The sequence below is a fragment of the Hyaena hyaena genome, unplaced genomic scaffold (assembly GCF_003009895.1).
Source record: "Hyaena hyaena isolate Hyena2069 unplaced genomic scaffold, ASM300989v1 scaffold_780, whole genome shotgun sequence".
NCBI classification, from domain to species: Eukaryota; Metazoa; Chordata; class Mammalia; order Carnivora; family Hyaenidae; genus Hyaena; species Hyaena hyaena.
The window spans coordinates 186,996-472,588 of record NW_024081410.1 but is presented as its reverse complement, the minus strand read 5'-3'; the positions used below and the strand labels follow the sequence as shown (position 1 = coordinate 472,588).

General features: G+C 49.0%; 3 protein-coding genes, 1 long non-coding RNA gene and 1 other non-coding gene across 27 annotated transcripts; 1 reads left to right on the top strand and 4 right to left on the bottom strand.

The window, feature by feature from the left end:
• The first annotated feature begins 47,568 nt into the window (after positions 1-47,568).
• On the top strand, positions 47,569-104,879 carry ALPL (alkaline phosphatase, biomineralization associated). The gene is made up of 12 exons (XM_039218775.1): positions 47,569-47,691; positions 85,476-85,640; positions 89,391-89,510; positions 89,847-89,962; positions 91,066-91,240; positions 92,259-92,434; positions 95,809-95,952; positions 97,859-97,928; positions 100,446-100,580; positions 102,467-102,658; positions 103,054-103,173; positions 103,907-104,879. The coding sequence occupies exons 2-12, from the start codon at positions 85,580-85,582 to the stop codon at positions 104,170-104,172; spliced, it is 1,575 nt and encodes a 524-aa protein (XP_039074706.1). The 5' UTR covers positions 47,569-47,691; positions 85,476-85,579; the 3' UTR covers positions 104,173-104,879.
• A 7,443-nt stretch (positions 104,880-112,322) lies between these two features.
• LOC120221393 lies at positions 112,323-117,034 on the bottom strand. Its single transcript, XR_005525806.1, has 4 exons — positions 116,902-117,034; positions 115,111-115,184; positions 114,286-114,374; positions 112,323-112,653 (listed from the first exon to the last, which is right to left on the bottom strand). It is a non-coding gene; the product is annotated as an uncharacterized LOC120221393 (long non-coding RNA).
• A 1,543-nt stretch (positions 117,035-118,577) lies between these two features.
• On the bottom strand, positions 118,578-182,832 carry LOC120221385 (RAP1 GTPase activating protein). Of its 18 annotated transcripts, none has more exons than XM_039218762.1 (25): positions 165,586-165,621; positions 145,305-145,398; positions 138,966-139,001; positions 137,786-137,833; positions 136,794-136,832; positions 136,146-136,331; positions 133,931-134,034; positions 133,593-133,671; positions 133,183-133,236; positions 132,029-132,112; positions 131,642-131,742; positions 131,380-131,509; positions 130,170-130,325; positions 129,655-129,726; positions 128,933-129,019; positions 128,352-128,489; positions 126,370-126,501; positions 124,502-124,579; positions 123,495-123,604; positions 122,434-122,547; positions 120,798-120,921; positions 119,738-119,840; positions 119,323-119,426; positions 119,044-119,085; positions 118,578-118,631 (listed from the first exon to the last, which is right to left on the bottom strand). In XM_039218762.1, exons 3-24 carry the CDS (start codon positions 138,981-138,983, stop codon positions 119,077-119,079), a joined length of 2,070 nt encoding a protein of 689 aa, XP_039074693.1. In that variant the 5' UTR covers positions 138,984-139,001; positions 145,305-145,398; positions 165,586-165,621; the 3' UTR covers positions 118,578-118,631; positions 119,044-119,076. The 18 variants fall into 18 exon arrangements, 9 of the variants coding, with proteins under 9 accessions (XP_039074693.1, XP_039074695.1, XP_039074694.1 ...); XR_005525802.1 differs by lacking the exon at positions 165,586-165,621 and adding an exon at positions 182,786-182,832 and having other exon boundaries at positions 118,584-118,631; positions 119,323-119,457; XR_005525801.1 differs by having other exon boundaries at positions 118,584-118,631; positions 119,323-119,457.
• A 10,852-nt stretch (positions 182,833-193,684) lies between these two features.
• Positions 193,685-281,617, bottom strand: USP48 (ubiquitin specific peptidase 48). Of its 6 annotated transcripts, none has more exons than XM_039218744.1 (27): positions 281,282-281,615; positions 256,755-256,875; positions 255,411-255,567; positions 250,547-250,674; positions 249,833-249,957; positions 249,205-249,313; positions 246,662-246,795; positions 245,865-245,947; positions 239,627-239,806; positions 235,708-235,833; positions 233,593-233,742; positions 228,454-228,651; positions 226,825-226,939; positions 225,774-225,904; positions 224,551-224,622; positions 218,407-218,531; positions 218,124-218,246; positions 217,786-217,847; positions 217,076-217,186; positions 215,417-215,547; positions 214,960-215,066; positions 209,280-209,384; positions 204,272-204,427; positions 199,230-199,355; positions 197,830-197,878; positions 195,305-195,331; positions 193,685-194,233 (listed from the first exon to the last, which is right to left on the bottom strand). In XM_039218744.1, exons 1-27 carry the CDS (start codon positions 281,413-281,415, stop codon positions 194,211-194,213), a joined length of 3,108 nt encoding a protein of 1,035 aa, XP_039074675.1. In that variant the 5' UTR covers positions 281,416-281,615; the 3' UTR covers positions 193,685-194,210. The 6 variants fall into 6 exon arrangements, with proteins under 6 accessions (XP_039074675.1, XP_039074674.1, XP_039074676.1 ...); XM_039218743.1 differs by having other exon boundaries at positions 235,708-235,836; positions 281,282-281,614; XM_039218745.1 differs by lacking the exon at positions 239,627-239,806 and having other exon boundaries at positions 235,708-235,836; positions 281,282-281,614.
• On the bottom strand, positions 268,822-268,903 carry TRNAR-UCU. The gene has a single exon. It is a non-coding gene; the product is annotated as a tRNA-Arg (tRNA).
• Positions 281,618-285,593: the final 3,976 nt, after the last annotated feature.

Here is a 285,593-nt window from a genome sequence, read left to right as displayed (position 1 = left end):
GCGTGGCTTCGGGGAGAGAACGGGGCAGCATTGCTGGGGACCTGCAGCAGTGGGAACAGAGCTGGAGTGAGGCTTGAACACCAAGGGCAAGGCGAGGGTCTTCTTTTGAGCTGCCCCAGCGCTGAGGCGAGGATCTAGGAAGTCACGGGAGCTTGCTCAAGACTGGCCACCACCCTGAAATGTCCTATGGCAGGAGTTCTGGGTCTCCAGGCTGAAGGCAGAAGATGTATATACCTGCCCTGGCGCCACTGGGTCCCCCCCCTCCCCCGATCAAACCAGGACATTGAGGTCTGCGTGTTTGCTCACATAGGCGGGGCCGGAGGGAAGAAGCCGGTTCTCCTTTCTCCAGACCTTGCAGCCCATCCCCCAGTCTGTCATCTGCTCCACCTCCAAAGCATATCCGGACTCAGCCCCTCCTCCTCGCCGCCACCACCCTTCACCTGCACTGTGTCAGTGGGGTCCTCACCGGTCCCCCAACTCTTCTCCCGAGAGCCTCTTTTCTACACGCAGAAAGAGGGGGTTTTTTAGAGTTTATATGCTCTGCCTTCGTGGCAAGGTTGGAATTAGATTCAAACTCTTCATGGAAGCCTCTTAAGGCCTGCGTGACCTACTTCCGCCCACCTCTGCCACCTCTTCTCCTCCCCTCGCCCTTCTGCTCACTTAGCTGCAGTCACAGTTTCTTCTTCTTCTTCTTTTTTTTTTTTTAAATATTTTTAATTATTTCTGAGAGAGAGAGAGACAGTGTGAACAGGGGAGGGTCAGAGAGAGAGGGAGACACAGAATCTGAAGCAGGCTCCAGGCTCTGGGCTAGCCTTCAGCACAGAGCCCAACACGGGGCTCGAACCCACGAACCTTGAGATCATGACCTGAACTGAAGTCGGAGGCTCAACCGACTGAGCCACCCAGGTGCCCCCACAGCGTTCTTGATGTTGCCAGAAAGCGCCAAGCTCCTCAGGTGTCAGGACGTTTGCTCCTGCTGTCCCTGCGCTTAGGACCTCGTCCTCAGGGCTCAGTGGGGCGGCTCCTCCCTCCCTGATAATTCCGACACCCATGTCACTGTCTCAGAGAGGCCCTTACCCTGATCCCCTAGAAGATGGAGGGGCCGCCACTGCCCCTTCCGTGCCATCCGTTAGCCTGTGTCAAGCGCTCATAGCACTTACTGCTTCCTGATCTTGTCCGTGTATTCATTATTCTGTCACATCCAAATCTATAGTGGATCTTGAGCCCCTGGGAGGACAGTGCCATCTCTGCCCGGCTCACCTGGACGAGGGCCTGGCATACAGTAGGTGTTCAGTAAAAGCTGGCTGGGTGAACAACGAGGTAACCTATCATACTGCTAGAATGGCTACAATAAACCAGGTAAGGATGTAGAGAAATGAGAGTTTTTATACGTTGCTGGTGGGAATGTGAAAAATGGTACAATTAGAGTTTGTCAGTTCCTCAGAAAAATTTAACATGGAGTTACCATATGATCCAGCACTTCCACTCCTAGGTTCATGGGCGAGAGAGATGAAAACATAAGCCCACGCAAAGCCCTGTTCGTGAATGTTCATAGCAGCACTGCTCACAATTGCCAAAACGTGGAAGCAGCCCAAATGTCGACCAGCTGACAAACATATAAATAAAATGTGGGATGTCATTACAATGCAATATTATTTAACAACAAAAAGAAACGAAGTAATGATTCACGCTATAACACAGACAAACCTCAAAAATATATAGTACTAAACAGGAGGAACCAGACAGGGAAGGCCACATATTACATGATTTCATTTATATGAAATGTCTAGCACAGGAAGATACATAGAGACAGACAGAAAGTAGATTAGTGGTTTCTAGGGCCCGGTGGGGTGCGATGGGGTGTGACAGCTAATGAGTATGTGGGCTTTTTTGGGGATGATGAAGTGTTCTGAAATTAGATAGTTAGGATGATTGCACAACCTTGTGAATATACGAAGAACCACTGAATTGCATTCTTTAAAAAGGTGAACTTTAGAATATCATATCTCATTTAAAACAAATCTGCACACAAACTTTGATAGCAGCATTACTCATAATTGCCAAAAAGTAGGAAGAAAACCCAAATGTCCGTTACCTGATGAGGCTAATTTTAAAAGTTCATTGAAGCGCACCTGGGTGGCTCAGTCGCTTGGTTGAGTGTCAGATTCAACCAAGGTTTTCAACCCGGGCTGTGATCTCAGAGTCGCTGAGCATGGAGCCTGATGAAGATTCTCTCTCTGTCTCTCTGTCCCTCTCTCTCAAATTATAAAATAAAAAAAGTTCGGAGGGCCTGGGTGGCTCAGTCAGCTGTCAGTTGAGTGTCCAGCTTCAGCTCAGGTCATGGCTCAGGTCACGATCTCACGGTTGTGAGTTCAAGCCCCACGTTGCCCTCAGTGCTGTTAGCGGGGAGCCCGCTGTCCACGTCTCTCTCTGAACCTCCCCCCACTAGCGCTCTCTCTCTCAAAAATAAATAAACATTTTAAAAAAGGTTTAGGGTCACCTGGGTGGCTCAGTCGGTTGGGTATCCGACTTGATTCCAGCTCAGGTCATGGGATTGAGCCCCACATAGGGCTCTGTGCTCACAGGGCAGAGCCTGCGTAGGATTCCCTCTCTCCCTCTCGCCCTGCCCCTCCCCTGTGCACACTCTCTCTCCTTCTCAAAATAATTAAATAAACTTAAAAAAATTGTTTAACGAAAAAATTAAAAATGTTTATTGAATGAATGATAAAGGAGGAAGATAAGGGAGGAAAATCAACTGAGAAGCTCTTCCCTGGGTCTGGACAGAGCTGATTCCCTAAGGCACGCTCGCTGGGGAGCCCAGGGCATGGGTTAGTGCCCTTCTCTCCCCTCTTTCGGTCTGTCACCTGCACCCCCACCCGCCCACACACCAAGTCTGAGATTGTGGCGGAAACAGGCCCGTGCTGGGCTGGCTGAGGTGGAGCACCGCTGCCCCCTGGTGGTGGCCTGAAGTGAGCACTTGGGAAGACAGCACGGGGGCTGCCTTGGGAAAGGAGCCCGCGCTTAGCCAGCTAGGGAGGGCGCTCCGGCACAGGCTGGGGTTGGGAGAAATTTCCCAAATGCCTGGAGGCAGGGAATTCTATGCAGGAGCTAAGTTTCTGAGGCAGATATCAGGATTCATAATTGTTACCGGACTTTTCTGCTTGCTTCCTCCTCCTCCCAAAGTGAGGTGGGCACCAGGAGTGTGTGGGAATGTGTCTGCTGCTTCACGCTGCCCCCCCAGCTGCCAGCACAGTCACTGTCACTGGCACTTAGTAGGCACCCAACAAAAATGTGTGGGCTGTCGTTTGTTGTAGTAGAAAGAACAGATGGAGAAGCCAGGCTGTGAATCCTGTCTACCTTGTTAACCCAGTGACTTCGGCTGACTCACACGACCTCAGTAGGGATGGTGGGGAGCACCCTCTGCACCGTCTACAGACCCGGGGTGAGGTCCCAGAGCTCCACTGACTTGCTGGGTGAGTCTCTTGACATTTCAGACCTCTGTTGTGCTCCTTTTAAAAATTGGGAGAGGAGCCCCTGGGTAGCTCAGTCGGTTGAGCGTCCGACTTCGGCTCAGGTCATGATCTCACGGTTCATGGGCTCGAGCCCCGCGTCGGGCTCTGTGCTGACCCCTAGCTCAGGGCCTGGAGTCTTCTTCGGATTCTGGGTCTCCCTCTCTCTCTGACCCTCCCCTGCTCATGCTGTCTCTCTCTCCAAAATAAATACAATATTTTTTTAAAAATTGGGAGAGTAATGCCTTCACCTCTGTTCCTTTGGCCCCTTTAACTGAGTCTGTACTAAGAACCTACCACGTGTCAGGGATCCTGCTAGTGTTGGGTTCATAGCAAACAAGAGCCACATGAGTCTCTGTTCTTGGGGAGCTCATATTCCAGAGAATGAAGCCAACAGCAGCCAATTATCCCACACCTAAGCCTATTAGGACGGCACCTGTGGGTTATGAGGCACGGGTAGCTGTAGGAGAGGATAGAGGAAGACACATTAGGTCAGAGGGAGCCCCTCTGGAGAAGGACATTCAAACTGAGACCCAAGGAAGGTGAGGCTTGGAGAGAAGAATGTTACAGAGACGAGGGAAGATGTTCAGGAGGGAAGCAGCGCCACCTCACATCGTGGGGAGTCACATGGAAGCCAGGGCTGCCCTGGCCGAGAGGGAGGGAGGGCAGGAGAGGCCGGCAGGGACCAGATCACCGCAGCCTGGTGGGCCACCTTCAAGATTTGGATTTCATCCTCAGTGCAACAAAAGGGCATGAAGCGAAGAAATGAAAATCATGGGGCACCTGGGTGGTTCGGTCAGTTAGGCATCCGACTCTTGATTTCAGCTCAGGTCATAATCTCACAGTTTGTGAGTTCAAGCCCCACATCGGGCTCTTTGCTGACAGCACAGAGCCTGCTTCGGATTCTCTGTCTCCCTCTCTCTCTCTGTCCACCCTCCCACTTTCTCTCTCTCAACAATAAATAAACATTTTTAAAAAAGCAGAAACAAAAATCATGCTTCACCCACCCAATGCCTTACCCTCTGAGATCCAGTCAATATTGACTTAACTCTGGAGAAGAGACCAAGTTGAGCGAGAGTGCAGTTTGGTGGTGTGGCTCCATCAACTTTATCAATGTCCAAGGCCACCCTGAGAATCAACTTTCTCAAATAATCTAGGACATTTGCTAGGGCAGGCATAAGATTCTAATTGCTGTACAAAAGAAATAACAAAATGTTGGATCCTCCATTTGCGGCAAAAAAAAAAAAGGAGAGGGTTTGGTTCAGTCAGTGGTTCCTAGCCCTGGTATGCCTCTCAGAATCTCCAGGGGAAAATTTAAAAGTAGCAATAACTTGGGGCGCCTGGGTGGCCCCGTTGGTTAAGTGTCCAACCTCAGCTCAGGTCATGATCTCACAGTTCGTGAGTTCAAGCACTGCATTGGGCTCTGTGCTGACAGCTCAGAGCCTGGATCCTGATTCGTATTTTGTGTCTCCCTCTCTCTCTGCCCCTCCCCCGCTCATGCTGTCTTTCTTTTTCTCTCTCTCTGTCTCTGTCTCTCAAAAAATAAATAATAAATGTTAAAACAAACAAATAAATAAAAGTAGCAACACCTGGGACCCACGTCAGAGTCTCCTGAGTGTAGAGTTTAAAATCTGTATCTTAACATGCTTCGCAGCGATTCCAATGCAGCAGGCCTAATGAGAGAAAATCTATGCTCTTTTACATATAATGGGATATTTTGCAGGAAAAACAGTTTTGCAGAGATATACCTTTTGAAGCCTACTGGCCATGTTTTATTGCTTAGGAGAGAAAGTAGTTTGCCAAATAGTATAGGAGTATATCTTCCTTGCTTTGTTTTTGTATTCTCTGGTTTTCCACAACAAGTATTGATTGCTTTGGTAAGAGGCAACAAAATATAAGAAGGAATGGAAGGAAAAAGAAGAAGAAGAAGGAATGGAAGCAAAGCCTTTCAGGGGTGGAAATGTGATAACTCAGATATTTCTTGGTGTGATCACTGCGCGGCCAGGTGGAGAGACTGGATTTCACCCACTCTATCCTTCAAAGGTTGTGTCGACCCCTCTATGTGCTCTGCCTGAATTAGGGGCTGGTGAGCAGGCACAGATGCGGTCTCACCCCAGTGGGCACAGAGTCAAGTCAGGAAACAGACATTAATCAAGTCATTGCATGAATGAGCAGAATTACAACATAAAGTAAGTTTCTGGCAGGAAAGAAACATGGCTTTTTGAGAGGGTTTACCGTAGAACTTGACCCCTCCAGGGTCATGTAGGGTCTCACTGAGGACGTGATCTCTGAGGTGAGATCTAAAGGGTGAATAGTAGCTAACTAGGTGGAGTGGAGGTGGGAAGGGGAGCAGTCCAGACAGAACAGGAACAGCATATGCAAAGGTCCAGGGGTGGGAGGGAGTCCTGTGGATTTGAAGAACTGAAAAACAGGGCCCTGGTGGCCGAGTGCAAAGAAGTGTGTAAGTAGAGGCCCTCAGAGAGGCTGGGGAATTACCAGGGGCCAGAACATGTGGGCCTTGCTGGCTGTGTTAAGGTTTGGGGTCCTGATCCAAAGAGCAATGGGAAGCCATCAGTGTTTCAAATGTGGAGATGTCATAATCAGATCTGCACTGTGATGTGGACCACTCTGGCTGGTGGTGAAAAGTCTGGAGGGGGCCCCCTGAGATAGCCCCGGGAGACCAGACAGAATGGTTATGGTTATGTTTTTCTTAAAAGCCTAGGCCGGGGATGATGGCACCTGGGATAGTGTTGGAGAGAGGTTGACAGGCTGGCCAGTAGCTGGAGACGGATTGCATATTGAGGTGAGCAAGAGAGGTTTCCAGGCTGACTCCCAGGTTGATGGTGGGAGGGATCCTTAGAGAATCAGGTTGGGGGACATGACAAGTTGGATTGGACAGGTTGGGCCTGAGGTATGCTCGAGACACCCAAGTGGAGACATGGTACAAGTGGCTGGAAGCACTGACCTGGGGTTCAGAGGAAGAGCTGGGCTAGAATGGGGTCCCCAGTCTTGGCATTGCTGACAGCTGAGGCTGGCTAATTGTCATGAGGGCTGCTGTGTTCATTGTGAGAATTGTAACGGCATCCCTAGCCTCTGCCCACTAGATGGCAGTAGCACCTCCCTAGCTGTGACAACCAAGAACGTCTCTAGCTGTTTTGCTGGTCCCTTGGTGCGCCCAGTCACCCACAATTGAGACACCCTGGGCGAGAAGTGTTTGGGAGTCATCAGCACCTATGGGGTTGTGGCCACGACTGCCCAGGGAGAGAGTGTGAGATGGAAGAAGAGGGTCCAGGACCCAGTGCTGAGGAGTGCCAGCAGCTAAGGCCAGGTACAGCACTGCGGGGAGGGGGGGGCGGGGGAGTGGGAAGAGAACCAGGAGCCAGAAACTGGAGAGTGAGGGAGGGCTTCCAGAAGGAGCATGTAGCCAGCAGCATTATGTGCTGCTGAGGGGGCTGAGTGTCCTGAGCCTGAGCCATGTCCACTGAGTTTGGTGACTTGGACAGTGTGGTGACCTAACCCCAAACCCAAATGGGCCCAGACCACAGAAGATAGAGGAGGAAGCGGGGAAGTGAGCGCAGTGAGAGCAGACAGCTCTTCCGGAACTTTGCCAGGAGGAGAAATAGGAGGGTAGCTTGAGTTGAGAGTTGAGGGGCGGGAGTGGGGTAGGTGGAAGTTGTTTGAATGCACTTTTAGGATGAGAAAGACTTCAGCATGTTAAACATCCGGGGACAGTCTGGCTCAGAGGGGGGAAGGTGCCCTAAGGAGGCAATCACTAGATGAAGACAGGAAGGAATGGGACCAGGGGGCCAGGGCTGACTGGCCAGTGGTGGGTGGTGGAGGGGGGTTGGGGAAGGCGGCCGGTGTGAGGAGTTTTGCCTATTTTGTGGGCGATGTGAGGGTCCCCAGCTGAGAGCGGGGAGGCCTGCAGGCTGTGTTTATGGAAGGAGTGTTGAAGGTGTGGAGCAAGTGGAGAACCTTGATAGCTTTGATACCAGGTTGTGGAAAGAGAGAGAAGGCTTAAGAAGACGTATTTAAAGAGCCCAGTGCAGTTCTAGATCCTAAGGGAGAGGCAGGTTATGAGCTGCTCTGCTTGTTATTCATTGCCTGGGGTTCAAAACTGACTCTACCCTTTAGTTAAGTGGCTTACCATCTCAGTGTCTTAGTTTCCAATCTGTAAAATGGGGATTATAACAGAACCTACATCATAAATTGCTGTGAAGATTCAATTAGGCAAAGTGCATTAAGTTCTCACAACTTGGAAGGGCACAAGGGGTGGCCCCGCAGGCATCCCCGGGCTTGGAAAACTTGGCAGCTTTTATACCAGACTGGCCAGCAAGGGGCAGCACTTGGTGCATTTAAGTCAAGGCGCCTAAGCCTGCAAAGATGCAGGCTGGAAGGGGGCCCAGGTTAGCATGGAGCCCCATTTGAGTGGGGAGAAGGGTTAGGAGTGGGGTGGGGTGCCCCAGCTCAGTGGGGTGGGGAGCGAGCAGTGTGAGGGCTCATGGAGTGTCTCTGGGAAGAGTAAGGACAGCTTTGTGGGCAGAAAGGAGCAAGCCTTGATGAGCCAAAAGGAAAACAAATTCATACTAGCTGTTTCTCTGTGCCCAAAGCCAGACTATGCTGGGTGACCAGGGATGTTCTGGGCAAAACAGGATGAAGAACCCAGTCTAGCTTAGGAAGTAGTCATGCTGGGGTGTGTGGCTAGCTCAGTCGGGAGAGCATGTGACACTTGATCTCAAGGTTGTGGGTTCAAGTGCCATGTTGGATGTAGAGATTACTTAAAAATAAAATCGAAGGAGGAAGGAGGAAGAAGAAAGAAGAAGGAAGAAGAAAGAAGGAAGATGAAGACAAAGAAGGAGAAGGAGAAAAGGAGGTTGGGTGAGCCTGGGGACGGGAAGGGAACTATGCTGGCTTGAAGAGGGCAGAGTTCAGGCTCGGATCTGGGCTGGGAGTAGGGGAATGAGATGGCTATTAGGGATTTGCAAGCTAGGAGTTAGAAAGCAGAGTGGGAACGTGGGACAGAGAAGCCACGTTTGGGGGAGGCGGTCTGAGAGAGGAAGGATGGACAGAACCAGTCAGACTCCAGGAGAGCCAGGGCCCCAGACACAACCTCCTGGCAGAGTCTCAGACCCAGCAGCCAGAGAGGGCCTCACCAGGCCTCGGGCCTCGAGTCCTCCCCTGCCTTGATGAGAGGCTCCCCTGTAGAGCCAGGGGGGTGCTGGGTGGGGCCGCTGCCCTCCAGGCTTGATTTCCCTGCCAGTAAGTGGTAAGGCAACCTCTTCTTTTTCCTGGTCCTTCTCCTCGATCCCTTTGTTCCCCTGCCTGGTGTCTGAGCAGATACCTAGAGCCTATTCTCTGATACATGGGGATCCATACCAGACTACAAATTTAGCCAAGCCTGGGATTACAAACAGGGCCAAGGCTGCTTGTGTGGACCATGCACCCACCCTGTTACTCCTTTATCAGATTCCATTTGTGCCTCTGAAGCCTGGCCTAAAGCCCTAGGAGGGTGCCTGAGAATGCAATGGCCTTGACTGTTCGGGACAGAGCAGTCCTCGGGGCCTCCTGATCCCATGCCCTCATTTTACAGGGGAAAAAATGAACACATGAGATCACAGAGGCAAAGGCTTGTGGCAAAGCAAAGACTCCAATCTGAGACCCTGGTGTTCTTTCCCTGATTGGTAGAGCTAAGAACAGACAGCCATGAGGTGGCTGGAGACCTGGTGCCCGACAGAGGGTCCCAGACTGGGTGTCATCTCCCAGAAGGATCTTTTCCAGGACAGAACATGTCTCTAACCCCCTGTGTGATCTTTATCAAACCCATCCCTTTCTCTGGGCATCAGAGCCTCAACTCTAAAGTGGGAGGGCCAGGAGAAAGGTGGGGGACAATTGTTTAACACATTTTATTAGGTGGTATAATCTTACTTTCAAAATTGGAAAAATGAACAAGACAAGAAAAGAAAATTACAGGTTTATTTTACCTATGAACATGAAGATACAAATCCTAAATAAAATACTGGTTGACTGAATCCTACGTTTTTGTTGTTGTTGTTGTTGTTGTTGTTTTTAAATTGTGGCCAAATGGAGTTTATTAGAGATAAGAAAGGGGAATTAAACAATCAGAAAATTCATCCATTGGGGCACCTGAGTGGCTCAGTGGATCCAAATCTTGATTTCAGTTGAGGTCATGATTGCCCATTCATGCAATCAAGCCTCATGACCGGTTCTGAGCTGACAGTGTGGACCCTGCTTGGGATTCCCTCTCTCTTTCTCTCTCTCTCTCTGCCCCACCCCTTGAGCTACCCAGGTGCTCCAAGGCAAATATAGTCTCAATGGACAAACTTTAGGTGCCTCTAGAATCACAGACAACTCAGATACTAGATATCACAGCTACTATTAATTTAGCCCTGGTGCTGTAGCTGGCATTACAAAGAAAAGGAAAAGAAGTGTAAGGATTGGAAGATAAGAGGTAAAACTATAGGGGCGCCTGGGTGGCTCAGTTGGTTAAGCATCTGACTTCGGCTCAGGTCATGATCTCACAGTTTGTGGGTTCGAGCCCCGCGCTGGGCTCTGTGCTGACAGCCAGCTCAGAGCCTGGAGCCTGTTTCAGACTCTGTGTCTCCCTCTCTCTCTGACCCTCCCCTGTTCACGCTGTCTTTCTCTCAGAAATAAATAAAACATTAAAAAAAAATTTTAAAAAGAGGTAAAATTGTCATTATGTACAGAGTATATAGTCACCTACAGACAAAAATAATGCAATAATTACCCAATAAAAGACTTACCTATAAGAATTCACAGCATTTTTCCATATCAGCCATAACCAACTGGAAAATATAAAGGAAAATAAAATATCTAACTACCTAGGGAATTTGCTTCTTCCTTTTTCTTCTTATCTTTTCTTTCCCCTAAATATTCAGTCCTAAAGCCACTGGATGGGGCACAAGGTGACATCTGTGCAGAGGGTGGCCTATTGGGGTCTTGGGGCCCAAGTGGGGCAAGGAGGATCCAGCAGGGGGAAGCCTGGCATGAGATGTCAGAGTCTGAGCAGAGTGAAGAGGGTAACATATGTTCTCTTGCTCTGTCCACTGAGGGCTGGAGGCAGTGAAACTCCAGCAGCAATGAGCACTCCTAGTACTCAGATCTTGGCTTCTGAGTATCATTCTCTACTCAGGGCACCTGGGGGCTCCATCAGTTATGCGTCTGACTTCGGCTCAGGTCATGATCTCATAGTTTGTGAGTTGGAGCCCCATTTCTGGCTCTGCACTGACAGCAGAGCCTGGAGCCTGCTTCATATTCTGTGTGTGTGTCTCTCTGCCCCTCCCCCACATGTACATGCGTTTTCTCTCTCTCTCTCTGTCTCTCTCTCTCTCCCACCCCCCCCAAATTAACATAAAAAATATTTAAACAGAGGGGCACCTGGGTGGCTCAGTCATGAGCCACCTGGGTGAGATCAGTCATGATCTCATGGGTTTGTGAGTTCAGGCCCTGCATCAGGCTCTGCACTGATAGTGCAGAACCTGCTTAGAATTCCCTCTCTCTCTCTCTCTGCCCCTCCCCTACTCATGCTCTGTCTATCTCTGTCTCTGTCAAAATAAACTTTAAAAAAAGAATATATTTTTGTTTATTTATTTTAAAGTTCATTTACTTATTTTAAGAGAGACAGAGATAGCATGAGTGGGGGAAAAGTAGAGAGAGAGGGAGAGAGACAGAGAGACAGAGACAGAGACAGAAAAAGATTGATCCCAAGCAGGCTCCAAGCTGCCCAGTGCAGAGCTGGACTTGGAGCTTGAACTCACTAAACCGTGAGATCGTTCCCTGAGCTGAAACCAAGAGTTGTACACTTAACCAACTAAGCCACCCAGGTGTCCCTAGGATATTTATATACTTAAAAAAATTTTTTTAATGTTTATTTTTTATGTTAGAGAGAACGAGCAGGGGAGGGGCAGAGAGAGAAGGAGACACAGAATCCAAACCAGGCTCCAGGCTCTGAGCTGTCAGCACAGAGCTCCATGTGGGGCTCAAACTCATGAACTGTGAGATCATGACTGAGCTGAAGTCGGATGCTCAACTGACTGAGCCCCCCAGGAGCTCCTAGAATATGTACATACTTTTAAAGAATCACTCCACAAAATATTTTCAGTTACAAAGGGGAAAAGAAAAACTTGACAATGGCAAAACCTGTCAGATACCACCTTAATCAAGTGATCAAAGTAAACACCGTTAGCAATGGGACAAACGGAAATTGTGTGTCATCTGACTCTAATTGTGAGGAAATATCAGACAAACCTAAATTCAGGGACATTCTGTAAAATAACTTGCCTGTGCTCTCCAAAAGTATCAGGGTCAGTAAGCCAAAGAAAGACTGAGGAACTGTTTCAAACCAAAGGAAATTACAAAGACATTAAAACCAAATGCAAGGTGTGGTTTGAACACGTGATTCCTTTTGCCATAAATGTTATTGAGAGGGGCACTTGGGTGGCTCAGTCGGTTGAGCATCTGACCCTTGATATCAGCTCAGGTCATGATTCCAGGGTCATGGGATGGAGCCCCACATTGGGTTTCACCCTGAGCATGGAGCCAGCTTAAGATCCTCTGTCTCTTTGAAAATAAAAAGAAAGAAAGATAGAAAGAAAAAGCAAGCAAGCAAGAAAGAAAGAAAGAAGGAAGGGAGGGAGGATCCTATATCTCCCTCTCTCTGACCCATCCCCATTCTTGCTTTCTTTCATTCAAAAATAAATATAACAGGGGAACCTGGGTGGCTCAGTTGCTTAATCAGGTCATGATTAGGTTCATGAGTTTGAGCCCCACATTGGGATCTGTGCTGACAGATCAGAGCCTGGAGCCTGCTTCGGTTTCTGTGTCTCCCTCTCTGTCTCTGCCCCTTCCTTGCTCGTGCTGTATCTCTCTGGTTCTCAAAATTTCAAAAATGAATAAACATCAAAAGATTATTTAAAAATAAATAAAACATAAAAAAAAAGATTCTCTCTACCTCTGCCCCTTTTCCCCACTCACACACTCTCTCTAAAAAAACAAAAACCGAGAGAGGAGGTGCATGGATGGCTCAATCAGTTGAGTAACCTACTGTTGGTTTCAGCTCAGGTCATGATCTCACAGTTTGTGAGTTCGAGCCCCACATCTGGCTTTGCCTGGTCTAGCAAAGCCTTCTTGGGATTCTCTCTCTTTCTGCCCCTCCCCATGCTTGCACTGTCTCTCTCTCTCTCAAAATAAATAAATGAAACTTTAAAAAGTTTTAAAGTGTTATTGAGATTATTGTTGAAACTTGAATGAGGCCTGAGGATGAGATGGAGATGGTAATAATGTATCAATGTCAATTTCCCAATTGTGATAGTTACATTGTGGCTACATGAGACTGTCCTTGCTTACAGATACTCAATGAAGTATGTGGGGATGATTGAGCATCAGATTGGCAACCTCAAATAGTTTACAGAGAAAACTTCTTTGTATTGTTTTTGCAACTTTCCCGTATGATTGAGATTGTTTCAAAAGTTTTAAAAACCTAAACCTGACATTAAAATATCTAAAAATTGGGGTACCTGGGGGGCTCAGTCGGTTAAGTGTCCAGCTCTTGGTTTTGGCTCAAGTCATGATCTCTTGGTTCTTGGGTTCCAGCCCCACTTCGGGCTCTGTGCTGACAATGTGGAGCCTGCTTGGGATTTTCTCTCCCTGCCTCTCTGCCTCTCCCTAACATGCAGATGCACGCGTTCTCTCAAAACAAATAAACTTTAAAAAACCTTAGTATCTAAAAATTAATTTAAGGAATGGAAAAGATCTCTAAGGTGAAATGTTTAAAATTCTATTAAAGAGAAGAGCACCTGGGTGGCTCAATTGGTAAAGCATGTAACTCTTGATCTCGGGGTTGTAAGCTCAAGTCACGCGTTGGGTGTTGAGATTACTTAAAAAAAAAAAAATCTTGGGGCACCTGGGTCACTCAGTTGGTTGAATGTCTGACTCTTAATTTTGGCTCAGATCATGGTCTCACAGTTCATGAGATGGAGCCCTGCATCAAGCTCTGCATTGAGAGTGGGGAGCCTGCTTGGGATTCTCTCTCTGCCCCTTCCCTGTTCACACTCTCTTTCTCTCTCGCAAAATAAATAAATAAACATTTTTAAAAAATAAAATAAAGTCTTAAAAAAGTAATTCAGGGGGCGTCTGGGTGGCTCAGTTGGTAGAGAATGTGACCACTGACCTTGGGGTTGTGGGTTTGAGTCCTACACTGGCTACAGAGATTACTTAAAAAAAAAATATTTTTTTTAATGTTTTATTTATTTCTGAGAGAGAGAGAGAGACAGTGTGAGCGGGGGAGGGAGTCAGAGAGAGAGGGAAACACAGAATCCGAAGCAGGCTCCAGGCTCTGAGCTAGCTGTCAGCACAGAACCTGATGGGGGGCTTGAACCCACGAACTGTGAGATCATGACCTGAGCCGAAGCTGGATGCCCAACTGACTGAGCCACCCAGGCGCCCCCCCCAAAAAAAGATCTTAAAAGAAAATTCTATTAAAGGACATAAAAGAGGACATAAATAGGTACCTAATTCCATACTTGTGTTTAGGGCGACGTAACATCGTAAAATAACTGGCTCTTCTCAAATTCATCTACAAATCCAGTACAATCCCAAGCAAAATTCTAGATGGACTTTGTTTAGGAGAAAACAAATGAGATTATTCTAAAGTATATAGGGAAGAATGAAGCCCAGAGTCAGTCTGTAAAAGAAGAACTAAATGGGAGAAGTTGTATCTCATCAGATAATATAAATATAGAAAAATAGATACATCAATTATAGATATAAAGACAGATAATAGATGATAGAAAGGTAGGCAGCCAGGTAGATAGATCTGCTGTAAAACAGGAGTGGCATCCTAAATTGAAGAAGGAAGGAGTGGGAAAACTGGCTCACTATATGGGAAACAATGAAACAAAACTGGCTTCATAGCTTTACTCACCACAAATGTAGATTTCAGATGTATGAAAGCTCTAAATATGAATATCTTTGTGATCTAGAGATGGGAAAAGTATTTCTTAAATTAGACCCAAAGCACAAGCCATAAGACAAGAAATACCGGATTTGATTATATCAAAGATTTTGCTCAGCGAAGGACCGTAAAAACAAAATTCACAGATAGAGAACTGGTAAGGGATTTCGCTATGTCTGAGGCTGACAAGGGACTAATACTTAGACTACGCATGGAACGCCTGCATATCAACAAGAAAGGGAACTAAAACATCAGGGAAAATGAGCAAAGGATATGAATAGGCAACTCACAGAAGGGAAATCCAAATGCCTAACAAGATGTGAAGAGATGCTTAGATGCATGCATAATCAGAGACACACAAAGTAAAGCATCAGTGAGATGCCATTTCACATCCATCAGGCTGGCAAAAACAAGAGAGCTGGACAATGCTGAGCATTGGAAAAGACTTTGGGAAACATTCACCCTGGTGAATTGTGAGTGGGACTAGAGAACAATCAGGTAGTATGTAAGTGAAATTAAACATGCATGTACCCCTATGACCCAATACTGAGTTGATATCTGTGTAGATTGAATAATGGTCCCAATTTTTCACCCCATGTCCTTGTCATAACCTCAAGATGGGCAGGGAATTTCCCCAGCCCTTGATGTCAGGCTTGGCCATGTGAATTGCTTTGACCAATAGTGTGTTAGCAAGTGAGACACGTGTGGATGCATGAAAAAGACTTGTGCATTTGAGCTTGTCCTTTTACACTTGGGCCATCACCATGGGAACACTGAAGTAGCCCCCTGCCCTTCCAGCCTAGGCTGGAGACATGCCAGAGAAATGAATATAAGAAGAAGAGAAAACACATGAAGAGCCATTGCTATGACTCCATTTGGATGTCTAAGGTCAACTGTGCTCAAAGCCAGAGCTCACTCTGCAATTTTGTTATGCAAACAAAGGGTCTCTGCTTAAGGCAGAGATTTTGGCTCTTCTGTCACTAAAATGAAGTCTGATAATGTAACTCCAACCAAACTGAATTACTCACTATCCCTTAAATATTCAGTGTCTCTTTGCTCTCATTCAAATTCAATGTAACTAACACTTTTATGAGCATATATCATTTCAAAGATAGAAGTTTCTAGAAATAGATACTACCGAGAGCAGCTGGCTGGCTCAGTCAGTGGAGTGTGCAACTCTTAATCTTGGGGTTGTGAGTTCAAGCCCCAGGTTGGGTACAGAGATTACTTTAAAAAAAATAAATAGTGAGGTTCCTCAGGAAACTAACAATAGAACTCCCCTATGACCCAGCAATAGCACTGCTAGGAATTTACCCAAGGGATACAGAAATGCTGATGCATAGGAGCACATGTACCCCAATGTTCATAGCAGCACTCTCCACAATAGCTAAAACATGGAAAGAGCCTAAGTGTCCATCAGCAGATGAATGGATCAAGAAGATGTGGTTTATCTATACCATGGAATACTACGTGGCAATGAGAAAGAATGAAATCTGGCCATGTGTAGCAACATGGATGGACCTTGAGGGTGTTATGCTGAGCGAAATAAGTCAGGCAGAGAAGGACAAATACCATATGTTTGCACGTATAGGAGGATCAGGAGGAACTTGACGGAGGAACAAGGGGGAGAAGAAGGACGGAAATGGTGGGGGAAAGGGAGAGAGGCAAACCATGAGAGACTCTTGAATGCTGACAAAAACTGAGGACTGATGGATGTGGGGGGGAGGGGGGATGGGCATGGAGGAGGACACTTGTGGGGATGAGCACTGAGTGTTATGTGGAAACTAATTTGACAATAAACTATTTGTAAAAAAAAAAAAAAAGTACTAAAAGCCCAAAAAAAAATAAAAATAAAAATAAAAATAAAAAAATAAATAGAAATAAAAACTTAAAAAATAAAATAAGGATTCTACCTGGCATGATCTAGCCTATGGTAGATATGACTTACTCAATTTTATTAATTCTTTCAAAAAACTAATTAACATTGTTGATTTGCATTTCTGCTCTTTTCTATTATTTTCTTTTCTTTCCCTGGGTTTGATTTGCTGTTCTTTTTCGGCCTCTTGAGATGGACACTTTAATCATAAATTTTCAAGCCTTTCCCCTCTTCTAATATTATACATTTTAGGGCTACAAAATTTCCCCTAACAGTTGTGTTAGCTACATCCCGCAAGTTTTGGTATGTCATATCTTTTTTTTTTCTTTTAAAGTGTTTTGGTTTTGTTTGTTTTGTTTTTTGAGTAGGGGAGGGGCAGAGAGAGAGAGGGAGAGAGAGAATCCCAAGCAGGCTCCATGCTGTCAGCGCAGAGCCCAATGTGGGGCTTGAACTCACGAACCGTGAGAATATGACCTGAGCTGAAATCAAGAGTCGGACATTTAACTGACTGAGCCCCCCCCAGGCGCCCTGGTATGTCTAATCTTCATTATCATTTAGTTCAATTTTTTTTTTAATTTCCATTTTGATTTCTTCTTTGACCAGGATAATGTTTAACTCTATAGAGTTGGGAATTTTCTTTTTTTCTTTTGTTATTGATTCATAATTTTGTTCCCTTTATGACTATGGAATATAGTCTGAATAACTCCAATCTTTTGAAATATGTTCTTTTTTGATAGCTCAGTTTATGGTCGATTTGGATAAATGTTGTATGTCTATTTGAAAATGTGTGAATTTTGAGTTCTCAGGCCAAATTTGCTTAGAAGACATCACTAATTGGTCATAGCCCTTCTTAAATTATATCTCAGAGACAACTTCTGGATGCAGGGCTCCAGCAGTCACTTGTCAATCAATAGGGACAGACACACCATATGGAACCTATTTCCTGCTTGTATAGTGTAGGGATTAGCAGCAAGGTGTCAATGCTTGTACTCAAATCCCAGCTCCTCTACCTTCTAGCTGCAGGATCTTGGGCAAGCTGATCTAACCTCTTTGATTCTTAGATTCTGCTCTGAAAAATGCTCATAGCCCCCTTGCTACCTGCAGTTGTGAAATTAAATGAGAATGAAGTGTTTAGCTCAGTGCAGATCATCCAGTAAACACCCTCTAGCCAGACATATAGGTCCCTGCCCAGATTCTAAACTCTTCCACCTTTCCAGCTGGGGTCTGCTCACTCTCCAAGCCCTGGCAGAACCAGTCCTCTCTCTGGGAAGCTGTTGCTACTGAGCCTTTGCTTGTTCTTATTTGCTTTGGTTCTCTGGCAGCTAAACTCCGGTTCCTTTTCTAGAGGAATCCCTTCCTGAGGAGTCATGGCAGGAGACAGAAATGCCTCTCGGTTTAAAGGCAAAAGTCTTTAGATGTGTGTTTTCTCAGCTTCCCTTGCAGACTGGGCACTGTCATGTGACATTGGTTCTGCCAATCAAGACATTCCCGCTTGGAATTCAAAGCAAAGACAGACAGACAGACAGTGCCCCGTGGGTGCAGCAGCAGCTGAGAGAAAATGGCCTCTGTCATCTGGTGTCGGTGGATCAGGATTAACACTGCAGGCTGCGGCTTTGGGGCTGTTACTCACCTGACCACTCCTGTGGGTGATTTTGGTGGTAAGGGTTCAAGACGGCCCCTCTGCTACTGAATGTGCCACTTTGGCAGTGGATTACTTAGAGCTGATGGCAATTGAGACCCTGCAGGCTGAAAAGAAACTTGTCCCTCCTATAGCCACAAAGAAGAATCTAAATGGGGGGGGGAGGGTCTTTCCTAGAATAAGGATTTTAACAAGGATAGATTTTATCTCAGTGACCCATCTGTATGCCAGGGCAAACATCTAATTACCAAACATCTACTCTTCTTATTGCTCTGGTAAGTGCATTAATTACACTTTGAGCCAAACTCCCAGACCCCTACTCCCTTCTCCTTAGTTCAGAATGACAAAGCGTTTCTCATTTTGCCTGACTGTTTTTGGAATTTCCATGTCTGTGTGGATTCCCTGTATGTACTCTATTCGATTTTATTTTCTCCTGTTAATCTCTCATGTCAATTTGATTCTTAGTCCAGCTGGAAGAGCTCTTGAAGGAATTCTTGCTTCCCGACAGTGGCTTCTTGGCCCGGAGGTCTGTGAGCCTGATTCTCCCATATACCAATACCCTGGCACGAACCCAATACCCTTCCAACAAGTTCCCTTGCTGCTTAAATCAACCAGTCAGTTTATGTCATAACCAAAACCCCCTCTGATAGGTCTTCCTCCCTCCTCTGTCTCTCTCACCTCTAAGGCTCCAGTGGTAACAAGGGTTTCCCCACTCTCTGTAGCGGGGAGGCCCTGGCTTTGACCACAGCCAGGTCATTTTATGCCCCTACGACAAGCTCAAAGTCCTCTCTCCAAACTCGATGGGCAAGAGGTGATTCAGAATTCAAAAACTTTCAGATTTTAGAAAGGTGATTTGGTGCTTATCCTGGAGTCAGATCCAGTGATCAACCACATTAATATGTTCAGAATAAATGGGCTATCTCAGTAAGATTATAAATAGCCTGGTGTCAGTTCACATTAGGTTTTGCTATCAAATGAGTTTTGATGGCAAACTTACAAAAACACTTTGGAGTTTTCAGAGCTTTATACATTTCAGATTGCAGATAAGGGATTGTAGATCTGTAGGGGAAAAATCTGTTAAAAAACCAAAACTCTACCAAGGAAGCTTAAAGATCTAATTTGCTTTATTAAATGATTCATGAATCCTGCAGCGATCGTCCCATCTAGCATCTAGCAAGTAGAGGGGCGCTTCAAGGAGTTTTACAAAATACACAGGAAGCAAAGGGGCAAGAAAGTTGTAAGCAAAAGAAAAGAAAGGTTTTTTTCTTGCAAGATCACCTTCCCTTAGGGAAAAGAGCAGGGGACGCTTTGTGGGGGCAGGAAGCTATGGAGGGGGCCCAGGTGAGAGGTAACTGTATGGGTGCTTATCAGAAAATCCCTGATTAATAGGTTAAGATTTACTTTTCGGGGGGGGGGCGGTGAAACTGCAATTAGGTTAGGTACTAAGCTCTGGTTTGGTGAAGCCATTGGAGTCTGTGGTTTTCTTTTTAACAAAGCTTAATGGCCAGTATTAGCTAGCATTTATTAAGTACCTACTGTGTGCCAGGAGTTGTGGTGGCAATCCTTACCTCCATGCTATGAAGTAGGTCTCATTTTTATATCCATTTACAGCTGAGGAAACAGAGTCTTAAACTTGTGCATTAAGAGCAGAAACTATCTGACATTGGGAAGAAATGCTATTTTATTTTATTTTGTTTGATTTTATTGTAATGTTTTTATTTTTGAGAGAGACAGAAGGAGAGAGACAGAGCATGAGTAGGGGAGGAGCAGAGAGAGAAGGAGACACAGAATCCGCAGCAGGCTCCTGGTTCTGAGCTGTGAGCAGAGCTCAATGTGGGGTTCGAACTCACAAACCGGGAGATCATGACCTGAGCCGAAGTCAGATGTTTAACGGACTGAGACACCCAGGTGCCCCAAGAGATGTTATTTTAATGGATGACAAAATGGGAGGCTCAGAGAGGTGAACTGATTTGCCCTGGGTCACAAAGCAAGAAAGTCACAGGACAGAATCCGGAACCATCGTGCATTCTCCCTTTGAAAGAGAGCACTCCAGTGCCCGTAGGGGTCCAGTCCAGCCCGGTTCCACTCCCAACCTGCCCCTCCGCCTCCTCTCCCCACCTTGTCCCTCTCCTTCTACCTTGAGCCTCACCTCTGCTCTACTCTACCCCAAATCTGGTAACGAGGATTTGGCAGGCACAGGAAGGAAATGCCAGCTTTCTACCCATCCCAAGCCCACAAGTGTTCAAACAAAAGATAATGCAAATAGCTTCTCCGGAGCAATCACAAGCAAACGTCTACCGCTTCCCAGACCAATGGGTCATTAACATGCAAATGTCTGGGGCAATTCAATTCGTTGACTCCTGGGCTTGGCTCTCTCTGGCCACTTTCTCCTTCACTACTCCCAAGCCCCACCCCCGATTTCCAGTGTCTTGAATCAGGGATTCCCAGACCAGAGGCTTCGAAAACCTGCATTGCCAGCAAAACAAAAGACGCAGGGATAGACACAGAATTGCCAGTAAGAGCATGAGACACCACAATTCCTGGCAACGTAGCTCTACCCTTCCGGAAACAAGGGTCATGTAACAGCAGCATAGGGGCACACTTAACTTTCCTCAAGAGTCACAACACTTGTTCTTTATTCTTTTGATGTTGCTGCTGACACAAAGAAGCCACAGTTGCCAGGACGGCCATCCTGGTCCCCCAACAGATGGCTGACCATTTGACACTGGAAACTCCTTCAAGTAAGAAGCGAGGCTGATTAACCTGCAGTCTCAGCCAGCCCATCTCTTCTTCACTCTAGAACAATCCTCGCTGCCTGTAATCATTGCTTGTTTTGTGCTAGGACCAAAGATAAGAGCTGTCCATAGGGCAAGAAGCAATCACTACTCTCAGCCTCATTTTACAAGTGACAGCAGGGATTTAAATGGGAGTCCTTCTAGCTCCCAAACCGCTACCCTGTGATACCTCTCCAAGAAATGGGGACGAACAGCGGTACACAGAGCATCGCATCCTGTGCACATACCTCACTATAGGGAGAGGATCCTGGGAACCAAGTGTTGACCAATCAGAACAGACCATCGGGACAAGGATGTAGAAGTTGCCCCACGTAGGGCTCGAACTAAGGAACCATGAGATCACGAACTGAGCCAAAGTCAAGAGCCGGACACTTAACCCCCTGAGCCACCCAGGCACCCCTACATTGGGAATTCTTTGCCATGTTATTACTATCCCTTGTTGTGCCCAAATCGTGAGTCCCCTGAGACCCCTAAGGAGCCGTCACCGATGCAAGTACCTAAGGGTCTTTATTACAAGCTCGAGCAGGGGCTCACCCGTCTACCGGCGCAGCGGCAGCAAGAAGTGTCGAACAATGGCGAGCAGGGTTTTTATGGGGTAAGGGACGGGGGTGTTACAGTGCACACGTTGTACGTTTTGCATCATCACATAAGCACCAATCAGAATTGTACAACACCCATGGTGATAGTTTTGACCATTCAGTATCCGTGAGGCGTCTGTTACTTTTGGTGAGATCCAATCATGACCTTTGAGAATCCTTTGAAAATGACCAATTATAAGGTGAGCTCAAAGGGCCTACCTGGCCTGGGGTTTAGGCAAGCTGTGAGTGATTGGCTAGTTTGTACAGAGTAACTACTTGCATTTCCCGGCCCTGACTCAGACCACAGGAAGGTTACACATTTCTTTTGATTGGCTGATCTGAGGGTGGTCCAAGGGTAGCTTCAGCTGAAGCTTTTCCTGGAACTGGGCTACGTGCACCCAGGTTGCTCTTAATGGAGGACTTAATTTTAGGCTCTTCACCCTCTGTTGAAAGAATGATACAAGAAACTGTGGAGGCCGCTGTTAGGCAACAGGCTTGAGCAATGGAAACCTAAGTATAACGTAAAAGGGCCCACAGTGGCCACCTAGACAAATGCGAATAGGCTCATTAGGTGACCCACCTCAAAATATCCATAGGCCCTAGTTGACCAATGGGCTACTGAAAACCAGGCACAGGTACCAAAAAAGAAAATTCCATATGTTACCATACCTCCTCCCTCTCCCCTTAACTATACTCCCCACCACTGCCTCCCAGCAGACAGTGTCTCCTAGGCTGTCCTGCCCGCATGGCCTTCTGCTGGTGTATCCAGTACATTTCTATCGCCTTTGTTCTGCCTCCGGTGAATTCTTTCACCACCCACGCTGCTGGCTTCCACCTGATCCGGCTGCCCCACAGAAACCCCTATATATGTTTCATCAAACTTTACCATTTGCTAACATTTTACCACATTCACTTTATCTCTATATATGTCAGCACTGGTCAGTAGGAATTTCTATGACAATTGAAATGTTTTATTCCTGCACTGTCCGGTACGGTAGCCACTAGCCACATGTGGTTACTGAGCACTTAAAATGTGGTTAGTGTAACTGAGGAACTGAGTCCTTTATTTTTAATTAATTAAAGTGTAAAGAGCTACATGTGGCTAGTGGTTACTGCTGTGAATGGCACAGCTCTATCTGACCATATGTTTGTTTGTTTTAAAAGAGAGCACGAGGGGCTCCTGGGTGGCTCAGTTAAGCGTCCGACTTCGGCTCAGGTCATGATCTCACAGTTTGTGGGTTCAAGCCCCATGTCCGGCTCTGTGCTGACAGCTAGCCTGGAGCCTGTTTCAGATTCTGTGTCTCCCTCTCTCCCTGACCCTCCCCTGCTCATGCTGTCTCTCTCCCTCTCTCAGAAATAAAAAACATTTAAAAAAAGGGGCGCCTGGGTGGCTTAGTCGGTTGAGCGTCCGACTTTCGCTTAGGTCATGATCTCGCGGTTCGTGGGTTCGAGCCCCGCGTCGGGCTCTGTGCTGACTGCCGGCTCAGGGCCTGGAGCCTGTTTCAGTCTGTGACTCCCTCTCTCTCTGACCCTCCCCTGCTCACGCTGTCTCTCTCTCTCCTACAAATAAATAAAACATTAAAAAAAAAATTTAAAAAAAAAAACATTTAAAAAAAAAGAGAGAGGGAGAGAGAGCATGAGCAGGGAGGAGGAGCAGAGGGAGAGAGAGAGAGAAAAAAAAAATTCTTAAGCAGGCTCCACGCTCAGAGTGAAGCCCGACATGGGGCTCAATACCACGACCCTGGGATCATGACCTGAGCCAAAATCACATTGGATGCTCAGTTGACCGAGCCACCCAGGTGCCTCTTGTTGCAAATCACTATATTATACACCTGAAACTAATATAACACTGTATGCTAATTATACTGGAATTAAAATTAAAAACCTTTTTTTAATGCTTATTTTTGAGATAGAGAGAGTACAAGTGGGGAGGGGCAGAGAGAGACACACACATACAGACTCTGAAGCAGGCTCCAGGCTCTGAGCCGTTGGTGCAGAGCAAGACACAAGGCTTGAACCCACGAACTGTGAGATCATGACCTGAGCTGAAGTTGGAAGCTTAACTGACTGAGCCACCCAGGTGCCCCTAAAACTAAAAACTTAATTTGAAAAATGGGGCACCTGGGTGGCTCAGTTGGTTAAGCAGCTGAGTCTTGATTTTGGCTCAGGTCATCTCAGAGTTCATGAGATCGAGCCCCGTGTTGGGTAGGCTCTGCACCGACAACACAAAGCCTGCTTGAGAGTCTTTTTCTCTCCCTCTCTGTCCCTCCCCCGCTCATGTGTTCTCTCTCTCAAAATTATATAAACTTAAAAAAACAAGCTTAATGAAAAAAAGAGAAAGAAAATAAGTTCCAGACATGATGACACTTAAATACTTAAGTTGATATATCTTCAGAACAAGGACATTTTCCTATATAACTAGGGTACCAATTTCACACCTGAGAATTTTTTTTATAACAAGTTTATTGAGATATAATTCACATACCATACAATTCACCCACTTCAAGTTCACAATTCAGTGTATTCACCGAGTTGTGAAACTGTAGGGGTCTAGGGCAGGCTGCCCCAAGATGAGCCACTTTGGCATAAAGATTATTTTGAGTTAAAAGTAATACCCGTGCCCAAAGTCATAAAAACCCAGCAGATGCAGGAACAGCTCTCTGCCTCCCCCTCAACTGCCTAAATTTATGTTGGACAGGAGAGCCTGTACCAGGAAGAGAGCTATAAAAAGAGACTCCCTTTACCTAAGAAACTTATCTGCATAAGAGCTACCTTTTTTTCCCCCAAACATCTCCCTTGCCTACTTGCTAATGGTCTTCTTCCCCTTTGTATCCACAGCCCCCTACCCCTTTCCTTAGCTCATATAAACTTCGTGTTACCTCACTGTCTTTGTCATTTCTTATCTGCATGGATTTCTTCTTCTGTGTGTACCTGTGCCAGCTAAACTTGATTTTCTCCTATTAATCTGTCTCATGGCAATTTGACTCTAAGTCCAGTTAGAAGGACAAAAGGGCAGAGGAAGGTCTTCCTCCCTGACAAAATTATCACCACAATCAATTATAGAACATTTTTATCACCCTTAAAAGAAACCTGTACTTATTAGTAATGACTCCCCATCTCCTTCTCCAGTCCCCAATTCTGCTCTCTCCCTTTACTCCAGCCCTAAGCAACTACCAATCTACTTTCTGTCATTATGAATTTGCCTGTTGGGGATATCCATCAATGGAATCATATAGGACCTGGCCCTTTGTGACTGGCTTCTCTTATAAAGCAGAAAGTTCTTGAAGCCCATCCATGTTGTAGCAAGCCTCAGACCTTCATTCCTTTTAATTACCATTAGTGAGGTAAAATTCACATAACATGAAATTCACCACTTGAAACTGTACAATCCGGTGGCTTCCAGGAAACTCACAATGCTGGGCGACCATAACTACTTTCTAGTTCCAGAACATTTTCATCACTCGCAAACCCAAAAACGAATCCCTAGATCCATTAAGCAGTCCCACCCCATTCTCCCTCTCCCAGCTCTAGGCAAGCACTAATCTGCTTTCTGTCTCTGTGAGCCCTTTTATTGCTGTGGATCATAGAAATGGTATCATGCAATATGTGGCTTTTTATTCCTGCCTCCTTTTACTTACAATGTTCAGCATAATGTTTTCACGGTTCATCCAGCTTATAACATGTATCAGGACTTTGTTCTGTTATGGCTGAGTAATATTCCATTGCATAAATGTACCACCTTTTGTGTATCCATTCATGAGCTTGGGACACTTGCGCTGTTTCCCCTCTTTGCCTATTGAGAATAATGGTGCTATGAACACGGGTGTGTAACTTTTTGGTTGAACATCTGTTTTCAATTCTCTTGAATTACTCATCAGATCCTAATTCTATGCTTAACTTTTTGATTAACTGCCAAACTTTTCCCAGCAGCTGCACCATTTTATATGTCCCACAAGCAATGTGCGGGAGTTCCAATTCTCTACATCCTCACACTTGTTATTTTCTCTTTTTCTTGACAGCCATCCTGGTGGGTATGAAGTGGTACCTCATTGTGGTTTTGATTTAAATGTCCCTAATAACTACTGATGCCAAGCATCATATTATGTGCTTTATTGGCCATGCGTATATCTGCTCTGGAGAAATGTCTATTTAGGGGAGCCTGGGTGGCTCAGTTGGTTAAGCGTCTGACTCTTGGTTTCAGTTCAGGTTATGATCTCACGGCTTTGTGGGTTCAAGCCCTGCTTTGTACTAGCAGTGTGGACACTGGCAGTGTGGATGGACCCTGCTTTGGATTCTCGCTCCTTTTCTCTCTTCCCCTCCCCCACCCGCGCTGTCTCTGTCTCTCTCAAAATAAATAAACTTAAAAAAGAAAACATGTTTAAGTCCTTTGCTCATTTAAAAATTTTAAAAATATTTTCTTTATTTCTTTTTTTTAACATTTTACTTATTTCTGAGAGAGAAAGGCAGCATGAGCAGGGGAGGGTCAGAGAGAGAGGGAGACAGAATCAGAAGCAGGCTCCAGGCTCTGAGCTAGCTGTCAGCCCAGAGCCCAATACGGGGCTCGAACCCACGAACCGTGAAATCATGACGTGAGCCGAAGTTGGACGCTTAACCAACTGAGCCACCTAGGCACCCCCATGCCTGTTTTTTAAATTGGGATGTTTTCCTTTTTGTTTTTGCATTGGAAGTATTCTTTATATTATATTCTGAATACTAGACCTCTATCAGATATATGATTTTCTCCCATTCTGTGGGTTGTCTTTTCACTTTCTTCATGGTGTCCTTTGATGAACAAAAGTTTTTCATGTTGATGAGGTCCAATTTATCTACTTTCTCTTTTGTTGTTTATGTTTTTGGCATCATACCTAAGAATCTAGGTCATGAAGATTGACCCCTATGTTTTCTTCTAGGAATTTTATAGCTTCAGCTCTTACATTTAGGTCTTTGATCCATTTTCAGTTAACTTTTGTACGTGATGTGAGGTCCTTAAGGATTCAACTTCATTCTTTTGCATATGGATACCCAGTTTTCCCAGCATCATTTGTTGAAAAGACTATTTTTTTCCCCACTGAATGATCCTAGCACTCTTGGAAGAAAAAAATCAGTTAACCACAAATGTATGGGTTTATTTCTGGACTCTCAATTCTATTCCACTGATCTCTGTCAATCCTTATTCCAATACCACACTGTCTTGAACAATGCAGCTCTGTAGTAGGTTTTGAAATCAAGAATTGAGTTTTCCAATTTTATTCTTTTTCAAGGTTGCTTTGGCTATTCTGGGTCCCTTGAGTTTCCATATACATTTTAGGATCAACTTGTTGATTTCTGCAAAAATGGTAGTTGGAATTTTGATATCTTTAGATCAATCTGGGAAGTTTTGCCATCTTATAAGTATTAAATCTTCCCAACCATGAACATGAGAAGTTTTTCTACTTATTGAGGGTTAATTTCTTTCAACAATGTTTTGTAGTATTGATGTATGTATGTCATTTTCTTTCTTTCTCGTAAATTTTTATTTGAGAGAGAGAGAAAGAGGGAGGGAGGGAGAGACAGAGAGAGAGAATGAACAGGGGAGAGGGGCAAAAGGAGAGAGAGAGAATCCCAAGCAGGCTCAGCACGGAGTCCTACATTGGCCTCAATCACATGACCCTGGGATCATGACCTGAGCTTAAATCAAGAGCTGGGTGCTCAACTGACTGAGCCACCCAGGCACCCCATTATTTTTCTTTCTTAAGTAAGTTCTATGCCCAACATGGGGCTTGAACCCACAACCCTGAGATCGAGAGCCACATGCTCTGCCCACCGAGCCAACCAGGTCCCCTGTTTTGTAGTTTTTAGTGTATAAGTCTTGGTTAAAGACTTCCTTGGTTAAATTTATCCCTAAGTATTTTATTCGTTTTGCTGATAATGTAAAGGGGATATTTTAATTAATTTCACTTTTGGAGTATTTATTGCTTAGTGAATATAAATACTATTTATGTTTGTATATTGGTATTTTGTATTGAATTTTCTATCCTACAAAACTGTATCCTGCTAAACTTTTATTAGTTCTAATAGTTTTTTAGTGGATTCCTTAAGATTTTTTATATATAAGATCATGACATTTGAGAATAGAGATAGTTTTATTTCTTCCTTTCCAGTCTGGATGCCCTTTATTTCTTTTTCTTGCCTAACTGCTCTGCCCAGAAACCCCAGTACAATGTTGAATAGACATGGTGAGAGCAGACATCCTTGTCTTTTTCCCGACCTTAGCGGGAGAAAGCATCACCAATACGATATTAGCTGGAAGTTTTTCAGAGATGCCCTTTGTTGGGTTGAGAAAAGTTCTCTTATTAGTTTGTTGAGTGTTTTTTTTTTAATTTTAATGTTTTTTAATTTATTTCTGAGAGAGAGACACACAGTATGAGCAGGGGAGGGTCAGAGAGAGAGGGAGACACAGAATCTGAAGCAGGCTCCAGGCTCTAAGCTATCAGCACAGAGCCTGATGAGGGGTTCGAACCCACAACAGTGAGATCGTGACCTGAGCCACCTAGGCACCCCTTGTTGAGTGCTTTTATCGTGAAAGAATGTTGGATCTTTTGGACTGGTTTTTATTTATTTATTTTTTGCATCAATTGAGATGATTCTGTAGTTTTGTTCCTTCATTGTATTAATATAGTAAATTGTATTGATTGAGTTTTGTATGTTAAATCAATCTTGAATTCCTGGGATAAGTCCCACCTGGTTAAAATACATTCAGTTTGTATTTGGTTTGCTATTTTGTTGATGATTTCTGCATGTACATTCACAAGGGATGTTGGCTCTATAGTTTTCTTTTTTTTTTAATGAGTTTTTTGGATTTTTTTTGAACATTTTTAAAATTTATTTTTGAGAGACAGAGTGTAAGCAGGATAGGGGCAGAGAGGGAGGGAGACAGAATTCAAAGCAGGCCCCAGGCTCTGAGCTGTCAGCACAGAGCCTGACATGGGGCTCAAACCCATGAACCATGAGATCATAACCTGAGTCGAAGTCGGATACTTAACAGATTGAGCCCCCACGTGCCCCGGTTCTGGAGTTTTCTTTCTTTTTTTTTTTTTTTTTAATATTTTTATTTATTTCTAGGAGAGAGAGAGAGAGACAGCGTGAGCAGGGGAGGGTCAGAGAGAGAGGGAGACACAGACTCCGAAATAGGCTCCAGGCTCTGAGCTGGCAGTCAGCACAGAGCCCGACGCGGGGCTCGAACCCACGAACCACGAGATCATGACCTAAGCGAAAGTCAGACGTTTAACCGACTAAGCCACCCAGGCGCCCCTGGAGTTTTCTTATATTTTCACCTGGCTTTGGAATCAGGGTTACACTGGTCTCATAAAATGAACTGAGAAGTGTTCCCTCCTCTACTTTTTGGAAGTGTTTCAGAAAGACTGCTGTTCATGTTTCCTTAAGCAGCTGATATAATTCACCAGTAAACCATCTAGTCCTGGGCTTTTCTATGTGGGAAATTTTTTGACTACTGATTTATTCTCTTTACTTGTTATATGTCTATTCAGATTTTTTCCTTTTTTTTACTTTTAATTTTTTTTTTTTTTCTGAGAGAGACAGAGACAGCATGAGCAGGGGAGGGTCAGAGAGAGAGGGAGACACAGAATCTGAAGCCGGCTCCAGGCCCTAAGATGCGGGGCTCGAACCCACGAACTGTGAGATCATGACCTGAGCCGAAGTCGGATGCTTAACTGACTGAACCACCCAGATGCCCCACTTTTTTTCTTTAACTTCAGTTTTGGCAGTTTGAGTCTTCTTATTAAAGAAAATTTATTTTATTATTTTTTATTTTTTTAATTAAAAAAATCTTTTAATGTTAATTTATTTGCCCAACATGGGGCTCATGCTCACAATGAGATAATGACCTGAGCTGAAGTTGGATGCTTAGCTGACTGAGCCACCCAGGTGCCCCCCCCAAGTTTTTCAATGTTGATTTTTGAGAGAGAGAGAGAGAGAGAAAGCCCAAGTGGGGGAGGGGCAGAGAGAGGAGAAGACAAAGAACCCAAAGCAGGCTCCAGGCTCTGAGCTCAAAGCTGTCAGCCCAGCCACCCAGATGTCCCAATCCTTTTTATCTTTGTAAAATATTTTCCACTTTAATTTCTGATTTTAATAATTTGAGTCTTCTCTTTTTTTTTTTTCTTGGTCCATTTAACTAAAGGTTTGTCAAGCTTTTCACAAAAAGGACCTCCTTGGGGCACCTGAGTGGCTCAGTCAGTGAAACAAGCATTCGACCTCTGCTCAGGTCATGGTCACAGTTCCTGATGTTAGTGAGGTTCAAGAGTTTGAGCTAGATGTGGACAGCAAAGAGCCCTGTCAGTGCAGAGCCTGCTTCAGATCTTATACCTCTTTTTTTCTGCCCCTCCCTCCCTCTAAGTTAAAAAAAATATATCTTTTTTAATAAAAAATTATTTTAATTAAAAATTTTTTTAAATTAAAGAAAAATTTAAAAAATGTTGATCTCAAAGAACCACATTTTGGTTTCATTTATTTTTTAAAAAGCTTTTTTTAATGTTTATTTTGGAGACAGAGACAGAGTGTGAGCAGGGGAGGGGCAGAGAGAGAGGGAGACACAGAATCGAAAGCAAGCTCCAGGCTCTGAGCTGTCAGCACTGAGCCCGATGTGGGACTCGAACTCACGGACCGTGAGACCATGACCTGAGTCAAAGTCAGATGCTTAACTGACTGAGCCACCCAGGTGTCCCATCATTGATTCTTTCTATTGTTATTCTATCCTTATTTGTGTGTGTGTGTGTTTTTATATCTTTAATCTTTATTATTTCTTTCCTTATACTTGCTTTGGAGTTAGCTTGCTTTTTTTTTCTAGTTCTTTAAAGTGGGATATTAGTAGGGGTGTCTGGTGGCTCAGTTGGTTAAGTGTCCAACTTCGGTTCAGGTCATGATCTCATGGTTCATGGGTTTGACCCCCGTGTCGGGCTCTGTGCTGACAGATAGCTCAGAGCCTGGAGCCTGTTTCAGATTCTGTGTCTCCCTCTCTCTCTGACCCTCTCCTGTTCATGCGATCTCTCTCTCTCTCAGAAACAAATTAAAAAAAAAAACAAAACTAAACTAAAGTAGGATATTAGTTTATTGATTTGAGATCATTCTTTTTTCTTCTTCTTTTTTAAAGTAGGGACTTAAAGCTAAATACTTCCCTCTGAGCACTGCTCTTGCTACATCTCTTCGTTTCTTTTTATTGCCAAATATTCTACCAAATGGATATGCCACATTTTATTTTTTCCAACTGAGGATCTGTATTTGAAAATTATTTATTCATACTCTTTCAAAAAAACATTTAACCACATTTTATTCATTCTTTCATCAGTTGATGAACATTTGTGTTGTTTCCACTTTTTAGTTATTCTGAATATGCCCCTATGAACATTTATGTACAAGTATTTGTGTAGATATGTTTTCAGTTCTTTGGGGTGAATTGCTAGGTTATACGGTAACTCTATAGTTAGCCTTTGACACTCAAGAAGTTAACTTTGATACAAGATCATTTAATGTACAATGTTCAAATTTCCCTAGTTATACCAATAATGTCTTTTATAGCTGTTTTTGAAATGCAGGTAAAAGTTACATGTGGTGGAAATCATACATCTATGGTGTACATTTCAATGAACTGCAATAAATATATTTACCTGTGCTACCACCAACCCAAATATAAGCAAACCTATAGAATATATCAATGTCCCTAGACATTTATTTTTCCAGGTACCCCCCCCCCCAACACACACACACCTCCCTCTATATCTATTGTTTTTATGGTGATGGTAGCTCTGGAGATGGTCATAAAGGGCTAATATTTATTTCAACTTCAGAATCTGCAAAACACATTCCCTTCACTTTTTAAATTTTATTTATTTATTTATGATACTAGAGAAAGAGAGAGAGAGAGCACCTGCACGAGTGGGGAAGAAGGGAGAGGGGCAGAGGGAGAATCTTTAGCAGGCTCCACACTGAACAATGCAGGGCTCCATCCCAAGACCCTGGGATCATGACCTGAGCCCAAATCAAGACCTGGATGCTCAACTGACTGAGCCACCCAGGTGCCCCTAAAGATTGTTATTTTAAAGTAATCTCCACACCCAACACGGGGCTTGAACTCACAACCCTAAGATTGATCACATCCTCAACCCACTGAGTTAGCCAGGTGCCCCTCCCTTCACATTTTTTCAAAGTTTTTATTTATTTTGAGAGAGACAGCATGAGTGGGGAAGGCACAGAGAAAGAGGGAGAGAAAGAATCCCAAGCAGACTCAGCACTGTTAGCACAGAGCCTGATGCAGGGCTTGAACTCATGGAACCATGAGATCATGACCTGAACAGAAACCAAGAGTTGGACGCTTAACTGACTGAGCCACCCAGGCGCCCCTACCTTCCCTTCACTTTTTTCACTTGGAGGCAGACTCTGGGAAGGGTGAGATCATGAACATTGATGTCAAAAAGACCCTGCTCTCATCCCAAGTGTACCATTTATTAGCTGTGTACTATGTATTGGTTACCTAAAATCTCTGAATTTCAGTTTTCTCAAATAAAAAAATATATCATTAATGAAAGTTAGTTAGAACAATATATCTAAAGCACCTGGCACCACGCAGTCACCTACCGAACATTAACTCCCTCTCCATTTCACCTTTTCTTTTTCCTTATTTAATTCTCAAAACAACCTTCATTCAATCAGTTATCTTCTGTGTGTTGGGTGCTAAGCTCTGAGGAAACAGTGTAAATTAAAATAGCCACCGTCCCTGCCTGCATGAAGGTTCTAGTCAAGAGGGAAAGATGGAAGAGAAGTGTTAATCGAATAACCATACTAAAGTTAGAAAGATGAACCCAGTTCCCTAAAAGGGTATAATGGGAACCTGAACTCTTTCAGGACTGCTAATCAGGGAGGACATTTCTTCAGCTGAAAACTGAGTAAACAGGAGAGAATAAGGCAAGGCTTTTAGGGAGTAAAGAGGGCTTTCCAGCAGAGAAGACAGGATATGCAAATGTCCAGTGGAGGGCAAGAGCATGGTGCATTCAAGGAACCAAAGGAAGGCTCAGGTAGTCATGGCAGTGAGGAGCCAAGGGTAGCTAAGGCGGTGACAGTGAGGCTTTGCACGGCCCAAAAGAAGAAGTCAGGTCATTAGCACAAGAGCAAGGAGCTAATGCATGGCTTTTCAGCAGGGACGAAGTAGGAGCATATTGTGATCAGCTTTGCCCTTAGAAGAGAGAGCAGTGTTATATCCTGAGGCCATGGGAGGCCTTGCAGTCAGCCTGAGGAGGAACTGGCTGCCCTGAGTACTGGGTGGGGTGATGGAGGGGAGTGGTCAGAATTTAGAAATATTTCAGCATTTATCCTGTAAAACAAACAGGAGCTGGAGATGGTCTGACACAGGGAGGGAGAGACATGGAAGACATTCAGGTTTCTGGCATGACCGGGAACGAAAAGCGGTGCAAGTGAGATGGGAACCCCCAGAGAGGACCAGGACTGAGGTGCTGGGGAGAAGCTGGGTACTGTTATCTCCACTGAGTTGAAGAAACTGAGGTCGTAGGAGGTAGAGAGACTGTCATGGCCAGGCAGCTGGATGAGGTGGGGAGGGGTAGTGATGCAGTTCCGAGCACCTGCTGCTCCTGAGGAAACTTCCAGCTGCTGTGTGTATGACAGGGAGTGGGGGTGGGGGGTGGAAATATTTCATTGCTTAAGGTCTGGAAGCATCCATGTCTGGGCATTCTGGAAAGGATTTCTTACCTCATATGGAAGACAGAGCCAGCAAGAATGATGCCAAGAAACTGTTCCCTGAGAGCACGGAAATATCCTGGGCAGCAGCCACCCCGCTGCCAGCATGCAGCGCCTGGCATACAGTAGGTGCTCAGGAACCAGTGACTCCCTACCGAGGCCCGCCTGGCACCCGATGGCTGGGGCCGTGGAAGTGATGCTTTACCCACTCACTCTCATCTACCTCAGATTCAGGGATCCGATTGGGAAGAGTGGTCCCTTCCTCCACTGGGGAAACCTACGTGCCAGGACAAAAAGGAAAGGGAAAGTGAACTTTTGTGAACCCGTGCTATGTGTAGGGAACGTGTTAGGCTTTTACAGCTATTGTGAGGATCTGATAACTAGACTGACCTGAAGAGTAAATGATTTCCCATTTGAGGTTCAGAAAGAGCAGTACTTTTGCTCAAAGACACAGCCTGCAAGCGGCCAAGGTGAGCTTCCAACCTGGCTGTCCAACCCCTCAGGCAAGACAGAAACTATGTATCAGACACAGAGATCAAGGTTGGTTTGTCCGTCAGGGGTCAGGGATTTGAAAAAGTTAAACCGATGCTGATATAATTGTCAACGTTGGATTTCAAAGCACCCCTCCACCCAAGAATGGGGAGGGGATAAAATTCCTGAACTGGGAAAATAATTACATCCCATTCAAACCCTTGGCAATTTGCCCCCAAAGGTAATTAGCTATGAATGCTGGAAACAGGGAGAAAGCACACACTGGCTAGGGGCCATGGGAGAAGTAACAAAATTTAGAAATATAAATATCCACAGGTCAATTCAGGGATTGTGTTGGGGCCTTGGGCTCCCAGAGAAGAGATCAGCCTCACCCTGCCCTCCAGTCAGACTAGCCTTACTCAAATCCCTAGTCCCTCCCTGCTTATAAGATCCCAGGACCAGCAGCAGATCAGGACAGTGAAAATACTTTCTTTAACTCTGCCACCCTTCCCCTAATTTGACTCCCAAGGGAAGAGCTGGCCCCGGGGGCTGGGCTGTCTGTGGTAATAAAGGGCACAGTTCATTGCTCTCCCTCAGGGAACTCACAGCCTCATAGAACCTAGAGTAGGAAAACTATTTGGGGTGATATCCAGAGGTGGTCTTAAATAACCTCAAATCACATATTGAGAAAGCTTTCCTTTTTCAATTTTATTTCAATCTATCAAGATTATCTTCAACACCTCCCTAGCAGTTGCTCAAAGGCAACAGATTCAAGCTAAATTGCTGAATCCATGGTCATGGTTGCCTTCTATTTAGGGAAAATGAGATTGGTTTTCCATTTACAAAAGAGATTTAATTCTAAAATAAATCAACTGCATTTAAAACAAGTAGAAGTACATCCACTGAAGAAGCATACCAGGTGCTGACACAGCATGTCATCATCTAGAGGTAAGCAAAAGGAAACACACTGTCCCTAGACTATGCCACAGACTCAAAACTATCCTGCGGAATCCCTGTCCCACCTATTTCCAAAATATCCTAGAGAATAAAGTGGTGCAGACTAGGAGTCTGGAGTTCTCGCTTGTCCAGCAAGAGAGTGGACACAGAATTGAATACGAGAGAGGCTAATGTCCGGGAGGAGACCAGAGCCCCAAACAGGGGTTTCACCTCTGTATTTATTGAGCTCACAAGATATTACCTGCGTGGTGAACACGAAGAAAACAAGATCTTACACATGTGAACGTGGAGAAAATAATCAGACAGTAATCATTAACTTGTGTAAGAAGCAAAGGTTCTACGGGGCAAGTGGTGTTTGTGATCAAGGTACACTGGTGCCAGATGGAAGGTCATTTCCTGAAGATGATATAAGGAGTTACTTGTGGTCCCATTATAATATCTTGCTAGCTAACCTCAGGGCACCCCGTGGTGGTGGCTTTCCACCCTAAGAATATTTATAACCCATTTATGTAAGTAGAACCTATTTCCCCAGATTAAAGGATTTTTCTTTTGGTCTAGGATCAACTGGCAAAGGACCAGCTTGGGATAAAAAAATAATTAAAGCCTTGTTATTGTTTTCTTGGGGACTGTTTTCCTCCCTCCCACCCCTCTCCCTGGGAAAAAATAATAAAAACAAAACTGCCTTGTTTTGCAACTAAGGTCTTAAGATATTTTAAGAGACAGTGATAAGACAACAGACAAGTCCTTCCAGTGAGAGAGAGAAAGGTGATGACTTGGGGCCACCAGCCCCAAGTTGAGTCCCTGACTCCCAGCACCAGGACCCCACTTTAGACCTTTAGATGCCTGAGAGCTGTGGTGTCCCTTACCAAACTCTTCCTGTGAGATTATAAGTATAAATAACATTAAACCACAAACATATACCTGACCGGTATGCCAAAATTAAAACTGGTTTATACTTCTGTATTTTAAATTTACTGATTGCAAAATTCTGAATAAGATTGTCAAAATGAACTTTTGTTCTTGGGTTTCGTTTGGATTTGGGGAGATTCTTTTACTTTCCCGGTGTCCTGGGTCTAACCACTGCTTGCTAAGGGAGGGTGGGGTGGGATGGGAGTATGACACAGCCCCGCCCAGGGAATGCTGTTGCACCCAGGATCAGAATGTTGGTGTGTCACCTGTCAGGTTCACTGCTGTCAGTCTGACATCAGCCTTTTTCCCCAGGCAGTCAGGAACCTGCCTTTTCTCTCTGGCATTAGCTGGATTCTCAGCAAGCAGTCACAGTTTCCTCCATACACACCCTCTTTGTTGGGAACCTGGAGAGATCAGGAACCACAGATATAGAGAATGGTCAAGAATAAGAAATAAAACATTCTTAGGGGCACCTGGCTGGCTTGGTCAGTAGAGCATGCAACTCTTGAACGCAGGGTTGTGAGTTGGAGCCCCATGTTGATCCTTAAAATTAAAAAAAAAAAAATATTGAAAATAATTTTTTACTTATTTTTTTACTTAAAAATTAAAAATCTTGGGACATCTGGGTGGCTCAGTCAGTTGAGCGTCTGACTTCAGTTTAAGTCATGATCTCATGGTTCATGGGGTTGAGCCGCGCATCAGGCTCTGTGTTGACAGCTAGCTCAGAGCCTGGAGCCTGCTTCAGATTCTCTATCTCCCTCTCTCTCTGACCCTGCCCTGCTCGTGCTGTGTCTCTCTCTTTCTCAGAAATAAATAAAACATTTAAAAAATTAAAAATCTTAAAACAAAACAGAAAAAGAAATGAAACAGTCTACCACTCATTATCATAATGCAGATCTCACAACTGATGAGATACCTCATTCCTAGTCTATCAGAGCAGGGCAGGGCCTTTGACCATGTCTTGTTCAACCTTGTCAATTCATAAATATAGGAATTAAGATTTCAGTGTTACTGGTGGCTCCTTTAAAGGAGGGACTTGGGGCATCTGGCTGGCTCAGCCAGCATAGCATGCAACTCGACTCTTGATCTTGGGATCATGAATTTCAAGCCCTGTGTTGATCCTGGAGCCTACTTAAAAAAAAAAAAAAAGTAAGAAAAGAAAGAGGGACTAAGTAAATAAGTACATGTATAATTTAATTATGGACAGGTCTTAGCACACAGTAGGTGCTAAATAAAAAAACCTTCACTGAATATGAGTAAATCTTCATTGAAGATCTGCTGAAGGAAAGAGGATGGAAGAACGGGGTCTACGCTGAGCTTCTTAGGCATGGTTAGGAGATTGTGGGGGAGGAAGAGAGCTAGGTAGAGTCGCTCCCAGGCACATTGCGGCCCCCTCCCTCTCAGTGAATGGCTGCCTGGTATACCTGGCTTCTGTATTAGTTTCTGCATATACGTGCAGATGCACCGATAGCAGTGGAAATGGTTTCCTGAAAGTCCTACTCGGGCCCTGCTTTGACGTGTCATGGCCAGTCCAACTCGGAGACCTGGAGAAGGTCCCCCCACCCTGAGGACCCTCCCCTGCTGCCCTCAGGAATGCAGTGCCCACGCTCTGGGGTGGGAAGCCATAATGCTCATTTCTACAAGCCATTTTGGGCAAGGTGCTTTCTGTCCCCTCCCTTCTGGGAAGATCAGGTGATAGTGGGACAAGAAGAGTATTGTGGTGCGAACCAGCATGGAAGTGTCCTTAAATGGCTGTGATTCTGGTGCACACTCTAGGCACACACACACACACACACACACACACACACACACGGGCACATGCCTGCACATCCCCCACCGGCTTTACCCAGGAGAAATAGGGGGGTGGGTTGGTTGTGCCTTCTCTCCCTGAAGAAACACGGAAGTTGGATGATTTGTGGCTCATTTTAAGGAGAAATGGGGAAGTGAATGTTCCTGGGTAGGACATTTTTGGTAATCCAAAACAAAAATCGGGGTAAGAGGGAATCGTGAGGTTGTAACTGGAAATTCCAGGGATCTCCACGAGCCCGGGAAAGTAAAGTCTGCCAGGCCTCCTGCGCTGGAGGTGGGGACTGGAGAGTCGGAGCCTGGAGGACTCGCTCAGTGTCTGGGGCGGCAGGTAGCTCTTACCTCAGTTTCTCCCTGAGTGACTGCGCCCTCCTCCTCCCTCCGCTGGCCTGCTCCATGTCCTCAGATCCCAGTGGGGTCCACATACCCCCCCGCAGGACAATCGATCTTTGCCTCTAGTGATCCACGACAGCCCTCCCGTTTCTTAGTTCACATGGCCACGGAGTTAGCAGACCAGTCTAGGTTTGGGCTGACCCTGCAGTCAGCTGTGTCCAGGGGTGTGTGTGCGCGTGTGTGAGGTGTGCGTGCGCGGGGGTGTCCTGCGGGGGCTACTTGGAGCAATGGGTAGGACAGTCAGGCCCGCCCCAGGATGAGGGAAACTGCAAGCTGGCTGTTTAACCCAGGGTGGAGTCAGGTTGGGAGCACAGCCTCCACTGCGAGACAAGAGCAGCAAACGTGGCTTGTAGGAAGAAAGTGGGAGGAGGGAACCTCATCATCCGGGTGTCTGGTCCCGCTCACAAGCCGGTCCTGGCTTCCTCGGGAGCTGCCATCTTGGCACCTTGTGACTCCGCCCCTGCCCAGAGTTGATTGGCCAGGAGCGGACATGTGACCAGGAGCTGAGCCAATCCGATTCTTTCCTCTGGCCACCCAAACTGCAGAGCCATGTGCCCGTTGGTAGGCAGCTCTGGCGAGACCAGGTCCTGATGCAAAGAGCGGGAAGAGGGGTAGGGGGTCTGCAGGGAGAGAAGTGAAGCAGGTTGCCCAGAAGGAAGACAGGATGTGGTCTGGATTGTTTACTGGTCAAATTACTGCTTCTAATTTCTTCTAGAGGCCTGGCAGCCTCCCTGTCTTAAGCTGTCATGGACAAACCTCCTTTTAATAAATTCCTCTTTGCAGGAGAGGTTTTCTAGTACTCGCAGCTAGAATCCTTATAACAGATATCTAATAAAATAATAATAGTAATAGCTAATATTTATTGAATGCTTATTATGTATCATATACTCTTCCAAGGTGTTTATATAGTTTGTCTTAAACTTCTCAATAATGCCATGTGGTGTGTATTAGTATGCCCATTTCACGACAGACGTAACTCAGGTCACACAGCTTACTTGCTCAAGGTCACACAGCCGGTGAAGCCAGATTGAACCCAGGCAGTCTGATTCAGAGTCTGGGCTGATCCATCACTACAGCCTTTTCAGTAGAAGCTGCTAGGAAGTAGGGACTCAGGCGTGCGGAGGCCACATATCACACGCTTTTACTCCAGTCCTGCACCTCAACTCAAGCTAGGGGAGTTGGCAGCTGAAGTGAAGCATTTGCCCTCTGCCCTACCCCCAACAGCACCCCCACCCTTAGAGGTAGAGGAAGAGTCTGGAATCCTGGGTTTCCATGACACTGCATTTTGGGGTGGTAAACATTAAACCACTGGCCTTCCTCTGAATGCCTTGAGCCCTCTGGAACCACCAGGGAGGAGGCTGGAAAGGAGATTGAACTGTCCTGGAGGTGTGGCACGTGGTCACTCTCACCCTCCAGGGGTACTTGCTGAGCACTTTGTAAATGAGCAGCAGTGCATCCTTCCTCCCCTACTCAGAGACTGTGAAGAGCCATGGTTAGGGCCTAGGGATAGTGTGCCAGCGGTCTGCTCTCGACTTGTTCTCTAAGCCTCTGTTTCATTATCTGTAGAAGGAGATCATAATAACCCCCATCCAGGGGAGAAAATGAGCTAATGCCTCCAGAGGTTTTAAAAATCTGGGAGGGATTGGGAAAGTGTGTGCATATTACATGAGAAAAGCAGACCTGCAGTCTGTATCTTATGATCCCAATTAGGGATTTTTTTAACGATTAGAGTTTTTGTTTTGTTCTATTTTGTTTTTAAATCTGGAAAGGTAAATACCAACGTGTTAAATGGGATATTTATGTGTGATAAGATTATAAGGTGTTTTCATTTACTTTTTCTTTTTGCATTTAAACGTTCTAGCGTGAACATAAATGGTTGCTGTATTTTAAAACACGTCATGCTTAGCACATATAAAAATATTATTTACTTCTAAGTGCTTTGGCAAGTACAAAGTCCTCCATAAATGCAAGAATGCGAGTGCTTGCCTGAGTCCTAAAGCCATTGTGTGTGGGGTACTTGTGAGCTGCCTCCCCAATACTCACTCCCCTCTTTCTTCAGAGCAGATTGGGTGAGCTGAATCCCATCCCATTTTGACAAGTGGGACTGGATTGTCTGGAATCAATCATTGTGGTGACTGTGTTAGGGAGTCTACAATGGGGGTTGGGTCAATCCTCAGATTTATGTTTGTTTGGGGAAATAGATTTCTACTTTTTCAAAATATCTTAAAGGTGACTTCTGTAACCTGGTAACATTGGTCTGAGTGACTGTGGGGCCAAGTAGGAGGAAGAGGAGCTGTGAAATGGAAAAAGAGAGAAAAACCGGGTCCTGATTACATTACTGAGCCACTGAGAAAAGCCTCTCTGAATGTAGACTTTTTGGTTTCGTGTGCCAGGGAATTTCCTTTATTTTCAAAACCAGTCTGAGAAGTTGGATTTTCTGTTAGTTACAACTTCCTAGCTAATAAGAGAAACTGGGACCAGAGCAGGATGTTGTGAGTGACAGACCCAGAGCTTGTGGGGCTCAGGAGATGGGGGTGGGGGGGTGGGGCATAGGTGGTCCCCAGGCTCCTGGCCCAGAAGTTGGCAGTTCTAAACTACAAGGTGAAGGAGTTGTTTGCACTGCAATCTGTTGAATCTTCGAATTCAAACCAGGTGACTATAAGGCTGCTCTTTAAGGAGACTTGTGGGAAAAATCTCAGGATTTTGGAACGGGGTGTTCATTTTTTGTAGTCATTAGTAAATTCCTGAAAGAGACAGGACTCCAAGGAAATAGGCCTGTTTGAAAGGAGGGAAGGAAGTCTGAAGCCCTTTATATCTACGGTCTGCAATCCAAGTTGCCGGTGAGCTCGGGATTCCTGTTGAAAAGCAGAATTTTCTACGTCAAGCTGTATTTAGTGTAAGCAGAGCCAGGAAATGGGAGACTTGGCAGGAGATAAAACTGAACACCCCTCAGGTCCCTCACAAGCATATCCTGTTAGGCATTCTTTGTATGACAAAGATGCCCAACTCCTACTCCTTTGCTTTGGCTGAGAGACTTATTTTGCTTTGGCCAGTTACTGGTACCTCTCCACCCCTGCCATGGCTTTGACATGTCAAGGTAAAAGCCATCCACGAAAGCAAGGGCAAGGGGATGCACTGAACCCAAGGCCAGTCGTCGAGAGATAGATATCCTCAGGCCATGTTCTGGACACAGACATGTGGCAGTCACATCTGGCTTGGGTTACTAGTATGTGTATTTGACCAAAACCAGATAGATCAGACACCTACTAAGCCTTTAAGAGTGCTGCTAAAGTAAACCTCAATCTACCGATATCAGCCTGCAATTGTCCACACCCTAAAGCATCCTCAGGTCCCTGACTGTGTCTACCAGGAAGCGAGGGGCCAAAGTGGTGTAACCTCCAGCAGCAGCATCTCCGAGAACCATCTCAGGTGTGTCCGTTGGAAGACAGGGAGGTGGATAGATAGGCCGAGGCACAGGCCGGAGGATGGACAAATCTTCAGGGAAGATTTTATCAGAGATGATGAAAACCTTGTGTGTTGGGACAGGATGGAGAGTGGAAAAGTCTCTCCCCTGCCATCCTGGCCAGTTTTTCTTCTACTTATTAGGGATGGCCTCTCTCCTGCCTCCATTCTGGAAATGCCACGGGGCTGCTAAGGCCAGGCCTGCCTGAATCTGCTCTGGCTTCTGGAATCCAGCCCCCAGAAGATGGCCTTAGTCCTTCCTTTTGGCCTACAGCCTTCTCTAAGGCTGAGAATAGGAAGCAACACGCTCCCTTTCAGAGCTGGGAGCTCAGAGCTAAGAGCCTGCTCGTAAATCCTTTCAGAAATAAAGAACAAAATGGGGACATTGTTCCCTGGACAATGGGGTTTCTCACAAGCAGGCTTCCCCTTTTGTGAGGAGGGCTCCCTTTAAGAGCAGCTGGGACTGGCCGCTTCTTAGGGTATTGAGCGCCAGCTGCAAAGCTGACTGCTAAGGGCCTCGGGACTGGGGATGGAGCTGTCTGTGTGAAGGGACATCTTGGGTTAGTACTGCCCGAAAGATGGGACTAAGAGAAGATGGGGCCTGGAGCAGGTGCTAGGCTTCAGATGGGATTCAGACGGGGTGGAGCAGGACTAGAAAGTAAGCCTAGGACTGGAACCGAAGCCAAGGTTGGCATGAGGCTTGGAGGGTCGCCGTGGTCCGGGAGGGCATGTCACACACAGCTCAACAGCCCAGACATTAGACATAGGCAGCTCACGGTCTCCCCCGACTGTCTGGTTGGCCTCAGACTGGCTCTCTCTTGCCTTTTTCATCTTTGTTCCAATATTATCTTCCTGCCCTTGAACACCCTGTTTAAGGTCACAGTCTATCCCTGGAGGCACTCCTGTTTTTCCTTATAGCTCTTTATCTACTTCTTTAACCGCTCTCTCTCTCTTTTTTTTTTTTAATGTTTTATTTATTTCTAGGAGAGTGAGAGAGAGAGAGAGAGTGAGAAGGGGCGGGTCAGAGAGGAAGGGTCAGAGAGAGAGGGAGACACAGACTCTGAAACAGGCTCCAGGCTCTGAGCTGGCAGTCAGCACAGAGCCCGACGCAGGGCTCGAACCCACGAACCGCAAGATCATGACCTAAGCGAAAGTTGGACGCTTAACCGACTAAGCCACCCAGGTGCCCCTAACCTCTCTCTTTTTAAAACTGTTTATTTATTTTGAGGGAGGGGAGGGGCAGAGAAAGAGGAGAGGGAGAGTCCCAAGCAGGCTCTGAGCTGCTACCTTGGAATCCAATACAGAGCTTGAACTCACAAACGTGAGTTCATGACCTGAGCCAAGATGAAGAGTCAAGTCGCTTAACCAGCTGAACTAGTCAGCCTCCCCCTTAATATCTTCTAATGTACTATATGACTTACATATTTATAACGTTTATTTTTTATTATCTGCCTTCCCTAACTAGAATGTCAGCTCCATAAGAACGGAAATCTTTATGATATGCACTGTGTCCCCAGTTTCCTGGCTCAAAGCAGGCACCCAACACATGTGTTGAATGTATAAAAGTGTTAAGCTTCTCTGATCTGAGCGCTGCCTCCTTTGAAAAGTGAGGAGGACATTCAGGATGCAGCCTCAGTGTTGCAGAGAGGAGCAAGTAAGCCAGCGTTTTACACCGGGCTGGCAGGAGCTTCTGCAAATGACAGCCTGTGTATGCCTGAGTTTCCTCATCTGTAAAGTGGGAATAAAAGTCCTACCTTGTAGGGTTGTTGTGAGGATTATCTAGGGAAATAGGCACAAAGCACTTAGACAGGGCCTGTCATGAAGTCAGCATTCAGTAATGTTGGGCATCATGTTGGTCTAATGAAAACTATCTCCTTCTTTCTTAGTCTTCCAGAACCTGTCTTTCAGTTCATTGTTCTATGGAGCTGAAGGAGAGGGCTGGAAGTGGTCCTGGGACACAAGTGGCCGAAATGTTGGTTATATTTGGGCTTGAGATAAAATGATCCTTTGAATACACAGGTCAAAATAGACAAACCATTTCCAGACCCCAACGCCTTTAAATGTCAACCTAGAGGGGTGCCTGGCTGGCTCAGTCGGTTAAGAGTCAGACTCTTGGTTTTGGCTCAGATCATGATCATGATCTGGTGGTTCGTGAGATCTAGCACTGAGTTGGGCTCTGCACTGACCATATGGAGCCTGCTTGGGGTTCTCTTTCTCCCTCTGTCTCTCTGCCCCTTCTATGCTCCTGTGCTCTCTAAATAAATAAATAGAAAAACAAACTTCTTAAAAAAGTTAAAAAAAATATCCACCTCAATTTCAGGCAGTCCTTCCCCAGCCCCAGTAAGAGCCCATGCCTTACTGCCCCCACCTCCCCACCCCCGCACCCCCACCCCCACCAAACAGACCTCAGAGTTTTGCTTCTTTTCTCTCTGTCCCTTCTCCTTCCTCTGTCTCCATCCAGGGCCTGAGCTATGGGTCCTCTCCATCTCAGCATTTCCCAGTGAAGGAGGCTCCCCAGTGGGCAGTGGAAGTCAGAATTCAAACTCTGGACCTCCTGGCCTTCCCATCTCAAACCCAGCTTCTTCTTCTTCTTCTTTTTTTTTTTTTTTTACAAATAGTTTATTGTCAAATTGGTTTCCATATAACACCAGTGCTCATCCCCACAAGTGCCCTCCTCCATGCCCATCTCCCCTCTCCCCCCCACATCCATCAGTCCTTAATTTGTTTCTCAGCATTCAAGAGTCTCTCATGGTTTGCCTCCCTCCCTCTCCCCCACCATTTCACCCCTTCTTCTCCCCCATGGTCCTCCGTTAAGTTCCTCCTAATCCTCCTAGACGTGCAAACATATGATATTTGTCCTTCTCTGCCTGACTTATTTTGCTAAGCATAACACCCTCAAGGTCCATCCATGTTGCTACACATGGCCAGATTTCATTGTTTCTCATTGCCATGTAGTATTCCATGGTATAGATAAACCACATCTTCTTGATCCATTCATCTGCTGATGGACACTTAGGCTCTTTCCATGTTTTAGCTGTTGTTGAGAGTGCTGCTGTGAACATTGGGGTACATGTGCTCCTATGCATCAGCATTTCTGTATCCCTTGGGTAAATTCCTAGCAGTGCTATTGCTGGGTCATAGGGGAGTTCTATTGTTATTTTCCTGAGGAACCTCCACACTGTTTTCCAGGGGGGCTGCACCTGTCAAACCCAGCTTCTAAGGCCTGGTAAACTTCACGCTCTGTTAAAAGCAGGGGGCTCATAACAAGCATGCTCTTAATACATATGGAGTAAATGGATGAGTAGAAAAAAAGTAGAAAAAGCCCCTGCTTTGACCCTCACTTTTATTTTTTAATTAAAAAAATTTTTAATGTTTATTTATTTTTGAGAGGGGGCAGAGAGAGAGAATGATAGAGGATCTGAAGTGGGCTCTGCACTGACAGCAGACAGTCCAATGTGGGGCTCGAACTCACAAACTGTGAGATCATGACCTAAGCCAAATGTGGACACTTAACCAACTGAGCCACTCAGGTACCTTGACTCTGACCTTTCTGTAAATAACATCTTCAGCCTTCAGTTTCCTCATCTCTTGTGGGGACTACACATGCCTGCCTTGTCATATAGAACTGTTGTGAGACTCATTAAATCATTAGTTCTTTGGGCAAAGGGAACTTGGAGGTCAAACAGTCCAAGTTGCTTATTTTTCCAGTAAGGAAGCAGAGCCCTGGAGATAGGGTATGAGTAGATGTAGAGAAACCTAATGTAATGAATTGCTTTCTACCAGCTGAGTGGCCCTGGAAACCTGAAATCTCAGCTGGATTCAGTTACTGTCAGTCCATCCACCCAGAGGGCATCGGAGCCTAGACAGGGGAAGTGACTTTCTCAGCTCCCCCAGAACACTAGGGCAGAGCTGGAAGATGGGGTTCCTGGTTTCCCATCCAGGCCTCCTTCCTGCTATGCTGACAGCACCAGGAAGGGAAGTACCCAGGGAGCATGGGCACCAGTGGCTGCTGGGTACTCCCTGCCCCTGTAGCAGCTAGCTGAGCTTTCCTTATGGGACAGAGTCCAGGAGCAGGCTAAGAGAGGTAAGGCAGGAAGGAGGTGGGGCTGCCCAGGAAGGTAAGGCAGTTCCTCTCAGTGGACTCCCAAGGTGGGATGGTACCTTGGCAAAAATCACAGGGGCCCTGACCTGGCCGTGTGGTACAACCAGGAGACCCTATCCCTCATGGCTTTGGGGCGATCACAAGTCAGGGGCTGGTGCTGGGGACCCATGATAGGTGGAATGGGGTTCCCCCAACTTCCTGTTGGCTCAGCCTCCCCGCCTCTGTCTATGCTGTGACAGGCAGACTTACCACGCCTGGGGATTTCTCCCTGGCTCACTGATGACACCACCTCAAGTCTCCCGTGTCCCTAAACCCTTGCTTGGAGTTTGTAAGCAATGACAGAACCCCTCTCAGATTCTGGTCAGTTCTGAATGTCTTAACCCACAGTGTCTTATACAAAAGTGTATTTCCTAAACTTCATTCATTTACCACATCCATGATTTTTGCTATAATAACCTAACCTATTAAATATATAAATAACGCTCTCTTGAAAAAAAAGGGGGAGGGGTTTTGCACCTGGGTGGCTCAGTCACTTGAGAGTCTGGCTCTTGATTTTGGCTCAAGTCATGATCCCATGCTCTGAGCTGAGCATGGAGCATGCTTGGGATTCATTCTCTCTCTTTTCTCTCTCTCTCTCTCTCTCTGCCCCTCTCTCCTGCTTACAGAAACTTTGTATTACTCCTGTAAATGAAGAAACAGTATCAATTGCTAAACAAATACAAAAACAAATACAAAGAGATTCTTGGTTTCTGGTGCCAGGTCCCAGGTCTGGCTCCAGTCTTACTGACAAGTCATGTGCTCTTTCTGGGCCTCTGTTTTCTCTTCTGTAAAATGGGATTGTTGGGAAATACTATATACAAGATGCCTGGCTCTGAGCTACCATGGAGCAGGTCAGAGAGTTCTGGGCTGGTATCGGGTTCTGCTGGTGCCGACACCATCTTCCCTCTGCTCTAGACTGGACCCCCTTCTCACTTTAGGTAGGACAGGTGGCTGTAAGAAGATTGGGGCTTAGATATTGAGGATGGCAGAGAACTCGGGGACCCAAGGTCCCTGCCTTCAAATCTCTGACTGGCTTTTATGGGTTAGAGGCACAGAATGCTCCCGGCAGCCCTAAAGGCCACTAAGAATATCCTTTTCTTGGGGGCAGTGAGGTCTTTGTCCCTGAGGGCATTCAACATTGCCGAGAGACTTGGCAGAACATTGTCGCAACTCAAGCTCAGTCTGGTTCTCAGGGAAAGGGGGCAAATCTCCCCTGCACATGGGGGCCGATCCCTGGGGAGCATGGACAAGGCCTATAGTGTTCAGCATCAACTCCTGTCCACCTCCCTCACATTCATCTAGAATTTTAGAGTTTCCTGCGCACTTTTCAACCACTGTCTCATAGGACTCTCCCAGTCAGTGGTGAGGGAATCCAGGGGAGGCAGTGACTGTCTGCTAAGGAGCAGGGGCATCCACAGGGACCAAATGACTTGTGCAAGGTCACCAGGGTGGAGTCTTGAACCTGACTCCTTTGCCTGGGGAAGTGTGGCTCACTCCTCTGTCACCCAGGAGGCTAGTGGCTGGGACTCTGGCTGCAACAAGTCAGCATGAACCCTGCCTGGCCCTTTCCTTCTCAGGAGAAAAGAGGTAACAGCCTCTGTCTAGCCGAGGCTCCCCTCTGGAAGCCACCCCTCCTAGGTCATCCTCTGCTTCCTTTGACCCGGGTGGAGGAGAGAACCCAAGGGCAGGGAAGAGAGCTAGCAGGGAAGAGCGCTGGCGGTCTGGTCTGAATTGGAAAGGAGAGAGGGCAGGGAGAGTCAGACAGACAGGTGGACAGAGACAGAGGACGCGTGGATAAAGATGAATAGCGATGTGGAGAGACCCCAAGAAAGGTAGACAGACACAGATAGACACAGAGAAGGGCAGGAAGACAGAGGGCAGGAGAAAGACCCACAAAGAGACACTGAACGAAGTTAGAGCCAAAGAGAGACAATTGGGCTTCGCGTGCACGGAGACCTGAATCCGCCAGACCTCGCAGAGGGGGAGGCAGAGGGGGTCCCGGCGGGAGGGAGGCTCGGGGGAGGACAGGGACCGGGAACGCGGGGAGGGGAGGGGGCGGTGGAACCAGCCGACAGCTGCGGGTCCCCGCCGTCCCTCCCCCCTGGCGGAGGAGCCGGACGGAGGTGGGGCGCCCCGCTTCCCGGCAGGGGGCGCCCTGGCCGCGCCGCCGGGTCGGCCAGCCCGGCTCTGGCCGGGGGCGGGGCGGGGGCGGGGAGGGCCGGGGCCCGGGCCGGGGGAGGGGGCGGGGGCGGGCGCGGGGGAGGGCTGCCCCTGCCTCTCTCCGGGCCTCGCGGCCGCCTTTATAAGCCCGCGGGGGTGGTGGCCCCGGCAGCGTCGCGCTCCCGCCACTCCGAGCCCTCGGTCCCCGCGCACTGACCCCACGTCACTTGTGCCAGGACAGACCTTCGCCCACGAACCGTGCTCAGGTAAGGACTCGATGCCATCCCTCGGCTCTCCGGGACCCCCGGGGACGTGATTGATCCCAGGCCCTCCCACATCCTCCCCTCGTCCGGGGTTGGCTGCGCGAATGGATGGCAAGGTCTGCGCGCGGACCTCCGCGCCTGCACGCCACCCGGGGCAGCCCAGTCCGGACCCTCATCCACCTGTCCCGCTCCCGAACCCGTGCGCATCCGGGGCTCTCCGCAGCGCGCTGGGCCAGGCTGGAGGTTGGACGTGGCGCCCACGGGGACCGCGAGCTAAGGGGTCCACACTCGGGACCGCCGCTGCAGTCCTAGGGGCTCCCGCCTCCGAGGTCTCTGCCAGGGTCCTACACCTGTCTGCGCGCCTCTCCCCGGTGTCCCGTGACCGCGCTGCCCTCGTGATACCCCCCTGGTGCGAGATCTAGAGACCCAGGCTGCCAACCCCAGCACCCTGCCTGGTGTCTTTTCATGCCTCCCACCGAGGAACGTCTAGATCGCGCTCAGTCGCTTGGGGAGGAGGCTGGTGTGTCCCTGTGGGGTCCATAGTAGTTTGGGGCAGAGCTGGGATGAGCAGAGGGAGAGTGGTCCCAGAGCCGCGTGGTTGGGGGGAGGAGGGAAGAGGGGACATCTGGCGTGGGAGTGTTTGCTGGGAGTTGAGGTGGGCACAGCAGCCGGGGGCGGGGCGGGGGGGGAGGGGGGAGCAAAGCCCTGGAGCCCTGGAGGCCGAGGGAGCCTACCACTCACCTCTGGCTGCGCCCAGGTAAGTGAGTTGCCTAGTGTTGGTTCCTATGTCCAGTTTAGGTTAAATACACGGTCACAATGGTGGAGGAGGAAGCTGAGAAAAGCCCCATCATTGTCCCTTCCGACACTTTTCCAACACATAATGGGCTTGGGGGAGGGGGATCTTTACAAAGACCTCTGGGTGGAGGAGGAAAACTCTGGAGAGCAAAAGAGGGGGAGGGGGATTCTCAGGCCAGAAAGGGCTTTGGGGCCCTGGGGAAAACTTCTATAGGTGGGCAGGTCTCCCAAGGAGGCAAGGGTTGTCTCCCACACTTAGTGAAGATGGCATTGGACTTCACTGAGGGCCGCTGTGTGCCAGGCCTGCTCCAACACTTCACATACATCATCTGGTGTACTGGTGGGGAAACTGAGGCTTACAGAAATTAAGCAAGTGAGAGACCGGGATTTGAACCCAGAGTTCCAAGGCTCCATCCCTTCCCATCATCCAGACCTGCCTTCTCCAAATGTTCAGCCCTCCCTGCCACTACTACCTGCCCCTGCCCATCTGGTCCCCCTGCCTCTTTTCTTCTTTCTGAACTCTGTCTCTCAATTTCCTAAGCAGAAGAGGCCCCTGGACATGGCTTCCCAACTTCCCAGCCCCTGGAGTGAGACAGGCTTTGTGACTGTGGCACCCCCTGTAAAATAGGAGTATGCCTTTCTTGTAAGACTCTTGTGAGGAATAAAACTGAACTGAGCCCAGAAACTGCTATCTTTATTCAACAAATACTTACTAAGCTTTGCGCCAAGCCCTGTTCTGGGTGCCAGCAATGGAGCAGGAAAGAGAATGGACTAAAGCCCTCTTTAGGGAGCTGGTATTCTGACTTTCCCATTGAATCGCCATCGAGTAATTCACAGGAGAGGAGATGAAAATGCAGTAATACGAGGGCTGCTGGGCAGCTCAGTCGGTTGAGTCTCTGACTCTTGATTTCAGCTCAGGTTATGATCCTAGGGCCGTCAGTTTGAGGCCCGCGTCAGGTTCTGGGCTGGGTGTAGAGTCTAGTTGGGATTCTCTTCCCTTCTCTCTCTCTTTCTTCCCCTCTCCCTTCCCCCCTCCCCTCTCCCCCACTCTCAACTAAAATAAAAAAAATTAAAATGCAATAACATGTATAAAATTGATTGGCCAAGAGGCACCTGGGTGACTCAGTCTGTTAAGCATCTGACTCTTCGGCTCAGGTCATGAGTTCCAATGAGTTCGAGCCCCACACTGGGCTCAGCACTGACAGCTCAAAGCCTGCTTGGGATTCTCTCCTTCTGCTCCTCTTGTGTTCTCTCTCCCTCTCTCTCTCTCAACATAAATAAACTCAAAAAGAGTTTTTTAAATTGTTTGACCAACATTTTAGTCTCACTAATAGAAAAGGCAGCCTGGCCATGTGACCTGAGACAAGTTTTGTCCCCTGCTGTGCTTCAGTGTCCTTTAAGCTGAGGACATCAATAAAAGGTACCTACTGGTTGTTGGAGGCACCTGCGTGGCTCAGTCAGTTAAGGGTTCCACTTCGGCACAGGTCATGATCTCACGGTTTGTGAGTTTGAGAGCCCCATTGAGCGCTGACAGCACAGAGCCCTCTTTGGATCCTCTGCCCCTCCCCCCCCCAATCTGCCTGCTCCTTCCCTGCTCATGCCTGTGTGCTCTCTGTCTGAAAAATAAAACATTTGAAAACAAAACAAACCAGTACCTACTGGTGGTGAGGTCTACACATAACTACAGCATGCAAGGTGTTTAGCCGGTGCCTGTACTTAAGAAAATATTGGTGGGGCGCCTGGGTGGCTTAGTCGGTTGAGCGTCCGACTTTCGCTTAGGTCATGATCTCATGATTCGTGGGTTTGAGCCCCGCATCAGGCTCTGTGCTGACTGCCAGCTCAGGGCCTGGAGTCTGTTTCAGAGTCTGTGTCTCCCTCTCTTTCTGACCCTTCCCTGCTCACCCTGTCTCTCTCTCTCGCCTAGAAATAAATAAAAAAAACATTTAAAAAAATTTACAAAAAAGAAAAAAAAATATTGGCTATAATCAGCTCTAATCTCAGCAAAAAAATGCAACTCTGACCCCGGGTGTGAGGTTACATCACTGGCCTTGAACCCTGGTCACCCAACTTCGCCTAGGCTCAACCCATTCTCCGACTAACTGCCCTATAGGATGGCATTGTGGCCTACCATCGGAGATACAGCCTTGGTCAGGAGCCTGGAGCTTCGTGCCCGGCACAGGCTTGGGGCTGTCATCTCTGCAGTGCACCCCGCCCTCTGCCTGTTGTGCCTTGCTGTGTCCTGTCCAGCTTAGAAACCAAGCTCAAGTCCTGCTTGTCCCTTGGCTTAAATATCCAACATTCCCTGCAAGCTAGATGCTGTCCTGGATTTACATATGAAGACGCTGGTCTTAGAGAAGGGAAGGGATTTGCCCAAGGACACACAGATGCTACCTGGGGAGCTGGGGTGAGGGCCCAGGTGACTGAAATTCCAGGTCTGGTGATGTCCCTGCTGTCCCCATCTCTGGGGATATGGCCCTCTTAATCCAGGAGTACGCTCCAGCAGCACAGCTCAGAGTTCTCACCTTGAAACCGGTCCGATTGAAGTTAAGAATACAAATCCCAGAGCTCCAAGAGTTTCGTGGGGAGAGTGAGCAAGCGGGGCTGAGAACCAGTGCTCAGAAATCTTCCTGCGTGGCCACAGGAATGCTGACTAAGCTTCCCAGGGCAACGTAGTCACAGGCAGGCTGGAGCTAGGCTGGGCGGCATGGCTGCTTTTTTTTTTTTTTTTTTTTCCCCCTTCTAGAGGTATCCTGACATTTAGAGGGCAGCTGGGGGCAGTAGATGAGAGGTTCATTCCCAGCACTTTGTGACCCTGAACAAATCACTTTCCCTCTCTGAATCTCAGATGAGGAAATCATCTGCAATGTGGGTTAATAATATGTACTTTGCAGCTGCTATAAGGGGCCAGCAAAATCATAAATGGTTTTCAGCACTGGGCTGGGAAGTGTTGGTGGCTTAGACATTCCATTCCCATGGCATTTTCCTTCATCACTAGTAGGTGATCCTTAAAGGCCAGAGGGAAGGCCCTCTTTAGGTTAAAAGGACTAGACAACAGGGAAAATATTGGCTTTGGGGTTGGCATTTTGGCTTCCAGTCCTAGCTGTGTGACCTGAGGCAAGTCATTGGCCTCTCTGAGTGTTGGGTTCACAGCCCTCAACAACTGTAGAATGTTCAGTGTCCAAAGAACACGCAAGAGTAGTCTCTGTATTTTCCACCTCCCCTTCCCACCCCCCAACATTTCATAATTACTCCCAGAAAAGGTTCATGCTTAAAGTTTTCCAACCTCACTGTGGCATGAAATCAATTGTTTGCATTTAATTTGACTTCTCAAATTAAGGGGTAAAATTTGAGATGAGGGTAGGGGGTTGGGGGAGGAGAGAGGAACATGAAGTTAAACCAGATGTGTTTTTGTTTAACTGTCGGATGGTGGTTAAACTGCCTGAGTATTACCCTTGTTCTTTCTGAATTCCAGTAACCAGGAGTCAGGTTTCACTAAAAATTGTAGTGTTCCTTCCCAGCTAATGTTAACTTGTCCTCCCCATTATTATTATTATTTTTTATTCATCTGAGGCCGCAGAGTACTGACCAGTGAGGATACCTCATAGATGCCTGGGATTTCAGGGCTGGAAGGTGTTTAGAAGCTGACTCAGACAACTGGCTGCTTTGCAGACCAGGGAGACTGAGGCCCAGAGAAGGGAAGAGGCTTGCCCAGGATCACTCAGCTGCATAGGGCAGAGTTGGAACGGGATTTCAGTCTCTCTGCTCCAGGTCCATTACTTTTCCAAAAGTAACCACTGTCTTGAATTTGGTGAGGGGGGATGCAAAGGGTGTGGGTTTGTAGAAAAAGACTCTGAACTCTGGAGAGCAGAGCTGATAGGTACCAGTGTGACCTTGGGCAACTCACTTCCCCTCTCTGAGCCTGTTTCCTTGTCTGGAAGCCAAGACGCCTGACTTCTCCAAGACTTGGAATGGGTCTAATTCAATCAATTGGCCTTCAAATATTTATGGCCCAGGTAATGGCAGGTCTGGCACAGACTGCCCTCCAGAGGTGGCAGGGGGCAGCCATGGCAGATTAGTGACTCCCGCAGTGACTTAAAAAGATTGATTTCATTATTGCTGTCATTCAGCCAGTGACTTCATTTTACTTCTCTTGAAAGATCAGAAGATGTGGCCAAACCGGGCCGCATCCCTGCCTGGCCACCACGGCTAGAGTGGATTAGCCGCTGCTCCGTCCATGTTACCGCAGTCCTCACAACTGCTTCCTCCCTCACACCCACCTGCCTCACTGACATTACCTGCCTGCCTTGTGAGTTTGCGGTTTCTGGGCTCGGTGCTTTGAGGCTTCGGAAGGAGGGCCCAGATCTCATCTGAATGACTGCACAAGGCTTGGGCCAGCCCTCAGGAGGCTCACAGTAGGAATGTGGCACACGTGGACATCCTTCTGTGGCTGCATGGAGGGGCTTCCTTCCAACTCTGGTGGTCCCCAGGGAGAATCTCAGGGCTCTAGAGGTCTAGGGGTGCCACCGTCAGTCCGTCAGCCTGTCAGGACTCCGATAGCTGGGCCTTGGGCCTGTCTCCTTGGGGACAGGCAGTGGGTGCTCCAGGGTACAGATTATGCAGCTCCCTCAGGGGAGGGACTCCGGGTCAAGTACCAGCTCACCTAATGCTCCCAACAGCCCCGGGCACCGGTGTCACGGCACAGACGAGAAACACCATCTTGCACTCTGAACCCATGACTCTGTTGTGTCCCCTTTCCTGGGTGCCAAGGCCTGGCCACGACAGGCAGGCACCACGGTGGCAGCACAGATCTCCAAGTCCACATGATTGATTTGGAGGGCAGCGTGGGAGGCCGTGGAGCCTCGTGGTTAAATACAGGGGCTCTGGAGGGAGCTGCCTAGCTGTGAGATTCTAGGTGTCCATGAGTCCAAGATGAAGAAGCAGGACCACAAGATGAAGAAGCCCCCCCACCCCCACCATCCTTGCACTTGTGGAGGAGCTCAGAAATGTGCCCTGTGTGGGTTTGCATTTTGTGATGCCCGCTGGGTGCCGGTACCTCCTACATTATGTCTGATCCTCACCTACTCCCCACTTCCTGCCATTTTGCAGTTAAGACTGAGGCTCGGAGGGTAGATACGTGGGATGCAAACCCTTCCCCAGTACCTCTGACCCAGGGTAGGGAGGAGAGGAGAGGGGAGGCTGGGAAGCTATTTCTGAGAATAAGACCTCCAGTGACTCTGTAGTGAGGCCCCGCCCCCCAGGCGTGTTCCATAGAAGTCTCTTCATCCTTCCAGACCTCAGTTTGACTTGGATGAACTTCTCATCAGGTCAGGTGCAGCAGGCTGCTGGGCAAAGATTAGCAAACGTTTAATGTCCTTTTAAAAAAGTGTTTAGGTGGTAAAGCCGGAAATCCAGTCTTTAAAAAGGATCTACCATGTGACTTTTTGTTAAGTCAATCTCTTGCCTTCTTTGATCCACCTTTTCACTTTGTGTCTGAAAACAGCAGGGTGGGTACCCTCTCTGATCCCAGGCTGAGGCTCCCAGGGTCTGTGTTCTATAATACCCCTGGCCTCTTGTTGACTGTCACCAAACTGTGTCAGGCTTGGCCTTTCTGAGTATCATTTGTTAATTCCTCCCTCCACCTGTCCCCACGTTGACTTACGGGCCCTCTTAACATACAGGAATTAACAGCTTCCCCATCTGCCACTCTTCTGGGCAGAAAGTGCCTCAGTGGATTCTGAGTCTCCCTCTTGTCACCCATTCCTCTTTAGCAGTACAAATGCTGCTCTCTTTTCTCTGTCTCCTTAAGTGAGGTCCCCACGTATGTGCTAACATTGCCAGGCCAGGGGTGGCCCAGTGGCCTTACCTGGAACTGCTCATTTGGTCTTGCAGCAGCCCTGTATAGCCAGTGCTACATTACAAATGAGGGTACTGAGGCACGAAGTCACGCCGCTGGGAGGTGGGAAGCACGCCCATTTGTCCCCTACCGTTGCCAATCCACCCACTCAAGGCTGCTTCCTTCTCTGACATGAATGACAGAATCCATTTTCCTAGAAGAATCTGGTTCCTTATTTTGGAATCATCAAACACAGTAGTTCATATTTCAGTTCAGTTAGGCAGATATCAAAGATGAACAGGATTGCTCTCCCAACCCCTACCCCTGCCTGAGTCACCTGAATAGTTTTGGTGCGAAAATGCTGGGATTTTCCCCCCTTTGATCTAATCCTTACAATTAACATTTAAGGGTTTACTCTGTGTCAGCACTGGAGCTAATCATTTTGAATGATTTTTGTCCTCCTCCATTTTACAAGAGGAGGAAACTGAAGCTCAGAGAAGCTAATTAACTTTTTCAATGAAACACAGCTGGAAGGCAGAATAACCAAATCCAGGTCTCAGGCTGTCCCGCCTACTCAGATAACTATCTGAATTCAAATCTTTATGGTGGGATACAAGCCCTGGGGAACCTTGCTATCTACATCCTCTGGGATTTGCTGGAGGTGGGGTCGGAGGGAGTGGGTTGGGGGGAGGGAAGGTAGGTGGTGCAACAGAGTGATCCCCTTTGGGCTCTTACTCTCTCAGACAATGGGTCTTGAGGCCTGGACATCCCCTCTTCTAGCCAAGAGGAAGGAAATGACAGTCTGGCAAGAAGCATCCTCAGAAAGCCAGAAGGACCCTGGGTGTGATCCCAGCCCTGCCATTCAGGCTGTGTGACCTTAGGGAAGTCCCTTTCCCTCCGTGCTTATATGGAGCGAGGCAAAGCCTTAGGACTTTTCTAGTTCATGTATGACAAGCAGTTGGCCTTCATGCTGCTACTTGCTTGCCTTCCACCCATGTCGCCATCACTAATCAACCACTGCTCTGTTTCCTTCTAACCTCAAGTCCTTTCTTTTTTTTTTTTTTTAATTTTTTAATGTTTTATTTATTTTTAGGAGAGAGAGAGAGAGACAGCGTGAGCAGGGGAGGGTCAGAGAGAGAGGGAGTCACAGACTGAAACAGGCTCCAGGCTCTGAGCTGGCAGTCAGCACAGAGCCCGACGCGGGGCTCGAACACACGAACTGCGAGATCATGACCTAAGCGAAAGTCAGACGCTTAACCGACTAAGCCACCCAGGCGCCCCACCTCAAGTCCTTTCTAAATGCAGCCCTCCAGGCAGCCACTGTCAACTAATTTGAGCTGGCAGACAAGACCGAAGGATGTCACAGAACCAAATTAGATTTAGTCATTGAGTGGACGGTGGAGAAGGGATGTGCCCAGGGTCACCTCCAGGTCACTGTCACCCTGCTCCTCCTTTGTATGGGGAAGCAGGAGGAACTCAGCTAGATTGGGCCAGAACTCGCCTCTGCGGAGTGAGGAGCTTTCCTGGGGCACCCAGCTGTACCCCTGTTTAGTCCTCAAGGGGGCGGTGCTGGCTTCTAGAGCTGGTCACAGCCCAGGCTTTAAAGTCAGAGTAGAAAGAGGCTGGTTACAGATTGTCCTAGAGTGAGGCTCACTCCTCCCCCACCCTCTCTACTAGTACCAGTAGTAGTAATAATGGTGGTAATAAAAGTTATTAACATCTTATGAATATTTATTACGCACCAAGCCATTCTGCTAACTGCTTTGTATCTTTCTTATTCACACTTTTAGTCCTTCTAGCAACCCATTTTTCAAGTGATGGGAATGACTCAGAGGTGAAGCAGTTTACCTGACTTGCCCCGACTGGTGACCCAGCAGAGGCTGGTGGAGCCGCTGAGACTTTAATTGACAGCTGAGCAGCTGTGCCCCCTCGCCTGCCCGTGTGGGGACTGCCAGGCTCCGCGCTTGCTCTTCCCCCACTCACCACCATCATTTCTCATCAGTGACTGTGACCCTCCTTTATCTGTGCAGGGTGCTCTTCCTCACGCAACACCTTCCGTTCCGCATACTCCCGGGGGCAGCACAGCAGATGGCATCTCTGCTTTGGCAGCTTAGAAAATTGGGTCTGGGGTCCAAAGGGAAGAAATGGTAATCCTGTGACAGGGGATTCCGTGTTCTTTCTGTTTGTTCATTTATCTATTTATTTTTGAGAGAGAGAGTGAGCGAGCATGAGCAGGGGAGGGGCAGAGAGAGAGGGAGAGAGAGAGAGGATCCAAATCCTAAGCAGCCTCCACGCCATCAGCACAAGTCTGACATGGGGCTTGACCTCACGAACTGAACCTTGAGATCATGACCTGAGCGGAAATCAAGCTTAAGCGACTGAGCCACCCACGTGCCCTGGATTTGGTGTTCCACCTGTCTGTGGGACTTGCTGAACTGATGACTGGGCAGGAGGTGAGAACTCAGGAGTGGTACCGCTGAGGTGGGGTGGGGTGTGATCCCCCATCCTGGGTGTACAAGTCCTAGCTCCCGTTCCTTTTTTTTTTTTTTAAGTTTTTTTAAAAAGATTTTATTTATTTTAAAGTTTATTTTGAGAGAGAGCAAGCACGAGTCAGGGAGAGGCAGAGAGAGAGAATCCCAGGCAGGCTCTGCAGGTGCAGAGCCTGATGCAGGGCTTGAACCCACCAACCGTGAGATCATAACCTGAGCCAAAGTCAAGAGTCGGGAAGCTTAACCGACTGAGCCACCCAGGTGCCCCTTAAGATTTTATTTTTAAGTAATCTCTACACACAGCAATGTGGGACTCGAACTCAAAACCCCAAGACCAGAAGCTCTCTACCAACTAAGCCAGCCAGGTGCCTCCTTAGCTCCTGTTCAAATCAGCCACATGACCCTGGATGAGTCACTTTGATAATCCCAACCTCAGCTTCTAGGCTCCTATTGTACTTTTCAATTTCTAAATCCCTTTCTTTCCTTTGTTTTTAAGTTAGTTCTACATCCAGCGTTGGGGCTTGAACTCACAACCGTGATAACACAAGTCACATACTCCACCTACTGAGCCAGCCAGACGCCCCCCTTAAAGACCTTTCTTATTCGTGAACTCACTGAATCCTCAAAACAGCCTGAAAAACTATTATCTTCACTGCCAAAAGGGGAGGCTGAGGCGCAGGTCAAACCAATGGCAACATCAGTCCTCAAACTCCAATGAGGATCCCAGACTGATGGGCTTTCCCCAGATGTGTTCCCCAGCCTCTCGCCCCTTGGCCTTTGCACCTGCTGTCCTCTTCCCTGCATCACCCTCTTTGCCTGTGCTGCCTGTTAGTAGCATGTTGTTGTCTTCTAGATCTTGCTCAGAAATCTTCAGCTCTTTGTAATCGGATCGTCTGCGTAGTGTCTGCCTCTGAGTATGGGTTCCTGGAGGGCAAGAACCTCATCTGAATCCTTTGTGAAATCCAGTGTCTAACAAGGCGTCTGCATGCAGCAAATGTTTGACGTCCTTGGGTTAATGAAGGGCTGCCACACCTGGCACGGCTTTCCCCAGCTCAGCTGGACTCGGTTTACCGTGGGGCCACCTGTGGACGCTGTCCCGCTGGGTTTGAACACCGGAGCCACCCCAGGATGAGCCTGGCTGCCCTTCCTACGTCTCCATCGGTGTCCTCGCAGCTCCACCGATGACACCAGCTCATAAATCATTTGTTAGTGATTGGCAGCAGGAGAAGCCTGTTTCCCCGTTGGCGGTTCGGGCCCTTGGTCGGGTATGGGTTCCCCCAACGATTGTCACTCCCCTGTCTTTTTGTCCGTTTTGTTCACAGATGTTCCCTCAGTGCCAAAGAACCTTAATTTCTTGAATAATAATAGTAACGGCCATCCTGTGCTGCATCTGTATGAACCATCTTGGTGCATACTCGACACTTAATACGTATTTGCTGAGTGAAGGAGTACTTGCACAGCATACACTGGGGCTGGGCCTAAACAGAGGTTTCCAGGAAGGGAAACTGAGCTGTCACCTCACCCCTGCCTGGGATAGTCCCTGCATGTGTCAGCTCCCGGGTTGCCTGGCACTGCCCACAGCCAACAGCAACAGACTAGCACCCCTCCAGGTGAGGGAGGACCATCGCTGCTCCGAAGGACGTACTGCTGTGATCTGTAGTGCAAAGAGGCAGAAATGAGGCTCATGTGGTTAAATAACTTGCCCAGGGTCGCAGAGCTTTTAGGTGGGGGAGCTGGGATTTGAACCCAGAGCCTAGAGTCTTTCCCCTTTGCCTCCCAGTCTGCTGAGCAGATTGGTTTTGGCTCTGGTGAGGGAGATAATGTCTGTCTGGGGATGTCTGGTCCAGAGTTCCAGACCTGGCTCCAAACAACCTTAATTTATTGAATAATAATAGTCAGCCTCGTCTTTCACTAAATCCCTATGTGTGCTGTGCTCTTTTTCATTTGGTTCTCTTGGCCTCCCCACAGAGAAGGTACTACAATCCCTGTTTTTCAAGGTGGAGAATAGAAGCACAAAAGGGGAGTGAAGGTCATGGAGCTCATCAGTGGTTAAGCCAGAATTTGAACCTGGACAGCCTGGCTCCAGAGTGTGGACCCGTGATCATTTCATACTAGATAAATCTCTGTAGGCCAGATGTGTAAACTCCTCTTGACCTTCCTGGTTCTTCCGGAGCCAGACTCGGGGAGGAGGTGCAAGGCAGGAGCAGACTGCGGGACGCTTCCCGGCCCCCTGAGCTGGAGTGCAGGGTTTATCTGGCCCTTGTGTGATTCCTGGGGGAGGGGAGAAATGGGGGTGGGGGGGCACAGTAGACCCGTCCTTATGTCTCCAGGACCAGGGTCAAGGGGAGGCCAGGGGAGCCAGCCTGGCTGAAGCCACTGTTAACTCCGAGACCTCAGTGGGATATTGGCCCCAGCCTCAGTCCAGGCCCTGGCATCAGGCCTGACTCTCCTGGGTTTCTAACCCAGCCTTCCAATGCCTTCTCGGGGCCGGAAAGCTCAGAGCACTGGCTTAGGTGTGAGGACTTGGCTCTGCGATTACCTCCTTCAACACCAAATCCCTGGGCTGGCCCGATGTCCCACTTCCCCCTTTCGGAGGAAGTGGATCCTTTCCTCTCTTGGGTCGCTACATGATTTGAATAATTGAGTGCTTCCCAGCTGGCACCTCTCCGGAGAGCTCAGCTGTGCAAGGCCTCTGGGGCTCTGAGGCAGGCCCGCCAACTTCCTCATCCAGTCATGGAGGGCAAGGTATAGGGAGAGGGTCTGTCTTGTTGGTTTGACCAGGCCGGGCCCCAGATGATTCCTGGGAGAGGCAGTGCTGGCCTGTCCTCACCTTCTGAAGTGGCTTCTGGTGGGGGAAGAAAGGGACTGCCCCTGCTTCAGGATATTGCTGCGGGAGTGGCCTTTCTCATCAGCTCACCTGGGTGTCACCTTCTCAGCACCTGTCTGGGTGGAGAAAGGAGGAAGCAGAGTCACGAAGGGGGAAGATGAATGCGGAGGACAATATTCATTTGTTCGTTCATTCATTCGACAAACATATTCTTAGCCCAGCTGCCTGCTAGCCGCGGGGTTGGGTGCTGGAATCCGTGGATGAATCTGGTCTGGTTTTTGCCTTCCAGAAGCATTCACTGTGCGAGGAGACGGTCATGCAAGGAGTCCCTACAAGGGGACCCGGGAAGGAAAGTGTAGGGGCCATGGGGCCGGAGGAGGCCGCCTAACCAAGCGTCGGACAGAATGAACACAAGGGATTTCTGGATGAGGTGGAGGCGGTGTTAGATCTTTTTTTCCCCTCCAACAAATACTGAGCATCATCTAAAGGCAGGTGTGGTTCTAGGTGCTGGGGATACAGCAGTGAACGCCACGTCCAGCTAGAACTCTGTTGTACTGGAAGAGACAGACCATAAAGAAAGTTAATTTCAGACAGTGGTGAGCACTGTGAAGGTATGAACAGGGTTGTGAAATAGTGAGGAATAGGAGAGGAGTGGAGGCCTCTTCACCCCGCGTGGGCAGGGAAGGAAAGGGCACAAGAGATGACCTTTGACCTGAAGGAGGAGTGAGCCAAACACAGTCCTGGGGGAAGAGTGTTCCAGGCAGAGGACTGGCTAGGGCAAAAGCTCCGAGGGGAAACAGCAGGGCACAGAAGTTGTGAGTGGTGCAGGATGGAGGTAATGTCAGAGGCAAGAAGGACCCAGAGATCCAGACATCTGACGAGCTGCGGAAGAATGAGCGGGACCTGCCAGGAGAAATAAGGGGTTGGGTGACCTTGCAAGCTGGATGGCTCCTTGCAAAGTTTGAGTAGGAACGGCCTGTGGGACTTGCCATTCCAGCCCTCTCCAAGTATGCATGGGGTGGGGCCGCTGAGGCCCAGAGAGGGAAAGTGACCCTCTTGAGGTCACAAAGGGAGGTGGTGGTCCCATAGCCATTAACCAGTTTTTCTCCAACGTGCCCACACAACCCCTCTGAATTAAGGTGGACATTAATCTTGCCAAGAAAGTGACATACATCGCCTAGGCTGACAGAAAGGTGAGGCTCAGAGGGGAACAGGGACCTGGTTAAGGGTCTTTCAGACCCGGGTTCTATACAGCTGGCTGTGGCCAAGTGACTGAACCTCAGATTACTCAAAAAATGGGGACAATAACGGTTTCTAGCTCACAGCTTGCTGAGGATAAGTATCATACTTTATATAATCTCCTTGGACTTGTTTTCTCACTGAATCATATAGCTGAGATTGATACAATTGTTGCATGCAGCCATATATATATATATATATATATATATATACATTACTGTTGTATATATGATATATACCGGATAACTATCTCACATTTATTTATTTGATTTCTTGTTGGTGGGATTGGGTTATTTTGCTAATGTGGAAAAAGTACCTATGAATATTCACATACACATTTCCCAATGCATGCATATAGGAATTTTCTCTTGATGTGTGCCTAGCCATGGATTGTTGGGTCATAGAGTATGTGGAAATGTGTTCAGCATTACAAGACAAGAGCAAAATGGGTTGGGTCCGTTAGCACCTCTGCCAGTAACGCGTTAGAAGAACTTCCGTGTCCTCTGTGACACATGATGTTGACTTAGTTTTTTCCAATCCAATAAGAATAACAGTTTCTCTCCGTTGTAGACTTGATTTGCAATTCCCTGATTACCAGTGAAGCTGAGTAAATGTGTAGAGTATGTATGAGTCTTCTTCTGGTGATGTCTTTTGCCCATTTTTTTTTGTTGTTCTTTTGTTCTCTTCATACTGATTTGTCATAGTTCTTTGTATTCCTGAGTCTAATCATATTTTGGAAACAAATTCTAAAATTTAACAAAGGTCAATTTAGCAGTCTTTCTTTTTTTAATGTTTATTTGTTTTTGAGAGAAAGGGAGCAGAGGAGGGGCAGAGCTCTCTCTGCAGGCTCCAGGCTCTGAGCTGTCAGCACAGAGCCTGACATGGGCTTGAATTCATGAACCCTGAGATCATGACCTGAGCTGAAGTTGGATGCTTAGCCCACTGAACCAGCCAGGAGCCTCTCTCTTCTTTTTTTAACAGACATTTTTATTTTATTTATTTATTTTTAAGATACAAATTATGATTTTTTTTTTAAAGTAGCCTCCATGCCTCGCATGGAGCCCAGTGCAGGGCTTGAACTCATAACCCTGAGATCAAGACCTGAGCTGAGTTGAGATCAAGAGTCAGAGGCTTACCTGCCTGAGCCACCCAGGAGCTCCTATGATGGTTTTTTTTTTTTTTTTTAATTTTTAAATCTTCGTGCTTTTGAACTTTTTTCTTGTTTCGAACAACCTTATTACACTGCCAGTAAAATCTTAATAAAAATGGTGCTACTAGGTATCTTTGCCTTGTTTTTTTTTAATTTTAGAGAGAATGTTCTACTTTCCCCTTTTAGCATACATGTCTTGTAGATTCTTAAGAAATGTTTATTTATTTATTTTGAGAGAGAGAGATAGAGAGCAAGCAGGGGAGGGGCAGAGAGAGAGGGAGACAGAGAATCCCAAGCAGGCTCCCCACTAGTCAACATAGAGCCCGATGTGGGGCTCAAATTCACAAACCGTGAGATCCTGATGTAAGCTGAAATCAAGAGTCAGCTCAGCTGACTGAGCCACCCAGGTGCCCCTTGTAGATTTTTTTGTAAACTGATTTTTTTCAGGTTAAGGGAGCTCTTTCTATTCACAACTTATTGAGAGCTTTTTGAAAATAATAATTAGTGTTGGATTGTATTAAATGTATTCAAAAAGTATCTTGAGATGATTAGATGGTTTTTCTCCTGTAATCTGTTAATGAATTTAATTACATGTATGGATTTTCTGATAAACTATCCTTGCATCTTAGGAGAAATGTAACTTAATCATTATGTATATATTGGTTGTGGTCTGATAATCTCTTGCTTGGAATTATATCAATTTTCATGAATAAAGTAGGCCTCTAATTTTCACTTTTATATTGTATTTTCTTGGCTTTGGTATTGCAATTATAATGTCCTCATCTCTTTTGCTTTCCTCTGGAAAAAGTTTGGGTAAATTTGATATAATTTGTTTCCTTCAGTCTGATAGAACTGACCTGTAAAATCACCTTGGCCTGTTGTTTTCTTTGTGGAAAGATTTTTAATTACTGCTGCAATTTTATTCATTTATTAAAAAAAATTTTAATGTTTATTTTTGAGAAAGAGACAGAGTGCGAGCAGGGGAGGGGCAGAGAGAGAGGGAGACACAGAATCCAAAGCAGGCTCCAGCCTCTGAGCTGTCAGCACAGAGCCCGATGTGGAGCTTGAACCCACAAACTGTGAGATCATGACCTGAGCCGAAGTCAGATGCTCAGCCAACTGAGCCACCCAGGTGTTCCTGTTTCAATTTTTAAATTTAGGTTTTTTATTTCTTCTTGAGTCAGTTTTGGTAAGTTGTATCTTTAGGAATATATGTATTTAATCTACATTTCCAAATTTACTGGCATCAGGTTGCTTATAGCATTTTAAAAATTTATATCCCCTTTTCCATAATAATCGTGTCTTATCTCTTTTATTTTGTATTTTGTAAATTAATCTTGCCTCAAGTTTATGGACTTTTTTAAAGGACATACTTGTGGCTTTGATCTTTTCAACTGAATCTTTTTTTTCTTTTTTGTTGATTTCTGTTCTTTGTAATCTCCTTTCATTTTCTTTGGGTTACTGTGTTTTCTAACTTCCTAAGTTGGACACTCAAGTCGTTAATTTTGACCCTTTCTTTGCTGCATTCTATAATTTTTGGTGTATGAATGTTTTTGTGATCATTCAGTTCTAAGTAATTTTAAATTTCTACTATGATTTTTCTTTGATCCAGCTTCCTTAGAGATGTTTTTAATCTGAGTGGATGGGGAATTGTTTGTCCTTTTAAAAATATGACTTCTAAAAAACAAAAAGCACAAAAACATGACTTCTAAATTGTACCATTGTCAGAGAATGTGGGCTATGTGAAAACCTGTCATTTAAAATGAGAGGCTTGCTTTATGGACTGGTATGTGATCAATTTTTTAAATATTTGAACATTTCTGAAAAGAATGTGTCTATGTACTTTAATTTCTGCCTGCCTACATTTTTATTTCTATTTATCTTGCTTTTTCTTTTTTAGTGTTTTATCACTTTTAAAAAATTGTCAGCTGTAGTTTTTCCCTACAAAGACCAGATTAATTAACATTTTCTCCCTCCATCTCCCTCTTAAACCCTCATATTATTCACTGACTTGTCCTTTCCGCCCCTGTGATGTCACATTAAAATTGTTGTTAAACACTAAACTTTGTTATTTGCTCAGCCTTAAGATATCTTTAGTATTATCTTTTGACTTTGTTTTCTATTAAGTGGTTACTTCCAAAAATTTGGGGGGTGGGGTGTCTTTCTGGACAAACCTGAGCCATGTGGTGATTTTCATTAGCCTTTAGTATTTGAATGACAGTTTAGCTAGATATGAAATTCTTGATTAAATTCTTTTCCTTTGGTACTTTGGTCAGTTTAATTTGATACTTATTCCTTTGTAAGTAATCTGTTTTTCTCTAGACTTTAGAAAGGTTTTGTTGTCTTTTGATATTCACTATAATGTTTCTTTTTTTTAAGTTTATTTTGAGAGAGAGAGCAAGCAGGGGAGGAGCAGAGAGAGACAGAGAGAGAGAGAGAGAGAGAGAGAGAGAAAAAAAATCCCAAGTGGGCTCCATACTGTCAGCGTGGAGCCCAACATAGGGCTCAAACAGAAACTGCGAGATCATAACCTGAGCCAAAGTCAGACACTTAAGTGACTGAGACACCCAGGCGTCCCTTCACTATAATATTTCTAAGTGTTTCTTTTTCCTTCTCTGTCCTTTTTGGTATATTTGAGGCCCTTTCAAAGGAAATCTTTCATCTTTCTTTAGTTCCAAGATTATCTTATTTCTTGAAATATTTCCTCCCTTGACTTATTTTCCTTTCCCAGGACTCCTATTATCTAGATGTCGGCACTTAGACTTCCATTTCTCTTTTTGTTGATGCATAATTTCATAAAATAAAATGCACAGATGTTAAGTGCACAATTCAGTGTGTTTTAACAAATAAACATTATCTTGTAACCATGATCTCAAACCAAGATTTTAAAAGAACAACATTTCTGGGGCGCCTGGGTGGCTTAGTCGGTTAAGCATCTGACTTTCGCTTAGGTCATGATCTCGCGGTTCGTGGGTTCGGGCCCCGCGTGGGGCTCTGTGCTGACTGCCAGCTCAGGGCCTGGAGCCTGTTTCAGTCTGTGACTCCCTCTCTCTCTGACCCTCCCCCTGCTCACGCTGTCTCTCTCTCTCTCTCTCCTAGAAATAAATAAAAAACATTTTTTAAAAATTTCTCTTTCTCCAGCAAGTTCCCTCATGCCCCTTTCCAGTCTATTTTGCCTCCAAAATGCTGTCATTATTCTGGTTTCTTTCACCATAGATTAGATTGGTCTTTTCTGGAGTTTCATATAGATGGATCACACAGCATGTACTCCTAGGTTCTGTTTCTTTCACTTGGCATAGTGTTTCTGAGTGGCATCTATATTTGTTGTGTCTTTTTTCACTCTTCTTGGCTGAGCAGTGTTCCATTTCGTCACTATATCAGCATTGTTTATTTATCTGTTAATGAACATGTAAACTGTTTGTAGTTTATGTTGAAGTTATTGTAAGTAAAGCTCCTGTGAACACTTACATATAAATCTTCATGTAGGTATATTCTCATTCCTTTCGAGTGATTACTTAGGGATGGAATTGCTGGATCATGTGGTAAATGTATGTTTCACTTTATACATAACTGCCAAACTCTTTTCCAACTTCACCGTACTGTATTATATTCTCATGAGCAATATATATAAGACTTCTGGATTTTTCTACATTCTTGCCAGTAAAGTTTAATTTTACAAGGCATATTTTCATTTGGTTCTGGTTGTCCTGGTGGGAGTGAAATGGGTTTAATTTTCATTGATAATAATGATGTGGAACACCTTTCCATGAACTATTGGTAATTTGTATGTTTTCTTTCTTTTTTTTAAATGTTTTTTTTTAAATTTATTTCTGAGAGAGAGAGACAGTGCGAGCAGGGGAGGGTCAGAGAGAAGGAGATACAGAATCTGAAGCAGACTCCAGGCTCTGAGATGTCAGCACAGAGCCCGACACAGGGCTTGAACCCATGAACCATGAGATCATGACTTGAGCCGAAGTCGGATGCCCAACCGACTGAGCCACCCAGGCGCCCCAGTATATTTTCTTTCTGAATTGGCTAAGTCTTTTGCCCATTGTGTGTGGGAGCAGGGCTGTTAATCATTTAATTGTCAACTTTGGTATTTTTTGATTTACTGGATACAGTCTTGCAGTTACTATGCATGCTCTTTTCCATTATGTGTCACTCTCTTTTTGTTTTTAGGTTTATTTATTTATTTTGAGAAAGAGAAAGAGCACTTGTGAGTGTGGGGGAGGGGCAGAGAGAGGGAGAGAGAGAATCCCAAGCTGGCTCCATGCTGTGCTGTCATAGCAGAGAGCCCGCCTGACCTGACACTTAGTCTCACAAACAGGGAGATCTTGACCTGAGCCAAAGTCAAGACTTGGATGCTTAACTGACTGAGCCACCCAGGCTTCCCTATTCACTTTTTTAATGGTATCTTTTTTTTAAATGCTTATTTTTGAGAGAGGGAGAGAGAGCACGGGTGCGCACACACACATGCATGCACATGTGAGCGGGGGCGGGGCTGAGAGAGAGGGACCGCAGATCTGAAGCAGGCTCCTCGTTGACCCTTACTGGACCCTGAGAACCATGAGTTCATGACCTGATCAAGTCAAGACTTGGACACGTAACCGACCGAACCACCCAGACACCCCCTTAATGGTATCTTTTGATGGGCAGAAATTTTAACTATCGATGAAGTCCAATTTATCAGTTTTTTCTTTTTGAGGTTTTACCTTCCCCAAAGTCACAAAGATAGCCTCTTATGTTTTCTTGTAGAAGCTTTGTAATTAGGTTTATGGTCCATTTCAAATTAATGGAGTAAGGTTGTGTTTTAATTAATTTATTTATTTATTATAGTGCAAATGGCGGAAGGAGGGAGAGAGAGAGAGAGAGAGAAGGAAAGAAAGAAAATCCAAGCAGGTTTTTCACTGCTAGCAAGGAGCCTGATAAGAACTCAGGAACTGGGAGATCATGACCTGAGTTGAAGTTGAACACTTAACTGACTGAGCCACCTAAGAGCCCTGATCTTTTACCATGTCTTTCGTATTTTCTGTTTACTAATCTTTCCTGGCTTCTTCTTGGAAGTGTTCTCTGTCTGGTATCCCAGTTATATATTTCTACTCTACCTATTAGGTTTGTTGCTTATTTATTTTTAAAAAATTTTTAAAAACATTTATTCATTTTTGAGAGAGAGACAGAGTGTGAATTGGGGAGGGGTAGAGTGCAAGGGAGACACAGAATCCGAAGCAGGCTCCAGGCTCTGAGCTGTGAGCACTGAGCCCAGTGCGGGGCTTGAACCCAGGAGCAGTGAGATCATGACCTGAGCCATGAGATCATGACCTGACCCGAAGTCGATGCTCAACTGAAGTTGGATACTCAACTGACTGAGCCACCCAGGAGCCCCAGCGTTTGTTATTTCAACAGGTTTTTCATGTGGAATATTTTTACTTGAGTCCACTAACACTTTATTTATTTATTTATTTTTAAATGTTTTATTTATTTCTAGGAGAGAGAGAGTGTGAGCAGGGGAGGGTCAGAGAGAGAGGGAGTCACAGACTGAAACAGGCTCCGAGCTGGCAGTCAGCACAGAGCCCGACGCGGGGCTCGAACCCACGAACCGCGAGATCATGACCTAAGTGAAAGTCGGACGCTCAACCGACTAAGCCACCCAGGCGCCCCTTATTTATTTTTTTATATTACGAACACCTTCCCTTACTTCCTTTGTGTTTCTAGTGTTTATTTAAAATTTTTAAAATGTTTATTTTTAAGAGATAGAAAGTGAGCGGGGGAGGGGCAGAGAGCGAGGGAGACACAGAATCTGAAGCAGGCTCCAGGCTCTGAGCTGTTGGCACTGAGCCCGACGCGGGGCTCGAACCCACGAACCGCGAGATCATGACCTAAGCGAAAGTCGGACGCTCAACCGACTAAGCCACCCAGGCGCCCCTTATTTATTTTTTTATATTACGAACACCTTCCCTTACTTCCTTTGTGTTTCTAGTGTTTATTTAAAATTTTTAAAATGTTTATTTTTAAGAGATAGAAAGTGAGCGGGGGAGGGGCAGAGAGCGAGGGAGACACAGAATCTGAAACAGGCTCCAGGCTCCAAGCTGTCAGCAGAGAGTCCAATGTAGGGCTTGAACTCAGAAACTGTGAGATCATGACCTGAGCCGAAGTCGGACACTTAACCGACTGAGCCACCCAGGCGTCCCTCTAACACTTATTTAAAATTCTCCGTCCATCTGTTGAATACAGTTGATTCCAGTGGTATCTCTACTCAGTTTGTTTTGAAGCCATTGTGCTCCTTAGATTCCCTCTTCTTTAACCTGTGAGCTCATTTCTTGAGGGGGGTGGTGGAGGGGGACTCAGCTGTTCTGCCTGGTGCCGCGCACTGGGCTAAAAATCAAAGTCCGACCCTCGTCTCTGCCAGCACCAACGAACCCTAGGAGACGGCAGCCCTGGAGTGAAGACCCTCAGTTTGGCATTGCCCCCCCCCCCCCCCCAGGTAACCAACTCCCCAGGACGGGGCTTCACTTGCAGCAGCCCAGGAAGAAGGGGCTGTCCGGTTAGGTCAGAACCCACCAACCGGGAGGTCCGGAAGGGAATGGGTGGTCGAATGACCGGAGGGCTGTCAGGTCCCTCCTGCTTCCTGCAGTCCCACGTGGCTGCTGTACTGCCCTGACTTTACTCCAGCAGACACTCGTGCCATCTGCCTGGGCTGTTGACGTCCCAGTGTGAGCGCCGGCTTGGTGGTTCGGGGTACGGGGCATGTTGGGGAAGGATGTGTACACCGGGTAAGGCTTGACGCAAAGAGACAAGAGCAGAGCTCAACTCCGAGTTTCTTTCCTATTCTAGTCTTTTCTACCACCCTAAAGATTATTCGGCGCTCCCTCTCCTGGCAGTAGCCACCAACCCCCTACATGCACTAGTTTAAACCGTTCGCTACATCTCCCCAGGAGATCCTGTTTTCTTAATTTCCTAGGATTAGTGACGCTTTGCTGTTTTGTTGCTTTGAGGAAGAGGGTCCAGGAACCTTCCCTGGTTCCCAGAAGACCTCCATGCCTTCCCCTTACCGTTAGTTTTGCAACAGTGTGTGTTGTGGGCGCCGGGGTGGCTCAGTCAGTTAAGCATCTTACTCCTTCTTCTTATATATTTTTTGAGAAGAGAGAGAGAGAGACAGAGTGTGAGCAGGAGAGAGGCAGAGAGAGAGGGAGACACAGAATCTGAGGGAGGCTCCAGGCTCTGAGCTGTCAGCACAGAGCCTGACATGGGGCTTAAACTCATGAGCCATGAGATCCTGGCCTGAGCGGAAGCCTGGATACTTAACTGACTGAGCCACCCAGGCGCCCCAGCGTCCGACTCTTGATTTTGGCTCAGGTCATGATCTTGCTGTTTAGTTCTCTCATGTTCATGAGAGAGATCGAGCCCCGCCTTGGGCTCTGTGCTTATAGTGTGGAGCCTGCTTGGGATTCTCTCTTTCTCCCTCTCTTTCAAAATAAATAAATAAATAAATATAAATAAATACTTTAAAAAAGTGTATGTGGCACCCTTGTTCCCCACCAGCCACCACATTCCCAGCTGGAGCACAATGGCTTCAATAGAAAAACAGCACACTGCTTAGGGGAGGCCACCAGAGCCAGCAATATCAGAACAGATGGACCAAGAGTTTTAAATGGGCATTAGATGCATACAAAAGAAATAAGGAAAGATATGGGGCGCCTGGGTGGCTCAGTCGTTAAGCGTCCAACTTCGGCTCAGCTCATGATCTCACCATTCATGGGTTAAAGCCCCGCGTTGGGCTCTGTGATGGCAGCTGAGAGCGAGCTTTGGATCCTCTGTCCCTTTCTCTGCCCCTCCCCACTCACTTTCTCTCCATCTCTCTCAAAAATAAATTAAAACATTAAAAAAAAAAGAAATCAGGAAAGATAGTGGCAACATAGAACAGAAAAAGAATGTTAGAAAACTAAAAGAACAAAGTGAAATATTAAAAAAGTTGTTTTAAATCTTTATTTTATATTTGAGAGAGAGACAGAGTGTAAGCAGGAGAGGAACAGAGAAAGAGGGAGACACTGAATCTGAAGCCGACTCCAGGCTCTGAGCTGTCAGCACAGAGCCCGACGCGGGGCTTGAACCCATGAACTGTGAGATCATGACCTGAGCCAAAGTCAGATGCTTAACTGACTGAGCAACCAGGTGCCCCCAGAGTAGAACATTCCTAGACTCCCTTTACCTCTGACTTGCTGACGTGAATAGTTAAGAGTGAAGGTTATGGAGTGGGGCCGCCTACGATCCCTTCCTGGGTTAGCACTTAGTGACTGTACTTCAATGCCTCTGTTTGCTAACCTAGCATCACGGTTAAAAGTTTGTACTTCAGAGTTGGACAGTTTGGGTTCCTAGTCCCAGCCCTACCGCTGTTTGCTGTGTGATCATAGGCAAGTGACTTAACCTCTCTGTGCTTTTTTTCCCCTCTTCTGTAAAAGGGGGTTGATACTCAGGGTGCCCACCTCGACATGTGAGAGCACAATGAATGCAGCTATTGTTCTGCTGGTGGTGGTCATTCACCATTATGCAAACTTTTCTATTTAGTCAACAAATTCTTGACTGTGTCCTGCTAAATGTTTTCTAAATACACTCCCTATTCAATTTTAACAGATACTCTCCCTTGCATCTTATCTTTACAACAACCTTGCAAGATGGGGATGACTAACCTTGTTTGACAGATAAGGAACTTCCAGCCCCAGAGGCAAAGTCACTCTGAAAGCTGTACTGGCAGGACTTAACCCCTGTCCATCTTCTCCATGGCCAAGGTCTTTCCCCTATGCTCCAGTGTTCAGAAAGATTAGATGGGGGCTTTGGGGATTACCGGACAAATCCAGATGGGAAAGCTCAGTGAGAAGCTCCTCCACCCCCCACCACATGTATTCCAGCTGTCTGCCTGCCCTTGGCCATACACAAGATGTCTTTTGTAGGTTTCATGCAAATGTGGGTTTAGAAGTTAATTGAGGAGGCAGAACAAGGGTGGGTTGGACAATTAGGGGCTCATATGACCTGGGGTAGAGAGCCAGGGGGCTCTGGGAAAGGGAGGGGGACTCTTGGAGGCAAAGAAGAGGACTGAGTTTCGACAAGCCCAGAGCCGGAGATAGAAGGCAAGGCTTGTGGAAGCAGAGTGAGCCTTGCCAAGAGGCAGCTCCAGAGGGAGGCTCTGGGGTTGAACCCTGGCCTCTGTCCTCCTGCGGGTCTGGGCATGTGACTCCACCTCTGCGAGCCCAGGTTGCATCACCTGCAAAAAGGATGCTAGTGCCATTTGGTAGAGTTAGGGGAGAGGGCATGGGGAGCCCAGTAACCCCTGGTTAGATTAGCATATGCAGGTGGACCCGAGATTTAATCCTGAAGCCTCCTGAAGTTTCCTTATCCAGTCTGGGAATCACATGCTCAGCTGTGTGGGATTATTGAGAAGCCACGGAGTGAGGAGTTCTGCGTGAGCCTTTCTCTGACCTCTATTTAAAACTGCAAACACCATCTCCTCCTCCACCTCCCCGCCTCCTTTTCCTTTGGCACACTTGCCACCACCCTGGCATCCTACTGACTTTGTTTTTTCTTTTTCATCTCCTCACGCCAGCAGCCGGGATTGGGGTTGTTTGGTTCAGCACGTAGAACAACCTCCAGCTGTAGTAGGTGCTCAGTAAATAGCAATCAACTGATTGTTGGTTGGATAACTAGTAGGGTAGGGCCCTAGTGTAGAGGGGAAGGGTCAGTATCAGTTGGATCTTGGAAATGTAGGGTAGAGGTTGGGACAGCTTGCTTGAGGTGCCCAGGCTGCCTGGGAAAGCATCTGGGGCTTCGGAGCCTAGATTTCAGGGTGGTGCCTCGTCCCTCTCTGGTCCCAGCCAGCAGGAGGTGAGTCCCATAGGATAGTAAAGGTTTGGGGCTGAGTACTGGGGTTTCTTGAGGAGCTAAAAGCCTCAGGCAGGGGAGCCTGGGTGGCTTAGTCGGTTAAGCGTCCGACTTTCGCTTAGGTCATGATCTCACAGTTCGTGGGTTCGAGCCCCGCGTCGGGCTCTGTGCTGACTGCCAGCTCAGAGCCTGGAGCCTGTTTCAGTCTGTGACTCCCTCTCTCTCTGACCCTTCCCTGCTCACGCTGTCTCTCTCTCCTAGAAATAAATAAAACATTAAAAAAAATAAAAATAAAAAAAAGCCTCAGGCAAACAGAAGCCCATGATAGTTGGCTTTCTTCTTTTTATTGAATTTTTAAATTCTTGTGTGTATGTGTTTTGTTGTTGTGTTTTTTGTTTTTTTTTTTAACTAATCTCTATACCCAGTGTGGGTCTTGAACTCACAGCCCTGAGATGGAGAGTTGCTGGGGCACCTGGGTGGCTCAGTCAGTTGAACATCTGACTTCGGCTCAGGTCATGATCTCGCGGTTCATGAGTTCAAGCCCCTCATTGGGCTCTGTGCTGACAGACTGGAGCCTGGAGGCTGCTTTGGATTTTGTGTCTCCCTCTCTCTCTGCCCTTCCTCCTGCTCTCTGTCTCTGTCTCTCTCAAAAATAAATAAACTTAAAAAAAAACAAGTTGCACGTGCTACCAACTGAGCCAGCTAGGTGCCCCATTTACCTTCCCCTACGCAGAATAGACTGCTTCAAAGAAATGACAGCCCCCAATGCCAGCCCTGCACCCAAAGGCCTAGGGAAAAAAGCACTGGGCTTGGGGCTGGGCAGATCCCAGAGCCGGGCCTGGCCTTGCCCCTCTTTAGCAGAAGGATCTTGGGCAGGTCACTTCACCTCTCTGTGTTTCCTCTGTGAAATGGGTATAGCAGTATTTCCCCTGTACTCCGACTTTCCAGGACTTTTGTGTAAAACCCAGTAAAAATGTGTATTATGACCAGTCTTCACTAGACCAAAGGGCCTACGAGGCAGAACTTGCACCTGCATCCCCTAACACAGCGTCGGGCATGGTAGACACTTGGAACGTGGTGATCCTAAAGCTCGAGTCCACTGACAACAACTTTTGGAAGGGGAGGGTCTCAGTCCTGCCTGGAGTAGGGTTGTTAGACAGGCCCTGCCCAAGGATCTCCCATGGTTGTAAGGGCTTATATAGATTCAGAAAAGAAAACCTAACTTGTGTTCAGTTGGACTCTTATTTAGCCATGCACTTGAAGTTTACTGACTGCCTTTAACTTGTTTGCAAGATTTTCCCTTTGGTAGGGACAGCTGGCTTAGTGGGACAAGATGCAGTTGATTACATTATAAGGGGCTCAGAGAAACTGACCGAACTGGAGTTCTGAGGTCAGATTGTTCCAAGTAACAGGAAATCCAAGGCAAACAATAAGGGGTATTAATCGGCTCCTGTAACCTGGATGTTCAGCACAAGCTTCAGGCATGGCTGCATCCAGGGACTTGAGCAATGTTACCCAAGACTCCAGATTCTCTGAATGTTTCTATTTCACCATCTAAGGAGTTGCTTCATCTTCAGGCTCCTCACAGTGCTCCTCACCCTTACATCACACCATCCAGGTGGAGAGAGTCTTCTACTTTAAGCCACTCAGGACCCATCTGGAGCTGCTGGGGGTGAGATCAATCCCATCCAAACCACATGGCCAAAAGGGGGAGAGTTGCAGTCCAAGGAAACTGGGGTATTGTCAGAAAGGCGGGATGAATTCTGGGTGGCCAAAGATTACAGCAAACATCCACGATCATCATCAGAAGTGGAAGGCCAGAGGAACATCTGCATAGAGCTTTACAGTTTGCAAATTTCCTCCCTCCCAAGAGGCTGACATTGGAGGCAGAATGGCATTTATTATACCTGCTTCACAGATGAGTATTTGGCCAGGACACTGACTTGTACCCCCCGCCCTGCCCTTGCCCATCTCAGCCTCTCTGAGGAGTTATAAACCCACGAAGGCTGACCTGGGAGGGAGGGAGCCAATGTGACCAGCCAGGGCCCCTTCCCTTGTGGAGGCAGCCCAGGGCACGTTGGTCAGGGGCGGATGCCTGATTGGGGACCTCCGGTGGGGTGGTGAAGCAGGGGCCGGGTGCATACACTATGGGCATCCAGCAGCACTCACAGCCGGGACTCCAGGGTGCACACGGACACGGGCAGAATGAGATCACCCGGCTCACTGACGCGAGGCTCCCCTACCCAGGGGTGGCTGGGGCCTCCGCTGTGCCATCGGTGATGGAAGCCGTCCTGGCAGATGACAGGGATGGCGGTAGCGAGCTGGATGTGGAGCCAGCCAGGCCTGGCCTGGATCCCGGCTCTCCCACGCGGTTGCTGTGTGACTCTGCTCCCGCCCATTTCCTGAGTCTCAGTTTTGTCTTCTGACACAGAGCTGATAACTCCCACCTCCCAGGGTCCTTGAAAGGCGGAACCAAAAACTCCAGCACATAGTAGGTGCTCCATTAAGCGTGTTTCCCCTTCCGTTTCCATAGCGTCCCGTTAATAGCTGTGTGACCTTGGCCAAGTAACTGAACTTCTGTACAGTGGGAGCAACCATAGCACATGCAAGAGTGTTGCTGTGAGGGTGGGGCGAGTCGGTGCATGTGAAGCACTTAGAACGGGGCCTGGCATGCTCGCTGTGCCCATTACTACCAGCTAACATTTATTGAGTGTTTCACGGGCCGAGCCCTGGGCATTTATCTTCCGGTTTTGGGTCGTATTCTCATGCTTACAATCGCACAGCGACATCAGCACTCAACTGTGATGATCTGCCTTGCACAAGAGAGGAAACTAAGGCCCAGAAAGGTGAAGTGATGCGCCCACTGTCGTGAAACTAGTAAGCCGTGGGGACTCTGCCGAGCTATGCACGCTTGGGTGGGACCCTCGCTTCCGCGGGCCCAGGCTTCCTGTCGGGGAGGGGCGGTGGCTCTGCTCTGATACCTCCTGGGGTCACCGGGCATAGCGGCAGAAGCTTCCTCCTCCTGCTGCTCGGAGGTTCTCTGGGAATGTAAGGAACGCTGTTATCCAGGGCCAGCTGCAGAGCGCTATCTCTGGAAACATCCGTGTCCTCCTTGCTCTGACGCGAGCCGGGGGATTGCGACGCCCTCCTGCACATGCCACCCAGGGATGCTGCTTGTGTTGGCCGCCACCCAGCACGCTACAAGTTCACTGCCTGTCTCCCCAGTCCAGAGCTGCCGCAGCCTCTCTTCCGGCCCGTGCCTGCGGAGTGGCAGCTTCCTCTCCTAGGGGAAGGCTGCCAGGGTGCGTGGGCCTCGGGGGGCGGGGAGCAGAGGCCACGGAGGTCCAGTGACCTGCGCCAGCGGACCAGCTGGAGTAGGGGGTGGGGAGGAGGAGGGGCGTGCGTCTAGGGTGTCACAATGTGTGGCCCCGAGTAAGTCACTTCGCCTCACCCCTCTTCTGTAAGTGGGGTTAAGAGGAACCCTCCCTCGGGGGCTGGGACATAGGGAGTGCGTCCAAGAGCAGCCGCATGCGGTCCACAATGTCCATGATGTAGCGGGAACAAACGTAGTTCGTTTCCAGGCCCGCCTGCTGCTTGGGAGGTTTACACTTGGCCTTGGAAGACAGAAACGTCCACAGGGAACGTTGGATTCTGGCTCGGTAACTCACTGACTGTGTGACTCTGAGCGAAGGACTTAACCTCTCTGTGTTTCTGTTCTGTCACCTGTAAAACAGGGGTAATAGCGCCCATGTGGTGGCTTGTTGTAGGGATTAAATGAGGTGATAGAGGTAAAGTGGAACAATGGTTGCACGTAGTAAGGACTATGAACAGGTTTGCTATTACTTAAGGCTACAATGACGAAGTGTGAAACCAGGGCTTTTTTAGAGTAGTCTCAGTTTGAATTGTTCTCTTCAACTGACACAAATCATTCATGTCTGGAATTCCAAGACACTGGCACCCACGCGAGGCCTCACAGACTGCTTTGTGCCTCCAGTCATAGCCCCCGAATTGTAGCTGGTTACTCTGGAGACTTGTGCCTGCTGCCGATGTGTTGTGTGACCCTGCGCACATCGTGTCCCCTCTCTGTGCCTTCCTTTTCGTGTGGTCGATTGTGAGAGCAAGGATGGGACGGTCCTGTCTCCTGGTCGCACAGGGGTCCTGTGCAGGAGTGCCGGGTGCAACACCACCCAAGTGCAGGGGGTGGCAGGCACCTCGCAGACACACAGCTCACGGCCCCTCCCCCGCCCCTCGCCGGCAGCCTTCGCTCCGCCCACAACAAGGTGGTCTGGGACGGAACAAGTCTTCTCCGTGGGATGGTAGAAGCCTGTGTGCCCATGGAGTGGCCATCTCCGACCCCCCCCCCCAGGCACCTCAGCCATCCAGGGTCCCAGGAATGCGTTTCTGGGCCCTGCCTCCCCGCCCCCCACTCCCCATCCCTGCCCGCTCTCCTCCTACCAGCCGAACCTTGACTGGCTTCAGCCTTCTGCCCACAGAGCCACTTCATGGCATCAAGGCCATCCAGATGCCCCCAGGGAGCCCCAGAAAAGCTTTTGGCCACAGAACCCAGGCCTCTGGGGCTTCGGATTTCAGCTCTGCTGTGTGGCCTTGGGCAAGCGGCAGACCGTCAGAGCTTCGGTGTCCTCACCTAAGATGGGCTGGCATGTAAGTGGGCAGGGGACATGCAGGGTGTGCCCTTGACCCCCTGAGCTCGGCCGGCGAGGGGTGGCCTCGCCCGGGGTGCCCTCTCTCACCTCAGCCCCCACCATGCTTCCAGCCTCACTCTCCTCCCACTCTGTCTGTGGAACCTTCCTGGCTGATCCTGGGTGTTCTCTCCTTCTCCCCTTCAAGAGGAAAAGAATGCGTCGCACTGCTTCTGGGGGGTTGTCTCCTCCCGTGGGAAGGAGACATGGAGCCCCTTGTGCATAAGAGCCGGAGCCTCTACCCCTTCCTTTTCATGAAATCCCCCTCCTGCCTGTGCAGCAGGCCTCCTGTGGGGCCTTTCAGACAACAGGTCTGTGGGAAAGCCCTGGGGGCAAATGGCTGCCTGGCCTTGCTGAGCGAGGGAGCAGCAGAGAGAGGTCAGTCTGTCCCTTTTCTGCTCCAGGCTCTTCTTACCCATCGTCCCCCGGCTGCGGACTGACATTCACTGAAACTGTGCCCTGGGGCCCGCTTGAATCCTGTGCACAGGATAGATGCACAGGATTCAAGCAATTAACTCACAATCCTTACAGCAACCCTGCGGTTCCTATTAGCTCCCCCCGCCACTTTGCAGACCCCACTTTGCATGGGGTCCTGTGGGGTCCGTGGCCCTTAGCTACTCTACCCGGCTCCGGAGGGGCAGAGGCAGGGTCTGAACCCCGTGGCCTGGCTGCACAGCTCGCTCCTACTGCTGCTATGTCTTCAGCCCCTCACTCCTTGACCCCGCCACCCTTTCGGCCCCCCTACCCACACTCCCTGGTGTGCCAGGCTCTGCCAGCCACAGGGCCACCCCCGGCAGCAGAGCTCACACCACAGGAAGGAAGTGGCAACCGATGGCTCTCGAAGGCTCTGCTAGAGGTGGCCAAGGGCTGGAGCTCCCCGGGTTCTGGAAGCTTCAGGAAGAGCCGGAACTACAGCATGGGCTGAGGCGGGGGCGCAGGGCAGCTCTGTGGACCTGAGGTCAAGGTGGACGCATGATGGGAGGGCTGCATGGAGCGGACAGCAGGGAACATTCTAGACCAGAGAACGCTGTGTACAGAGCTGCTGAGGCTGGAAGTGCTCAGGGGACAGCTGGTGTCTCAGCTGAGCCCCAAAGACAGCCGTGGCTTGGCAGCGAGCACAGTTGACACCGGGCCTCCCTGGGCACTCCCACGTCTGCTTTCTGCTGGGGGAGAGTGCCGTCAGCAGCTGAGGTCGGCGCCTTGCCCTGTCCCTGGCACCTGGCCCTCCACCCTCTGGGGAAGCCCCTCCTTGGGTCTGACCTGCAGCCCACTCTGACCACCACACATTCCTTCCTGAGCCCTATACCCAGAGGCTGCTTCATGGCGACCTTAAATAACTTACGTCAGTGAATGAATAAAGTCCTGGCCAGCAAGAGACGCCAGACTTGGCTGAGAGAGGGATTCTGTGTCCCCTCTCTCTGACCCTGCAGCTGAAATGTTCCTCCCTGGGCAGCTGCCTCAGCCCAGTTTGGAGTTGTAGGCGGCTCCCAACCCCCATCCCAGTCCCCAGCCTGCTGGGAGCTCAGGGAGCATTAGTGCTTCCTGCAGCCACAGCTGCTTCTCTGAGCCAGGAAGGCCCAGCTGACAGCCCAGAGGGCACTGGCCTGTTCTGATTGTTCCCTGTTTGTGGGGGGAGTAGGAGCTGGGCAACCAGGGTAAGTCTTCTCTCTTTAGGCCTCAGTCTTCCCATCTGGGCAATGGGAACACTGTATAAGGCAGTGTTTCCCAAACTAACCTGCTCACGGAATGACTCAGCACGTCCCGCCCTAGGACATTCTGACTGAGTAGGTCTGGGGGGTGGGGGGATGGGAATTTGGGGGTTGGTATGTATCTTTAATCTCCTTTTTAAATTTTGAATAAGTTGCACCCTTTTCTTTTTGTACCCTCCCTGCTCTCACACCTCATCAGATCCTCACACCTAGGATGGGGGAAGGGGGGGCTACTGACTCCTGAGTGGAGTTTTGCGTGCACTTTAAGTACCTCCCAATCATTGTCAAGCACCTCCACCACTCATGTTCTTTGAAGTCTGTCTCCACCCCTCCCCACCCCCTAGGAAGCCTCTTGGGATTTGGGCTTTTTCCACCTTTGCCCCAGGTGATTCCCGTAGCCTGGTTGCTTTGGGAAATGCTCTCCAAGGACCCACCACAGCCCAGACTTTCCAGGTCAGTGACTTCTAGCCTGGAGGCTCCCTAAGGACCGATAACTGATAACTGCCTTCCCTGCCTTCTGGCCCAGCCCCAGCCGGTTAAGGCTAGGGAGCTCAGGGGGATATTACTCCCTGAGCCTTCTATTGATATGTGAGGCTGGTGGGTGGGGGAGCCTTAGAGGGGTCCCACCCTGGGAGCTGGGTGGGGCCAGGAGTGTCTCTGGGTGAGCTGAGAGACCGTCTCTCCAGTGGTGGAGAGAGCCCCCGTAGCAGGTGTGACCTCTGAGTCGGCGTAAGGAGTCCTATGCAGGGCATGGCTCAGCACCTGTCATCTGTGTGAGCCTAGATCATTGCCACCACCGTCTGCCCCCCGCACCCTAATACTGCCCAGGCTACTCTTCCCTCGTTTGGGAAGGGGGACAAATTATCTAGCTCAAGGTTGTTAATGAGGACTAAACGAAGGCCCGGTGTGTCGAGCGGAGTCCCGTACAGCACGGGCACTCTCCTGAGTGAGCAGCGGGTGTTAGGGTCAAAGGTATGAGGACTGACCCAACAGCACACAGCTCGGGGAGGTGGGGCCAGACCCAAACGTGCTGGCTGTTATGACAGCCAACCAAATGGCTTTACTGATGAGTCTCAGTTTCCCTATCTGTCAGTGGGGCCAATAAGCCAACCCTCTCTGTATCACTGCGGTGTTATGAGGGTCTGACACAATTTGAGTTAAGGGCCTGTTGAGAAAGACAGGGCTTTCATGGAGTGCTACCCCTGGATTTCCGGTGTTCATGGTGACCTTAGTGGCCTTGCTGGGATCATGCCTCTCTTGGCATGAGTGCTGAACTTGAGTGCTTTGTACAAGGACCTGGAGTGCTTTGTACCATGGGATCTGAGGTGTCCCAGGTAGCAGGAAAAGGCCTGGTCTCACGGGCACACAGGCTGGTGTTGCATCTGGGCTCTGGATGTGTCTAGTGGCTTCACTTCTCTGACCCTCAGTTTCTTTCTTTCTTTCTTTTTAATGTTTATTTATTTTTGACAGAGAACACATGGGGGCAGAGGGAGAGAGAATCTGAAGCAGGCTCCTCGCTGGCTGTGAGATCACGGCCTGAGCCAATAGCGAGAGTGGACACTCAACTGACTGGGACACCCAGGCACCTCTAAGCCTCAGTTTCTGAATCTGTAAGATGGGAACTATAACCACCATTCTGACTTGATGAGATGTTGTTGGAACCCAAGAGAAAGGGTGATGGATAAGGAGAGGGGGACTTTGGAAGCAGAAGGGGACCCTCCGGGCAGGCAGCATCTCAGCTCCCTCCCGCCTGTGTGTGTCACAGGTGGCTCTGAGCCAGCACCCGGCAGCCATTTTACTGAAGCCTCCTGGCCATCGTGCAGGGCTGGGGCTGTCCCAGTTCTGAGGTAGTGCAGGGGCTGGGGTCCCAGGCTATGGAGGTTGGCAGATTGGGGTTCAAATCCCAACTCTTAATGTCACACCTCTGAGCTTCTGTTTCCTTCATTTGTAAGCAGGGATGCTAGAGCCCATCTTATGGGGGGAGGCATACAGTTGGTGCTCAATAAGAATAGAGCCTCTTAACCTGGACATGAGTTCACCCTTCTGGCTGATCCAGTGCAGTCTCATTCCTGGCTTGTAAATGAGGTAGAACAGCCACTGTTGCTGCTTCAGAGGAACAGCCAGTCGTGGGCCGGGCCGGCTGGGCATCCCTTCCTTCTGTGCTTTTGTCTTGCAGGGTGCCCAGCACAATGGCTGGTACATAGTAAGTGCTTTTTCTACCCTATTCGGTCAGGAATCTCCAAGATGATAGAGACCATATCTATCCTGTTCCCCCAGTGAGTCCTTAGTACTTAGAACAGAGCCAGGTACACAGCAGGTGCTCACTAAATGTTTGGGAATGAAGAATGGATGAACCAAGTTGAACAGGCATCAGATGGGGAAGGCCTGGCTTGGGGGAGGGGAGCCTCATGGGCTCTTCCCCACTCCTGTTTCATCCCTCCTGGGCTAATCCCCAAAGATTAACCCCAGGGAACAAGGCCAGGTCACAGCCACTGACCCAGGGCTTTGGAGCGAGCATCCAAGGCTAGTGTGACCAGGTGTGTACAGGGTACAGAAGGGCCCTCTTTGCCTCAAGATGACCCTTCTATCCCCCACCCTGGACACCGTCCTCACGGCGGTCCTCAGCTTCCTCCTCCTGATGCTGACCTTGAGCCTGCTCTTCTTTTTCACCTGTCGCCTGGCCAGGCCCCTCAGGTAGGAGAACTCACCGGGGCCCGATTCCCTCCCCTGCCAGATCTCCTGCCCGTCTGTCTACTGTTTGTTCTTGTGGAATAAAGGGCGGGCAGGCACTGGTCTCTCTCTTCCTCCGTGATGGGGAAACTGAGGCCCAGAGAGGCTGAGCCAGCCTGGGATTGAATTGCACTTGGCCACGGACTCGCTGAGATCCTTTGCTCGATTTCCTAAACTGTAAAGCGGGCTAACAATACTCGCCGTGAGGATTAAGTAAAATCACAGATGTCAACAGTTAGCACAGTGTTCCGCACAACATGTGTGCCCAAGGAAAGCTAGTGATTTTTATCTATCAATTGTCTTGGACCTTTTGAGACCTAGCCGCCCAGGATTGGCTTTTTCCTGACCCCTAGGGACTCCCATGTCCTCTGCCCCAGGATACTGAGTCAGTACTCAGGGCCCAGGCCCCTCCCCTCTGCTCCCTCCTGACCTGCCAAGTAGCCACTCCTTCTCCGAGGGCCAGAGCGCAGTCAGGACTTCTGCATAATTGTCATGAATAATCAGGGCATGTAGCTGGGAGGTGGGGGGGCAGTGGGGCTGGCACACACTCGGAGGAGGCTGCATTCTGAGCTTGCAGAGCATTGGCAGAGGGTGGTGGGCAGCTCGGGCCTCTGCAACCCTAGGCTGGGCCCCACGGAGTCCATCACCATGGCGGTGAGAGAGCAGCCTTAGAGACTCTGGGTGGGGGAGGGCTAAGGGGGGGACCCAGCAGAGCGGACTTTGGCTTCTGAAGGGTTTCCTAGACTCCAGCCCCCTCCCCTTTCCGGGCAGTGGCAGTGGGAGAAGGCACCTGTCTGTCTCTAGGAAGGGGGAGGGGCGGGGTGGGCCTAAAGACCACATTCATGGGACCCAAATTCCAGAGCATTCTAGCCTGAATCCTGAAGTTAGCATTTACAGAGCTGCTTCGAGGTGCGCAGGGTTGGGGAGTCAAAGATGGGGAGATGGTGTTTACTCTCGCAGAGCATCAGGCTAACAGAAGAGAAATAAGAATAATCACGCAGGCTGGATGAGCTCTTGAGATCTCCCGGGGCCACCCTTCACCTTTAGTTTTCTGTATTTTCTTGTTTGTATTGGATGTAGAGAGAATTAAGTCCTATTTCTCAGTGCATGGTGTGCTATCATGAGCCTTGATTTTTTTCACAAAGGAGATGATAGCAAATAATAATAACAGTAATAAAAAAGGAGACCACAGACTCCCTCAGTCCACTCCATAGGTTATTAGGGAGAAATCATGGTGAAAGTCATTATAAACAATGAAGTGCAGTACACAGGTCATTTTCATGTTGTCCGTGTTTATAGATTATTTATAGGTCATTTATGTACATTCTCAGAGTAGCATTCTTATTGAAGTATAGTATACACTCATACAGAAAAGTGTCCTTATCATACATTGACAGTGTATTGGGTTTTCAGATGGAATCCACCCATGTAACTCATTCACAGATCAGTCACAAGTCCTCTGTGCCCCCTCCAGTCTCCACACCCCCAAGTGTAACTTTTATCTTGTCTTCTAACACCTAGCTTGTCTTTATACTTTGTCGTGGGACTCACACTTATGTGCTCTCGGATCGGCTTCCTTCATTCAACCTTCCCTTTGCAAGATGTTGTATTTGTCCATACTCACTGTTGTCTAGTTTTCCATCCTGTGAACCCACGTAACGTATTTATCCATCCTGCTGAGGATGGAGCAGTCCTGAGGCCATTACAAGCAGGGCTGGTGGGAATGTTCTCATAGATGTCTTTTGGTGAACGTGTGTGTGTGTGTGTGTGTGTGTGTATCTCTGTTGGAGGTAAGTGGATCAGAGGACATACGTACAGTGTCAACCTTTGTAGATGCTGTTGGTTTTCTTTTTCTTAATGTTTATTTTTGAGACATAGAGACCGCACAAGTGGGGGAAGGGCAGAGAGAGAGAGGGACACAGAATCTGAAACAGGCTCCAGCCTCTGAGCTGTCAACACACAGAGCCCGACGCAGGGCTCGAACTCGGGAACGGCATGATCGTGACCTAGGCCAAAGTCGGACGCTTCACTGACTGAGCCACCCAGGTGTCCTGGTGTCAGTTTTCCAAAGTGGCTGTACCAGTGTATACTCCTCCAGCAGCGAGTGGTTGCTCTAGTAATACCATCTCCTTGCCAACACTTGCATTTTCTGCACACACAAAGGAAGGATTTGGTGGTGATTCTTCCCTTCCCCCTACCCCCCTCCTTAGAGCATTAGCTTTCAAATGATGTCAATATTTACTGTGTCAAGCACTGGAGTATGAACAAACAAGGCAAAGTCCCTGCCCTTAGGAACTCCCATTGTGGTGACGGAGATGGAATTACCAGAGAAGAATTACTTTCAAAACAGGTACCTACACACAATGATTGGAGTGATAGGAAGTTCAGAGGTAGCAGACTGGAGTGAGTGGCCATCCTGAAGTCTTCCTGAAAGAAGAGGACTTTGGTTTTTAAGCTATTTGGAATGATATTGCAATGTATTGATATTGTATGATAATTTTTTAAAGTTTATTTATTTTGAGAGAGCACATGTGAGTCGGGGAGGGGCAGAGAGAGGGAGAGAATCCCCAAGCAGTCAGTGCAGAGCCCCATGCAGGGCTCCGTCTCAGAAAGTGTGACATCGTGACCTGGGGCAAAACCAAGAGTCAGGAGGCTTATCTGACTGAGCCACCCACGTGCCCTGATACTGTATATCAATTTACTAACATGCTTTTCTGATGTTAGGGTTTACTCTCAAAACACTTGAAAACAAAGAATAGAAATCGGGGAGCCCCTGGGTGGCTCAGTTGGTTAAGCATCTGACTTTGGCCCAGGTCAAGATCTCACGGTTTGTGGGTTCAAGCCCTGCATTAGGCTCCGTGCTGACAGCTCCGAGCCTGGAGCCTGCTTCCAATTCTGTGTCTCCCTCCCTCTCTCTGCCCCTCCCCAACTTGTGCTGTCTCTATGTCTCAAAAATAAATAAATATTAAAAAGTTAAAAAAAAAAGTTTGAAATCATCTGAAATCCCACCTCAGAGTTGAGTGCTGGTAGATGTCAGATGTAGAGTATTTCCTTTCAATTCCCGCCTGCCCCACTGTTACCCCATCAAGCTGGGGTTTTAAGGGAGCCAGACGGATGTGGAAGAGTGGTGGTAAAGCATAGGGGTGCAATTGAATGGCACATTTGGTGACTGCTGGGTGTTTTGCTGGTGGGGTACCAGTGAGCCCTCACCTCTGGGCACTGAAATGCAGGGTGCACATTTTTAAGATTGAATCAAGATCCTCCTTTTTAGGGGCAGAGTGGTTTCTTATCTTCTGTGACACTCAACGGTACAGTGTTAAGCGTGGCCGCCGTTGCCCATGACAAATGGAATAATCATTGTTATCTGGGTCTTGGTGGAAGTAGTATTTTCCTGTGAAACTCTCTGCCATTTAAAATTTCTTCTCTTCCAGGAACATTTATGCACAACGGGGTTAGTACATTTCTCAGCTGCAATTGGGGTTATCCCTTGTGATCCTGACACTATGACCACAATTCAAAAACTTTTCTTGTGCCATTTCATACATGCTTATTTTAGGCAATTTGGACAATTCAAAAAAATAATAATAAAAGAGAAGAGGAAATAATCATTCCTAGTCTTACTGCCCAGAGAAAACCACAGTTAATGTTTTGCTGTATTTCCTTCTAGTGTGTGTGTGTATGTGTGTAACGGTTTTATTTATTTTTTTTTATTTTTTTTATCATAAAGGTAACATCTTTATTTGGGAAACATAGAAAAGACAATGAAAAAGCAATGGGGCCATCTGAAATGTCACCACCCAGAAATGGGTGCCCTTAGCAGCCAATCTTCCTGTACCTCAGTTCTATACCTTTTATATCTCTCACCATAAATGACAAGCTCTAGAAGAGAATGTGGCAAGTGCAGTTCTCTCTGTAAAAAAGGGTGAGCCCTATTGTGTCTTCAGTGTGCTTGGGACATAGGTAATTAAAAGACTAAAGACTGGTTCAGACCAGGGACCTGGGCGCTTGTTGGAAATGCACTGAGTCTGGGCGAGGGCAGGTGGATGCTGGGTCTATTTTAACAAGCCCTCTAAGAGCCCACAATGCAGCATGCGTTTTGGACAGCCCTACACAGAAGGACTGAACTCTGGTGGGTTCCAGGCTCCAGATGGACTGAAAGTGGGCGTTCACCTGGAAAATGGGGAAGGAACCATTTTGCCACATGGAACGTGTGTATTATACATACGCAGCTGTATGGGGTTAAGCTTCTGAGGGAGGGACTATCGGTGTTTACAGCCTAGTACCCAGCTCTGTGCCAGGCTAGTGATCAGTGCTCAACAAATACTGAATGAATGCACAACAAATACTGAATGAATGCACAACAAATAATGAATGTATGAGTCGATGGACAAATGAACTGGGGAGCTGTGGCCCACGTGTCTTTTTATTTTCCTTTTAATTTCTAGGATTGGAACATCGGTTAACATCTGACCACTGCCAGCCCATCCCCTCCCACCCACGTTGGTCATACCTCTGGGCCCAAGAGAGAAAGCAGATCTTGGAGTGCACCATGATTTCTCCATTCTTAGTGCTGGCCATTGGCACCTGCCTCACCAGCTCCTTAGTGCCAGGTAGGATGGCGGACCGGGCGGAAGGGTGGGGAAACCTGGTGCGGGTGGGATAGGATGAGGGCAATGTCTATGTTGAGGGTCACAGAACTATCCAGGTTAATTAGCAGCCACAGACAAGTGTTCACAGAGCAGGAGCCCCCAGATCTGCTACTGCGTGTCCCAATGTTGGACAGGCCACTCTTTTTTCTTTTTATATTATCCTCTTCCTTCATTGGGGCATAAAGTATTCCAAGTCTTAGGATGTTAAGTCTCCTGTTGGCTTTGTCTTTTTCACTCACCCTCATGGTGATACGTTTCCTTGTGGTTTGTAATTTTTGCTGGTGAATTTGATAGTTTTGTTTTCTGTTTGCTATTGGAGACTAACCCGGAAGTGGTGCGGTGCTATGTTGGATTCTTCAGCTAATTCTCGACAAGCTTTTGTGTTAATTCCTCAGTTTTGAGTTTGGCCCCCACTCCAGGCTCAGATCTGGAGTGGTGTCCACATTTCTAAGACTGGCTTTCTTTCTCCATCCCTTCCGTGGCTCCAAGGTAATACGCACACGCTACCAACCTAGGCCTGTATCTGGTCGGGCACCCCAGGGCCGCTCAGCAGCCCCAAGTGGGAGAAGGGAGCCCACCCTGGCTCGGTCCATTATGCAGCTTGAAGTTCCTTGTTGCCCTCCCAGAATCTTAGTGTCTCCTTCTGCCCGGTGGAGACAGTAATTTCTTATCCTTATGTCTGTTGTAAGAATCACACGGTACAGTCAGTGTTAGGCAGGGAGTGAGTGCTCTTAGGAAGAATATTTTCTTCTTTTGAGAAGGGGCAGGGGCAGAGAGAGAGGGAGACACAGAATCCGAAGCAGGCTCCAGGCTCCAGGCTCCAAGCTGTCAGTACAGAGCCCGACGCGGGGCTCCAACCCACGAACCACAAGATCATGACCTGAGCTGAAGTCGGACGCTTAACCAACAGACCCACTCAGGTGCCCCAAGAATATTTTCAACAGATGAGGAAATTAGGGTGCAGGGAAGGGACTGGCCCTTCCTAGGGAGAGAGTCAGAGCTAGGGATAGAACCGAGAGCTGCTGGATCCCCAAGCCTTCACCCCCTCTGCGATCCCATGAGGCCTTTCACGATGTATCCTTGGGGACCAGCGGTGGCTTGGGACCAAGTCCCTTCTTTCTCCACACTCACAACCCACCTGGGTGAAAGGTACACAGATGCATGAGAGGTGGAAAGATGAACAAGTGACAAAATGAAAACTCTTCAAATATTCAGCAATTCGATCTTTTGTATTTGTTCCTTTTTAGCCATTCTGATGGGTGTGTGTGCAGTGGTGTTGCATTGTCCTCTCTCTGTTTTTAAAATTAGGTATAACTTACAGGAAAGTGCACCAATTTCAGATGTATGGCTTGATGAGTTTTTACATATTTAATGCTCTTGTAACCACCACCCAGATTAAGACAGAACGTCTGGGCTTTCCTGTGTGCTCCCCAACCAACCCCACCCTCCAAGCCAAAGGAAGTGACATAGGCTCACTCCTGCCACCATAGAGGAGTTCTACCTGTTTTAAACTTCACGTGAATGGAATTACACAGTATGCATCGACAAGCACTCTTCGCATGGCATTATATTCTGAGCATTTGTGCGTGTCATTTAATGTTCTCCAAAAACAATGACCTTTTGATGTTTGGTTGTCCAAAGCCATGATTGCTTAAGTCAGTCCTCTGACAATGAAGTTGGTCTGACCTCCACTAAACCCTTCTCAGGGTCAGGCCCTGGAGTGGCTCTGGTGAAAAAGACAAGTCTCTCAGTCTCACAGGGACCAGCCATAGCGGGGAAACTGGCAAACCGGGATCAGAGCTTGAGTCAAGATGAAGGAAGAGGTGCAGAGCACTTCGATGCCAGTCTAGCCACTGGGGGTCTGCCAGACTGTTGGACAAGGGGAAGGGCAGGGAGGGCCTGGTTACAGGAAAATCAGGACAGCAAGAAGTTCATCACCACCCAGATGGCACCCAAATGGCCAAAGAAGCTCCTTAACCAAAGCCTTGCCACTGTGGTGGGCATGGAGGGAGGCAGGCAGGAGAAGGGAGCCAGCCCTGAGCCAGCGGGATCCCCGATCAAAACCACTGGCTCTGGCATTTGTTGAGATGTCATCTCAGTCCTAAAACTGCCTATGCCCTCCCGTTTTCCTGGGGGGCAGAAAGTCAGAGGGGGAGAACTTGCCTAAAGATATACAGCTGGGTAGAAGGGCCGAGGCTCTCCAGACTCCAGCTGGGGGCTCCGCCTGTGGCGTCTGAAATTGGTGAGCTTGGCAGACATTTTCGGAAGAGCGGCAGCACTGGAGGCTGCCATGGTGAGGAGGTAGGTGGGCTCAGTTCCTGGGCCTCTGCTTGCAAGAGAAAGATATTCCACGGGGCGCCTGACTCTTGGCTTTGGCTCATGTCATGATCTCATGGTTCCTGAGACTGAACCCCGTGTCGGGCTCTGTGCTGACAGCATGAAGCCTGCTTGGGATTCTGTCTCCCTCTCTCTCTGCCCTCCCCGCTTGCTCTCTATCTCTCTCTCAAAATAAATAAAAATAAACTTAAGGGATGCCTGGGTGGCTCAGTCGCTTAAGCGTCCGACTTCGGCTCAGGTCATGATCTCACACTTCGTGGGTTCAAGCCCCGCGTCGGGCTCTGTGCTGACAGTTCAGAGCCTGGAGCCTGTTTCTGATTCTGTGCCTCCCTCTCTCTGAGCCTCCCCTGCCCGCACTGTCTCCCTCTGTCTCTCTCGGAAATAAATAACACATTTAAAAATTTTTTTAATAAAATAAAAATAAACTTAAAAGGAAAAAAAGGGGGGGTCCCAGGTCTGGCATGGAATTGGTGGGGGTGGGGAATGTTGATCTCCTGGGGGTCAGGAAATCAGTTGATTGAATCCAGTCCTCCTGGTGACCCTGAGAGGGAATAGACAAAGAACCACATCTAACAAGGAAGGAAATGGGGGCTCAGGGAGGTGACTTGCCACACGGGGGTACTTGGCATAGCTGTGGTTTCAGTGGAGGCCTGTTGGGCACTACTGTTGTGTTCTTTCCATTGGAGAGCTGACTACTGGACACATAGGCGGAGAGGCGGGAGGGCAGAGAAGACCATTCCTGGTTCCCGGTTTTTCTCAAGGTCAGGGACACAGAACATCCTCTTTGCTAACAGGAATGAGATTTGTGCGTGGCTGCTTTAAATTTGATTCATTAAACAGAAGGCAAGGACTGCTTTCCAGTACTGCCATCAATGCTGTTGCTAACTCAGGTTTCTGCCGACTTTAATGAATAAGCCAAGTGGGGTTGATAATTGATGCTGAGTACATCTGGGGACTCCTTCAGGTGAAAGTAGTTTGTTCTCTTGGACAGATTAAACATTAGCCTCCTTCCTGATTGTGCTTGCACAATCCATTTGCTACCTTAGCAGAATATCTCTATTGGCTGGAAGGCAGGCGACAGCGTGAGTTTCGGAGAGTGGAGCCAGAGCTGTGTGGCCTTGGGCAAGTTGGTTGGCATCTCTGTGCCTCGGTTTCTTCAGTCTGAGACGTGCAGAGAAGGCCCAGGGCCCACAGGCTTGTTTGGAGGGTAGGACTGGCAAATGTCGACCAGCCACATGGTGGCTGCTGTCCCCCCCCCCACCCAGGCCAGGCAGCCCTGCCCTCAGGCACGAGAAGCTGGGGGGTCTGTAAGGTCTGAGGATGGGAAGCCGCCCCCCATCCTTGCCAGATAACTCTGCCTCTCTGTCTATGCAGAGAAAGAGAAAGACCCCAAGTACTGGAGAGACCAAGCTCAGCAGACCCTCAGAAATGCCCTAAGACTTCAGAAGCTCAACACCAACGTGGCTAAGAATATCATCATGTTCCTGGGAGATGGTGAGGCCTGGGGGCCCAAAGGAGAGGGCCGGGTGGGGGCACCGAGGGAAGGGCCCAGGGAGCCACACTGTATAGAAGAGGCTGGGGCCCCGGGAAGCATGTTTAGGAGGATGGGGGTCCAGGCTGGGGACCCAAGAGGTCTGCTCTGCCAGGCAGTCTCTGAGGGTCTGGGGAGGGAAGGGAAAAAGGGGCCCCGCGGTCTCATTTACAGAGCCATGCCCCGGTGCCCACTGCCCAGCCAGCCCTGGCAAAACTAGAGAACTATAGGTGCCAGAGATGCAGAGGCAGGTGGCCGGAGAGAGAGACTGATCCCCTCCATCCCTTCCCCTGACACAGGGATGGGTGTTTCCACGGTGACGGCCACCCGCATCCTCAAGGGTCAGCTCCACCACAGTCCCGGGGAGGAGACCAGGCTGGAGATGGACAAGTTCCCTTTCGTGGCCCTCTCCAAGGTGAGCTCCGCCCGGGCCCGCAGCACCGAGGAAGGGCAGGGGAATCAAGCCCTGCAGGCAAGGGAATCCGCCCTCCTGGGGTCTCCATGGCCCCCCTGGGGAATGGGGGTGGCAGAGCTGCTTCCCAAGACTTTATTTTGAGGGTTTTAGTCATTGATTTAAAAACTGATTAAAGAATGAAGCGCCCAGAAGAAAGTGCGCACGCGCGTGCCCGTGTCTGTATGACGAGCGTCCAGGCTGAGAAATTGAACATGACAGCAGCCAGCAGTTCCCCAGCCCTCCTCCAGTCCCTTGTCCCCTCTGACCCCACTGACTTCCAACACCACAGAGGAATCGCACAGTTCATATGCTTCTGCGCCGGGTCCGTTGTGTTCATTCTCCCTTCCCCCCTCCGCCCGCGCCTCTGGAAGTGAATTAGATTACCAACTCTGGCTCTTGTTGCTGGGGTCGTAGGTGGCGGTGCTGGTGGCACTGTAGTAAAGATCCCCTGGACCCTCTGGGTCAGGCCCGGGGCTCACTGCTGGGGGAATGGCAGGGACTGGAATGTTTTCTGTGGCTCTCAGGCTGGTGGGAAGGAAGACAGGCAAAGAGTTTCAGGATCTCAGCTAGAGGTCTGAATGGGGGAGGGGAGCTCTTCCCCATGTCCCCATTCTAGATCCTGCTTCTGTTCCCTTCCCTGCCTTTCCCCCAATTTCTGCCACCTCACTTTTTTAGGTGAGTTGCCACCCTGCCCCTCGTCCTCCCCTCGCACCCACCCCCCTTGCTCTGGGACTTACCTGCTTCCTCTCTCCCTTGCTGGCTCCCATAGCCCCAGACCCAGACAGAGGCCTGAGTGACCCAGCCCCCACTTCTCTGTATGTTGGAGGGTTGTATTCACCCCTTCCTGCTGCCCTGGCTGCCAGGGCACAAGGAGTGGGGGCAGGAAGCAGGCAGCTAGGTGACACTACGGCTCTGGGGGACCTCCATAGGAAGCAGGGCTCAGCCAAGGCCATAGGAGGCCTCTCTGTCTCCATCATGCCCCAGTCCCCATGGTGTGATTGGGGGTGAGATGAAGGCCACCAGCAAGGTCTGGCCAACTCCTGACTCTGCTTTCCCATCCGCAGACATACAACACCAACGCTCAGGTCCCTGACAGTGCAGGCACTGCCACTGCCTACTTGTGTGGGGTCAAGGCCAATGAGGGCACTGTGGGGGTGAGTGCAGCCACCCAGCGAACCCAGTGCAACACAACTCAGGGGAACGAGGTCACCTCCATCCTACGCTGGGCCAAGGACGCTGGTGAGTAGGGGTAGTGGCAGGGAATGGGGCCTGGCTCTGTCTGGGCCTCAGTCTGCCCCACTGTATAATGGGGAGAGGGCAGAGAAAGATGGTCTCCAGGGGCTCTTCCAGCTCCAATGTCTCAGCGTCTGTGAGATGTTTACGGGATCCCTTCCATGACAGGGTGGGCTAGTGGCTTCAGGGGGTTACTCAGCTGTGGGGTCTGGTCTTGGCTCCTTTTCCTGAGTCTATTTATTTGACTATAAAATGCACATGAAAACCTCGCCCCTTATACATCTGGTGTGATGAAAGTAAGGGACTTAGCCTGGTGGGAGTTTAGTGTCTACTCCTCCCTTCCTCCCTGGAGCTGGGGGAGGCCCTGGCCCATGTCGCAGGAACTCTGGGGGGTGGCGCCTGGGTGGCTCAGTCGGTTGAGCGTCCAACTTTGGCTCAGGTCATGATCTCATGGTTCGTGGGTTCAAACCCCGCTTTGGGCTCTGTGCTGACAGTTAGCTCAGAGCCTGGAGCCTCCTTCAGATTCTGTGTCTCCCTCTCTCTCTGACTCTCCCCTGCTCATGCTGTCTCTTTCTCTCACACACAAACACATTTTTAAAAAAATTAAAAAAAAAAAAAGGAACTCTGGGGTCAGAGTATAAGGTTGACTGAGAAAGTGACAGAGCCACACCACCTGAGGGCTCCTAGGAGAGCCCCTGTGTTCTTGCAGGGGACCCGGAGGCCATCCTGCAGGAGGGGGTTCCGCGGGGTGCATGATAGAAGGGAGGATTCCGGCCCATTTGCTCACAGCTCAAGTGCCCTCAAGAAGGGGCGGGTCACAGATGCAGACTGAGCTGTGCTGCCCAGATATTCGGAAGCCACCACTCCCCCTCCCAACCCCTTCATTCAGTACTGGTGGGGAGACTGAGGCCCAGGCAGTCAGTTGAACTAACAGAAGGCCAGCCTTTAGTCAGGAGAGGGGGGGAAGACAGCTGGGATGCCCCTGTCCCCAGATGAAGCCCACCTGTCCTCTCCCGCACACCAGGCAAATCTGTGGGCATCGTGACCACCACGAGAGTGAACCACGCCACCCCCAGTGCCGCCTACGCCCACTCTGCTGACCGCGACTGGTACTCGGACAACGAGATGCCCCCGGAGGCCCTGAGCCAGGGCTGCAAGGACATTGCCTACCAGCTCATGCACAATGTCAAGGACATCGAGGCGAGTGTGGGGTGCAGCCTGATCGGGCACGGGTGGGCTGGTGAGGCGGGGCCTCCGGTGGGCCTCGGGCCCCTGCTGGCACAGGGAAAGCAGCCCGGCCAGGCTGCCCACACACCTGGGAGGCTCCCAGCCCATTAGAGGATTTGCGGTTGGGGCAGGGAGGCTGGAGGCTTTCTCCGCGGTGGGGCTGAGGGATAAACCCTGATGTGGCCGCCACCACACCCCAAGAATCAGGCGCCCGGGGATTATTCTGTGAATTGGAATCTGGCGCTGCACCACCAGCCCCCCGTCCCCCCCCCAGGAGAGGTAGGGGTGACACAGTGGCCATCTGAGGGTGATACCTGCCCTGCACATTCGCACACGCACTGACAGGCACATGCGCCATGCACTCAAACAGCAAGCCCAGGGAAAGGGTGGTATGGGCAGTGGTTAGCACAGGCTCTCATTTTTAAACTTCCTGGCTTCACATCCTTGCTAGCTGTGTGACCTTGGGTCAGGTACTTAACCTCTATGACCATTCCTTTTACAACCCGTTTGTGAAATGTACCCTTACCTCGTAAGCCCATTGTGAGATCCAAAGAAAATAATCCCTCAGAGCTGAGTACAGCCTGACACCCAGTGAAGGCTCACACAGTGGTCGCCTTATGCAGGAGCCAGATGCTCCTGCCCTGAACCAGTGCTTTGGCAGACCGAGCTGGCTGGTGGGCTCAGGTGCACACACAGAGCCTGGATACCATCCTCTTGGTGCTCCCTATTCTGTTCTTACGTGGGAACATCTGGCTGGTTCCTTAGGCTCTTGTTACCCACTGCTGGGGTCTGGTGGGGAAGGGGGGGACTTTGGCTCCCTGAACCTAAAATGGGGCTTCAGTGAGGCTCAAAGAAAGCCCCCAGGTCCCATCTACCCCTCACCTGTTTCTACCACCACCAGACACCAGCCAGTTTGCACCAGTTCCCAGACCCGCCTTCTGTCCCCCATGCAACGCCTCCCCCCAGTTTCAAGGCCCTTCTATGCGCCCATGACTTCCTTTTTCCAGGTGATGGACTGAGCACCTCATTTCAGGACGAACAGTCCCATTGATCCCTCCTAGTGAGCCTGGATCTGTGGCAAAGCCTCTGTCTTCATTTTGCTTCTACCCGACAGGCATCCTGGGTCAAGTTACTTCTCCTTCCTAAGCCTCAGTTTCCCCACCTGTGCAACAAGAATAGAGAGCCCCACCTGCCCCCTCCCAGGGCCACTGGAGGCCGAGATGAGGTCATGGATGTGAGAACATTTGTTGTACAAGTGCAGGGTGTAATTACGGGGCTGCTCCTTGGGGAGATGTGCCAGGAACAGCCTGAGAGGGGGACAGGAGCTTAGGGGAGAGTTCTCCACGGGGCGAGGGTGGACAGGGGTCCTCGGGCCTCTGGGGGATGAGCTGGGGCACGAGCGAAGAGGCAGGACAGGGTGAAGACTGCCCTCCCCCCTCTCTTCTCTCCCCCTTTGCTGTCCCGTCCGTTCCTGCATCTCCACCTCCCCAAAGCCCCCCAGCCCCCAGGCTGCACATGAAACACAACTCCTGGTGTCCGCCCTGAAAATAAATATCTTTTGCTAAAAAAAAAAAAAGGAAAGAAAGAAAGAAAGACACAAACCCAAACCCCAAAGCCAAACAGCAAGTCTGTTATTTGGGAGTTTAATGAGCGTGTGAAGTCCCTGCTGGGGCTGGAAATGATGAGGCTCCAGGCAAGAAGATTGGGGGCTTCATTTTCCACTCTGAAAATGCCAAGGGGTCAGGTTCTGTGGGAACAGGGGTGGGGAGCCGGGGCCAGTGACCCAGGGTCCCCTCTCCTTCCCCTCGCAGCCGCCCCGCCCCCAGAGCTCCTGGCTGGGGCTGACAGTGAGGAACTCGCCTGTCTGGAAATACTCCGATGTCCACTACCTCTGGTAGTGGGAACACTGTCCCCCAGGGCTGCCCCTGGGTGCTGGGACTCTGTCGCGTCACTGCATTTCCTTCTGTAGCAATCCTGTGGGTGAGTGTTACTTCCATTTTACAGATAAGGAAACTGAGGCTCAGAGAGAGTAAGTGACAGGCCCTTGGTCAGTAAGCAAGAGTCAGAGTCAAACCCAAGTTGGATTTCCAAGCCCGTGCCCTTTCCAGCTCCCCATGACCCAGGGTGGCCATGGGCGTCTCCCCCACCTCTTCTGTCCGGCCCGGACCCCTGTGTTCTGAGGAGAGAATGAAGCGGAAGGGAGAGAACAGTACTAGGAAATGCCAGGCCTGGGATGGAGGAGCCGAGGCCACTCATAGCTGGGTTCTGCTCTCCCAAGGTGTTGAGGGGCGGCGGCCTGGCCTGGCGCCCGCGGTGACAGGAGGACACCGGGGTGGCAGTCGCCGCAGGCGGCGGCTGTTATGTTCTTGGCCCTATTTTAAAAATAGTCAGGACTTCAAACATGGACTCCCAAGGAAAACAAACAGTCCCGCGTCCGTCCGCCCGCACACGCCAGCCGTGGTGAGTAAAATTAGCCTGGCGGGGACTACACAGACAGGAGCACTGGCCACTGTGCGCCCAGGCTTCCAGCGGGGCTGTCCCGAGTCCTCCCTGGCAGGGGCCTCTCGCCTGCGGCCTTCTGCCTCCCACAGGGGAGATGAGGCTCTCCGAGGCCCTGTCCTTGGCTCTGCAGATGCACCAGGGCCCCAGTGCTGGGGTCAGGGAAGCCTCACCATCGAATCCTGGCCGTGGCCCTTGCTGTGTGGCCTTAAGGAAGAATCGCCCATTTCTGTTCTCATTTCTTTAGTTGGAAAATGGGGACGCAGGTTCCCTTGCAGCCTTGGTATGAAGTGGATTAAGATAATGTATCTGAAGGGGGTGCCTGGGTGGCTCAGTCAGTTAAGCATCCGACTTCGGCTCAGGTCATGATCTCACAGTCTGTGAGCTCGAGGCCTGCGTCAGGCTCTGTGCTGACGGCTTGGAGCCTGGAGCCTGCTTCGGATTCTGTGTCTCTCTCTCTCTCTGCCCTTCCCCCCTCTCAAAAATAAACGTTAAGAAAATCTTTTTAAGATAATGTATCTGAAGTGTTTAGTGCCTGGCATGATGCGGTTGAGTGCTCTGTAGATGTGTTATCTTACACGAGTGGGGGCTGAGTCAGGCTTCTAGACAGCCAGGTAGGAGAAGTTACCAGTACCTCCAATATGTCACCCAGAAGCTCCAAACTATAGTCCCAATATACTTATGATTTCATCTCCCCACATGAAAAAGTAGAGGCTCAGGGTAGGCAGTGTGGACCGAACCCAGGACTCTCCAAGCTGGAGAAGCATCCACACTATTCCCAGTGCCTCTAGGAGCCCAGCTCTTGAGGCTTGGGTCCCTGGAATACTGATGTTTGCCGTCCCCTTTAGGTGATTATGGGGGGTGGCCGGAAGTACATGTTCCCCAAGAATAGAACTGATGTGGAGTATGAGATGGACGAGAAGGCCAGGGGCACGAGGCTGGACGGCCTGAACCTCATTGACATCTGGAAGAGCTTCAAACCCAAACACAAGGTAACCCATTCAGGGGCCAGCTGGCTGTAGGGATGGGGCTCTGGGGAACCTCTCTCTGAATCTCAGTTTTCTCCTCTGTAACTGGGTGGGAGGGGTGTCATAATTCTTACCTTGATGGGACTCAAATGATCTATCAGATACATGAATGGCACATAATAGGTGGTCAATTAATCCCTCCCTTCAGAAGAGGGCACCCAGGAGTGCTAGGCAGTGAAGAAGGGGGGCCACGGAGTCACCTGTTTTGACATTCAGGCCACTTGAGCCCCTACTGTGTGTGGGGTCCCTCGCTGGGCATGAATTCCAAGGGATGAATCAGATGGTCAAGGGAATGTGGATCTGTGTGCTTGGATGGCTGGAAGCCCAGGACCTACGGGAACCCAGGGGGACCGACCACAGGGAGGGACTGAGAAGCCTTGAGGAGGAGGAGGGGAGTGTGCAAGCCATGGTGTGAGGTGGAAGCCCTCCATCGTGAGTTGGCTTTGGCCCTGGGTAGGGCACGTGCTGGGGACGGGAGGCTGGAGCACTGGAAGGGCCTGAGCGCTGGCTCCCTGGAGTGGCTCTGGCAGCCGCCGGGCCTGGGGCAGCTGGGGTCTGGAAATGACTGTGGTCAGGGCTGAAGACAGTGGGGAGCAGCCTGGGAGCCACTTTGATGTCACTCTGGGGTTGGGTTTCTGAGGGTTCCAGGACTGGCCCCCAGGGAGGCCTTGTGGGATGGGGCTAGGCCAAGAGCGAGGTGGGGGCTGGGGCCTGGGGATGGCCCCCCCAGGGTAGATGAGGGTGGGACCGCACCGCTTTGAACCTTTTCCATTCCTCTGAGCCAGCTCTGGCCTGGCCGTAGCCCCTTCCTGGCCCAAGCCAGAGAGTCACTGCCCCTCCCAGCCTCAATTTCTTTATGTGGGACGTGGGGTTTTAATCCTTCTAGCCCGAGCAGGTGCTTAATCCCAGAGCTCAGTCTAGACTCCAAGAGGGAGAGATAGGAGCCACACCACTCAACGAATGGGCCAGGGTGTCCCTGTGGGGTCCCAGGCAGGCCATAGGTACCTGGAAAATCATGCCTTACCAGTGGCCGCTGAAGTCAGACTCCCCTTCACCACTGAGTGGCTCTGTCATCTGGGTCTCCATATCCTTGTCTGCAAAATGAGAATAACAGTATCTTCTTCGTAGGGCTGACACAGCTCAGCAAAGCCGGGGTGGGGAACCCCACTTCCTCAGCCTTCCCGCCCTCCTTCCCTAACGGCCACTGAGGCTCCAAAACCAACAGACCCCAATGCCATTGCCCAGAGAAGGCAAGGGGCTGTCCTGAGGATGCACAGCTGATTCCTGGCAGTATCGTGGTCCCAGCCCTGGTGCTGAGTGGTGGCATTTCCAATTAAGGCAGGCAGCCTCTTCCTGCGGCCTCTGTCCTGGGGAAGCAACACTTCCTTTATCAGCCTCTTAGGTGAGGTCCCTGGGGGAGACCTAGGGCTTCACTTTATCCTTAGCTCTCCACAGCTTCTAGAACACACACGGCCCTCACCCCTTGGTGGGTGCTCATGGCCTCTGGTGACCTGCAGCTTCCTCTTCTTGGCTCTGTGATCCCTCCCTGCTACTTGAAACTCTCCTCCCTGACCCCAGGCTAATCAATGGCTTCTTGTCCTCAAGGGCCCCATTAGGATATCACCTCTACCAGGAGGCCCTCCCTGATTTTGCCTCTGGGTCCACAGTGCCCCCTTGGTCTCTCAGAATTCTCTTCCCTTACATTAGAATTGCCTGTATGTTAGTTCTTGAAGGCAGAGATGGGGGGTCCTCAGGGAGGGGTTAGTAAATGACTGAAGGAAACAAATACACACCCCGTCCCCGCGACCAGCTGCGTCAGCCCTCCCAGCCCCCCAGCTCCCACCTGGCTGACCCTGGCCTTTCCTCCTAGCACTCCCACTATGTCTGGAACCGCACCGAACTCCTGACCCTAGACCCCTCCAGCGTGGACTACCTCTTGGGTAAGTGGAGGGTGCCCCGTGGAGGACACCCAGCTGGGTGCCCTGGGGCTGGGGCTGTGAGTCCAGCACCCGAGGGGCCAAGGTCCCAGCCTTCCCTCTTCTCAGGGACCTTTGCTCTCAGGTCTAGGGCCTGGGAGAGGTGAGTAAGGGGTTCTGGTTCATAGAATCGGGCCTGAAATCTGCTGGCTGTGCAGAGTGAATGGTTCCACTGAACGCAAGGGGAAAGTAAGGCCCAGGTTGGGCAAGGGACCTGTGGCGTGCCACTCAGCTCGTTAACATCAGGGCCCAGGTAAATCCAAACCCTGCCTGGGACGGGGGGCCTAGAACCAGCCCCACTGTGTGGCCCGGGCAGAAGCCAGCCCTGTTGTCTCTGCTGGTCTTGACTGGGGGGTGTCCCCCGGGGAGTGGGGAGCGTCAGGGCCCTGGCGAGGGGGAACTAGGCCCTGAGCACCACCATGTCAATGCCTGGGGCCCCTTTCCCACCTGGCTGTTGTGCCCAGTGAGTGGTGGCAAAATTTCCTACAAACCTTTCCCAAGGAGCACATCTCTAGGTCCTGGGTGCATCATGGGAGGCTATATGCTCAGAGCCGGGCACCTGGGAGGGTCCCCTAGACACACACACACACACACACACACAAACACACATAGCCCTCTGCTTGCCTGGGTCACACGGCACACACCCTGTACCACATACAGCATGTGTGGAGTTATGCGTGTGCCCATGCAGCACAACAGGCCCCTCATGGATCTTAGAGCCAGAGTGCTGGGTTCAAATCCCACTCTACCACATATAAGCTCTGTAACCATGAGCAAGACATTTCTCCTTTCTGTGCCTCAGTTTTCTCTTTTGTAAAGTAGGAATAATGACTTTTCTGTAAAATGAGGCTCATGATGGGGTCTACCTCAGGTTTGCCACGAGTACACATGAGCCCTGAGCCAGTGCATTGCGTAAATTACTTGTTGAGGCACCTGAGTAGCTCGGCCTATTGAGCGTCCGACTTCGACTCAGGTCATGATCTCGCCATTCCAGAGTTCCAGCTCCGTGTCGGGCTTGACAGCTCAGGGCCTGGAGCCTGTTTCGGATTCTCTCTCTCTCTGCCCCTGTTCCACTCGTGCTCTGTCTCTCTCTCTAAAAAATAAACATTTAAAAAATAAATAAATCACTTGTTACTGTGTAACAAACGATCTCCAAACTTAACAGTTTAAAACAAGAGTTAACATTTATTACTTCACACAGTTTCTGGGGGTTGGGAATTTGGAAGCAGCTTAGCTGGATCTCTCATGAGGTTGCAGTCATCCGAAGGCTTGACTGGGGCCAGGTTTCCAGAATGGCTCACTCCTATGGCTAGCAAGTCAGCGCAGGCTGTTGTCAGGAAGCTTCAGTTCCTCCCACATGGAGCTCTCCAGAGAGTTGCTGAAGAGTCCTTACAACATGGTGACTGGCTTCCCTCAGAAGAGTGTGCACAGCTAAGGCTGTAGCATTTTATGCCCTGGCCTGGAAGTCATGAAGTCACGTACCATCATTTCTGCAGTATTCTATTGGATACACAGGATAGTCTTAGTTAGGAGGGGACACACGAGGGCATGAATTCCAGAAGACAGGGATTATTGGGCGCCATCTTGGAGGCTGGCACCTCTATGCTTCCAGAGCACTTAGGATGGCCTGGGGTACACGGTGAGTGTCCTCTTCATTAGAGCTCTTTTATTTTATTTTTAAAAATTTTTTAGCGTTTATTTACTTTTGAAAGAGTGTGAGCAAGAGAGGGACAGAGAGAGAGGGAGTCACAAAATCACAAGCAGGCTCCAGGCTCTGAGTTGTCAGCACAGAGCCTGATGTGGGACTCGAACCCATGAACCGCGAGATCATGACCTGAGCCGAAGTTGGCTGCACAACCGACTGAACCACCCAGGCGCCCCCATTAGAGCTCTTGCTTGGCTGTGCCTACACTCAAGGAAGAGGCAAGACATTTTCAAAGAACATCCAGGGCTAGAAACACCACCCCGGTATACGTGGAATCTTGTGATGTGGACAAAGAATGGATCAGTCTTATTTCACAACTGAGAAAAACCAAGCTCAGTGAACAGAAATGACAGCGAGCCAAACCTTTACGGCACGGGGCACCACGCCCTTCACGCCTGACCTGTAAATGACATGTAAGTGCACACGCAAGCTGCCCCATTGGGTCCGTGCTCTCCACCTGGGGGCTGTGGTACTATGACTGGAGCCCTTCAGGCTTGGGGCTGGGCTGATGGGTTTAAGTGCCAGATCTCCCACTTAGCAGCCGAAGATGACAAGCTGTTGAGCGCCTGTGCCTCAGTCTCCTTCTCTGTGAAGTGGACTCTGGTGAGCCTCTCACCATAGCATGGCTGCAAAGGTAAAAGGAGGCAGCATTCTCAAAACTCTAACTCCAAGGCGTATGTCTGCACCTGTGTTCCCGGAGATAGCGCAGGCTCCTTGGGGGCCCTCCTTGCAGAGTGTGAGAACTCACCCTCCACGCCGTTCTGTGTTCCCCTCAGGTCTCTTTGAGCCGGGGGACATGCAGTACGAGCTGAACAGGAATAGCACGACTGACCCGTCACTCTCCGAGATGGTGGAGATTGCCATCAAGATCCTGAATAGGAACCCTGAAGGCTTCTTCTTGCTGGTGGAAGGTAGGACCCCAGGCCTGGCTGCGGGGGCCCCTTCCCTGGGAGCTTGCAGAGGGGTGGCCCTGGGGTCGGGGGATGGGGTAGCCCAACTCTCAAAGACAACTGTCTTGCTTTTGGGGAGAAGGAGACTCCTTTTGGGGAAGATAGGGTACGCACAGGTGTTGAAAGCCCTCAGCCCAACATCTCCTCTGGGCATGAGGATGGCCCGTCCGGCTCACTAGTCCAGGAAGACTTCCCAGGAGCCTCCTTCCCTGAGGCCCCTGAGCTTCACTCCTCCCAAAAGACAAATTAGCAGGCCCTTATAGACCTCTGCATCTGAGCGGCTGCCTGGCTGGGCTCAGGGAACAGGCCCAGGGGCCTCGTCCGCAGATGCCCATCGGTCTGCGGGAGCCCTCAGCTGGATGGCAGGTAGCTGTTACCAGGCACGTGTGGGGCTGACGTCAGACTCACGAGTCCTGTGCCTGAGAGAAGGCCCAGGGCAGGTGCTGGGACGTCCCAGGTCCCCAGATTGGGAGAGCCGGAACATTGGGCGTTAGCAGTGCTGTGTGCCAATGTTCACAGGGTCTCCCAGCGCTGTGGGGAGGCGTTGGAGTCAGGCTTGGGTTCTTTGCTGGCCTCTACCTGTACGTTTCTGTAAAATGAGGCCAAAAATAGTCTCAGAAGGGTTGTTAGCATCCATCGTGTTCAGAGACATAAAGTACTTGGAACAGGATCCAACAGAGAATAAATCTTCCGTGTTTCTATTATTACCATTATTATGATTACACAATAGCTAAGTTAATAACAATAGGAAGTGGGAGGAAGTGTTAAAGTTTCCGGAATCTTCCAAAGTTCTAATAGCTATTGTCTTCTGTGGTTCCTGATGTTGCCTCACTGAACTCTATAGGTACACACACTCTCTCTCTCTCTCTCTCACCCTCACCACACATACACACACTCAGGCCCCTCTGCCTTCCAGAGGCCAGTGGCCGCCAAGCCGGCTTGGCTGCTTTCTCGCCAAACCCCAGGGTTCCCACTCGAGCATGGCAGGTCTCAGCCTGGCCCGAACAGGCCTCTGACGCCAAGGATCCAGCCAGGAACCGACGGTGGTGAGCGCCGGCTCCCCTGGGAGCGTTTCTCTTTGTGACTGCTCCCAGAGCCACAGCAAAGGGAGGACCCACCCCGCCAGCCTGCCAGCCCAGAGGGGCGAGGCTCAGGCCAGTGGGAAGGGAGGGCGGCCGCACGCCCCAGCTCAGGACCCTCAGAGTTGGGAGTGTCCACTCAGGCATCTTCCTCTTGTGAGAGACAAGGAGGGGTCCCCTCAGGTCATGTAGCCCTGAGCCCTGACCTTTAAGACAGGCTCAAAGCCAGGCTTGCGCTCATACAGGAGAGGTGGCACAGGCTTACCAGGGGCACCGAGAATGCCTGCATTCAAATCCCTCCCACCTTGGTCACGTCACTTCTGCCCCCTAGGCCTCAGTCGCTCCATCTGTACATGGGGCCGACTACCCATTTCTGCCCAGGATTGTTGTTACGGGGAAACAAGGCACCAGTCTGTTATGCCCGGCACCCAGTAAGACCTCAGGCATGCTGGTTCCCCTCTCTGTCTGAGGTCTCAGACCCCTTTAAGCAGCTGAAGACGCTGCACTGAGAGCCGCGTGGGGTCACAGGCAGAGCACAGGGTTTTCGGTCAGGGGGATCTGGCCTGGCTCTCTCTGTGCATGAGCCCTTAGTCTAAACCTGCCTTCTCTGAGCTGCTGTACAGGTTGAATGGTGCATAAGGCGCCCGGTGTGGTACTTGGCACATGGCAGTTCCCCCAAAGAAAGGTTAATCCAGCGGTAGTGTGGCGGGGCCTGGGGGCACAGATCTTCCCTCCCCTCACCCAAGCCCTCTGCCTCGGGGTCTCAAGGAGGCAGGATTGACCATGGGCATCATGAAGGCAAAGCCAAGCAGGCGCTGCATGAGGCGGTGGAGATGGACCAGGCGATCGGAAAGGCCGGCACCATGACGTCCCTGGAAGACACACTGACCGTCGTCACTGCGGACCACTCCCACGTCTTCACCTTCGGCGGGTATACCCCCCGCGGCAACTCTATCTTCGGTAGGTGGGCCTCTGCTGGGGTGGGCACTGGGCATTCCCAGGGGCTGCCCATCTGGGAGCAGGAGCAGGGGGGGAGAGCCAGCAAGCTCAGGCCCTGGCCCATGTGGGATCCATGAGGATTGGGCAGGACAGAGAGGTACTGATGGGTGGATGGGGGGCTACCTGCGTGACGGGTAGATAGAAGAATGAGAGAGAGGATGGGTGGATGGACAGACAGACAGGTGGACCAACAGCTGAGGGGGATGTGGGCACAGTGAAAACTGAAGGGTGGTTGGCTGGAAATAAGTCAGGTTTAGAAGGTGGCTTCATGGGGTAGTTCAAAGGAGGTTTGAGGGTTGCCAGGCTGGGGCCTGGGGATTCCAACGTGACTCCTGGGCCAATGCCCTCCTGTGCAGGTCTGGCCCCCATGGTGAGTGACACAGATAAGAAGCCCTTCACCTCCATCCTGTACGGCAACGGGCCTGGCTACAAGGTGGTAGGCGGTGAGCGAGAGAACGTCTCCATGGTGGACTACGGTGAGATTGCCAAGTCCTGGGCGGGGAGGGGACACGGCGCCCCTTGGGCATGGGCCTGGCAACCCTGTAGGCTCCCTGTTGGAGACCCCAAGGTCAGGGGTCTTATAAGAGCCCGGACTTGAGTCAGAGCAATCCCAGTTCAGATGAGATGGGGCGCATTCAGGGTGGTATGGCCGTAGACAAAGAGCAATCCCAGTTCAAACCCCCTTGTACGATTGAGCAGCTCTGTCACCTTGGGCATGCAAGGTGGTCTTCCGCAGCTTCCCTTCCCTCCGTAAAAGAATTCTAGCTCCCAAGGTTGTCTGAAGGACTAACTGGGTCGGAAGAGCTTAGTGCGGTGCCTGGCACATGCAGTGCCTTCTATGTTACGCTGCTGTTTTTACCGGGTATATAATATTCCAAACCCTGAGCCTTCTCAGTGTGCTCATCTGTTCCCTATTGTTGAATATTCACTTGTTCGTGATGACCCCAGTGGCTTGCAGCCAATGGTAAGAGGCTCTCCTGGGTTGACTGTTTCCAACTGAGGTTAGCTTTTCTCTTCTGGGGGTTGAGGGTACGGGCTTCTGTGTCAGAATGGACTCAGGCCCGAATCCTGTGGCCTTGCACAGAATGACTTCCTGCGCTGAGCCTCAGTTTCCTCCTCTATAAAATGTGGGCATCTGAGGCAGCCTGAAGGGCAGGAGGAGTGGCTGCCAAGTGCCAGCCCTCAGCGAGTGCTCCTTCTGGCCCACAGCCCACAACAACTACCAGGCGCAGTCTGCCGTGCCCCTGCGTCACGAGACCCACGGCGGCGAGGACGTAGCGGTCTTCGCCAAGGGTCCCATGGCGCACCTGCTGCATGGCGTCCACGAGCAGAACTACATTCCCCACGTGATGGCTTACGCCGCCTGCATCGGTGCCAACCTTGACCACTGTGCCTCGGCCAGCTCGGCGGGTGGCCCTTCTCCAGGCCCCCTGTTCCTCCTGCTGTCCCTGCCCGCCTTGGGCATCCTGTTCTGAGGGCCCACTGCCCAGGCACCCACTTGCCTGTGACAGACGGCCAGCTTCCCTCTCTCAGCGCGGCCCGCCACCTGGGAGCCACACCTCAGGGGCCCTCACAGCCTCAACAGCTGCCAGAGAGAGGACCCAGGAAACCAAAGTCTGCCGCCCGCCTGGCTCCCCTCTGGAACCCTCCACTGGCACCAGACCCGTTCCTGGCCTCCAGCCTCTGCTCCCCTCCCCCGCTGCCCCTTTGGCCAGCAGAGTAGGTCTGTCTCGGGCAGGCAGAGAACACAGACTGCCGGAATTCGCAAAGCATCTTATTTTTCTAGCAAACATATTTCTCCAGGCCTGGAGGCCCTAAAGCCTCCATGGAACATTCCGGATCTGACCTTCCCACTCCCCTCCCCTCCTGGAATCACCAGGCCCCATCATGCTCATGTCCCTACCCGCAGGGGAGACCGAGAGCTCCCCCGCAGGATGGGGGTTTGCTCACTCATTCTAAGGCCGTCAGGGGCTCCCAGGAAGCGAACTGGGATGGGCCATCCAACCCAGGGTGACCCGGGCTGGCAAGAGCCACCTGGACAGGCAGACACATCCCGGCTCTTAACACACATGCCCACTCCTCTCTGATTCGACACTCCTGTTTGGAATAGCAATTTTTTTTTTTCTCTTTTTGGTGTTGGTTAAAAGGGAACACAAAACATTTAAATAAAACTTTCCAAATATTTCTGAGGACAGAACTGAGTCTCTGTGGTCAGTGAGGAAGAGAATGAAACAAGCTTGTTTCTGGGGGAAGAGCTGGACTCCGGCCCGGGAGTACAGGTGGGGTGGGGCGGGGGGGAGAGGCGTCCTGCTGACGCGGGGCGGGGGGGGGGGGGCGCGTCATCACTCATTAGCTGCGTGACTTTGGACAAACTGCTTCGTATCTCTGTGTCTTAGTTTTCTTAGCTATAAAATGAGACACAGTCCAGTCTGGGTTGCTGTGAGAGAGAAGTATGCCTCTGGGCCCTGAAACCCACAGCAAGAAGGCCGTCCACGGCCCTGTGTCACTCTTGCATCACAGCTCGACGGACAGAGCTCCATGCCCTGGCCCAGTGGAGCTGTTCATTCGTTCATTCATTCATTCAGCGAATCCAGCTGACCCTGGAGCAAGGCAGGTTTAAACTGCATGGGTCCGTTTACATGCAGAATTTTTTGGATAAGGACAGTTTGGTAAATGTGTTTTCCTTATGATTTTCTTTTCCTTTTTTAAAAGATGCTACTGTTTTTTTTTTTTTTTTGAAGTTTACTTATTTTGAGAGAGAGAGGAAGGGGCAGAGAGAGAGAGGGAGACAGAGAATCCCAAGTAGGCCCCACGCTGTCAGCGCAGAGCCTGATGCAGGACTCGATCCTGCAAACTGTGAGATCATCACCTGAGCTGAAATTAAGAGTCAGATGCTCAACTGAGTGAGCCACCCAAGCGCCCCTCATGTTTTTTTTTTTTTTAATAACATTTCCTCTTCTCCAGCTTACTTTATTGTAAGAATACAGTACATATTGCATATATAATATCAAATATGTCCATTGTTAACATTTATGTTAACAGTTAATTGACTGTTTTATGTTATCAGTAAGGCTTCCAGTCAATAGGAGGCTATTTGTTAAATTTGGGGGGGATCAAAAATTAGACACGGGTTTTTTACTATGCAGGGGGTTGGTGCCCCTAACCCTTCTTACGAATTTAGTGTCCTTGCCCTCACAGAGCTTCGGCCTAGCTTGGTGATGGTGATCTTTCCATTCCTGATTATCCGGCCTGAGTATTGGCCTCAGGGTTGCACCTGATATTAGGGGATACGGGGTTCCCCAGGTCTGCCCCTTGCCTCATTGGAATGATAGTCCCTATAATGGTAATAATCATAACAATTAAACCATCCCAACAAGCTCTGTGCTTGGTGCTTTATATAGATTCAGTTTCATTGAACCCTCACTAGGAAGTAGGCCGCTGCCACCCACATTTATAGGTTAAGGAAACCAAGGGTGCAAGACGTGGTGTGATTGCTCAAGGTCCTCCAAGTGGTGGGGCTGGGATTTGAATCCATGTGCGTCCGATTCCAAAGCCCCTATACTTAATGACTTCCTTTGTTTATAATACATTTCCAACCTCCTGACAGTGTTCTCCTGCAGCCCATACTAGTGACTCAACACACCCTAGTCAAACATGAACTCAGCAAGAAGAGAAACCACGTCACAAGTGCGCCATTCTGCAGGGAGAAAATGCAATCGGGTTGATTTCTGTCTGAACTTTCTGGCAGTGCTGGCCAAAAGGAGTCCAGCTACAGCGATGCTGGGAGAGAAAAGTAAAACTACGGGGCGCCTGGGGGTGCCTGGACGGCTCAGTCAGTGAAGCATCAGACTTGATTTCAGCTGAGGTCATGATTTCACAGTTTGTGGGTTCAAGCCCCACATCGGGCTCTGCACTGACAGTGTGGAGCCTGTTTGGGAATCTCTCTTCTCTCTGTCCCTATTCTGCTTGCACTCTCTCTCTCTCTCAAAATAAACGAACTTACCAAAAAAGCTTAAAAAAAAACTAGGGGGCATTGGGTGGCTCAGTCAGTTAAGCATCTGCCTCTTGATTTAGGCTCAGGTCATGATCAGTTTGTGGGTTCAAGCCCCATGTCAGGCTCTGTGCTGAGTGTGGAGCCTACTTAGGATTCTGTCTCCCTCTCTCTGCCCTTTCCCTTCCCTCTCTCCTTCCCTCTATCTCTCAAAATAAATATATAAACATTAAAAAAACTAAAACTACATGCCTACATCCTGGCCAGGGTAAAAGGACACCTCCTATCCCCTTCACAATTTTTATTTTATCTCTACTATTATTTCCTAAACAATTGTTTAAATCCACACGGGAGCAGTCGAGTTTTCACGAAGTTCACCAGCGCACCCCCCAAAATCAACTTGTGCGTCTCCGGGATGTGCAAGCCATGCTTTGTGTCTTGGGTTGGGTTTTCCAAAGGCAGAGGCCCTGAGAAAAGGATTTGCACATGAGTGGCTTGTAAAAGGAACCCAGAAGGCAGCAGGCGGAGAGTGAGGAAGTGGGACAGGAAAAGGAAGGAAGCTGATTAAAGGTAAGTTATGAAGCAGCTTGCCATCAGGGCCAACCAGGGCCAACCACCTCCATCGTCCTGCTGTGGCGTTTATTCACCAAGTCTCATCCTCCATCGGCTAAGGGGCTGCTCCTGGACAGAGGACAGCCTGGTACTTCCAACCTGCCTTGAAGGGCTGAGACAAAGCCTGCAGGCGAGAGCTGGGGCGGTAAATGCTCGGGGGATACAAACGGGACACCAGTAGCATCTGTTTAACTTTGCGATACACAGAGGAGGCTGTAAAGCTTGGACTGTGAGTCGGAGAGACGGGGGGCACGTCTCTGCCCCGTTGCGCTGTCGTGTCTCCGCATTGGGGCGAGTCCTTTCACCTTGCTGCCGTTCCATTTCTACACCTGAATGGCAGTACCCGCAGCACAAGGGTTTCCAGAACAAAGGAAGGATGGCAAGTCCACTTCTAGGCATCCAGATAACCCTGCCTTCCGTTAAAGATAAACCCAGAACTTAACACAGTACGTTTATTTCTGTCTCCAACATCTGGTGGTGCCTCTGGTTGGGCGACGGGGACCCAGGCTCTTTCCACCTCATGGCTCTGTCTCCTCCAAGTCCCGGATGCTCCCTCTCACCAGCACTAATGAGGTTCTGTCTGAGCAGCACGTGGATGAGGGACCCTCTTTTTAACCACTTCTTCCTGGAAGTGACACGCATCACCTCAACTCATGGTTCCCTCGTAAGAACCGGTCACATGACCCCACCCAGCTGCGAAACAGGCTGAGTGATGCCAACGCTGGGGCAGGTAGTCAACCTCAGCATTACTGACGCTCGGGGCTTAGGCTCACCCGCCCCCCAGACCTCACTGCACAGCCTCACGGTGTTGTAAAACATTGGGAGCTTTCATGTCACATGATATTTGGACTCGCGGTTTTTTCGAAAAACTAGAAGTTCTGGCCGTCACCGCTGCATGTTTCTGCGGGGCGATGGCCGATCTGAGCCGAGCTGGCTGCCCGCCCAGCGTGTGGCTCTCCTGTGTGCCACCGTCCCCAGCACTGGCGGAACTCACACTAAGTCCCTTTCGGCAGACGCTACCCCTCCGGTCCTGGTGGAGACGGAACTCGGAACCCCTGTTTTATCTATACTGTGCCTGTGAGCGGTCCGCGGCTCTGTCCCCAGAGAGCTCATATCTCACCACAGAGATTGCCAGAAGCAATCCCAGTGCAGAGGCGAGCAAGGAACTGCGGGGGCTGGCGAGGGGGCACCTAACCAGCAGGGGGCACGGTGGACGGGCACTGGGGCAGAACGTGAGGGCACAGAGAGGATTCCAGAGGAGACATTGTGGAGACAGACGGGCAGGAAGGTCTCGAATGCCATTCCAAGAAGCTGGAGGTGAACAATGAAGACTCTGGGGAGCCATAGAAGGTTCTGGAGCCGGGAGTGAGCATCATTTTTGAAAGATCATCTTGGCTGCCCAAGGAAACTGCAACAGTGGACCAGGCTGGAGAAGCTGGAGAGGCATGGAGACGAGGAGGGGGAGCAAACCCCAAACGTGTGCCTGAGAGTCCCAGCTTCTACTTGTCCAGAAGGCTGTTGGAGCAGCACGTGGGCAACTGGGTCATCAGCAAACGGGCTGCTCTGATATTGAGGGATGGAGAGAGCAACACACCAACTCTGCACCACACGCCCATCGAAGCACCCAAGACAAGGCAGTGAAGTTGCCAGCCTGAGGGCACATTTGTCACCTACACTGAGCCCACCATCCTGTGAGGTAGGCAGTATCATCCCCATTTTGCAGATGAGAAAGGGGAGGCTTGGCAGAGCGCAGTGACCTGCTCGGGGCCCGTGGCGTGTAAGAGACAGCTGCAAGTTGAACCTAGGTGTGCCTGACTCCCAGCCCATGTCCCCTCCCTGGCCTCTGGGTGCTAATCCTTCCCAGGAAAACAAGCCTGGCCCCATCAGCCGCAGAAGCCCTTCAATGGGGTAGTAAGAGCCCCACGCCAGCAGAGTTTATAATTAGCCCTGGTGGCTGTAACCCAAGACCTCCCACCAAGTTCTTGCGCCAGCCGATCAGGGGGTGGGGACGGTGGGCTGGGGGATTAAGTTCTTAGAAGAGGATTCGGGCTCCCTAGTTTCTGGGTGGCTCCCTGGGGTGTCCGTGCGCTGCTGTGCCCTCACGACTCCAGGCCCCCTCCTGGCTCCTCACCCATCTGCACCGGCCTCGGGACAGGGTGGACACTTGAGCCCCACCAGCCGAGCAGGGGGCAGGCAGGTTCGGGTCCACCACCAGCCACGGCCACCTGTCCCTCCCACCGGCTGGAACAGAGGCCTACAATTGAGGTAGCGGGAACCCAAGTGGGGGGCAACCTGGCGAGCACTTCTGTGGTGCCCCCGGGCTCTGGGCACTGCTCTGGGCACCGTTCCTCGTGCCTCACAGCACACGTAGCCTCTGAGCGTCCCCACCACTCCCAGAGGGCAGGACCGGTTCTGCCTCTGGTTTACAGATGAAGACACGGAAACAGAGAGAAATTGGTGACTTTCTGCAAAGTCACACTACTACCACCGAGGGATGGAGGGCTAAGTAAGGGCCGCTTGCCCTAGCCACGCCCAGACCTCCCTTGGGCCAGGGGAGGAGCAGCCCTTGGGTCAGGAATGTCACTGCAAAGGTGGCAGGGGTGGGACTTCACAGGGCGGAGACCCTGTGCCCTTGTCCTGGTGGGGAATGCCCGTGGGCCACCAGCAGAGCTCCTCCCCCCCTCCCCCGCGGGGTGGCTCCGGGGCCTCTGAGGGCAGCCTGGGCTTGCTCACCCTGGCTGAGGGCCCTGTGATTAGGCTCCTGCCCACTGAGGTCACCTGGTTGGGAAACAATGGCAGCTGAGAGGCTGTGTCCTGAGGACTATTGGCTGGGGCTGAGTGGAGGAGGGTCCCTCGAGGCAGGATGTGGAGGAGTGTGAGATGTGACCTTTCACCCCTCTGCCTCCCACAGCCTGCTCCCCAGGCAAGAGCAGATCCTGATATCCATAAGTTTCGGTGTGCCCTTTGTCTGCCTTCCGCTCCTGAGGGATGTCCTGGGGCAACAGGCCTCTTTCCACTGTCTCCCAGACCAAGCTCAGGATTGGCGCCCAGAAAGAGTCAGACACCAAGCTGAAGTCACACAGTAAAATGGCTCACACACAGAGGCAGATGTGGTCCAGTTTATGCTTTGGAAGGATCACTGTGGCCGCCGTGCAGAGGAAGGACCGGACACACCAGGAGGGGATGCTGGAGGCAGTCTGGACACTTGGCTGATGCTGGGGGTGGAGGTGGTGGTGGCTTGGACCAGCTAAGTGTGGTGGTGGTGGCGGGAAGCAGCTGGATCCCAGACAAGTTTGGGAGTTAAAGCCAGCAGGGCTTGCTGAGGGACTGGATGTGGGGAGCAGAGGAACTGGGGGAACAAGGGACGCCCCCTGAGCTTTCGGCCAGGGCACCTAAGAGGAGTGCATTTATGGATATGGGGGAACAGATTCGGAGAGAAAATAGAGAAGTGGTTTGGATCACGTTGGCTTAGAGATACCCATTGACTTGGGGGTGGATGTGCCCATGGGTAGCTGGGAAGGAGTTCAGTGGGTAACTCAGCTAGAGACGTAAGGAAGGAGGTCATGGCAGTATTTAAAGCTGCAGGGCACAGAGAGAACATGATGGGCCCAAGATCACAGCCAGCCAGTGGTCGGGATTTGAACTGGGGTCCAGCAGACTCCAAAACCAGCAGGTGTTCACTTCTGGGTTTCCTCCAAAGTGTGTGGAGCTGGGGGGGAGGGGCGGAGGGGTGAAGGAGGTAGTTCCAGAAGCTTCTGGAAATGAATCCAGGAACAACTGAGATCCTTCCAGTCTGGGCTACCCACCCCCCAACTACTGCCTACCCAGCTCTGGCTCTTGTCAAACATGGAGTCCTGTCCCCTCCCCATTGTGAGGATGGAGAAACTGAGGTCCAGAGGAGGGCAGAGCTGAGATCTAGCCTTCTGCCTGCCACCCTGTCTTCTCCACCAGCCTCTAAGTAGGCTCCTGCCTGAACCACCTCATTGGTTGAGTTGAAGCCATTCCACGGAGACAATCCTGAAGGGGCTGGATGTTTCTCTTGGGGCTGTTCGATGGAACCAGGGCCTGGGGCCTTCCCTCCTGGGCTCCCCACAAGGCAGGGTTCGCCCCATGCCTGCCTCTACCCCTTGGCCAGCCATCCCCAGCCTTCAGGACCCCTCCAGTCCCCAGCAGGGCAGCCCCAAGCCTGACTCCAATCCTGGCTCCTGTCCCGCGGCCCAAATCGAGGCCCCTCCTGGCCCCTGCCCAGACCACCCAGCGCCAGGGCCTGGCAGAGCCCCATGGGGCTGGCGGGCAGTGCTCCCAGGCCGGCCAGCCGCGGTCTGGCTCCACCCGAGGGGCTGTGGCCTGGGAACCACTAGCTGTCTCCTCAGGGAAGCGGCTGGGATCTCTAGAACAAACAGGGAAACCGCGGCCCCTGCCCCGCCCGAGGCAAGGGGGGAGGCCTCTGGCCACGTCCACCGACACCCTGTCCTCCAGTCCCAACCGGCAGGGAAGAAGCAGAACGGCTGTGGTCACGTGTGGACAGAGAAGGCCGCGACCAGGGGGCCCTGGCGATGCCGGCTGCCCCTGCAGGGCCCCCAGGAGGGCGGCCTGACTGAGCTGGGGTAGGGCGCGTCTCCTCAGCTGCAGGCTGAGAACAAAGCCCTGGAATCCAACAGATCTGGGTTCAAATCCGGCCTCTGCCACATCCTAGCTGAGCAGCCTTGGGTAAGTGACTACACTTCTCTGTGCCTCAGCCTCCTCTCTGAAAAGTGGTTCCAGTGGCCCCTGCTGCCCACAGCGGTAGCGAGATGACCCAGAGTCCTCTGGATGGAAAAATCACCTGGCTCAGGGGCGGGACACACAGTAGGTCCTCGAGAGAGATTAGTTCCTGACCCGTCGCCAGCTCAGTGACAGCTAGAACAATCCAGGAGATCCCAGGGCCTGGCAGAGCAGGCCAGGACAATCTCCCTGGTTCAGAGCAGCTGGGGGAGGAGAGCAGCTGGGGGAGGGGAGCATCTGACTCCACTAAAAGCCGCAATTAGAGCCCAATTTAAAGAAACGCTGTGTTAGTTCTTCCCAGGGCAGATGTGATTATAGGCTCGGAGCTAAACCGTTACTAACAGGATGACACACAGAAAGGCCCCTTCCAGGGCATGGAGGATGTCCAGCCCCACACCCTCACTGTACAACTGGAGAAACTGAGGCCCAGGGCAGGAAGGGACGAGCTCCAGGTCACGCTGCAGGTTCGAGGGGGCCAGGCCCGAGCCCCACCTTCCAGAGGCCGCTCTAAGCTGCGTCCCATCTCTTGCTTTTTCCTGAAGGGCTCACTGCTGCATCCAGAAGCCAGAGACAGCGGGAGAGGACAGTCCTTGAAAAGGAGGGATGGGGGCTGAGGTGGCTGAAACCCCTGAGAGGAAGTGAGGCCTCAGGGCCTTGGGGCCAGTGACAGCTCCCGGCCCAGCCCGGAGGAACCTCAAAATGATACCGGTGATAATCACAGTGACCGTGAAGGCCCCTTTCCTGCGGCACCTACTGTGGGCAGGCATCATCTCCTGTCTTTAGTTCCCCAGGAGGGAGCTGCTGGCGCCATCCCCCCCGCGGGGTGGCAAAGCCCGGGGCCTCGGTCTCTTGCTCAGGGACCCGGTGGCAGGTGCAGGCCGTGGAACAGGTGTGCTTCTGTTGAGCCCGACACGTTGCTAAGGTCCTTTAGCACAAGACCCGAAGTGAGTTCATCTCAGCAAATGGTGACGGTGGGTGAGTCAGCAAGTGAACGAATGAATGAATGAACGAATGAATGAATGAAAAGGCTACTTAAGGGACGCTGCTCTTGGGGATGTGTGGGAGGGCATAGTCACCCCCTCCAGGGAGACCCCTGAGATTGATGCTCCACAGGAAAAGGCCTATTTCCGCTCTCCAGAAACAAGAACTCCCTACTCTCCGGGTCCCAGGAATCCCCCGTGTCCCAGGACCCTGCAAACGAGCCCTGACAACACCTCTGTGGCCTGCCCCTCCACCTTAGTCCCAAGCAGCCCCCCAATGCCAGAAGCCAAATGTCACTCTGCTCTTGCTCTCACCTACCACCACACTCTTGCCCAGGCTGAACTCCAGATTGAGACTGGGGTCTGGGGTGGGGGTGCAACAAGGAAAAACTGGCCTCCTCTCTCCATCTGCCCCTTCACTCTCTTTCTGCAGCGCACTTTGGGAGTCCCCGGACAGGGGGCAGGCACTGCACGCACCAGTTAGCCTCAAGGAGCTTGGGAGGTAGGCTGCTGGAGCCCCCTGCTGGCTAAGCACCCCCATCCCAATGGGGGTGGGTTGGGGGGACTCTTCATTGATTCCGCAAATATTTATGAAGCCCCCACTATGTGCCAGGCCCTGGGTTAGGCACTGGGCTCAGCAGAGAATGTACACGCCCTCCCTTCTGAGGTCTATGGCTCCACTGAGGAGGTGACTGATGTCAGGGTCACGGCCTCCGAAGAACTGTCCGCATCCCCAGAAAACTGAAATCTCTCTGGGCAGGAGGTGTGCCCGCGCTGTGAGACTGGGGTACGGTTGTGGTCTCCCCTCCAGGCTGGGGCTCCTACGGTCCGTCTATAAAACCTGTCATTCCTGAGAAACCTCTCCGCTCACTCCAAGGGCCTCCCAGGATAAGGTTGCCAGATAAAATATAGGATGACCAGTTCAACTTGCACTTCAAATAAACAAGGGATGATTTTTTAGTATAAGTATGTCCCAAATATTGCGTGAGGTATACTTAAACTAAAAATTATTTCTTGTTTATCTGAAATTCAAGTTTAACTGGGCTCTGTGTTTCTACTTGCTAAATCTGGCAATCCTACTCCTGGAGCTCATTCCTTCTGCTGGCACCTGGCCTGTCCAGATGGCCCATGTCGTGCCTGGACATGGCCCTCTGCCTGCCCAGTTACAGCTCCTGTCTGCCCCCAGGACTGCGGCCCGCCCCTGCGGGGCCCCCAGCTCCAAGGTAGACACCCACTCCCACCTGGTACGCACGCTCCAGCCTCTGGACTGTCAGGAATGCTGTCTGACCTCCTTCATGATGGGCCCAGAGAGAGGGCGACAGAGCCACTGCTGCAAAGAGGGACCTCCAGTGTCAGAGACAGGGAGAGGCAGAGATCCAGAGACGGAGGAACATAGAGAGTGAGCAATGGAGACAGTGGGAGAGAGCCAGGACTGACCCAGAGAGCCTAAGTCCCCCTGCTCATTACTGCTTCAGGGAGACCAGCGTGGGTGCCGGAGGGTCCTGAGAGCCCACTGGGGTTTGCCCTGAGCGGATCGGGACAGAGGCTGGGCCCCCGAGCCCCAGTATTGGACCTGGGACTCTGGGTGCTGGACGGGCAGGCCCTGGGAGGCAGCCAGGGGTCTCCTGCACTAACAGTCAAGGATGCGAGTCCAGCCCCAGCCCCAGCCCCTGCCACTCTCTCCTCACCCTGCTTCCCAGGGGCGACACAGGGACATTCATGGCTTCCCAGAAGGGCCTATGGGGCAGCCAGAGTGGCTTTTAAAATTAGCCTCACTAACCAGATCTGGTTATTTCAGGAGACTCCGTCCCTGGCTGTCCCCTTGGCAGGGCGGGTACAGGGAGGGAGGGAGGGAGGGACCTCTACATTCCAGGGTCCCTGGCTAAGTACCCCCTGTGGCCTAAGCAGCAGAGAACATCCAGGTCCCCATCCCCTGGCACTGGGCGGGCCTGGCCCTGCGGCCGTCTCTTTGGCAAAGTCGCCTCAGGGTTAGCCATGATGTCCAGAGACACCCCAGGGGACAGGAGAGGACCCCTCCCATCGGGCATGGGTTCTTTGCCAGGCACCTTAGAAGCCACGACAGCCTCTTCAGAGCAATAGGTAAGGCTTTGTCCTCAGTTTACAGCAATGGACCTGAGGGCTGGAGAGACAGGTACCAGCTCGGAGGCTCGGGGACGGGGAGGACAGCAGGTCAGCCAGGTGCCCAAGTCCCACCACAGGAGGCCTCCTGCATCCGGAGAAACCTCTGGCTGCCGTTTCCACCACCAGAGCTATTTCTAAGTAGAGTCCAGGGCTTCCCGGAGCCCGGTGCCCCCCACCCAAGGGCTAATTCCAGCCTCGGGTCAGTGTCCCGGCTCACCCTCCCCACCTCAGAGCCCAGAGTGAGCAAGGAACTGGCGCAGGCGCAAAAGAAACCGCATTGAACACTTTGATCCCCGAGGCCAGATTCCTCCTCAGCCTCCCCCGGCCCCACCTCGGAGCCTGGAGAGGTGGGAGTGGGTAGGGGTCCAGCCTGAAAGCCAGCCCAGAGGCCTGCCCTTGCCACAGACAGGGGGCCCCCGCGCAGACCAGGCAGGCAGAGGGGCAAAGGTAGGGTCCGCTTCTGCCACACAGTCCCCCAGTGCTCGGCTGCGGGTGGGAGCTGCGTGATGGAGGAAGGCGCCCAGACCCTTGTAAAGGATCATAAAGTCCGGGAAAGCCTGGGGAGCTGAGGCTCGGGAAGCAACTGGCAATGGTGTGTTCCCAAAGCCTTGTGTCCGGACACCTGTGTCAGGCCCAGCACCTGTTATTCCGTTGTCCACACAGAACGCTGACCCCACGTCCTCTGATGTGGGCTGTGGACACGGTCCCTGTTCGCGGCTAATCACGGCTCCCACTCCCAACAGGCACACTATGTCTCAGAGCCCATCACGTGCTAGGGCTGCACCTTTGAATCTTCACATCAGGGTACCAAAGTCAGAACTGTTAGCATTCCCGTTGTACAGGTGAGGAAACTGAGGCCGGGAGAGCCAAAATCTGTGTGCCCTGACTCACATAGAGAGGAGATAAAGGGACTCAGAGCCAAGCTCTTGACCTTGGTGCTGAATTGTGGCTGCTGGCCCTCCGGTGGTGGGAAGGGGAGAGGATAGGAGGATGGCTAGAGAACTGGGGTGAGGTTGTGCAGGCAAGGGCTGGGGTTAGTAGGGGACCCACGGAGCCCAGGGCAGCCTAGAGCCAAACCGGGTGGGTGGGGTTAGGCACTGGGTGTGAGTCACAGCCCCTGGGTGGCCCCAGACAACCTAGCGCCACAGAAGAGCCCTGTCACGAAGAGCATGGCAGTGGGTGCACCTACACCGTCCTGGGGAGGGCGTGAGGGCTGGTGGTGGGGGTGGGGGTGGGGGTGCGGAGCTGTCAGGGAGGCCAGGGCATGTGGCCATCCAAGCTTCTCTCCCTCCTGCACTAGCTCAGCGGGGACCCCCTTACCCAGTACCCAGGCTGGACTCCCCAGTCAGCCCCACACCCCATCAGGCCCTTCACCCAGATGCTCATGCCCCCCACCCCGGTCCTTCCTGGCCTGCCCACTGGCCTCTGTCCCCAACAGCTGCTGCCACCTGGATCCTCCCCTCCCTGCCTGACACTGCCCAGCTGGTCTCCACCAGCAGCCCCAGCTTCTCTCTATGGCAATCCCTCCCAGTTCATTCATGGTTCATCCAGTTTCATCAATCCTCCATGGCTCCCCGCTGCCCTCAGCATAGACCTTGGGCCCCTTGGTCTGGCATTCAAGGCCACGTGGCCCCTGGCTTCATCTCTACTTTGTCACCTTCCCATTACTCAGAACTGTTTGCTACCTTACCAATTCCAGACACTCTCCTCCGTACCTCGGCACCTGCAGTTTCCTGCCCCAGGGACACTTTCCTAAGCCTTTCCGGGATGCTTGGGCGCCACTGCTGTCGAGTCCTCTCCATGTCTCCCTCACCCAGCCTGGGCCCCCGCCTTGTGCACGCCCCGGTCACCCAGTACCTTCTATTGCAACTGCCCTGCCCGCAAGCCCCCTCCCCCGCCCCACCCCCATCAGTCCTGGTAAGCGATGCCTTGGCGCCCCCTGGTGGCCGCACTGAAGAAATTCTTAGACTTCACTGAGCAAGAGGAAGGAAAGAAGGAAGCTGTTCTCTGAGCACCTAGGTATTTGATTATGCACCGGCTTGGTGAACCCTCATCACAGACTCTTGGGAGAAGCACTACTGCTCCCGTTCCACAGAAGTGGAAACTGAGGCTCAAGGTTCTCAAGACCACCCAGCTAGTAAGAGATGGTGCAGGGACTTGAACCTAGGTCTGCCTGACTTCAGAGCTGTATTCTCCCCGCCCCTGCCCCCCCACCCCCACTGCCCCACGGAGAAGGGGAACAGGATGGAGAGGAGGGCAGCATGATGGAAAGGAAGTACAGCCGGCGGTCACAGAACCCATGTTTGCCCGTCGAGGTGCCCCCAGGGCCTAGCAGCTCTGCTAGGGGGACAGACAGGCTGGTGCCTCGGCACCACCGAGCTCTGTGTGGAGTCAGTCTGGGCGGGGTTCGCACAAAGCCAGGCCCAACCAGGGGTACAATAGCGATAAATAGAATTTATTTTGTACAACTGTTACCGACATACACACAGCCACGGGGCTTCCAGAATGGGTGTCGGGGCCGGAAGGATGGCCTTTGGCGTGGCGCCTAAAAAGTGTGGACAGACACAAGAATGTGGATCGCAGCAGCTGTGCCTGCTGTCCCCTCCTTGGGAGTTGGTGGGGGGGGCACAAAGGCGAGGCCCATACTCTAGGCCAGCTGAGACCCCGTGACCTGGAGTACCCTGAGCATGGGATGGCAGGGGTGAAGCTGGGTGCTGGCTGGGAAGCCAGGTAGGGCTCCCTTCCCCCTCAGGGGGTCACTTGTGTGTCACATGGAGGCAGTGGCCAGGGCGTTGGCAGGTCTGTGGTAGAGCTTGAGGGCCCAGGAGGGGCAACACGCATAGCCAGCTCCCAGCCCCTCAGCCCACCTGGGGGCCCAGGGAGCCCAAGAAGCAAGGGAGGGCGGTGGGAGTCCCCCAGGAGGAGAATCCCCCATTCTGGGGCAGATGCATGGAATCACAGTCTTCACTGACCTCTGTAATAATCTTGTCCATTTGTAGCAGAGGCGCCCAGAGGGGGAGAGCGACTTGCCCAAAGTCACACAGCAGAACCCAAATTGGAAGCTAGGACTTAGGACTCCCGGCCCAGTGCCCATTCCACCACATTTCACGTCCCGCTGCCCCCGCTGTGGGCTCTGTGTACACGGAGATGCCCCAAGCCTGCCCTCCTATCTTGCTCCCAGGGGGCTGGAGGTACACCCAGACGTGAGGAAGGGCCCGGAGTTCTGCTCCAACTGATCACTGCCTGTCCCAGCCTGGGGGGTGGGGATGATGCCAGCAGCTTCCCCCTCCCGGGTCCGGATGGCTCCGCCCTGCAGAGACAGCCCAGACAGGTGGCCAAGGCGGGGGCAGGGGACAGCCCACAGGCTGGTGCTGGCCATGGGGGCAGAGGTCCTAGACACCTGGAGCCGACACAGCATCTTCACCTTGTGCTTCTGCGCCCTCATCTGCAGGGTAAGGGAGAGGAGACACCACGATGCGGGGAGACAGAAGCGGCAAGGGCCTGCCTGCCCCCGGAGGTCCAGGCTCTGGGCCCTTCCACCCACGGGGGTCCTCAGGCCCCTCCCTCCCAGCAACCGCCTAGTCCCTTGCCGGCTCCCACCAAACCCTCCCAGTGACTCGTGGGCAGAGGTCACGCAGCATTTATTAGCCCAGCTGCACAGATAAGGAAACTGAGTCCCGGAGAGGGGCCGATGACAGGCCCAAGTAACTCAGCATTTGAGTGGCAGAGGATTCGAATCCAGGTACACAGCTCTCGGCCCAGGGAAATGACAGAGGAGTGGGGAGGAGTCCCCCCACCGCCTCCCCCCCGTACTCCCACCCTCCTCCCCCCAACAACAGCTGAGGGCTGGGTCTGACCTGCTCAGTTTCACCTCCAGAGCTGGAGCCTGGCTAACAGCCCTGCACAGAGTGGCAGCGAGGCGGGTGACAGGGTACATGAAGACATGGGGTGGGAGACACAGGCAAGCAGAAGACACTGGTTGTGTCCGGGGCCAGATGACCCCAACCCCGAGGTCCCGCACCCACCCTGGTCCCCCGGGACGCCCGCCCGCCCCCATTCCCCAACAGCTAACCCCTCCTGCCCCAGCCTCCAGCTGGCCATGCCCACCCTGACCGCCCTCTGACAGCTGCCCGTACCTGCTGGGGCGCATGCTGCTCAGTTGCTTCCGGCTGGATCTTGATCTCGGGACACGCAGGGTCCCCCGACTTGCTGGCGTCGGGATGGGGTGACCGGGAAGGTCCTGGGGAGGGGGGCAGGAGGGAGCCACCTCACTGGCCGCGGGGAGGCAGCAAGGAGATGGACGCATGGATGGGCGGTAGGCACTGGTACTCTGCAACCCTGCCCACCCTTACCTCCCTGCCTTACCCTCCCTCCATCATTCCCCGAGGCCCTTCCAGAAGCCAACAGCCCTCAGCCGTCCAGGGCCGGATAATGGCCCGCCCACTGTCCCCTAAGTCAGGGGAAGCCCCGGCACACACCCACCGCCTGGGGCCATGCCCGTCCCCCAGCTGCACAAGGATGGCCTGGGGGGGGCTGTCTGTGGCCTGATACCTGGGGAGCTGCCCCCACTCGCGGTGCTGACACTATCCTCCAGCCACGTGCTGTAGATGAAGGAGTCCCGCTTGTGGGGCGTCCCTGAGGACGAGATGCTCTCCTGGGGACGGGCGAAGAGAGAACGAGGGGGCTTAGCCCTTGTCCGCGGCACGGGCTTTGCTTCCCTCCCCTCTCCCGGCCTCCCCTGCCTGCTGCAACCCACAACCCCTCACCCTTGCGCCCCTGCAAAGAGGACGGGGGCCCAGCAGTGTCTGCCCCGGGGAGACCAGGAGGAGGGCAGAGCAGGACAGGCACAGTCCTGGGCATACACCACACTCCCCCAGGCACTCATTCAGCAAACAGTCCCTGGCGTTCTCCCGGCCGAGCCGCTGCGAGGTCGGGCACGGCCCCTGCCCTCAGACAGTGAGGCCCAGGAGGCCAGGCAGACAGTGACCAAAACAATCCTAGACTCTGAGCCTGTCGGGCGGGGCCTTGGTCTGCCGTTCCCTGCTCACCTGCAGCAGCTGGAACAGGGCCTGGCAAGGGACACGTGGCCGCTAAAGGTTTGCTGAATGAACAATGACACACGGGCAAAGCTGCGGGGGGGCCTGTGAGAGCATTAAAGGGGGGACCCCTAGCCCACCCGATGACTAGAAGGCTTTCAGAGGTGATGTGAGGCTGAGTCCAGAAGGATGAGTAGGAGTCAGTGAGACAAAGAGGGAAAGAGGAGACAGGCAGAGTCTGCCAGGCAGAGGAAATGGCAAGTGCAAAGGTCCAGAGGTGGGGTATGTTGGGGGGACTGCAAAGGAGCACAGAATGGCTGAAGTGGTAAGAGGTGCAGGGGAAGGGGGGACCAGATCTTCAGGAGTCTCAGGGATTGGGTGCTCTGTGGGCAGCACTGGGGAGCCATGGAAGGCTTTAGAGTAAGGGAGGATTAGTCTGCATCGCTCCTTTGGGCTGGGTCCCCTGGTTTCATCTCAGCCACACTCAAGCTCATGTTCTGCCTGGAGCATCTGCGGGGACCAGAGAGCTCCCCTCCAGACCACTGTGCAGCACCCGCACGCCCTGGGCCTCTCACCAGGCCTGTGTCGTCCGCGTCCACGCCCTCGGTCTCCTCCACCACGCTGGCGAAGCTGCTGGCACTGGACGAGGAACGGGAGAAGTCCTTCAGCACGTCCGCTCTCTGGGCTGCGGTCTCCGCTCTGCCACAGACAGCACCCCGTCAGCCCGCATCTGCACTGGGCTCCTCCCGAGCCAGACCCCGGCTCCCTGCCCGGGGAGGCCCAGCCTGTAGCCAGCCAAGTACCTCTGTGCCCCCCATGACAGCTCCCTCAGCCTCCGAGGAGCCCCCTCCGCCGTCCTTCCTAATGCGTGGATCTGAGCATGCCCCTCCCCTGTACAAAACCCTCTCGGGCTCCTCACTGCCCCAGACACGGTCTACTTTCCTTGGCTTGGCCCTCAGAGCTAATAGTAACTATTAACAATAAATCTACGGTCTAGGGCATGTTTGCTCTGTGCCAGGCAGTTTCAAGTGCTTTTGCCAGCGTTGTTCCATTGCTATCATTGTTAGACCTACCTTACAGATGAGGAAACACCGAGGCTCAGAGAGGGTGGGTGCACAGCCCAAGGTCACCCAGCCGTAGGTGGGAGAACAAGGGCTTGGACCCACGCCTTCCAACTCTACAGTCTACTCTCAACCCTCTCAGTTTTGCTCCAGGCTCAGGACTTCGTGTCTCCCGCCTGGAGTCTCACTCCTTCCCTCAAATCCCAAAAAGCAAACTCATCCTTCAAAACTCAGCCTAGCATCGCTCCCTCCCTGATGCCTTCTCTCAAGGTGGGAACAGACCTCCCCCCTCTGGGTCTGCGGGTCCTGTCTCTCCCGGTCCCTGCCATCCTCCCTGCCATCCGGGCAGCAGAGCAGCAGAGCGCAGCCCTCTAGTGGCCCCCGGAGCCAGCACAGAGGGGGCTGAGCACAGCACTGAAGGGAGGGGCGCCCCCCCACCCCCCCCTTCCTTTCTTCCCCACTCCACCCCTTCACCTCTTAACTAAAATCCCAAAGGCTCTTTCCTGGCCTTGCTTAGAGCAAAATGCAAAGTTCTCAATATGGCTTCCAAAGCCGGGGCCCAGCCCCTGCCCACCTTGCTGACCTCATTCCCGATAACACCCATCACAATGTCTGCCTGGGCCCAGCTCCTCACTCACTCAGCTCCAACCACACCACCTTCTTTCTATCTATCCTTTGAGCATGCCTCAGGGCCTTTGCACTTGCTGTGTTTCTCACCTGGAGCCCTCTTCCCTCTGCTGTGCCAGTCCTGGCAGGGCTGGCTCTTCACCAAGCTCTCAGTTCAAGCCTCCCTTGTATCTGGATGTCTTTTTTCAGCACCATCTACCCCCTACCCACCCAATCATTCCCCATTGTGTCCCTGGCTTTGCTGTTTCTTGTGGCCTAGAAATCAGGTCATGCTATGCTTGACTGTCAGCTCCACGAGGCAGGGGTTGTGTATGCCCAGCTCGCTGCTGGCTCTGGAGCGTTGCATGGGGCCTGGCATGAATAAGCTCTCAGCGGGTATGTGTCAACAGAGGCCTGTGAGAGTACCCGGGCCCCCCTGATGCTCTGGTGTGGCGGTGCCAATGCTCCCGGGCAGCCCCGGGCCCACGCAGGGACTGGAAAGGGTGAGTCCGAGCCCCCTGCTCGGCGTGCCCCAAACCCCAACCTGTTCTTGGTCGTGGGCATCTCTGGGGAGCTCTGAGTGGATGAGTTCTCCGACTTGGGCTCTTGTGAGACGTGCCCGCTGTCTGGGGTCTTCTGGCCGGCGGGGGGACTCTCCCTGCGGGGCACATGGGGGCAGCGGGGGGGATTCAGCACCGGGCCTGGCATCAAGGGTGGTGAGAGAAGGTCACGGGCACCTTCTGCCTCGTCCCCACACCCTAGATCCTGAGGGGCCGACCCCCGAGCAGTCCCTGCGGCTCCCCAGCTGGGCTGGCCGACGAGAGGAGCAGGAAGTGCTGGAGCACCTACGTGTGACAGCGCATCCCCTCCTTATCCCTGGTACAGTAAGGAGCCTGGAGTCGGAGACGGGGAGGAATCTGTGCAGGGACGCATAGCTGGGCCACGGCAAAGCCACGGCTTGAATCCAGGATTCACAGGATTCTGGGCTCTCGTGGCCGTGTGGACGGTACCACCTCCACTCCGGAGGCCTTGGTGCACCTGCCTGCTTCACGTGCTCTGCACCGTACCTCTGCCGCAGCCCCGTGTTGTTGTTTATGTGCTTATCCTCATTTTCCAGATGGGGACAGCGAGGCTCAGAGAGGTACAGTGACTTTTCCAGGGCCACACAGCCCCAGTGCAGTAGAGACAGGATTCATGTCCAGGAACTATCCTCTGCTTCCCAAGGGCTGTCCCGCTGCTCACATGGCGTGTTCCCTGCGCCCTGCCCACACGGAGCATCTGCCGACTCCCACAGACCAGGCCGTAAGCCCTAGTTCTGTCTCTCCCTGGTTGCGTGACCTGGGCAGGCCCCTGAGCCTTCTCACCTACAGCATCTTGACAGGCCAGGCGTGACCCCTGGGGAGCCAGCAGACCCGCTGAACGGAGGGGGGCATCTCACGTTAGGTGACGAGCTGGCCCTGGTGCCTGGCACACAGTAGGTACCTGACCGTCCCCAGAAAGGGACAGGGAGCAAAAAAATGGGCGCTCCCTCCTGCCTGTGAACCTCTGCCACTGAACAGGGGTCAGGGAAGGGGCTGGCGGCGACAGGGGGCCCATCCCACCCACCTTTTCTCCTGCACCTCCTGTATATTCTCGATACCGATGGCGCTGCTGCGGCGAGAGCCAAACGGGCCTGACTTCTTCCTCGTGGGGCTCTTCCCGGGGACGATCAGTGACTGCAGGGAAAGGCCCCGACTCAGTGCCCACCTGCCCTGGGAGAGCCATTATCCCCCACATGCCACCTGGGGCCCTGCTGCCCCAGGCTCTGAGGCAGAGGCGGTGAACAAGGAAGAATGAGAGGAATCCCCATCACCTAAGAGAGCCCTTCACGTTAGCACAGAGGGAAGCAGGCCCGGGGAGGCCGAGGGCACCCGAGATCGCCCGGCAGGGCAGCGCCTGGAGTTTCAGGCCAGGCCCACTCCTCAGAATGGCTACTGGCCCTCTGCCCCTCAGGAGCATCATGGGACCTGAAGCCTCAGGGCAGCGGGGAGAGAGTGGATGTGGCCCCTGCCCTACCCCGGAATCTCCAAACCGGCTGGGGGAGATCAGGCCCAGCAGTTGAAAGATACCTTCCCTCCCCCGGTTTCTAGCCACACTAGGGTGGGATGCCCCAGGCACCAGAAGCAGGCCCCAGCTTCTTGGGGGAGGCAGGAGGGTGGACCCCGGGGAGGCAGGGAGGGGCAGGAAACCCCCAGCCAGTTCACCGTGCGGAGGGGGAATCAGGGCAGAGGAGAGGGATGGCGTTCCATGCAGAACGGGCGATATTGGGGGACGCATGGCTGGGCACGGGTCTTTGGGTACCAGATTCTGGCAGGGACTGGGTCAGGGTCCCCAGGGCCAGGGCAGGGCCAGAAGCCCCTGGCGGGGGGGCGCTGGCTCTGACACAGGTACCAGGCCCCAAAGCAGGTGCTGAGTGCCATCAGAGCGGCTGGCACTCCATCCTGCACACAGCCCCGGGCCCAGCCCGGGGAGGGGGGGGGGGCAACGTCCCCAATATGGCCTCCGTCCTGAGAGCGAGCAGAGAACAGCACGTGCAGGCAGCCTCCAGAGCCGGCGGCCCCGCGGACGACAACCTCTTCCACCGTTCCTATGCCTATGGCACTGCCCCGGCGTCCAAATCTACTCGCGCTTTTCCCAGGAATAAGCAATGACTGGCAAGCAGCAGAGGGCAGGGGCAGAGAGAGACAGACAGACAGACATGAGGGGAGACAGAGAGAGATGGAGATGGGGTCGACAGAGAGAGACACAGCCAGGAAGGGGCAGCACAGTGGACGGAGGAAAGAGATTGGCCAATAGACAGAAACACGGATCGGGACGCGTTGGGGGGCACACGGAGGTCACAGAGTGAAAGACAGACCGAGAGACAGAGATGGGAAGAACGGGAGGCAGAAAGGAGGAAGCAGGGAGAGAAAAGTGTGGGGGAAGAGGAAGCAGAGGACAAAGGTATCAGTGGGGGCACAGGGGGAAAGAGAGAGAAGGGAAAGTGCAGACGGCAGAAGGAAAAGGAAACAGCAGGAGAGAAGAGAGTTGTACAAAAACAAAAACAGAAATGGGTCTGGTTACTGCTATGGTGGGTGCTGCCGGCCTGGCCCGGCCCCGGGGCCCCTTCTACAGCACCCACAGGAGGCTAGGCCACGCGGCGGGAAGGGAGGGGGTGGGCCTGCTTCTCCAGTGACAGTGGGCTTGGTGACCGCAGGACAGCCGAGGTCCTGCCTTGCTCCCCGGGCCGGGCCAGACCAAGGGGCAGGGGTGGCTGGGGTGTGGGGGGGGACCTCCTGCCATGTGACGCAGCCTTACAGCACTGAGCACAGGGCTTGGCATGCAGCATATAGTCAATAAAGGACAGAAGGAAGGATGGACAGATAGATGGATGGAAGAAAGATGGACAGATGGGGAGGAGCAGAATTGTGAGTGCAATGCCAGGAGTGGCCACTAGGCGGCGGAAAGCCGATGGGCCCACAGCTGAAGGCCTTACCCACCCTGTGCGCCCAGCACACCCCCTCCGTGTTAGCAGCAGAATCCCACAGAGGCTGGCAGACAGGAAGTAATCACACAGCAGGTGCTCACACAGAAGCCCAGTTCCTGACACACAACAGGGAGCCACAACCACAGAGGCCCTGACACACAGTAGGTGCTCACACAGCGGCCTAGGGCCAGGGACACAGAAGTAGATGATCACAGAATAGATGCTCACACCACAGCTCACTTCTTGGCACAGAGAGAAGGTTCACCGATATCCAGGGCTTAGCACATATTGTGTGCTCAGGCAGGAGTTTATCTCCTGACATACGGTGGGTTCTCACAGGATAACCCAGGGCTGGGCATACAGTAGATACTTACAGAGTTGATGCCCGCACAGCAGCCCGGGACCTGACACACAGTAGGTGCTCACGGAAACTCAGGGAAGGCCCACGGGAGATGCTCACACAGTACATGTCCACACAGCAACCCAGGTCCTGACACAGTAGGTGCTCACACAGCAGCCCAAGTCCCGACACACAGGAGGAGCCCACCAGCATCTCAGAGCCAGGCACACAGCAGGTGCTCACACAGAAATCCAGTTCCTGACATACAGTGCGTGCCCACAGCCTGACACACAGGAGGTGCTCCCGGCAACACAAGGCTTGACATTAGGTGCCCACAAAGCAGCCCGATTCCCAGCACATGATAGACAGTAGGTGCTCAATAAGGAGTGTCAGAGAGAGATAGCCCCAGAGCTGAGCCGCAGAAAGTCACCTGAATAAGGGGCCGGGGCGGGGGAGGGGAAGCTGCAGGCTCTCAGCACCCCAAGGTCGTGGCCTGGACATTGGACCCCAATGGAGAGCAGTGGCCAGACAGAGTCTAGAACCCAGGCTGGCCACAAATGCCAGGGCAATGGGAGGAGGCGGGGCTGGGCCTCGGAGGCGGGGGGAAGCTGAGGGCTGCTGGGGGTGGCACTCACTATTCCGGCTGCCTTGGCCAGGTCAGGGTTGTTGGGGGCAAAGCTCCCGCTGTGGCTGGTGGACACGCTGTTGGGCTTCTTGTTGCTTAGTCCCATGGCATCCATGGACTGGCTGCGGCTCCGGATGACCCGCTGTGAAGGTGGGGTAGGAGCGGAGGTGGCACAAGCTTCATGAGGTCCCACCCACCCATGGCACCCAGGAGCCCAGACATCTGGGCCCTCCCCACCAATGCTACTCCAGGTAACCTCCGGAAATCCCTGCCCGTGAGGCCCCGGGAGGGTAAGTCCACATGGTGCCTAAGGGTAGTTTGGGCCTTGGCTTTGCTGGGGGACATCAGGCAAGCCACATCACCTCTCTGAGCCTCCTGGGACTCCCATGTGGCTGTTGAAAGGACTGCATTAGATGCTGGGGTGTGAGCCAGAGCGTGCACAGAGAGCCCTCCAGAAACCTCAGTTTCTTGTTTTTAGGGTCCTTTAGGGCTGTCTCTCCTTGCTTTTCTTTCCTCCTTCTCTCCTTTTCTTCCTTGCTTTTTTCAGCCAATCTACACTGGATGTTTCCTACAGGGCCAGGCACCTACCTTTCATTCTCTCACTCAGTGCACCCTACCAGGTGGGCATTATCATGGCCATTTTACAAATGAGATGAGCCTGACCCAGATGCCAAATCACATGCCTTTCACTGTGGGCTCTACTGCCTCTAAGGAATTCTTTGACCTTATCCAGCACCTACTAGATTTGAGACCATGGGAGCCCTCCCTCAAGAGACCCCAGACCCATGTTCACCCCACCCATTCCCTGTCTCCAGCGGGCAGAGGTGGGGCTCTCCTCAGGTCCCTTTCTCAAAGTCTGTTCGCCTAAGTGCAGGGCAGGCCGGGGCAGCCCGGCCAATCTCCTCATGCAAACCCATGTCTCCAGCTTTGCTGCCTGCCCCGGAGTGATGGTGAGGCCCAACTGGCCTGGCTGGGCACCTGGAGGATGGGCAGCCCCCCTTCTGGGAGTGGAAAAGATGGCAAAGAAACCACAGCCTGGGGACCTGCAGCTTGGGAGAGTCCAGGCCCTCTGGGGGAAAGAGGGACTCCCTCCTCCTCTGTCTCTCACTTTGGACAGCAGCTGCTGAGGTAGGTGGTCAGGGTTTTGCGTTTGAACTTACATTGCACTAGTCTAACTGCTTTATAAATAATTCTCAACAGCTGTATGAGCTGTACAGGTAACTGTATGCAGTTCTATCTACTGCCATTGCCCTACCCAGTAGATAGAGAAACTGAGGCTCAGGGGTGCCTGGCTGGCTCAGTCGGAAGAGCATGTGACTCTTGATCCTCGGGGTCATGGGTTTGAGCCCCACGTTGAGGGTAGCGGGTACTTAAACAAATACAACTTTAAAAAAAGAAAAGAAAGAAACTGAGGCTCAGAGGATGCTCAAGCCGGTAAGGGACCCAGAGGGTCTGTGCTCTTAACTCGAAGATAATCCAGAGCAGCCAGGGCAGGTCACACAGGCCTAAGGTCACACAGGCCAGGTCCCTCTCCTACGGCCACCCGGTTCACATCTCAGACTTGTGTTTCTCTCCCTCAGTGAGGACAGAGACCTCCTCTCTTCTCTGCCTGCTGACGCGGTAGCCACCACCGGAGGCACCAGAGGCACTGGTTGCCGCTCCGAGGGCGCGAACCTTCGCTGAACTCCCAGGTAGACTCCACCCCCAAGCCTAGGCCCCGCCTCCAACCATCAACTCCTCCCAAGTCAGGGCCCCACCCTAAAGCCTAGGTCACCCAGACTCTCCCCCCAGGTGCCTGCCGTCTCGCTCCTAGCCCCGCTCACGTCTGAGAACCCCGCCCCCAGACCCCACCCCGAGCCCCGCCCCCACCGACTCCACCCCCAGCGCAAGCCGCCTCCAGCCGCCCCTCCAGGCCTGGTCCACAGCCCCGCGCCCGTCCCGGCCCCGGCCAGGTCCCCGCTTCTCCGCCCCAGGCAGACCCTGGCCCTTCACCTTAAAAGACTCGAAGAATCCGCCGCCCCCGCCGCCATTCTCCATCTTGTCCTCGTCACCGCCCAGGCCCATCATGGACTGGCTGTGGATGTGCAGTTCCTCATAGAGCGTCTCCAGGAGGGCGGCCCGTGTCCGCTCCTGTGGGCCAGGCCGAGGCCATCAGGAGAGACCCCAGTGATCGGCCCTTGGGTCTACAGTTGAAATCCTGTCCACCTTCTCAGAGGCAGCAGGGAGTGGGCCTGGGCCCCGGGCCCCGGGCGCCCACGCTGGCTTCCCCTGGGTCCCCCCGCAGCTGCAGCAGCGCTCGGGGCTGCGCATGCCCCAACCACGGTTTGCCCCTGCCCCCACCGTGTCCCCTGTGCCAGCCTGCGCGTCTGCGAGCACCTCCTGGGACATTCCTCACATCCCGCTAGAAACGCCCCAGCTCCTCTCCCCGGACCAGAGCCCTGCTCCCCCCACATCCACCCCCACCCCAGACAGCTCTCCCTGAAGCCGAGGTCTGAACCAGGCATTTCCCTCCCTGGAGGCAGGGCTGCAATGCCAGGTTGCAGGCTGGGTTCAGCCCAACAGCCGGTCCTCACCTCCAGCTTGGCAAACTTCTCTGCCTTGTAGCAGGCATACTCAGCATTGATGAGCTTTGTCAGCAAGAACTCCTGGAACTCAGGCCCCTGGGGGCCCCCAGCGTGGAGAGGAGAGAAGGGGCTCAGATGAACACAGAGACAAGGGGCTGCAGTTCCGGAGCCACGCCCTCCTGGGGCCCTGGGGCCCCCCTCTTCTCTCTCAGGAGGGCGCCTCCCTGGCCTCAGCCCCCCAGCCTAGGTACCTGTGAAGGCCCCCTAGGCCCTTCATGGTTACCCACCCCTTGGGAGAGCAGACCTCACAGATGCAAGGGGCTGGTGGGGTCTCCTACCGCCTCAGTCTGGGGGAGAAGTGCGGGGACTGAAGCCAAGGCTCGGGGTGCGGCCATTCTGAGAGGTGAGAGCAATGTGTGCCCCCTTCCCAAACATTTAGAGAAAGAAGACTGTGATTGTCAAAAAGATAATAGAAGTTAGGGAAGGCCACAGAGCCTTCTATGAGAAATCGAAAACAATGATGCAGATTGTTCCCTGGCTCTGTAAATAAAGATCACAGCTTGTATCAATGTGAATGAGAAGCCAGGCCCCGGTGACACGGTTAGGGGAGCCCAGCTGCCCTGGCACGCAGTGGGGCCTCAGGACCTCTTACGGCAGACTGTGCGCGCCCCTTGGCCGCCACCCGTTTCGTCCTGCTCTGTCCATGACTGGGGCTGGGGGCTGCCCCTCACCTTCCTGAACACAGCAGGGTCCGGGAGGGGGGGCCCAAAGAAGGGCACGTCGTCTCTAGCGGTGACAGAGACCTGGAAGGGAGAGCAGCAGTCCCTGTGGGGTCCCCACCCCAGCCAGAGACCCCGAATTCATCCCTGGCCTGCCCCCTGCCGGGGAAGGTTCAGTGACTGCAGACGGGCTGAGCGAACCCCAGCATTTCAGCTCCTCCATCCTTGGTCCTGAATTTGAATGGTGAGAAGGGGTAGAGGCTCTCAGAGGTCAGGGAGGATAGTGAAGGCCTAGGAGGCTAAAGGGTGGAGAAGGGCAACCAGCTCCTTTGAGGCGGGAGAACTGGGGGAGCAGAGAGGGTGGGATGGGAATCCTCCATTAACAGAGTGGGGGTGGGGGGGTGGCGCTCAGAGCCCTCTGGACAGTCCCCTTATTTACAGGTGGGAAGACTGAGGCTCTGAGAGATCTCAGAGTGACTCAGGGAGGGGCTGGGGCTAATACCCTGGGAAGCTCCGCGATCACCCACCTTGTAGAGCGGGCCCTCGGGCCCCCCGCCCTCGGCCTGCACCACCACATAGGCGTGCAGGAAGTTGGATGCGATCATGTCGGGCACAAAGGGTGTGTTCTCATCCTGGAAGACCACAGCGACAATGTCGTTCCCGATGTGCCGTTTCCGCTGCAACTGAGCACAGGGCCACAGGCCTTCACAACCTGGCCGGAGAGGGGCTCCCCGGGCACAGGGGAGGGTGCCCGCAGGAGTGTGGGAGGCCTTAGGGTAGGCAGAAGGGCACGTCTGAGGATTTGCTTCCCCTCAAAACAAGGTCATGAGAAACTTGTTTTAAAATCATTTTAGTTTTCTTGGAATCCCATGACAGATGGGGAAACTGAGGCCAAGAGAGCTGTGACTTGCAAGGCCCTGCGGTGAGTTAGAGGACTCAACCAAGCTCAGGACTCCTGGTTCCCAGGCTCTACCTCCCAGCCCCTCTCCTGTCTAAATGCCCCCACACATGGCCCCTCGTGGACAAACAGGTTCCGCTCAGCGTGCATTCATGTTGCTGAAATGAACAGAGGATCCTCTTTAGAAGAAAATTAAAAGACACTAAAAACAAATATTTCCATTTTCTCACATTACCCTTTTGTCCCCCCGGGGTGGGGGCACGGGGTAAGGTAGACAGCCCTGCAGGAAGCTTAGGACAGGCGACAAATTTCTGAATTCAGCTCCCAGAATATCCCCCCCACTTCCTCGCTTCCAGGCCTCTGCAGAAGGTGGAAGCCATTCTCTCCACCTGGAACATTCCCCCTCCTTCTCCCAGCAACTTTGCAGCCTAAAAATCACTCTGTCTTGACAGCTTTTCTTGACACCCACCTCCACCATGTTGAAGTGCCCCCATGTCACCCCAGGATGCCCCTCCCTCCCTGTAAAAAAACGAATTCGCATTTATGGAGCTCTTGTACCAGAGGCTGTTCCAGCCACTCTAGATGCGTTCCGTCTTACGCTCAGCTAGAGGTAGGTGCCATTATCATCCCCGTTTCATGGACGTGGAAACTGAGGCTTTCCCGACTCTGCGGCAGCTTGTCACCCTGCCCCAACTAGAGCCCACGAGTTGGAACAATGGACCATTTCCATCACTATACCCAGGGCCCCCTGAACCTGGGGTGGCGAACACTGGACAGACAGGCAGATGGGAGGGACGGGAGGACAGGTGGGAAGCAGGTTGGGGGGGTGCCCAGGCTACCTGCTGGGCGTCCCCTTCTGTGTAGGGCAGCTTGGTGGACACGTGAAACATGATCTCCTTGTTGCGGAAGTTGCAGTACACAGACTCGGTCCCCGTCTGCCCGTGGGTCACGTCCAGGCCTCCTCGGAACCTGCCCCACCCCCCCCAGGCCATGGCTCAGTCTCCAGCCCCAGCCAGGCCTCTGTGGGGCCAGGCCAGGGGCTCCCTCCCTGCCCGAGGGCACGGGTCCAATGAATCGATGCTTGTCCCACCTAATGCTCACCCTTTAAAGTCCTGCAGTTTGACCTTCTGGCCGAGAAAGTCAAGAAACTCCACGAAGGCAGGGCTCTCCTCATTGGTGCTGAAGAGCTCTTCCTCGGAGGTCTGGGGACACACGGAGGACAGAGGTCACCGAGCTGGTGCTGCTGAGCAGCTGCTGTCCCTCCCCACACTCACACCCAGAGAAGGCTGGGAGCCTCCCCGCCCGCCCCACCCAGGTCCTGGGAAACAGAAACAGAGTCCCTCCCCCAACTCATACTCAGAGAAGGCTGGGAGCCTCCCGCACCCCCACCCCAGGTCCTGGGAAACAGAGTCCCTGGGCAGGTGCTCTGGGTGGCAGCGGACCCGTAGCCCGGCGGGTCAGAGAGCAGGGAGGAGGAGGTGAGCGCACCTGCCCAAGCTTCTGATAAATGACTCCAAACTTGAAGTTATTGCTGATAACATGCTCATCAAAGGTGACAATGAGGCGGGAAGCCTGGGGGGAGAGGGTGACGGTGAAACAGGCCGCTTTTTCCAGTTGCCATTTATTGCTCTTACTCTGTGCCAAGTGCTGTGCCAGGCTGTCTACCTGCGTCGCCTCATTCAGCCTTTAGGACAAGCCCGCGAGGGAGGCAGTGCTGCTGTCCCCATTTCCCAAATGAAGAAACCAAGGTTCAGAGAGCTCAAGTAACTTGTAACTTGCCTAAGGTCTGCTGCTCGCAAGCGGCAGCGCTGGGACTTGAACTCATGTCCAAAGGGTAAGCTCACTGCTCCTGAGTCTTGCCCACAGGCCCCTGCCTTATTCCATTCTGTAACACCCGACCCATTCCGTTTTTCCTCTGTAAATCCACAGTATCGTTCTAGAATGAGCCAAGTCCCACCCACTTGTGTGGAGCCTTAAGAAGTAACTCCCTCCCTCACCTTGGGCCTCAGCTTCCTCTTTTGTACCCGAGAGGTAGCATCTGATTTCTGAGGCCCCTTCCTTTGGGGGACCTTTCCTGGACCACACCACCCCTCTCCCTCACTCCAGAATTCAGTCAGAGTCACAAGAGCTTGCATGTCTTTCGGGGCCACCTTTTCCAGGAAGCACCCCGACTCACTGAAGACAAGCCCAATCCCTTCCCCTCAGGGTCACAGTGCCTCAAACCCAGCACGAGAGCCAGCAGCGCGGCTGCTGTCTGTGGGGCAGCACTTACAGAGGTGCCTGTGTTATTCCCCTCCCCTGGTCCCCTCGGGTCAGAAGGCAAGGCCAGTGGAGTCCCCTGGCGCAGGAACACTGGTCCCCAAATGGCACCGAGAGCTCCCAGGAGTAAGGCTTGCCTACGAGGCGGACAATGCCAAGTTTGAAGGCAGGCCTCCTTTATCTGCTGTGCATCTCCAGGTAAGACACAGAACAGCTCTGGGCCTCTGCTTCCTCTTCTGCAAACTGTACACTTTGCACGGTTGTTGTCGGGGTTAAATGGGAGAACTTAGGGGAGACACCTGGCCCACAACAGGTGCCCAATAAACGCTCAGTTCCCTAGTTCCCTACCCACCCCAGTGAGCAGGGCCCAGATGCTGCCATACCTTGGGGTAGAGCACAGGGTAGAATCGATCCACATTCACATCTTCACACACCAGCTGCAGGAAGAGAGAAGGGAGGGGCTGAGGGTGGGGCCTCGGGGCCTCCCTGGCCACTAGCCACGGGCCACACCGGCTGGAGAGGACAGCAGCAGAAACGAGAAGAACAACGGAGTTTGCAGCAGGACTCGGGGCTCACTGTTGCTCAGAATGGGGTCCTCTGTATCTGAAGGTGCTCTCAAGTGACCCCGAAGTACCTGGGCAGGGGACAGGAGCCCGGCAGCATGCCAGCGTCATGGGGCACATGAGAGGTGGGGCCTGGGAGACAGGGCTGCAGCACGCGGGGCTGGGACGTGGGGCTAAAGATGGCAGTGCGCCAGCGGTGTGCCCACCTCGGGTGCCCAAAGAGGCCTCACCTTTGCCATCTGAACCACATTGGGGAACTCAGTGAGGCAGGAGATGGGGATGACATCATGGTGTGTCCGGCACTTGGTCCTGGGAGGAGAAAACCCACGCTCAGGGGCGAGGCAGCAGGAAAGAGAGATGGAAGACCCTCCACACAAAATAAGGGCGGAGGGGACACACCCTGGGGAGCACCAGAGCTGACTGACGGTGCCAGGCCTGGTTGGGGTGCTAACGTGCTGAGCAGCCTCAGGCAATTCCCTGCCCTCTCTGGGCCTTGCTTAGAAGAGTGGGCTTTTAGACAAGACCTCAGCCCCCGCTGCTGTCACAGGGCCCCTCACCCCACCCTCACCTGAGCAGCAGCCGCAGGTGCTCCTGGTCCCCGATGACCTCGTACTTGAGTGAAAACACAAGGTGGCCCAGGGCAGTGTCCAGTGAGTAGTAATTGAAATGCTCCTGTGGTGGGAGGTGGGGGCCGGAGAGAGGGCAGAGTTGAGCTTGGGGCTTCCAGAAACCAGACCAGAGAGCCAGCTCACTCCCAGATGGGGGGCCTCCCCCAAGCAGCCGGTGTCATGGCTGAAGGCAGGCTCTGCATCAGGCAAACTTGCATTCAAATCCCCCTTTGCCACTTGCCAGCTGGGGAGCCTGAGAAGGTCACCTCACCTATCTGTGCCTCAGTTTCCCGCTCTGTAAAACGGGAGGCCAACTACCTAGTGGGACGGTGGCAGGGACTGAAGGAGATAAACAGTCCAGCATAGAGTAGGTGTTCAATGAATGTAAGTTACTTTGGCTGTCGGGGCCCTCATCAAAGTCAGGATCACATCTCTACCTGCTTCTCTGTCTTCCAGCCCTTGCCCTTCTCAGAGCTGGGCATGCAGTAGGTGCTCAATAAAAATATTCTGATTGATTGCTCAATTTGTGGCTCTCTGGCCCCTGAAGCCAGGGCCCGTGAGAAACAGGAAGTGAAACATCTCAGGAACACACTGGGTGGCTCACTGGACAGGTTCCCACCCTCCTGCCTCACCTGGAGAACCCATAGGGTTGGGAAGAAATATTACAGAAGGCCTGAGGGGAAGCTGTGGCAGGAATGGTACCCCAGAGAGGAGCCCAGGGCTGGCACCTCCAGAGGGGGAAGTCCTCAAGTCAAGGGCAGGCCAGGAGTGCCGGGATACTCCACCCCGCCCGGCCCTGGGCTCCCCCTGCTGGCCCTGGCCCCGGAGCCACACCCTAGGAGTCATCCTGGAAGTCAGTCCTGTTGAAACGTGAACACCTGTGCTCAGAGGGCAGGGTGAGAAGGGGACATGGGCAGGGATGTGCCCCACAAATCCACAGCTCGGGGATAGTGTGAGTGGGCCTGAAGCTGAGAGCCCCCCTCAGCCCTGCCTGGGGACAGAGTGGCGGAAACCCCCAGATGCTTGGCACCATCCGCAGAGAGGGAGCGCCAGGCGCTTGGCAAAGAGGGCTACACTCTCGAGTCCTCTGAGCCAGGACCATGAACCCTCTTGGCATGTCTTAATGGAAGGTCAGCCGGAGCTAGGTCCAATTCCTGGCTCAGTAATTGTGTGACCTTGACCTAGACACTTTACCTCAATGAGCCTCAGTTTCCTCTTCTGTAAAAACTAGGGCAATCCTGATCTCGCAAATTATGAGAATGTCTTAACAGCTAAATTAAGTGCTTACTACGTGCCTGGCTTGGTTCTCTATGCTTTACATGTATTTTTATTATCCCCATTTTTACAGATGAGGAGACTGGCTCAGGAAGGTCAAATCACTTGCCCAAGGTCACACCATCAATAAATGGAAGAGCCAAGATACACTCCCACACCCCACTCCCCCACCTCGGCGGGACACGGACAGAGATATAGCACCTGGCCTGGGGCCTGGCACGTGCTAGATCCCAGCATGTGACCTTCCCTCCAGCTACCACAATCTCACCCCGTAACTCTTGCCTGGAGCACTGCAGGGTGACACTCTGATTGGATGTTACTGGGCAGGATCCTTGCTCTGGGGCTGGAGATGGGGCAGGGGTTTGTGCCAAGCCAGGTCAGGCCAGGACACTACACCAATCTCCCAGCCCTGACCTCACGCTACCTGAGGGCAGCAGGGGCCGGGTCAGTTTTCTTTGCTGCTGCCCTCCTGGTGCCTGGAACGGGGCTGGGCACACAGCTGGTGCTCATTCTTTCCTAACCTTGACTGAGCACTCACTTTTGGCTGGACACCATTCTAAATCCCTTACAAGCATCGTTCTCATTAAAGCTTTGCAGCATCCTCATGAGGTTGGGTGTCATCACCTTCTCTGTTTTTACAGATGAGGAAACAGAGGCACAGGGAGGGGAAGTGACTTGCCCGAAGTCCCCTGTAGCAAGCTACAGAGCCGGAATCCTGCCACAGTAGTCTCTGATGTTAACCACTATGTCATAACACTGCCGTTTTTGCGACAAAAGTTTGTTGAATGAAAGTGTAAATCCTCCTCAAATGTTTCCAGACGTGGGCCTCAGGGATGGCCACCCTGCCCCAGACCATGGCTCCCTCCTGGGCCCAGCCCCCAACACCGGCGGGCCACCCACCTTGCCAAGAAAGTGCTTCCGGTAGATGCGGGCTGTGGGGTTGCACTCGAGCTTCACTTTGGTCGTGGGTGACTGCAGCGGCTCCGTCTCTGGGATGCTGGTGATTTCGTGGTTGGTGCCTTCAATCCAGTAGCCCCCGAACTGGGGCAGCAGGATGAGGGGGAAAGGCCCTTCTCGCCCCAGAACCTGAAAGAGAACTCAGCTGAGAGCCACCCACACTGCACCCCACCAGGGCCCCAGGACACCGCCCAACTCAGACCCAGGGTCACTTCTGCCACGGCTAAGGAGCACTAGGGAGCAGCCCCGAGCCCATATGGACCCCAGGGCTTGCATCTACCCGCTCCAGCGCACTTGCTGCAGCCCTTCCCTCCTATTGCAGGCACAGGCCCGGGCCACATAGAACCCCATGTTCCAGTCTCCAAGAATGGGGACTTGGTTCTGGAAGGTGGAGCCGGGAGAATGACCTTGGTCAAGAGGATGAAATGTCCAGATTAAAAGTCTAAGGGTTCGCATGGACTCTAAAGACCGGGGCCAGTAAACTGAGGCCCCAGTGCCCATAGCGAGGCTCTGGTCAGGCTCCTGGCAGGGAAGAGGACCTGAGAGTCCAGACTCGGGGCGAAGAGGGGCTCAGGGGGTCGGGCCAGTTACCTCATGGACGCTCGGGTAGGGAATGTAGTCCTCCTCCGTCTACAAAACACAAGCAGGGCAGAGACCCAGCTGGGGGGGGGGGGGGCGGTCCTCACCCCTTACTTACTTCCAGCCTCCCCAGAATGCTCCGCTGCTCAGCCAGCCACCTGGGCCGGGAGTGCGGCTGGGGCTGTGTCATCTCCCCAGTGCTTACCAGGGGGTGACCCCATGAGGCTGGGGCTGAGGCAAGCTCAGCTCCTTGAGTGCTGCCAGTCTCCTCTGGGTCTCCTTCTGCCTGAGGAAAAGGAGGCTCACTGCCTCCCCAGAAGAAAGCTGGGGACCAGTGGTCCTCAGTGCATCAGAATGGCCTTGAGGGCTCCTTAGACACACACTGCCGTGCCCCATCCCCAGTTTCCTAGGGTCTGGGTGGGGCCCAGGGATTTACATTCTAACAAGCTCCCAGGTAATGCTCTTGCTGCTGTTCTGAGGAGCGCCCTTTGAGATCCCCTGCTCTGGACAGAGTATCAGCCATATGCTCACGAGCCCCCCTTCAACCCTCACCTTGAAGCCCTGGGTGCCCCCCGTCCCCCCTACCCCCAGGCCAGCTGCCAGTCTTCTTGGATTGTTGAGATCCCAAATCCACCACAGAACCATAAGCCTGTCTGGAGGGGGTGTGCAACTCCCAACCCAAGAAAATCCTGAGTCTAAACGAGGGCCTCCCTGCACCTCCCTCCATCCCCCGCCTCCTGTCAGTCTCCTCACAGTGGAGGCTGGGGGGCAACTAGGCCACTCCTCCCATTGCCTCCTCCCCCCCACCCCCACCCCCCGGCCCCGCTGCCTTCCAGGCAGAAGCCTCCTGGGTCCTGGGTTTGAGTCTTCCTGTAACTGCTGATCACGACTGGCAAGAGGGTCTCCCCAACCCCTCCAGGTGCCTAGGCCTCTGGAGAGGCTGCTCGGAAAATAGCAGAGGCAGCCGGCCACAGAAGGGAGGGGGGGCTGCGGCTCCGACCTACTTTGAGGGGTGGTGGGAAGGAGCATCGCTGTTCATCCATCCTGCTTCCCTGCAAAGAGAAGGGAACGTGCCCCGTTACACCCCGCCCCCCCATGCCTGTTGCCAGCTCATATGGGAGGCTCCTATCCCTTCCTGCGAAGGGGGAAGCCCAGCCGCGTGGGGTACTCCCAGTGCAGGGTGCTGGCCGGCTCAGTTACTCAGGTTTCTGCAGGGAGGGCTAGAGGCTCTGTGCGGGACAGTATGCCGCTGGGGCTGCGGGCAGGGGTGGGGGCGGGGGGGGCACACACTGATGTGTGAGTGTGGGCTGGAGGCCATTGCATCTACATAGATGTGTGATTTTTAAATTTATTTACACAGATGTGTGCTTTTGAGAGAGAGAAGGAAAAAAGGAGAGGGGGAGACAGAAAAACTACAAGACGCAGGCAGAGAAACAGGAAGGGGCAGAAGAGAGGGTCCGGATGGTGAACTGACACGGGGTGGGGGGGCTCCTGAGGTTTGTTCAAGTTGCCTCCCTACCCCCACCCACCTCCCAACATGTACCCATGCACCAGACAAAGGCCTGGGAAGACCAGGGCTGGGCGTGGAAGGTGGGCAGGGGTCAGGTCGAGGGGGTGGGGCACCTCCCCCTGCCTGTGGCACAGCCTCTGGTCACCCTGTGGCCTGGCACCTGTCCCTCCTCCCATTCTACATGGGCATCCTGTAGCGCCTGCGATGCCTCTCAGGGGGATGGGAAATGTGTGTGCATGTATGCAAGCATGTGGGTGTGTGGGTGGGGGTTGGGGTGTGTGTGTTTGGGTGTGTGTGGGTGTGCGCGAGTGCATGTGTGCATGCAGCATGAGTGTGTGTTTGTGGATGTGTGTGTGGGTGTGTGGGGGGGGGATGAGGCACTGAGCCCAGCCCTGCTGGGGACCCACACAGGAATGGGAGCAGGGGGGACATGAGTGGGGCCTGGGCCCTTGGGTCTGACAGGGAGTTAGCACAGCCAGTCCCAGTCCTCGACTCTGACCCCCACACCGATGGCTCTGGAAATGCACTGCCGCCATCTCCTCCCAGCACAGTCTGCCTAGGGCTCCTGGCCCGTCCTCAGAGAGGCTGTATGGCTGGAGATATAGCTAGGGCACCTCACCCCAGCCCACACCCCCACCTTGGCTCCCCGAAACGGGGGACACAGCCAACCTCACCTGCATCTTCTCAATCATGTCAAACAGATCTGTGCTCTGCAACAGAGATGGGGGAGGCCAGGTCAGTCCTCAGGTGGCCCAGCCCCCCCTGCTAAGCCCCCGAGGAGTCTCCACCCACCCCTGCCCTCCTGGTTCCCCCAACTCTGACCAACCACTGTGTGCCTGTCCAAGCGGCAAGAGGGAGTGGAAAGGGCACTGCAGAAGGGAGCTCCGTGCGGCTGACCAGCAGGCCTTGACCAACTGCTCAGTGAAGCCAGCCCAGGGCCCTCCCTAGGCAGCCCACCTCACTCGGTCCCCTTCCCAGAGTAAGGAGATTAGACAGATGTGACCCTCAGGGAGAGACACAACTCCCCCACATCACCCCAAGTTTGGCAGTGCCAGGGTCGGCCGAGAATCCCAGGTGCCAGCCCCAGAGATGAGACAGCTGGGGTCCTCAGGGGGGTCTGTGCTTCCATCCATCTCTCCTGGAAGAGGGTCCCCTGGCCCTGTAAGCAGTATGGGCTGGGGGCGCTGTCAGGGGAGACAGCACTGGGATGTCCCATTGGCCCAACAGCTGTGTGAGTCCGCAGGCCCCCCTCACCCCTCCCGCCCAGCCAGGCTCTCCCAGTGCCAGCCAGTGGCACACACAGGGTTAATCCGGGCATCGGCCGGCCGTGCTTGGCAGCTTCGGGCTCTCCAGCGCCAACTCCCTACAAGCCTTCCTGGAAGGCAGCATCCGTGCCTGCTGGTGGGGCTGGGGGTTGGGCCTGGGAAGCCCCCAGGGTCTCCAGGACAGCGCCCCTCCCCCAGCACTTCCAAGGCCTCAACTCATTTGGCTCCTGCGGCCCTGTGGGGGCACCGGCTGAGCTCACACACGTGCTAGGGGTTGTGCACCAGGAAAACACATTCTCTCTCTCGTTGAAACACACACAGCCTTGTACACCAATGTTTAAACACACTCTCCCTGTACCAACGAAAGCAAACACACATTAACACCCCCCCCCCCCCAAACCGAGGGGGTCTGTGCACACGATTCTGAGCTTCAGACCCACAGGCTAACAAATACACATGTCAGTGTCCTAAATTACACAAAGGCGCACGCACACAGACCCAGGTACCACAAAGCCACACACATAGATGCAAGCCCAGCCCTGTGCAAATGTGCATACCAGTAATTGAACACGGAGCTGCACAAACACCACGCTCACATCTGTGCGCCGGGAGACACAATAGCACAGGCTCGCAGACAGAGGCAGCTGTGTTCACAGAAACTTAGCCCCAGAGCCTCGCTCGCACACACAAGCTCACCTTTCCCCATCAGCCACACAGCCTGGTAACAGACATGACAGACCTGATGCCACAACAGTACGTGAGTTTTTTTAAGAAAGAAAAAACAAAGCACGCAGCAGCCATGGAAGTGGCTGATCAGCAAGGATGAGGGGCACAGGTCTGACCCTCACACATGCCCCCTCACATCCATGTGAGTGCACCCCACCCAGCTTACAGATCCTGGGACACAAACACCCCATGTGCACACTCGAAGGCCTGCCCACAGAGCCAAACCCCACACTGTAAATTGCACTACAAGAGACCAGAGGAGACCGACCTACGGTCACCTATGGCCACGGTCACCTCTGGACACACCCAACACTCGGAGCTCAGAAGAGCCAATTCCATAGGCAGCTACAGCAGACACCACTGTCGCACGCCTGCAGTCCAGGTAGACAAATCCGCCTGTTATCACCCTGTACGACAGCAATGTCGGCATCTATGCCTGGGTCACACAACCTCAGCCCGGCACAGTCCCAGCGTGACAGTGATGTGGGCGCATTAATGTCCTCCAGAGCACCCCATTCAGGGTGACCTAAGGGAACGATGGCCAGGAACAATGCCTCGGAAGTCACAGCCATATAAACACTGACACATGGTACTGTCACCCGGAGAGCACCCGCAGCAACAAGTGACACAGTTAACAGCCTCATAAGCGCAGCAGACACCCTGACACATGGAAGACTGTGGGCGAAGTGGCCCAGAGCACCAGGCAAAGTTACACCGCGACATTCAGACCCCTCCTAAAGGGGGCAGGGGGCGGTGAAGTGGTCCCTGAGACTAACAGACACACGGACTCTCGCACGCACAGTGCCACTTTGGCCCTGAGCCATGGTGTCACCACGGGCACTCTGATTCGGAGGGGCAGCTGCAGAAAGAGCCCAAGGCCCGGGACCCCAGGGCAGGGCTGCGCCCTGTGGCCGCTGTGGCCGGGTGTCAGCCCAGAAGCTAACACACCCTCCATGACGGAGCCTCGCACACCCGCCCCGGCTGGGGCAGAGCCTGCCCGGCTCCGGGAAGGTCGGGCTGAGCCGGCTCCGCGGACCCCCTCCGCCAGGCCGCCCTCGCTCTGGTCCTCACCTGCCAGCCGGCCCCAGCGGGCAGCGAGCCCCTCCGCGGACGGCCGGGGGGCGCCAGGGGCCGCGGCTGCGCCATCCCGAGCCTGGCCCGGCCCGGCCCCCGCCCCGGCGGCGCTTCGGCTGGCCCGGGCGGCTCCCGCCCGCGCGCGCCCCGGCCCGGGCCCCGCAGCGCCGAGCTCCGAGCTCCCCGCTCCGGGATCCCGGCGGCGCGCTGCCTGCGCTGGGCTCGCGGGACCGCCGGGCCCGGAGGGGGCGGGGCGCCAGGTACAGGCGTCGCGGGGGCGGGGCTTCTGAGATCCGGGGCGGGGACCTAGGAGCCCCCACCCCCACCCCGCCGCTCCCCCCTCCTTGCGGCCCGGCCCGCGGTCCTCAGACATTGCGCCTGCGCGCTCTCGCCGGCGCGCTGTAAGCTTTTTGGCGCGTGGGGCCCTAAGGAGACCCGAGGGTCTGCTCGGTGCGCCCCTTCTCCACCTTCTTTGTCTTCCCACACTCTGGGTGCCCTGCCTCAGGGCCTCAAGGACGGGGGATGGCTGTGAAGCCGGGCAGGAAGAAGAGACAGGGTTACTTCATAGACAGAAGACTTTCCTTGAGCACCTACCTAATGTTGGACTCTTAGCGAGGATGACCTCTCCCCACAATCCGGGAGGTACGAGTATCATCCCCATTTTACGGAATGGAAGACTGATTCCAAGAGGTGAAATATGTCCAGGTTCACAGAGCTAGGGAAGGGCAGAACTGGGAATCCAGGGAAAGGGCTGGAGCTGCTGTCCCCTCCCTCTTCATCTCCCCTCACCCCCTAATGCCTGACAGTGGCTGGCCTGTTCCCTTCCTTCCCCGGTTCCCATGCCCACACGGGATCCTAATAGCCCCTGATCCTAGGGGAGGGAGGGAACAGGGACTGACACTCCCCCGCCCCGTGGTACAGCATGCACTTCAGGACATGAGGGTTCCAGCACGGGCCTTGCCACAACTTGCTGAGTGGACTTGAGTGAGTCCCTGTCACCTCTGTAGGCTTCAGTCTCCCCATCTGTAAACTAGAAGGTGCTCAGAGTTCCCACCTCTGCAGGCCCTTCCAGCGGACCCTGCATTGTGTCTGCCACTGTACAGTGGGGGGCCAGGGCCTCGGCACCCCTTCCCCACACATACCGGGAAAGCAGCAATTGCTTCCTGAGCTGTGGCCAAGTCAACATGTGCTGCTTTGGACCCTGCAAGGGCAAGGCTGCCCCCCAGCTCAGTGCACAATCTCTTTCCAGCCTCCTGCAGGGCTGCCAACAGCTGCCCACCAGCCTCCATCTCCAGGCAAGAGCTCCTGGAAGGAAGGCACGGGACCTTTCTCTCCTCCAGACCTGGCCCTGGGTCAGGCTGGAGCCCCGGGAGCCGGCGGGAACTCTGGAGATGTGTGTTCCAGACACGGTGTGGCTTTGTTTTTAATAATTAACAGCAGCAAATATTGATTTACACAGGCACTTCCAGGCCTGAGCACTTCCGGGCACCCGTCGAAATGCAGCCAGAGAAGCATCCATTCCCACGCTGGGAGGAGGTGAGACTTGCTCATATCACTGGAGATGTCCGTGTGACCGGCGGAGTGGAGAACGTACACAGTGCGCATGCAGCTCTGTGTGTGTGTGTGTGTGTGTGTGTGTGTGTGTGTGTGAGTGTGACTCTCAGACCAGATGTGGCGGTATGTGCATGGACGTCACAGATGTCTGTACTTGTGTTTGTACATGTGTATCTGTATACATATGCATGTGTACATGTGCAAGTCTCTGAATACGTTTGCAGACACGTGAACTTGTCCACAGACACAGGGGTAGGAGGACCGTGCGCGAATGTGGGTGCAGATTTCTGAACTCCTGGGCGGGGTCGGTGGGGGGGGCGGCAGGCAGGAAGGCCCTGAAGAGCTCAGTGTGTGTACAAATGTGGGTTTCCAGTGAGAGGGGAGTGTCCCTTCTGGGTGTTCTGTCCTGCCCTGGGAATGTGACATTGCTGGTGCAGTTCAGCTGCCTGATTTCCACTTTCCAAAGTTACTTTCACGGTCATCACCCAGCTGCACGCTGACAAGGTGAGTAGAGAAGGAGCTGTCATGTCTGTTTTACAGATGAGGAATCTGAGGCTCAGGGAGGGGCAGGGACTTACCCTTGGCACAGGGGGGTCACTTGCCCCTCAGACTGGCTCCATCAACGTGATGAGTGTTTGCAGACTTAGGGGTGCCGAAGGAGGGGCATGAAGATTGTGTTACTGGCTCGAGTCCCCTTAGCCACACCACCACTTTGCTGGGCATTCAGGGGGATCCCTCACTCTCTCTGCATCCAATTTCTCCACCCCCCCACCCCCACCTCCATCAAAGGAGGGTGACCCACAGAGGGTGTCTTAATTCTGAAGTAGGGGTGGGCTGTCAGGATGGGAGAGGTTTGGAGCCCGCTGTCTGGGCTGCGCTGGCACAAATGGAGGCTTCTGGCCAGCTGGGTGGAGGCCAGGAAGCCTGAGGGGAGGTGGCTCAGAGCTAATCCACGAAAGCCAGCCCCAGGCTGCCTGAGCAGGCAGGACTCAGGGCGATGGGTTGTTCCAACCCTCATTTTCCTGATAGATAAACTGAGGCCCAGAGAGGGGAAGCTATGGTCTAAGGGCACACAGCCCTTGGTGAGAATCAAGGCCTCTTCCTAAATGCTTAGGGAGAGAGAGACTCGGGGGCCTCACTCATGAACCCAGTGCCATTGAGTTGCTCCCTTCCTGCAAAGTCCCAGGATCCACACGGCTCCATCTTGGGCTTTTGCCCAGGCACAGGGAGCAGGAGATGCTCTCTGGAGCCCCCTGATGTTGCCCCAGGAACCCCCTTGGAAGCGATGGAACCCCACAAGGATTCCAGTCCCTGGCCATCTGCCTTCCTGGCCGAGGAAAGGTACATGGCCCTTATTCCAGGCCAGCATGGGGGAGAAGAGCTTGGCAGGCCCCGTGCTTGCTATTTCCTGGCTGTGTGACCTTGGGAAAACCTCTCTGAGCATCTGGCTCCTCATCTGGAGAATGCCCGCCCTCCAAGGGTTGAGGTGATGACCAAGAGGCATGATGATATCATGCTTTAGAAACCATCAAGTATACTGCAAAAGCAAGGGCTCGTTTCCTTCTGCATCAGGGAGGCCACAAAGCCAGGCACTCTGGTCACACAGCCCGAGTTCTGGTCCCAGCCCCATCATACCCTACCTGTGTGTCTTTGAGCAAGTAACTTAACTTCTCTGAGCCTTGATTTTCCTCATCCATGAAACAAGACCAATAGTAGCAGCTATCACATAGCACGTCCAGTTTGAGGATGAAATGAAATACTGCCTATAAACCATTAGGTACCCCTCTGGCACATGGTAACTCTCAGTAAATGCTAGTGGTTGTTATTGGTGTTCTCCGTAAGTTGTTCAGTTACTTACCTCTTACCTGGATGATGGTTCCCTGAGGGCAGGGTCTGTGTCCACTGATTTCTAGCCCCTCAGCGCCCAGCACAAAGTCGGACACAAATCAAGTGCTGGGGGCAAACACGTTTGTTGTTGACGATCTCACTCACAGGGGCCTTTCCCTGTGCCAGACATCATGCGTGGCATGTTTTATGGGCACTTTTTCATTGAATGAGGCTATCGTTATTCTGGGCTTACAGACAGGGAAGCTGATGGGGAGGCTGATGATAAAGGTGATGAAGAACAGCTGGTTTGGCCACTTAGTTCTCAGCCGTCCTGCCCCCTCCCCAGCAGGGCTATAGACTGCGGTGCAGCGCGCTCAAGGGTGAGGCGCGGTGTCCCCTCGGGGAGCTAAGCCTCAAGCAGCATCTGCCTGAACATTTTACCGCTGTCCGCTGTCCGGTAGTCACTCTTCATTGTCTATCAGCCCCAGGGTCTCCAGCCCAGGCACGTGGGGGGTGGGGGGAGTGGGGGGGTGAGGGGGTGAGGGGGTGGGGGGGCGTGGCACTTACCTTGGGGTGGAGTGAAGCAGCGTGGGAGGGGACGAAGTCCACTCGTGGCAGGTCTAGTGCCTGAGGGAAGCGCTGGTTCTGCCCATCACTCCTCCTGGAAGAAAGAAGGGGTCTGTGGTCAAGGAGAGCTCCAGGCTGGGAGGTTTGTGACCTGTGAGAGGAAGAATCGCTCCCAGAGTTGGGGGACGGGTTTCGTGGCGGTCATGGGTTCCCCAGGAGGAGGGAGAGGAGGGGCTTCTGGAGCAGGGTTGCCAAACAGGCTCTCCGTCCCCAGAGATCAGAGATGTGGACGGGGCTCTCTCCAAGGTCTTCCTTAGGCCTGCCCAACGCATACTCCTGTCAAGAGGATGTCCACAGCCCATTCTGAAGATGGGTAAACTGAGGCAGGCGCACTGAGGGTTGCTATAAAGGGCTGAATCCTGACCTCTGTACTAAGCAGGGAGGTCACTAGAGACCCCTTCCTGAGCCTTCAGAGAGAGACAGCCTTAGGGCTGAGTGGACACTTGGGCGCCTGCTATTCTTTTTTTTTTTTTAATTTTTTAATGTGTTATTATTTTTGAGAGAGAGACAAGCATGAGTGGGGAGAGGAAGAGAGGAAGACACAGAATCTGAAGCAGGCTCCAGGCTCTGAGCTGTCAGCGCAGAGCCTGATGCGGGACTTGAACCCATGAACTGTGAGATCATGACCTGAGCTGAAGTCGGACGCTTAAGGGACTGAGCCACCCAGGAGCTCCTGGCGACTGCTACTCTTAATGACAATAGTAACAGTGACACCCACTGTACCTACTATGTGCCAGCCCCTGCGCCAAGCGCCTCTTTCCAGGCCTGAGGGCACAGACTCCTCACCACACTGGTATTCTCATTTAACAGAGGAGGACCCAGAGGCATGCAGAGGTCATACAGCTGGTCAGGGGCAGAGCCAGCCTCGGAGTGAGGCCTGACTCCAAGCCCAGCCTCTTTGCCCACACCCACACCCCTCCCTGAGGAAAGGAAGTAGGTCTGAAGAAGGCAAAGTCAGCTCCTGTCACCCCAGAAAGCTGCGGAGGAGGCCACCTCTGGGGTCAGGGAGAGGAAGTGCCCAGTGGCTCCTGGGACCCAGGGAGCTCAGGGCTGGGCGAGCAGGCCTGGCTTCTGCCTGCTGCCCAGGGCCACCCTGACGTGGCTGCAACCCCACCCCGGTCCCATCAACTGAGGCTGGTCCTGAGAGGGTGAGTCATTCAGGCTGCCAAAGGATCCTCCTCGGCCCACAGCAGCGGGCTTGAGTCAGGCAGTCTGGACTGCCACGCCCTGAAAGGTGGAGGGCGTGCAGGAAACTGGCCCAGGGAGGAGACCCCAAGGACCCCCTGAGCGCCCCTTCGCACTCCCCTCAGCCCAGCCTCTCTGTTTAGAACAGGCAGCCGAGAGGAGCCATCCGCCTCCACAGCCCGGCTGCAGGCACCAGATGCCTCTCCGCCTCTCGGGCTGCTGGCGTCTTAAAAGTGGGGCCTACACTAAGCAGTGCACTTGACCCAGAAAACGAGATATGGTGGCAGTGGCATTTCAAGCCATGGCCTCACTATGAAGAACATATTCCCAAGCACTTACCTATTGTGTGACCTTGAGTCAGTGACACACCCCTCCTAGCCTCTGCTTCCAAAAAATTTCATCATAGAGCCTGGGTAGCTAGCTGGCATTTACTCAATGAATTCTTTGGCATTCATTCATTCATGGTAAACTCTGGCTCCCCCAGTTAGGTCTCTTTAGGTATTTGTTGAATGGATTAATGATTCAAGGAATCAGTGACTGAATGAAGGTTCGCAGTAGGGAGCCACTGGAGGTGTGTGAGCTAGGGAATCACCTGTACTTAGGTCCCTGTAGTTTGCCAGGTATGCTGACCTGGGAAGAGACTGGAGCTGGGGGAGTAGAGAGGGGCCCACAGAAATGGTCCAGGCAAATTCCACCGAGGTTACTGGGGGGACTCTTTGTCAAGACCTGGGTCATGTGCCTAGAACTATATCAAGCATTTTATACCCTCACGACAGTGCTGGCAGATTGGCGTCATTTATCCCTATTTTTATAGATGGAGAAACTGACGGTCAGAGAGATGAAGCCACTTCATGTAGCAAATGGGTGACAGAGCCAGAATTTAAAGCCCACGCCCTTGACTGAGTAAGGCCAGTGCCAGCGGGGTAGAAAGCAGAGGCTGCCCAGGGACCAGGAAGTGCTGGGTCCTCTTCGTGGTGGGGACATGGGGACAGTAGTGCTGGTGTGGCCCCGGCTGCCCAGAGAGGGTGTCACCTATGATCGAGCTATATGGGTGGTGTTCTGCCTGCCCCTCTGAGGCCCCCAGGCTCAGACTGTGGCCACTGCAGTTTGGTCTGGCAACAGCTCCCTGACACGCTCCCCTTCCAGAATCCTCTCAGTCCGAGCTTCCCCGTGGCCATGTACCCGTCTTGCACAGGGCGCAGGACGAGGCAGGTCTCAAGACCAGGGGGCGGTCTGGCTTCCATCGGGGACCCTGCCATAAGGCCCTCAACTCCCTAGTTCCTGGCTGGATAGAGTAGGCCCCTCACAGGCAGTACCCAGCACCCCACCCCCCGCCAGGCAACTCCTCCACCTATAAGGTCAGTGCTGAGGCCCTAAAGGGCAGGGGAAGGGAGGGGCTCCACAATGGGGACAGAGCAGGAATTGGAGGCTCTGGGCCCTGTCTGCCCCCATCCATCCCAGCCCCGAGGGAAGAGCATGACAGTAATAACAAAAGTCACAGCCTACCTGTGCCTTGTATGATTTCACTTAATCAACCCACCAACCCAGTGAGGCAGGTGCTCATAAACCGCCTGCTTTATTTATTTTTTATTTTTTTAACATTTATTTATTCTTGAGAGAGAGAGAGAGAGAGAGAGAGGCAGAGAGAGAGACAGAGCACGAGCAGGGGAGGGACAGAGAGAGGGAGACACAGAACCCAAAGCAGGCTCCAGGCTCTGAGCTCTCAGCACAGAGCCTGACGCAGGGCTTGAACCCATGAACTGTGAGATCATGACCTGAGCTGGAGTCAGATGCTTCACCGACTGAGCCACCAGGCGCCCCCAAAACTGCCTGCTTTTTAAACACAAGGGAACTGAGCTCAGAAAGGTATGTTAACTTGCCCCAGGTCACACAGTGATTGAGGCAGAGCAAGCACTGGAATCCAGGTTTGTCACTCTGGAGCCCAAGATCTGAACTTCATAGCACAGGCAGACCTCGCAGGTGCCATATGAGAGGTAATGAAAACAGCAACAGCAAGGACAGCCAAGGCTGATTGATACCGGACATGCCCCGGGCAGGCTCTGTTCTAACTGCTTTGCTTGGATTCACTCACTGAACACCCTTCTTTCAAAGGAGGGCACTAAGACACAGAGAGGTCCAGCAACTTGTCCAAGGTCACGCTGACACTAAGTGAAATACAGAGAATTTGAACCCTCAGCCATCCAGGTCTAGGTGCTGTCCCCTAATGCTACACTATACTGACTATGAGTAGATACTAGTTGCTCAATAAATAATCTGGAAGGGATGAATAAATTCAGCCTGTCACCTCCCTCCCTCCCTCCCCAGGCCTCCCCACCCCTCTCAGCCTCCCTCACCTCACACTCATCTCATCCCCATCTTTCTAGCCACCCTCCATTCCCCTTCTGCCTCTGCCTTCCCTGGACCTCCCCCAACTTGGCCACTTTCCTCCCTCTCTTGAACTTGAACCTTCCTTCTGGTCTCCACCACTCTGTTTACATGGATCTGCCCCTCTCTGCTTCTCTGAAAACCTACCTGACCCAATGGTCTGGCTCAGCTTAAAATGCTTGGCATTCTGGGGCACCTGGCTGGCTCAGTCGGTGGACCATGTAACTCATGATCTCCAGGTTGTGAGTTCGAGCCCCATTTTGGGTGTGGAGATTACTTAAAAATAAAAAATATTTTTAAAACATGCTTTGCATTCTCTCTGCACACGCAGCCGCTGGGAGGTACCTGGAGCATGCTGGGACTCGGGGATCTGGCCCTTTTCCTTTCCCCCTGCCATGACCAAAGTCATAGCTGCCTAGCACTCTACAGTCTAGTGTCTCATCCGATCGCCACAGCAGCTTTGTGAGGCTGGATATTATCCACTTTTTTTCCAGACAAGAAAACTGAGGTTCAGAGAGGTTAAGTGACAAGTCCACCGTCACAGCAGGGAAAGGGCAGAACAGAGGTTTACTCCAGCTCCAGGTTCTTCTCCTACACACATCACAGCTGCTCTCAACCCAGGACCTCAGCCCTGTCACCTAGCCTTGGCCCCCAGTGGCCTCCCCATGGCAGCTCTCCCCCGCTCCTGCAGCCACCGCCAAGCATCTTCCAGGTCCAGCTCTAATCCTTTCCTGTCTGGCCTGGACACTTGCTGACAGGTACAGAACACCTGGACACAGAAAAGGGTGGCAGCCAGAGAGGAGGTACCTTGCCCAAGGTCACACAGAAAGCCTGAGCCAACCTGGCATCTGGGCCAGGCACATTCCAGGGTCACCTTCAGGCCCTGGAGCTGTGTGGCTGCCAGCCAGCTGGCCCCAGCTCCCCACCCTCTCAGAGCACCCATCTCTCCCAGGGAAAGGGCGCAGCAAGGGGGTGGGGGAGGGGCCCGGTGTCCCCTGAGTGGGATGGGCCAGGCCGGAAGCCACTGCTGACAGCTCCTGGGTTTCTTGGCAACTGTCACTGCGCCTCCTCCCATCCCTTATCTCCACATCAAGGTAACAATAATAATCATATTGTCGTGAGTACAGCTTTTTTGTACTTTTCAAAAGCGCTCTTTATCTGCTCACTCCTGGGAGTCTCACCGGAACTGGAGTGGGAGATAAGGCAGTCTCGAGGATCCCCAATTCCCAGAAGGATAAACTGAGGCTCAGAGAGGTTAAACCACCACCTCGAAGACACCCAGGAAGGCAGAAGTAAACTGGGGACCAGAACCCAGGCTTTCCATTAGGCTAGGGCTCCAGATGCCACACTGGGGTAGGGGGCATCTCAGGGTGGTTCCACACCACAGGTCAGATCCAGGCACGGTGGGGAGAGAAAGGTAAGACTGAGGACAGCTGGCCAGATGCCTTCCTGGGTCACTCCCCCACTGTTAACCAGCTGGAGAGTTGGTGGGAGGGTCCTGTCTTTTTCCTTCATCTGCAAAATGAGAGATAATATACCCCCTCATAAGGCTGCTGGGAGACAGAGTAAGCACTGTAGCCGCGTGTGCTATTATTATCAATATTAGCCACTCTCCTGGGCACCCCACCCTTTCAGGGCACTAGAGCACTGGCTGGGCTGTCCTGTGGGTATGACTTGGTTCTTTGGCCACCCAAAAATAGTTGCCCTGGATGGAGGTCCTGGGTGTGGCCCCTGCTGTTTCTCCTGGCCTCCTCCACACACGCCCCCTTCCTGCCCTGCCCCTGTCGCCTTGTGTGAGCCGGGCTGGGCTGCAGGCAGTTTTCCAAATAAGCCACGCTCTTTCACACTGCTGAGCCTCGGCACTGCTGGGGGCTCCCTTTTCCTTCTTGGCTGCCTGGTGAACTATTCATGCTTTAAAGTTCACTTAAAACAGGTGAAACTCTGGTGGCCGGAGCAGGTAACAGATGCCCACCGAGGCAGGAAGCCTGTGATGGGGAGCAGGGGAGCCGGACAGGTGCCGGACAGCACACACCCAAGTTGGGAAACCAGACTTGGGTGGTTGGGAGGGCAGAGCAGGTGCTCAGCTAGCCAAGGAACGTAGGGCCAAGAAGGACTTGTGGGGGGAGGGGGTGCCAGCCCAGGAGAGGGGTCCGAGGGGTCCAGACCAGCCCGGCACTGGTCACCAGAGGACAGGGTCTGGTGGTCTCCACGAAACCAGCTGTTTCTGCCAGCCTGGTGACTCATGTGGGGGACAGCAGAGGGTACAGACCTCAGGGTGAGAAGCAGGTGCAGAGGGCTGCTCCTGTGGGCCCTCACCCCCTGAGAAAGGCCACTCTGATGGGGCTCGGGGGCTGCCTGTCTCCCATCTGTGGTATCGTGTCTGAGGGGACTCATATCTCCTGAGACCGGAGCCTAGAGGCTGCGCTGGAACTGCCCCTTCCCCTGGGGGCCACAGAGGCCCATTGTCTCCAGTGTTCAGACATCCGGCACTGCCCCCCGCCCCCGCCTGCCCCTGCCTTGCCAAGGTGCCAGGGAAGGTGGCCAGGGACAGCCTGGTGAGCAAGTTTCTGAAGCTAGGCCCAGGGAGCCTAGCCCCCTCCACCCAAGGCCCACAGGGAGGGGAGGGACACAGGCATGCCCACTCCTAATTGTCCTTTCCCCAGGCACCTTCCACCTCTCTACCAGGACTCAAGAGGGAGTGTGGGGGTGGGGGGAGCCAAGCGCTGTGATGGCACGCAATCCGCACAACAACCCCGATCGGTCGCTGTTTCGGAAATACGGAAGCAGAGGCTCAGTGACGTTGCAAGATGGGCCAGGGGGTCCCTCAGCCACACCCTGGGAGTCGGGGGCAGGCCCCAGGCTCCAGGCTGCGCAGAGGGGGTGAGCAGGCAGGTAGCACGTGGGGTCCCCACCCTCACTCCATGCGGCGGAGTGCCAGAGCACCCGGATGCCGGAGCTGGGCCAGGTAGTGGCCTCCTGAGCAAACAACAGGTTGGCAGCCCTGAGAGAAGGTCATGGGACCGGCCCCCACCCGGGGCGCAGCACCTACGGACTGGGCCTCCCATCCACCTGCTGCCTGCCGGGGCCTCCCCTGCCCAGGTGCCGGAGCCAGGCGGTAGCCTGAACCTGACCTTCCCCGCCTCCCCGGACGACTCCTCCCAGCACACGGGGCAGGGGGAGGAGCCGCGCCGAGGTGACCCAGCCACCCGGTCTCTTCCTGCTTGGGTAATAACAACAGCTGCTGACCCAGCCTGGTACTTTACAGTTTACAGAGCGCCCTTTCACTAGACCCTCTCAACAGCCTCACAAAGAACCTAAGACGATAACGTTATCTCTGTTCCACCCGGAAGAAACCTGAGGCCAAGATGGCGGTGGGGACTTGCACCTGAAGCTTGAACCCACCGCTCCACGACCTTGGCCCCACAGGCTGCCCCTGATGGCCCTGCCACGGGCTGCCACCCTCAGCGCCCAGGGAGAGCGCGAGCCAGAGGCTGTGAGCAAGGCCCTGCCCAGCACCCGTGAGCTGGGGCCCGTGTCACCTACACCGCACCTCCCTCGTTAACCTTACCGCCCCTCCTGCCTCTGCAGCCCAGGAGGTCCGTCCCCCTTTCCTGAACTCCGCGCATTCCTCTGCTCACACACTCCGCTCTGTCATCCACCCGCTCCCCCGCTTGCCCTTCACTCCTACACTCAGTCATTCATTCAGGATTCACGGCCTGCTGCCGGCTCTGGGCCTGACCGCACGCCGCTGGGCAAGGGCATCTGAGCAGGGTGGGCCAGGCCTCCCCCACCTCAAAGCAAAGCCCAGTGGCACCCGCCCGACTGTTCTCCAGCTGTTCTCCGCATTCCTTGGCCCTCAACGCCCACATACTGAACCCTCCAGCGCTGAGGTCTTGTTTAATCCATCCCTCTCCCTCCCTAGCCAGTGGGCTTGCCACTTCATGGGCTCCAAGCCAAGCTGGTGAGCAGAAGTCCCTGCCAGGCCAAGGCGAAAAACCCCTCAGACGGGGACAGGGTCACCATCTCCTAACAAGGTGACAAGGAGAAGCCTTAGCTCTGTCTCTGAATCACCATGTGGACAGAAGTCAGTCACCACGACCTCTCCAAGCAGATTCCACGGGGAACTGGGACTCAGACTGGCTGGCACTAAAGTGCAGCTCTGACACCCCGGGAGAATGACCCGGGAGATGAGGCCCTACACTGCGAGCTGGGTCTGCCAAGGACCGCGTGAACCGGAGCCTGGAGGGCTTAACCTGCCCGGCAGGGGCTGTGTGTGGAGGGGGCCTTCAGCTCCTCCAAGCTGCTTCTCTTCTCCGAGTCTCAGTTCCCTCATCTCCAAAGTAAAACAGTAATACCTTCTTGGCAAGGTTGTCGTATAGAATAACTTAGAAGCTATATGTACAATCTGACTAGCCCAGAGCTGAGTATACAGTAAGTGTTCAATAAATTACAGGCTCCTGCTGGGAAAGGCAGTGTAACACCATAGGTGTGGGCTCTGGAGCCAGACTGCCTGAGTTTGTATCCTAGCTCGGCCGCTTAATAGCTGTGTGACCTTGAGAAAGTTGCTTAACCTCTCTGAGCCTCAATATCCTTATCTGTGCACTGAGGATAACAACGGTGCCTGCCTTCAAGGCTTGTCATGAGGACTGAATAAGTTCATACATGCGGAGTATGTAAACATTAACCATGAGCATTTCCTGGCCTTCCCTTCTCTCCTCCTTTCTTCTTTCTTCCCTTCCTCTGTGGGCTGCTGAGGACTAAGGCAGGACTCCTAGGTAGAGACTGTGAGAAAGTGGACTGGAGCTGCCCGAGAGTGAAACAACCAGCGTGTAAGGTGCTGAGCCAAGGCAGGAGGAGCCTACAGGGATGGAGTGGGGAGATTCCAAGGTGTGGGGACAGGAGGAAGAGCAGCACACAGCTGGGCTAGATGACCTCCCAGGCACCTCCCACATTTGCAATCTATGCCTCTTGGTGGCTCTAGGATCTCTGCGGTCAGGGGCAGAGGCGTGGGGTAAAGTCTCATCATTTTGAAGAAGTGGGCTTTTCTAGGTCTGCTGGGGCACACGGATTGCCACCACTTCTCTGTAGATGTTTCGGCCACTCCTGCTATGGACAAAAATGTGTATCGTCTCTGGCCCAGCCACTCCCTTTATACGCAAATGCATGAAAATACATGAACAAATGACATTCACTGCAGCAACATTTGCAATAGCCAACATCTGGAAGCCACCTCAACGGGCCATTAAAAGGAGGCTGGATAAACACATCAAGGCACATGTAAACAGTCGGGTACCATGCAGTGATCACAAAGGAGGCCTCCGTCCTGATGGAAAAAGCAGTTTGAGGCACATTGTGAAGTATAAAAAAAGCAAGTTGCACAATATAAATCTCACTTGTAAAAATTAAAAATTAAATGTCAAAGTTCCCATGGGTTTGTCTCTGGGAAGCGGGAACACAGGGAACTCCTGCCTTCTACAGGATATATTTTTCTGCACTGTTTAGATTTTTTCAATGAGCACTTATTATTTTTGTAATTGGGGGGAAAAAAGATTTTTTAAAGGAAATTTGAGCATTTACTATACGTCAGCTCTCTGAGTCCCTGACTCTTACCTTTCTCAATCATCTTAAGAAGGAGATCCTCACTCCTTAGTCCAAGGAGGAGAAACTGACTCGGAGGGAGGTAAATCCCATGGCCAAAGTCCCCTGGCCACGAGTGACAGAGCTGGGCTGTATCCCCAGTTCTGGCTGATTCTGAAGCTCACACTCTTTCCCCTACATTAAGCATTAGGCAGCCTTTTCTGAGGGTCAGAGAGGAGAGAAAGCAGGAGAAAAGCAGTCCAGGCAGCTGGGCACAGGGCTGTACCCCCCTACCCCCCCGGGGACCTCAGCTGTCATGTCCTGGGAGCCAGGCCAGCTGGGGTTAGCCCGATGGGGACAGGGCTGTCTGCCTCATTTGCAAATGCAAATGCGGGCTCTGCTCCTTGCTTCAGCTCCATGCCCTGAGCTGCCCTGTGCTGGCAGGTGCCCAGCCCCACCACTGACCTCACCCCCTGAGGCTGCGGGGTCACTGGGCAGGTGGGCATGCCCTGGGGGTTCCAGATAACTTTCCATGGTGACCAACCTGTTTCTGGAAGAATCTGTCATTGAAGGTCGCTTGCCACATTTCCAGTGACAGCCTGGAAAAGGGATGAGCACGTCGACAGACAGGTGCCTGAGCTTGGACAGGCCAGTGAACACCTCTTGAAGTAAGATGGACCTGAGTTCAAATCTTGCCTAGGTCAGGTGCTAGCTGTGTGGCCTGAGGCCAGTCACTTCACCTCTCTGGAACCTGTTTCCTCAGCTGTAAAATGGTGTTGCTAACGCTTTCCGGCAGGGCTGCTGGGGGAATTCAGTGAGATAATACATGTCAACGTACTCCTTGAGCTAGAAGCCACCTTCCACGTGCAGGGGAGGGTTATGTGCATGTGTGCTGGGCCCATGCGCACATCTGTGCATGCGTGGAGAGAACAAAGGTTGATGCCGGCTGTACCAGAGGGCCCTGGCGCACACAATCAGCAAGCAGGCGGGGCAAATGTGTGACACTCGCACTAGCAGCCAGCTCAGGGTTTTCTGCAGCTCTGCCTGGTGGCACGAAAGGGTGTGTGCCTCTGTGGGGGAGGATGTAGATGGAGGCCTGGCAGGAACGTGAAATGTGGGTGGGAGAGAAAGCATTCGTGTCTGGGCTGTGCGGGGGTTCGTATGTGAGCGTGTTCATACCTATGGCGTCATCCGCCTGCCTAAAAGCCCTCGGTGGCTTCTCACCGCGTGCAGGCCACACGTGGCCCACGAGGCGCTGCATGTCTGTCCCACCTCCAGCCTCTGTACACCCCACACCCTCTCCCTGCTACACTCTCCCTCCCCTCGCCCATCACACTGCATAAACCACCCTCTTATCCAGTCTTTCTGGAGCCTTGCCTCACACTGGGTCGAGCTATCCCCCACCCTGACCAGCCTCCCCAGAAGCCTGACCTGGGGGTCAGGCCATCACAGATTGACCAGTCAGTGATGCACATGTCCCAGTGTGACCTGGATCACTATCCATCTCTCCTAGAAACTTCCTCAGGTGAAGACGGGATCTGTTTGGGGGCCCAGCACACAGTCGATGTCCAGTTATGCTCTGCCCCGGGAGTGACTGTGTGCATATGTAACTATATGTTCATGACAAAGCTGTCTAGATGGGAGTCAAGTCCAGGAGCATAAGTATGGAAATTATGTGCACATGTGTGTGCATGTGAGGGGGTCATCTCAAAGAAACTCTGGCCCTGTGCATGAGTCAGATGTGGGAAAGGCCAAGGCACTCTGTGGCCAGTGCCCACACCCAGGTTGGTTGGGAGGAGAGAGAAAGCAAGCACAAGTTCCCTGCCCTGAGCCCCTCCTAACATAGTGAGGCTCCGAGGCTCCGTGACAGACCCCAGCATACTTCTGGGCAGGAGGGCAGCCGGGTGGGCACCAGGCATCCACCCCCGCCGGCTCAGAGGACCTTCTGCTCACTTGGGGCCCAGCCCAAGCCTGGTCTTGCATGCCTGCCCACAGTGCCCACCCCCTCCCCCAGACCTGTCGCGTGAGAGAAGGTAGGTCTCCAAACCCCCTCCCTGCCTGCTCAGCTGCCTTCCAGCGGCTGCTAGGAGGTGATCTGGAATGTTTCAGATTCGGGGTGGGGCAAAGAATCTTATTCCTGCCTCAAAAGCTTTATACTCACTCTGCCCTCTGTCTGGACTACCCTTCCCATGGCCAGCTACTTCCCACTTAAGCTTCAAGAGGCCCTCCATGATACTCTTAGAAAAGGGGGACCCCTTCCCACCCACCCCATCCCTCATTACTCGTCACCCATGTGAAATTACCTAATTTGTCTGTTAGCTCATTTTGCGTCTGTCTCCTGCCCTGGAGGGTAACCTGCACGAGGCCAGATACCACGTCCATCTGATTTGGCCCTGGATCCCCAATTCTTAGACACCACCTGGCATATGGTAGGCATTCAGTAAGTATGTGTTGAATGGACCAATGGCTAATGAAAACCCTGAAAGCATCCTGTGAGATGAGGATGGTCCCTATTTACAGGTGAGGAAACTGAGGTTCAGAGAGGGGGTATCTCTAGTCCAAGATCACACAGCAGCCAGACCAGGTCAAGGTTAGGGACTACCTGTCTCTGCTAGAAGCCCAGCACATCGGAACGTTTGGTAGCCAGTCTTCCCATCGTATAGGGAGGAAAATGAGCCTCAGAGAGCAAGGGTGATGTTTCTCCAGGACACCTGGGAGGGACCCGGGGTGTTTCATCCCTCCTGCAGCATGTGGCTCGAAGCTGGCCACACTGGCCAGCCCCTTCAAAGTGCCTTGTCATTCCTCATCATTGATGAGGTGGGGATTACTAATACCCCCCCACCTCCGTAACAGAGGAAGAAACCACAGTCAGCAAGGGGAGGCCCTGTACAAGGTCACCCAGCAGGGACTCCGCACAGGTCTGTCTGGCGGCATAAGCCAGCGTTCTTAGGGCCAGTGTCAAGGCTGGTGCCCGAGGCTGGGGAACATGCTCAGGTGTAGGCGGCTCTCGCCTCCTGGCAGCTGGTGAGGCTCCAGAGGGCAGAATCTGCACAATTCTGCCCCCCCATCCCCCCGACAGGGCCCAGCACATATGGACAACATGACACTGACCATGATCGCAGGCATCGCTCTGTGCCACGCCATGGTTTTCCTTGGCACACATATCTCATTTGATCCCCACGATAATCTTTGAAGTAACTGCTTTTGTTTTCTTCACCTTCCAGGTGAAAAACAAAAAATGAGACCCAGAGAAGTGCACCTACACTGTACATAGCATTGGACTGACAGCACAGGGCAGAGAAGTTCCGGGAGCGGGGAAGAGAGTGGGTGATGGTGGCCCTGGCAGGCCTCTGCCCAGTTGTGGCTCGGGGGCCCAGACCCTCTGGAGCACCCACAGGGAGTCCCGGTGGGGCATGCAGGGATGTGACCTGATGGCTACCCCTCCCACTTTTAGCTGCCAGGTCCAGTTCTGTCCTGTGTCCAGCACACGCCTTTCTCTTCCATGTTGCTGCTGGGTCACCTCCTCCAGGAAGCTTCCCCTGATTCCCAGGTGTGGAGGAGGAGTCCTTCTCAGAAACCCCTTCCCCCCCATCTTCCCATCCGATGCTTATCACACCCATTAGAACCACCTCTTTTCTCATTTCCTGCTCTGGACTGAGAACCCCACAAGGGGCGTGGCCTTGTCTATCATCTCCAATGCCACGTCCCCAGTGTTTGGTTGACCCTCAGAGGGCATCCCCACACTAAATATTTGTTGAATTAATTTGCTGACTGAATGAATGACTGTCTTGGGGAAGACCCTAAACCGAGGAAAGTCTTTAGGGGATTTGGGAATAGTAGAAAGGTCCCCTTTTAACCACTGCTTCTCAACCAAACCACCTCAATAGTGCCTAAAATTCTACTACTAGAATCTTAATGAGTCTCTCTTTGGTTTAATGAGTGTTTTCTCTTCAAAATGCAACTGCCCAGGGAAAGGGAAAACATCCACTGAATACACACCCTGGACTTATTTCATTCTAAGACTCCCATGGGGTGAGCAATACAGTTCTCATTGTTATGGACCATCTGAGATTCAGAGAGGCAAACTGCCTTCTGCAAGGCCGCACAGCAAGCAAGAAAAACCCAAGTTGGTTCTGAACTCAGGTCTGCCTAAAAACAGAACCCAAATCATTCCACGCACCACCTACAAGGGCCCTGGGTCTGATATGGTTGGGATATAGAAGCAAGCAGGGCCAACCAGACTGAGAACCTGAGAGCAGCAAGAGCCTTCCAGGACCTCCTCTGTCTCTTCCTTGTGCCAAATGTAGGCATATGTGGAAACTAGCCAGAGATGGGGACTCGCTCCCTAAGATCACACGGAATAACAGTGACAGGCCCAGGAACACCTCCATCTGGTGGGGGGTCTTCTTGTCTCCTAAGCTAGAGGGGCTCTTTCTTGGAAGAAGGGGGGTCTCTCTGGTCTGATGTCTCCCCCAGGAGTTGCCCCTCCCCCAACACACAAGGAAACAAACTTTCTCAGAAGGGGGCATCTCTTGGATCCATAGGAAGATAAAGGGCTTCAAGAGCTGAGCTGAATATACGATGAAAACGAGAAAGGGCTGGGACAAGGAGCTGTTGAGTGTAGAAAGAACAGACTTAGGGAGATGGGGTCATTGCCCTTATCTTGCTAAAGGGCTGCTGTGGACAATGGGAGGCCTCAGAGGCTACATCCAGGCTCAAGCAGCTGATTGTAAGTATGGAAGAAGTTTTGATATCCAGCAATGGAATGGGCTCTTGTGAGGGTAGTGAACCTCCTATCACTAGGAGTGAGCAAGGGAGGGCTAGTCAAGGAACTGCTCGAAGGTCAAGATGGTCTCAACTAGGGACAGTGGGCTTCAAGAGGTCTTGAAAATAAAAGTCCATTTTTCTCAGAAGACCCCCAAAGCCTCATTCCAATGCTCAAAGGGGTCATGAACCAAAAGAGTGGGGGGGTCATGGGGGGGTATCTCAAAGGTCTCTTCCATCTCCCAAGATTCCAGAAGGCCCAACTTCTCTGATTCTAAGATTTTACAAAGCCAGGAGTCTGAGACTCAGTCATTCTGCATGTCAGTTACTGAATTATATCCAAACTCCTACCTTGGCTACAGGCCCCTGCTCAACCTAGCTCCTCTTCTTTCTCCAAACCCACCCCTGATCTCATTTTTTAAAAAGATTTTTAAAAAATTTCTTTTGAGAGAGAGTGAGAGAGTGTGAGCAGGGGAGGGGCAGAGAGAGAGAGAAAGAATCCCAAGCAGGCTCTGCACTGTCAGCTCAGAGCCCTACATGGGGCTTGAACTCACAAACCATGAGATCATGACCTGAGCCGAAATCAAGAGTCGGAGGCTTAACTGAGCTGCCCAGGCACCCCGATCTCATCTTCCCTCATCCCTCCAGCCATACTGGCCTCTTCCCTTTTCCCAAGACACACTAAGTTTGTCCCTGCCTTAGGGCCTTCGCACCTGCTGTTCCCTTGGACAAGAATGCCTCCTTCCCCCTGCTAACTCTTCCCACATCCAGCTCCTCTCATAGTGCAGGTTTTGGTTCAGATGGTACCTCAGAAAGGCCTTCCGTGACTCCCTCCATCATCCTCCAGCCTTACAGCACATCCAGTTTGATATGCAAACTAGAATGTGGCTACTTAGATTCAAATCTCAGCCTTGCCAAGAGAACTTACAGGCTCTGTAATCCCTCGAGTCTCGATTTCCTTAGCCCTAAACTGGGGGTAATAACAGTAGCTGCCTCATGGGGTGATTATGAGGATGATACCCATCAAAATATGGAGAGTGCTTTGGAACACAGCCCTGCACGTGGTAAGATCTAGGTAGCACGAACCCTTGCTTTAAAACTCAGCACAACTGGGGCACCTGGCTGGCTCAGTCAGAAGAGCACGTGACTCTTGATCCCGGGGTTGTGAGTTCGAGCTCGTGTTGGGTGCTGAGATTACTTAAAAATAAAGTCTTTCAAATTCAGCACAACCACTGTAGTTCTCTTCTTATCTATCGACAGACTGTCTCCTCTAGTCCTTGTTTTATGGGTGAGGAAACTGAGGCTCTGAGAGGTGAAATACTGGCCACACCAAGCTCTCTGAAGATCAGGACTGGGTCTGTCTCATTTTCTGCTGAAACTCTAGTCCTCCCCGCCCCCCCCCCCGCTTTTTATAAGTTTTTTTAAAAGTGTTTTTTATTTCTGAGAAAGAGAGAGAGACAGTGTGTGCAGGGGAGGGTCAGAGAGAGAGACACAGAATCCAAAGCAGGCTCCAGGCTCTGAGCTGTCAGCACAGAGCCCGACGTGGGGCTCGAACCCACGAACCGTGAGATCATGACCTGAGCCGAAGTCGGACGCTTCACCGACTGAGCCACCCAAGTGCCCCAACACTGCAGTCCCTAGAAACGTCTCTGGTGTATAGTGGTTGCTCAAAAGGTACTTGTGGCCAAACAAATAAATGAATGAATGACAAATAAGCGACCACACTATCTGTGCAGTCAGGAGCTGTGCACCTAAGATTCTGTTTCAGAATCTACCTACCTCTGCCCACCTCACCCCAAGTGGGCCCAGCTCAGTCAAGGTCCCAGCTTGTCTCAGGATGGCTGCGGGAACAGGCAGGCTAACGAGCTGGGGATCAGTATCCTGGCCTCTGGCTGCAGTGGGACCCCTTCACCCTAGCTGGGCCATGGGGGTGAGGCAGGAGCTGCCTTGGCACGCCTTGGGGGAGTCCCTGGCCAGAGGTGTGGTGGCAGGTGTGGGCTCAGGAAGCAGCTGCTGTCCCCCCCGCCGCCCCCGTCCTGTGGTCTGCCAGCTGCCCGCCGGGGGCCTGCCCACCAGATGCATAATAGATGAGGAGGCCCAGCAGGCTGTGCCTGCCTGGCATTTCAGAGCCACTAATGAGGCCAGCCTCGTGCTTCCCGCAGCAGCACACAAGCCCCCTGGGCTTCCAGCTCAGTGATTACAGAGAGGAGCCACCTGAGGACAGGGGCCACCCACAGCAGCCCCGCACTCAGCACACATGACATCCAAGAAAGCAAGGGCTAAGGGCATGGGCTCAGGGGCTCAGGCTGACCACACCACCAGTCTTGGTTCACTGCTCACCGTGTGCCCCTGGGCCAGCCACGTCTCCTCTCTGAGCCTCAGTTTCCTCACTTGTACAATGGGGAATGGATGGGAATAGTCTGTACTCTGTAAGGCTGGTATAGGATGGAATGAAGTGATTCATTTGCAGGGCTCGGCCCAGCGTCTGAGACTCAGGAAATGCTTCATATATGGTAGCATTTCCTGGAGATATCTGGGTGACCAGATGGGCCCTCCCAGTGGGACACATGGGGCTGGGCAGGGGCCTCTGTTTTGGAGATGCTCGAGGTCAGCTCAGCCCATAATCAGAGCTTCCTTCATTCCTGTGGCTTCCTCATTTGGCCAAGGTCCCTTCCTTAGCAGAAGAAATGGCTGGATTCAAATCCAGCCCTCACCAATTCTCAGTCTTGATTTTGGCCTCCAAAATGGGGGCACTAAGGCCAAGAATGTCATCACAACTGAGACCCCCATAAACAAGTGCCTGGGGGAGGGGAATGCCTGACACATCACTGGCACTTAATCCTTGCTGGGTCCTGCCTCTTCCTCCTAGCTTTAAGGTCCTCTTCCCAGGGCGTTTCCAGAGCCCCTCCCCTGCACAACTCTACCTGGCCACTCCCCCACCCCAACATCACTCCATCTCCTTCCTCCCCTCACCACCTGAATCCTCCTTAAATGTCCAATTCCCATTAGGTTTGCAGAACCAGAGTCACCCACTGTCCCACTGGCTCCTAATCCTCCCACTGGGCTCCATTCTTTTTTCACACTTGTTCTGAACTTCCTCACTGCAGGTAACCTGCTGATGAGGGGCAGGGGGTAGGGGAATCCAGCCATGACCACATCTGGCTTATACCAGGCCTTAACTGCTCCTCGATTTAAGCCCCAGCTTCTTAATTCTTTTTGAACACTTAAAAATTTAAAAAAAAAATTTTAAGTATTCTTTACACCCAACATGGGGCTCGAACTCACAACCCCAAGATTAAGAGTCTCATGCTCCACCAACTGAGCCAGCCAGATGCCTTTTTTAAAAGAGGGCAGAGGAAACCACATCTCCTCCAGGAAGCTCTCACAGCCTATCTGACAACATTTCAACTGTTCCACTCTCTGGCCACATTTAATTCAACTCCACAAACATTTATTAAGCATTTACTGGGTTCAGGCAGCTGTGTAAGACTGTGTGGAGGACAGAGAGATCGGAAGAATACAGCTCAGCTTTTTGGTAATTCACACGAAAAAGTGAGCCTATGTCAAAAGTAACCCAGGGAACCCCTGTTCTCAAGGATCTCAGAGCCTGCCTTGTGCCACCGTGTTATGTGGACACATTCACCTGGACTGAGAGATCCAAACTCAACATGTATTGAGCATCAGGTGGCTCAGAGGGGACACAACCTGCCCAAAGTCACACCACTAACGTGCGGCAGAGGCTGATTCAAGTCCACACCTGTCAGGCTCTGAAGGCCATGCTCTTTCCACTATCCCAGAAATGAAACTAATGTGAAGCATGATGAGCAGAGGGCGGGATTCTAGGGAGGGAAACATGGGGAGTGGGGGTCAGGAAAGAAAACACTTAACAAACAGTGATAAAGGTAGGCTGGAGGTATGGCGAGGGCTTGTGGAAATGGAAGGGCAGGACATGCCAAGGGGATAGGAAAATGTGAGCAAAGGTATGGAGGTGATATTCTCAGGGGACGTTTCCCCATTGATCAGAAATTCAGGTCACGAAAGGGGCACCTTGGATGGCTCAGGTGCTTAAGCGTCCAACTTCGGCTCAGGTCATGATCTTGTGGTTTGTGAGTTCCAGCCCCACGTGGGTCTCTGCGATGACAGCTCGGAGCCTGGAGCCTGCTTCAGATTCTGTGTCTCCCTCTTTCTCTGCCTGCCTCTCTCTCTCTCTCTCAAAAATGAAAAAATTTAAAAAAAATTTTTAAAAGAAATGTAGGTCACGAAAGATGTGAGTTCCAGACTGGAAAGGGGAAGTGGATAAAGGCCTTGAATCACAGACCAGGAAATCATAATTAATAACCAAAACGACCCCCATTAACAGAGCAATAACTATATGGCAGGCACAGGCTAGCAGCTAAGCAATTGGCTTAGGAGAGAGGACCTCAGGGGTTAGCACCTTGGACAGCATCTCCAGGGACAGGGTGTGGGGCAAGGCATTGTGGGTAATGGGAAAATCCTGGTGATTCCAAAATCTTACTTTAGAGTTGTGTCAACTGTGGCCCAGAGAGAGAAAAGGATTTGCCAAAAGTCACACAGCTGGTCAGTTACTCTCAGTCCTGGGCCCTCATCTCTGATGCTTCCTTCAGGGCTCCCTAGTGAGGGTTTTCTAAATCACTCTTCCATCTTCAAGTCTTCCCTCAAGTGCTCAGGCCCACCCTGTGGTCCGGAGGCCCTGGGACAGAGTGCATGAGACTCTGGGCTCTGGAATCAGTCTGGAAGGTTAAGATTCAAATTCCAGCTCTGTCCCTGAATAGCTGTGTGACCTTGGGCAAGTCACTTCCCTCCTCTGGGCATTACTGTTCTCGTCTGTAACTAGAGGTTATAGTCCCTAATTCAAGGATGTGGTAAAGATTATGTGAGATGATACAGTGCAAGAAGCTAACAGTACCTGGTACACAGCAGGTGCTTAACAAGTGGCAGTTGTTAAGATTTTTTTTAAAGTTTATTTATTTTGAGAGAGAGAGAAAGGCAGAGAGAGGGAGAATCCCCAAGCAGGCTCCATGCTGTCAGCACAGAGCCCATCACAGAGCTCAAACCCATGAACTCTGAGATCATGATCTGAGTCAAAATCAAGAGTCAAACACTTAACTGACTGAGCCATGCAGGTGCCCCAGTTGCTAGGATATTAATGAAGTTCTTGAAAAAAAGGATGGCATCTTCCTCACCTTTATCTGCATCTTCCCTCACCCTATTCCTGCTCTGGGCTTAGCATATGGTCTTGCACTAGTAGAGACTCAAATTAACTGGACCCACCAGCAGGAGATCAAGCCCAGAGACGGGGAGTAGCTGGACCTAGGTGGCACAGAGAGCATCAAAGGAAAACAAAAGGGCAGGCTCTGGAGCTCAGCCTGGGCACCTGTGTGCCTCCTCCCACCCCATATGTGGCTTCCTGGGGGGGCGGGTCTGGCAGCAGGTGGCGCAGTGGTGCCAGAGAGGAGTCGCCTAGCAGCTGGGGGGCATTGCAGGGCCTGGGGATCCCAGGAAGTCTCCAGCAGGGGCAGGAAGCATGAGCTTTCCCGCTGGAGTTGAAGTCGCAGCGAGAGCAGCCAGCTGGGCCCATGTGATGCTGGTGCCAGGCAAGCTGGGAGGCACCCGCCTGCTGGGCATCGGGAGTGCTGTGAATCCCGAGGTGAGACTGCACCTCCACCCGCTGCTCTCAGTGTTGGGGGAGCTGCAGACACAGCTCCCCCTCTTCCTCTGAAGAGAGGACAGCCTTGGACTTAGGCAATGGGCTGTAGGAGGGGCTCTGAAGGCGATGTATAGAGTGTGACTAGAGGACTTGGGGGGGTCAGTGAAAGGCTAAGTGCACCCCCCCTCCAAGGAGCCAAGAGGAGGAAGGAATAGAGAAGAGAAGGAAGGAAGCACTTTCAGTGAGGGTCTTCAGTATTCCAGGCCCGATTTTTTGTTTTTTAGGTTGGTTTGTTTTTTTACAATTTTACATTCTGTTAAGTAGGCACTTTAGTTCCCATTTCACAGACGAGAACGCTGAGGTTCAGAGAGATTAGTGAATTGCTAAGGTCATCCAGACAGTGGGCAGAGCTGAGATTTAACCTGATTTGCCTGACTCCAAGTTGGCGCTCTAGAAAGAACTGTAGGAGAAGATGGGTAGGGGGAGACCAGGTAAAAGGGTCTGCCCCCTCCATCACCTGGAGAGGGTGGCTGAGGGGTTGCCGGAGTCTGGTCTGTCATTATAAGAGGTGGTGATGGTTTGAGAATGTTCCCAAGGTCCAAGCAAGCAGCCCAGCCCCTCCTGAGAGCCCCCAGTACTCACCACACACTCCGGCGAGGGGTGAAGGACTTGTCCACCCTGAAACATACATAGCAAGAGGGGCAGCAGATGAGGGGGCAGCCCTTTCTCACCCAGCCTTGCCCAGCACATCAGGCCAACCCCAACTCACCCCCCCTCCAGAAGGGCCTGGAGGAGGTATTGTTTCTTGGGTGCCTGATGCACTGTTACCATCCCCCATAGGCTACGGGGGCCCCAGTGTCAGATCAGGGACATGGGAAGGTGTGGGGTGAGAGAGTACAGCATAAAGGCAGGGTTGGGGACACAGGGGCTGGGGAGCAGGGGCCCAGGGCCAGGCTGTGGGGTAGCAGCAGGGGTGGGGTCAGTGTGGGAGGTTTTGGAATAGGTGGCGTGAGACAGTGACCACAGCAGTTTGGGATCAGAGCAGAGAGGTAGGGGTGCAGCAGGGGCCAACTTAGAGTGTTTCCAGACAGATTGAAGGATGTGGTGTTGATGGCTTTTGGTGGGCAGGAAGAGCCCTCCCCTTTCCTGGCAGCCTGCCTCCATCCCGGAGCTGGAGCTCACTCACACCCACCCAGGGGACAGACGCCTGGGGATCTGAGAGCAGCTCATGAGGAGCTTCCTCTCCCACCCCACCCACAACACACACACCCTGCTCCTCAAAGCAGAGCCAGAGGAAGACCTTAAACCCTGGAGCTCAGGCTTTGTTTCCCCCAAATCCCTCCAAGTCCAGCCTCAGAGAGACGGTGTGGGCATCGCCCTCTGAGGGCACCTTGGGACCGGGGAGGGCTGGACAGAGCTCCACCCTCCTGCCCAGCTGGGGGCCAAGGGGCTGGGCAGCTGTTGGGATGACAAACAACTCTCGCCTCCTGCCCAGAGGCCAGAGCAGAATGGGGAAGGGACCCAAACGACACTCTGCCAGCTGGGGAGGCAGGCCCGGGGTCTCCTTGGGGATCAGCTTGTGATCTGCAGACAAGGAAAGTGAGGCGAGAGAGGCCAGGGTTCCCCCGACAGAACCCAGCTCCACACTCAGGGCTGCCCCTCTGTGTCAGCTGACCGGGCCTCTCAGGCCGGCCCAGGCTCCTCTCATCGCTTGGCGGCTAGCAGAGCCCCAGAGAGGGAGGGCAGCCCTCCCATCTCCCACCCCACCCGACCTCTCTGCCAGGGTCCCTTTGGAGGCTGGGCATTCAGCAAGGGGTGGCACCTTGAACACACGCCCCGCAGCTCAAGGAGCCCCTGGCGTGCACTGGCGATGTTATGTGTGTGAGCTCTCATTGCCCTGCACCCCAAAGGTGGGTCCTGTGTGTTTCTCTGACCCCAAGGAGGCAGGGCCTGGTGGAAGGTTATGCAACTACTTAGCCAGCCAGGGAAGGGGCTCCTAGCCCAGCCTCTCTTCCCAGTCTTCCTTCCAATTTGCCAAATCTCTGCCTAAGCCAAGCATCCCCTAAGCCCCTTCTGATGGGACCACTTGGGGTCAGGAGAGGCAGTGGGCTGCCCCAAGACGACCCGGCCACCACTCTGTCTCCCCAGCCCTAGCTCTCCAAACCCCGACAGCCAGGAGCCCTGGGAGGAGGAGGTTCCCGCGAGCCAGGTGGCACGAGAGAGGGGCAGTCCAGGTGCCCCAGCGTGGAGGTGGACATGGGCCTGCTAATGGCTTCTAGGTTCTCTTCTTCCAAAGCCTTACTGAAGCGGCACAGCAACTTCGGGGGCCAAGTGGGGGTTCCTGCAGGGCCTCCCCGGGACGCAGGAGTGCACACACACAGGCCCGGCCGGCCGGCGGGTCCGCACACCAGTCATATGCATATGCGCTGTCGCGCCCTGAGCAGCCCACTGTGCCCACGCGTGCCCATGGGCTGCCCGCCGGAACCCACAGGCTCAAACACACACACTCACCACCAAAGCGCGCCCCTCACGCGCAGACCCAAACTCACGGGTGCGGAGCTACTCGACCCCCAGGCCGGGCGCGGGCGGGCCCCCACCTCGCGCACACGGGCGTCCCCGCCCGGCGCACCTACCCTCCGTAGGCCCCGAAGGTGAAGCTGCGCTTCCGGCCGCTCATGGTGCCGCCGCCGCCCGCCCGCGCCGCGCCGGGGCCGCCTTCCCCGTGCCCGGGTCACCTTGGCAACTCGGGCCGCCCCGCCCCAGCCACAAGCCTGGGGATTGTCCGCGCCCCCGCGGGCTTCGGGCCAGCTGCCGGGGGCCGCGGCGCGCAGAAAGGGCCGCTTGTTTGCGCCGCCCGCGGGCCGGGGGCGGGGGCTTCGCGGGACTTTCCGAGCGGGGACCTCGGAGGGGGATGGGGGATGGGGCGCGGACTGGACTTCCGTGGGGGAGGGACCTCCCCCCCGCCTTGGATCAGGAGCGCACGGAGCTGCAGACCCTCACCGGGGGCGACACCCTGTTCCTTCTCCCTAGAGCCGCTGGCCTGTGCCAGCATATCTGTCTCCCGCCATCACGAGCGGGGAGCTCACAGTGGGCCTGGTCAAGAACTTGGAATCCAGGAATCCAGGGTCAAAATGGTCTTCATCGTGGGCAAGTCCCTGCACCTCGAATTTCTCATCGATAAAATGGAACCACACACCTCTCCCTCCCCCCCTCCCCCACAGGCCCCTGCGGTGATGGAATGAGTTAATTCAGCCCATGCCTGGCACACAAGAAATGCTTAATAAATAGCTGCTACAAGAGTCCTGAACTGTAAGTCAAAACTCTGCTCTTCCCACAAATGGATGAGTGAAGAAAGGAACAGTCTCCAGAATGCCCTTCTATTGCCCACTCTCATCCCCCTCTCCTAGGTGACCCCCCCGACCCCCACTGCCCTATGAGGAGGAGGAGCAGGGGGTCAGGAATGGAGATGCCCCACTAGGTTCCCTCCCTCAGCAACCTTCCAAGGAGGCACTGTGCTCAGGGTCCTGAGTCCAAGAGTGGGTCACTCACTCACTCACTCACTCACTCAACAAACACTCTGAGCCCCTCCTCTGCCTGCTGCACACCCAGGGCTCACAGGCTGGTGTTCCACCCTGCAGGAAGCAGTCTCTCCCACCCCCAACTAAAGATGTGTCAGAAGGCACCTCACCCACCCCTTCCCCAAGGCCCACTCTGGTCCCCGGAAGAGGGAGGGATTACCCCAGGGAGTATCTCAGAGCCATGAGGTTTCCTGTGGGGTTTTCTGATGAAGGGAATGCATGGAACAGACGCAGTGGGGGAAGGAGGGCGGGGAGGAAGAAGACCAGGGGTACAAAAATAGGGCAGGGACTTAGGGTAGGAAGGGTTCTTCAGAAGCCTTTCAGGAATGGTTCTGCCTGGGCCCTGGGCCAGGGCTGTTAGCCCCAGCTTCCCCTGGGAAATGTCTGTCTGTCTGCTCTGGGTATCGACCTTCAGTTAGCCTCACTCAGGCAGAGGGAGGTGGTGCGCTGGGGCTCCCCATCTCAGACCTGAAGAAACTGAGACCTTGGTTCACAGTAATCCCTTCTCTTTTGGGGGGTCGGCCCCTGGCTCCCCTCCCTGCCGCCACCTTGGGCCCCTTCTCTCTGCACACTCTGATGGTCACAGGAGCCCTCAAGAGCCCCTTGTGCAGAGGCCACGCAGGGCAAAGGAGATTTCCTGGTGCCAAGAACTATCCCCTTGGTTTGGTGTTTAGAGGAGCGTCTGGCTCCCTCTTGGCAGGGTGCTCTGGAGCCAGCGCCGGGCCCCTTCTGCTCTGGGCAGGCCCACAGATTCCTGGGTGGAGGACCCAGCCCAGGCCAGTGTAGGAAGCCCACTCCTCACAGGGCAGTCCAGCAAGGCTCCCGAGGGGCAAGCCCTAGGAGCACGGAGGCTGGCCTAAAGAGAAGGAAGTCTTCCCTTCCTAAGCGGTAGCGGCAGCAGGGGTGCCCAGAGAGCTGGGAGAGACGGGGAACCAGGAGCTGGGCCTGGGCCATGGAGGGGTATACACAGCGCCAGGACTGGGAGCCCAGGACTCCAGGCCTTTCCAGGCTGCTGTACCCCCTGGACATGGTCCTCAGCCTCGTCAGTCTGTCTTTTCAGGGGGAATGATTCCTGAGTGGACTCTGCGTGTCCACTTGGCAGGGTGGCCAAGCAGTCTCCAATGTGCCAAGTTTCCCAGCCGGGCCTGGCCCCCGGGAGGCCCTGCTGGTTCGGGGACAGTGGGCCCTTGAGAGGGGTTGTGGGGGCTGCAGGATTCCCACCGAAGACAAAGAGCCCAGTGTGGGCTCCAGCCTCTTGGGTTCCGACCAGCTGCAGCTGCCTCACTGGCAAGAACCGGGGGTGGGGTGGGGGTCACGCTCCCTCAGCCGGGGATGCACAGTCCACTCTCTGGCCAGCTTCTGGCCCTCCAGCAACAGCAGCATTGAAGTGCACTTTTTAAACCTGCAAGACCACTTCCGAGAACTTACCCTCTGCCACATCGCAGCGTGTAAGCCTGAAGAGGAATGGCCAAGGACAAAGGGACAGGGAGGCAGGTACTTAGATCTTCTTCCTTCAACTCTCTCAGGGTTCAAGTCCCAGCTCTCCCACCTGTCAGCTGTGGGACCTTGGGCAAGCCACTTAATCTTTCTGTGCCTCAGTTTCTTCATCTGCAAATGGGGTTTATGACAAAAATAACAGTACCCATTTCAAAGGATTTCGCCAATGATTAACTACATTAATAGCTCGGAAGCACTGCAGAGAGTCTTTGAAAAGCATGTGTTTGTTAAATAAAACACTGGCTACAGCATCGTTTTTCATTAGGCTGAACTACACGAAGTCACCATTTCTGTAGAGTTAGTGAAGATTTATTAGTAGGAGTTCCAAAACAAACTAATGACCATCCAGAGGGAAACGGATAAATAAATTAAGATCCACTTATACCACGCAGCTGTTGGAAAGAATGGGGCAGATCTGTGTGGGCAAGTGGAATACCCTCCAAGATAGACACACAGACACACAGACACAGAGAGGCAGTGCAGTACGGGTGTAGGCCCTGAGGCGCTGGACCAGGCTCTGACACTTCCTAGCTGTGTGCCCTCAAACACATTATTTAGTACCCTCCAGACATCTGGCCTCCACTAGAAGTCAGTACTCTCAAGTGAGCACGGACCCAGTGCTCCCTGAGCAGCACTGGGAAGTCCTGGCCGTCTCTGAGGTCGAACAGAACTCCCTTCTTCCTTTCCCTCCAGCCTCTTGCCTAGAAACAAGAGCCAGGCTTCGCCCCAGGGTTCAGGCCCTCCCTTGGTGGAAGCTTCCTCTTCTGGGCCTCCTAGATTTGTACCCAAGTTGTTCAAACAGGTGCCAGGCTGTGCGAAGGAGGAGGGAAGGGTGCAGAGCTCCCTTTCCAAGTTCACCGCTGATTGAACTCTGGGAGTTCCACTTACCTGCCTCCAACTCCCCCTTCTCAACCCTCATCAGGGAAATGTAAGGCCATAGGGAGGGGCAGACGCCTGGGAAGATCTCCCGCCCAGGTTCCAGATGGAGCCAGTGGGGTCAATTCTTGTTTCCCATTCAGGATATCTGTCTGTGACCACCTGGGTGGGAGGCAGGCGGTCCTGGGCTTCCTGCCCAGCCATGCAGCCTCCTGTGTCACTCTGCACTAATCAGCTTTCCTCCCTGGGCCTCAGTTTGCTCATCTGTTAAAACACCCACACTCACTTTGATGGGTTAAAGACAAAATAATGGAAAAATGCACTTGCCTTTAGAGAATTCCATGGACTCAAGGCATCATTATCCTTAGCTCATGGCTTTTCTAGCCAAGCCACACCCACCCAAACCCAAGATGCTATAAACCCTGAACTCCCAGAGGAGTCTCCTGGGGTAGTCCCAAGGCCCTGTGAAGGGAGGAAGTTGCCTGGGGAGCAGCTTCCTAGTGAGGTTACTGACCCAGCCATCCCCTGTTCTGGCTCTGACAACTCTGTCTCATTCAATGGGTTCCTGAGAACTAAAAGTGTCCCCATCAGAGACCAGTACAATACGGCCTGGCCAGAATGACCAGAATAAATGCCTCCACTCAGACCCCCACCATTGAGGATGTGTCTCTATTCACCATATGGACCATGTGCCTGGAGCGTCCCTGAGAGCAAAGCCCTTCTGGAAATAAACACAACCATCAGGGTACTTCTTTCTCCCTTCAATCACTCAACAAATACATGTTGAGCACCTACTGCGTTACTGATGCTATGCAGGCACGAGTGACAGAGGATGAACAAGACAGACAACGTTGGTGGTAAGGCTGCATGCACACCTGCACAGCAATTTCACCAGGTCACACATGCACTTGCCCTTGTACTGTGCACAGAGACATCTAACATGCACCTACAGAGATCACATCAAGATCAGATGCATGCAGACATGCATGCATAAACATCAGTCCCTGCGTTGCCAAGCACCCCCATACACATACACAAAGGTCAAATCGAGCTTGCACACAGGCCCCAAATCAGTGTGCACTCACCTACTGACTGTGGCTGTATTTGTATACACACTTGTGTGTTTGTGAACACACAACAATAACAACAGATTCGTGCACAGAAATCACAGGCCCATGCACTTACATTATGCTCACACAATACACACAGACAGACACATGTGCATACACATATCACACACACACACACACACACACACACACACACAATGTGGCCAGCTAACTACTGGAAGAAATAGAGGTTGGAGAGAGGATTGCTTTGGGGGGGGTGGACGGGGGAGGTCCAGAGGCATGCAATTGCTGCATCCCCAGGGAGCGGGGAGGCCGAGGCCCCTCTCACACATTATAGGCTGGAATCCAGCCAGCCTCCCTCTTCTGTCCCCCAGCTAATGGCATGGCCTTCTCTGCCCATTTTCAGGGGCAGGTAGGCCGAACTGGGAGACTTCTTGATGCCCAGAGCTCCACCCAGGGCAGCTGGTCTGACCAAACCCTGTACTGGGGGCAGAAGACTTGGATTGTGGCCCCTCAGCTCTGTTGGTCACTCGTTTCCTAGCACAAAACCCTTCCCACTTGGAGCCTCTGCTGGTGCATCTTCAAGATGGGGGACAGGACGCTCTGACAGTTCCCTAAAGTGCCAGCCCTTCCCACCCAGCCAGTATGGGATTCTGTGAACCCCTCTTTACCTGGCCAAGGTCCCCACCATGACAGTGGTTCTCAACAGGGGTGGTTCTGCCCCCTAAAGGGCATTAGAGAAACACATGAGGGCGGTTTTGCTCATAAGCAATCACTAGGGACAACCACTGTCATTCCCACCTGAAGACCTGTCATGCATCAAATATCCTTCCAGACATTCATGTGGTTGAAAAGCCTGTTTATTCCCTCCTAGAACCTAACTCTACATGCGAGTATTTTTTTAGTGTGGGTTTAATACATACTGAAGTCTTCCAAAGATGCAACTACTGAAGCCATTCTGAGCTAGAAATTAGGTATAGCGATAATATTTTTCGGCCCTTAAGTGTAAAGGTTACACATACATATGACAGAGGTGCAATCATTTGGTTACTCCATTAGGTCCTGTGGTGTTATCATGCCAGGGCATTTACCTATGAAAGTAGAGGGATTTTACTTCTCTTAGGGCAATACATTGTTTGGCTTTTGAAATAGGTGTGTAGGTAGGCTTATTATCTAGGAATGCCATTAAGAAAATAAAGAATGCGCTTTTAAATAGTGTTCTGAATCGGGCCTGAGGAGCCCGCCGCGGTCCCGGACGCCCTCAGCTGGCCATCACAGGAACTTCAGGGTGAGGGCCGGGCGGGCTCCAGCACCAGGGACAGCGCCCCGGGACCGTGCCCTGAGCTCTCTCCTGGGGCAAGCGGGGACCCTGCGGGCGCCCGGAAGAACCTTCTTGTTTTCTCGGCTGCGCATTTGCCACCACCAGCCCCACCCCCCGCACTCCTCTCCTCACTCCTTCTCTTGTGCGGAGGTGGTCCCAGAGCCTGCCCTCTCCCTTCTCCCTAGCGCGAACTGCCGCGCCTCTCCCGACCCACAACGGCACACCTGCGCTCCACAGTGGCCGCACCTGTGCCGCCACCGCCCACCATGTTCCCGCCGCCCCCTCTCCCCGGGACCCGTTCTCTCGGTGTGCAGATGACAAGGCTGCACCTACGCGCTCTGGGACCTCTTTGATCCCCACAAAAGCTCCGTGAGGCAGGTCATGCAAGAGTTACGCGTCAACCATGACTGATGGGGAAACTGAGGCTTGTAAACAGAGCAGAGCTAGCTTCTGACGCCCCCTCAAGACCCCAGCCACCATCACATATGCATGTGCCCCACCTCAGTAAGCAATGACTAGTTCCCGAGGCCCTGCACCACGCACTCCGGTTGGTTCAGTCCTAATGATCACCCTGTAAATTAGATGCAATTATCACTCCCTGTTCACAAACTGAGGCCCTGAGGGGCTAAGCAGCTCATCCACGGGTTAGTAGAAGTAGAAGTGACTGTAAAGACCCTCTGAGGTCTTAACTCTGCTGTGAGTCGCTCTCAGGGACACTCCTGCTAAGAAGAAAGCCCTTCAAACAGCACATGCTGCCTTGCCCTGACCTGGAAGCCTGAGAGCCTCAGGACTGGGGTGCAGTGGTTACACCAGACTCCTCACCCCTCACAGAGGAACTCCTATCTTCCCATCCTTACATAATTTAGCCTCACAAAGCACTTCCCTAAGGCACACAGTAGGTGTTTAATAAATACTTGCTGCTTGGCTGAAGCCCAGCCTTCCAAGAACCAGGTTTCTAAATGCAAAACCACATGGCCTGAGCCCAGAGCCTGGACACAGAGCAGGCAGAGTGAGCCATGGGGTAAGCGTTCAGGCATGAGACCCGGGCAGAGCAGGGCTCCAGCTCAGTCCTCAGCTATGTGACTCTAAAACTCAGTTCCCACATCCAGAAAATGGAGATGTACCAGCTGGTGCTCACAAAGCACCTCTTAAAAAAGGTGATGCGCACAGAGAGGGAACTTAGCACAGTGCCTTATGGCCGTGGAGGGCTTGCACGGTGGTGGTGGCTAATGCCACCGTCAGCAGAGTCTTCTTTGGGAAGAACAAAATCCAGAAGCCCCTGCTGAGTCATGCCCCCATTTCCACAGGGTAAATCAGGCTGCAACTACACCACAGGCAAGCTGGAGGACAAAGAAAGAGGCTGAAAAATGCACAGTCTGTGGCTGGATTGGGGGCAGGAGGAGGGAGAAGAGGCAGCCAGACTGCATGGAGGGGGGAGTTTAGGAATGTTTGGAGACCTACAATCTCACTGCCTAATCTCTGACTCTCAGTTCCCTGCCTCAGACTCCAGATCAGCCCCCTGGTTTCCTCAGCATGGTAGGCACTCCATCAATCCATGATGAATGAATGAATGAATGAACGAATGAATGACATCCTAGTTTAGCTATGAACAAAAAGAAGGATAAAACCTATTTTATTCCTATCCTATTACACATAGGGGTTGACCCTAGCATGGGTTGGAGTCAGAGGGACCTACGTTTGAACCCTCACCTCTGTCACTTTCTGGTTTGTGACTTCTGGCCTTTTTCATAACCCTTTGAAACCTCAGTTTCCTCATCTGTAAAAGGGATGGTAATGATAATAACAGTACTTACTTCATAGGGTTGTTCTTAGGATTCAGCGTCAAGTGCTCAGTCCTGGCACACAGTAGACATTCAATAATTAGGGACTGTCTTTAGTGCTGTTACTAGCCATGTGCTAGCATAGCTATATACTGAGCCATGAGACCCGGGTCCTAGACCCAGCTCTGACACTGGCTTTTTGTGTCTCTGGGCGGGTCCCCACCCCTCTGGGCCCAGTTTCCTTCTCTATATAATGAGGGTTCTCCAAGGCACCTTCTCAGTCTGATTTTCTGGGGCAGCCTGGCATGTTGGGCGAGAGGCCTCCAGGGAACAGCTCTGTCCCTCATATCACTCTCGGCATGGAGACGGAAAGCGTGTTCCCAAGACAGGGAGACAGACGGGCATCACCGGGAGACCCAGAGCTTCACCTGAAATCTGCCCTCTTCCCACCTCCACAATTTAGAACAGAACCAGGCCCCCTAGACACGCCCCCTGCCCTGCCCCTAATGGAGAGGCAGTCTCGGAGGCATACCACGTGGGCTCTGGGCCTCCCGGGTCCCAGGATGCTGCAATGGGCCCAGGGGGAGAAGAGATCTGGGCTTGGAGACCAGTACCAGAGCTAGCTGCGCACTCTCAGGCCCATCTTTTGGCCTCTGTAAGCCTCAGTTTCCTTAGCTGCTAAGCAGGGAGGCGAATAACAACCACCACCCGAGTTCCTCCGGCCTCAAGGGCCCTGGCGTGTATAAGAGGCAACCCAGATGTGAAAGCCCTTTGTGAATTGCTACCATCAGGCATAATCATAATAATTATTATCTGTAAAACAAGGGGGTTGGACCAGCTGATCCCACGGGCTCCTCTCCAGCTCTGATGCTGAGGATTTCTTGGTTTCCACGCTGGGAATTCACGCAGACACAGGCCAGGAGAAAACAGGGGTCTGTGGGATTGTATCCAGGAGCCTCTGCAAACAAATCTCTCCATTCATTCATCCCCTTCTCCCAACCCAGCCTGGGTGCTGAGCCCCAGGGAAAGGCCACAGGGAAGGGGAAAAGGTGGGAGGAGGACCTGGGAGGTCCAGAGCCATGTTCTCAAGATCTGGAGAGCCCCTGCCCAGAACTATCCAGAACTATCCCTTCTCCTCTCTATGGCACCCTCCCCTTAACCCCTAATTCTATATGGGAGTCAGACAGCCCTTAATTCAAATCTCAGCCCCTTAACCCCTAATTCTAAAGTGGAGTCAGACAGCCCTTAATTCAAATCTCAGCCCCAGCCACATACCAGCTGGGTGAACTTGGGCAGGCTGTTTAACCTCTTTGAGCCTCAGTGGGCCCAATAACAGCTACTCTGAGGATTAAATGAGAGCCACGGAAAGTGCTCAGCATTGAGCCCCACATCTGTAAGTACTCCACTAATGTCCCCCACCTGTGTTCTGTCAGTCAGCCCCTATTCTGCTTCTCCCTTGCCAGAACCTTCCCTGGAATCCCTGAGCCAGCCACCTAGTCCCCACTCTGGCCGACAGGGGGCAGTCCTCCGACAATGTAGCATGAGGGCTGGGGTAGGGGACAGGTCCCAGGTTTCTCTGCCCATCAGAGGACCACAGAGGGCCAGGGAGGCCTGGGGGCCTGTGTGGTGACTAGGAGAGGCATAGGCCCTGCCCTAGGGGCTCTGTGCAGTCCTGTTTCTGGGAGCTTGAAGCCCTCGAGGAGGGACCGAGAGGGCACCCGTGTGCACCCCGAAAAGCTCCACTATCTCAGGTGGAAGCAGGTGGTGAATGGGACGCGGCTGGAGCCCACACACTCAGAGCTTTCAGCCCTGTGGTATCCATCGCCTGCTGCCAGAGCTGGCGTGAGGGCCCGCAGCAGTCTGCCAGGAGCCGACGGCCTCTCTTTGGACCTCCAAGATCAGGAAGGGGCAGGAGGGTGCGAGGCTGGCCCCCCACCAGCTTGGGCCGTGTCCTGGCAGTCCTTTGCAGGTAGATGACACACCCTTGCTTTGAGAACAGAGGAATCGGACGCCTCAGCAGTTCTGGCACTGAGCATGCAGGCAGCACAAGAGAAAAGTTCCCAAGGTCACCTTCCATCAGTCACCTCTACCCCACCCTGAAAGCCCTAACTTAGAGGAGCAGGACCTTGGAGAAGGCTGTCCTCTGAGCTGGAGTTTGGGGTATCTTTCCCTCACGGACTTGGGGCCACACTCAGGAGCAGAGCAGATGTTTCTCCCTTCCGTTCCCCACAACAGCCTGGCTGCGGCAGGCAGGTGGCTCCTGTGGCCTTGAGCAGGTCACTGCCTCTCTGGTGGCTCAGGAGTCTGTCCTCACCCGCCTTAAACCCCAAATCCCAGTTGCCCCAAAGCCTCAGGGGAGCCTGGGGAACAGGTAGTTACAAGAACCAGCATGAGTCCTCCAGAGACACAACACACCTGAGCCTCCTATAGCACGGTCACCAGCTCAAGTCTCATTGGAGCCCCATTAGAAAGGCAGAAACTGCATCCACCCATTCTACAGATGGAATGGAGGGCCTGAAGGGGTCAGTGACTTGCCTGAGATCAGCCAGCCAGTGGGGTGGGGACAGAGGGGGAACATGGGTCTGCTGACTTCCAGCACAGATGGCAATCTCCTGGTTCCCTGTTCCCTGAGCACTTGGTGCCCTGGTCCTCTCGCCAGTCCCGGAGATGGACGATGGTCGTTTGCACACATGAGGAAACTGAGACTCAGGCAAACGGGCAATGGAGCCATCCTTATGCAGTGGGGCAGGGCAGAGAACTGTGCCAGGCTAGTTCCTCCTTGACTGCTGAGCAGGTACCCACAGCCTGCCCACGGAAGGTTTGGCCAGTCCCTCTGAAACCTCTCCATTGGCTTTTGGGGAAATGCAAACCCCTCAGTCTGGCATTCGAGGCCCTCAATCAGCTGATTCCAATTAATCCCTACACATACCTTCCGCTGACCCCAAACCAGTATCTCAATGTCCACCTCTCACGCCGTAGCCAGTCACGCCACCAGAAACACCCCCACCCCCTAGCACTATGCAACTCCTAATTCCACTAACGGCTGCCATCCCACTTACTGCCTGCCTGCTGTGTGCCAGGCACGGACTCCACAAAGTGGGGAGACTACCCATCTCACGCGACAGCAATGCCAACTGCCCTGGCAATGTGAAGTTATGGGAAAAATTCCCACTACCCAAAAACACTGAAGAAAAGGCTTGGTTTTCCTTGCTGTAATAAACAAAATATTTGAAGTTTTTAAAATAGATCTTTCTTCATGTTTTTCTGGTGTTTGTTTTTCCTTCTGTGCATTCCCATCTCTGAGTGCAGCTCTGTGTTTCTCAAAGCAGCTCCCAGCCATCATGTCTGATCTGCACAAACAATGCTCCCAGGTAGGCAGGCAAACAAGGGTTCATTGTCCCTCTTTCATGGGGAAAGAAAGGAGGCACAGAGAGAGTAAGTGACTTGTCCAAAGTCACACAGCAGAGACTGGCAACTCCCAGCCCACCTCCTTTTAGTCCCCAACAAATCCCTACCATGAGCTGGGCACTGCCTTGGGTATTTGCCTATATTAGTCTCCTTACCCTTTGGAACAGCCCCTTCAGGCAGACAGACTGGGTGATCTGTACTTTACAGATAAAGAAATGGAGGCCCAGAGAGATAGAATAACTTGCCCTAAGTTGAACAGCTTTTCAGTGGCAAAGTCAGAATTTGCAGTCAAATGCTCTTCCACTGAGCTATACGCCCAGCAAAGTCAGAATTTGAACTCAGGTCTTCTACTTCCAAAAGGCTGCCCGGGGGAGGGCGGCTCATGTTGGCAGAGGTGTGGAGTGGGCACATCACTGAACCTCTGTGAGCCTTACCTCCTCATCCGAAATGTGGCCACGGTAACATCACACTGGGCTGCGGAAGGGACAAATGATGCCACGCCCAGCTCATCTCTGTCGTCCCCGGTGCCGTCCCAGTCCCCTAGGTCACTCCACCTACCCAATAGATGCTTACCAAGTGTGCCAACGAGGTTCCTGCCGTTGTACCAGCACACAGCAGGAGCATTATAGGTTTGACTCCTTTCTTCCAGTGGGACCTCCCTGCTTTGGGGTGCCTCTCCACTAGCACCCCTGTGCCTCTTCTCCCTTCCTCCTCTCTGAGTCACTGCCTGCAAGTTGCTAGTCTTCAACCCTAAAAATAGAGCACATTTGGCGGCATAGAAATACCTACAGATGTAAACTACATCTTCAGCCCCCTGCCCTCCGGTCCCACTCTGCTGACCCCAGGGTGGTCATCCCACGAAGTCCCAGGACTGGTGACCCCTGCTTAACCTAGTATGGACCTAGTCTTCAATCTGCCAGAAGGCCTTAGCCAGCAACACCCCTTTGCCCCATGATGTCCAGCAGAGCCAAACTTCCTTTCCTCATTGGCATACGGAGTGCCACCTCACACCTCACACTCCCTGGCCAGGCTGAGCTGGCTCCCAGAGCTGGGGAAGGGCCCAGAGAAGGGAAATGGTTTGCCTGGGCTGCACAGCCAGCAAGAGGCATGGCCAGGCCTGGACTCAGAACCGGCACCCTGGCAAGCCTCAGATGAGTGCTCAGATGAGAACAGCGAAGCCCAGAGCCCCCTCGCTGCCCCCTCCTAGCATCGGTTTGCCCCGGAGACTCTCTCAGAGCCCGCAGAAGTGCCTCTCAGAAAGCTGCTCTCCAGGGAGCAGGGTACAGCCAGGGTGCCAGGGCCCAGCCTGGCAGAGGATCTCAGAGGATTCCCCTCCCTGCTCACCAGCTGGCCCCTGGCCTTGCTGGGAGGGCAAAGCACAAACCAGGACTTGGCAAGCCTTCCTGGCAAAGTGGCAAAGGGAAGGGAACCCCGGGGGCTGTTTGGGCTGGGGTGTGTCCTGTCTCCGGAAGGGCCTGCGGAGCAGCACCTTCAGGGACAGCAGAGGGGCGGCAGGGCAGCCCGGCAGGTGTGGGGGGAGGGGCAGGAGGGGAGTACGTGGAGGGGGAAACACCAGACACTCTCCCACGAGGGCCAGCCAAGCGGGGTTCATGTGAAGCAGAAAAGGAAGGGGAGGCTTTTCTGGGGGAGGTCAGAGGGGCCTCTGCCACCCCCTCCCGGGGTGATGAGGAGGTCACGTCCCACACGCAGGAAGCTGATGTAATGCACACGTGCGTGCGCCCGTGGTGGCCCGGGTGTGGGTGGGTGCGTGTGCATATCTGCCAGGTTAATTTTTAAGGGCGTGGGGCTTTCGTGCGCTCTTTCCTGTGTGTCTCTGGACCACGCATATTCCCAGCGGGGGTTAACGGAAGCAGCTCTCAGTCCGGTGGGGGCTTCCGAGGAGACTCTGCTTGCTGACAGTGACCCCCATCTCTGTGTGTCCATGTGCTGGGTGGTGTGTCTCGGCGTCTGTGGTGTCAGGCAGAGCTGGGGGCGGGGGTCTCGGCCTGGGTGTGCCTGTGTCTTCCTGGGCTTGGGTCTCGGGTATTAGTGAGTCGAACCCTGTGTTTGTCTGTGTGTGGCTGTGCACGGGCCTCGGCTGTGCATGGGCCTCGGCTGTCTGTGCAGCATGTGTGACTGCTCAGCAGCCTCTGACAGCCAGGACAAAGGCCTCCACAGACAGACAGGTGTCGTGGAAGCCAGACCTGCCCCAGGAGTCCTCAAAGGGCCTCTTAGCTCTGGAACATGACAGCCGGGCAGGGGGTGGGGCCGGGTGAGAAGGGGCCAAAGTAGGGCCTCAGAACTCCCCGTGCAGACGCTGAGGTTCCTGAGGCCTGAGCAGTAGAGACCTCCCCGCCCCACCCAGAGCCGAAAAGGAGAGACCCTCTGCATTTCAAGAAGCCAAAGGAAGAATCATTTCGTCTCATGGGGGTGGAGGGTGAATAGAGCCAGGAGAGGGGTCTCCTGAGACCCTCCGCAGGCAGGCAACCTGGCACTGAGGGAGGAGGAGCAGGCTTTGCCCAAGGAAAGCTGTGAGTCCCAGGGTGGGAGCACCATCATGGCTGTGGCATGGCTGTGGCAAGGGACAGCAGAGAAAGCATGGGGCTCTGGGAGAGGAAGAAGGTCTGAGTTCTGGACCCGGAAGAAAGTGGAGGGGTTCCCCTCAACCTGACCCAGCTTCCCCACCCCATCCGGATGCACATCCACCTCCCCAAAGAGCGCAGGGAGCAGGTCACCTGTGGGCCACTCCCGACATCACAGACCCCGCCCCTGCTCCCAAATCCACCTAGATCAGGAGTCAGAGTTGATTTTAGCCCTGGCAGAAGGTGGCTGCATGACCTTGGGCAGTTAATGTAGCCTCTCTAAGCCTCAGTTTCCTCATCTGTGCAATGGAGACCTCAGTGTGCATGCATGCATAGAGGCACACGCGCACACCCCACGCGAAACACTGCTGTGCATGGGGAAGGTGATCGCGCCATCTGGGGATTAATTGTTACCTAGAATCCTTTCTGAGGCCATTAAGGCACTCCTCAGGGTCCCCAGCTGCAGGGGGGGCTCAGAGTGAGGCTGAGGTCCTGGATGGAGAAATGGGGGGAAATCTCTGGGGCCAGCTGGGCAGGACCACCCCACCCCTACTCAGCCGCTGCCCTCTCCCCATTCAGGGTCAACTTTGGGTGACGTTTACTACAGCAGAGACCCTCCCCCCACCCCCCACCCCCGCCAGCTTCTTCCAGACATCCCCGGGAAAGAGGGACCACTGCCCTCTGGCAGGGTAGGCTAAGAGCTTGGGACCCAGCTTCCTTGGGAGGAAATGACACCTCCTACTTCATTTCTCCTCTGCCTTTCTCTCCGGCTCTGTCCTACTGAGCTTCTCTCCGCGGCCCTTCCTGCTGGCCTCTGGCTACAGCGACGGAAGGAATGAAGAACGGGGACGGATGCCAATGTGCCATGTGTGAGGGCTGGGGTGTCCTTCTTGATTCCACCCCCAGGCCTGTGCTATGACCCCAGCAAGGACTCGGGGGTCAGGGGCAGGTTGGGGTCTAACCACCACAGAAGGAGGGTGCTCGCCTCCCGAGCCAGTGTGTGTGTGTGTGTGTGTGTGTGTGTGTGTGCGCGCGCGCGCGCGCGCGCCCGCGCCCAGGCGCCCCAAGGCTGGCACCAAAGCGGCTGCGGGGCGCGGGGACCGCCCTATGGATTCCCACCGAGTCCTCAGATCCTGCGGAGCCAGGGGAGGAAGGCGGCGAGGGGGCGCTCGACTGCGTGACGCGGGTGCCCTGCTCCGCGGCGGGTCGGGAACAGGGGCGGAGGGAGTGCGCTCTGTCCCCGGGGAGGCAAGGACATCACCGCCCTCTCGGCTCAGGGTCGTTGCCCCTGAGCACCCCCCCCCACTTCCCTCACTGAGGACCGGAGCGCCTCCTCTTGGGGGGCGTTAAGGCGCCGGGGCCCCTGCCCGGGGATAGATGGAACGCGCCCACTTCTCCGCGTTCTCTCCTCGGCACCCAAGGCGCCCCCTCCCCAGGCAGAGGGCAGGCGGGACTCCCACCCACGCAGGGGGGTGGGACCCGCGCCCCCTCAGCGGCGGCCTGGACCGAGCCCGGCAGGCGGGGGTGGGGGGTGCTCAGCCGCCTCAGCCCAGGCCTGCCCCCCACGCCCGCCTCCAGCCGCGGCCAACCCGGCCCGCGCCCCCTCCCGCCGACCCCCGGGCCCCGGGTCCCCGCCCGCCCGCCCCTGCGGGGTCTTGGCGGCGGGCCGAGGGGAGCCGGGGCCGTGCCTTCCCCGTCCCCGGGCCGCACCCGGGCGGGGCGGACTCACCCGCGGGCCTGGGCCGGGCGTCTTGGGCTCGGCACTCCGGTGCCCGCGGCGGCCGCTGCAGCTCTGCTCGGACGCGGCTTCGCGTTCGCCGCCGCCGCCGCCGCCGCCGCCGCCGCCGCCGCAGTTCGGGGAGGGGGGCGTCACGTGACGGCGGAGCGCTCCTTCCCCGGCGCCGCTCCCCCCGTCACTGCGGAGCCCGAGCCGCGGGCGAGCGAGCGGGAGCGGCGGAGGCCCCCGCCCTGCCGGTCCCGGCGCGCCCGTCGCCCCTCCCGGCGGGTCCCGGCGGCAGGCACTCTGTGCCCCCATTTCGCAGGTGGGGAAACTGAGGGCCAGTGAGCGCAAAGACTGGCTCAAGGTTACGTGGCTAGTCTGTGGCAGGGCCCCGGGCGCGAACCCAGCGGTCTGGCCAATAGCCCATGCTCCAAGGGGAGAGGGACGGCTTCTGGGGCAAGTGGGGCTACTTGGGAAAGGTTCGGGACACGCCCTAGGCTCCCAAGGCCTCCGCGCGTCTGCGGGGGCGGGGAGGAGGGAAGAAGCGCTGGGGGGTAGGTGGCCAGGAGGCTGTGCCCCGCTGACAGCGCGTCCTCTGCACTGAGGAGCTTGGTGAGAGTCCTCGAGTCCTCGAAGGAGCTTCGTGGTGACCATCCCACCCTTAGCGCGTTAGCGGGCCTTGGACATGCTCCCTGGACTGGGCAGCTCGCTCCCCACTCCCAGCCTAACCCAGAACCGGGGAGGCGAGGCCCTGGCCTCTAAAGAAGAAGTGGAGAGACAGAGCAGGAGGCTGCTGGGGTTAAGAGTTGAAAACCCAGGCAGAACAAGGCCACGGGGATCACTTTAGTCTGCCTGCTGAGGCCCAGAGAGGGTAAGAGATTTGCCCAAGGTCACATGCAAGTCAGAGGCGGCTTCTGGGCCTCAAGGAGGGGACCCCATTGGTGTCAGAGGGTAATGGCTAGATGAATGGAGGGGACAGGCAGTGTGTCCGCAAGGCCAGAGCTCTGGGGGACAATGAGTGAGGGTATGCTTGGTGACCCCATGATCATGTCCCATGTCACATACAACATTGTTAGAGATCATCTCTGGATCTCACTCCTTTGCTCTTTTTAAAAAAACTTTTTAGGGGTGCCTGGGTGGCTTAGTCGGTTAATCGTCCGACTTTCGCTCAGGTCATGATCTCGCAGTTCGTGGGTTCGAGCCCTGTGTCAGGCTCTGTGCTGACTGCCAGCCCAGAGCCTGGAGCCTGTTTCAGAGTCTGTGACTCCCTCTCTCTCTGACCCTCCCCTGCTCACGCTGTCTCTCTCTCTCCTAGAAATAAATAAAACATTAAAAAATTAAAAAAAAATTTTTTTAAAGTATTTATTTATTTTTGAAACAGAGAGAGACAGTGTGAGCAGGGGAGGAGCAGAAAGAGGAGACACAGCATCTGAAACAGGCTCCAGGCTCTGAGCTGTCAGCCCAGACCCCGACATGAGGCTCAAACCCACACAGTGAGATCATAACCTGAGCCGAAGTTGGACGCCCAACTGACTGAGCCACCCGGGTGCCCCCTCACTCTCTTGTTCTAATAACTGGAGAAACGGAGTCTGCAAAAGAGGTAGAGACAACTGTCTATCACATCAATCTAGTCGATCAAGCCAACGGGACTCTCAGAAGTCAGAGTCTAATAGGCCCACTTCACAGACAGGTAGGTTCGGGAGGACTCAATTTTGTATTTATTTATTCAACCTTTTTTTTGAAGTTTATTCTTATTTGAGAGAGATAGAGAACAAGCAGGGGAGGGACAGAGAGAGAGGGAGACAGAATCCCAAGCAGGCTCTGCACCATGAGCCCATGTGGGGCTCAAACTCACAAACTGTGAGATCATGACCTGAGCTGAAGAGTCTGATGCTTAACCAACTGAGCCGCCCAGGCGCCCCTCAACTTATTTTTTTTTTTAATTTTTATTTATTTTGAGAGAGAGTGCATGGGCTAGAGCGGGGGATGGCAGAGAGAAGGAGAGGGAGAGAGAGACCCTCAAGCAGGCTCTGAAATGCCAGCACAGAACCTGACACGGGACTCGATCTTATGAACTGAGATCATGACTTGAACCTGAGCTGAACTTAACCGACTGAGCTACCCCGGAGCCCCACTTATTCAACTTATTTATTGACCACCTGCTGTGCTTAACAAGAGTGTGAGTTCCCCACTTCCTCCCTTCCCCAAACCCTCCCCCTGCCCCATCTTTCCAGTCATGGGGACTGCATTCCATTAGGGAAAAGATCTGGGCCTCAGCAACCCTTGCATCAGTCTCTGCACGGAGACATGCAGGGCCCCGAGTTTTCAGTCCCATGGGGCTGTGACCGGGGCCATATGTCTCCACCAAGACTCTCACCCAACCAAGAAGAGATGATCTGAATCAATGGTGAGTAGGGGTACGAGTCTCAACTTCATTCCACCCTCCCTCGAGCTAATGTGGAAAGGCAGAGGGCAAGGGCGGATCAGGCACCAGAGCTCTCTGGTCCAAATTCTCCCTCCCGGCACGCTCTCGCCAGCCATGGGTGGGAAGGAGGCCCCAGCCCAGGGCTTCTCAAACTTTGAACAGCATAGAAGTGGCCTCATCCTGATGCACAGGGTCTGGAGCTTGAGCTCCTGCATTTCTTTCTTTCTTTTTTTCTAATTTTTAATTTTTTCATGTTTATTTATTTTTGAGAGAGGAAGAGAGAGAGAGAGAGAGAGAGAGAGAGAGAGAGAAGGAGCAGGGGAGGGGCAGAGAGAGAGGGAGACACAGAATGTGAAGCAGGCTCCAGGCTCTGAGATGTCAGCACAGAGCCCGACACGGGGCTCGAACTCACAGACTGCTAGATAATGACCTGGGCCAAAGTCAGATGCTTAACCAACTGAGCCACCCAGGCACCCCTCTGTTTTTTGTTTTTTTTTTAAGTTTATTTTTGAGAGAGAGAGAGAGAGAGAGAATGAGAATGAGAATGAGAATGGGAATCCCAAGCAGACTCCACACTATCAGTGTGAAGCCAATGTGGGGCTCGAACTCACCAACAGTGAGATCATGACCTGAGCCTAAGTTGGATGCTTAACTGGCAGAGCCACTCAGGCTCCTGAGCTCCTGCATTTCCAATAACGCTGTGCAGTGTTCCGGTGCTGCCGGCCACAGACAACACTTCTGGCAGCGCCATAGAACGAGGTGATCAGGACAGGAAGGAGGCAACTGCTGGGACAGAGGACAGATGCCTGGAACATCGTCTGCTTCCCCTGGGCCCACCCCACTCCTGGGGACCCTCTGACTTCCTGTCCAGCATGGGGCCCCGGGCCTGGATCCTTCTCAGGATGCTCCAGGGCCAGGTAGTTGGTTCAAAGCTAGAGTGAGAGAGCAGTTAAACGTGGGTGGTCAAGGCACTTCTGGGGCTGGAGCAGAGGGATTTCATGGTGGACCAACTGCCCCAGACAGGTATGTTCAACAGGGCACTGGTCCCGGGAGATGCTTGGGGGAAAAAAATCCCATTTGCGACAGGCTGGCTGAAAGCCTGAAGGCTTTGCAGGGCAGCAGGCACAGGGCTGGCTGGCGTGCAGCGGAGCTGGGCTCACACACCTCAGGACGGACACACAAATCTCAGAGCTCTGGGAAGCATCGCATCTCCTCCCACCCTCTGGCTTTTTTGTACAGTGGGCCAGATGGATCCTCAGATTCAATTCGGGTCACAATCCCTGTGCCTTTTCCTGCTTCAGCTACTCCCCCCAAGAGCCCTCTCTCCCTCCGTGCTGTGCCGTGAGACAAAAGAGATCCCAGGCTCCCCACTCTGGCTCAGGGTAATTAGCTAAGGGCTAATGGTGCCACCCCGGCTTGTGAATGGAGACAAGGTGTCCCACCTGAGCCGGAGCAAGAGGGACAGACAGAAGCAGCCGTGGGGTGGAAACGCACTAAGTGAGCAGTTGCAGCTGTGACCTTTTGTAGTCTGGACTGGCAGACTCCAAGGTCCCCCAAGAGCCTAAGGTCATGCTGGCACTGGGGGACTGAATGTGCCCGACCCTGGTTGAAGAAGGAAGGCTCTTCTGTGCCAAGCCTCTCTACTCCTTCTTTATAATCAAGGAGCTTTCGATTACAGCATTTTCCTCTACAGAAAACCTCAATGCAAGAGGCTTATAATCTCCAGTGTGTCCTGGGGGGTGGGGGGCACCATTCTGAGACTGTCAGGGCCCCTAGGGAGAAGGCAACACGTGCCGTAGGGGGCTGGGCACGCAGCCTGGCATGGAGCCTAGGTACGGAAGGGGAAGATTGGACGAAGGCTCCAGAGCTTTGCTTTCCCTGGCCTATTTCAATCCAAACCACTCAGGACTGACCGCTCACGCATGGCTGCCTCTGGGCACAAGACTTTTCTTTTTCAAACACTTAATACATTGCAACCTGGCCATCACCCCTGCACTCCCAACCGGTGACAAATGAAAGCTGGCTGCAAAAAACCTGACATCTAAGAAGACTTGGAGAACGAAAATGTGGGTGGGCACAACAGTAAACTCAGAATAATGCACGAGGGAGTCCTAAAACCGGGAATCGTCTCCTGGAAAAAACTCTTTTCTCTGCTCCCCCCGCCTCACACCAGTTCAAAGGGGAGAAGATGGGGATGGGGGCGGCTCAGCAGGAAAGCGGGGTGGGGAGGGAACTCACAAGTGGTGGGTCCCCAAGGTGTGCTAACCATGGAACACTGAGTAAGGTCTAGCAGGGGCTGGGAGACCAGAGAGGGTGGGCGGCCGCAGGGGCGGCTGGGAGGAGAGTTCCACCCCAGTGAGAACCAGACCCGATGGTGGGAGTCGGCCTCGGTGTCTGCACAGTGAGCTGTCATGCGGATGCCTGGAGACTCGGCAGAGAGGATGCCACCCTGTGGGACCCACTCTAGGGTTAGAGAAGTCTTTGGATCATGAATGTGAACATAGATAGGGAGTCCCCACTTTGAGCACAAGAGACAAGCAGCCCTGGTCATACAAGACTCTAGAAGGCTCTCTCCCAGGAGTCTTACTGTCACAGAAGAGCTTCTAGTGGATCTTGAGGTGTTCATTTTTCCTTGCTGAGAACATATCATGTGGGGGGCACCTGGGTGGCTCAGCAGATTAAGTGTTCGACTCGGTTTCAGCTCAGCTCATGATCTCCCCATTCGTAGGCTCGAGCCCCGTATAAGAGATTCTTGGATTCCCTCTCTCTGCACCTCCCCTGCTCTTTCTCTCAAAATAAATGAGGGGAAAAACATGTCACGTGGCTACACGCAGCTAATGTGGAAACAGTGGAGAAGAAGATGGCCAGAGCCCTCTGTGCAGGAAGCTAGGACAGCCTATCACTAATTGGCTTGATTCATTTTTCTGGGATTGGAGTGGTTTTTGGTGCAGATGTAAGATCCAGCCCACCCCTAACTCTGGCTCCCAGTAAGACAAAAATAACCAATTCACTCTACTTCCAGAATTCTAGACAGTCTAGCACTGCTTGGATCCTCTTTAATCCAGAGAACCAGCAGTGCACGCTACAGAGAGGGGAGAAGCTGCAGCAAAAACTGCAGGCATAAGCCAAACAAAGAGGCGACCCACAGACTGTAAAATGAGAAATGTCCTTTGAGGCAAAGAGATGAGGCCCCACTGTTTCCTTCCACCCAGCTCATGTTTGACAACTTCTACACATCTGCCTTCCATTCAGAGAGGACTTGGGCCCAGAGGGGAACACACTTGTCCAGGAACATAAGAAGACCTGGTAGCAGTTTAGTGTTCCCTTGGTTATAAACACGTAAATCAGAGGATAATGAAGGGGGAGCAAGACACGAGTGTGCAGAGGCCAGCTAGCAATGACTGAACTCGGGCAGTGGCTGGCGAGGCTCTCCAGCTCCCCTGCGGGGGTGCCCCTCACTTCCCGTGGCCCAGGGCCTGCCTCCTCTGGCAGCGCGAACAGAGATCTGGAGCTCAAGCTGCCATTCCAGCTGCTGGTACAAGGCTGGCTCCCACTCAGGCTCAGAGGATTTCGCTCCATAGGCCCTGGCCCTACGCAGTCTCAGCCAAGTCCTTGAAAGCGAGGAGTTGTGGGAACAGCTGATGCCCTCTATTTGGGATCAATACAGTAATTATGTTGGACAAGCTCTTAGGACTAACTTCATGGAAAATGCAGACAGCCTCATGAATGAGAAAGTGTGAAAACACAGTAGGGGAAGAGCCAGCCAACACGTCACTGATGCTTGTGGGACAGAGGCCATTTGGCAGGATCCGCTCCTCCAGGGATCACGATCTTGCCTCCTGGGTGGGACGCGGCAAAGGCTTGGGGCAGTAATGAGCTGGTGGCGGGTCCCAGCTCTAAAGGCAGACCAATGTCATCCATAAGAGGTCATTCAACTGCCAAGTCACAAGATGAATTCTGCAACCTCCTTCTACCCAAAATCTAATGAGGCTCAGAAAAGATACTTAAATTTTACCACATGGAGAAATGTCACCGACTCCTCTGAGACGTATGCATTTTTTTAAAAAAGTGATAGGATTTGGTAAGCAGTATGCTGTACTGATTTGATAAAACTGGTCCTGTGGCTTATTTGCTAGGGAAGGGCCAGCACAAGAAATACCTATTCCACATACTCTACTCTTGAATATTGTTCACTAAGTCTCAAGAGGTAAATAAAAAATGACAAACATGTGATCCTTCTGCATTGCATCGTGCTCCCTGGTGCCTGCACAGCCCTGCCTCTGAAGCTCACAGCACCTGTTTTCTGACGATCTCGGCAATGACAATCAAAATATCGGAAGCTCCCCTCTAAGGCAGGACCTGCCCATCACAGAGACATAAATCTCCGACACACATTCTAAACGTGTTTCAAATACCTTTCAAGATAAGGCTCCAAATAAACACAGAACCAAGGAATCTTACCATTTGGCCATTAGTTTCATTTTCTCTACCGGCCAAGAGGAAAGATTTATGTAACAGTATGATTGAACACCTGTCCAGCCGTGATTTTAGCTCTAAGAGCTTCCAGCAGAAGGTGCACTCTCAAGAGAAGGGGCTCCGGGTAGCTTGGCTTCGTGGCTACGTGACCCGTTTGAAAACTTATGGAAAGGATTCCGTGGCATTCCCTCACAAAGGCTGGAGTCTTTCTAATGGCAAAGAATACAAAGCAATTTACCCCAACAGCATCTATTACTGCTTGATCTTCACAGTGTGGGAGGGAATACGAGGCAGCAAATACTGCCCTTCTCAGAGACAAGGAAACCAAGCTGAAGCAAAGCAGCTTTGCTTCCTTACAAGGTAAATGAGGGGATTACCCGGAACCAGGCGACCGACTTCTCAACACTCCACTATGCGTGTATGTGTGATCTGAACAGCTAGTAGACTCCTCGGCCCACTGGACCCAACAGCCACATTAAAAAAAAAAGGAACAAAGGTTTTGGGATGTAGGAGAGATGGTTTTACGTGTCCGCCCGGACACATAGGACTTTGGCATGAAAGCTGTTGCTCTGTGAAATACCAATCAACGTGGTACCACATACAAATGTTTACAATTTCTATTCCAATGAACAAAGGATTCTGGTAATGTTGATCTCCAGCCATTCTGGTGTCCACAAGAGGTCTGAGCTTCGGAGGCAGTGAGCTGTTGGCCTTCAGAATCCCAAATGTACCTGCTGACAGAACCCTGCACCTTGGAGATGGGTGTGGGACCCAAGGCATTGGCAAAGGGGTGAGAATCTTCTTAAAACAAAGACACTGGCTTTGCATGGGACTGAACTCTGTTCACAGTCCCCTGGAACACCGAGCAAACAAAACATTAAAATGCCAAAGAGAAAGGATGGGCTACTCCTCCAGGACTCAGTAACAGGAAAGACAGGCTTTAATGTTCATTTCGGCAGTTTGTTTAGACAGAGATAAATCATGCCTCGGGTATTTAAAACAGGTTATTCAATACCAACGTCAGCTTCAAATATTAACCAGGATCTGATCGATAAGTCCATGACCATATGGACCACTAACTGGAGATTTAAAGTAACCAAAAAATATTCACTCTGGATTATGATTTCATGGAAATCAAGAGACACTCATTTCTTTTTAGTCCTGTAGAAAATGAAGAGTAACTCTAAATAACAAAGTTCATTAATACACAGATCTCCCCAGGGAATGAAGATGGCCAAATGGGAACCTGTATTTCAGGTAATGTCAACAATGTGTACTATCACGGGATAGAGTAAGTGTTAGTTTGGGATTAAGGCGGTCAGAAACAGAAGGGGGGATATCTCAGGCTTCATAAATACCTTCTACAGAGGACTGCTCTGATAAAAAATACACATGCACAGTATAAAAAAAAAAAAACCTGATGGAGAGTCTCTGTGCTTCAGTGTGGTTCCAGCCCTGAAGACCATTGGTCTCTACATATTTGTAAACGGAGACAAAGAACTGGGTGTGAGTTTATACTGTGTACCTGTTTTCCCCATGCGAAGCAGTGAGGGTGGCAAAGGGATCCCAGCCTGAGGCTTCTCAACCTCTAAAAGCACTGGAGTGACCTGTGGGCGCAGATCTCAGGTGTCTGGGGCTTGGACTGCTGCATTTTTCTTTTACTATTTATTTAAGTAATCTCTACCCCCAATGTGGGGCTTGAACCTACAACCTGAGATGAAGTCTCACACTCTTCCAACTGGGCCAGCCAGGTGCCCCCCAGCCCCACATTTCTTTACTTTTTAACGTTTATTTTTGAAAGAGGAAGAAAGAGTGGGAGAGGGGCAGAGAGAGAGGGAGACACAGAATTCAAAGCGGGGTCCAGGCTCTTGAGCTGTCAGCACAGAGCCCAATGCAGGGCTCGAACTCAAGGACCAGGAGATCATGACCGGAGCCAAAGTCATATGCTTAACCAACTGAGCCACCCAGGCGCCCGGCCCTGGCTCCTGCATTTCTAACGCAGCCTCCCAGTGCTGCTGATGGGTGCGTGGCCACACTGAGTTGCACTGGTCAGGGCAGGAGGAGACAGCTGCTGGGCTGAGAACAGCCGCCTACAGCATCACAGGCTCCTGCTGGGCCCAGCTCGCTCCCACCCTGGGCAGAGTTCTTAGAGCAGCCACTGCAGAGACTGGGTCATACGGAAAGATCTCGGAAAGGCTGTTACCATTGCATAAGGGGAAAAGACTCGAGTAACACATTTTAAAACTGTTTTTAACAGCAAAATGGGAAAAAGAGATCTGATTTCTAGGGGCTGCAGACATGTTTGTCAGTCCCTAGAAAGAACCTTTTCTGGCTGAATGGCTTCTTTGTGGAGAAAGGGGAGCTGCCCCAATGAGCACTCAGTGAACTTGTTAATAAGTCTTTACCTCGGGAAAGAGGAAGTTGCTCGGTGTATTAATACACTGATACTCCAGCTATTTTTTTGGAGCAAAATAAAAGACTGGGATCTAAAACCCAATTAGCTATCCGTGACCTCAACTCCGAGTCCCTTCCCTGTGTTGACCAACCTCAGTGCAGGAACGGCTGGTGCCTGGGCTGGCTTTCAAGGGTCCTGTGTGGAGCCTGCACTCTCCCACACAGGCTCATTATACACCCCCTCTTCCTCAGGGGGCACAGACTGGAGGCATAGCCAACAGAGGGGAAAAACAAGCAAGAAGTTATAATTTGACCAAATAGCCATCTTATTCTGATAAAAAGCGTTATTCAAAAGGGCTCTGCCAAGGTTACTGGTCCTCAAATTGAAACCTGCCCCCACCCCCACCCATTATGTGGGCTTAAATGTTGGGTGGGGGTGGGGGAGCGTGGAAGGAGAAAGAAAAAAAAAAAAAAACGGAGGAAGAACCACCCTATCACAAACCCAAAAAAGTGTTCACGAGACATACGCTGGAGTAAGCATCTTGGCCCCAAACGCGTACATACACACTGAACAGAAAACCATGAAACCAACTTGTGTTAAGTCCCGTTTTAAAACCCCTCAACATTCTTGGGGCGCCTGGGTGGCTTAGTCGGTTAAGCGTCCGACTTTCGCTTGGGTCATGATCTCGCGGTTCGTGGGTTCGAGCCCCGCGTCGGGCTCTGTGCTGACTGCCAGCTCAGAGCCTGGAGGCTGTTTCTGAGTCTGTGTCTCCCTCTCTCTCTGACCCTCCCCTGCTCATGCTGTCTCTCTCTCTCCTAGAAATAAATGATTATAAAAAAAAAAAAAACCCTCAACATTCTTGGGGCGCCTGGGTGGCTTAGTCGGTTAAGCGTCCGACTTTCGCTTAGGTCATGATCTCGCGGTTCGTGGGTTCGAGCCCCGTGTCGGGCTCTGTGCTGACTGCCAGCTCAGAGCCTGGAGCCTGTTTCAGTTTGTGACTCCCTCTCTCTCTCCTAGAAGTAAATAAAACATTAAAAAATTAAAAAAATAAAAAATAAAAAAATAAAACATTCTTAAGAATGTTGCTTTGGTTATGTGTTAATAACAGTAATCCGGAAATAGATGAAATGACACATCCCACCCATACCTTTTGTGTTGTTTAAACAAAATGATCTAAAAACCCCTTTCTGGTCATTTCGGGAAAGATGCTTTCAAAAGAGAAGCAAGATGCAAGAAACGGTAGACTTGGGGAATGGGAAGAAAACGTTTCTATAAAAACCTTGCATCATCCAAATGGTACTTCAGTCCACTTGACTCTTCTGATAAGGTGGTCAGGTTTTTCAGAAGTGCAAGATGTACTTGATTTCCCAAATTCTGAACAACAGCAAGACTGGAGGAAGGTGCTATCACAGGTAATAAACATTCGCCATCCAACCTGAAGGCATGAAAGCCAGGGCCCTGAAGCCCAAACTGAGCCCCAATCCCTCCTCACTGCAGGGAGCACACATGACTGACACCAGGAGAGAGACCACGGGGTGGAGGGCAGCGTGGGTGTGCGGGAGCCGACGCGGAGAAGAGGACGATAATCTGAAGACACTTTTCCACAATGAAGGCAAGTTTCTTCACTTTCATGCTTTATTGAAAGTAAAATATGAATCAAAGACAGGTATTGGTAAGCAGGTTATGTCTCTAAAGAATTACTTTTTAGTTTAGAGCAGAATGTTGTCCCATCTACTGTGATAAAATCCTTTATGGACCAATGCATCTGGTATGAAACGCGAGCAAGGAAATATAACAGAACTTTATTCCCTCCCGTGACTATAAATCTCATATGTAAACATGATTTACTGTTACTGCCACTAAACCGGCTCCAGCTTTACTTGCCCCCGCCCGCCCGCCACCCTCCCTTAAATATAAAATTTGAAACATTTCCTTCAAGTCTGATGTCCATCAGTGCAATCTGCTTTATTTGACATAAGGCATTTGGGACAGTCACTTCGGAATAGTTTTCTGCCTTGTGGAAGAGTCATAGAATGGTTTTAATTCTTAAATCCATCTTTTCGTTAATGCCCTAACATATGTCAAACGCCTCTCTTCCCTTCTGGTCATTTCTTAGAAGTCAGCAAGTATTCAAAAGATTAATGTCCAAGTAGACCAGTACCTGGGAAAAGAAAACACACGTGGAGGTACAGCTGTGAACTGAAAATGAAGACTTTCAGGTACTCCATTTGCCAAGAACGCATCATCAACAGGGAATATCCAATTAAAGGAATGAGCACCGCGGCCCCTGGACAGTGAAGGATAAGAACAGAGCAGCAGACTCCAGGCTTTTGGCTAAACCCACGTTTCGGTTGAAAGCCACGTGTTTCCTATGCGGTATCTTCACACAAGTGAATCACATTTTATTGATGCTTTCATTTGATGGCCATTTTTCATAAAGGAATTTTTTGCTTTGCTTTGTTTTGACCACTTCTTTGTAGTAGTCAATGTGCAGATAACAAAGCTGCCTTGAGAGGAAGGCTTTACTTAAGCCAGTAGCTTTGCTCACTCATTTGTGTAAGCAAAGGACCCCTGGTATTTGATAAAACTCACTCCATGGCAAAAAAAGAAAAATAAATAAAAATAAAAAAATCACAAGCTGCCACGGACCTCTCCAAAAGGAATCACAATGGCAACGGTTAAGTCTGTAAATATCAAAGGTCTATATTTGATGAATTAATATTATTAGTATACACAAATAATAGTGGCCATGTGACAAGACACCACTGTGTCACCATCCAGTCATAATCCAAGAAATGCCTGAAATCTAAATAGATGAATGAAACCTTTTCACTGAACTGTATACAATTCAGCAAATTCCTTTCCTCTAATTCTCATCAGTTATACATGAAATGTTTTGCTCCAAGGTGGGACTGAGAGGAGGAACAGGAAAAATAAATATAAACGCCACTAGCTAATTCCCCAACCTCTCCCCTCCCCCGCCCCCAAATGAGAAAGAGTGCAAAATGGACATCTGGTGGTAGAGGCTTTGAACACACAGGCCCTCTCTGAGGCCTGAGTGCTGAAAAAGATAATGAAGAAGGCTGAATAAAAAATGCATTAAACTAAAATTAATTTCAGTCATGAGACTATATTGAATTAAATTTTAAAATCAAATTACAGCCTTCGCTTTAAGAGAAAATTACAGTATGACTCTGACATTCATGAACAAAACATGACAAATGTGACTTACCTTTAAACCCTTCTTCTGGCATACATACTGGGAAAAAAGAGAGAGAGAAAAATTCCAACATGAAAAGACTGTCGTGACAGAAAATAATGCCTAAATTACTGCAATGCCTAAAGACAAAAAAAGTTTACAAATAACTTTTAATTACCTTACTCACCCATAATGATTACCTTTGAAATTTTGGGTGAGAATAATCAGGTGACAATCTTTCTCTTTGTTTTTATTTTCATCAAAGTCAAATAAGGTAAAACAATGGCTGTGGCTGGAGCCTACTTGTACACAACTGGGGGGGGGGGGCGGGGAGAGAGGCCTGGAGGCCTGGAGAAAACCTGTGACAGATGCCTTCGGGGGCTCTGTCTTTCCCCACCTTCCCTCCATTCCCACACTCTAGAAGGAACCACTTCTGACTCATGTAGCCTTTTCTCCAGGTCTTTCTTTCCAGATAATATGCTTATTCAGCTGACCCTTAAACAACTGGGGGTTAGGGGCACTGACCCACAGCATGGCTGAAAAACTACACAGAGCTTCACACTCCCCCCAGAACTTAACTTCTAACGGCTTACTGTTGACAGGCAGCTTCACCCAAAATAGCCATTCAACACGTATTTTGTTATATGTATTATATACTGCATTCTTACGATCAAGCTAGAAAAACAAAGGTCATTAAGAAAATCAAAGCAGAGAAAATACATTTATGTGCTGCACATACACTTTTTTTAAAAAAGCCCGTGTTGGAATGGACCGAGCACAGTTCAGACCCATGTTGTTCAAGGTCAACTGTATTGTTATTTCATAACGTTAGATAAATAGTAGCTAATAACTTCCTCTATGAAAAATAAAGATTTAGTTTGTCCACCACCTGCCCCCTAACCCATCTCCCCTCCTGACAGTGGTGTTTTTTGTTAAGTCAGTCAGTGTCCAGTATTCACATTATTTTTTACTCCATTAACAAGGGCTCACAGTTGAGCACTGAGTGTTATGTGGAAACTAATTTGACAATAAACTATTTGTAAAAAAAAAAAATAAAGTAAAGCATTTAACAGAAAAAAAAAGCAGAAAAAAAACAAAACAAAAAAAAAACAAGGGCTCACAGTTGAACCTCTCAGTGTACCTTGGTCATACTTGCTGTCTGGTAGGACTTTCTGGGGTTGGTAACGACTGCATCGCATGGGCTTTTCATCTGCTCTGTGCCATCTCTAATTCAAGTGTAACCTCCTGAAGACCTGTAAGCCTCAAGATAGTCACGCATCATCTCCCCTCTTGCCGGGGGACACGCTCCGCCTGAGCTGTGCTCCCTGCTCGGACCCCGACCGGCGGGCTCGCTGCCGGCCGCAGAGCTTCTCTTCTGGGCGTCCCCGCCACTGTCTTCTAGGGCGGTTTTGCCTTGTTGGAGCCCTAGGTTTTGGTGCCACCACTGACTTTTTTTGGGGCTTGCACCCTTGCTTAAGATGAGCACACCCTTCCATAGTATCTTGGCAAACGGCATCAGAGAGAGAAATATTTGGAGGCCTCAGATGTGTTCCAAGAGCCATCAAATATGAAGAGAGAACAAAATCTAGTTGTGGAAGTCTCGACTGGAACTCGCTTTCCCTCAGAACCCTGTGGGCGCAGCTCCATCCTTCGGTCTGTCTGACCCTTCATCTTGAGAAGCAGAATCCTTTTCCTCCCGCATCTCTGCATGTTTTTAGATTCACGCGTCCCTTGAATTTCACTTACCACATTGGACCCCTGGCACGGTCATTAACTTCATGAAACCCCTTTTGTCCTCTCAAAGTTTCTTTTATAGAGTCCCTGGCTATTTGGTCTCGCTGTATTATTTAATTTTTGAGCTTTCTCATTCTTCCTGCACAGAGTGCTTCCTTCAGCTTCCTTCCTTGAGGCTGGCGATGGGCACTGTTTAGTTCCAGGCCCTCACCCCTCCTCTGTCTGGTGGTCTGAAGCTGCCCGTTTCTCCCTAGTGAAGTGTGAGGACTGGTCAGTGAATACCGGTGTGCCTCACTGAAGGGTTCCCAGGGAGATGAAGCACCTCTTTCTCGCCTTCAAAGAGCTGAGACACATGTCCTCGTTGCCCACATGAGGTGCCGGTGGGGAGGGAACAGTATGACATGACGGCCTGGGGAGGGACTGTGTGCTGTCTCACTGCCTCTCGTATAGGTTCCTATTCTCAGGCTCAGACCTCACTCCCACAGCCGGAAGTACCTAGGGTCTCCTGTGCGTCTGTCTGAGGCTCTACAAGCAGAATGAACTTGGCTTCTGGTTGACTTCTTCAATCGGCAGGCTTACCCGTATTCCGGTTTCCTCAGCTCAGCTAAATCATTACTACTCTGTTCTCAGCTTTCTGTTTGCCAAATTTTTGCACCCGCCCTTCTCTATGATCTTCGAGGAGAAAGAATGTAAGACTCCACCCTAACAACACGTAAAACTTTTCTGAAGTGAAAAGTAAAAGCATTGTAGACAGAGGCTTCACCAGGTGTAATTACCTCTCCTTCTAGCAAAGGAACAAATTCCTAGAGAAAATGTGTCTTTACCTTGCATGACATCGTCCATTGCAGCATAATCTGCAATCGGTTCATCAGCCTAGAAAAACCAATGAAGACAAGTGAAAACCAGAGCCGATCCTCAGCACATGGACAGCAGGCCCACGCGTCCACCAGTGTCTTCTACAGGACACAGATACACGCGCTGTCAGCCACGTCCAGGACTAACACAGGATGCCCCTGCCTACAATGACAGGTCTACGCTCATCACCCCCAAACCACACATGGTGACAGGGGTTACCTGCCCTTAAATACACCTTTTGATGTGGAAACTGATTCCCCTGAGGTTACTATGCACAAAATGAACATGAGCTAGGATGCCAGAGTGATGGTGATAGCGAGTTAGGTGGAGACCAAGTCAGACTGGTCCTCTAAAAAGTTAAGTTAGCTGAAAAAGACATTTTTGTCCCTCCTCAGCACCAGGAACAAATCACCAATTCCCTTTTCAGGACAGAAGCCAGCACTGAGGCTGATGACCAGCACAGACTCTAGCTGACCGCAGATAACATGGGCTATGACAAGGGTTTTAGACCTGGGGACCTTCAGGGCTTGGCAATTCTAGGTTTTCAGAATAATTCCACAGAACCTACAGTTGAAAGAAAAGCCAAAAGGAAACAAAAGGGAAGGGCAGGCGGTAGGAATGTGTGGAGTGGTGGGTATGGACCTGCCCCTTCATCTCCAGGGTCGAACTCTCTCTCCCCAGGATGGAGTGTGACAAGCATGTATCTCACAGCTCAAATGCGTGAACAAATACAAACACGCTATCGGGTGACGCAGTGGCGTCAGGCACAGGGGGGGATGCTTCTGGCCACTGCAAAACCAAAGAGGCAAAGGGAAGAGACAAAACCCAACCCTTCGGGGAGGGTAAGGACAGGACTGGGCTGATGAGGCAGTTCAAGGACTCTCTCCTCAACGTCTCGGGACCTTGCCTTTGCAAAACACTTTCCACTGCTCCTGAATCTACTATACCCAAAGGCAATTTCCATGCCCCGGACAAAAATCCCAAGAAGTGAACCAAAAGCATTTTGACTATCGTGGCCAAGCCTCGGGTCTTACATTTGTTTCCTAGCTTGAGTGGCTGGTACTTTTGAGCCAAGAGGAAATGAGGGGATGCTTTCATAGAAGTATGGTTAAGGAATTCTGCTGACCCAGAAGTCTGGGTGGAGGCTTAATCTACATCTATCATTTTTAACAAAAATGATGAAAACCCCACAAGAACTGATGGTGTCCTGATCTCCACTCAGTCCTACTGAGCCAGAGCGGGAGGGTCTGGAGGCCAGTTGCTATTGGCGCAGCCCGCTGACGCCCAGGGGCAACCTCAACCGCTGTCGCTGGTGGGTGCAGGGCGTCGAAGCCTTCTGGGATTCCTTAGGGAAGGAGCCATCACCCACCTTTAACAGAATCACAGATTCGGGAATGACGCCAAGGGTGCCGAGGGTGGCACAGTCATCACTTAAAATCTTTCCATCAATTGACAGATTCTGGTCGAAAGGAGCAACTGAAAACGCGTGCATGATCTGTGCCAACGTGAAAGAAAGCGGGTATGAGGCGAAAAGTACTGAGACTTAGACCCTATTGGAATACATGAATACATGGATTCCTTAAACAAGCAAACAAACAAAAGAGACTATTCTTTGCAGTCAGCCCACTGGCTCCACTCCTACTGAGACTAGAATCCCAGCCGATCTGGGAACATCCTTAGGAGGCCTGGTAGAGAACAATTATACCCAGGGGCCCTTTTGTTCTGCGTCTTGCCCCCTCCCCCGCAGCGGAGGTGGGGTGGGGACCAAAGCAGCAGGTGGAGCGGGCGGGTGGCTCCTCTGGTTTTAAGGCCTGGGCAGGGAAGGACGGTCACTGTCCTCATGCCCAGCCCCACGTCCTTTTAACAATCAAGTCAAAAATTCTTCCCTAAGACCATCTTTAAATTAACCGGCAAGCCATCTTTCTGTCCTAATTTCTTGAGCAAGCCTGGACTACATAATTCAGCCCTTGGGACTGCGGTATTTTCTTAGACAGTCTCGCCTCTAGGAACCAAAATATGAACTTCTTACGGGAAGCGACCCCTTCCTAATTCTAGCCAATTGTTAAAAATTTAAGTACATTCAGGGGCCCCGGGGTGGCTCAGCTGGTTGAATGTCTGACTCTCGATTTCAGCTGAGGTTATGATACCAGGGTTGTGAGATCAAGCCCCACATCAGGCTCTGCGCTGAGCATGGAGCCTGCTTGGGGTTCTGCTCCCAACCCCACCTGTCTCCCCAACTTTCTCTCCAAATAAAAAATAATAATTTTAAAACGTTAAATACATTCAGGAAGACTACTATGCATAATACTTAAACATTTTTTCCAAGTTGACAAAAATGTCTTCTTTTTACCATTTCTGGGTAGTAATTACTAGTGGGCAGGCAAGGAGTGGGCCTTGGACAGGAGCACACAGGTACCTTCAATGGTATGTTCTAATTTGTTACTTGGCGGGTGAATTAAAGAGTATTCATTTTATCATGCTTCATAACTTACATACTCAAGTGAATGTTTTATTACATGTATGTTTATTACCAACGTCAATGTTACGGGAAGACTTTTCTACCTTTATATGCATGCTACTCCTCTACTCTCTGAATCCTGAAAGATGAAGCAGCCCTAAGCCAGTTGTGTGTATAACATGGCCCAAGAGCTTTCTAAGACAAGAAGACCGTGACCAGAAAAATGACTCTAATAACGGCATACAGAATATTAGAAACAAGGATAACAACACTGGATGGAATGTTAACGGAACTTCTCAAAAGGACGCCAGCTCCTGAGAAACAGAGATGGTTCTGGGGCGCCTGGGTAGCTCAGTCGGCTAAGCTTTCAACTCTGAACTTATGCTCAGGTCATGATCTCATGATTGGTCAGCAGTATGAGCCCTGTGTTGGGCTCTGCACTGCCACGTGGAGCCTGCTTGGGATTCTTTCTCTCGCTCCTCTCTCTCAAAATAAGTAAATAAACATTAAAAAAAAAAAGACAACACAGATAGCTCTGTGGCTGACATATACTGATATCATCAATAAACTGTCTTTGAATCAATAAGCCCATTTCTGGTAAGAAGTACTAACAGGACGCTTCTACCAGAGCCAGCCCAGTGCACAGGAACCAGGCGGAGGTAAGCAGGTTACCAAAGAGGACTCGGGAGGAAGAAAGCGGCGTTACAGTGCAGGTGTCCAGCACCAATTCAACGGGGCAACATTACAGCTGCCTGACTGCAGGGATGCCTGCTGGTAGTCCAGAGCACCCCGTGAGGTTGGACAAAGCAAACACCTCCAGACGTGAGCACCTTCACTGAGCGGCTGCTCAGGACTTTATGTGCTGAGCACACAGACAAGGACATTTGGCAACTAATGAAGGTTTTATTAAGAAGCTACCATGAGTCATATGCTTTGTTCAGTGTGGGAAATACAAATGTTGAGGGAGGAACCCCAGCCCAGAGGAGCTCAGAGAGTGAGGGCATAACAACACGGTGGGGCTGGGGGCAGAAGGTACATGTGAGATCTGGGGAGCATGGAGGAAAGAAGAGTCGGTTCTACAGCTGGAGGCCAAGGCAGGTTTGCAGAAGAGGAGCTATGAAAGATGAACAAGTATTTATGAGTGAGGAGAACACGTTACTTTAGAAGAAGGAATAGGCCAGTCAAGGGCATGGAGGCTGTTGGCACAGTAAAGCACAAGCCATAAAAATGCCTGCATATAATTAATAGTATATAGGTGCAGGGGTGCCTGGGTAGCCAGTGGGTCAGGCGTCTGACTTCAGCTCAGGTCACGATCTCACAGCTCGTGAGTTCGGGCCCCGTGTAGGGCTGACAGCTCGGAGCCTGGAGCCTGCTTTGAACTCTGTGTCCCTCTCTCCCCCTCTCTCTGCCCCTCCCCTATTTGCACTCTGTCTCTGTCTCTCTCAAAAATGGATAAACATTAAAAATATACATATATAGTATACAGGTACAGCATCCCTCATCTATAGAGCATATGAGGAACAACGAAAACCCTGTTCCTAAAGGGAAGCCACTCTGCGCCGCTCGCTATGGCCCAGGGGTGTGTGGCCAGAGGAAACACAGGGGCAATGGCTTCGGCTGGCAGCCATTTAACCACAGTGCCAACGTCCCCTCCTTACTAAGGCAGGCAGCATGACCCACTCAACGCGTCTGTGGGAAAAGGAAATAGAACAACACCAAACATCTTCTGCGAAGGGAGAGGCATCAATTGTGCCTCCATTTACTTTACGGTATCAGGGGTGGCTGAATTAATCATCAGTCAAGGCAAACTTCTTAAGATTTTAAGCAACAGTAAGTAAATGAGTACGTCTAGAATAAAACATTTACAATTTTACAAATGATGCCATCCTATTAACTTGGAAATGTACTCTCTCCAAGAGGAAAGGCTCCATCAAACATAAAAAAAGGCATTACATACTGAAAAAACAAAAACAGAAACCACTCACCACCACTATCTGAGGGCCACACTCATGCCCACCACAAACCCCAATGCTGGCCAGGCTGCCAGGCAAAAGGTCACATCTAGTGGAAGCTTCAAAAGCTACCTCCACTGAGCAGCAAGGGGAAATTACATCTCACTGCCCTTTCTTTTGACTCAGGGTGGCACGGTTTCAAAGCCCGGGTGGGGGTGGGAGGAAGGACACTGCAAAGGGCCCATCAGAGAAGGGCACGTCGGGGTTTCATCTGAACGGCGGCTGGCTTCTAACCGCTCCGCTGTGCAGGTAACGTGTTCCTAAACAGAGGTGATTTCTGCTGACTTTCGATTTGTTCTTTAAAACTGGGAGTCCATAATAAAAGCAGCACAGGCTTTTTAAATGTCTTTATTCACAGGGGCTCTTTTTGTAATTTAAAGGTTTTGAATGTTCGAGGTTTACCACTGACAGGCCAAAAGTCGGTGACAGAAACAAGCTTTCTCAAATGTAAAAGGTACAATAACAGAGTAAAGACATTATGCCAACACGTTTATTTTCAGAGCCCTGGGTTCAACCAAGGGAAATGCTGTTCCCAGGACAATCTGGAACATATAACGCCCTCAAAGGAAGCCTGTACTTTTGTCTCAATTACAATGATAAATATCAGCAGCAAGAAGAAAATGCAGAACCAGTAAACTATGCCACATGAAAGCAGCAAAGAGGGAAATTTGGTCGACTTTCTGGATATACATCAGTGTCTGAAACCGATTAGGGGCCAGTTGTTTTTTTTTTCCCCCCTCTTTCATGGGCATCTTGAACTTATCAGTCCCTCCTGCCAAAAATTTGGGACACACCACTGCCACCCTTATGTACAGTACTTTAGTATTGATAGTAAGAAATAACAAAATCATCTAGCATTTTTATAATGCCTCCAGTGCAATCGCTCAGCTGATGTGCCAAACAATGCTTGTTATTGGGGGGGGGCGGGGGGCGGAGAATGGGATGGAGAGGAAAATAATCTAAAACAAATTTTTAAAAACCCATGTGGAAAACATCAATCTATAAAGAGAGGTAACTTTAAAATTCTATCAAATAGACTTATGTGACACCAAAAATATTGTGATTAAAAAAATTCCAGACTCATCCAAGTGAATAAACAATGAAGTAGCTGCCTTTTATTTCCCCTCCAGTTTCACAGCAGATCCGGGTAACTGGCTCCAATACTTATTAAGTGGTCAAAGGAAAACATACGGCACAATAAAGCGAGGGAACATTTATCCCCGGACAACCTCGGCGTGCAGCGCATTTGAGGGCTCTCAATCTCAATGTTCCTCATTATTGGAAAGCTACGCAGAACTTGCCCAAGTTTTCAGAATCCAAACCACTTTCACCTTCAGAGAAAGATTCTTGGCTATCTTGTGAGGCTTCTTAAAAATTTTTAAATTTATTTATTTATTTATTTATTTTTTTAAATATTTTTATTTATTTCTAGGAGAGATAGAGACAGCGTGAGCAGGGGAGGGTCAGAGAGAGAGTGAGAAACAGACTCTGAAACAGGCTCCAGGCTCTGAGCTGGCAGTCAGCACAGAGCCCGACGCGGGGCTCAAACCCACGAACCATGAGATCATGACCTAAGCGAAAGTCGGACGCTTAACCAACTAAGCCACCCAGGCGCCCCTAAATTTATTTTTAAGTAATCTCTACACCCAACGTGGGGCTTGAACTCACAGCCTGAGATCAAGAGTTGCGTGTCCCACCAACTGAGCCAGCCAGGTACGCCAATTCTTGGCTATTTTGAAAACTTTAAGTTTTTTAAAGGAGTTATTTCAAATTAGGGGTCCTGTGGGCAATATTCTGAAATCAAAAGAAACCCTTCTCAATGGATTAATACTAGGAGGGTGGACCCTGAAAGAAAACAGAGGCGTACATAAACCTGGGGCAAAGCAGGAAGGTCCCTTCTAAGTTGACAGCGTACTTAAACAAACATTGTATTTTCCTCACCTGAATTTTCAATTCTTTTAACGTTTGATTAGCAGAAACAAGAAGTGCTTTCTCACCGCGAACTTTTCTATGTCGCATACTGCGCCGAATGACTTGCTTTTGATAGGCTACGTAGTTCTGATGGGTTATCTTTTGCCGCTTGGTTCCTCCATTGCTCTGTAATAAAAACCCAGAACAAACAAAGCATTGAGATGATTCACTCTGTGACCCATGCTCATGAAGTTCATCAGAGAGACAAAAGCAATTTACTTATTGGTCCCTTAAACATTTGAAATTCAGGGTCAACAATGAATAGAAACTCACCAGGCTCACATAAAATTGAAAAAGAAAAGGATGCGTGAGATATACTGGTAACTGCATGTAAGCACCAGGTGTTTTTCAAAAAATTACTATAAAAAGGACATTTAAAAGCAAAATGGTACCTTTGACCTTAAGTCAGGAGCACACACGTGATAAACTAAAAAACTTTAAGATTACTAAATTTCATCCAGAAACAATCTGAATCGTAATGTTTGTATTACACGGTTTCTTTTTGAGAAGGCAAGGAAACTGAGTATAAACAGCTGAGAACTCTCAAAAGAAAAGACATTAATAATAAAGACATCAAACTCGGTTTAACTAAAAACGGGACATGCTATGCCTCTTGACAGGATCAAGAAAGAGCTCTGTCTGTGAAAGATCTTTGCGAAAATTTTTAGACCTGAATCTAATCAAACATCGGAGCCGATTTCCAATATACAAAAAATACAGAGACCAGAGAAACAAACTGAAATCAATAATGTAAGGGGCAATCAGCTGCATCAGAGATGAGGGACAATCTATAAGACATCAAAGGTCAAAGAGGAAAAGAAAGGGGGTAAGGAGGTAGGACGAGCCTTCTAGATATAATACAATGTACATCCTGACATTGTTGGTTTGAGGGGGAAATACTATTTTGCATATTTGGGACACCTGGAAAAATTTGAGTATGGGCAATAGAACACTATCTTACTTATATGCTGCTTTAAGTCTGTATATATTTTTTAAATTTTAGAGCAAGCGAGTGGAGGTAAGTGGCGGAGGGAGGGAGGGAGGGAGAGGGAGAGGGAGAGAGAGAGAGAGAGAGAGAGAGAGAGAGATAATACCAAGCAGTCTGACTCAGGGCTCGATCAAACAACCCTGGGATCATGACCTGAGCTGAAATCAAGAGTCAGATGCTCAACAAACTGAGCCAGCCAGGCGCCCCTGATTTAAGTATTTAGAGGTGAAAAGTCATGATGGATATGATTTACCTAAAGATAGTTCAGCAAAATATTCAGGCATACATACATATGGATACAGAATTCCTAATGTGCCAATCTTGAGGAAAAAAAATGATAGATAAGGACCAAATGTCTTCCTACAACACTCCCACAAATGCCTCATAAGAAGGCTAACAGTCAAGAGTCTTCTGTTAACCAGGCCAAGGAATGAGAGACACAAGACTCCTTAAACAAGTTTCCCCCTGCTTTAATTAAATCGGGATGAGGTAAGCCCCCAGGCCCTGGCTCCGGTCCCTGCAGCTGTCACTGAGCGTTAGCTGTGCATGAGCAGAGTGGTTCAGGGGCCACCATGGACACAGGTGCCACAGACTCATTACTGACAGAGACCCGGAGACTTACAAAGTAGATGAGGATCAGGACGCAAGCTGACAAGAGCACTGGCGCAGGGTGACACCCGCTGGCTAGGCTCCACGCACGAGGCTCAGCAATAGTCCTGAGGCTACAGAGACACACAGGTGGTTCTAACATTCGTTAAGAAAAAGCTAGGGGCACCTGGGTGGCTCAGTTGGTTGAGCGTCGGACTTTAGCGCAGGCCATAATCTCGCAGATTGTGGGTTCGAGCCCCGCGTCAGGTTCTGTGCTGACAGGTCAGAGCCTGGAGCCTGTTCCAGATTCTGTATCTCCCTCTTTCCTGACCCTCCCCTGCACACGGGCTCTCTCTCTGAGAAAATAAAACATTAAAAAAAAAAAAAGTCATGTGGGGGACTCAGCTGGTTAAGCATCTGACTGGCTCAGGTCATAATTTCACAGTTCGTCGGTTCGAGCCCTGCGCTGGGCTCTGTGCTGACAGCTCAGAGATGGAGCCTGCTTTGGATTCTGTATCTCCCCCACACATGTGCTCTCTGTGTTTCCCCAAAATAAATGAACATTTACAAAAAAAATTTTTCAAGTAATGTGGCAAGTGGAGTTAAAAAACATAGGGGCACCTGGATGTCTCAGTCAGGTAAGCATCTGACTCTTGATTTTTGGATCAGGTCATAATCTCAGGGTTGCTGAGATTGAGCCCCGTGTCTGGGGCTCTGTGCTGACAGAGCAGAGCCTGCGTGGGATTCTCTTTCTCTCCTTCCTTCTGCCTTCCCCTGCTCATGCGTGTACATGCTCTCTCTCTCAAAATAAATAAAAACATTAAAAAATAATAAATTAAAAGCTGATGAAACAGTTTCTTTAATCTCAACCACAGAAAGGAAAGATGAAGGTGGACCCAAATTCCCAAGTTACAAAGGCTAAAAATATCTACAATGTATCCAAATTTTACTTTAGAAATACAAAACACAATCAAATAACAAATCCCTGGGCATTAAGGAAGATACATTTTTTTTAAAGTCTCTGATTTTAAATGGGTCTAAAAGCTTTTCCCAGAATTATTAAAAAAAAAAAAAAGAATTTAAATCCAACTATCTGACAAAAACCAGCCCACTGGTTTTAGATGGCTTTCAATTACCTAAGTGATATCCGACACTGGGTGCATTATTAACCTGAACTATAGAAAAGGTCAAAGTCAAAGGGACTGGATTGATCTAGCTTAGAGAAAAAAAAAAAGGGGATTTGTTCCTCCCCATTAAGGACAAGCAGAGATGCATCATTTCCTATTACAGGGATTTTAAACTGCAATTACAGAAGCTATCTGTGTCCTGAACTGTAGTACATAACAAAGCAAATGTCTGAGGACCCTAAAGTTCTGAAAAAGTACACCATTCTTATGGGGCCATCTCTTTTCTAAAGGAAGGCTAAATTTTGAGGGTCAAAAATATTTAAAACATTCTAGAATATGACAATATCCAAACAAGGAGAGGGAAGACAGAAGAAAATTATAATGTATACATAAAAAAAAATTATAGCATAAAGAGCGATGTTTCCCAGCATTCTCTGTCATATTTGTAAATATGAAATCTGCAGTCATCCACAACTGAGAACAGTAACTCCACATCCACTCTTTAGAAACTGCTGTGGTTATAACCACAATGAATAAAACTAGACATTCAGAAACGCTGGCTTCCCAAAATTCTACATCACTCGAAAATGTGAAGAGATTTCTAAATTAACTCAGGCTGAAGAGCAAAGCTTAAAACAGAAACTAAGGACAATATGCACTTACATATCTAGCTTTACAAACTCACTGACAAAATGTATCTATTTATTCAGAAAATGAGTCAGCGACAAAAGATTTGGAAAAACAAAAAAGATTTCCAACTCATTATTAAACCATACATCCAACAGACAATCATTAAAACAATATGGTACTGCCAGCCAAGCAACGAAAAGAAAATAGAGTCCTAAGTCCGGAGATGTTCGCTGCCCTCCACAAGCATGTAATTTTAATGTATCAACTAAAATGAGCAAACAGACTAGTCTGCGGGTCTCTGATTTGGAAGATGGATTGTATGAGGCAACAGAGACTGAGAAGAATTGAAGACAAACACGGTTAGGAGTGAACTGCAAAGGTAGGTCAGCCAACTCCAGTCAAGAGTAATCTCAAAATCTGTGCCAAGAAACAGAGGACCTACATGGACAAAGATATGAGTAAGCACAGTATTTACAATGTCCCATCAAAATAAAAAAATCGGCATTCCTGTAAAATGTATGGGGTTGGCTATTTCTGAAGTGAAGGGGCCCATCCACTGTGGCCTGACTGAAACACAAATTGGCCTGAAAGACTGGCAGACCGTGATCAGCAGGGGGTGGGGGTGCCAAATGCCCGGTACTGTTCTTGGATAGGTGTTCACAGTTAGCATTTCAGGAGATTTAACAAGGAGGGCAATCAGATGTGGATCTCTCTGTACCAGGTGGAAAATACAAGTAACATTCACCACACGGAGACCAAAATTCAAGCAAACAGGGCTTTTCTGGCTTTCTGATGGTGAAAATGTATATGGGTAGCTCCACTTTGTAACAGATTAGCAGATGCAGAGTCTAACCCCTGTATTCCTTTAGGGTTAAACATAATTTGGCTACTCTAAGCACCAAAGAAAGAAAGTATTTCAGCTGATACAACTAAATCGTAATCAAGGAGAAATTCCATGCATTTCAGTTTTCAAGGAACTCGGTAGTCTGGCTTTGTGAGAAGCTGAAACTTATCTATACCATATATCAACCATATTCCCAAGTTATTTCCTGTTCTTAATATCCTTTTCTCCAATATCACTATGAACAGGCAAAATATAAGTGGGACAGAACATCACAACAGAATACACACAAAACAGGAAACTTTAAGAGAAAAACATTAAATTCGTCACAATGAAATAAGAAAGACTAATGCTGATCTGGTTCATTTTACTGATACCTTAATTAGAAACCTAGAAATCTCTTCTATAAATTCAATTACTAAGACCATAGTTGATTTTGTTTGTAGTGATGGAAATCAGGACTTAATGTTTTCATACTTAAATATTCCATGATTAAGCAACACATGAAGATATGCATCTCATTTTAATCTTCTTTTCCAGCTAATGATTTGATCATTATATTATATTTTAGCCAGTCTTACTTACTAGCAACAAATATATTAATCATGGAATAATACAGTTCACAGGATTTTGAGAGAAATCAGGGCCACTACTGTCTGCGACCAAAAGTGAGGAAGAGAGGGCAAACAAAGGAGCTGAGAAACCAATGTCCCACGCAGGGTACAGACAAATGTCCTGGGGCAGGGAGTGGCTGCTTTCAGAAAAGCGGAAGGTAGGACAACAAAAAGCAGCTTCAACACGTACTTGATTAAAATCAGGATCTTTTTCTCCATCTGGTTTAGCTTCTTCCTTATCCTCCTCTGTTTCAGAACTACTCACATTCAGCTCTGGAACTGAATCCTTCATCACCTGAATGCAAACAGAGAGAGAGAGAGAGAGAAAAAAAGGGGGAAAGGGAAAGGGGGGAGAAGGGGGGGAGGGGGAGAGAGAGAGGGATACGGAGCGGGGAGGGGGGAGAGAGAGAGAGAGTCAAAACCTTGCAGGGCAGGCTTTGAATGGTGTGGGGGCTTTATCAATAGTGGGATAATAGACCAGGCAGAGAGGATCAAGACTCAAGGTCTGTTTCCTGTGCTCTTTTAACATGTTAGTTTGTATCCTAGGACTTACTCTTGTATATAATGTGGTCATCATAAATGTAAGTAAGCAGTATCTGCAGAAGTTATTACTATCAGGCTTTTACAATGATGTGATTTTACAGAAGGTCAAAGAGGCTCTAAGTTTACCCTGTACCCTAGCATGGGGACTGTCAAACCATTCAGACAGCTGGAGCCACAATACTCCTTCCAACTGAGAAAGGGAAGGATGGAGCAAGTGCTCTTTTACATTATGAAATACCCGTTAGGAAACTCCAAACAAACAATAAAGCTTTAGATACACTGGATACTATTTTTTTAAATGTATTTATTTTTGAGAGAGACAGAAAGCATGGGGGAGGAGTGAAGAGAGAGAATCCCAAGCAGATTATGCCCTGACAGCCCCAAGCCTGATGTGAGGCTGAAACTCAGGAACCTTGAAATCTTGACCTGAGCCTTGAAATCTTAACGCTGGTTACCGTTTGCCATCATATGTTTGAAGATTTACTTTTTTAGCAAATTCCAAATTTCCAATATAATATTGACTATACTTACCACTATATACATTATATACTCTACATAGCCATGACTTCATTATTTTATAACCAGAGGTTTGGATTGCTTGATCTCCTCCACCCACTTGGATGCTTAACTGATTGAGCCACCCTGGTAACTCCTTCACCCATTTTTTTTTTTTTTTAATTTATGTATTTATCATTTTGTGAGAAGAGAACAAGAACGCAAGTGGGGGAGGGAGGGAAAAGAGACAGAGTCACAAACAGGCTCCAGGCTGTTAGCCCGAAGCAGGGCTAGATTTTATGAACCCAGCGACCATGACCTGAGCCAAAATCAAGAGGCAGATGCTTAACTGAGGCACCCAGATGACTCAAGGTCACTGTAGTTTTGTAATATAATTCAAAATCATGAATCCAGCTTTTTTCTTTCTCAAGATTGCTTTGGCTGCTGGAAATGTTCTGTGGTTCCATTCAAATTTTACGATTGTGTTGTTTGATTTCTGTGAAAAAGGCCATTTCAATTTGATAGAGGTTCCACTCAATCTGTAGATTACTTTCAGTAATATCGTTACTTTTACAATATTAATTCTTCCAATTCATTAGCAAGGAATAGCCTTCATTTCGTGTCTTCTTCAACTTCCTCCATCTTCCAGTTTTCAGTACAGATCATTTACCCAATTGGTTAAATTTATTCCTATTTTCTTTTTCAGGGATGTGTAAATGGGATTGTTTCCTTAAGTTTTCTGGTGGTTTGCTGCTAGATGTACAAAAATGCAACTGATTTTTTTTTTTAAAGCTCTACACCCAATGAGGGGCTTGAACTCATAGCCCTGGAATTAGGAGTCACATGCTCTACAGACTGAGCCAGCCAGGTGGCTTGCATCTGATTTTATTATATATTGATTTTGTACCCTGCAATAGAGCAAAATTTGTTTGTAAGTTCTAACAGTTATTTGGCGAAGCCCTTAGGGTTTTCCATACATAAAACCATGTCATCTGTAAAGAGCGATAGTTTACTTCTTCCTTTCCAATTTGGATGTGTTTTTATTTCTCTTTCCTAGCTGCTCTTGCTAGGTTTTCTAATAGTAAGTTGCATAAAAGTGGTGACAATTGAAAGCCTTGTTCCTGATCTAAAGGGGAAAGCTTTCACCTTTTTAGTATCGACTATAATGTTAGCTGTGGGCCTGTCATATGAGACCTTAATTCTGTTGAGGTATGTTCAATCACTACCCACTTTATTTTTTCTTATAAATGGATAATACATTTTGTCAAATGCTTTTCTGCATTGAGATAATGTTATTTTATCCTTTTTATTAATGAGGTGTATCATATGGATTGATCTGCAGATGAATCATCCTTGCTTCCCCACTTGATCACAGGGCATGCTCCTTTTAACATACTGTGAAATTTGGTTTGCTAATATTTTGTTGAGGGTTTCTGCACCAAAGGTTACAAGAGATATTTGCCTCTAATTTTCTTTTTATGCAGTATCTTTGCTGGACTTGAAAACTAAGTTTGGGAGCACTCTCTCATCTTCTACTTTTTGGCACAGAGCCGGACATGGAGCTGGAATTCACAAACCTTGAGATCATGACCCAAGCTGAAGTTGGACATTTAACCAACTGAGGCACCCAGGGACCCTGCAGTCAACTTATCCTTTAGTTCTGTTAACATCTGCCTTACATACTTAGGTACCCATATGTTGGGTGCATATTTACAAATGTTACACGTTTATGTTCTTGTTGGATTGACTTATTGTTATGTAACAACTATCTTTGCCTTACTATAATCTTTTTTTAAAATCTATTTTCTCTGGGGGCACCTGGGTGGCTCAGTCGGCTCAGGTCATGATCTTGTGGTTTGTGATTTCGAGCCCCGCGTCGGGCTCTGTGCTGACAGCTCAGAGCCAGGAGCTGCTTCAGATTCTGTGTTTCCTTCTCTTTCTGCCTCTCCCCTACTCATGCTCTATCTCTCTCAAAAATAAATAATGAATCATCAAAAAAAATTTTAAACCTATTTTCTGATATAAATAGCTTTCCTTTGGTTTCCATTTGAATAAAACAGCTTTTTCTATCCCTTCACTTTCAGTCTGTGTATCCTTACATCCGACAGAAGTCTCTTATAGGCAACATGTAAGTGGCAGATAAGTCTTGTTTTTTGTGTCCATTCACCTACTCTGTGTCTTTTGATTGGGAAATTTAGTCCACTTACATTTAAAGTAACCATTAATAGGCATTTCCTTATTGCCAATTTGTTGTTTTCTTGTTCCTCTCCTCTTGCTCTCCTCCCCTGTCCATTGATGACTTTGTTTAGTGCTATGCTTAGATTCTTTTCTCATTATCTTTGGTATCTACAATAGGTTTTTGCTTTGTGGTTAACACAAGAGTCACACTTAAAATACACTGTTATATAGCAAGTTAAATTGCATCATATTCTACAACTGTTTTTGTTTTTATACCTCCAATGTTTTTGATATAATTTTCTACATCTTTTTTATTTTTTGGGTCCCTTAACTACTTTTAACCTTCATACTAGCTTTATTAAGTGATTAACCACTTCCTTTACTATATATCACTGAGATTTTTACTTTCACATTTCCTTATAACTAATTAGTATCCTTCCTTTCAGCTGAAAGAAGTCCCTCTACTATTTCTCATAGGGCTGGTTTAGTGGTGATAAACTCTTTTAGCTTGTACTTGTCAGGAAAATTTTCTCTCTCCTTTACTTCTGAATGATATCCTTGCCAGGAACAGTGTTTTTGATTCAAAGTGTTTTTCCTTCAGTCCTCTGACTATGTCACGTTACTCCCTCTGACATGAAGAGACTGTATTGTAAGTCTTTCTCGGAGATTCCCTCCTAGGTAACAAGCTGTTTTTCTCTTGCTGAATTTAAGATTCTCTAACTTTTGGGGCGCCTGGGCAGCTTAGTCGGTTAAGCGTCCGACTTTCGCTTAGGTCATGATCTCGCGGTTCGTGGGTTCGAGCCCCGTGTCGGGCTCTGTGCTGACTGCCAGCTCAGAGCCTGGAGCCTGGTTCAGTCTGTGACTCCCTCTCTCTCTGACCCTCCCCTGCTCACGCTGTCTCTCTCTCTCTCTCTCCTAGAAATAAATAAAACATTAAAAAAAAAAAAAGATTCTCTAACTTTTGAGAAAATTTTAATTAGTGTGTCATGGTGTGTAACTTTTTGGGTTTCTTTTATTTGGAATTCTCTGGGCTTCCTAGATTCAGGTGTCTGTTTCTTGCCTACATGAGGGAAATTCTCGGCCATTACTTCTTCAAAGAAGTTTTCTGCCCATTTCTTCCCCCCCTTCTCCTGGCGCCTATATAATATGTCTGTTGTTCTTTTGCATGTGGCGTCACAGGTCCCTTAAGCTTTCTTCACATTTAAAATTTTTTTTAACTGCTCTGGGTGAATTCTGTAGTGTATTCCAGATCACTGGCCTTTCTAGTGTTTGAGGTAATCTCCTGTAGACACCCTCTAGTATATTTTTCAGATCAGTTTTTGCATTCTTTAGCTTTGTAACTTGATGCTCTCTTATATTTTCTACCTCTTTATAGAATGAAACTGTGTTCATCAATTATTCTCCCAAATTCTGTAAGCATCTTTATGACCTTGACTTTGAACACTTTATTAGGTAAATTACTTATCTGTTTTGTTAAGGTTTTTTGTTTGTTTGTTTTCCTTTTTTGCTTGTGTTTTTACCTTGGAACCCATTCCTCTGTGTGCTCATTTTGCTGGACAGTTTCAATGGGGTAAGTGGAACTCTCTCCTGGTCTTGAAGGAGTGGCCCTGCATTAGCACTGAATCTTACTATTTATTTAACCTTCTCTTACTTCTAGTTTGTATGTCTGAACTTCTAGTTTCTATGCCCCCAGGTCTGAAACTGAGTGTTTCAGACCTGGGGGCATAGAAAGGCAGTCCCCTCCAGCCATGAGAGCCCAGTGCCCAACGGGCATCCCTTGTGTAGGCTGGATCCATTCCCCACAGCTCTATGGTTCCTGTGAATGTAAGCCCCCTTGGTTTTCAGATACATTCGGGGGCCTCCTCTCTCTGCTGCATGTCCTAAAGGCTGGGGTACCTGTGGGTCAAAGCCCTTCTCTCCTCAGGGAGGAGTTCCCTATTTACGAGATTCCCCCCCATGGTGGGTTGCTGTGCAAGGAAGTGGTAATTTTGATGAAACTGTATCTCTGCGACCCGTCTTGATGTGGCCCCTTTATCCTTTGTGAGGCACCTGTTCACCTAGTTCTCGGTTCCTTTCAGAGGGAGTTATTCCACATGTAGCTGGAGACGTGCGGTATCTGTAGGTGGAGGTTACGTGCAGGATCTTGCTATGCTATCATCTTGAACCTCCTCCCTTTCTGGGTTTGGTCTTGATCTTCTGCATGAGACACAAATATTCTTTTTCTTTTTTTTTTTTTAAGTAGGCTTCACCCCCAGCACAGAGTCCAAGGCAGTATTTGAACTCACAAACCTGAAATCAAGGGCCAGAGGCTTAAGCAACTGAGCCACCCAGGCACCTCAAGAGAAACAAATATTCTTGAGGGCAGACACCTTGTCTGTCTTTTTCACCATGGAATTCCCTCCCTGCCAAGACCATTCCTGGCACACAGCTGACATCCAATAATTATCTGTGGAACAAATTAATAACTGACTAAATCCACATATAATCAATGTAACTATTCATTTTCACTCCTTATCCGATTTCAATTCTTAGGCCAAATAGCTCTAAGGAAACAAAAATGTGATCCTAGATCCTAGATCCTCCGTGAAAAGCCAACCGCAAGCCAAAAAGCAAGCTTGATCGTTACTGGTCATGGCCACAAGAGGGACTGGTACCTTTTTATTATCCACAACTTTGTGGACGTAGATGGTGGCTTGAGTGTACTCACGCAGGTCCCGCTGCTGTTGACACAGTAAGCCCTCTCTGCATTCTGGACAGAGTTCTAAAAAACAGAGCAAACCAGAAGTGGCTGAGGAATTAATGTCAAAGAAAAGAATAATACAAAAACAAACATCAAAGTAACCAGGAAGCATTCACTAATTAACTATTACTCATATTTTCTATTAATTTATTCCATTGAGCTAATAATAAGGAAATCCATTTACTATCAACAAATAAAGACACAAAGAATGGAATGAGAACAGGTTAGTTACTGTCTGGGGTGTATTAGTCTGGACCAACACATGGTCTCTAATTGTAAGTAGGGAATAGAGTGGTCACTTCCTTTCCTTCCCTCTTAAAATGTCAACTTTTAACTGTACAAAATGTATATAGATGAATATGAAAACTTACTTGGCTCAGAAATATACTGTGTTTCTGAAGGGCTGACATCTCCCACTTCCGTTCTTGTGATTTTAATTACATGATCCACGACAAAGAGCTTTTGAATCATCTGCCACTCGCTGGGCCATATGAGAGCTATACTGTGCAAAAGAACCCAACATGCCTTAGGACACATGGAAATTAGGAGAACCAACACAATCTGCTCGTCTCCCCAAAACTAAAAGCGATATTTAATACAAAGAAGTTCAAAAGGAAAAGATACATCTTCCTCAACAATGAACAGTAGATACCCTCATACAAAACAATGATGTTTGTTATAGCGGTGAAAGCAAATGGACTGAAATTATAGGAACCAATGTGGCAATATTTCAAAATCCGAAACTGAATACATAAGTTAGTTGTAGAAGGATATCATATGCTGCCCATTTATATAAAACATTTAAAATATGCAAAATATTACTCTGTGTGTGTGTGCGCGTTTTAAAGTAGTATTTCTGAGGATGATAGCCCTCAACTTCAGGCCAGTGGTTACTGCAAGGGACAAAGAGAGAGAGAAAAGGAGGAATGGAAGAAAGGATAAGTACTAAGGGACCTTAGATTTCATTTGAATTCTTTTTTAAGTCAATTTTATTTATTTTTTTTTAATTTAAAAGACAGAGAGCGTGCAAGTGGGGCGGGGGGAGGGAGATTGATTCTTAAACAGGCTCCATGATCAGTACAGAGCCCAAAACAGGGCTCAATCCCACGGCCCTGGGCTCATGACATGAGTGACATGAGCTGAAATCATGGGTTGAACACTCTACCAACTGAGCCACACAGGCGCCTCTGAATTGTTTAACTTTTAAGCTGGCTAGTACACATATCTGTTTTATTATTATAGATATTTTCCAGATGTCCAACATTTACAGCACCCCCGCCCCACAAAGAGGAAGGAAGGAAAGAGAGAGCTGGGGGAGAACCTAGAAGATGTAGACTAACTCTAAGCTTCCATAATGATGTTAAAGTATTAACACGAATAATGAACTCCCCACCTCTAGCTTAGTCCCAAAGACACTTTTATGTGTTCCAATTTTCACGGTTTCTATCACAGGCACTCTACCTTCTCTTACACAGTTAAACATTATTTGAAAAGATAAAATGGCAACAGCAGGGGGTGAATTTCACATTACGAGTCCTCCTGGAAGCACTTGAAGGGTGGCACAAAAATTCTGATGTTAAGACCCCAGAATTCCTGATGACCAGCTTATTGGCTTTGTTCTGGGGCCAAGCTGCCTTCCTCCTCTTTGTTTCCTGAAGCCTCGTGGCTGCAGGAAAAACTGCTACAATCAAGACCCTGGTGGCTCTGGGCTGCTGGAAGGCATCTGCTGAGAGGCCGTACTGGTACGAGCAGCAGGAAGAAGAAAGCAGGGCTTTGGGGAGGACAAAGCACAGAAAAAGAGCAAGGTGGTCTCAGGGGGCTTCTCGCCTTTTATGCAGAGGCAGTCTTGCTTTCTTTAAAAGAAAAAGTTACGTGCTCCACTCTGGTGGAGTTTATGAAATGACACACGACCCCCCCCACCCCCATTCAGCGAAGGCCTAGATTCTTCAAACAGACTGCTTATGTCAGAGGAAAAATTACCTAAATATACTTCATTAGTCATTAGAAAAATCACAAGAGAAGAAACTCACAGTTTAGAATCTTCTTTGGTCATGGAAGCAAATGTAAACATGAGTCCCCCGTGGGGGCACAGAAGAGCACTGTTTCCAACTGAAGACACGGGACTACATCTTGTGGGTTTTCTATTCAAACGAGACAAGGAGGGCCAACACTTCACTATGGCAATGACTTCAGATTTTTAAAGTAATTATTTTTAAGTCAGGCACACATTTAAAAGGATACTTGTTAAATAAATGTTTTCTTAAATTTAAATTAAAAGAAAGCTTTTAATATGTTAAAAAAAAAAAAGTGACCATCAATGATACCATGATCAGAATCCGTAACTTTTTTATTTTAATTTTTATTTATTATTTTCATTTTAAGAAGCCTCTACGCCCAACATGGGGCTTCAACTCACTGCTCTAAGAGTCACATGCTCTACCAACTGAGCCAGCCGGGTGCCCCTAGAATCCGCAATTTTTTTTAATGTCATTGGGATTTTGACATTTATTTTTAAAAGATAGAGTGTGGGCAGGGGAGGAGGGGGTCAAGATCTGAAGCAGGTTCTGAGCTGTCAGCACAGAGCATGACGCAGGGCTTGAACCCACGAACTGTGAGATCATGACTTAAGCTGAAGTTGGATGCTTTAACTGACTTGAGCCCCCCAGGTGCCCCTGGAATCCGTAATTCTTAATATTAAAATAAACAACAACAAAACGCAATAAAAAATGTTGGGTTCTACCTGACAAATTTCCGCCATTCCTCTACAAAGAACTGTGACACGATGTACAGGACCTCTGTACCCTGGAAGAGACGCACATGCAAGTGCCTGTTAGCTCAGTGCTAACCGAAATCCTTTAGGCAAAATGCTTTTTTCCATATACTGTGTTTCTCCTTCTTCAAGTTTTACAAATAATATGTAAATACAGTCCTCTGCCAAGGAACCGTAAGCTAGAATAAACCCACTGATTAGACTATGTAACCATGAGAATCTGGGTTGTTCTGAAACAGTTCACTGGGAATTTGTCAAGAGCCTTAAAAAGGTAAGAATTCTATCCCTTGAATAGATGACCATCATACCTCTGGCCAGTTGCTGAGACATGGTCTGTTCTTGTCCTGGAACAAATTCGGAAGAGAAGTCTTTTGCTCATTTGCAATCATCTTATGTAAGGCTTCATTTTCTTCCCCTTCCCTTTCTAAAATCTGAAAAAGAGAATGAAGCAAAAAGCAATCAACCCCCTCCTGCTGGCAGCGCAGGACTTGCCTCCTCCCTCCCCCATCCCAAGTACAATGTCAGTTCTGAGAAGTGAGTCCAGGGAGGCGGCCCGCGATCCCCACAGATGCCAGCAACAACCTTCGGTACCTTGCACTGTGAGCAGCATTCTCTGTAACTTGGAAACTCAGGAGCCTTCGGAAAGTACTGCTGCAGTTTGCTCCAAGCCTCTTTAGAAACAAGCCGTCTTTCATTTTCAGATATGCATAGCTCCCCTGAGTTTAAAACAAACAAACAAAAATATTTTGGGGAAAACAGCTTTAAAAGGTCAATATATACCCGTCAAAAGTCTACCTCCTGGGGCGCCTGGGTGGCTTAGTCGGTTGAGCGTCCGACTTTCGCTTGGGTCATGATCTCGCGTTCGTGGGTTCGAGCCCCGCGTCGGGCTCTGTGCTGACTGCCAGCTCAGAGCCTGGAGCCAGTTTCAGAGTCTGTGATTCTTTCTCTCTCTGACCCTCCCCTGCTCACACTCTCTCTCTCTCCTAGAAATAAATAAAAATTAAAAAAAAAAAAAAAAAAAAAAAAAAAAGTCTACCTCCTATTGCATCAACTGCAGGAAAGTTTGTATGTACTCTCTTGTGTTTTCTGTAACTTGCTCCCTCTTTCCCTCATTTCAAAAATCTGTAGATTTCATCTTTAAGGTCATTTAACTCTAAAGGTGGTAGCCTTTCCTGTATGTGCTTAGTCTGGGTCTGTGGTTGAAAAATCAGGAGGTAAAATCACATAGACGAGAGTCGGCCATGCACTTCCTATCTTCCTGCCAGTGAAGAAAGCAGTAAAAGGGGCTGCGGGGATCGTGGTGCCCCTGTGACAAGGCAGGGGTTGTTCAGGAGGAATGCACCTCCACCTAGACTCAAATGCCACACTTGCCTACATGTTTTTTCTTTTCTTTTCTTTTTAATGTTTTAGAGAGGGCAAGTGAGAGGGAGGGGAAGAGGGACAGGGAGAGAGTGAATCCCAAATAGGCTTTCCACTGTCAGCCCAGAGCCCAACACAGGGCTTGAACCCATGACCCTCAAGTTCATGACCTGAGCTGAATTAACAGACGGAGTCACTTGAATGCCACTGTGGTTCCAATTTGTATTATTTGGCTGCTCTCAGCTGATACTTTAGTAAGCTGCGTTTATGTTTTTAAATGTAGTCATTACCCAAAAACACCTTTACGTTTTGAAAATGATACAATTGTTTCTACCCCCATAATGAAGAGTAATAAAGTCAGTGGCCTTTCTAAATACTGTATTATTATTTTTTGCTTTACATATTCTACATAATAAACTGAGAATCAGAAAAATTGGTATAGTCACTGTAGGTTGTTTATAATGAAGCTGGGATATACCCCAGGTCTGTCCCATCCAAACCCCACAATTTCTAACACCTCAAAAAGCATATTCTTACCTTACACCGCTTACTGAGCTTTGAATACTCTCAAGAAAGGGTTACTTTGTATTAAAAAAAAATTACCAGAGAAAATAGGCCACAATGCAAAACTTCACTTTCTGAGTAGGCTGTTAAATTTCCTGAGGCTCTAAGATCCACCCCAACGTGTCTGTCCTCAGACACAACAGGAAATTTTTTTAAGGTTAATTGGTTTATCAGATGTTAACAAAGTGCCTCTTTTTTGATGAAACATGATGCAGCCATAAAAAATATTACGGTAGAATTCCACAACTGATTTAGAAAAAACCCCAAGGCAGTTATAGTTTTAAAGTGGTTTCTTTCCTTTTTTCCAAAAAAGGACCAAAGAGGAAACATGCGGTATGTATATATGTACATGATATAGCACAGTGTGGTTCAGAAAAGCAGTGAATCAAGTAAACAATAATACAAACACAGAGACACTTTAATAGCATTTCATGTAACCATGGATGTGTTGCCCTTGTTTTAATAAGGGGCTATTTTTACTTAATGACTTAGTTTAATGCTGGATGGGTATAAAGAACAACCTAAATTTATTTTGAAGTCAGAAGAGTATTTGAAATCATTCATTTTGCTGCAGTTTAACTGGTCCCCCGTCTTCCTTATGATGTTTCTACACTTAGTTACAAATCATTTAAAAAACTGCCATGATGTAATATAGCTGGATAGGAATTATTATGAGGTCATAGACAACGTTTTTTAGACTTATATCCTGCAATAAGTAAGTTTCCAAAATGTGAAAGAAAGTCTATCAACTATATTCATTCTTGACCAAGATCTCCCAATACAGGACCAAACCAGTCATGACAGATTAAATTCACCAAATACACCTGGATGGCCTAATCCCCAAAGGTTCTTCTGATGAACACAGAAATCTAGCAGGAAACAGTGAGTTTACACATTGTGCATAAATATCCTCACCCCCAAAATCTAGTTCAAACTATAATAACTTCGGGGTACAGAACATCTGAAGAACTTATAAAAATAAAACAAAAAGCTGTCCACCTGCTAAGCAATCTGTATAATAAAAAAGGTTTAAGTTACAGGAAGGTTATCCAGTTAAACGAATATAAAATCAAATGGAAATGAACACTTCATACACAGAAAATATCTGCAATAAATACTGAACTCTATGGTAACAATCTCCTAATGGAGTATAATCTGGTGATTAATTCACATAAATCTCTCATGTATTAAATAGACACAGGGCTTTATAAACACATCAGGATTTTACTATACAGATATGCAAATTCAAAATAAGGACTTCCAGATAAAAATGACATTTATAATTGTACTTTCGGTGCCTCCTCAGATATCATTAAACCAGAGCAAAGGGCATTTTTTTAAAATTTGTAAAATCACGGTGATAAAGAGAACATAGAAGGAGAAATGCCAACAAAAATGTTTGAAGCTTAAGAGCAAATGGATGAGATGGAAGAAAAATTAATTTTAAAGTGGCAAAGGTGAGGAAGTACAGAACGGCCCCCACTGACCCAGTAACTAGAAGTACACAGAGGTACGGATGAGATTACAAAACTGCAGAACAGACCAAAAGTCTCTGTTGTTTAGGAGGCAGTTAAAATTCTCAGCTCCCTTCCTCTCTGCCCTCCAGATAGAGCCCCTCTACCCGCAGAAGACCGCAGGCCTCCCTGAACATGCAGTGAGAGGCGGGCGGGCCCCTGCACTGGGGACAGAAAGTGCAGATGACTGCGGCCGTGAGCTGAGGTGGGACAAGTAAACGCTTCACATGGAAGGCAGAGACTCCCCAGCACGCTTCTCTCTTATAACCCAGAGCAGTGCTGGCCCAGTCAGCTCTGCCCGAGCATGAAAATGGAAAATGTTGATGGGGAAATCTGAGAACAGACACCAACACGGAGAACTCGCAGCACAACGGCCCGGCCACAGCATCCTAAGCGCAAAGCGCGTCACTGTCAGCCTCTGCCGCACACCCGGCATCCAGAGAGCATCTTGCAGTCTACGATGTGGGGCCCGCGCCAAGACAGGCCAGGGTGAGATGTCACAACAGTGGGGACAAACACCTTACAAGCTACCAGAAATGGATGGAAAAACACACCTATAAAGAATGGCTTTGGACACGCAGTACACTGAGAGAGCAATCCCTTCCTGGCTGTGCACAACTACCCTTCTAGTATGGTGACCTTGAGCAGGTGACCCTCACCTCTCTGTGCCTCAGTTTACTTATGCATCAGTATGACAGGTATGACAGTAATACTGACCTCTCAGGTCAGTTATAGAGATTAAAGGACTTAATACCTATACACTTACAAAAAGTCCTGGGCACATGGTAAACATTCGATAAATGTCCACTATCATCTTACCACCACCACAGTTCAGGAAGGAGTTTTATTACAAACCTAATGAGTGAAGTGTGGGTTTCTTTTTTTTTTTTTGAGTGAAGTGGGTTTCTAAGGAAGGTATACACACCACCCCTGCACACCCTGGCATCAACGGACACGGTGCACTGACAAGCGAGGTCCACAAAAACAATCGTTGAGAACCATCCTTTTGAAGTATTAGGTAAAACAGGGGTGCCTGGCTGGTTCAGTCAGTGCAGCATTTCACTCTTGATCATAGGGCTGTGGGTTCAAGGCCCCACACTGAGTGTAGAGCTTACTTTAAAAAATGGGGAGCACCTGGGTGGCTGTTAGTTAAGTGTGTGACTCTTAGTTTCAGCTCAGCTCATGTTCTCACAGTTTATGGGTTTGGGCCCTGCGTCAGGCTCTGCACTGGTGGAGACTGCCTGGGATTCTCTCTCTGTCTCTGCCCCTCCCCAGCTCATGCTCTCTCTCTCAAAATAAATAAGCTTTAAATAAACGATAAAATACAAGATAATGTACAGAAACAAAACATCACTGAGCTGAGATCAAGCTGAAGATCTAAAAAAAAAACCCACCCCAGCTCTTGTGCTCAACTTCTGCTCAAGAGTGCAGCCCAAGTCCTGAAATCACATTCAGGCTTGCCATACTTTCTGTCAAACCTGTAATACTGAAATGACAAGATGAGACAAGAGGTGGGAAGACAGAGCAAAAGTCGGTGAGCTAAGGATTAAGATGACATCCTACTTCTGACACATTTTCCGGCAGCTAGGCACCACTAAGCAGAAAAGTAGCATTGTGCCACAGAATCCTCAACTCTCAGAGGGGAGGCAATTACCCCACTGTCCACAACCAAGCTCTGATGGTTTAAAAAAAAAAAAAAAACAAAGAAACAAAAGCTGATATCAAAGCAGGAGGAGAAGAACCATCTACTCTTGGCTATTCACTTTACCTTTTTCTACTCGGGCCGTCAAGCGCTCCAGAGGGCATGTCTATTCCACATGTGCGTTCCCAGTGTAAGGGGGAGCAAGATGGGACGCAGGGTGGGTGAGGTGACCGGAAGGATAGACAGGCTTGCAACCCATAGCCCGTAAACACCCGGATCCACATCCCATGACGATACCCTCTCCGGGTCATATGGCCCGTAAATGAGTGAGCTCAGCCACTCAGCTAGGAAGATAAAGCACCGTGTGGTCACAGTCAGCAAGATCAGCATGTCAGGTACCACTCTCGCAACAAGTACTATCATGACTGTCCTCAAGGGTCTTGATACAAAAGCACTAGGGTGCATGAGGGAAGTATGAGATTATCATGCACCAGCTCGCAATGAACTAATGAAATAAGAACTGGATATGGTTAGGGGGCTCCTGGGTGGCTCAGTCAGTTAAGCAGCTAACTTCATCTCGGGTCGTGATCTCACAGTTCATGAGTTCAAGCCCTGTATCAGCTCATTGCTCACAGCTCAGAGCCTGGAGCCTGCTTCAGAATCTGGGTCTCCTTCTCTCTCACTGTCCCTCCCCAGCTTGGGCTTGGGCTCTATCTCTCTCTGCATCTCAATAAATAAATTAAAACAGTAAAAAAAAAAAAAAAAAATTGGATACAGTTAGAAATGAGAGGGGAGGTAGCAGACTTATGCAGTAAGTGGGTCTGAGAAGTGTATGCCTCTTTGATGTTCAGAAAGCTAACAGATGGGGAAACTATGTGGCACATGAAATGAGTCCCTGCAAAAAGTTACTTATTAGAAGTGAGCGCTCACTAAGACCAAGTAAGAAATACATATTCAAATACATAGGATTGATAAAAACTCGGAAATTATTAAGAGAACATCGGACACAGTAGCCAGGCAATGGATACCTAAGATACGAAACCAGACATAGCCTTCCTAAGCAGTATGTGAATTTTGTTCTGAAAGTATTCAAGTCAAAGACTCCCAGTCATGGGGTATAATGGAGATTCTTGCCTTCAAACTCAGAAGGTCCTTCAATTTGACAAGGGACAGACGTTCTTTTCTAAATATGGCAAAATCCTATTTTGCATTTTTTTAAAACAATTTTTGCAAGGAAAGACGATAGGGGAGAGGCACTGGCATGAAAGCAGGCCGTAAAAAGTTAACTGGGAAAAAGGACAGAAGAACAGAAATACCAAAAATCAAGCAGATTAGAAAAGGCCAGCTAGTCCACCGGGGCAGCCACGCCAGGGCCTGCTCCCTCGGAACCTGGGGCAAACACTTAACAAAGTATCCATGATACACTACAGTCAGACTAACAACACAAGACGTAAGCTTCTGGGAGGCCCGGGTGGCTCGGCCAGCCGGCTCAGGGAACGATCTTGTGGTTCATGAATTCAAGTCCCGCGTCGGGCTCTGTGCTGCTTCAGATCCTATGTTTCCCTCTCTCTCTGCCCCTCCCCTGCTCACACTCGCTCTCAAAAATAAAACATTAAAAAAAAAAAAAAGAGAGAGAGAGGTACGCTTCTGGCTTACCATGTGGGCACAGAATGTCTTCATTAAAATTTAATTCCTCCTCCTCTTCTTTCCTTTCTTCTTTTGATTCATCTAATCAAAAGAAACAGATAATAATCATTCTAGCTGTTATATCTGAAGGTCAAAGAAGCAGTGCCACTGTGCACAATTATGAACAAAGAAAACTTAAAACATTCTAAAAATCAGACCCAAGCGATTCGTATATGGTTATGCTAGGAAGCGTTATGTTTCTTTCCCTTAAAAGGAAAGAAAAATATCTGAATGGCAGTTTTACTTTTTAAAGATTTAGATTATGCAAGAAAATGTTCTTTTTTTTCTAATTGGAAAATACTTTACATCTCCTTCCATTAATTCTAGTCAAGCTATTCAGAATACAGGATCTTAGACCAAGTTAATCATCTACATGTCATGTTATTTTCACCTACCTATTCTTTTAAGGGTTGAACAAAAAAAACCTAGAAAAGGCTAATGAGAAATAAGGACTTAACCTTTAACGTCAAAAAGAACTACGCTTTTCCTGTTAACATTTCTCTTCCAATATCTGCTTTTCCTATGTGTCTGCACTGTGTCGCCATGAATTTATACTTGTGTGCATACCAGGAACACAATCAAATAAAATAAGTCTTAAGCATAAGGAGATTAGAATAGCTATGTAGGGGCTTTAGTTTATGTTAAGTACACATTTTTAATACACTCAGGATTATACGTAAAGAATATTTACTAATCATTAAAAAGCTCAAGTGGAGGGGCACCTGCTTGGTTCAGCTGCTCAAGCATCTAGGTCCCAGGGTCGGGTGATCAAGCATGCAGCCTACGTGGGATTCTGTCTCCCTGTCTGCCCCCCTTCCCCAGTTGAGTACGTGTATGCGATTTCTCTCTCAAGTCAGTAACAAATGAAAAAGAAAGGACACTGACCAGGTAACTGTCACCTCACGCTGTCACATACACAAACACAATGAACTTCTCAAATAAATACCCATGGTTAATCTCAATGGTAATTTTGAAAGGCACAGCCTTGACACTGCTAGATCATTTTTCGTCTATCAGACTAGTTAAAAACTGATGGGAATGGTATACTCTATGCTGACAAAAGCACCGAAAACCAAGCCCCCAATATACTTTCTGGAGAAATTTGCCAATACGTGTCAGTACATGGCAGACATATGCGGGTATGCTGTGGTATAGTTTATGACGACCACCGACACAACAGTTTATAACATTACCTTTATTTAAGGTGTTGCCGTTCATCTTCCCGTTGCTTTGGTCAACGTCCCCATCTTGCTCATCTAACTGTTCGAGAGCCAGCTGGCGCCAGCTGCGCAAGGAAGACTTCCCCACCCAAAATCCGTCGCTGCTGTGGAACAAAGACCAGGTAACATCATGCAAGCAGTACTTCTGACGCCTCCAGCCCTTTCTTTACTTGCAAAGGCCACAACTAGAATGAATTACTAACATTCAAAATCTGTTGTTGTCCACACGATTTTTAGCCCACTCCTGCGTTCTGGCCATTTCTCCTCTTCACTACGGAATAGCACAGATTCCAGATTCTGGTTCCATCCCCAACCCTGCCTGGCTTCCTCAGTTACTTTCACGCCCAACACAACTCCGCTGGCTACTCTCTTTCACGTGACTAGTGTTCACAACTACAGAGAGCTGTGCCTTCAGGGACACCTGCAGGTGCTCACACACATCCACCTCTACATACAAACACACATTTGAGGACCGTTTACAGAATAATAAAAAAAATACTGAATAATCTTTATTTGGAAAACATACACCTTAAATTAAACCCAGACATAGTAAGGGCCATTCTAAATGCCACCTGACTTTGCTGGTTTCTGGGTGCAGGATACTCTGTGGAGTGGTGCTCAACATACTCCAAGTACCCTGGGTATCTGACAAGGGTGCTCCAAGGGGGACCATGTGTTAATTCACATCATGTTCTCTAAAGGGGGAGACCCCAGGCCTGCCAGGAGTCCTGATAATTCCACCCCCGAACACACACCAGCACACTGCTTGGTTTGGTCAGACGGCAGATCCACACCTCTGCTTCTACTTTTCTAACAGAGGGTGTACAGTCACAAAGGCCTTGTGACCCGGCTTTCTTCATCTTTGCCACGGCGGCAATCACTGCGAGATTTAATCTGGCCGTCAACCACTGCATCACTCTTTCTTTGAAAAATCCTAACTGCTGTTGTCTCTGAGAAGCCATTTCGTTATTACTTCTTACAGCTCTTTCAGTTTGTCATGAACACCACGCACTGTGTAACATACCCCTTCACTGTTGCTTTGAGCAGATTATTAACAGTTTTATAATCTTCATTTAGTTGATTCTTCAGACGTAACACACGACAGCGTTCTACCACACACTCCTTACACAGGGCTTTCACTAGAGGGAATGAAAGGAAATGGTTCACTCACAGACTAAGTTCCTGTTAGGTGTCAGTACTTCACAGAAGACAGATTTCTAAACCAAAGTCACATGTTTTGACAGCAGAGCAAATTAGTATATATCCTACATGACTTAGGTGATAGAGTTTTCAAAACATCAATATTGTTCTATACATAAAGAACAATGAGAGATGAAATGTTATCTTACGCTACAACTACCTAAGCCATCTACTACTTTCAAGACTTGGAGCATATTTTACAAGACTGTAGTTAAATAATGGGGGCTCTAAGGCTGGGGGGCGCAGAGGAGCGTCAATATATCTGACAACTATAAATGTAATGTTAAATGACAGCTTCATGGGGGTATGAAATATTGGAACACTTCAAAGCACAGAACACTAAAGGAAAAAGCACCACCAAGGCCCCAAACTCACAGCTGTAGGAATCGTATGAAATGTGATTTCTTTTTTTTGTTTTGTTTTTAGTTTATTTACTTTGAAGGGGGTGGAGAGGGGCAGAGAGAGAGAGAGAGAGAGAGAGAGACCCAAGCAAGCCCTGCACTGTCAGTGCAGAGCCCAAAGTGGGGTTCAAGTGAGCCACCCAGAGACACCTGAACTGTGATTCTCTGGAAGATCTAATCACTGCTTAGTTCACCGATCGTGAAACAAAAAACTGGGAAAGCAAAACTCCAGATGTGTACAAGAGGTCTGAATCTTGCAGTTAAATGTGTTTTTATGCAGTAAGTTGTACACAATCAGAAAACAGCATTTAATTTTGGAGAAAGGGGGAGGGTGGTCACACAATTTTGGCCTTGTGTTGCCAGTTTCTCTTTAGAAAGGAAAGTGTTTTGAGGAGAGATGGATCAGAAGCAAACAGACTATGGATACTATGTGGTTATACATCCAAGGTAGCATCAAACAGCTTCTATTCATCAGCTAAGTGAACAATTTACAAAAGTCAAAGTAGAAGTTGTGCAAACCACCAGACCAAGGTTCAAGTACTTTTAAGAGTACTGTACAAACTGATACAATACTATCACATGGTTTCTTCAAAAGGGAAATTCTGTCTTTGAGTGGGCAAAATCCACCATCAAAACTCAAAGAAAAGTGTCAGGTTCTTTTCTAGCATTATAAATATGTGAGGTCTAGGAGCACCTGAGTGGCTCCGTTGGTTAAGTGTCCAACTCTTGGTTTTGGCTCAAGTCATGATCTCACGGTTTGTGAGTTCGAGCCCTTTGTCAGGCTCTGTGCTGCCAGCAGGAAGCCTACTTGAGATTCTCTCTCTCTGCCCCTCCCCTGTTTGTGCACTTGGTCTCTCTCCAACATAAATAAACCATAAAAATAAAATAAACTTATGAGGTCTAATGCTGTGTAACTTCTCTGATTAGGAAACCCTTTCTGCAAAGTATAAGGAACATCCAGTCTGGCTGTCACAGTTTGGGTCAGATGATTAGAGACCACAGATGAGGACTTAATGGACTACTTTTTCGGCAGAGAAAACACCTCGAATTACCAGTTAGTCTTGGTCCTCCTCCATATCTACTATAGAAGATGTCAGCCGCATATTCAGATATTCTTTTCATAATTGATATCTTATCAGGATGAAGCTTGTCATGGGAACACAGGCAAGCGTGATTATCGATAGGCTTGGTGGGTGTCGATTCATCCAACCATTTCTGTAGCCACTCGAGAGAGACAAATTCATAGGGCTCTGAGGAAGAAAGCAAAAGAAAGCATCTATGTATTTTTACAGCTTTTTAACTAAGGGATATTCATTTTCCTCAAAATACAATACAAACTCTGTCCAAAGTTAGCAGAATCAGAAGAATCATTATTCAGGGAAAATGCTTTGAGGAGTAGGACGTAAAACTCCATTTAACTAACCCTCTTCTAGGTCAAGGAGCTGTGCACAATAGGAGATTGCACGGTTCCCTATGAGAGAGGCTGGTATTATTAACCACATTCTACAAAAGAGGCATCCACAGAGAGAAGTGTCTTGCTTGATAGCACAGCAGAGCTCTGACAGGACACCCATGATTGTTGCCTATAAGCCGCGCTCCGCACATCGGCTTGTAAATCGTATAACCTCATTCCCTACCATGTTCATTTCATAAATGATTGTCATAAACACTTTTCACAAATATGTGAAATACATCTGGAAATGAAAATAAAAAGGCTGAGTTCGAAGTTAGAAAATAACCTCAAAAAAAATTTTTTTTTTAACAAGTTAACCTCATCAGCTGTAACCACACTTTTATAAGCCAGTTTTTACCACTGAACTTTTTTCTTCATCCAAGGATACTGGTGTCAATTAAAACATATTTGATTTGCCCACCCAATCCATATCAGGAGCTATTTGTTATATAATGTATATCAAGAAAGTAAGCTATTTTCTACAAATTTCAGTATGAATTACTAGATTTGAATTGATATCAACTCTGATGTTGCAAAAATTTAGACAAAACCAAACCACCTCAAAAGGAGTTTTCATTTGGGAAAACAGAGTCCCAGAGTTCCCTAAGAGTCAAAATTAAAGACAAAGGGCCAGCTTTGATTACTTACAAAGATCTCCAGTGAGTCCCAGCATAAAACATAGAAGAAAACATACAGAGATTGAATTTACGTAATTGTATTATGTACTACTTCTGATGAGATCTGAGGGATAGACAATTCAATGCAAAGCCCGTTTTGACCAACTGTGTACTTCTCTTAGAGTTAGTGACAAGTCTAGAAAACTACTTTCCATTTTAAGTTCAGTGTGAAAACACTTCCATTTTTACAAAAACAAAATTCAGCATGATCACTCCCGTATTTGTTCTAAGACTATACACATCGTCAACTGAGAGCCTTCTGAGGGATCGGTCAGCCCTAATGCAGCTGCAGAGAAAGAGCTCATGACTGCCAAGTTGAGACCAAGGTCTAATCCAAGTTCTGCCACCAAGAAACTGAACTTGAGCAAGTCACTTAAACTCTCTATGCTTCAGGTCTTTTATTTGTAAAATGAAGGTAATAATACCTGCCTTCTACCTACCTCACAGGGATGTTGTTGAATGTAAAAGATAAGATATGTGAAGCATTTTGAGCTTTTTGGAAGAAAAGAGATATAGAAAAGTTAATCATACATTCACACAATATATAAAGAGGAGACCGTAAGATTCAGTATAGGTAACATGACTGTGGCACTCTACAATATATAATGGTAACGGCTAATTAAATTCAAAATACCTCCAATTTTATTTGGCATCTATCGAATTTAATCTGCCAGGGACAGAGTACGCCGGTTATCTTAAGAATGCAAAGACAAATGATCTCTGTCCAAGAAAGCAAAATGAAAGTCTTAGCATATCTAATCTTTTCTCAAATACAATCACATAGCTTAAAATTTTTATTAATATGAAGGCCATCAAAGGAGGGGAAACTGAACTGTGTGACACAGAGTAATATTCAACAACTATTCACCAGGTGTTCTCATTTCCCCAGTGCTGGGGAGGGAAGAGCAGACAATACCCACTATTGCTAACGGGAAACAGAAGCCGTAAGGATCCTGACTCTCACAAGAAAAGGAGTCCAGGAAGTACACAAAGCACTTCATGCTGAGGGCCGTCTGCTGGAATTGAAAGCCCAGGGTGGCTGTAACCCGGACCCATGATAACATTGTGGCTCACAGGCGGTCTGTGTGAGACTGTTTTCCTATCCCCTACTAGAACCCACCGGAAAACTTCCAAGTGAAGGTTATCGTTTTGGTTTTGAGCAGTTACAAATGAATTAAAACTAAGACATGAAGATCAGAAAAATCACATCTGATTTTACAGTAAGAGGAGGAAGGAAGAGAGCAGAGAGCGGCTCTGGGTTCTGATGGGATTCCCTTATTAATTGTACTGCTCTTCTAGACTCAGGGTGCGAGTTTTAGCGTGCTGTAGGAGCCATGGAGTGAAGAGGGACTGAGGTTCTCACAGCGCAGTCTCTTTCCATTGTCAATCTCCATTACTATAAGGAGTTGTATTAATCTCTGCCAAGAGTGTCCCAGAGAATCAGGGACGAGTTCACATCTCAAGAGTTAAGGCAGATCTGCTTCTGGGAAGTTTTTAAACCACTGACGTTTCTGTCCTAGAGAAAGACTCAAGGCAGGTCCTCCCTGATTTGTGGCCCAGCAGCCACCACAGGACTGTCTCCCCAAGGCATGCGTAATCAACCACCAGGGAGGGACACACAGTCTCATCAGTGAGGGGGAAATACTGAACCGTATGGTGTATCACCACTTCAGAGAACAGGAAAGCTTGTTACAGTATTACCCAAAGGGAAACGCACATTTTGGTTAAAGTTATGGGAATTATAAAAGTCTACAAAGACTGTGGCATCAAAAATATTTGCAACACTTCACCTAGAGATGATTTACCATTATTTAGAGATAGTTTATTTAAATTTCACAAAAAAGGGCCAAAGTGTTTGTGATCCTAATGAGACACATATTTTAGAAAGAGAGACTCTCAAAAAAAAAAAAAAAAAAAAAAAAAAAAAAAAAAAAAGACTCTCCTTTTATATAAATGTTCACAAAGACGGGTATGAGTTAGAAAACACCTCGCAAGAACTTGGATTGGCAGCACAAACCACGGTCATCTGTTTTTGGACTTTTCAACACTTAACACGACACAGATTTTCTACTCTGTATGTTTACTGCAAATGGGAGGGGAAAAGCTCCTAACTGGTAAAAGTATTAGTAACACCGAGATATTCTAAGAACACAAGAACAGTTTCTTCTAGGCTGAGAGCAGCGAGGCGATGCACAAGTATGTGCTAACCAGACACATCACACCTTTGGACAATGTCGTTTTTCAGAGAGTGGTTCAAAACTGCATTTTACGTTAGATGCAGTTAAGTCCCTTTCTCTTGTCCAGGGAATGCAGGAAACTAGGAAAACAGTTCAAAAAACAGATTTCTAGGTCTCAACTCTTTGCATAAATTTAGGGATCTGAATCATATTCATGTCCAAACCACTTCCAGTAATATTAAGGTCAGTCTCATTCTTTAGAGTAATCCCAACCCTTGGGACAGAGACAAATGCATTATTTAAAAAAAAAAAAAAANGACTGTGGCATCAAAAATATTTGCAACACTTCACCTAGAGATGATTTACCATTATTTAGAGATAGTTTATTTAAATTTCACAAAAAAGGGCCAAAGAAAAAAAAAAAAAAAAAAAAAAAAAAAAAAAAAAAAAAAAAAAAAAAAAAAAAAAAAAAAAAAAAAAAAAAAAAAGAAAGAGAGACTCTCCTTTTATATAAATGTTCACAAAGACGGGTATGAGTTAGAAAACACCTCGCAAGAACTTGGATTGGCAGCACAAACCACGGTCATCTGTTTTTGGACTTTTCAACACTTAACACGACACAGATTTTCTACTCTGTATGTTTACTGCAAATGGGAGGGGAAAAGCTCCTAACTGGTAAAAGTATTAGTAACACCGAGATATTCTAAGAACACAAGAACAGTTTCTTCTAGGCTGAGAGCAGCGAGGCGATGCACAAGTATGTGCTAACCAGACACATCACACCTTTGGACAATGTCGTTTTTCAGAGAGTGGTTCAAAACTGCATTTTACGTTAGATGCAGTTAAGTCCCTTTCTCTTGTCCAGGGAATGCAGGAAACTAGGAAAACAGTTCAAAAAACAGATTTCTAGGTCTCAACTCTTTGCATAAATTTAGGGATCTGAATCATATTCATGTCCAAACCACTTCCAGTAATATTAAGGTCAGTCTCATTCTTTAGAGTAATCCCAACCCTTGGGACAGAGACAAATGCATTATTTAAAAAAAAAAAAAAAAGGTCAGAATCATATTAAAATTGGTTTAGAAAGAACTCTTCAGAGTTACTCTTACAGGGTTAGCAATTTATATTCATCTTTTGTTTAAAATTATACCAGTAATGGAAAAATAAGATGTCAAAAACACAAAACCACAAGTACAATTATACTTGAGTATTTATTTTCAGAAATCAGAATTAAATTTCCTCTCTTCTTTACGTAGGAATTGGACATGGGGAAGTCCGTCTATGAAACGACAAAGACACATCACTACCAATGGCACTGCAGCCTTAAAAAGTTGGGATTTTCTTTCTAAGGCACTAGGTAAACTTGAATAAACATACACGGTAAAGGAATGAGCTGGGTTATATGTGGGATAATTCTTAAGAAATTAGGGGTCAGCAGAAAGCTCTCCTATTCTTAGCGTATTATTTGATATTAAACTTCAAATCAGTGTAATAGTATCATAAAAAATAGTACAGAGAAAAGACTGCCTGTGAAGACTGTCAGGGCAGTGAGTTGCTTCCATAACCCAATCAGATTTTTATTTAAGAACAAATTAATATCTCACAAAATAGAAATACCTGTAAGACTCATACATATGCAGAATGCTGACCTAAACCTTATAATTTGTTAAGAGCTTCCCATTCTGAAAAGTACTTGATAGTGAAAACTACATGGAATGCTATGCACCAAATTATTGCTGGTTTACATAGTAATTTTATAGTGCTTAAGCTGGTGGTAGTGGGTTATGGGAAAGGGTAGGGGAAAGTCTGCTCAAATACATGTGTGAACACGAAAGAAACAAGGCACAAAATGGCAGCAGTGCTGTCCCAGAATATCTTACAGACCAGCTCCAGCAGGTAACCTTTGGTACAGCTCCTTAACCTCTTCGTGTTTTGCTTTTCCTTTATCCACACTTTGCTTACGCATCTCAGCCATTTCAATACACCACTCCTCAAACTTGGAATTATCCCGATCTACCAGCTCTTGAAGAAAGGCTATTTGAAACAGAAAGACAAAAACTAATGTTTTCACGTTTTCAAAGACACAGAACCATGCCAATCTCTAAATTGTATCCAAATACTGGTTAGGATTCTAGTGGCAACTTCCTACTGCGGTCTAACTTTCTGTAAGAAATCTATAACCTGAAGACAAAAGTAAAACTGGAAACAGTCACTAGAATGATACTAGGTAATTCCCAATCTGCTTCTCTATGACTTTTCCAGACAACTGGAGCCATCAAATGGCTCACAAATACTGCTTCAAAACAGATGATGCCACAGACCACAGTCTAGTAGTAGGTAAGATAACAATTTAAGACTGCCCTGAGGCCTATAGCAACTCTTCCCCACCCCACCCCCCCCTTTTTAATTAAGTAAGCTCTAAGACCATGCCCATGGTGTGGCTTCAACTCATGACCCTGAGATCAAGAGTTGCATACTTTACCAAGTGAGCCAGCCTGGCACCTTGCTAAGTAGGTAAAACCTACTTGTATGCTTTACAAATTAAGCCAAATGTCTCCTTAAATACAGGTTTTCCTTACCTATAGAATTTTTTTTAATTGTTTTTGGTTTTCTTGGGGAAGGGCGGGGTCATTGGAATAGTTCTGTTAAAAGCTCTAAGCTCCTTTATTCTTTGGGTGCTTGGGTAGCTCAGTTAAGCCTCTGAGTCTTGATTTCATCTCAGGTCACAACCTCGGGGTTCCTGAGATTGAGCCCCATGTTGGGCCTGGGATTTTCTCTCTCTCTCTCTCTCTCTCCCCTGCCCGCCCTTCTCTGTCTGGCTCTCCTCCACTCGTGTGCACTCACTCTCATTCTTGCTCTCTCAAAATAAACATTTTTTTTAATGGTGCCTTTATTTTTAAAAACTCACTACTTTATTTTTTTAAGACTTTACTATGGGGGCAGCTTGGTGGCTCAGTCGGTTAAGCGTCTGACTTTGGCTCAGGTCATGATCTCACAGTTTGTGGGTTCGAGGCCCGCGTCAGGCTCTGTATTGACAGCTCAGAGCGTGGAGCCTGCTTCAGATTCAGTGTCTCCCTCTCTCTGACCCTCTCCTGCTCAGGCTGTCTCTCTCTCTCTCTCTCTCTCTCTCAGAAATAAATAAAAAACATTAAAAAAATTTTTTTAATTAAAAAAATAAGATTTTATTATAGATCTGAAGTGGGCTCTGTGCTGACAGCAGAAGCTCAACCTGGGGCTTGACCCACGAGATCATGACCTGAACCAAAGTCAGATATTGAACCGACTGAGCCACGCGGGTGCCCTGAGATTTTATTACTTTTAAATAATCTCTACACCTCATATGGGGCTCAAACCCACCACCCATGAGATCAAGAGTCACACACTCCACCAAATGAGCCAGACAGGCACCCCAAAAATTCACTACTTTAATGCAAATTTGGGATATTTACTTTCACTGACATTTACTATCTGTAATCAACCTCTCTTATTAAATTAAAGCAGGAAGTTCTTTTTTTTTTTTTTAAATGTTTTATTTATTTCTAGGAGACAGAGAGAGAGAGAGCGTGAGCAGGGGAGGGTCAGAGAGAGAGGGAGTCACAGACTGAAACAGGCTCCAGGCTCTGAGCTGGCAGTCAGCACAGAGCCTGACGCGGGGCTTGAACCCACGAACCGCGAGATCATGGCCTAAGTGAAAGTTGGACGCTTAACCGACTAAGCCACCCAGGCTCCCCAGTAAGTTCTTTTTACTTTTGTAATTATCTGTAAATGTTTTATTTATTCTAGAGAGAGAGTGTGAGCAGGGGAGGGACATAGAGGGAGGGGAACAGAAGATTCGAAGAGGGCTCTGTGCGGAGAGAGCGAGCTTGACGTGGGGCTTGAGCTCACAAACTGTGAGATCATGACCCGAGTCGAAGTCAGACACTCAAACGACCTTGTCACCGACCTGTGAGCACAGTATTCTAACATATTTGCCTTACGTGACTCTGGAAAACTGCTTACCTGGTACCTGAACAATTGTGTTGGGTTTCTCTTGAGTTTGTAGTCTATACACCAACATGTACGCATTTCGAGAGCAGTGAGTTCCTTTGCCACACTTGGGTTTACGTGTCTGGGACTTAGAAGGTTCTGCTGAGGTCGAGAAATAAAAGATAACTAAATTAGAATGCTTCTAGTATATTCATTCTTTTGCAGCGGGGGGAAGAGGGAGGACCATAGAAAACAAATTTCTATAATACACATTCAAGATACTTTAGCAGGGATCTGAAACATTTCAAGGCAACACAAATTCAGCACGCTCTTTAGATGCCTGAATATTAAACAGGCTTACTACCCTAAACCCCTTTGCCCGCCATATTCCATTTTTAAAAGATAAGAAAGCACTACTTTTCACAAAGAAAAACCTGGAACCAAATAAAAGGTACTACTGCTATGAGTTTATTTTAACACTAATTTTAAATTATAAAATGAACCCAGGGGCGCCTAGGTAGCTCACTCGGTAAAGGGTCCGACTCTTGATTTCAGCTTAGGTCATGATCATGCAGTTAGTGAGATCAACAGTGCAGAGCCTGCTTGGGACTCTCTCTCCCTCTCTCTCAGAATAAACAAACTTAAAAAGACTAAAAAAAAAAAAAATAGGGGCGCCTGGGGGGCCTCAGTTGGTTGGGTATTCAACTTCAGCTCAGGTCATGATCTCAGGGTTTGGGAGTTTGAGTCCCGTGTTGGGCTTGCTGCTGTTGGTGTGGAGACTGCTTTGGATCCTCTGTACACCCCCCCTCTCTGCCCTTCCTCCACTCATGCACTCACTCTCTCTCAAAAATGGGTATTTTTTTTAAAGGATTAAAAAATGAATATGATAAATCCAGATTATGACAGAGAAAACACCAGTGGTTCCCAGAGTGGAGGAGGGCGGGCAAACGGGTGAAACAGGTGATGGGGATTAGGAAGTACACTGGCAGATGAGCGCTGAATGATGTATGGAATTGTTGAATCACTACATGTTAGCTGGAATTAAAATAAAAATTCAACAAAAAATTGTTTAAAAAATATATATAGATTCACCTGCCCAAAGAAATAAAATAGCCATGTTCAAAAAAGTAAATTGCTAATGAGCACAAAGATCAGCCACTAATCTCTACTACGAATTCAGTAGCATGGCAGTCATTCATGAGTATTCTGCATGGCAAGTGGATGACATGAAAGTGATGTGCAAACTGGTGCTCAGGACCCAGGGGTAACCTTCCGGCCGTATGAGATCGTGCTTACTTCTTAGGAAATCAAAGACCAGATCTCCACTTCACTATGTACTTTTGTAAAATCAAGCTACCTCAAAGCTGAGGTTTCACTGACGGTTTCCTCCTCTCCTTTCTCAGTCATCCCTCTCCCACTTTACAAAGGAAAGACATAACCCCACCCAGGGGTTTAAAGAAAATTCTCTGCCATGTCATTAAAATATGTGTTTATAACAAAATTTTGCTTTTTATTTGATTCAGGAGTTTTGTATAACATACTCTTATTGGATTGATCAATAATGTGGTATTTATAATTAAAAAAAAAAAAAGGCTCGATCTTGAGTCAAGGGGAGGTGGGAGACAGAAGGAAAGAGGGAGGAGGATATTGGGGAATAAAGAGAAAAACAACTGAAAAAGTTCAATCTAAAAGAACTTTTACTATTTAGAGCTTTATGGTTAAAGAAATCTTAAGTTTATTCCATCAGAATAAAATTCTGCAGGGTCAGTTACAATGGAAATACTAGTATCAGAGAAAGGGGGAGGGTTAAAATTATCCTCCTAGGGGTGCCTGGGTGGCTCAGTCGGTTAAGCGTCTGACTTCGGCTCAGGTCATGATCTCCCGGTTCATGGGTTCGAGCCCCGTATCAGGCTCTGTGCTGACAGCTAGCTCAGAGCCTGGAGCCTGCTTCAGATTCTGTGTCTCCCTCTCTCTCTGACCCTCACCTGCTCATGCTGTCATCTCTCAAAAATAAATAAATGTTAAAAAAAATTTTTTTTTAAAAATCCTCCTATAAGCAAAACCAATTCATGTGTCTCTGAGATAGTGGGTATTGACTCTGTTAATTAATTTCATTTGGATGCTCTTAAAAGTGATGTTCCAGCTTCACTAGGACAGCAATCACATTATTTGGAGTCACTTAAAATTACGATAAAAATGTCAGATTTTAAGGCGTGCAAGGAACACAAATTGGGTCAATATTCTTATAGAGAATACAGGAACAAAAACTTTGGAAGCCACCATTACAGTGAATTAAAAATGTCTGGAACATATATATAGTGAAGAGATGGTTGGGCATTTCTAACCCGAAGGTATTACAATTTAACATGTTCGATTCTTTGGATGGAATACAAAACAATTCAAAAGAGTTCATAATAGAATATAGGAGAAAATGACTCATCGAATGTAATGAACAAGGATTTTCTGTTTTTGATGAAAAGAAAACAACAGATGAAAGCTGTAATGTACGTTGCATATAGCAGCGGGGAGTATTAAAACACTGGAACAGGGCGTCTCAGTGGCTCAGGTTAAGCATCTGACTTCAGCTCAGGTCATGATCTCACAGTTGTTGGGGTTGGGCTCTATGCTGAGAGCTCAGAGCCTGGAGCCTGCTCTGGATTCTGTGTCTCCCTCTCTCTCTCTCTGCCCCTCCCCTGCTCATGCTCTCTCTCTCTCTCAAAAACAAACATTAAAAACAACCAACAACTAAAACATTGGAATGGAATCCTGATAGGTGTGGAGTCCCTTTCTCTTGAACTCTTCTAAAATTTAGGGCTACCTTTAAGTAGCAGATGAGGACAGCCTTATCAATGCTTTTAATCCTACAATTCTCGGACTAAAAATGAAGATAAATCAAATAAACCTCAGAAAAAGAACAGTCAAATAAAACCAAGATATAATTATTCACAATTTAAAGCTACATCTCACTTTTGTTCCCAGAAAGAGTCTCACAATAAGAAAAATTACCGGCAAATGTTAAGACCTTGCCGGTAGTAAGTGTTACTAAGATAGGACAGGAGTAACGCTGCTGAATATCTATAAACACCTAATTGTTCTTTAAAAATAGAAAATCTCTCTCCGAATTATAATATGGCTGCCACTTAAATACCTGCAGAAAGATTTACCCATGTGTGCCGCGAAAGCTACCTCCAATGGTCACGCTCCTCCCTGCCATCTTGGGAAAGTGGTTCTGATCCATGAAGAACCATGGAGGAGAGACCCGACCCCCCCATTCCCATTCCTTCTTTCTTATTTAGACCCCAGAGTCCAAACCTCATCCAAGAGTGGCGAAAAGGTCAGCCAAGATGGCCACTACCGGGAAAACGGCGCACTTCATTAGGGAAGGCGCAGGTATTCTGGCCCAAGAAAATGCACAGGATCACAGCTCCACAGTACCAATGCTACCGGCAGACCTCATCACTGCAAGATCACAAGCAGCTTACTCCCCACAGGCAATGTGCCACACTCAGGGGAAGGTAGATACTTAACAGGGAGGAGCAGGCACTGTTCTCAGAGCCAAGGTCCCCTGCTAGAGTTATTTCTCCAAAGTATATCTCCCAACACAAAGAAAAGGACTACAAATCCTACTGCATTAAACTATTACTCATCATTTTAAGCTTACTAATCATTACACTCTCCCCATCCCACCCTGCCTCTTGCCCGCAATTAAACTGATAAAATATTTTGTCTTCAAACTGTACTGAAAACATTATGGAAACCACCTCTAGAGGATTTTTTTTTTTTTAATTCAGGCATTGCTAACAAAAGATGTTCAGAGATTTTACGTGTGTTTAAGAAATGCAAATATCCTTAATAACCCATACGAATCTTGGGCCATAAAAATTTATCAAAATATTTCCAGTAAAAAAAAAATTTATATTTTAAAAGGGCACTCACAACTTAAAGGTTTTACCTAGATCTTCCTCAATCCCTAGTTGTAATTTCTTCCCCTCCATCTTTTCTATGTCTTCGTCATTAAATTTATACCATTCACCGGACTGTGGATCTTTCACATGGGCAATGTAGTGGCCAGAATAAGCACTCACTCCTCTGTGTATAAGGACTGCACTCAGTTCATACACATAGGACCCACCTGGAAAGAGAAAGGGAGAAAGTAAAAGACATTTTGGAGAACAACATCTCTTCTTATATCCTGAGTCTTAGCTGTAATGATTCAAGTTGTTTTCATTGCTGACAGAATTCAAAACATGTCACTTAAGATTTACAAAAAAAGTTAGTTTTACAAAGTAACGTAGTAGATGCTGTCACTGTATTAACTCCATTTCCCCTGCAAAATATACAGATGCACTGTGGGCACCCAGGTCGGGGGTACAAAGCTATTCTGTAGTATACTTGGCTATTCTGCATGAACTGGCTCAGCTATATACTTACCAAGAATCACGTAATCATATTCTTGTCACAAAATTACTAATACCAGCTAATGAGCTGGGAGTGTGAAATTAACAAATGTGTCATTAACACCTTTCTCTAACGTTAAACCTCCTAAAACTTATTGTAGTGGCACCTGGGTATCTCAGTTGGGAAAGCGTTTGTGACTCCTGATTTCAGCTCAGGTCACCTCAGGGTTTCATGAGTTCTGCGCGGAGCCTGCTTAGGATTCTCCCTCTGCCCCTCCCTCTGCTCATGCTCTGTCTCTCTCAAAATAAACATTTTCTTAAAAATCAGATATGATAAAGAACCAAACTGAACTTCTAGAAATGAAAATATAGTAACTGAAAGTCAAAACTCTACAGAAAGGTACAACGGTAGATTAGGTTCACCTGAACAGAGAATCAATAAAGTAGAAGGTGGGGCTAAAGAAATTTTGGAACGCAGAAGAATGTGGATGAGACAACATTTTAAGAAATAGTGGTCGAGGAACTGTTTAACACCTTCTGCAGGGAGGATAAAGGCACTTGGAATCCAGCCCAACGAGTCACAGGGACACTGCAAAACCCACAAAACCAAACAAAACTCTTAACATAAGACCCAACAGGTCCCAAGTCCTCACCAGCAACAGAAGCGCGGCACCAAGAGGGCTCTTGTACCGCAGGGACATAACAGCCCACATTCAGAAAAACAAATTTCACAAGAACAAGACACAGATGATTTTCAGACAATGATATGCGAAAATAACTTGCCACCAACAGACCCTTTCGAACAGAATTTTATAAGCTCTAACTCAATATTAAAAAAACGAAACGACTGCAGATGGAAGGTCTAGAACGCAGAAGGGAAACCAAAGAGGCTGGAAAACAAAACACCAACAGTCCTACACACAGTAAGGTGCCTTTGTTTTAAAAGGCAGAACTAAAATACATACGAAAGATAGGAACCCCTGGGAGGCTCAGGTGGTTAAGGGTCTGACTCTGGATTTCAGCTCAGGTCATGGTCTCACACTTCGTGAGTTGACCCTGCATCGGGTTCCACGCTAACAGAGTGGAGCCTGCTTGGGATTCTCTCTCCCGCTCTCTCTGTCCCTCCCCCGTTCATACCTGCTTTCTCCCTCTCTCTTAAAATAAATAAACTTAAAAAAAAAAATTATTAAAAAAAACCCACATACACAAAGTAAGCAATTTAGGTAGGAGAGGATCGACTTCTTAGTGGTCTAAGGTCCTTGTACTGATTTTTTAAAGTTTTTATTCAAGTAATCTCTATACCCAGGGACCTCAAATTCATGATCCTGAGATCAAGAGTCATATTCTTCCAACTGAGCCAGCCGGGCACCCCAAGGTACTTGTACTGATTATAGAGGTAAAGTCATTAAGTCCAGAGTTAAGTGTGCATGTTATAATTTGTTTTAATTGATGAAAGTACAAAATAGTGATGTCAGACAGCTCAGGCTGTATCCACCTGGTGCGCTGGTCCACACTTCACATTTTAGGGCTTACCTGGACTCACCCACCTACTGTTCTTTCTACCACACTGCCCTCTCCCATAACCACATGGTAAAGATGAGGCAGAAAAAGCCTCTTGTCTCCCCAACCTGGGGAAATCATAAAGAACACCCATTAGCCCTGAGCAGAGCAACAGAAAAAACAATACGGTGGGGGGGATGTCATGGTGTTAGTCTGACCTTCACATCAGGTTCTTACAGCTTGGGTGAGCAAGGGGACCTCAGCGTTGAACTTGGCTTGTGCTGGTACGTAACTCGCAGGGATCCCAGATGCCTGGCAGGACTAAGTAAGGTCTCACCGGAGGAGGTGGCATGATGCCAGCCCTAAAGAAGCCCCACATATTTTCCATGTGCAATAACCGGCATGAGTCACAGATAACCAAGTTCAAAAGAAACATGACAAAAACAAAAGAACCCACCCAGGCCCCAAAAATAAGCCTGTACAACATTCTAACAGTCGTGGATTATAAAAGTAGGCTTTCCAGGTTTCAAGAAATGAGAAGCTTTAAAACATAATCAATTAGGGGCGCCTGGGTGGCTTAGTCGGTTAAGCGTCCGACTTTCGCTTAGGTCATGATCTCGCGGTTCGTGGGTTCGAGCCCCGCGTCGGGCTCTGTGCTGACTGCCAGCTCAGAGCCTGGAGCCTGGTTCAGAGTCTGTGACTCCCCCTCTCTCTGACCCTCCCCTGCTCACGCTGTCTCTCTCTCTCTCCTAGAAATAAATAAAACATTTAAAAAAAAAAATTTAAAACATAATTAGCAGGGAACCATAATAAGTGATGCAGATTTGAACCAGAGGAAACATCAGTACTTAAGATAAGGGTGAGTGGACTAACTGATGCAGTTTAAAAGATTCAGACTGGGATTCAAATTTTGGTATAAACATGCAATTCCCCAAATTAAAAGGGGGTTGAGAGGCAGACAGACACACACCTGTGACGGTGTTTTTCTAGAGCCACCTTCAACCACAGCCTAGATAAAGGAGCCTCGGAGGCAGACAGTGCAAGATTTCATCATGGGCTAGGTTTTGCTTGGCAACGTCCCAGGAGGAAAAAGGGAAATAAAGTTCAATGTTGAGGAATGCAAACTTACACTGTGAAACACTAAACCAAAATAAAAATAAAACATAGGGATGTTTGAGGTGCTCAGTCAGTTAAGCATCTGTCTCTTGATCTGGGCACAGGTCATAAGCTCACAGTTCGTGAGATCGAGCCCGGTGTCAGGCCAGAACTCGCTTGGAATTCTCTCTCCCGTGCATGCACACACACACTCTCTCTCTCTCTCCAAATAAATAAACATTTAAAAAATTAAACATAAAAAAATAAAGGAAGAGCCATAAAAGCCAGACCAGTGCCTATGATTTGAGGGGAGAGAAGGGGCTGTTACTGGGAGAGCTACAAAAGACCCTGAAGTCTTGGCAAACTTTGTTTTCTGGCCTGGACGCTGCTCATGCAGAGGCTCACGCTGCAAGAAGTCTCCAAGCCAAACGTGTACTTCGGACTTTTATGAATGTACTTTATTATAAAAAGGTAGGAAAATCAATAGAGCGACGTGTATGGTGCACACAACAGCAGGACAAAGGAGGGTATACCCCTCCGGACAGCTGAGGGAGAGAAGTGGGAGAGATCACGAAATTAAATCAGCATGATAAACCATACAAGTAGAAGCTGTAACTATGACTGCACGACCAAGACACAACACAAAAATGTCCATATCACGGTACCAATGTCAGCGTGAATTTATACTTATCAATTCACTGCTCTCAACAGCTTCAGAATTCTGGTAGTTGTGGAATCTGTTCTTTAATGGGCACCTATATTACTGGATCTCACGTTTGTGTTTTGCTAACTGTACTAATTTATTTAAAATGTTTATTTTTGGGAGAGTATGAGCCGGGGAGAGGCAGAGAGTGGGGGACAGAGGATCTGAAGCAAGCTCCGCGCTGACAGCAGAGAGTCCAGAGTACGGCTCAAACTCATGAACCGTGAGACCATGACCTGAGCGAAGACTGGTCATTCAACAGACTGAGCTCACCAGGTGCCTGGCTAACTGTATTTAAATACAACTGGTTTCTTCTGAAATTCTATAAATTTTATTCAGCACTCAGACTCTCAAAGCGGTCTACAGGTATGTTAAAACCTCCAAGAAATATGGCAAAAGTTCAGTTAGAGAATCAGACGCTAAAGGTTCAAAGAATGAAGACCCCTTGGCTCACAGGTCTCTGTAGATCTGCGGGCTCACTATTTAAAGAAACAAGTGAATTCTTCTCTATAAAAGACTATCTTTTAGATCTTTGTTTGCAGCTTTACGTGGATATGTATGTATAGATACATATAAATAATACAGGAAAATAAATACTGGTGATCTGGTCATAGAATTACAGGTAGTTTTTATTCTTTATGCCTTCTAAATTTTCCAAATTATCAAGAATGAACCCAACCCTGTACATTCTTAACAAAAATTAATGTTTTTAGTGTTTAGAAGGTTGTACATTTGCACAGCAAACATTAGAACAGCCTGTGAAAGGTCTATAACTACAAACTACTGGATTAGTTTTACTAGTTTTAGCTAACAATTCTAAAAGAAGACAATAATTTTTATGTTTCATTTAAATATTAAGAGGTGTTACTACACTTAGTCAATGCACACACTAAATTTAAATATTTCTACAGATGGGGGTGCCTGGGTGGCTCAGTTGGTTGAGCATCAGACTTCAGCTCAGGTCATGATCACACAGTTTGTGGCTTTGAGCCCCTCATCGCTTTGAGCCCTTCATCAGGCTCTGTGCTGACAGTTCAGAGCCTGGAGATTGCTTCGGATTCTGTGTCTCCCTCTGTCTCTGCCCCTCCTCCCTCTCGCACTCTGTCTCCCATCCCTCTAAAATAAACATTAAAAAAAGTATAAATATTTCTACAGATTTTTTTGACCCACTGAGTCTATTTCATAATCATCTTGTGTTCCTTACAGTACACACTGGGCAAATACATAATAAATTTCATACATTAATAAGAACTATTCAAAATCATACAGTGGAGACAAGGAGAGCGTTAATTTTACACCTAAGTTTCAGACATCTCTGATTTTATTTTATTTTTTAAAATTTTTAATGTTTTATTCATTCCTGAGAAAGAGAGACAGTGTGAGCAGGGGAGGATCAGAGAGAGAGGGAGACACAGAATCTGAAGCAGGCTCCAGGCTCTGAGCTGTCAGCACAGAGCCCCACGCAGGGCTCGAACCCACGAACTGTGAGATCATGGCCTGAGCTGAAGTCGGATGCTTAACCAACTGAGCCACCTAGGCGCCCCCAGACATCTCTGATTTTAAACAATTACCTAAACAAAGAAGGCAGGAAGCAAACCACTGCCCAAAGTGAACTACAGTTAAGTTATTCATTCAGTCAAATATAAATGTAACAAAGTCCAAAGTGCAAAGTCTGCGACTGTTTTCTTCCTGCACCAAGGTGCAGATTCCAAACCGCAACACTAACAGAGCATCACACATTTTAAAGTTTAAATATTTAGTACATCATTCCCCAACCTATCCAATTGTTTTTTTCACAGGTTTTATTTTACAGCTGGTCTCTACTATTAAGTTGCCTCCAGAAGCTTCCTATGGAAAGAGAAAGAATTTATGATATTAATTTCTGTATTAAAAATTTAATGAAAAGTAAGATCTGCGAAGAGAAGTACAATAGTCCTTCTGGTCAGGGTAAGAGGGCAAGGGGGCAAGAAGTCTTTCTTTACCAATCATGACCCTGTATACCAAGGTGAAGACCACCAAAATAAAAGGGTAGTGAATTATTTGTTTGTCACAGCATCCTAGAACTCCTCAGTGGTCTCAGATTTGAATTAGAGCATACGTACTGAAATTAATGTCACCTGAAGTTTTTGATTAAAAGTAAAACAAAACAAAACAAAAAAAACCATGAATGGAGGCAGCTCAGAGAGATTCAATTTTATGAGCAATTACAGATACAGTTCTGACACTAATGGACCATTTTGTGGGTTCAGAGAGTAAAAATACCTTCTCCACTTTTTATTCTTTTGTACCCTTAATTATGTAGATATTGATGAACTATCTTTGCTGTGTACTTACTCACGAAGAATGGAAGTAACATACCTTGGCTTGCCTAAAAAGCCTTTGTTCCCAGACAGCAAATAAAATTTAGCAATAAATGGCTATTCTGTATGCATCACAAACAGATCACAAGTTAGTCTCTGAGTATTAAAATTATCACTGCTCAGTAAAAATATTACCTTTATGTTCCACATAAGGCTCCATATCCAAAATTTCTGAGAAACCAATGTAGGTATTCAGCTTTTTCTTATGTCCAGTTTGCCTAACCAAGAGGAAAGCTAATTATATTTATATTTAAAACAATCATAAAACAATATACAAGCTTTATCAGCTATTTTAATTAAAAAAAAAAAAAACTCATTGGTAGCTAGCTGGGTAGGTTTCATTCAGCAATCTTGCTCAAAAACCTGTATGATTAGAAGTCAACATAATGCTGTCTTATAATAAGTGAAAAATAAAAGGTTAAAATTATGAACGTAAAGTAGTGACTGTAAACTTATTTCCAAAAGTTTTAATTTAATCACAGAGACACAGATGCTCCTGAGCAGAAGTAATGTGCATACGTACACACTGCCTTTATTTTAATGATAAAATCAAAGATACATTTCCATGGGGAGTTGGAGCATTATATTAACGACTAAAAATTTACTCTGGTTCTTAGAAATACAGAAACATCACGATAATTCACTTCTTACCTAAATGTTTGTTTTCCTGTTTTTAATAATCAATAATGGAATAACAAATAAGGACTCCCTACTTTTCTGGCTCTCACTCATCTATGTCTGGCTTACCTAAGAATTTTGTGATCAAACCAAGAATTACTTACAAGTGAAAAGGACAGGCCCCACCTACAACTTTCACCCCCAAATCTAGAGTTTGAAATTATAAGCATCTTATTACCTTCTCTGTCTACGGTAAAATCTGTCCACATCAGTCCACAATGAGCAACCAACACTGCTACGCTGCACCTGCTTACCTGTCAAAGACAAAGCGCATCAGCTGTAAGTTCAGGGTGCAGGGAAGGCTGAGGAGTCTGATCTTCCTTGTTGCATTCTGTTTACTTTGACAGTTTTCACAAAAGTATCGATTGTCTCCTTCTAATTTTTCTTCCTGCTCAGAAATAAGACATATTGGTTTAAAAAAAAAAAAAAAAGTAGAGGGTAGAAAGATTTTTTTAAGTGATCAAATCTCTTACGGAAAGCATAATATCATTTTCATTAACAGCCCCCTTAAAGCTGTTGAAGGTCGATCTACTACAAGTAATGAATAAAGGATACCTACAATAAAAGGCACTACTTGGCAGTGATATTCCTTGCAAACAATTTAAAATTGATGTGCCTCTTTCCAAAATGTATGATTTTTTAAAATATTTTTAATATTTATTTTTGAGAGACAGAAGGAGAGAGAGGGAGGGAGGGGCAGAGGGAGACACGGAATCTGAGGCAGACTCCAGGCACAGAGCTTGATGCAGGACTCGAACCCAAAAACTACAAGATTGTGACCCAAACTGAACCTGGATGCCTAACCCACTATGCCACCCAGGTGCCCCTAAGGAAGTAGGTTCTAAAACTTAAAAAATCATGTATACTCTGATGCAACAAAATTAATTTAAAAAGAGTGGAAATTCCATATGGGTACCAGAATACAAATACACACACACACACAGTGAAAATTACTGAACCACACTGATGAGATAAGGCTAAAAGAACAATGCAGGAAATTCAGTGTGACAGCTCATGCTGGTTTCTTTTAAAATTGTTCCTGCGTGTCCTCTTCACTCACTGTCCAGTCCCCTCCCCAGCATCCTTGGCCAGCTGCACCTACCTCCCTGATCCCCTACGTCTGAATGTCCTCATCTCTCTCAGTCCCTTGGTGACTTTACTCAGCCCCAAATGCCCTCCCCTGAACACTCCCCAAAGCAAACCCCCAATCCCTCTCCCCGGCCCACTCCTCCCCCGGCCCGTCTCACAGTGGTCTGGCAACTCCATGCTTCCTGGCGCTCAGACCAAACAAAACCTTAGTAATCTTTGCCTCCTTACTTCTCTGTATCCAGTCTGCAACTGTATCAGCTCTACTTTGAAAACACACTGAAAATCCAAACACTACTTCTCACCTCTTCAGCTAACCCCTGGTCAAAGCCACCACGGACTCTTGTCCGCCCTGGCCCCACTTTCAGCCAGTTCTCAGGACGGCACCCAGAGGTACCTGTTCAAACAGACTGGCACTCTCCTTTGACTAGCACCCCCTGGCGGCACCTCACCGCATTCACAGTAAAAGTCTAAGCCTCTGGCAAAGGCCCATCCTAGAGGACCCTTAGTTATTTATATCTATCTCTACTTTATCTTTCTCCCCTGGCTCATCCACCTCAGGCACATGGACCTGCTGTTCCTCAAACCGCCAGGCAAGTGCTGCACTTCCGTTTCCTACATGGCTCACTCCTTCACGCTCCATCATTTTATTTCTAACTGCAACCAAACCTACCCTCATTCCTACCACATTCTCCATCTCCCTTCCCTGATTTAGTCTTCACCACAGTACATATCATAGTTGACACACTACATATTATACTTATCCTTATTGACTGTCCTTCCCTGTTTCCCAAACCACGACATATATAAGGCAAAAATCTGTTGTCTGTTTTGCTGACTATGGTTAGCCCCAACCGCTGAGAACAGTATGTGAAGCAGTAAGCACTCGATCAATATTTAGCTGAATGAATTCAGTAATTGAGTATTTGAAGCAGGCTAATGGGTGTGCTAAAAAAGGAGGAAAGGCACAAAAATATTTTAAGATATGAAGCTACAAGATTAGCCCATCTACTATGTTAAGAGCTTATTCCCACTTGGTAACAAAGGTTTCCTCTAAACAGCTTTTTCAACTCCAAACAAAAGGGAACCACTTCCATTTTCCCACATATATCTAAACATACAGAAAGGAGAAATATGGAGTGGAGGGATTTAAGACTGACCACAGTGACTTCAAAAAGAAAACTGTATTCCACACACTGTTGTTCTCATTAAATTAAATTAACCAGGTAGTAACAGAGCTTAGACTTCCTTACAACACTCTACCACTCTGAAACATGCAAGTTTTTACATGTAACTTTATATGTAAAATAACCTAAAAATAGCCAAAAATTATTTTAATACACAGCCTGCTTTGACACTTTAGAATTTAAGAAGTTTCCGGGCAACTGAGTGGCTCAGTTGGTTAAGCATCTGACTTCCGCTCAGGCTGTGATCTCGCGGTTTGTGGGTTCAAGCCCTGCATCATGCTCCATGCTGTCCAAAGCCTGCTTGCAATTCTCTTTCTATCCCTTCTGCTTCCCTGCCCGCTCATGCCCTCATCTCTCTCTCAGGATAAATCAACTTAAAACAGTTTTAAATAGAAATTCAGTTTCTTATAAATTATGATATAAACAGATACTTCATATGTGGAAAGTCTGAAGTAACTTAGCCATTAAAGTTTTAAAAATTCAGAATCGTATTTAAATGTTAGTGAGCAGAAACTACTATATACCTTTAAAAATTCCGAGATACAGTCTGTTAACTGTTTATGGCCTTGGATATTTAACTCCAGTTCATAAAACTTTGATAAAAGCTTAGACTCTCTGCCACACTGGTTGCAACTATAATAAAACAAGAGTGAAAGTTAAGATCAGTTAAGATCAGAGGTAAAACAACAAAGTTCCATTATATTACATTCTAGAACCATGGAAAGCAGCATTTACTACTTTATTACCTTGGTTCTCTTTCACAGAAATTATTTACACTGTATGTTAAAAATAAAAACAAAGTGATTGCTGAGGCATGTATTTCATGATTAGGAAAACATTTCAGAGGCATTTGACATTTGCTCTTAAGTGTTCTTCTAGCTGGCTCCAGTCTTACTCTTTCAGCTCACGTCACAGCCACAAAGTCCGTGGCAAGATCTCAACCACACATAGCTCTCAACATCTGAATGGCTCCAACTGCATTTACCAAGTCAGTTATTTTCATGTTCCCCCTGGAAATGTAATACTAGAAACAATTTCAGGTCCCGTGATAACACACGAAGGCTGTAAGTTCAAACTGAACTGAAAATCAGATCGTGTATAAGCAAATGGCTTAGAATAAAATATGCCCTGGGAAAGATGAAACACACTTACACAGTTACATAAGCATATTCTCCACAGAACTGCTGTTGGACAATGTTCCGCACATCTGGATTCTTTTGTTTAGACAAAGTATCTTCCAAAAGAGACATAAATAGCTTTGAAAATTCTTGGGCATCCTACAACACAAGTTTGAGTTAATTTAAAAAGAAGAAAACAAGAAAGAAAAGAGAAAATGAAACCAAAAGAAAAATCTTATCTTGATTTTCAATTTGATACAAATAGCAACAAGTGAACTGTTCTAGAAGCTATCTCTATTTTGAAGTTAGCATTTTCAAGTAAAGACTAGAGCTATGCTGAACTAATTTGTACCCATGATTTTCAGAAACAGGATGGAGGAAAATGTCTAATCTGCTGGACAACTAATAAATACTGTAATTCCATATAGAAAAAAAGTTTTAATTTTTAAAAAGGCTTTCACTTCACTTCCTCCTACAATCATTCTAATTAACACCTGGGTACCTATTTATATTAAAAAAAAAAATTTAAAGGTTCTCGGTTACTCCCTGGGAGTGGGACTGGGGAACCTCTTGGAGTCTTTTTCTTCTCACCTTCCATCTTACTCAATGGTTGAAAATTTTTGGATTAATGTATATTTATTGTAAAATAAAATTTATTTTTGCCATTCTTCTAAAAAAAAACCAACAAATATTAAGAGAAAAAAGATACCATATGGTTTCACTTAAAAAAAAACTTAAAGGATCTTACCTGCTGTTGTCCTGTGTCCAAGCCCAAGGCTTTAACAAATCCCGATGGATCAATGTATCGCCTATTACTGTTTTGCAACAAGGCAAACAAGTACTGGAGATGCTCACAAATTGTTTGAGGTTCATAATCTATTAAAAAACACACGTTTGTTTTTTAAAAACTGCTCCTTTCCTTTTTTAAAATATGTACCTCTTCACTTGAAAACATGATTAAACACCCCTGCATCTGAAGTATGTTTGTGTTTTATTTTTTATTTTAAAAAATTTTTAATGTTTTTTTTTTTTAATTTATTTCTGAGAGAGAGACAGAGAGAGAGAGAGACTGAGAGACAAGAGAGACAAAGTGAGCAGGGGAGGGTCAGAGAGAGAGGGAGACACAGAATCTGAGGCAGGCTCCAGGCTCTGAGCTGTCAGCACATAGTCCAATGAGGGGCTCGAACCCACGAACCGTTGAGATCATGACCTGAGCCGAAGTCAGACGCTTAACCGACTGAGCCACCCATGCACCCCTATTTGTGATTTATTATAGTTTTAGAGCTTTTAACAGAAAAATTGTTTTGGACGTAATGAGGCAGCCACAGCTATCCAAATACATCCCTAAAAGGCAAGGGTTATACATGCATTGTAACAACAGCATCCATGACTGTAGTTTTCTAGAGCTATCAAATCACGCTGAAACATTCCGTCCAGTAATAAAAACCATGGACCTATATTCACCATTCACATAAGATGGCCAAATACTGGGGCGCCTGGGTGGCTTAGTCGGTGAAGCATCCGACTTTCGCTTAGGTCATGATCTCGCGGTTCGTGGGTTCGAGCCCCGCGTCGGGCTCTGTGCTGACTGCCAGCTCAGAGCCTGGAGCCTTTTTCAGAGTCTGTGTCTCCCTCTCTCTCTGACCCTCCCCTGCTCAAGCTGTCTCTCTCTCTCTCCTAGAAATAAATAAAAAAATTTTAAAAAACTTAAAAAAAAAAAAAAAGATGGCCAAATACTTTAATACAACCTCATTACTGCCATAGGTGAAGCAAGTGGCAAGATTCAAACTTGAACAAATGACGCAGTATTTCAAAATCCTAGAATTTTAGAGTTGCTAGGTTTTTTCCTAAGATGTTTATTTTGTTAGGAAAGGTGGGGGGGGGGGTGGGAGGAAGGAGAGAGAAAGGGACACACGGAATCTGAAGTAGGTTCAGGCTCCAGGCTCTGAGCTATCAGTTCAGAGCCAAATGCGGGGCTCAAACCCATGGAACTGTGAGATCATGACCTGTTGGGAAGCCGGATGCTTAACTGAGCCACCCCGTCCCCTCTAGAGTTGCTAGTTTTCAGGAGTCTGGGGAAGGTATGTAAATAGGAAACAAGAGCCCCAAACGACTTAAGTATGATCTTCTGTGCCGCTCACCACCCTTCTTTGCCTGCTCTATGATAACCCAGAGGAGCCTGGCAAACAACTCTCCTTTACCAGCCTACACAAGTCTTGTCAGCAGAGGGCATTGGAGAGCTCAGGTGCCCCTGCCTCACCAGGCTCTGCACTCAAACAGCAATCAACAGCTTCCCCCAGCACCTCCCCTGGTGCACCAAAGAAGGCTGCCTCTAGTGAGGGACTTCCTTGTGAATGACCCCTTGGGCACCCTCTAAGGTGACTTAGAAGGGGGTTCTGAGGTCCAGGACCTCCCTGTAGTCAGTTTCACACAGGGGTCCCCACGGAGGCAGCAGCCCAGCACCTTCTCGGCCACCTGGTGAGCATGCGCAGGGAGCTGTCCAGAGGTCCAGATTTCGGGCCTGAGCAGTGGGGGTGAGAGCCCTCCCTGGGCGTTCGCTTTTGCCCTGGGGGTAGTGGCTGTTCTCTGTATCCGCTGTTATATTTTTTAAGTCCTCTTTAATTCTTACTAACATCCCCCCATTACTCTCATTTCCTGTTAATAATTCCCTATTCTTGGGGAACATTTCATGACATATAGAATTGTCAAATCACTGCTGTACACCTGAAACTAAGATGTCAACTATTAAAAAAACTCCTTCCAAAAAAACCATTCCAGTAAGATAGGTTTTGAAAATTAAAAAATAAAGTCTATTCTGTATAATAATAATAATTTGGGGTGCCTGGCTGGCTCAGTCAGTAGACTGCAATTCTTGATCTTGAGGTTCAAGTCCCATGTTGGGTGCAGAGATTACATAAAAATAAAAATCATAAAAATTATATAACAGTCCTTATTTTTTCTTCAAATTATTGTGTACTTTCGTTTATTTTGGACTCTGAATAATTTATCTCTTTACTACCAATTGTGACTCTCAGGAAGTCAATATTTCATTTGTAAAATAAAGATAAAAATCTCACTTCCTGGGGTGCAATGGCTGTTAAAAGCGATTCAAGTGTGTGTTTACTCCAACTCCATTTTGCAGGTTAAATCCTCCATCTTTGGAACTCCATAAATAACTCATACCCTGCTGGCTTTCTTATCTGTAAAATGAGGGAATGGTTGTGCTGGGAGCAGAACCCAGAGCCCAGATCCCATCATTTCCGAAGTAAAGCCTTTGCACTCCATTGCATTGCATGGGCTAAGATAGCACCACAAATGCACTCTCTTATCAGAGAACAAGGTCAGGGATGACTTTGGTGAAATATAAAAATTCCTAGGCTTAGAAATTAAAAAAAGAAAGAAAAACATTTTTTTGAAGATACACATTAAATCCACATTAAAGGACATGACGCATCATTTTATAAAACAGAAATTTAGTTTTCATTTGTTATTTATCTGACTTCTCACTGGTAAATTTATTATTTCAGCAAAACAATGCCATCAAAAAGGATCCATTTGGCATTACTCATCCTTTACGTATATTACTACTTTTTTAAGTTTATTTATTCATTTAGAGAGAGAAGAAAGAGCGTCTGCACATATACACAACACAGGAGGACAGAAAAAGAGGGAGAGAGAGAATCCTAAGCAGGATCTGTGTGTTGTCAGAGCAGAGCCGGGGCTCCATCTAATGACCATGAGATCATGACCTGAGCAAAAAACAAGAGTCGGGCACTTACCTGACTAAGCTACCCAGATGTCCGCATACATTATTAAACACTCAGTACAGGGGCGCCTGGGTGGCTCAGTCAGTTGATCATCCGACTTCTCAGGTCATGATCTCACTGTTGTGGGTTTGAGCCCGGTGTTGGGCTCTGTGCTGACAGCTCGGAGCCTGGAGCCTGCTTCGGATTCTGTGTTTCCCTCTCTCTCTGCCCCTTCCCTGCTTAGCTCTGTCTCTCTCAAAAAATGTTTAAAAACAAAAAAAAACAAAAAAAACCCCAAAACACTCAATACATTGGAGCACCTGGTGGCTCAGTTGGTTAAGCGTGTGACTCCAGCTCAAGTCATGATCTCACAGTTTGTGGGTTCAAGCCCCATGTTGGGCTCTGTGCTGACAGCTTGGAGCCTGGAACCTGCTTCAGATTCTGTGTCTCCCCCTTTCTTTCTGACCCTCCCCCAACTCACGATCTGTCTCCTCTTTCTCTCAAAAATAAATAAACTTAAAAATAAAGTAAAATAAAATTTACAAAACATTCAATATACTACTGGTCTAGATTTAAATATTCAGAACTATAAAAATAAAGCTTTGGGAAAATAATCTTAAGAATTTTAAGCACTGTGTTTTGGGACAGGGAGTTGTTTTAAGTAGGTTCCATGCCTAATGTGGGGGCTGAACTCACAACCCCAAGATCAAGAGTCTCGTTGTCTGTGGACTAAGCCAGCCACGCACCCCTCAAGCACTGTGCTTTGAAGCACAGACTACCATTAATAAGGACCAAGACTCTAAAGCACTACTATGATCTACGGGGCTGTCAGAAGATGTGGAGCTTATGAATCCTATTTTTTCTCTCTCAGAGCCAAAGACATGAGCCATGTGCCCAAACGAGATCATCTAAAACACAGTACAGGTTTTATAGCTCCCTGACATATGTAATCTCCTTCCATCCCCCAACTCTGAAAAAGAGAAAAATCTGGTTTGTTCCATGGAAAGTTCCATCTCAAAGAGAATAATCTCTAATAGAAAGTCATATCAATCAGGAATAATAATCTACATCCTATGCATGAAATAAACTAATTCCAATAGAAACAGTTTGAAACTGATCCTGTGTAAAAACAAACAAAATTGATTCTAAATTTACAATGTGAGTAGTTGCTAATGGTAACCAATTTTGCCAAGGTTAGTGAATTTAACCTTAATCTTAAAGGCATCATCTAAGTTAACCTATTTGGGAATCAGGACAAAAGACTGAGGTCACAATGAAGTATTAAATCTCTCAAAGTAGAGAAGAGAGTAATCTTGTCTGCTTTAGTGACTGATTTCCATCAATCACTAGAAAAAAAAATTTTTTTTAATCTTTGTTTATTTTTGAGAGAGAGAGAGAGACAGAGCGTGAGTGGGGGAGGAGCAGAGAGAGACGGAGGGAGATACAGAATCTGAAGCAAGGTCCAGGCTCTGGGGCTGTCAGCACAGAGCCCACGCAGGGCTCGAACTCATGGACCGTAAGATCATGACCTGAGCCAAAATCAGCACTTAACCAACTGAGCCACCCTGGCGCCCCATCAATCACTAGAAATTAAGGAACTATAATCACAGCGTATTACCTAGAGTAATTATAGATGTAAGCTATATAATATCAAATGTATTTCCTTCACTTGAATATGAACAATTTCGGTGCATAATTCACAAATTTACAGAAGTGAAAGCTGTTTTGAATCCTGACCATGTTTATGGACCTTACCACCATGCCCGGCACATACTGAGTGCTCAGAAGTCAATTCCCTGCATTTGAAAGGTTTTCTGGCTGGCAATATGCTGCAAAGCGAGCCCTCCCCACAGGCGCCCCACTAACCTTTCTCCTCTTGGATCCTATCTCCCATCACATAATCGTTACAGGTGCTTGGACATAAGTATAGGGCCTGCCGAAGCTCCAAGTTGAGAAACCACACTTGAAGAAACGTGTTGACGTAACAAGTCGCTCCAAGGTTAGTGAGGCCCACAAATGAGTTCTACAAAAATGCAAAATTTACAATCGTAGAGTCAAATTTCCCTTTACACACCAAAAATTATTTAAAAAGTAATTTTTTTAATGTTTTATTTCTGAGAGAGAGAGAGAGAGACAGCGTGAGCAGGGGAGGGTCAGAAAGCGAGGAAGACACAGAATCCGATGCAGGCTCCAGGCTCTGAGCTAACTATCAGCACAGAGCCCAACGTGGGGCTCAAACCCATAAACCATTGAGATCATGACCTGAGCTAAAGTCAGACACTTAACCGACTCAGCCACCTAGGCGCCCCCACACCAAAAATTATTAAGACCAACTATTTTTTTTTAAATTTCAGATTAAAAATTTGCTAAAACCACCCCAGTCAACATGGTATAACCACCATAAGGCTCTCTTGGCCAGGGTGAGGGCATAATTTCATGAAAGCCACGTCTGGGTTGGCTACAGGAGTGGAAAAGACTTAAGACAGCTCACCTCCAGTCTTTTGGTCTCCTCTGGCCACTTAATTCTAAAATTAAATGGTGGACTCAAGGACTGGTCCGTTCTGAACATGTGTACATAGGCTTTTCATTCGTTATATTCCTAAACTGTCAACATTTAGGGGTAAAACATCTAGGAAGTTAAACTTCCAGAAATCCTATAGATCTAGGAGGAGTGGAACAGGGGGAGTTGGTTACAATTTCTCCTAAGATTGAGAATATCTGAACTTACAAAGAATCAATCTTAACAAAGTTATCTACAGCTGACTACTTTGTGAACGCTGGGATTTATGGTTTAGAAAACATAAATATGTATTTAAAAAAAGTAAAATTATCTGTCATATGTGTAATCTCTACCACAACAAGCCCAAGAAAAACGAGGTAAAGTTAGGCAAGATTGTTCCCTTGATTTACCACTTCCATTAAAGAGACTTAAATATGAGTTTGAAATAAAATATGCAGCATTAAAGCAAACAGAATCAGCATTTAAACTAAAACCATCATTTAAAGACTCGCTGGATTACATGGCCACCTGTTTTAAAGTCTTACCAGTAAGAACTGTTGCAATTCAAGCAGTATGGGGTTTTAAGTTCTGTTAGGTATCTTAAAGCTGTATAGGCTCTGACAAAGTCCATAATAGTTTCCAATCATAGATGCAAAACATAACAAAAACCCAGAGGAATACCACATAGCAATCACTTAAAAAAGGCTTACCTTTTTTCTCCTCTCACAGTTGGGATCATCAATGTTATGGAAACTATTTTCATCTATTTCTCCTAACCAAATATGTTCACCAATCCCAACCAAGCAATTTGGATTTCCTTTGCAGTTTCGTCTTAAAAAAAAAAAAAAAAAAAAAAAAATTAACTAAAAAATATCACAGCTCCATATTAAATATGCAGATTAAAACTATAATGATATACAGTATTTCATCCATCTCTCATCTATAAAAATTAGGAAAAACTGAGAAGGTATAACCCCACACTCAATTTGTAAGGCTATGGGGAAACAGAACTCCTTTACTGCTGAGAATACAAGCTGGTAGTAGGACCCTGAGGGAGAGGAATTTTGCAATCTCTGACAAAACTACACAGACAGTTACCTTTTGAAGCTATTTTTTTTTTTTTTTAGCTATTTTGTAGTAATTCATTTCTAAGAATTCACATTGCAGATACAGCTCCAAAGTGCAAAAACAAAACAACAAAAACCAGCACAAACACCACCTCGGTGTTCATTATAGCACTGTGTAACTGTGAAATACTGGAAACCCAAATGGTCAAACACAGGGGATATGGTACATCTGCACAATGGAGTGCTGTTCAACTATGAAATGAAAAATGCATGACAAACCTCTGTGAACGGATGTGGAGTAATTTCCAGGATGTATCAGTTAAGTAAAGAAAGCAATGTGCCAAACAGTACCTATAATACACAATTTCTTGCATAAGAAAGATGGGGAAATAAGGAAATATATGTGTATGTATTTGAATAAAAATAAATACAAAAAAGATAAATCAGACACTAATAAAAGTGGATGCCTACTGAACATGAGTGGGTTTAGGGTAAAAAAATGGAGGGGTATGTGACACTCCTGAACATACCGTTCTATAATACACTACTGAATTGAGGGGCTGTGTGTGGGTTATACACACAAATCAGTAAGGATGGGGGAAACCCTAAATCCAACACAAACACATTCCAAATAAATAACATACCCACAATGAAGGGAAGGGTGAACTATCCCAAGTAACCTGAACAAGGTCATTAGCAAGCTCATTTAGTACTGTCTTCAGACTAAAGATAAAAGGAACAAATACCAAATCCTGAAGACTTCCTTTTCACAGAGGTGTTAACAATTCTAAAACTACTTTCCATATATTCTCTATTTGAATAAATAAGTAAATACACTAGGGATAAAAGAAATCAAGTTTTGGGAAGTTACAAATAAGAAAAGGGAGGAAGAATAAAATGAACCCTGCAGTACTGGATCAGGAGTAAGCGACCTAAGTCTAAACCTAAAGGAAGATAAGGGTTGCCAGATAAGCCACAGAACAGTAGTTATCTGAATTTCAGATAAATGACATGTTTAAATTAAAAAAAAATATCTGTTGTCCATCTGAAATGTAATTGGACAGGCAACTACATGGCCTTTAGTCAGCTAAGCTAGGTCCTGATTTCTAAGTATTCCCCACTAAGTATTCTCCAGGGCTCCTTGGAGAAATGGCTGATTCCATGTCTGGACAGAGCACAAGAAGAACACGGAACATCTTGCTGTGACCAAGAAGTAGGGATGTATTCCAAGAATGATGGAGGAAAGTGATTCATAAGACTGAGCCCCACATCCGGCATCCGTATTGGCAGCACAGAGCCTACATGGGATTCTCTCTCTGCCCCTCTCCCCATGTGTGTGCATGCACTCTCTCTCAAAATAAACAAACTTAAAAAAAAAAAAAAGTATAGGGGCGCCCGGGTGGCTTAGTCGGTTAAGCGTCCAACTTTCATTCAGGTCATGATCTCGTGGCTCGTGGGTTTGAGCCTCGCGTCGGGCTCTGTGCTGACTGCCAGCTCAGAGCCTGGAGCCTGTTTCAGTCTGTGAGTCCCTCTCTCTCTGACCCTCCCCTGCTCACACTGTCTCTCCCTCTCTCTCCTAGAAATAAATAAAACATTAAAAAAAAAAAAGTATAGTCTCTCCTTATCCCCCCAGATCTCCCCTTCACCGCATCTTATGCTCTCAACCTGGTCCACAGGTCTGGCTGCAGCCCAAAAATGACATAAAATAAGGTTTAACTTTGAAAAGACTTCCAAAACAGATGTGAGAAGTTGAAAGCAACTTGCATTATTTGGCCCTAGAGTGTTGGTATTGTTTTTTCTTTTGTATACATCTTCTTAAATTAATTGCTGTCTAAGTATTACTAAGTGTTCCATTGGCTAGAACACCATCAGTGTAGAGGAGATGAAGCAGTGAGGAGGCACCAGTCCCAGGCAGAACCCATGGCTTATGGGCCCCCTAGGGCCACACCTGCAGGTAAGAACTCAAAACACCAATGGCAGCTCTGCAGTACTAAAAGCAGTTAAGCTAACAGATTACAGCTTTCCCAAGAGGAGCTAAGCATTTCTCCACAAACCCAGTCTTGTGGGGGCTTTTCTGGGTTTGTGTGTGGTCTTGTTTGGAGAAGTGGAAAATCTACTTAAAAAGCATTATAAATAGTAAAAACATTTCTAATTACAAGCTCTTACTCCCAAGCCACGCTAAGCAGCAGAATGGAATACCAAAATCAGAGGCTAGAATCCCTACAGATGAACTCCTCCTCAATCTCCAATGCCCTGGAACTTCATTTTATCCATGGAGGAGGCCACAGGTGTCAAGTAGCATTAATCATCACGTGTGTACCAATTTTCTTATAGCAGAAAAATATTTCTACATACCTGTTTCTATCAAAGAAAAAGAGATCAAGAAAGCAGAGTATTTCGAGATACGAGACAGGCACACATGTTTACATGGAAAGACTTGTTTTACTACTGTGTAAATACCCTAGCCAGTTTGACCCATTTATACTCACTTGGCCCTAGAAAGCAGGACTTGCTAAAGCTGGCTTAGAAATCAAATAACTTTTTCAAGGTCACAAGTAGCCCTGATTTAATCTAAGGTGATGCCACTCATCTTCTCCGAAATATAAACTTCTACAAACCTTATAGCTAACTTTATCCTCTACCCACTCTTGGACAGATCTTCACAGAAATCCCTCCTTCTGCCTCCAGGGGGATCAGAAAACCAAATCACAAAAAGCCAACCTGAGAAACGGTCAACCTGGTTCTTCCCCTGGCTCTTCCCTAGTCTCCAATCTCCTTTACTTCTACATCAGTTGGCTTAAGAGTAGGTTTGTGGGGTACCTGGCTGGCTCAGTCGGTAGAGAATGAGATTCCTGATCTCAGGGTCATGAGTTCGGGCCCCAGGTTGGGTCTAAAGATTACTTAAAAAAAAAACAAAAAAAACACGGCATTTGTTTTGTGTGACTGATACCTATTACTGTATGTGCCATGTTTCTTCCTCTACCCCTGCCCTAGAAGGCCTTTTTTTTTGAGAACAAACTGTTCCTTGGGTCCTGTGTTTCTAGGGAAAGGACCTCAATGATCACCATTTTGATCTTGAACTTTCTAATTGATTCTAAAATTTTTCTTTCCAGCTTATCTCTGAACACAGACAAAAGGTCCCCTGATTCATGCCATCCTCCCCACCCCAACCAGTAAGAACTGCCCAGAGCCAGCGAGACCCCACCCATGAATGACAATGACCTTCACTATTTCACTGCATGTACCCACCAGTCTTTGCCTCACATTTTCCTTATATAAACCTGAAGTATTTTTGGCACTTGGGAGGCAGTCTTGGAGACGCCAGTCCAGGGTCTCAACAGAAATAAATTCCTTTCTTGTTTTACCAGCACTCGCGTCTCTGCCTTTGGAGTTTGTCAGCAGCAAGCAGGCAAATGTGGTCTGTGTGGGACCCCAGGGGGCCAGAGGCTCGGGCACCCTGGCTACACTAGTAAAGAGCTGGTGAGATGCAACTCCAATCCATCACTGAAACACAAAAATCTCACAAGAGATTTAAATGGGAAGTGAGGAACGGGGGTGGGGGGCGGGGAGAGCATTAGTCCCTCTGAGGTGGCAAAAGACACTTCTGGGTGGCATGGAACCTGGACATGCCACCAGCTTGGCTGTCTAGGAAGGAACCAACATGCGTTATCTGCCTGAGAAGCAAAAACAGGTGGTTCATAAAAAGGCTCCTTGGCCCAACTATATCCCTCTCTGCCTTATCTGTGATTTGTCCAAATTTCCCCAAATTAATAAAAAGAAACCCCCCCCAAGTTTCCGTCACCTGTGTCTAGGCGTGCTAACAAATATGAACTAAATAAATAAAGCTTTTCCTGTAATGACCAATCCAAAGGCCCCTTCAGTCTCTGACAGACCTAATTCCTAAACACGGTTTTGCCTCTCTTCCTCTAAACTTTCTTACAAGGCTAGTTAACAAACACAGGGGAAAATACTCAAATCCAGAGAAATGCAAACTTAAAACAGCCTTGAAAGATGTTTTCTCTTATCCAATTAGCAAAAACTTCCCAGTGGTGAACCAGTGTCAAGTGCAACGGGAGCTCAAACACAAACCTTTTGGGAAAACAACACCAACATTTTGTTTCAAGAATTTTACTGTTGTGCATAGGTCCACAGAATATGCAACAGCACTGTGGCAAGGAACCATAATGATGAATCCCAATAGGTACTTTCTCCAGAACTGCGTGATAGAAGGACACCAAGTGGCTGAAGTGGTAGACAGGGGACAGGTTCCAAAATGTTTGGTCTGACACGCTAAGCAGCTGTGACAGGACTTGCTGTGATTTTAAGCCAGGAGAACACCTTGGCAGCAGTCCTAAACCAGTTTAGTGGCAACAGGAAAGAAGGAAAGCTGGCTTCAAGTTTATCAATGCAAGGGAATCAACAGGACTCGGTAGGCCACGTAGACGGTGGGGGTAAGAAGGGAACGGAGATGTCTGCAAATCTGTCAAGAAAGGAAAACAATTTTCCACAAATCAAAACCTGTTTGGCTGCGGAGTGGAAAAACAACAGACTACATATGACTTAAGTTCCTTCCATACTGGCCACAGGGAAGAGATGACGTTTTAGCTGTTCCAACAGATCTCCAAGGATCTGCCATTTAAGAGTATCTTCCAACACAATGAGCAAAAATTCAAAGCCAATGATTTCATAGTTGCTATACACTTGGAAGAAAATTAATTACGTGAGTGGGAAAGGGGGTGGAGCTCTCACTCCCTCTGAATGGTCATTAAAAGAATTATTGCTTTGTTTTTCATTATCTTTGCTTCTTAGCTCTAAGGACATCATGTCACACAGATAGCCCAGGCAGAAATCAATGAAGGACAGACCGCATGCCAACTTTCCTGCTCCTAGGGAAAATCTGACTACACTGAAGCTTTACCTAATGCAGCACCAACTTTTTGAAAAGCAACTTGAATATACGTGTATTATGTTTATATATATTATACGAAGACTTACTGGTCTTTCATACTTTGACTCAGAACCACCAGAAAGTATCCTAAGCACACAGATGTCAATAAATACTTTCAAAGATTATCATCATTACTTAGAAACAAGCTACCTGCCCAACCACAGGGACAATGTTTAACTGTGGTACAGTGACATGGAGTATTATGCAGCCATTAAAACTCTTTTCAAATACTTTAATGACATGTGACCAGGCTCAAACAGAATTTTAAATAAACAGGATGCAAAGTTATCCATTATAACTCTAATTTTTCTTTTTAAGTTTATTTACTTTTGAGGAGAGAGGGTAAGCAGGGGAGGGGCAGAAAGAGAGGGAGACAAGAATCTCAAGCAGGCTCCTTACTATCAACACAGAGCCTAATGCAGGGATCAAACTCTAGAACCAGGAGATCACAACCTTAGCCGAAATCAAGACTAAACCACCTAGATGCTCCATTCTGACTCTCATTTTTTCTAATGGGGTGATGTTCCTTATATATTTTTCACAAAGGAAAGCTTCTGAAAAGTGAAGAAATCACAAGGAAAATTAGAAAATACTCTGAATTGAATAAAACATACCAGAAGTTGTGAGATGCAGCTAAATTAGTGCTTAGAGGGGAATTTATAGAATTAAATGTTTATACACACACACACACACGTACATTAAAAAAAAAAAAGCCTCATGGTGCCTGCTATCAACACTGCTATGAATCAATACATGTCCACCAGACCACTAGACCTATCACAACACACACATACAGTAAACAGTATCATTTTATGTAACCTAAACCTAGCATCTTGTAAAAGCAACTAGACTTCAAAGGGTGACACTTTCTGTCACACAGAGATGCCCAGATAATTACAGGACCTGAGGATACTGAAAGGAATGACAAAGTGCTAGGCATCAAAGAAGGGCTCTTGGCCCATGGGGTGACAGGCAAGTAAAAGGCTAACTACAGAGACATAAACGCAGTGGTGGCATGAAGTACAGACTCTAGACTCCACTGCCAAGATCTCGCAGGAAGGGAGGCACAGTGCTAAGGAGGTGAAAGTTTCCAAGGGTGCTCTGGAACTCACTCCACAGGAGAAGACAACCCCAGAGTATTCCAGGCAAAGGAGAGCAAATGGAGACAGAAGGCTGGAGAAGCAAGCAGGAGGAAATTAACGCCCCCACCCCTGCCATGCTACTGAGAAGAGGAAGGCTTCCAGCTCAGCACAGCTGGACGCTTTGCAGGGAGAAGGCTGAAGGCTGAAAGGCAATGAAGCTGCAGAGAAGTCAGGGGCTACATCAGAAAACAGAACAGATAAGACCTTGGACTTCACCCAAGCAGGAAAGAAAGAAAAGAAAGAAAAGAAAGAAAGGAAAGAAAGGAAAGAAAGGAAAGAAAGGAAAGAAAGGAAAGAAAGGAAAGAAAGAAAAGAAANAAAGAAAGAAAAGAAAGAAAGGAAAGAAAGGAAAGAAAGGAAAGAAAGGAAAGAAAGGAAAGAAAGGAAAGAAAGAAAAGAAAGAAAAGAAAGAAAAGAAAGAAAAGAAAGAAAGAAAGAAAGAAAAAGCCAGTATAAGGTTTTTAAAAGGAAAATAATCAGATTTGCACTTTAGAAAGATCCTCTAATTATGCTTCCCTACCAAAGTGGCTTATAAGAATCACCTGAAGATTCCACAAGTTTTGCTTTTTCAATAAATGCCATTCTTATAAAGCTCCTCCTGCTTCTTCCCAGAGCCCGCTTCAGATCCTCTGTCCCTCTCCCTGTCCCTCTCCCACTTGCACTCTCTCAAAAATACATATTTTTTAAAAAAATCTTTTCTTAGGAAAGGGTGGAAATCACAAAAAATAGATGCTTTGAAAATACACCTAGAAATTCATAAACTGTTTGTTCATCCAACAACCTGATTTCATCTGAAATTCTGAATTCTGACCAAAAGGATCCAAAAGAACACCAGCACATAGCTGAGGGGACAGACAAGGCATCGGGATCCTGGCTAACCATGTTTCACAATGCGCAGTTACCAGTCCGAGGCAGGGTGACCAGCCCTGGGGCAGTAGCTTTCTTCTTTGAGGGGATTCCAAGGTCAGGAGATCTTTCATCCCTCTCAGACCCAACCTGCTCTGAAACACTGACAGTGTTAAAATGAGTACTGCCATCTAAAGTCTTCCATTTCTCAGGGCAGGTTAAAAAAAAAAAAAAAAAAGATCCCAAAAGCAAATTAACTATTAAAACAATGTTAGGGGCACGTGGGTGGCTCTCGGGTTGACTGTCCGAGTTTGGCTCAGTTCATGATCTCACAGTTCATGGGTTTGAGCCCCACATCGAGCTCTGTGCTGACAGCTCAGAGCCTGGAGCCTGCTTCAGGTTCTGTGTCACCCTCCCTCTCTACCTCTCCCTTGCTGGCACTCTGTCTCGTTCTTAAAAATGAACATTAAAAAATTCTTTTAATAAACATTAAAATAAAATGAATGTTATATCTTGAAATATTGTTAGTAACAGCAAAAGACTGAAAACAAGCCCAGTATCAATTTACAGGGAACTGGCTAAATAACCTATGTAACCCTACATAAAGAGAAATGGATGCAAATATCCAAAAACTATACAAGAAAGCTAATAGAAAATTTTTATTTACAAGCTGTAAATGATCCATCAATAGAATAAACAAATTAGGGTATTCAGACCACAGACTACTACTCTGTCTGCCTCCCCCCAAAAACTTGATACGAGCTACTTGGAAGATTCTCAATGGCATGATGTTGAGCAAAAGAATCCAGGCACAAAAAAGTAATGGAGCTGTTAACAGTCCAACATAAAGTTCAAGAATAGAGAAAGCTAATCTATGTAGAAAGAAATCAGAATAGTGGTTACCTATAGGGAGATAGGAACTAAGTGGAAGACGGTATGAAGGAACTTTCTGGGATGATGGAAATGTTCTCTATATTGACTGCGGTAGTGATTGCATATAAAAAATTAGTGAACTCCCTTCCCAAAAATTAACTCAAAATGGATCACAGACCTAAATATGAGACAACACAGAACAATAAAACTCCTCGGAGATAACTAAGGAGAAAAATCTAGATGACCTTGGGTTTGGTGAGGACTTTTTAGATACAACACTCCACAATCCATGAAGATAAGAATTGATAAGCTTACCAACTTGACAATAAACTATTTGTAAGAAAATAAATAAATAAAATAAAATAAAGTAAAAAAAAAGAATTAATAAACTGACTTCACTAAAATTAAAATTTCTGCTATGAAAGACACTGCAAAGAGAATAAAAAGACAAGCCTCAGACTGGGAGAAAAATATTTGCAGAAGACATTTGATAAAGGGCTGTCTTTTAAAATATAAAAAGAGGGGCGCCTGGATGTCTCAGTCAGTTTAGCGTCTGACTTTGGCTCAGGTCATGATCTCATGGGTTTGTGAGTTCAAACTCTGTACTGGGCTCAGCACTGGCAGCTCAGAGCCTCACTGGGGTCCTCACTTTCTCCTCGCTCTCTGACCCTCCCAACTTGTGCTTTCTCTCTGAAAATAAAAACTTTAAAAAATAAAATATATAAAGAACTCTTTTTTCCCCCAGTTTATTTATTGAGAGAGAGAGAGAAAGGAGAGACAGAATCCCAAGCGCCCGAACCCATGAACCGCAAGATCATGACCTGAAGTCAGAGGCTTAACAGACTGAGACACTCAGGCACTCCTTCAGAGAACTTTTAAACTCAAAAACAAGAAAAACCAACCCATTCTTAAATTTTTAAAAAATTTTTAAAAATGTTTATTTATTTTTGAGAGAAGAGACAGAACATGAGAGGGGGAGGGGCAAAGAGAGAGGGAGACACAGAATCTGAAGCAGGCTGCAGGCTCCAGGATCTGAGATATCAGCACAGAGCCCGATGCGGGGCTTGAACCCATGAACCATGAGATCATGGCCTGAGCCATGCTTAACCGACTGAGCCACCCGGGCGCCCCACCTCATTTTTTTATTTTTTATTTTTTTAATTTTTTTGTTATAGTTTTTTTTTTTTTTTTTCTAGGAGAGAGAGACAGCGTGAACAGGGGAGGGTCAGAGAGAGAGGGAGTCACAGACTCTGAAACAGGCTCCAGGCTCCGAGCTGGCAGTCAGCACAGAGCCCGACGCGGGGCTCGAACCCACGAACCGCGAGATCATGACCTAAGCGAAAGTCGGACGCTTAACCGACTAAGCCACCCAGACGCCCCTCCACCTCATTTTTTTAAAATGGGTCAAAGACCTTAACAGACCATCACCAAAGATATGAACATATGAAAAGATGCTCCACATCATATGTCATCAGGGAAATGCAAATTAAAAGCACAGTGAAATACCTCTGCACACTTATTAGAATAACCAAAACCCAGAACTCTGATAATACCAAATGCCGGTGATGCTGTGGAGCAATAGCAAGGGTCCTCACTGGTGGGAATTCAAAATGGTACAACCACTTTGGAAGACAGTCTGGTTTTTGTTTTGTTTTACAAACTTAAACATACTCTTTTTTCTTTTTTAATGTTTTATTTATTTCTAGAAGAGAGAGAGAGACAGCGTGAGCAGGGGAGGGTCAGAGAGAGAGGGAGTGACAGACTCCGAAACAGGCTCCAGGCACTGAGCTGGCTGTCAGCACAGAGCCCGACGCGAGGCTCAAACCCACGAACCGCGAGATCATGACCTAAGCGAAAGTCGGACGCTTAACCGACTAAGCCACCCAGGTGCCCCAAACATACTCTTATACCATACAACAGTCATGCTCATTGGGCTCCTAGGCATGTAACCAAAGGAGATGAAAACACGTCCACACAAAAGCCTGCACACAAATGTTTATGAAGTAGCTATGCACTTAATTCCCAAAACCTGGAAGCAACTAAGAAGTCCTAAAGTAGGTAATAAATAGGTGATAAAAGATAAGTAGGGGATAAAGAATGGATAAACCATACGTGGTATATCCAAACAATGAAATATAAATCACTCCATATGATACTATAATGGTGGATGTCATTATACATTTGTCCAAACCCACAAAATGCAAACTCTAAAGTAAACTATAAACATTATGAACCTATTCAACCCATAGGTGACAGCGATTAAGGAGTACACTTGCTTCACTATATTATACACCTGAAACTAATATTACACTAAATGGAATTTAAAACAAAACTTAAAAAAAAAAGAAAGAAAGAAAAATGGGCACCAGACTGGTCACTGGATTATTAGCATGTTGACTCTTGATCTTGGGGTCATGAGTTCAACCCCTACTTTGAGCACAGAAATTACAGTAAATAAATAATAACTGCTGGGAGAAAAAAACCCATTACCCTAAAAATTAAAAACAAAACAAAAAAGGGGCACCGGGTGGTTCAGTCGGTTAAGCGTCCAACTTCAGCTCAGGTCATGATCTTACGGTTCCTGGGTTCGAGCCCTGCGTCCAGCTCTGTGCTGACAGCTAGCTCAGATCCTGGAGCCTGTCTTCAGATTCTGTGTCTCCCTCTCTCTCTGACCCTCCCCTGTTCATGCAGTCTCTCTCTCTCTCAGAAATAAATAAAAAACATTTTTAAAAAGTTAAAAAAAAAAAGAAAGAAAAGGGGCACCTGGAGGCTCAGTTGGTTAAGCATCTGACTTCAGCTCAGGTCATGATCTCACACCTTGTAGGTAGGTCTGAGCCCTACGTTGGGCTCTGTGCTGACAGCTCAGAGCCTAGAGCCTGTTTCAAATTCTAGGTCTCCTTCTCTCTCTGCCCCTCCCCAGCTGGCGCTCGCTCACTTGCTCTCTCTCAAAAACAAGTAACATTCAAAAAAAATTTTTTTAAAGAATAAAAAATAGAAGTTGTTTTTACAGAGGATGTGATAGGGATGGGAAGAGCAGTGGCAATACACATTCTCAATGCATATACTTTTAAAAAATAATTTTTTTGTGTGTGTATATATATATACACATACACACACATATACAAATAAAAACAAAAATCATATCCCTATTTAAAATGCATAACTATCAACTATTCACCCTTAACTATTTAAATTTTTTATTGAAAAGGAGATTTGTTTTTTTTTAATGTTTTATTTATTTCTAGGAGAGAGAGAGAGAGAGAGAGAGAGTGTGAGCAGGGGAGGGTCAGAGAGAGAGGGAGTCACAGACTCTGAAACAGACTCTGGGCTGGCAGTCAGCACAGAGCCTGACGCGGGACGCAGGGCTCGAACCCACGAACCGCGAGATCATGACCTAAGCGAAAGTCGGACACTTAACCGACTAAGCCACCCAGGTGCCTCGAAAAGGAAATTTGTTTAAGTTACTAAAGCACCTATTTTCCTGAAGAAGTGAACATAAAGGAGAAACAAAATAATCTGAACTCTACATTCTATTCATTGAAAATTTTAGTATTTTTCTTCATGACTTCATTATATCAAGGTCTCAGGTCGTAGATATGAAAGATATAATCAGAAATAAAAACAAAACAGCCATGAACAGGTCCCTTAACACCTATGCCCCCTTCCTTTCTCCTAGCATTTTTGTACAAAGAGAAGTTTTATGCAAAAGTATGAGAAGCAGCTGACAAAGTAAGATTAAACACCAAACTTATGTTAATCTTTTTAAAAAATTTTTTTCAATGTTTTATTTTTGAGAGAGAGAGAGACAGAGACAGAGACAGCATGAACAGGGGAGGGTCAGAGAGAGGGAGACACAGAATCTGAAGACAGGCTCCAGGCTCTGAGCTAGCTGTCGGCACAGAGCCCGACGTGGGGCTCGAACCCACGAACCGTGAGATCACCTGAGCAGAAGTCAGATGCTTAACCAACTGAGCCACCCAGGTGCCCCATACACTAAACTTATGTTAAATATCATGGATGGAAGGAAGGCAACCTAAAGTGTTGTCAATCCTTTAGTTTAATGGATGTTTTTTAAAATGTTAAGTATCTTTTTAAGCTTAAGAATCCAACTAACCTTTGAGGCTCTGCCACCTAGCAAAAGTGAAATATCTTCCTTTTTCCAAACCTCAAAAGTTATGCCCCATTAAATCTGGATTCATAAACTCCCACTCATAAAAATGATCAATATACCCCACACTCTTGTAATTAGCATATTAAATCACTTGGCCTGAAATTCAAACTTCTATTAGAGAAAGGGATTAGCCAAGCAAAAAGGATTTTAAAGGTGAGCCTACTGGGAAATACCGTGAATCTACTTTCTAATAGGATATCCACCAAATTGGTATTAAAGGAAGAATGTTGGGAGGGAGGAGTGAGGTGCTAACTCACAAACCAAAAGTCTTTCCCTGTGTGGATAGGCTTATTTAATCATTACAACTTGGAATTTTTTTTTTCTTTTTACCTCCAACAGTGGGACTCAGTTCTCCGAGGAGGAGGATTTGAAACATTTCTCAAGCTTTATACAATTTGGGAAATAATGGCTTCATGCCTGGAAAAAAAAAAATACCTTCCAACTTCACCGATAACCAAAAGATACCATCATTCACTTATAAAATTGGCAAAAGTTTTTGAAATTTCATACTCAGTGATGTCAAGGACACAGACAGGGATTTCGCGGACTGTATGGCTGGTGGGAGCAAATGTCACAATAATAATGTATATCAAAAGCCTTAAGAATGTTCATATAATGTTTACAATTTTTTTCTAAGAAAACAATCAAAAAGGTAGATAATATTTATTTATAAGGATGCTCAGAAACAGCTTAACAAGGGACGCCTGGGTGGCTCAGTTGGTTAAGTGTCCGACTTCAGCTCAGGTCATGATCTCGCAGTTCGTGGGTTCAAGCCCTGCATCAGGCTCTGTGCTGACAGCTCAGAGGCTGGAGCCTGCTTCAGATTCTGTGTCTCCCTCTCTCTCTGCCCCTCCCCCACTCATCCTCTGTCTCTGTCTCAAAAATAAATAAACTATAAAAAAAAAGAGCTTAACAAAAAAAAATTTAACAAAAGAAGCGGGGGGGGGGCGGGGGCAGGGCAGAAAAAGGCAGACAGGCAGACAAATACCAACAGGAAAATAGTTCAATACTTTGGGGGCATGTAAAATGTGATATGATGCAGTGATCAAAAATTACTACTTTTATAAACTCTGTAATGTCCAGGGGACACATTCTTAAGTACTAACTTTAAAAATACCTTTTCGAGGGGCACCTGGGTGGCTTAGTCGGTTAAGCGTCCGACTTTCGCTTAGGTCATGATCTCGCGGTTCATGGGTTCGAGCCCCGCGTCGGGCTCTGTGCTGACTGCCAGCTCAGAGCCTGGAGCCTATTTCGGAGTCTGTGATTCCCTCTCTCTCTGACCCTCCCCTGCTCACGCTGTCTCTCTCTCTCTCTCCTAGAAATAAATAAAACATTAAAAAAAAATTAAAAAAGAAAAAAAACCTTTTCGGGGCATCTGGGTGGCTCAGTTGGTTAAGCATCTGACTTCACCTCAGGTCGTGATCTCACAGTTCTTGAGTTCAAGCCCCGTGCTGGGCTCTGGGCTGACAGCTAGCTCAGAGCCTGGAGCCTGTCTTCAGATTCTGTATCTCCCTCTCTCTCTGACCCTCCCTTGCTGAAACTGTCTCTCTCTCTCAGAAATAAAAAAACATTAAACAAAATTAAAAAACAAAACAAAAATGCCTTTTCAAAATGCACATACAAATGAAGGTATTGTTTTTATGTGCATGTAAAAAAATCAGGAGGAATTATATGAAAATATTACAACCTGTTCTTTGAGGAGTGGCGCTTTTTTTTTTATGACATCATCAAGTCAGCAGTGAGCTCAGACTCCTTAGAAGTCTAATGTCACTATATTATATTTTAGCTCATCGGGATTCAAACTGGAGTGCACCTCAGTGAATATATAATAGAGCCACAAGAAAAGCATCTTCTGCCATCTTGGAATCTAAATTTCAATTAGTTTTATTAAACAAGATTAAAAGGTTTTTTTTTAAATATTACACAGAAAACAAAATAATTTTAGATCAAATAGTTTTTTCTTTTATTCATTCCTTTTTAAGACCGTCCCAAATATAAGATTAACTTTTTCTTAATAATTACATCATTACCTTGGAAGCCAAGAGAAAGACATGAGGTACAGAGGATTTGTAAAAGAAAGCCTGGTTAATTTTAATTTTTTCCCGTACGTATGTCCTCTCTCTCCCTCTCCCTCTCTCTCTCTCCCTCTTTCTCTCAGAACCCTTTTTCTATCAAAGATATTTACCACTAGCAGTCATTCAATCCTCTTCTACAGTGCTAAGGTTACAAAAACAGGAAACCCTTAAATTCTTCCAGGCCCTTACTTCCCAAATCACAGAAATAAGTTATCAGTGCCATGTGGACCTAGAACTCATCTTGAAAGATAATATATATAGAGCTTGTAGAGGATAGTAAGGATAATACCTTTAAGACCTGTGGGAAGGTAAAGAGTTCTTAAACAAGATACACACAAAAAGGTAACACCCATTAAGAAAATACTGATAACCTGGACTATACTGAAATTAGTACTTCTGTTCATTAAAAAAAAAATGCTATTGACAGTAAAAACAAAAAAAAGTAGCGGCACCATGGTGGGTCAGTCAGTAGAGCGTGTGACTCTTGATCTCAGGGTTGTAAGTTCAAGCCCCAGATTGGGTACAGAGATTGCATAAAAATAAAATCTTTAAATTAAAAAAAAAAAAAGTAGGGGCACCTGGGTGGCTCAGTCGATTGAGCATCCAATGTCAGCTCAAGTCATATCTCAGGGTTCTTGGGTTCAAGCCTCACGTTGGGCTTTGCACTGTCAAAGGCAGGGAGCCTGCTCTGGATTCTGTCTCCCTCTCTCTCTGCTCCTCCCCAGCTCATGCTTGCTTGCCCTCAAAAATAAACATTAAAAAAAAAAAAGATGAGATTTTTTAATAAAGAGTAAAAAGGCAAGAGTAGAAGATTTTTGCTATATATTCAACAAGGTTTCTTTTAAAGTTTAAGCAATTTCTACACCCAACACGGGACTCGAACTCTGGACCCTGAGATCAAGAGTCAATGCTCCTCTGAGCCAGCCAGACACCCCATCAAAGCTTTATTTTATCCAAAATAAAGAACTACAGATCAACACAATAACCAAATAGAAAAATGTGGCCTGGGGTGCCTGACTGGCTCAGTCAAAAGGCTATGCAACTCCATTTCAGAGTTGTAAATTTGAGCCCCAAGTTGGGGGTAAAGATTATCTAAAAATAGAATCTTTAGGGCGCCTGGGTGGCTTAGCCGGTCAGTCTTGCCAACTCTCTCCCTCTCACAAAATAAACATTAAAAAAATTTTTTTTTAAATATTTATTCTTGAAAGAGAGAGAGAGAGAGAGAGAGAGAGAGACAAAGCATGAGCAGGGGAGGGGCAGAGAAGAGAGGGAGACACAGAATCCGAAGCAGGCTCCAGGCTCTAAGCTGTCAGCATAGAACCCAATGTAGGGCTCGAACTCACAGACCAAGAGATTATGACCAGAGCTGAAATTGGATGCTTAACCAACTGAGCCACTCAGGCACCCCAAAAATAAACAAAGTTTAAAAAAATAAAATAAGGGTCCATGGGGGTGGCTCAGTCGGTTAAGCATCCAACTTTAGCTCAGGCCATGATCTCATGGTTCATGAGTTCGAGTCCCACATCGGGTGAGCTCGAGCCTCACTTAGGGTGAGTCTGTGTCCCACCTCAGGTAAAACACAAGCCCTACCTCTCTCCCTCCCTCTCCCTCTCTCTCTCTCTCTCTTTCTTTCCCTCGCTCACTTGCTCCCTCTCTCAATCAATCTAAAAAATAAAACCACAGTGTGATGACATGACACATCCATTATAACAGCTAAAATTAAAATGATTATGGTGAGGATATATAGCAAATGCTATGTATGATACGTAGCACTCATGAGAGTAGAATGTGGTATGATCATTTTGGAAAACTGTCTGGCATCATCTAATAAGCTAAATAAACTTTTATGACCCAGCAAGTCCTTTTATCAAAAATGTATATTTATATAGGGGCACCTGGGTGGTTCAGTGGACTGAGGATACGACTTCACCTCAGGTCATGACCTTGCAGTTCATGGGTTTGAGCCTTACATGGAACTCACTGCTGTCAGAGAGGAGCCCGCTTTGAATCCTCTGCCCCCTCTTTCTGTACCTCCCATACTCACACTCTCTCAAAAAAAAAAAAACAAAAAAAACCACATGTGTGTACAAACATATGAAAAAAAAAGTGTATGAATGGCAACAAAAGATACATACAAAAGTGTTCACTGCAGCTTTGCTCGTAACAGCCAAATACTGGAAAAATTTCAAATGACCATTAGCAGCAGAAAGTATAAAGTATATTGTAACACAGTGAAAACTGCACATTAAAAATGAACACACTACCATCACTCACAATGTGGACAAATCACACAATGCTTAACAAAAGAAGCCAGACACAAAAAGAACTACAATGTATAATTAATTATATACAAAGTTCAAAATAGGCAAAACAATCTGTGGTGTCCAAAGAAAGGGCAATGATTGGTTACTTTTAAGGGCAGGAGGAGGATAATGACCAGTAAGAGGCAGTAAATGAAATATGGGTGTGATCTGGAATGCTAGTAACATTTTAATATTGGTGGTAGATACATAGATATGTTCCCTTTGTGATCATTCATCCTTTGTAATTTTTATGATTTGTGTATTTTTCTGTATGTAGAAAAATAAGTTTTAATTAAATAAGAACACTAGAAAAATTCTAAGAATTAAGGATTCACCTCATATTTTTTAATCGTTACCAAGTAATTAGAACTGTGATCATAAGAGAAATACATTGAGTCAAATCACTAGACCAGGGATGAGAAATAAACCCAAGTATCCGTAATAGTCTGTAATATGATAAAAGTGGCCTTTTTAACTAGTGAAGGAAAAGACTAGATTATTCAACGAATGGTTTAAAAAATTGAGTAGCCATTTGGTAAAAAGTAAAATAAAGATGAATCCTAATCTCACTCCCTCAATCAGATTAAACTGAAAAGGACACAGATTGAATACATAAAATGAAACCATCAGTACTCAAACAAAACATGGGCGAATATTTCTATAATCTTGGAACTGGGAAATCCAGAAGCCATAAAAATAAGCATTGATACATATGACTACATAAAAATATTACGAGTTTTAATGTACCAAAAGGGAAACAAAACCCACAAAGTCAAAAAAAATTGGGTGGCAAAATATCTTCAGCAGAAATACCAAAAAAGCTCTTGAAAATCAGTAAGGAAATGAACAATGCTGCGCGTGCGCGCGCGCACACACACAGGATACAAATGGCCAGCATTTATAACAAGATGCCCAACACCACTAGCAAAAAATGGGGGGGGGAGGGGTATGAAACTAAGGCTATTTTTCACTCTAATGACGTTGCTGTTTGAAATTAAGAGTGCCTGGGGCGGGAAACAGGGTGAATATAGGATGCAGTATTAAATAGTATCAACTTTTACCACCTATTAAAATTTTAAATGGTCATCATGCCCTTTACCTCAGCAGTTTCTCAACTTGCAACCTAAGTGAAAATGCTCACTCAACCCAGATACACATAGAGGAATGTTCACAGAAGCAGGGTCCAAGCAGCAACAAAACCCAGAAACCCAAAGGTCCATCAGCAGGCAAATGGTTAAATTCTAACACATCCACCTCTACACAATAACACATAGCTATTAAAAAGAAGGTAAATTTTCTAGATGCACTGATATGGAAAAAGGCATATTATCAAATAAAAACAACTGGCAAAATGTATGCAGTGTGACATTCCTTCTCTTTTTAAAAATTTTTGATTTTTGATTTTAGAAAGAGTTGGGGGGGAGGGAGAGAAGCAGAGCAAGGGAGAGACTCTTAAGCATGTTCCATGCCCAACACCCAGCACGGAGGAGGACGCAGGGCTGGATCACAAGACCTGGAGATCTTGACCTTATCAGAAGTCAAGACTTGGATGCTTAACCAACTGAACCACCCAGATGCTGCGCCTTTTTTTTTTTTTTTCTAAAATAACAATCATGCTGTCTGATTACATTCTGTCATACCTGTAAAATATATGACACATGAGGGTGCCTGGGTGGCCCAATAGGGGAAGTGTCTTGATTTCGGCTCAGGTCAGGATCTCTCATGATCTCACTGTTCCTGAGTTCAAGCCCCACCCACATCAGGGCTCTGTGCAGGCAGTGAGGAGCCTGCTTGAGATTCTCTCTCCCTCTCTGTGCCCTTCCCCACTAGCATGGTCTCTTTCTCTCAAAAATAAATAGAAGCTTAAAATTCCCAATGTTTATAGAAGCACTATCAACAACAGCCAAAGTATGAAAAGAGCCCAAATGTCCACTGACAGATAAATGGATAAAGGGGATGTGGTATATATGTAGTGTGTATAAATACATACACACACACACACACACACACACACACTACTCGGCTATCAAAAAGAATGAAATCTTGCCATTTTCAACTACCTGGATACAACTAGAGGGTATTATGCTAAGCGAAATTAGTCAGAAAGAGACAAATATATGATTTCACTCATATGTGGAATTTAAAATACAAAACAGATGAACATAAGGGAAAGAAAGCAAAAATAATATAAAAACAGGGAGACAAAACCTAAGAGATCTTAAATATAGAGAACAGAGCGTTGCTGGAGGGCTTGTAGGAGGGCGAGGGGCTAAGTAAGCAAGGGGCGTTAAGGAAGACACTTGGTGGGATGAGCACTGGGTGTTTTACACAGGAGATGAATCACTGGAATCTATTCCTGAAATCATTGTTGCACTATATGCTAACTAACTATGCTAATTAAAAATTTAAAAAACTTTAAAAACTTATAAATTATATAGCACATGAAGAAAGGAACTTCACCTTCGGGGCTTTATCCCAGAGCCACTCTAGACTACTACACCAAGTCCACATGGTAGATAACAAAAACATCTGTTGAATAAAAGAAAGAGTATTTCCCCCAGCAAGGCACATAACAGATAATAAGTATTTATCATATTTAAAATATATATCATATTTAAAAGACACGCAGAAAGAAGGGAATATGAATACAACGTTAAAGGTGGGCAGCTATGAGCTGGAGAGTAAGGAGGAGCTGAACTTTCACACAAAAATTGGGTAAGGTCTAAGTGTTCTCGGGGTGTTCAAGTGCTAGACAGCAGAAAGATGCACGACAATGAACTAGAATAGACAAGGACACAAACACCTATTTAAACCAAAACACACAGGGGCACCAGGCTGCCTGGCTGGAGGAACATGCAACTCTTTCTCTTGGAGTTAGGAGTTTGAGCCCCATGTTGGGCACAGAGATTACTGAAAATAAAAACCTTTGTTTTTGGACTAGAGCTATGAGAAGTCATTGAAATGTTTCTGAAACCTGCATGACACTGACTTTCTAGAATGCTTTAATTTTATAACAGTCATCAGTACTGTTTCTCTCAGGAGAACAAAGTATACACTGTGCTCCTATATACACAGCTAGGGGTATAAATTAGTCCAGACTAAAAATTCCTATCAAAATTTTAACTGTCTCACACACACACACACACACCACACAAAACAGATCAAAAAGTGTGATTAACATTGTGTCGGTGATGGTGTGAGGAAACAAGACATTCTTACACAGGACTATAAAGTGGGACAGTCATTCTGATGGGCAATTAAGCATTATGGAACAAAATGAAAAATGCACAGCTCCCACCCAACCAATTAACTGCAAGGAACTTGCTTAACCATCACCCTCATTGTTACAAAACCTCTGCTCTTAAAAATTAAGACACAATATTTTCAGAATTGTGTGGATATAGGATTATTACAGATTACTTTCATCTATGATTGTACTAAGTGGTTTCAGAAATATAAATAAAAGTCTTGATTTACCTAGTCTTTGAATAGACCTAAACACCGCTTCAGCTCTGGAATCTCCTAACAATCATGTACATAAGGTATTTAAAAAAAAAAAAAAAAAAAAAGCATATTGATGGGGCACTTGGGTGACCCACTCTTTATTTTGGCTCAGGCTGGGATTTCAGGGTTGTTAACAGGGTGGAGTTTGCCTGTGATTCTCCTTCTCACTCTGCCCTTTCCCTGCTTGTTTGTTTTCTCTCAAAATAAACAAACATTTAAAAAAAGGATATTGATACCATTAGTTTAATCCTTTAATCTCTTCTTGCTAAGAGTCAGAAGAAATGCTTAAACAAAAGAAGATGGGGGCACCCGGGTGGCTCAGTGTTGTGCTCTTGATTTCAGCTCAGGTCATCGTCTTGCAGTTTGTGGGTTCGAGCCCCATGTCAGGCCTTGTGCTGAGGTGCAGAGCCTACTAGGGATTTTCTCTCCCTCTTTCTCTGCCTCTCCCCAGCTCATGATCACTCTCAAAATTAATAAGCTTTAAAAAGGGAAAAAAAGGAGAAACTGAGCAGCAAAGAAACTTGACATTTATATAAAAATTGCTTAGGCCTCAGATTAGACATGGTCTCAAAAGCACAAGCAGGAAGGAAGGAAGGAAGATCTGGACTACATCAAAATTGCTTTTGTGCTACAAATAATGCCATCAAAAATGTGAAAACCCACAGAAATGAGAGAAAATTTTTGCAAATGTAAGGGATGTGTATCCAATGAAGAACTCCTACAACTTAATAAAAAAAAAAAAAAACCCACACAACCCAATTTTAAAATGCGCAAAGGACTTGAATAGACGTTTCTCCAAAGACATAGGACTGGCCAAGAAGCACATGAAAGAGGCTCAACCTTAGTCATCAGGGAAATGTAAATCAAAACCACAACGATGATACCATCTACACACACTAGGATGGCTGTAAAAAAAAAAAAAAAAAGTCTTCATCTAAACCAGGAGTATGTAAAATAGCACAGCCACCCTGGAAAATAATTTGTCAGTTCCTCAAAATGTTAAACAGTTTTATGACCCAGCAATTCCACTCCTACAAATATACCCAAGATAAAAGAATACCAACTGCACAAAAACCTCTACACAATCGGTCTTGGTAGTAGTCAAAAAGTAGAAACAACCCACATGTCCATCAACTGATGAACAGATATATAAACATGGTAGTACACACATAAATGGAATATTATTTGGCAAAAAAAAAAAAAAAGAAAATGGCCAACATAGAAAAAAGATGTTCGATTCATTAGTCATTACAAAAATGCAAACCAAAAGTACGAGAAGCCACTTCAAACACACTAGGATGGCATAAAAACAAACAGAAAATATCAAGTGTTGGCAAGGATGGAGAGAAATTGAACCCCCCCCCCCCCATTCCCGGTGGGAATGTAAAATGAATGGCACAGAAGCTGTGAAAAATTTTGGCGGTTCATCAGTGAGTTAAACATAATACATGACCCAGCAATTTCACTCCTAGGTATACACACAAGAGAACTGAAAACATGTATTCTAACAAAAACTTGTACCCAAATGTTCACAGAAGCACTACTCAGAACAGCCACAAAGCCGATGTAACAAAAATGTTCCTCAACTTAACTCAAGTTAAGTGATGGACGTGTTAACTACCTTGATCTTGGTAATCATTCCACCATGTTTATCAAATCATCACGTTGTAAACTTTAAAACACAGGTTAATTCTATTTGTTAATTATTTGTCAATAAAGTTGGGAGGGAAATCTTTTAAGGTCATCAACTGATGAATAAATATGATATATCTAAACAAAGGAATATTATTCAGCCACAAAAAGGAATAACTTAGTAGCACATGCTACAACATGGAAGACCTGGAAAACATTATGCTACCTGAAAACCACACACAAAACGGCCACACACAGTATGATTCCATTTATATGGAATATCTAGAATAGAGACACCTATAAAGAGAGAAAGTTCAGTGGTTGCCAGGGGGTGGCATGAAGGGGAAATGGGAAGTGACTGTTTAAAGAATATAGAGTCTTCTTTTTAAGGTAACAGAAAAAGCTCTGGGGGCACCTGGCTGGGGCTCAGGAGGTAGAGACCTGACTCTCACTCTCAGGGGTTTTGAGTTCAAACCCCACACTGACAGTAGAGCCTACTTGAAAAAAAATAAAAATTAAAAAAAAGGCGGCGGGGGGAGCGCCTGGGTGGCTCTTTCAGTTAAGCCTCCCTTTGGTTCAGGAACTAGACACTGGCGATGGCTGTACAACTTGTAAAGGTGTTCTATACCACTTAATTGTATACTATTTTTTTTTAATGTTTACTTATTTTTGGAAAACACGGAGAGCGCACATACGGGGAGAGGGTGGGGGGAAGGGGCAGACAGAGGGAAAAACAGATTCTGATGAGGGCTCTTGCTTAACTGCAGAGGGCTTGAAATCACAAACCATGAGATCATGATGCGAGCCTAACGCTTAATCGACTGAGCTACCCAGGCACCCCTGTATGCTTTAAAAGAATACATTTTCTTGTCTTTTGCACACTTCTTAAAATGAAATACTGACACACGGTACAACGTGATGACCCCTGAAAACATTACACTAAGTGAATGGAGTCAGTCACAAAAGTCCGCATATTTTGTGGTTCTATTTACAGGAAGTGTCCAAGATAGGCAAATTTAGAGGCAGAAAAGTTGATCGTGGCCACTTGGAGCTTGGTTGGTGGTATACAGAGGACTGAGCTGCCAATATAACGGCTAAAGGACAGGGGAGGAGTGTGTGTGCAAAATGTTCTAAAATCTGATGGTGGGGATTGCTGAACAACTCTGTGAACATAAACAAAAAACACTGGATAGTACATTTTAAATAGGTGAATCATACAATATGTGAATTATATCTCATTGCTTTAAAATAAAAAAAAAACACCTGTTTGGATATAAACCTTGTGATTGCAACTTAAAATTTTTTTTTAATATTTATCTTTTGAGACAGAGAGAGAGAGAGAGAGAGAACGAATGAGTAGGGGAGGGGCAGAGAGAGAAGCAGACAATCAGAAGCAGCCTCCAGGCTCGGAGCTGTCAGCAGAGTCCCGTGTGGGGCTCGAACTCTCAAACCGTGAGATCATGCCCTAAGCCCAAGTCGGATGCTTAACCGACTGACCCACCCAGGCGACCCACAACTTAAAACTCTTATGATATTCCTCTTATAAAAATCCCAGGCAAGTTCTACTCCCTTACTTGCATTAAAATCAGAATTCTAAGAGTAAAAGAGTGGGGTTTTTTTTTTTTTTTTTTTGGCTTCTCTGAAACTTAATTATGTTGGGAAACTGAAGCTTAATTTCTATTATAACAGACTGTCAATCCAGTACTTACCGTTGGAGTCAGACATGCCCTTCTTGTAAACCAGACGCCCAGAACTTGGAATTATTCATTAGCTTTATGGAAGCTCCCTAACCTGAATCACTTCTCAATCTAGACCTAAATTCCAAAGTGAGACCTTGACTTCCATTCCTTCCGGTCCCGCCGCTTAAAAACTCCAGAAAGCCTTTACTAAATGCCTGCTGAAGTAAAGCTACTGAGCATGCCCGGTTTGGCCAACTCAATTCAACAACATTCCAGAACAAAAACTATAGTTCCCGCGTTAAAAGGTGGAAAAACAGAAGAGACAGGAACAATGCCTGAGCATTCGAACTAAAAGGAAAGGCAAGATTCAAGGGCTAGACAGAAGTGAAGGACAGAACTCACACCGCTCAAACTTCGTACTTGGTAAAGCGGTGCAGTGGAAAAGACCCCCCAAAAAAGGGGAGGGGAAGAAGCTAAAACAGATTAACGAAAGAGCGTAGGTCAGCTGGGGGTGAAGGTACCGATGACGTAGTCTACCCGTACGTTTTTCTAAACCATCCCTATCCAAAACTAATACTAAGATGACCAAGCCTTAACGTCAACTGTAATAAAAGATATACTGCGATGAAACTCACTTCCAAGAAGTTCCCTTTCTACAATGGAAAGAGCCGAGCCGTGACCAAGATACAACAACCAACAACGTTTGCTAAGCTCTCAGCTCCTGCCTTCAACCATTTCCACCGCCATCTTCTAGATAAGCACCCAGAACCCTTCCTAAAGGGCTCACAGCAGCATCACCTCCATGCAAAGCCCGGGAAGGCTGCGTTACTCAGGTCGCCCAGACGGCGTTAAGAAGGAAGCCTCCACCTTGGTCCTCTCCGCGCCTGCTAGATGCACGCAGCTGGCTGCTGTTCTTTCCCCCAATATGACCCCCGGCCCCCGGCCCGGTTTTCCAAAGTTCGAGCCGGGGGTGCAAGGCCCAGTGCGCGGGCCTCACCTGCACACGCCGCGGATGCAGGGCTCCAGCCAGATGCGGTAGGCGGTCTCGATATGCTCCTGCGACACCTCCTCGGGCCGCACCGTCTCCGCCCAGCGCCAGGCCGCCTTCTCCAGCTGCAGCCGCGGGGCCATGGCCTTGGCCCGAAGAGCGCCTCCCGAGCCGAGCCGTCGCTGCTGTTGCTGCTGCCGCTGCCGCCGCCCAAATGGGCTCCGCCACCTGCCAGCAATGGGGACCAGGCGATCCCTCAGCCAGCTGGCCAGTCAATCACCTGTGCGCGCCACTGCCGCCGCGCCCGCCAGCCCGCGCCCGACCCGCACGACTGGCCGCAAAGCGCCGCCGCGGACACCCGACACCACCCGCGCCCGCAGACGTTGGAGGTATACTCCCCGCCGCGGTGGGCGCATGCGCGTTCCCAGCAGTCTTTGCGCCTCCCCGCGCCTCTAGCCAGAAAGGGAAGCTGCCTCTTCGAGGTAGTGTTGCCACGTCCTCACCGGCGCTGCTGGGGAAGCAGCGTCTGAGCACCTGTCCAGGGTAGCGTCCTGCGTACCACTACCCTAACAAGCTGGCGCCTCGAGGGAAAAGGCTGCCTATTCTTGGCCTCTGGCACTTCCCCTTAACCTTGATGGAATCACGCGAGAAGCTACTCAACGCACATCATAGGGCCGCTAAACTCCAGGGTAGGACCTGAAACCGGGTCATCAAAAAACGGCAGTCGGCTCTCTAGAGGATGATTAAACTTGAGCCTGGACCGGTTCCGACTCCTTTCCCGAGCCCTCCTGTCGTCACGGACGTTCTGGGCCTTTCCTGAAGTAGAACGGGACTACGTGTCCCGGCGCGCATAGCGTTCTGTCACTTATTGGATGCGAGGCATGCTGGGATTTGTAGTCCTTGAGGTGGAGGGGGGCTTGGGGTGAGGGTTCCCGGGTGGGGTTTCTCTGGCTGGGAGGGTCTTCTGGCAGCTGGCTGACCCTCTTGACTGCTGTTCTCTCTTGTAGACGACTTCTTAGTCCTTTCCTGAGGCTCTTCTCTAGTTCCCGGGCTTAAAAATATTTCCTTTTTACAAGTCCTGCCCCTGGATCTGAAGAGTAGCCTTATCAAAATGTTTTGCAAACTGTAAAGGGCACTGCTGGAGGGAAGGCTTTGAGGACTTTACATTTGAATGAGAGCCCTCCAGGGGTCTAAGCGCTGATTTCTGACTCAGCAGTTTACCAGCTGGGTAACCTTGGACTTGATGCTTAAAGTGTGCTAGTCATTAGACAAACATTTGCTGAAAGCACGACGAAGATAAGACGGGGTCCGGGCCTTTGGTGGGGTAGAGGAGAGCGGTAGAAACACAGAGGTCCCCTTCCCATCCTTGGAAGGTTTGTAGTACTTGGCAAAAAGCTTACTAGAAGAGGCTATTCCTAAACACATCTTAAAAGATGAGTCGAACTTAGCCAGGATAGAAAAAAGGCACCATTACAAACAAAGGGAACCATAAGGAGCAAAGGCAAAGGAGAAACTTCTAGGTGTGAGAACACAAAGTCTGAGACAGGGAGAGGTTAGAGGTAAGCCTTGAGAGGCAGCTCAAGACTTTGCCTTTATCCCAGAGATTCCTCGAAAGGCTTAAAGCTGGTGAGGGATACAGTGGAGATTTGCATTTTGTATAGCTTTGTCAGTTTGAGTCAAGGTCAAAGGTAGAGAAATCTCTTAGAAGACTACCGAAGTAATACAGGCCAGAGATAATGAAGGCCTAAACCGGGGAAGTGTAGTTGTAACAGGGGTGGGGTATAAAAGCACAGCCATGGGGCTCCCAAACTGACGGGGTTCGGCCACTTGCCACCGACAAAATCCAAATTCCAGGTTTGCTGAAGCGTTGGTGCAACCATTTTGATTTTTACTGGCTTTTTTTTTTTTTAATGTTTTTTATTTATCTCTAGGAGAGAGAGAGAGACAGCATGAACAGGGGAGGGTCAGAGAGAGAGGGAGTCACAGACTCTGAAACAGGCTCCAAGCTCTGAGCTGGCAGTCAGCACAGAGCCCGACGCAGGGCCCGAACCCACGAACCGTGAGATCATGACCTAAGCGAAAGTCGGACGCTTAACCGACTAAGCCACCCAGGCGCCCCTTATTGGCTTTTTAAAGTGGTTTCAGATGCATAAGGGACAAACATGTCAGGAGAGCAGACATGAATCTGAATCTTGCAGGACATACTGTCCTGCACGTTACATTTTCATTCTACGCTACATGATTCTCGTCAGCATTCAAATGTGCTGTGATTTCTCCCAAGTTTAACAAACTCTCTTGACTCCCGCATCCAACCCAAGCTACTGTCCCATTTCTCTGCTCCCCTTCATAACAAAGCTGAAAAGAGTCGACTATATTTTTCTCCAGTTCCCCTCTTCCTATCCCCGTTCAATTCAATCCAAATCAAGCTCTTGTCTCTATCACCCCCAAAACCACTCATGAAGGTCTCACTGGGAAATCCAGTGGGAAGCTCACACCTGATCTGAATCCATTGCAATCCAAAGCATCTGAACCATTATTCAATGTCTCCCTGAGAGATTATTCAATCTCTTCTTAAGGTGCAGGATACACCTTTCTCTTGCTTTTCCCACGACTCACTGGCCATTCTTTTTTAGTGCTCTTTGCTGGTTTGCTCTTATGTCTAACTTGTAAGCTTGAGTGGCAGTAAGGTTGTCCCTGGGCCTTTCCTCTCATACGTTAACTCCCTGGGTGATCTGATCTCCTCCTGTGGCTTTAAATACCAGCTGTGTGTTGATCAAGGCCAAATTCCTATCTCCACACTTGACCTCACTCCTAAGATGCCAGGTTTGTATGTCCTGCTTCCTTGGCATCTCCAACGTGCGATACACTTTACAGGCCCCAAACTTATCCTTATTCTACTTCCAGTGGCCCCCAAATAGCCTTCTAAATCTCTGCCATCTCAACAGATGGCAACTCTATCCTTTCAGAAACTTCAGAGGCAGGTTTAGCCTATCCTTCTTTTCCATCCCCATCCAGTCCCTTTACAGTTCCTGGCAGCCAGAGCGCCTGGGTGGCTCAGTGGGTTAAGTGTCTGACTCTTGATCTCGGCTCAGGTCATGATAAGGTTTGCGAGTTCGAGCCCTGCATCCAGCTCTGTGCTGACAGTGCAGAAGCTGCTTGGGATTCTCTTTCTCTGTCTGTCTGTCTGTCTGTCTCTCTCTGAACCTCCCCGCTCATGTACAGCCACTCTACAGTTACCGTTACCACCCTGATCCCACCTGGATTATTGCAAAAGCTTCCTAACTGGTCTCCAAGTTTCACCTTGCATGTAAACCAGATGGACTTTCCTTGGCTTAACTTCCTGCCTCCCTCCTTTCTGTCACCTGTCTTCCTCCAAACGCCCTCTCCTCTACACCTTACTGCCTAGACTTCATTTCCTACCATTCACCCTTCCCCCAAACTTGTTCCAGCAACACTTCTTACTTCCTGTGCACAACTACTCAAGCCGACTTCTTCCTCAGGGCCTTTGCATTTGCTGTTTCCTTTGCCTGTAACACTCTTCTGCACAGCCACATTGTGCAGTTTTGCTCCTTCACCTAAGTTGTGGGAAAAAGGGAAGGACCCTACAAAGAAGGTCCAAAAGGAACAATTGTTAGATATAAGGAGAAGCAGAAGAATTGGGTATCTGAGAAGCTTAGGGAGGAAAGTTTCAAGAAGATGGGAATGGTCAGCAATGTTAAATGCCCATCTATTTTCCTCCCCATTTCTTGGCTCCTTTGACAGTAAAATTATTGAAAGAATTATCTACCCCTAGCACTTTCCAAAAGAAATATAGCATAGGCCATATTGGTAATTTAACACTTCTAGTAGCCACATTTTAACGTGTTTTTTTTTTTATTTTTTTTATTTATTTCTAGGAGAGAGAGAGAGAGACAGCGTGAGCAGGGGAGGGTCAGAGAGAGAGGGAGTCACAGACTGAAACAGGCTCCAGGCTCCGAGCTGGCAGTCAGCACAGAGCCCGACGCGGGGCTCGAACTCACGAACCGCGAGATCATGACCTAAGNGGTCAGAGAGAGAGGGAGTCACAGACTGAAACAGGCTCCAGGCTCTGAGCTGGCAGTCAGCACAGAGCCCGACGTGGGGCTCGAACCCACGATCCGCGAGATCATGACCTAAGCGAAAGTCGGACGCTTAACCGACTAAGCCACCCAGGCGCCCCTTTTAAGGTTTTTTTTTTTTTTTTTTTATTAGTAGCCACATTTTAAAAAGTAAAAAGAAACAGGTAAAGTTAATTTTAACAATATATTTAACCTAGTATATCCAAAGTGTGTGCATTTCCACG

Excerpts from the sequence above, each read along its gene's own strand:
- ALPL (XM_039218775.1), top strand. The coding sequence starts at position 85,580 with ATGATTTCTCCATTCTTAGTGCTGGCCATTGGCACCTGCCTCACCAGC. Across the intron at positions 95,953-97,858 it reads GCTTCAAACCCAAACACAAG|CACTCCCACTATGTCTGGAA; the intron begins GTAACCCATTCA and ends CTTTCCTCCTAG. Across the intron at positions 100,581-102,466 it reads CTTCTTCTTGCTGGTGGAAG|GAGGCAGGATTGACCATGGG; the intron begins GTAGGACCCCAG and ends CGGGGTCTCAAG.
- LOC120221385 (XM_039218756.1), bottom strand. The coding sequence starts at position 141,428 with ATGGCGCAGCCGCGGCCCCTGGCGCCCCCCGGCCGTCCGCGGAGGGGC. Across the intron at positions 137,834-138,965 it reads ACATGATTGAGAAGATGCAG|GGAAGCAGGATGGATGAACA; the intron begins GTGAGGTTGGCT and ends TTCTCTTTGCAG. Across the intron at positions 131,743-132,028 it reads TTTATCAGAAGCTTGGGCAG|ACCTCCGAGGAAGAGCTCTT; the intron begins GTGCGCTCACCT and ends GTGTGTCCCCAG.
- USP48 (XM_039218743.1), bottom strand. The coding sequence starts at position 281,415 with ATGGCCCCGCGGCTGCAGCTGGAGAAGGCGGCCTGGCGCTGGGCGGAG. Across the intron at positions 233,743-235,707 it reads CACAATTGTTCAGGTACCAG|CCTTTCTTCAAGAGCTGGTA; the intron begins GTAAGCAGTTTT and ends TGTTTCAAATAG. Across the intron at positions 218,247-218,406 it reads AATGCTGCTCACAGTGCAAG|ATTTTAGAAAGGGAAGGGGA; the intron begins GTACCGAAGGTT and ends TCTCTTTTTCAG.